We start from the raw sequence: 215,832 nt of genomic DNA, 5'->3' as shown, positions 1-215,832 counted from the left end.
TCATTTTGTCCGCTTTTACATGTCCATTTTGACTTTTGACTAAGTGTTAAAAATATATAAATATTATTTTAAAAATAGAAAGTTACTTTTTAAAGTAAACAAGGTGTACTTTCAAATGGTATGATTTTTTAATTGTTCTCAATTTTATAATATATTTAAATTTCAGTCAAGATATAAATGAAAATGAAAATGAAAATTAAATGAAAATGTATTTTTTACTCATAAATGTTTTTAATATACTTACAATGACCAAGTTCTACCATTTCAAATATCGAGGGCAAAATATGAAAATTATAATGGATATTAGAATTTGTTAATATTCATAACTTTCTAGTTTTAAGTCCCTTTTATATATTCATTTTGACTTTTGACCAATTATATTGACTATACTTTGACTGAAATTTATATATATCATATAAATAAAAAATAATAAAATTATATCATTCAAAGTATATTCATTCTATTTTCATATGCAACTTTCTTATTTTAAAAATAATAAATAATGAATAAATAATTTGTAACATTTAGTCAAAAATGTTCAATTTGACACTTTCAAAGTCAAAATTTAGATGTAAAAAATGAGGGAGGGAATGTTATATAAAGAGTTATATTTCAAATAATCATACTATATACTCCCTCCCTCCCCCTCATTTGTTTACATTGGGGGACGGAGGCTCGACACGCATTTTAATATTCTAGTAAAACGTAGTTTGAAAAATTATTTTAAATTTTTTTTTTCTTCCGAATAAAAATTTAGTGTTTAAATTTTTATAAAAAGAATTAAAAATAAGTTATAGAACTATGTTTTATATGCGTCTTAAAATGCGTGTCGAGCCGTGTGAAAAAACTGTAAGGCAAATAGAGGGACACGTGGAGTACTAAAAGTAAATTAATTCCCGGTACTATTGCTAGCGTCACTAAAGCTAATAATGACGACATCACCTGTTTCTAGGACCAATGTACCATCACACTTGTCACTTCTTGAATATCGGACGCCACTCAGACATTTAAACATAGTTTAATAAACTTTGGTGCAACAACATCTACACCAAACATTCCTAGGCAATCAGAAGTCGACACGTGTTAAGAAGTCAGTTTCTTGTGGATCCCACAAGATAGCAGCAGCATGCATGCTTGTGGACTGTATCTAAACAAACTCCGGGTTAGGTAGCTTGCGTGACCAAGTATATTTCATTAACCGGGTAACCCGAATGACTTTACAAACCATGACGATTATTATTTTTGATCGACTTCATTTTTACTTGTTTACTCAAATAAAAACTTATTTTTGAAGAAGAATTATTCATATATATATATATTTATATATAAATAAGTTGATAAAAGGTGTTTAATATTTGACAAAAGTATGTATATACATTTTTTGAAAAATAAATTTCAATATGGTTTTAACATAAGATAAGTATTTATTTATGAGAGATAAGATAAGTTAATTACTATTTATACATAATAAGTTAGCCATATTCAGTTATACATTATATTAATCATTATTATAAATATGATTTTCGTTGTTTGTAATTCATAACTTATTTAGTTAAATAACTTTTAGATTTAGAGCCTATTTGTCTTGATTTAAATCTCACTGATTTTAGATATCTTCGACTTTAAACTGAAAAATATTTATTTGTTAATAAATAAAAGTCAGTTTAATGTTAGATAAATCAAAAATTATTTAAAGTCAGAAGTTAGTTAGTAGTACTTTTCTCGAGTTATTTGACCCTTTTTTTCTTCTGATAAAAGTTATTTGTCGTAATTTACTCATAAATCACTTTTATTGTTATTATTACATTTTTGATAAATCATTGATAAGTCAAACTTATCTACATTTTAAACTCCCAACTTATCACATCAAATCACGTTAAGTCATAAGTCACAATTTTAAAGTCACAAGTTTAAACTCAATCGGATTATACACGACAATAGAGTGAAAAGTGTTTTGGATTTGTAAATAAATCAAAATACAATGATTCAGATATAGTAATTTAACAAGTTTTTTATATTTCTTCGATGTATATTTTACAATTTTGAATTGAATTTTATTCAAAAAATAGAAGCATTGTCCTGAAAATTTATTTATCTATTTGATCGGGCATGCCACCGCGGAGGGGGAATACATGAGACTGACGGAATAAAAACGACATTTCAACTCGCACTATTTTGAAATTTTAAAGATGATGATATCGATGGGGTGATATTATACTACTCATTTATACGTTGATTAGTCAATTAAGATTACTAGTAGTAGTAGGTTAACGAAGTATTAGTAGTAATAATACTCTTAAAAGTGGATTAGCAAAAAATAATCAATAATTACATATGAGCACTTAATTGGTCCGATGAGATAGTTGGGGAAGTAGGTAGCTAAACTGGCCCCTTTTGGAATCATTCGAATATTCTTTTTGCTTATCTATATTATGAAACTATACAAATACAATCTTAAATTATTCAAATAGAAATGGCACGAGATTGCTCCATCACATTAAAAAATTGTAAAAGATGGGGGACTGTAAGAATATTATGATAATATTAACTCGATAACTTGCCGAAAGAGTTTCGGCAAATCTGTCTATGGACGTCATTTTGTTGGTTTCTATTGATCAGGTAATATTTTGTGAAAGTTACGGCTTACTCGTGATTAGTGATAATTGATTTAAGAAAATGTATACGGTCATATTTCGCGTCTCCGTTTATTTAAGAGAAACATAAGTTCTTCCGGCTTCTACATTTTTTATCCGTTCCTATGAATAAATAGAAGTTTTTTAATAAATTGAGAATGTTAGTTTTTTCTCTCAAAACTTTTACCATTTCTCAAAAATTTCATCTAACTTATTTATTTTTACTTCTACATCATTTTTTTAAAATTTTTAAACTGGACAAAACAACCGCTTCATATTTTGAGACGGAATATTAACAAAAGATTCCATTTCTCTTGAGTTCGGAGAACAAGCGCCGTACATATACAAGATTTCATGAATTATGGCTATAGAGTATTTAAGATCTTAATTTTAAATATATTTTGATTAAATTTTAATTTTATAAAATTATTCGAATGTAAATTATACTTAAAAATTCCCAATTATTCTTATTTAGATTTCAACACGTGTGTGTGTGTGTATATATATATATATTTAACCTTTTCATAATATATAATTTTGATGCGATACACATTTATCGATTTAAAAAACCGAATGCTAATGCAACAATAAAACTACATGAGAATATAAAAAGTAGAATATGATGTTAGAATATTTTATGATAAATACAAAATTTCATCACAAAAGAGATCGATAAAGATGCTGACCGAGTTCACGAGAAAGGAAAGTTACAGTAGAAAGTTTAAGAAGAATCTGAGTGATTTAATATACTGTATTTCTCTCTTTGTTTTGGGCTGTTAAGTTAACGGGCCTATAGAAGTGGACAAACACTTGTGAAGATGACTTTTGAACGGTTTTTAATTTTTTTTGATTTATGAAAAATCTCCGATTAATTTTTGAAAAAGGTTAACAATCTCCGAAATTTTTTCTACAAATCATGGATCGGTAGGTCAATTAATTGATTCCGATTCGAGAATTCTAAAACCATTTTTTTGAAATAGAGAAAAAAGTCTTCCACACGAGAGATGGTACAAAATCATACACGGCCATCCATTAAGGAGTAAATAAATAAAATCGCTATATAATAAAGAAAAAAAGATTGAAATAAAATAAGGGAAAACTACTTTAGTATCTTTATTTGGCGGGTTTATGTATGATAGGAAGTTTATGCACTCCAAAAATTTTAAGCGCTTCTTCGATATGATCTCAAACAAAATTTCTTATCAATACGCATCTTCATGTTTAAAAAGCGCTTTAATATGCATCTTTTTGACCATTTTTCGTCAAATTGATTGTTAAAATTAACGGCTACAGGGGTAAAATAGTAATTTTATAGACTTGCTTCTACTGATTTTTCCATACAAAATTATTGTTTTACCCTTGTAGCCGTTAATTTTAACAGTCAACTTGAGGGAAAATGGTTAAAAGAGTGCATATTGAAGCACTTTTTAAACATGTATTGATAAGAAATTTTGTTTGAGACCCTGTCGAAGAAGCGCTTAAAATTTTTGGAGTGCATATTGAAGATCCACTATCCAGAAATTGCTACAAAGAATAAGCTTTTATTGCTAGACTATGGCCCTATTTAGAAGTTAGCGGTTTGGGATAAAATTAGAAATTTAATCATTTCAATCCACTAATGCTAGTGTTTGATAGTTAGCGGATTGAAATATAGGTTTTGTTTCAAAATGCTAATTTTCAAAAAGCTACTTTGAGGAGTTTTTTGGGTTAGAGGTTTTGATATGTGTTACAAAAAACTAATCAAACAACTATTTTCCAAACAGTTTTACAATAAACCGTTAATTCAATCCGCTAGTCCGAACACATATTTGAATCAGCTAGTCAAAACATCTGATTCAATCCGATAACAGCTAGCCATTAACCGTTAATTCCCAAATAGGGCCTATACCCCAGACAAGTTACTATAAATCCACAATTTTGTTGTAAAAGACAGAAAAACCCGTCCCACAGCACATTATTCAGATATAGGCATCTTCCACTATTATGCATCAGTTTCGTCCAGACAATCAAGCGCCCACATGCATTCTCATGTTTATCATGTGATCTTCACAACGATTTAAAAGGTTGTGCAAATTGCAGTTAGTTACACAAGTGACTAGAAAGATGTCTACTAAGAAACTAATCGCAGCTTCTAATCTGGTTTCGAACCTACTACCTTGGCAATATATTTCAGGCTTTTACATCTAGTTACATTTGACTGAAAGATAAACAGCAAACATGTAAACTTCTTTCTCCATAATAGAATCCAAGGCCAACACAAAACTTTTGTTTATAAATATAATTGCAACAATTCTCTACCCCATGATAATCTATCGTTATCATTAAACTGGGTGAACAAGTACTCGTTTCCACAAGAAAAAACTCCCCACCCATATTCTCTTCTACAGTACTATATTTCCATTTCCCATATGAAAACAAGTCCACATGGTATAAATTACATTTAAGAAAATTTTCAAAAAATTTCTCAAAAGGATGACTGGAAAGTCAGATAAAGCTAATCAACCCCAGAACCTACTTAATAAGCCCTTCTTGTCTTTCTTCATTCGGTGCTCAAGAGTTGGGAAGTCAATCGAGTCATAGGCAAGGTCCCGAACAATTGGATTACGAGGAAATGCTTGAAAGGCTGGTGGAAAGGTTTCAATGCGAGGAGCTCCTCTTGTGTTTGGATCACCGACAGCAGATTCATAAGCATCCAATTTTTCCAAAAGTAAATTGCCCGGCTGAAACATATCAAGATAAAACAGATACATCACGCCAACAAGTTTAACGGGAACCATCACCATTGCAGTAATACTTTAAGACTGATAAAAATTCGATTCACTCTATAATCCACAATAGCGCTTCTACGTGTGGAATACTGACACTGACATTATTGACTAAACAAAAACTTCACGCTATGAACCGAGGGATCATCACATGAAAGAGATTAGCACAATAATTGTCAAATTTGTCTAAAAAAATAATTGGATAAAAAAACTAAAGTACTATGAACGAGTTGCGTTAAGCAAAACCATGACTAGTAGGTATAGTAAAATATTGTAATAGAGGTCCGAATATACTTGTCTTTCATAGGTTTAGGACAACAGGCTTAACCACAAACAATTTAAATGCCTGTAAGTTTGAAAATGATAATATCTTACAAGAAATAAGAGTTGCCATGCAAATGCAATCAACAAATCTAACGAAAAATGTCAACTTAACAACAAATTGTCATGACTGTGCAACAACATATTAAGCAGGACCAGTGTCAGGTTAAATCACTATGCATAATATGATTAGCTACCATTTGTTATTTGTGTGAATTTATAATTTAAAATGTCTGTTTACAGAAAGCTAGCAAGAACCAAAAATATTAAAATACAGTACCTTTGTCCCCTTGGCAGTTAATGACATAGTTGAGATCTTTTCTGATAGATTTTCAGGAGCCTTCTCCAGTTCCATGATACCTAGTGCATGCTCTATACAACTGTTTGATCTACTCTCATTGTATAAAGCCTTCAAATCTTTTAGAACATCCTGTCATATATATTATACATGACAAAGGAAAATGATTAGAAGTCCACGATTTCATAATAAATAGATAACTTCAAGCTTACTAGTGAAAAAAGTACAACCTTCATATTGTTTTATATCACAGATGAGGTAATATATTACTATACCATGTTCAAGAAAGGAAAAACAGAGAAATATGGGCCTCCATTTTCACTTATAAATTAAGAAAAAGTGTCCATAGCATTCTCATATAACATATTCTAGGATCAAGATCTCATGGCACAAGAAATGCATGAAAACATGACAACATAAACCAGAAATTTCTTGGAGTATTAACCTGTTCAGCAGTGGTTAAACTTTGAAGCCTCTTAAGGGCAGTATCAGCAAGAGAGCAAGCACGACGGTACAAAGAATATGCCTCAGTTCTCTTTCCAGCTAAACTGTAAGATTTAGCCAAGTAGAAGCACCTGCCAACAATTGAAAGGAACGCCATTTATTTAAAAAACAGCCAACAGAACTCACGTCCGTAATTACAAACTCGTTTCGGGAACATCACGGGTGACTGTAATCAGTTAGCTTATTTCACAAAGGCCAGCCGATGTTGGATATCAGTCTACAGTAAAGATATATAACAATTTATATGTATATTGTATACTTAAGTACTGAGCCACAACCAATAAAGTATCTGGCTACACTTCTAAATTGGCACAAACGATGTTCCTGGTTAATAGTTTCTGGATTTTATAATTCATTCAAGTAAGACCCAAGCAAAAAAAAGATTGACTAGTCAGGTCATCTGAGAAGTACTAATATTAATGTTATTAGGAGAGGGTGCACTACATGGTTATCTTTCTGCTAACAGACAGAATATTTTATAAATAAAGCCAACCTCTCTGCTCGAAAAATTGAACTCTTGACTTCACATTCTTCAGCAAATGCCACTTCCTCTGGTTTTCTATCTCTTCCAGAACTGACTAAATCAGAAAGGTCAGCCGTATTCTGCCATAAATGAGTACAATATTAAGTTTTTTCAGACCATACAGAACTGGAAGTGATGCTAAAACATCTCCAGAGATTAATTCAAAAAATTGTTGTATTTGACCCAAAGTCACCTGCAATAGTAGGTCATATAAGCGGACAAGCTCCTCTGGTTTAGTAGCTCTGTCATTTTTGTCATCGCGTGACTTGTTAAGCTTACTCTTTGCTATGCTCACTAACAACTGGTTTCGCTCAATAGTTCGTTGTCCCAAAAGAGCCCCTATGGCCTTATCAAGGCCACTCAGATCATCTTTCATGTTTTCAGAATTACCTGCATTAGCCTAAACAAACCATATGCTATATCAAACTTCTCCTAATGATGCATTTATGTGCCTAAACATATCATAGATTTAGTACATTACTTGCGCAATAAAGAATCAACCTTATTCGCCTTTTTAAAACTTAATTAAAATTGATGCCTTACCAAATCATTACGGATGCTACTCCTGGCTTCGTGATAAGCAGTAAATATTTTGTCAAATATGGCCAGCCTTTTTTCTGCTGGAACAGATTCTCGTTTTGGACCATGGAGGTCTTCCTCCAGCTCCTGAGCTGATAAAATATACAATAAATAACAATTAAGTTTCAGATTAATGAAACACAGATGTATATAGAATTAGACCCGATTGTGATGGAAGTATGCGGTTGTCTAAGTGTGAAAATATGGACCCCACAGTACTCCCAATCCATAGTCTTTTAAAAGATCAATTTTAAAAATGCATCACTAGCATTACTTCAGTCTAGTGATAGTGAATTAATCTCATCTAACCAAAGCATGAAAATAATTGGTTACAAACAAAATACACCTAACAATGTAAAAGAGGTTTTAATTTAACACTTAAAAATTGCCAACTGTACCAACACCCCCCCCCCCCCCCCCCCCCCCCCCCCCCCCCCCCGCATCCCATCTCCTTAAGGATTCAATATCCATTGAAGACATAGTTTCAAGGACAAATTTTCAACTAAATTACTGCAAGGTGGGGCAAGTTGAGTATATATATATATAATATAATATAATATAAAATTCACATCTGATATTTAGCAAAAAAAAAAAATACATCTGATGCAGCGGAGGAAGAACCTCCAGTGGCAAATCATAATCAAGCATTTCTTACATGAGAAAAGATTATATTCATAGATATATTAGAGCTGAAGTAACATGGCTCGACAAGCTAGTCAATACTATACACTTGATTCAAATTTGGAGCATGAAATATTTAACTTCTCCAAATATTATATTAATACTTGGGTATATTATATTTGTATTGTCTACTAGGAATATTCTAAAATTAGAATAAAATAGTTCCTACTTCCTATTATCTAATACAGGGTTTTACCTTATATAAGAAAATGTTATCATCCTATATAATGAGAACTTGAATATTTGATAATTTCTACTTCCCACTGTTTCTCTGCAGAGGAATTTCCTACAATTCTTAACCTTGTCAGGTATTCCTCATTCTAACACAATAAGAAGACAATTCTAATACCTTTCAATATTGAAACCCGTGTCTTTGCATTTGAAATGGGGAAGCTATGCCCTAGCCAATTAAATTCTGTCATAGATGCGGCCTGTTGAGATCTAGCTTCAGCCATGACAGCCTGAAATAAACAGACCAAAAGTTACAATTTAAGGAAACAACATGCATTAAAGATGGCTTTAGATTTTTAAGTACAAACTTATACTTGTACATGTTTAAATAGACATAGCATATGAAAGAAAAAATTTAAATAATTGTGTGCACTAAGTTGGTACACTTACAGGCACTAATCGAATCTGTTTAAAAGTGATAGACTAACCTCTAACTTAGCCTTGAAAAGGTCCAGTGCAGGTCCTTCCATTTCACCTATTTGTAGAAGTTCAGAAGCTTGTAGATTCGACTCACCAATTTTGTGCAGGCAGTACCGTATGCTGGGTTCTAGTTCCTCAACACGCTCACGGCACAATACTTGATTTTCCAGATCCCCGTATTTCCCAAGTTCTTCATAAACAGCCCTATAAGATAACTAGCATTAGACAGCACAATATTTCAAAGAAACAGTTAACGACTGTGTGGGTATGATTTGCTAAGAATCTACATAAAAAATTTCGATAAGTATCAAGTGCCAAATAAAAACACGAATATGCATAAGCATAACTAAACGACCCTCGATCCAAATTTTTTTATTATTAGAATAGACCCTTACATTTACACTGTGCTCCAGATTTTTTATTTGAAGAAAAGAAGAGGAGCGGGTGAGAAGTGAAACAAAAAAATTGTAAAAACTTTCTTCACCGTGCTCCTGATTTATTATAGGAAGGTATAGTAATATTTAAGAAGTAGTGATAGGTGTGAGAGCTTCTCTCCCAGTCATCCAAGTTTTGGAAAAAAAATTGTTCGAAGAAAGTACAGAATATTTTCTCTCTGCTCATTTCTCTCCTTCCCTTAAAAAATCTCTGGACCATGACGTAAGTTTTAAAAAAAAATTATTTTCTTACCTCTTCCTTTCTCTTACCTCATTTATACGACTCGGGGAGCACAATGTTAAGTTGAAACATAAATCACAGTGTTCTACCATGCCTCCCCAGTATAGTGATATGCCAAGTCCAGTCGTCTTGCTCGAGCTTCAAACTTTAATTTATGTTCTTGTGTATGTATTTTGCATAAAAATTTATTGTAGTTGTACATTCTAACTTTTGTCAAAAGCCTAACTAAAAAAAGTTACAAAAGCAGAACATAATAATAACTTTTCTTATACAGATTAGAACCTTTTACTTAAATCAATGTGACTGCAAATGTACTTCTCGGGCACGACCTTGTTTTTGATATCAAATTGAAACTGTATATGAACCATTTTGAACTAGAGGACTAAGGGATTACTAAATCGCAGGAAAACGACAATGTATTGGCATTGCAATCTTAATTTTATGAATAATAAACGAGTCCAGATTATCTAAAGTAACATATACCTAGCACTCTTGAAACTCTTTAACGCGATGTCCCAATTCTGATCTTGTTCAAACAACATATTCCCTTTCATATAAGAGGCGTAGGCCTGCAAATTACAGATCAAATTGCTGAATAGATATGAAAACCAAATATACATTCAAGCAGCAAAAGTTGACATGAAAGTGGACAGCGGTAGTACCATGTAGAATCTTTTAGAGCATCAGTGATTAAGCATAAGTAAACAGTAAAAGTTGACATGAAAGTGGACAGCGGTAGTACCATGTAGAATCTTTTAGAGAATCAGATATTAAGAATTCATTGATAAATATATACATGTAAGTGCAATATATACTTTAGACAGTTTTCTTTCTAATACACAGGTCATAATGTCAACAAATATATAATAACACAAATTCAAGGAAAACAAAACAGGATTTCGTAAGCAGTCCGAGAAAAAAGAATTCAGTTTCAGAAGCCACTCAAGAATGCAAAGGGAGGTAAACTATATATGCGTACTACCGACTTCAATTAACTGAATGACCAATAGTGGAAAAGAAATTACAAAAAAAGAAAGAATACACATAAACATAATTAGCTAAGATAAATAAAGGTATGACCCTCAAGTAATATAGCTTTTAATGAAAACAGGAAAAGAGAAAACAAAAAAGGGTCAAATAAATTTAAAATATATAACTCAGATGAAGAATATATGGGGTGACTAAAAACAAGGTCAAAATCTGCTACTCACTAATAAGAGGAGTCCCCGATGTGGCCTTCTAATGTGAGTGAAAATCATACAAGTATTAACACTCAAAAACATGGTAATATATAACACTATTCAAGGCGAGGCATAATCAGTTTGTTTATATAGCTAAGTTTGATAAAAAGAACCGGAAACACCAGCACAGCCGTGCTTATATCAAGTTAGTGGAAGTATTACAGACATTAAGATATTGTATATCATATCACAAAAGATATGGCTCTGGTGATGTTTCATGTTCTACAATAATTAATTGTGAAACTGAGGCACAGGGACTGATGGTTTAGAATTAGCAAACCAAGTAATAGTTACTTTGGGTTTCAAACTAATAAATTAACACCTTTTTTTTTTACAGTAATATTTCATTAACTAAATGAGAATCCCATATACTCTAGCTTGTCATTTCCAGAAATAATATCCCAAGTCAATATCATATCTACATGATGGCCCAAATTGGTTCCTTTATTTGAAACACACACCTCGGCTTCTAAAGAAGTTCTAGAATCGCCCTTCATAGCACAGAGCTCAGCGAAAAAGGTAGCCCACTTTACAGCTTTCCTTAGCCTACCAATCAGATATCTACGTTGTCGTGCATTTGGGCCATCTGGCAGCTGTCTCTTCTCCATGGCATGGCTCCAAGCTCTTTCAGATGTATAGAGAACCACATGCAGAAACCTATTGCAAGTATAGAATAGTTTACATAGATATTGAAAATGCAAATATAAAATATACAGGAAAGTACAGAAGTTCCAATTTTGTCACATCTACGGAAACTAGAATCTTGAAAATTACTCCTACATAATTCTAGGATGCTTAAATACACCAAATATACATTTCTACGATATTAAAATCCATTCATTTGTTCTAATACGGATTCAGCTAAAAAAAACGCTTGTCGGGATAAGCAATCAGCAGCATTAATAACACATTCATCAATAACAAACATAGGCCAAAAATCACATAATATACTAATAAAGATACCAGACGCAACCTGACTTCTGTCACCATGGACGGCTGTATAGCTCTCTTAGTGTATTTACCACGCCCATGAGTAAACTTCAACGATTTATACAACCTCCTTAGCCTAGCAGTACAATACCTCCTGTTACACACACCAAAAACACTCAAAACCACAGTTACGACATTAAAATGTCACAATAACAATCCATAACATGAATCCCAAGTGAGCCAGATCTGAAAAACGTATAAATACCGATAACGAGTGTAATCCCCAAACCGCAATCCGTGTTGCATCTGTGCAGATTTTAGCAGCTGCAACACTGAATATCCAAACAATATCTATTCGATTACACACTGAATTATCAATTCAACAATTAAACAGCAAAACGCATACGTATCCTGATGGAAATTGTATGTACACTACTGTATTAGTGTGATTAATCAATCAATCACAATTCATTAGCTATTCATATGTGTAAGCAGAGAGAGAGATAGCGAGAGAGAGAGGGAGAGGGAGAGGGAGATGGAGGGAGAGAGAGACCGTGAATTGAGAACTTAGGATTGGGATTGGTCTGATCGGAGACGATTTTCTGATCGTCGATCTCCATTGCATTATCTTTAGCCATTAGATCTGTGACGGGCGGCGATGATTAGGTTTCCGGCGGCCGGATAAACTGTGATGCTCACAGATAGAGTGTGTAAACAAACGTGTATGTGATAGCAGTGTCGGGTCGGATATAGCTCTCTTACGGCGCGTGTTTACATTCTCATTATCAGGGGCATACTTGTGAATGTCAGGGTTTTTTAGTTGGTTTGTGTATATATCTATGCAATTCCATGAGTTTTTATTTCACAATACGCATCTTAATGATCTTATAAATTATAATTATATATTTTTTGTTAATTTTTTCTATATAAAAGTTTAAAATATAAATATTTATTAATTAAAAAATCTTAAAAATAAGTTATAAAATTACATTTTATAAAAATATTATTGTACGTGCCGTTCTCTAATATATACAATTCGGGTAGGGGGGTATTTTTTAATTCGAATTTTATGTGTAATTGACTAGTAAATGAAATGGCTTGTACCAGTATTAATCACGTCAATTATCTTTCTTTATTATTGCATTTTATTTATTTTATCTTTTTTTGAAATTTAAAATTTTATTCATGATTATTAGAGTGTTTACAAAAATAATTAATTGAAAAATATATCTTTTTGTCCACAAAAATTTTAAATTAGCCAACACTTGCTATATATCTTCTTGTCCAAAAGATTGAGCTTTCTAACTTAGCCAAACACTTGCTATATATCTTCTTGTCCACAAAAATTTTTCATTCCTATGAACTAGGTATTGCAGGGGTCGTTTGGCTAAGCCTTAAAAAAGTGAATTCTTACTTAAAATAAAAAAATGAATTAGAAGTGAGAAACAAAAGTATTTATTTTAAGTTGTTAAGTGTGTGGTTACATGAACTTATAAGTTTTTTTTTGATGTTTGGATAATTTGACTTATAAGTTCGTGCAGTATTTGATGTAAACATAATATACACTTTCTATAGTACTGTTTATTGTTAATAAATTTAATTTTTAATTTTTAATTTTGTAAATTTCTAATTTAATTTATTGATCGATTATTAGATTACACATAATTAGCGTTCTTGACCCACTAATTCAATTATTTAAAAAAAAAAGATTATTAACTCGATTATCGTTTAACCAACAAGAAAAGCTGCTCTTTTCGACTGTTATTTGGTCGAAAATGCATCGACCGTTAACGATCGAAAATACATATTTTAAACCGGAACAAAAATGGTCGAATATAAGTTAGTTGAATTTAAAAACCTGATCAAAATTAATTTCGATCGAATACGATCAAAATTAATTTCTAACTTTAATAAATTTAATTTTTAATTTTGTAAATTTCTAATTTAATTTATTGATCGATTATTAACGGATTATACACAATTAGCATTCTTGACTCATTAATCCAATTATTTAAAAAAAAAGATTATTAACTCGATTATTGTTTAACCAATATAACAAGAAAAGGTGCTCTTTTCACTGTTATTTAGTCGAAAATGCATCGACCGTTAATGATCGAAAATACTTATTTTAAATCAGAACAAAAGTGGTCGAATATAAGTTAGTCAAATTTAAAAATCTGATTAAAATTAATTTCGATTGAATACGATCAAAATTAGTTTCTAACCAAATTTGGTCGAAATTATAAATTTGACCGAGATTCTAAAATTTTGAAATTTCAAAAAATTTAAATTTGGCGCCGAAAAATATTCAATCCAACCAGAATCGGTCAAATTTATAAGTTTGATCGTTAATGGTCAAAATTTCCGGTCGAATTTAGCCGTTTTTCTTGTATATTAAACGGAACATGTTCCAACATTGATTAATTGTTGATTAATCTTTAATTTTTAGAACACCGATATGTATTAATAAAATAATATACTAGCCAATTATTCCTTGTTCGAATTATATTTCATATATTTCTTTTAAGTCTTTTGCTTTTTTGGCGCAGACCGATTACATAGCAAATAAATATCATAGCAAGTTTCAACAACTTGACACAGTAAAAACTTTTTGGTTCTATCATAACCCAGCAATTCTGAGGACATTTCACTAGCTGTTTCCTTTTTGGTGCTGCTTGAGAAGCACATCTGCAATACTGCCAAGTCCAACACCATCCCACACTTGCAGGCTACATCACTCACATCATGCATTGCAGCACTTGAACCACAGCAAGTCACACATAGCTAAATCTTTGTCATCCCACACAATCCCACACACGGCCATGAATAAAAACAAATTGAGCTCAAACCAATTAAACATAACAAATTAACACTGATCAAACTATTAGGACGGCAAACATACTGTGTGATTTAGCAAATGCACCTTAATATCAATTTGCTAATTACTACGTACTTTCGTTGAAGAAACCTGGTGAAAATCTCACCGTTACATACCTTTAATTAATTTTGTCCCACAACTGGTGGTGTAGGGCTATCTTAGTTTAAACCTAGCTCATCCAAGTTCACACGAAGAGTTCCCCTCAATTTCTGAGAAAAATGCAGACATTTGAATTAGCGCGTCAAATTCAGTATAAAAGATGAATTATTTGCCTTCATTGATTCAGAAACATACGAAAGAAGTAAGGTAACAAAGATACAAATCGATAAACATCTTAACACACATACATGGCTGGCAAAGACGGTGGTTCAAGCAGTGGTGGGAACAAGAAAAAGAATGAAAGCTTGGTACTTCCTCCACGGAAACATGTCATAACCATGGTGGGTGAGCGCCTTGCTCAATCAGCTACCGCGCCTTTTAACAACAAAAATAAAAAGATCAACCCGGAAAATGGTGATGACAATGTTGCTGCGCCTTCTTCTTAGCTGCATAACTCCATGTTCTTTCTATTGAGCTGCTTTAATGTGTGTGGTGGAGGTGGACGTGGAGGTAGGGCTGGGTGCTATCAATAATTTGTTATGTGTCTGTTAAGTTATTTATGAGGTTTAAAAAGGTTCTGTCTTGTTGTCTAGGACAAAGCTTTATGATTTAATCAGTTTGGTTTTGATTAGTATACTCTTACAATATTTATACTACAAGTCCTGTCAGTTCTGTAACAGATTGTATACTGTTTTGATGTGATATATAGATGAAAGTTTTGAATTCTACTAGATGATTATGGTTTGAATGTATTTCAAAAATTGTTTTCAAATATTTCAAATGGATCCAGTATCGGGTCGGATAAGATTAATATCTTGGATAAAATATCCATCCCTAATGACTGTGCTGGTAATATGTGAAGGATAACACTGCCTTGTAAAAGATGACACTATTAAAAATTTGTATAGATACAACTTACCAAAAATTCTTTCAAAAAAAAAAGAAAAAACTTACCAAAAATGAATTAGTTTTGTTGATCATAAAAAAATAAATTAAAACGATTAGTATTCTCATGTTACAGAAAATTATTTCCAACCTTATGCCTCTCATGTTACACTCGGAGATATGATACATCTTTTTTAATAAAAAATAAAATTGTGATAAAATATGATCTGAATCTAAATATTTTATACCTGTACTCAAATTAGCTCTCGTATTAATTTATAACATGGTCAAACATTATTCGTACGCAATTCAGAATCAAACATATATTAATTTTTAGCATAATTCATTTTAAAGTAAATAGCCATTCATTGATTTATCGAAAATAATTATATTTAGGAAAATATGATTTAATTATTCTTATAATTCGTCAATTATCACAATATTATCTAATATATTTATGGGTCTTAAAAAAGGATCCAAATCCATAAAATCGGGTTCGGAAAAATCCAAACTGATCAGAACGAATAGGTATCCGTTGTGTCGGATAAAATTACCATCCATGTTGTGACCGTGCGAGTAATATTTGAAGGATAACACTGCCCTGTAAAAGATGACCATTCGATGGATTACTATAATCCAGTCACCATTGCAAGTATAAATACATGCATAAATTGCATTACCATGCATATATTCCATACTGTGATAACAAGAATAAGGATTATAGATAAAGACATACTGATAACTATGGGATTAAGTTCATTATTTTCTAAGGCTGTGTTGTTGGTGTTTATGGTTGAATTTATGAGCCAAGTTTGTAGCCAGGGTGGTCTCTTTGATGTGAGAGCTTCTGGTGCAGTTGGGGATGGCAAAACTGACAACACCAATGTAAGTTTTAATGATATTGATTTCTCGTCCTGAACCTCGACTGATCAGCTGACAGACATTCATATTTTCTTCTTGTTTTGGTTGAAGGCGTTTCTAGCTACATGGACAAAAGCATGCCAATCAGGAGGGACAATGCAGATAGTGGACGGAACCTATCTGCTAAAAACCATTCAGTTTGAAGGACCGTGCAAAGGTCAAGTTAGTTTTACGGTAAATGCAGTTATTCAGGCTCCCCAGGGAAAATCTACTGAGCATTATTGGATAAATTTCAAGAATATCAATGGCTTGACAATCCAAGGAAGTGGTACATTTGACGGCCAAGGACCTTCTGCTTGGAACTTCAGCACTTGCAGCAATGTTCCATCATGCTCATCACGACTTAGCCCCGTAAGTTCTGTAATTTTTCTGCATAATTTCTACAGAAAATATTTTCAAATAATTTTTGCAGGGGTTAATAGGCAAAAAGATCACTGAATTCATGGTCAACTTGCAGTTTGGTCACTGAACTCAAAAAACTTGGAAACGAATCACAAAACTAGATTTAATTGCAGGCAACTAACTGAACTGATAAAAACTTGGATTTAGGTAACTGCAGTTAGCACAGCCGTTAAGTATCAATTGACTTTAACCTATTTTTACAAAGATGAACTCTTTATTTCACGAGATTGCTGAATAAATTTATTCTTGTTTTTTGAACTTACAGTCAGTAGTGTTGACGAAGGTGAACAATTCATTAGTCCAGAACGTAAAGTTACTCAACAGCAAAGGCTTTCAAATGAAAATAGAAGACGGCGACCACGTAACTGTCAACAACATTACAATAACAGCACCTGCTGATAGCCCAAACACTGACGGAATTCATACTGGAAACATCAACTTCGTCAACATTCAGGATTCCAACATTGGCACCGGAGACGATTGCATATCCATGGGGCCTGGAACGACAAACATTAACATCACCCGAGTCAATTGTGGCCCTGGCCACGGCATCAGCATTGGGAGCATTGGCAAGTTGGCGACGGATCAAAATGTGTTCGGTGTTAAAGTACTAAACTGCACAATTAGGTTAACACAGAACGGTGTCAGAATCAAGACATGGAATTCCACCTTTCCACTCTCTGTTGCTGATGTTACTTTCCAAGACATTATAATGGATAGAGCACACAATCCGATTATTATCGATCAACATTATTGTGGTGGAAGGCGTGATTGCAGTGTATGTCATCTCTCACGACTCTCATACTCTATCTGTCCCATAATAAGAGTCACTTTGACTTTTTACTCGTGAAAAGTCAAAACGACTGTTATTTTGAGACAGAGGGAGTATCTTGTTATTGATTTCCGACTAAATATTTGTTATCTTTCAGGGAAATTCGCACGTTCAAGTTAAGGATATCAAGTTCATAGGAATTTCAGGAACATCAGCTTCGAAAATTGCAGTAAATTTGAATTGCAGCAGCAGTAACCCATGTTCTGATATTGAGCTCAATAACATCAACTTGAGTTTCCAAGATGGAACCAGAGCAGTTTCTGCGTGCTCAAATGCTCCTCGTATATTGTATGTCGGCCCACAAAATCCTCATGCTTGTCCGCAAAGATTAGATCCCTCTATGATGCTTGCATATATGTAAATATAATGGCTGTGTATATATGTCTTAAAACTCCATGAATAAAAGTTAGTATTATTTATGTACCTTTTTTTCGGTATCATAGCACATATATCAACTCACGTAAATATTCATTCAGAAAAAGAAAATTTAAAAATAAAATATGAAATTATTATTTATATGAGTATTATACAATTCAGGGAAGTAGTATTTTAATTTATGTGTCTTTTATCAAGTTGACCGCCGGGACTTGCATGCAATAACTTAAAAACACAAGTGTTTAAAAATTTAAATTATTATACTTTAAAATTATATAAAATTTGTTATTGATTATAAATGGAATTCTAATAAATTTACTGAAAATGAGATAAATAAATCGGGGAGAATCATATCCAGCGATTATAGGTTGATTAATATATATTAAAAGCAGTTTCGTAAAAAGTAAAATCGAAATTAATCAATGGAAAATCATTTAGGATTAATTGGATAATCGGCAATTAGTTGGAATGATTAATCGGGATAATAATCAGATTATTAAAATAAAAATAATATTTTATTTATTAGATTAGTTTTGAAAATACATTTTGATTATTAGAATTAATTGTAAATCAAGCTGTCAAGTAGCACATTTTGAAACTGTGATAAAAAGAGGTTTCCAACCTGAAAATAAATTGAGCATGATATATCAATATTATCCATTTAGATTCTGCAGTGGAGCATCTTTGACGCAGCTTCATGGTTGGGACATGAATTAAATATTTGTTCTTTTTCTTTTTTTTGACAATTTAGACTTATACTCTATACCTTACAAATAAGTATGTGTTTAAATACTTGCCAAAGTCAAACCCGAGTGTTCTGGGTTTAGGGTTTGTCCTGAGGATGAAATTTTAATTCATATTCATATTTATTACGTAATATTTGTCATGTATTTCTACATGATTTGCTTTCATAAATCATAATTGTCTATACAAATTAAAATGATAAAATTAAAAGTCTTGTACACAGTAGTCGCAAATTAGAGGCAGGTACACACATAAGAAATAAAAAATTTCATGATCCCAGCTTAAAGAGAATCATGATATTTTGCTTGATCCAGTAGCATCTTACTGGGGTTCATTGTCATGAAAGACGCTTCGTAAACCTGCTTTTCCCGCTCCTGTCTTTCCCTCTCCTCTTTCGCTAACCCGAGCTTTAGTTCCTCCTTTGGACTTTTCATTATTTCCTTTTGTAATTGCAAGCTCATGTAAACCGATTCACTCCTTGAAGAAGCAATAGCCAATGCAGCCAATGCATTTCCTTTTGTAAGTGCAAGCTCATGTTAGCCAATTCACTCCTTGAAGAAGCAATCGCCAATGCATCTTTCTGCCTTGTTTTAAGAAGTTCCAAACTTTCCTCATTCGTTGCTTCATTTGCTGCTCTTTTTAACTTCTTTGCAGCTTTCCTTTCAATTGGTCGTTCCATCCTCTCATCAGATTCTAGGCTTGCAGGAACTTGACTGTAGATAGACTGTGAAGACGCATCTCTGTCCTTAGCTGCCTTTTTTTTGTCCATACTAGCTTGATACTTTGGTGCAAACCGCTATGCATTCCAGTGATGCATGAACATAAACTTCTCGTTCATTACATCCTAGTACATCTTTAGTGCTTCGTCTATCTGCATAAGAAATAGAACAAAATCTAAACAATTACTCCACCTCATTAAGTATTGCAGTCATAAAGCAGTATCAGTGGTATTTATTAAGCACTAAACGCAGCAACTACAAACATATGGGTTCTGAATAAATCAATTCACTTTAAGTAAGCAAATATTTGTCCGCGTGACAGAACCAGGGGATAACTGTCAAGATTTAGCTATTGTAACTTATATCACATTGTGACCTGGTGGATACCTGACACCAGATATATTCTGTATGTCGCAAACAGACATACCTACTATCAGACATATATCAAGTATTTAGAAGAAAGAAAAAACCAACATAAATGGGTATATTAGAACTAGCAGAAAAGCCTTGAATGATCAAACACCTAAATTGCAACAAAGAGAACACAGAAAACTTGAAGAAATAAAAAAGCAATTTATCCCTCAGAGAGCCTAGTATCCACCTGGCATGGATTATATCATGGTTCCTCAACTACTGCAATAACACGCAGGAGGAGCACCAGTCTAGCAAGCTCATGCCCAAATTCAGATTACTAAATACATCATCAGCAGGATCACAATATAACAAAGAAAAAAAGACTAGTACAACATAACTCATATCTCGGTTTTTTGAAGAAAAAGATGACATATAGATGTGACTAATGTCTGCTTAGAACTAGCAGAGACGTCTTGAATGATCAAACAGCTAGATTACAACATAACAAAAAATAAGAAGGCAAAAGAAACAAAAGAACGATATATCCCTCAGAGAGCCTAGTATCCACACCTGGTATGGAAAAAAATTGGTTCCGCAACCTCTGCAATAACAAACAGAAGGAGCACTAATCTAGGTCCATGCCAAAATTCAGATTACTTAATACATCATCACCAAGATAATAAGATTTTGGGGGGGGGGGGGGGGGGGGGGTGTTAGAACTTCATGCGAATCTTGGTAAATACAAGAAAATGTAGTTGTGACTGCAGAAAGACCTTGAAAAGAGACACCACACAACAAGTTCCAATTAAGCATGTAGGGTGCCAACTCTTTATCCACACTAGTCTGTCACTGTAAATACTTCTCCCATCTGTGTTAGTGAGAATTCTAACAATTATTCTATCCTCAAACTACATTCTGGCCATAAAATATATTTATAGCAAAGGGTTCCCTGCCTCACATTACTTACTCAACCTTAACTACATTCTGGCCATAAAATATATTTATAGCAAAGGGTTAGAACGTCATGCAAATCTTGGTAAATAAAAGAAAACATAGTTGTGACTGATGTCTGCTTGGCTAGCAGAAAGACCTTGAAAAGAGACACCACACAACAAGTTCCAATTAAGCATGTAGGGCGCCAACTCCTTATCCACACTAGTCTGTCACTGTAAATACTTCTCCCAAGTCCCATCTGTGTTGGTGAAAATTCTAACAATTATTCTATTCTCAAACTACATTCTGGCCATAAAATATATTTATAGCAAAGGGTTCCCTGCCTCACATTACTTACTAAACCTTAACAGACATGTAAGCAATGACATAAACGCCTGCCAACGGGAACTGCCGTGTGGCAACTCCATCCCACTATTTAAATTCTTCTCCTCTATTCTAATGTACCACATTCAGGTACATTGATAGCTATGTATTGGACAACAGATACAGCAGCTAATAAAATTTTTGCCCTAAATTCAAACATTTCAAATATCAGCACACCCCAAGATAGCATAAACTAAATTATATAACCAGTACCTTATCTTGCTCACGTAATCCACTCTGGTTTCTTTTGATGATTTGATTTCAGATTCCAATAAACTTGGCCACTTTTTCATTGATTGTGCACCACCGATTACACAATCAATTAGCAGTTCGATCACTTGCTATGCCTTCTTTATTTTCCTCAAAATAAGTCCAAATCCTATCCCAATAACACTTATGTGTTTGACTGTTACCTTGTACGGGATTGATGCTAACATTTAGCCAAGCCGAAATTAGCCACATATCCTCCTCAATTAAAAAATTCTTTGACCTCTTGCCATTTTTGTTTTGTTCTGAAGCCTGTTGTTCTGTTTGGGATTGGGATTGAGGGGGTGGTTGAGTAAAAACCATGTCCTCAAATTCTGAATATGTTCCTTCGTTAAGAAAAGATGTGAATGTCCCTTCCATTTCTATAACTAGAACACAAGATTATGAATAACAAAAACATTGCTGAAAAAGCAGAACATGTCTTTTGCCATAGTAGAATGATTTTTGTTTTATTGATCACATAAAAAGCAGATGATACCAAATTGTGTTCTACAGATCAAATTGCTTGTAAAAGGATTAAACCATAATTTGATATACAATCAAACTGTTTAAAGATGAAAGCATACCTTTACGATAAAACTGATGTAGAAGTAGCAGACAGAAGAAGCAGAGGGAGAGAGTAGCAGCGATGAGAGGAAACGAGTGGGAGATGAGATGGCAGGTTTAGAAGATGGGCTTTGCAATCAACAGAAGTAGCGGCTCAATTCTTGATAGCTAAAAATTTAGCTAACAGGAGGTTGTGGTTGGAATTGTGCAGAGGAGGGAGGATAGCTATATCTCTTACTGTTTAAAGCCAGCTGGGCTCTTTTAGCTAACAGGTTGAAAGCGTTGGAGTTGCTCTAAATAGATTTAAAAACATTAAAAACAGATGCAAATAAACAATAATTAATGTATCACTAATATTCTAAACTCTAACATAGACTAATTAATTGAAAATGAGAAGGATTATTGTAGATGATGATAAGGTTATATAGTATCTACGCACATAAAAAAGATCAGGTAGGAAAACATTTGTGTGCTTTGTTTTTGCGTTTATATTTCATATGTATGTATTGCAATACTTATTATTGTAAATTTTATATTAATATAGAAAATTAGGGTGATCGGGCAGCTCTGATGTCTGCAACTTTTGGCATGCCTATGTAAATATCTCAACAAAATAGAAATACAGGATATGTGATGATCAAGGGACTTTGATCTGTAATATGTCTTGATTAACGTATGGCTAGATGTTTGTTGCTTATAAAAAAACTTTTTGTATGTTTCTAGTATTCAGTAAATGGTCAATTTAGCAGTGGGATGCACAAGCTGTTAAACAAGTGTACCCAATTAACAGTTTGTGGCTAGAATGAACATGATCTACAATACTTCAGTACACCAAAGGACCAAACTAAATCCGGATATGAATAAATAGGTAATATGACATAGATAGGATAAGAAAATCAGTTGAAATATCAAACAATTATGCCAAAAATATATATATAAATTGACTGGTAAAATCACATGCCCAGAAAATTCAAGTGCACACACAGACACACACATACAGATATAGATTTCAAGTGAAATTATTATTAAACAAATATGAAATATATGATATATGGACAATTTACAGAACAAATGATCTCGGAAAGAAAGGCAGCTCATCTTGTAATTGTTTAAAAATGAGATCAAAGCTACAATCAACTTGTTACTTTACTTCTTTAAGTGATCGTTTTATATTGAGGATACAAAAAATAATTTGTCATTTTTCAATAATATAAACTTTAATGTTAGAACATAAAGATTGGTAGAGAACTAAGCTAAAATAAATTTTGTTATTCAAACGCCGCCCTCTAAGAAAAACTTACAAGCTTTTAAACTTGTCGGCAACTCTACTTGTTCCCCATAAATTAATCAATCTGCAAGGAATACATACCATTTCCCAACACAAGCAAAACAATCATAGCAATGTAGATCGCATTTTATCATTTTCTTATAATTTCTATCACAAAAGTTAGCAGAATTCTTAAATTCACTTACCAAGGAAGGACGGAAGCTGTTGATCAGAGAAGATAAAAGTTTAAACTTTTAGTGGTAAAAACAGTGGTCCTGCAAGATTTGATATTAACTAGAAAGTCAATCATTGTTTACTAATCAGATATTTAAAAAGTGATGAAATCCCAAAATAATTAGAAAATGAAAAAGGCACACACCTGTGTCGGTAGATCTTTTAATTGACTTAATTCATTAACCTTCCTAGACACGTCCAATATAAATAAAAAAAAGTCCAGAATACAAGCCAATTTGTATATTTATAAACATACAGAGATGCAGATACATGAAACAAAAACTCCTAAAAAATACAGGTAATTAATCATGGCTATGAGAATCCCTAATTTTTAGAGAAAATTTAAATGTGAGAAGATAGATTAATGAAGAAAACAAACACAAGCATATGTATATTATAGATACATATAGACATACCTTATCCTTGGAAACAGAATGACAGAGTAATTTCTGTAAGTTAAGATGGTGAGATTGGTACTTGGTAGGGACTAACAGCAACAGAAAGAGGAGCAGTGGGGAGGATTTTTTTTTATCTTTTTCTGGACAGGAAATTGTGAGCAACAGCAGAAAAACGAATTTATAATGATCTTATACCTGGGTGTTACTGTGTTGTCCTTTAAAATTCATTTCCTGATATAGATAATAGTAAATATACAAAGGTAATACTGTATTGCGGAGTGCCAATCCAATGTAATGTAGCTTCAATTGTTCTACATTATATGTGCAACAACAGTGCCGACTCATGCTGACCATCGTTGTGAAGTAGGTGAATAATAGCAAAGAGTAGGCAAAAATTTGTACTATTATATACATGTATAAGGTCAAGCTCACCTGAATTGAATCTTGTTCATTACTGTTCTCCACTATTTTCTTTTCGAGTAATTTATTTGTCACCTGGTTCACCATGTGCGACTGCACAACCTGCGCAAGGCATCCAAACATGATCAGCTTACTGCAAAGTACTAAAATGTGAATATATGGCGTGGTTAAAGTATCATTACAATAATGCATAGACCATTTTAATCATAGACATACCACAATCGTTAATGGTGACAGATATAGTGCTATCAAGACAGAGATGGTAAGAACATTTCAATGGACCAGTTTAATAGAGTCCTTTCTATACCTCATTTGCAATGGTTAGACCGTTAGAATCAACTCATTGGGCTTAAAACATTGAGGAAGATAATATGAGGTGGACACATAAGTTAACTTCAAAACAATTGGTCAGATGGCAGGACAATGCCAAAACATATAACAAAACCTGTAACCAATTTCTTTGTTGAGTCCTGGAAAAGAAACTAATTGGCTCTCGCTTTCTCCTTGGTCAGACACAAAGTAGTCCATAACAGTGTTCCATATACAGAATATTATAGCATATAAAAACTGTACATCAAATGTATGCTCATCATCTCGTCAGCTGCAGAAATGTAAGAAATTAACCTTTCCACTGTATATTATACATGAACAACACTAAGCCACTGTGAAGCTAAATGATAGTAGTATCAAAGGGCAAGTCGGTGGGTAACCACATTTTACACACAAAAACCTAAATAGCCCATAATCTTGAAAAAAATTACAAGTTAAATATGAAAATTTACATGACTTGTCCTTGTTATAGATTCTTTTCTTGTGTTTCAGACCAAATTCAAGTTCACTAGCAATTAAAAAAAATTACAAGGGTTTCTCTTTAATACAAGAAGTTGTGATACACAATTTATATAATAAACATACATTATTAAAAATACCACAAAACCTCTATAGCTTATTAGCATCAATTCAGGTGTTCTTTATGATAGAATTGGAAATTTATAACTATCAATAATAACCAATGACAACCACCAACTATTTTCTTAGGTTAGAACATGACTACAATTTTATATATCAAACTAATATCTTTCACAGAACATACAACTAAGGCTTTAAAAATTTCTCATTTAAGTTTGCTTAATTATCATACTTACCGTACAATAGCTGGCAAGCCAGGTAAGTATGGTGATAGCAATGTCCAGGACGCCATTGACATATAAAGCATTCTTTATTGTCTCAACTCCTGCATACAATGAGACAAAAAGACCAAATTTAGTATCATAACCATTCTATAGTTAGACACAAGCTTGTTTTAGGTTGAGACATTGTGGGCAAATTAAGAGCATGATCTATACTTACCATCCAATGGTTCAGAAGCATATGGTGGTGGAAATTCGTGCTTGTGTGTCCTCTCTTTTTGAGTATCTGACATTAATTTTTGCCCTGATGCTAGTTATACCGCTTTCAGTTTTTGTACACATCATATCCTAGATTTTTTAATAAAACACCTACTCAACATCAGATCAGTTGACTAGAATCAGGAAGATCCCGTACTCGCCAATAGTGATGTGGTAAGCAAGAAGCATCAGCATGTCTTGCCGCAACAAGGAAACAAAAAATGCATAGAGAAAGACAATCTAGCTACAACTCCTTGAGATTGTCTTATTACAAGCCTAAAGAAGTGCCCATGTGCCAAGTTCCAAAGTTGCCAACAGAACATAACAATGATAGAATATCTCCCCTATTTTCTTGTACTCACCTGGTGGTAATGACTAATGAGTAGATGAAAATCATCAGATCAACACATGTTTAAACTACAGCGTTTAAGCATTCTGTAAAGCTAAATCAAGGGGTAAAAATTGATTACAAAAAGACACGCGATATATTTTCCAAACAATTCCCACTAACTCATGACTCGTCTAAATCAATATTAATTAAATATTATTAAGCCTGCTCTATACGAGGAATAAGAAATTGCAGATGCCTTTGGACTGGTGACATTGTGTAATTAGGGTTTATGGGTGATTTTTCGTGTTCCCAGTGTAGCAAGAGAAGGCAGATGAAAAGGGGTAAACATGAAGTCAAAAGATTCTGCACCTTTTTAAGATTGGCACGGATGCTAGAGCCATGCAAAGCTCACCTTATTCAAGCAATAGACTTGAGTCTTGTACCGAAGGATGAAGTGGTAAAGGCGGGTGATGGATTAGTGCAGATCTGGAGATAGGTTTGGAGGGGGTGTAAATGTCTATTTAAATAGAATAAATTTGCTCCAGGAAATTTGATGTTCTAGTATAATAGATATAACAAATTCAACTAGTTTACCTGAGCACGATGGATTTTAACCAACAATTCAACTACCTTACCTGGGTAATCATGCATATGCCCGGCATAAGTAACGCGAAATCAACAAAGGTTTCCACACAGTCCAACCACTCGACTCTATCAGCCCTGTTTGTTAAATTACATACCACATTTTGTTTGTACAAAACATATAACAATTTTTTAAATGATACCAATGTGGTGCATGTTGTAAAAATGGACACATTCAATCCAGCTAAAGCTGATTGCAGTAATGTAAATTCATCGCACAAGAAAGAATATCATAAATATTTTATACAAAAACGTTAAAAAAGAAACAAGGAGACGGTGTATATATAATCTGGATGACATCCTAAATATACATTCAGTACTAACTCTGAGGGTAGGCAAGTTAGATTTGTTAAAGCGAGGAGATACAATTACATACCACTGGCTATGGACATGTATCATCAAAAAGAACTCTATAAAACCGCTTTCTTTCTTCTGGGTCCAAGATACCACCTAGATCACCTCCTTGATCGTTCTGTTCAGTCATCTCGCTAATTTTCTCAATCCTTTTCTCAGGTTTCACAGGAATTATCCCCTTTTTCCTATTTTTTTCTAAATTCTGAAAATAGTGCCTCCGGTTGTACTCATGGAGTCCCTCCTGCATCAATTCTCCAAATTTGTCCTTCACAACTACAAGAGGGTCCTTGTCAATCAATTCTGACCCTTTATATTCATTTCGAAGAAGAACTGTGTAAATCTGATATCTGTTCGACACATAGAATATACCTGGATGCTTTAATAGCAGACCATTTAATTTCTCCGGTAAGCAGAATTCTCTTTTGAAATGACCTAGCTTTATAATTGATATTTTTTTCCACAAAGTCAGTGAGAGGATTTCATGAACCAAACCTACCGTTCTCTTATCCATTTCTTTTGATCCCTCCACTAAACCACCGGTATCTGAATAAGGTGAAATATATGGGGTTGAATTAAATTCATGAAACCTTTCCCAAGACTTGACCCATGAAGAGGGCAATGAACATGAATAAGAAGGCACCATACCCTGTCTTTCAGAGGAAGTTTCAATTGCAGAAATTGCTAGTTTAGGATTCCAAGATAAAAGCTCAATCTCCATCGAACTCCGTCTGCCACTATAATTAACAACTCGAAATAGTTCAGGAAACTTGGGTATAATTCTGATTATATAATCATCTGGAAGACCAAAATTTCTTCTCAATACATTCAATTTTAGGACACTAAGCCTCTGATTTACGCTCAACATCAACAACTTCGCTAGACGCTCCACATAGACTCCTTCCTGCATATCTTTGACAGATTCCTCCTCTTCTACCAGAAACATCATTCGTTTTGTCAACTGGCAATAAAGTTCATCATTTTCTAGATAAACATCGAAGCAACAGGGGTACTTCTTTAGCCAATTCAGAGCTTTTCCCTGAAGATCCAGAGTCTTGAATTTTTTCTGAAGGAGCTTAACTGATGCCACCTGGTTAGGACATCGTAATATTATGTTCTTGATCTGATTGTTTACTATCCATCGTCGATTTCGTGATAAAGCTGATTCAAGATCTGGATCTTTCTTCATTGACCACAGCGACATGTTTCGGGAGAACCGGAGATAATATAATGCACGAGACATGCTAGACTACGGAAGAAACACCACCATACACAAGATATCCAGTATGCTTTTCAGTATTCTAGGTAGCCTTGCTTAACAATGAAAAAGAATGCAACTATTAATGCCAAATAAACTAAGGAAATTTAAAACAATCAGATTATGGAAAAAACTCCAGCAATATTAATAAAACATACAAATTCAGAAACATGACAATCTAAATCAAAAGTCAAAACCCAGATATTTAAAATTCTTATAGTATATTGATACAAAGTGAAGGATGGAAATACCGAATATCTATAATTAAATGACAAGAATACCAATTCTCAAAAAATTGACCACTTTTACTCGCTTGATACGCATTTGAGGAATGTGTATTATGTGATACACATATCTCAAGTTGGTACCAGGTCAGAAATAATTTTTTCTTTTTTTTCCAAGGCCGGGATACTCATTTGGGGTCCGGCTGTTCACTAATACGCACCCAATAAATGCATAACCCCCCCCCCCCCCCCCCGGTCTATACGGGATATGAATATCACAACCATCAAACACAGTGAAATTAGGTTTTATGCGAAAATTACTGATATGCATTTGATATTGGAGCATTGAACAGGAAAAGATGGCACCCGTTTTAGTTGCCTACATTTCTTTCTGAACTAAACTACAAACCATAACTGAGAAGGCTCTCCACAAATCTCCGAAACCTAACAATCTGAAGTACACCGGTTTCATCCCTCAACCGAGAGAAAATTAATATAACATACTAAAGAAATAGCATTCCGATATCCAACTGCATCAACACTCCCCAAGTCGAAACTTATAATTTCATATAAAACAGAACAAACAGTTCTCGTAATTCTTCTAAAAACCTCACAACTGTACTAATTGATAACACTTTCGTATATTTTGGTTTTATCATCATCACTGAGAGATTAAACAATTAACCAGCATTCTAAAAATTCGACATGCTCGCAAACAGAAACAGAGAATCACAAGCTTATTATTCTACAAAATTAATTTAAATGAAATAATCTGGAAAATTCAAATTGCGGTTACGAACATGAACGATCTGAGTAAAGTAATGAAGCGAAATTACAAGGGTTACAGTAATTAATAACTACACCGGGAAAAAGATGAGCGGCTGGTGGTACCTTTATGAGCAGTAGCTGTAGAAGAACTAATAAGCAGGAGCAAATTCAAATACGACATGTGCATATGTTCATGTTTTCTGAGCCAATTTCAACAATTTTCGACCGGACTCTTGAATCTCTTTAAAATATACTCCCCCGTCCCTTTTTAGTCGCATTTAGTTTTGTGCCGTTAAATTGACTCAAGTTTGACTGAAATTTATTAATATTTTATCAATTGACAAAATAAAAAAATATGTCACTGAAAATAAGTTTCAATCTATTTTACAATTTTCGGTTTTTTAAAATAATGAGTCAGTGACTTATAATCTTTGGTCAAAATTTAGTCAATTTGACCAACAAAAATAGAAATATGACAACTAAAAAGGGACGGAAAAACTTCTGCTACGAAAAAGGGTTGTGATAAGAAACGCTCAATTTTTCGCGCTCTTGCTACGGTTAAGCGATCTTCTTCGGATAATTCGTCCAATCCAAGGATAGCTATAATGTCCTGATTCCTGAAGTTCTTTGTAACGTTGTAAAACTAAAGGCCCATACAAAATGGGCACCTAGGAAGAAAAGCCCATATGCCGATAATGAAGAACCATAAGATTGAATTACTTGGGATGTCTGTGCCAATAAGAAATCGCGGAGTACTGTATAATACTATATAAGACTCCGGTGATTGACCCAGTAGGTTACTTAAATGAGCTCCTAAACTCATTTTTAGGTAATGTCTCAAAAGATGCACTCCAACACCTAGTGAAAAATCACTAGCACAATCTCAAATCTCCTGGCCATTACCTATTTATAAGTAACCCTAAAATAATCATTTCTCTCTTTCTTTCTTTGTCCTTTCCCTCTTTTTCCCTTTCTCTCTCTCAAATTTATCATTAAAACAATCTTAGGAGAACAAATATAGGGATTGCTATTGGAGTTGACACTAAATAGAGATTACGTAAATGACTAAGAGACACTGGGATCCATTATTTTATATTATATATAAGTAATGAGATAGGTAACCTATTGGACTTGCTGACATTAAAAAAAATGACAACTCCGATTCTCCTCCTTATATTCTTTATACATATTTTATTTCATATAAAGTGGAGAAAAATAAAAAATAAAAGTTAAAAGATACTAGATGCTCTTTATAAGAGAGGAGAAATGATGAGTTCTTAAAATTTTAAGGAATTTCTAAGAGTTTATTGGAGCTCTAATTTTTGCTTTATCTCTTAAATTTAAAGTTAAGAGCTTGTTTAGAGAGCTCCTTCATGCTCCAATAGCGCATATGTTATTGTTTAGGAAAAAGACCTCTCACTTCAAATTTAAAAAATCCTAAAAAGGCCTCCACGGTCACTTCAAATTAATCTAAGAAGTGCATTAATAGTTTTTAATATTTTAGAGTTTATATTTGAGTTTTAGATGATTTATTTATAATTAAAATTCAATTGGTTTTAAAAGAAAACTAAAAAAAATATTCAGGATTAATTGAATTTTGAAAATTAAAAAGTATGCCAGGGACCCAGGACTCTTAAGTTGTGTTCACTTGGGTGGGATGATAAATGGAGAATGGAATGAATTTTGTTCTCTAACATGATGTTATTAGAGAAGATAACTATAATTTTCATTCCTTCAATCATTCCATTCATATTATTTTAACTAAAATTATAACCCACATGTTTTGAAAGGAATGCTCATTTCATTTTTATATAATGTTTCCTTATAATCATCATCATAAGAAATTCAAACTCATTCATATTTAGTCATTCCTATCTCATATTTTCTTCTTTCTCCATAAAATTTCTACATGATTTTTTATTCCATTCCATCCAAGTGAACAAACCTTGTATTTTATTATTATTTTTGATATTTTGTCCTTTGTATTTATCATTTAATTTTCTTATTTATAATGATTAACGTGTTATTTACATATATGTGAGTTTTGTTGAAATTGTGATAATTAATTTTCATGAAAATTACAAGGAAGATTATCATAAGTTTGAAGGATACATGATTTTATTATTTAGTGTGGTACTTAGTTAGATACATAGAGTATATGTAAAGCGGTGATCATTAGTGTTTCGGAATTAGCAGAGTGAACTCATGAGTGAACAATGATATTAAATATTGTTGGATGTTTCGGGTGAATAATGATATTGAACACACTGAATGGTTTACAAAAAACTGGTCAAGTGCCACCATGTCGAGCTTGGTCAATTGGTTTTTTATTATTATTATATCAATTAATTTTGTAAAAGGTATAGTCCCCATACATATTACATTTCAAAAGTGAATATTAACATTGATACATTACCGTTAATAAATATTAATGTCCCAACAATGACGTACATATAAACTGTAACATTTTTCCCTCCTATAAATATCAATTTCCAAGTCCCTGTTATTCACACTCCTTAATTCTATACAAAATATATTAGTAAAAGATGAATCCAAATAATCCTTTATCTTCAAATCAAAATCCAAGTCCTCAAAATCTAAGCCTCAGTTTTCATATTCATATCCAAATTCACAAACTTTAACATTTTATTCTCAATACCAATTTTCATATTCTTAAAATTCTCAATTTTCATTTTCATATCCTTAAAATACTCCATATCAGTTTTCATTTCCTCCAGTTTCAAATTCACAATTTGAAATCCAATAAGCACCTATCAATATTCAAAATTCCCTACAAACGCTAGTCTCAGCCTTTGTTCAAGAAAATATTATTGTTCTAAATGATGATTGTGAGCAAATTGAAGAGGTATGAGAAACTATTGGTCAGTTAAAGTGAGTTGAAGACAAACTCTCAATAGGTGTATGGTAAAATGTGTCAATTGATACAGTAGTCAAGATTAATCAAAAGTCGAACAATTTTGGGACCAAATTCTTCAATATTGCGAAGAAGATATACAGGTGTCAGTAAGTAAGGAGTTATGGTAATAAAAAAAAGTGTTTAGAACTTTGGATCATGTCATGATGAAACTCAAATAGTCGGGAGTGGTTCAAAATTGGACGACATAATTGAGAAAGTTTATGCACTTCATTTAAAATAGAGATAATTGCAATGCGCACCCCTTAACTTTCGTTCAAAAATGATATTATACCATTAGTATGAAAAACTCATACCGCAGCTCAGAAAACTCAAAAGTTTACTTCTTAAAAGCAGTATACACCCCCTTGTTAACTTTTTGCAGCTGTCATTAAAGTGACATATATATATCATTAGATAAAATGATATATAATCAAAATAAATTTTAAATGTGTGTTTAACTGAACATGTTATATCGTCGAGTTAAAATGAATATAATTAAAATAAATGACAATATATCAAATAAAATTTTAAATGTGTATGTTTAGCTGAACATGTTATAATGAAAATTATGTTTTTTTTTTTTTGCTAAATATGAAAATTATGTCCATAGTTGCTAAATACACTTCACTTTTGCTTTGTGCAGTTCATATGATTACCCATATATCCTTCCTAAAGTTTTGTGTCGTCAGTATATAAAATTAAATTCAGTCCTAGTTTTTCGTGCACGTGAACAAGATGAATGCATGCAATAAATACATTCATACACTATTTAACAAATATTTAATTATCTTTTTCAATCTATAAATGTTTACTAATCATTTATTAATATATGTTGATTATATTTTTATTGATTTTTGTTAAAACATTGCTTATTCATTCTCAATTTTAATTTAAATAACTAAAAATTTTGAGGCTATATTAGATAATATTTGATTATTTTTATATTATAACTTTTAACTGCCTAGAACCTTTAATATGTATTAAGAATTTAGAAAGATAATTTATATATATAATAGTTATTCATATAATTTTATTTGACTATATATATATATATATATATATATATATATATAATTTTATCACTAAAATATGTGATTATATATATAATTTTATCCACCTCTTTGATTTTTTATCGATGTGTTAGTTTTTTTTTTACTTTGTTCATTCTCATTTAATCAAAACAATTTAAATTTTTAATATTTCAATATGAGCCCACGGGCAAAAAGTCATTAGGGGGACTAAAATCCCAATACATAAAATATTAAAAAGTTAACACTAATGTTTGATATAATATTTTAATCAAATAGAAAATACTTGATTTTTAATATTAAAAAGATAACACTAGTGTTTGATATAATATTTTAGTCAAAATAATAAATATTTAATATTTTTTATAATATAACTTTTGGCTGGCCTATAATCTTTAATATGTATTAAAATTTAGAAAGATAATTTATATAATTAATATTTATTCATATAATTTTATTTGACTTTATATGTAATTTTATCACTAAAATATTTGACTTTATATATAATTTTATCCCTCTCTTTAAATTTTATAGATGTGTTATTTTTTTTTACTTTCTCATTTAATCGAAAAAACTTAAAATTTTGAGACTATACTGTTAGGGCCTGGACAGATAATTGGGATGGGCTAAAATCCCAATAACAAAAAATTTAGAAAGTTAACAGTTTCTTACTATATATATATTTTATAATATTTTCTAAAGAGAATATATGTTTTCGAATTAAAATCTAAACATTTTAAAATTAAAAAAAAAAAGTAAGAAACTGTTTTAAGTTTACTCTGTAGCAGGTGTTGTACTGACGGACGCTACAAATATACATGATATTATTACCTCAGAGTCCAAACACATTGTAATCACCAAAAACATTCATTAGGGTTGAACGCATTTAATAAGTTAAGGGTTATACTTGTAATCTCTACGAACTGCACAAAGTAAATATGAACTGTATTTAGCAACACCCATGTTGTCGCCGAACGTGCCATTGAAGCTTGAAGTCAAAATAATAAAAGCCGACACCAGGAAGACACTAGCAAAATCAATCGCATTTCATACACACATCACCGGAACCTAACCCTAATTCCCAATCTAATCAATTCTATTCAATCACCGAATGGATTTCTTCAAATCCATCTTATCCGAAGAAGATCCGGACCCGCAACCCGATTCCCCACCCAATTCAACCCAAGATCCCCCAAATCCAAACCCGGATCCCTCCTCCTCCTCATCGGATTCATGGAGCTTTGGCGGGTTCATGAAAACGCTCTCGACCCGATCCGAATCCGTGATCGAGACCTACCGGCGCGATCTGGAGGAGTTCCGGACCGGGTTGCAGAGAGAAACCGAGTTGCTTAAGGAAGTGGCGACCCGGGCCGTGAAGGAGCTGCCCGGGTCGATTGAATCAACGGCGGAGATGATTAAATCGACGGCTGAGATGATTGCATCGCAGGGGAATAATGAGAGTGAGAGTGAAAGTGATGGGAGTAGTAGTAATGTTGGGGTGAAGAGTGGGGGGGTGTATAGTCGGTTCGAGGCGCAATTGAGGGGGATTCAATGTGATGTGGGGAGTTATGTGGAGGACCCAGAGGATGCGGGGGAGTATGAGAAGTGGAAGGAGGGGTTTGAGTTGGAGGAGAGGAGGGAGGAGGTGGAGAGGATTAGGGGGGAGGGAGGGGAGGTGGAGGGGATGTTCGGGAGGTTGGTGGTGTCGGGGGAGGTAGACGAGAGGGATTTTTGGTGTAGGTATTTTTTTAGGGTGTGGGAGTTGAGGAGAAGGGAGAATGTGAGGGAGAGGCTGGTGAAGAGAGCGATTGAGGTTGGTGATGAGGAGGAGTTGAGTTGGGATGTGGATGATGATGAGGAGGACGGGGAGGAGAATGAGGGTGAGGGTGAAGAGACGAATGTGGGCTTAGTGGGAGCTGAGAGTAGTGGAGGGAGCGGGAAAGAGGTTGCGGAAGGTGATGAGGGAAATGTAGTGGAAGGGAAGGAGGTGGTGGTGAAGGATGAAGGGAATAATGAGAAGTTGGTGAAGGATGAAGGGAATAATGAGAAGTTGGTGAAGGAATCTGATCAGGGGGTGGTTAATGAAGTTGAATCTAATAAAGAGAGTAATGTCTCGGCTGTGCCTGCTCGGACTTTGTCGAGAGAAGAGGAGGATCTTGAATGGGATGAGATTGATGATGTTGAAGGTAATGATGAGAAGAAAGTTGATCATGGTGAGAGTGCGAGCAAGACTGATACAGGGAAGAGATTGAGTGTTGCGGAAGAAGATGATGAGGATTTGAGTTGGGATATTGAAGACGATGATGAGCCTGAGAAAGCCAATGCTAAGCAATAGCAAGACTGCACTGTCTGATTCGTTATAGTATCTGTTCTATTTGTTCTGTGACCACATGTTTCTTACTGTTCTTTTATTATTTAAAGCAAGTTCATGACAGTCATTTCTTAATACGTTAAAGGGCGAAAATCGTATATCGTATCATTGTAATTTTAAGAAAAGCAATTGTGTTCATAATAAAGTGCATCTTTGTCCATACCTTTGTAGGCTTGTGTGTTTAAAATCATTATTATATTGCAAATAGTATTTTGAGGATCAGTGGTCGTGAAGAAAAGTATACATGAAACAACATTGGTTAATGATGTTTTACAGGCAATTGTTTAACGATGATGTTTGAGACTTTTTTCAAGTTACCTTGTTTTCTCTATATGAATTTACAGTGAATGCATCTAATTGTTATTCTATGTTGTGATTGTTTTAATAACATTATATTACTTTATTTTCTTGGCTTGCAGTTGACTGATAGATGAGGATGTTCCTGTAAGTTCTGTCACTGGCTAATTATGTTTATCGTTGAATTATAATGTTCATATTAATTTTTAGAGCTGTGATATCTCATGACTATGTTATTGTGCCTCCTTGCTATACTGTTGCAAAACTTGCTATATCGTCAGAGAATAGGACAACGCAAGGCATGCCATCATGCATCACAAACCACCAACAGGTCACCAGGACATCGTAGTTACCATAGCAAGCTTATGGAACACCTTTGTATTATAGACAGGCAGTCTTCTTGCGTAATGCAGTAGCAATGGTCAGATAATGTATAAAAAATATTTTTCATCTCTTCAAATATGTTGCTGCCTTGAACTTTTTCAGTTGTCAAACACTATGTTTCTTTCATTCCGAGTTATCTGCTTTCCTGTATTAAACACTCTGTACTTTAAACTTTATAAAGTTGAACATCTAAATATCCAGAAAAGTGAAACATTGGAGTACTTAGTTTGTACCACATTATTATCTCATACTTATGGTATATTGGGATTAATGATACGAGTATATTGCGTTTTGATTGTACATGGACTTATGTAGGTTTATATCCTTTGTTACATGAGAATTATGTTGGGGTGACAGTACAAGGGTTTTAGTTGTTTGTCATATTATTCTTTAATAATGTTATCTATTATCTTCTTGTATTCTTATGAGTTTAAACATATCTTATATGTTTTACTTAACCTTGAAGGTGAAGAATGAGGAAGAGGAGTTTAACACAGGGACATTGGCTCTGTTGGAGGAAAGAATTCTGAACATAGTATGCAGTCATATCTTCTGAAACACACAAGGCGTCCAGAAACTTTCGCAAGTGAATGCAAACCGATAGGCAACAGGCTCTATGAAAATGGTGGCTATGCTGTTCCAGGTTTAGGAAAACAAAGGCATTGCCTGGGGCAGTTTCTACTTTGACTGCCTTGGTGTGGTAGAAGACTAGAAGGTATACATATACATGCTCTTCTCAACCTCATCTTCCTTCTGGTCAGCAAAGACACGGAACGCGTAAAGTCAGATACCTGAATTTTATCTTTGCATTTGGGTCTATCGATTCTGGGACTACTTGCATCTGCAAAGACATGGCAAGGTAGTGTTTACTATTCAGATCAAAACAATATTATTTTTTCCTTCAATAATTATCCATCAGACCATTAGACCTAGGGCTGAGCATTCGGTCAGTTCGGTTCAAAACCGAACCGAACCGAAAAAACCGAAAACCGAAATAGCTTTTTTTCCAAAACCGAACCGAACCGAATTATTATTCTAAACCGAACCGAACAAACCGAATTATTTCGGTTCGGTTTTGGTTTTGGTTTAAGAAACCGAAATATTTTCTCACATTCACCAATTTTTTTTTGAAACCATCTGCTAGCAAAGACCTGTGATTAGACTACCCAACACAACACCCGTAGTCCTCACTACTTTACTAAAAGCATGCCACTGAATCTCTCAAATGTCTTCACTTGCGTCTTTGAAAAATCATCACGAGGTGTCTACGAAGTATTTCTAATACTTCGTAGACACCTCAGATTGAGCAAAAAATACTTATATGATTGTTGTAGAAATAAATCATATAAATAACAGAGTGCCTTAACCTCAAAAGATAATTAGATACAACTTCAGATTTTAATGACTTGATGGCCTTTGGTTACCAATTTTTAATAAAATTTAAGGTTATTACTTCTTGTAGATGGCTATAGCACCCAAATTAGGACCTCTAGGCTTTATTTACTTGGTCCTACAAGTTAAAGAAAGTTCGATTGTCTTGCCACCTGCCTTCTGTCCAACATTGAATTTTCAGCAGAATCAATTTTTGTGTGCTCTGTATTCTAGTTCAGGCAGACATCAAATGCCATGACATTGACACCATTATAGGGAGCTCAAGACTTGAACATGAAGGCCCCTTCTATCGTGAAAATTGGGCCGAGAAGCTACTTGTAATTTTTTGCTTCATTTCATTCTTAATAATAATGGAATCTCATGTATGCACATAAGTCTGGCAATTGAAATCAACGAACTCAAAATTTGGGAATAAGTTATCACTATAATTCTTCATTTCTTCTAATATAAGTTAACTGATTTAGGTATTGTATGTATGTATTAGTACCACTTTAACTACACTACCAACTGAACATTCAAAAATGCCAAATCCCTCAGCCTCTAGATGATCATTAGCCCGCACTCCGCAGGAGCATCTCCAGACTCTATATTTAACATATCTTGCATCTCCTCGTTGCAGATCATTCACAGCCAGTGTTTCTTCCAAACTCTCTCTGTCATCGTCTCAATCGGCACATTCTTTGTCTCTGGAACAAACAGGCATGTGAAGATAGTCATCACCAAAACCCAACAGGAGAAAAACAAGAATATCAAGTACTTGAAAGCACAAAGCATGGACAAGGAGGACTGTGCAATGATAAATGTGAAGAGCGTGACTGTCAAACTTTATTTATATTTTATGTACAATATTTGGTCAATTTGACCACAAAAAAAGTCAAATAAGATTAAAGATTTGGTAGGAGGGAGTAACAATTACTCCCTCTGTCGCCCTCCCTATGTCGTCCTGAATTGGTTACGTACACTGTTTGCACGCATTTCGAGACTCATATAAAGTATAGTAATAATTTTTTTCTAAAAATTTTCTTTTTTTAAATAAAAGTTTAAACATCAAACTTTTATTAAGAGGAAAAGAAATTTAAAAGATAATTACGGAACTATACTTTAAATGAGCGTGGAAAAGCATGCCAAAAAGTAAAGTAAAGAAATGAGGGGGAAATAGGGAGTAAAAGTAATAGGGAGACAGTAGTAACAGTATTTTCATATGCTGTAAAATGGAACAATCTTGTTATGTGCTGTACTTTTGTGTTAAACATGGTAGAATACAGGGGCGTATATAGACACAAAATTTTAGCGGGGCACCAAGCAAATTTTCGGAAAACACCTATATATTTTTAAATTTTGGGAGACACTTTTGTAATTTTTTAAAATTTAGAATGATCAAAAAATGTAAAAAAAAAAAATTTGGAGAACACCTCGGGCCTCTTCCTAGATCCGGCCTCGCAGAATCAGAACCAGCTGATAAGTTACGTGTAAATCTCATCAGAATGTCAATATCTCAGAGTTGTAACTTTCAGTAGCTAGATTAGTAGGTTGACATGTTGATGAAGATTGCATTTATCTCTTTTGAAAGAACTTCCTAAAATATATTATTCCTAAAATTTTCTCATTATAAGAGATTAATCCCTCTTATCAAGAAGTGTCAGTCTAAAATCAACTTTTTCCTTTGTTTACCTTTTTGCACGTAACTGAATTTATGTAGATATACTATATAATAATATCAATAATATTATTTGAAATAGCAGTGAGCGGCTTTTCTTTTTCTTTTTTGATAAACACAGCTAGACAGTCAAGTGACTCAAGTAGCCAAGTAGGTATTGCTCAAGATAGAACAGGTGAAGTACATAAAAAAAAAACTTGGCGAACTTGTTAACAATGGTTGAAAAGAGAACTTGTTAACAAAGTTTCACATTCAAGCAAGTTTTACAGTGTAGTCTAGTTGCTGTTTTCGAGTCACCAAGGGCTTCACCGATCTTTATTAGTTACAGTGCCCTTATTCACGTAAAGCCCTTCTTATTCACATAACATCAACTGCATGGACTCGAAGATGATGACGATTGTTGCAATTCACTTAGCTAGCTACCAGTCTGTACAAGAATGTCATTCATGATCATTACGAAGTATTTCTAATACTTGTCAGGAAAAATGAAACTACTATTACCATGAAGCTGTAGACCCTTGAGAGCCGAATTTGATAACAAAGGTCCGTATTTCCATTGGAGCGAGTTCCACCACCAGCTTTTGAGGATCAACTGGACCCCCTCTCAATACTTTTGGTTCGTCGTGAGAGCCTTCTACCTTCCAAACTAATCTTTTTCTTTCCATTTCTTCTCTTCCTTGGTTTGCAGATAAGCTCATCTCATCAATTTTGTGTATCTGAATGGTGACATTCAAGGGGTCAATTGTTTCATTAGCCTGTTGAATGACATGACCTGAAAAGTGGAAAATATAGTTCTGCAAATAATAATCTGTAATACCTTTCTTTTTGAAAATATCTTTTTCAGTTCTACGCTTGCCAGCTTAGATAGAAGCTTGTCTTCTCCAATCTAAAATTACAAAAGAAGTAAAGATAACGTTAAAAACTTAAAAGATTTACAGAATGGGAAGTACTTACCAATAACTCGGATGTATAACTGCTGCAATATATTATAATACTCAAAAGAACATGACTATGTTGTGTTCAACATCGATTTTCCTTAAAATTGGTCAATCAAGCCCCTATAGACAGATAAATTTCACAACATGCAGGACAATTAACTAAAGAGCATAACATATATATTTGCAGCAATCTAGTATCGTAGTCTGTCCCATTCAATCATGGTTTACGGTAAAGATTAAACAACTGCACGCTCCACAACATTTCATCTATTAATAATGTCATGTAACTGTGATTATAAGAAACTTCCTCGTATGGCTGAAGTCTCAGAAAAATCTCCAACCAGTGTAATCCCACAACATAATGTTGACGAAACTACATATATATATATATGATAAAGGTTGATGATGAATTTGCATTGCTGGCCACAAAAACTAATAGTATAATGGAAAATATAATTTGACATAAGTAGGTATGGGAAACCCATGCTGATCGAACTTGGACATTGAAAAACAACATACTATACTTGGCATCTTAGTTGTTAATCATCAACTTTAGGCCCTCTTATTTGGTTAAGAAAAATCGCAAGCTTACTTTCGAAAATTACAGTCTTTATACCAGAGTCCTGAGTCCCTCAGCAGAATTTAATTTGCAACAAGGAATTCACTAAAGGTAGGGGGAAACTGAAATATTTTTTCAAAAAGAAGTAAAGTTCTAATAGAAGCATGACCTCATATAAGTGTGCCAACCGAAGAAGAACGGTACCATCTTCAAGCTCCTAAAATTACAGATAAGATGTACACTTTAGAATAATCGTATCAATGAAAATTATACCAAATCGCAGCTGCTCGTTACTTCTTTAAATGAATACCTGGAGGGTTAGCAATGCAACATTATCTGGGAGACTGTATGAAGAATCCATATACGAAAAGGATGACACTTGAAATTTAGTCGATTTATCTCCATCCTGCGTATGAGAATCATTAATTAAGTGCATACTTATTTGCAAAAAGGAAAATATGATAACTAGATGATCTATCCCCCACCTGTTCAGTGAAAGCTAATAGAAATGGAGAATATATCTCCTGCCCATAAGACCTACGCCACTTAGCTCCCTCTCCTAGAGGATCAATTCTAAGATAATACTTCCCTTGTATCTGCAAGAATGGATGTTAGCTTATTAACAACACTGTTAATGAAATCAATCACAGCCAAATAAAATGAAAAGCATTATATATATAGAGAGAGAGAGTGAGGTTCCAGAGAAAACCGAGTTATCAAGAAAACCGAGGAACCCTCTTAGATACCGTTGATTATTTTTGTAATATATAACCATTTCCTAAATTGAAATTAATCAAATATATATCCTAATCTAACATACACAAGGGCAAAATCGTAAAGAATCTACAATTGATTAATTAAAAATCTTCTATTTTTGGCATCTGCTAAATTTCAATCAAAGAACAAAATAATCTAAAATCATTACATATATTTTCGTCAGAAGAATCTCTGTAATTTTGAGAAATAGACAGCCACGAGGTCGTTGAAACTCCGTGAAATTTATATCGACTTCATCGATTGAAGGTTTGTACTACGTCTCATTATCATGTATCTTAATAGTCTCTTATAAAATTTATTTGTTATCACGTTCATATAACCTTCAGAACCATATATTCTTTTTCAGAGATTCAATGGCGGAGAAGAATCTCCATGACAACACTAGCCATTTGTTGGTTCGAGTATATCAGAAGACTTCCTACAGCATATACCAAATGATAGAAGTAGGAAAATAGGGCATACACAACAGGAAATATGCTATGTCCGACCATTGACAAATTAGTAAGCAAGCATTAACCAAAAAGTTACTTACAGTTAAACCAGCACACTTGCCAGAAATGCAAACTGTCTCATTTAGTGCCTCTGCAACACCTCTACCATCATCATGAAGTAATCTCCTACAATTTGAGATTTCCAGTATTCTAAGTACATATATTTCTACTGAATATTTTACGTACCGACAATCAAGAGGAAAATGAAGAAATTAAGCAATAAGTTGCACAATAGAGGATAAATAACCTGTGGAGCATCAGCTCCATTTGCCCATCGATAATGCTGGATCCCCCCACCGACCTATCGACCAAAACTGAAACTTCGCTGCTATCATCCTTCAAGTACATACCGAGATTAATCTGCCAATGAAGAAGTATAAACGATATTAATATCTTACTAAAGACATCACGTTGTTTCGTGGAAAGATTAGTACTTCAAGTTATCCACAAACATACAGGATAATAATTTCCTGCAACAGGTTGGTTCACTTCTAGTTTCCAGTCCTCTCTAAAATCTCGAATCTGCAACAAACAATATATTATATGTCAATGCAATGTTTTCCAATGGTTGAATGGTTCTATCATTTTTGCTGCCTTTTAGTCTACTACTAGAAGATGGTGAGTGAGTGTGGGGGGGGGGGGGGGTGAATTGTCTATTTTTCTTGGATATATCAGCAATCAAGAAGGTATACAGATGTGTGTAACATACTCTTTGAAGGAAATCACGTCCATTTGAATCTGTGTAAAATATTTTATTGCTTTTCGTGGAGGTTGTAATCTTAGTTACAACATCTTTCCCGACTCCATCATCAATGGGTATTGGGCCAACCTAAAATTCAAAATATTGTTAATAGAAGCAGCTCAAGAAAAAAGTTACAAGTAGAGAGAAAGTGACTTACTTTAAATTCAACCTCAGCATGCTCCTTATCCTTGTACACCCTTGTAATCTGAATGTTACGGAAAATGTAGATGAACATTATCAAAGCGGAATGTGTACCAAAAGTTCATAAAGTTATCTAGTTTCAGCTGCATTACAATCTATAACTAAAGCAGTAAACACTGAACAAACTGATTGGCAAACTATGGAAGTCCTGTGTAGAAAAATTTGTATAGACCCAAGAGAGACACAACACACTCTTGTTCCTTCTCAAATTTTCAAATATATACACATGTTCGCTTTCCTGGACTGTTTTATAGAAACAAGTTAATTTTCTCTATAAACAGCGCACTTACAAATTCTGTTGCATCTTACAAATACTGTTGCAAAATTATATAGCATGTAATTAGCTTAGATATATGATGAAAATCTGTTCTTCAATGGTATCTCTGGTCTACAAGAGATTTTCTTATTTGAGCATGTACAGTGTCAGTACAGCTAAGAAACGCTTTGTTGAAACTACATAACAAGTATCCTCTTGAGTCATATTGAGCAAGTAATTCACCTGATGTATCCATGGGTTGATGCTTTGACGAACTTCATCATACAGAGGTCCGCGAAAAACTTGTATAGGAGTCTGTAATTTCAGCAGAAGGACCTCAATTCACAAGTATACTCAATTTGCAAGTAATAGATTCTGTATTAAGCAATTAATAATTTTATACCTGTCCTTTAGAACCAAGGGGAAATGAACTATTTGGACGGAAAACATATGCTCCATCAGCCTTTAGCAAATTAATACAAGTTTTCCGTTAATTTTCATATGCGAATTTTAGAGAACAGTAAAAAGAACCATGTGAACTTAAAAGCAGATATTATTATCGTGCAGTAACTTCAACTTTAAAAGAACACAAGATTTATACCTGTGAATCCTCCGTAACTCCATTATAATACATGAATGATTGCTGTACAGAGGCTTTGATCTGACAGTTTTATAAATCAAGCATCTTGTTAGATGTATATGAGCAATTAAGAAACCTCCCAATTGAAGTACTACAATCAAACACCGTTTTTAAGTACTGCATCAATGCATGTATTAATATGATTAGGCCTGAGATTTTAAGCTGAAGCTCAAATAAAAGCGACATATTCAATATAATAAACATGGGAGAAGGCAGTTAGAAAAGTAACAAACCTTGCTTTCATCATTGACATAGTGAGTAAGCTTGCCTTCATTTACAGAATACAGAAGCTTTAAATGTCCCGTTCCAACTTCAATGGTGTAATCATCATTCTGAAAAGATTTGTAAGATTTTCGCATCACTAAAGAAGCAGCTGCATCTGTGAAGCCGAAAAAGTAAACTGTAGTTTTCTTCTGTATAATGTAAACTAAGCTAATAGTTGTACAAATATCCTGCAAAGATGCTAGTTCTAAAAGTTAGGATACTAACCTGCTCCTTTAGGAGTTGAAACAACATAAGTTCTGAATCCAAGAGGTGGAACAGATGCTGTAAATGCAAGCCAATATTTAGGGGTAGCATTTGGAGATTTACCCACATGCGCTTTAGTATAAAAGTTCCTGATTCCAATGGATACACTAGCAATAGGGACAAGTTGTGATTCAACACTATTGCCATTAGAATCAAAAACTGCAACCCTCTTGTCCATAACCTGTTGCAGATATGATGCAGGATGAGAGACAATGTTTGCAAATCTTAGTAGATATTCACCAAATATTTGGACGCACCAAATGATAATTGTGTAGATACAGTAATACATTGTAATCTTGAACTATATACCAACAGCCTATCGGTCCAATGGCATCTCTCTCGCTCCCTTTATGGGATGTTGAGAGTTTGAACCTTGTCAAATACAAGGTGTGTGTGTGTGTGTGAGTGTGTAGAACTAGTAGAAAAACACAAAATTTTGAGCTCTATAATATTAAGTGACAGTTATTATTCCTTCCATTCTGTTCAATTTTTTATTTGTTTAGCATCAACAAACCTTATTTTCTTTCGAATTTCTGCTCTATAAATGTACTCATATCCCAAACAGTATAAATCTTGTTAGGCATATATCTTAAATGTGATAGACTTGTTTCTGAAAAAACATTTATACGTTCAATCCTCTGAAGTGTACAAATAAACAAGTCTTTAAATCTTCTGAGTGGTAGTAAGTAACGAGGGGTTATAATATTTTAGCATAAAATGAAAAAAGAAGATGACTAGTCAAAATCCAGAGCACTCATGTGGGGGGCACTTGACAGGAAACATAATGAAGCATTACAGATTCACTTACTGGAATTTTCACAACATCCGTTTTTTTCCACCCCAGGGAATTGTAAACAACGATGACCTATGGAAAAGATGGCATCATTAATATTTCAGACGGAGTAGAATAAGTCATGAAAACATAGTGAAAATTAAAAGTTTCTGATATGTAGAAAACTGCATTATAATACAATGAGTAAGTGTGTGGGTGTGTACAAATATCAACTATTTTTCTCACCAATTTCTTCCCGGATGATAAATCAACTTCAGTTGGTGGACAATAACTAATGTTCAAAAGCGGACACTGGAGGTGGGAAAATGAAGATAATTAGAGTATAAACTCGTAACTATGCTTAGTAGCTAAATTCGACACAAAGATAACTTTGAAACATGGATAGTAATTGAGAATCCAGACATGAATGAACATATAATATTATAATGTTCAAAATATGACAGTAAGCAGAAGAGGTGATATATAACAATGTTAATACAAATTAAGGTAGGCAGACGAAAATTATTTTCTTGATATTATATGGAATCCTGAAATTAGAATTTCAAATATTTGAGTAAGGTTAAATTTTAAAATAGGGATAAAATTTTGAATTATGATATGTGGAACCCTGATGCTAGCAAACTCAATTATACTTTCTATCAAATCCTCTGAACTATATATGTGGATTACTTTCTAATCTTCATGTCATACATGTTATAAATCCAATCAAAAAATATCCCAAAATGCACAACTGAAATATCACAATCATTTGCCTGTTGAAACTTGGTTGTTGGACTTTCACATTCAGATTTTGATGCTGATTCAACCATACAAGCTAGTGCAGTTGCAACGACATCTTCAGCCTGCAAAAGATCTTAATCAATGTTGATCATAGCTCATAAGCAAAACATGCAAGTGACGCAGCTATACGATTTTGATATCTGGTTAAACGCTTACCTCTTTGTATCCTATTGATAGCCTCTTTGCATAATCATTAGCCACATGCTGCTGTGAAGTACCACTAACTGCATCATGATGTTGCGCAATTGCCAAAGCATCAGCCAAACTGTCAGTATTAGGGCCTGCTTTACTTCTTCCTCTAAAATGTTCCAACTGCCTTGCTGCCTATTAAATATTATGTACTCCATTTTAGTAAAAAAATTAGGACTAACTAGCAGGAAACCTATGCACTAACATAAGTGCACACTTACCAAATAATACCCACTCAACAACCTAACATAGCCCTTCAAAGCAGGCCTACTAGTAAAATATCCGGTCCAGTATGCATTTATACGATCTGCATATCTGATAATGGCATGGATCAGTGAATATATGTACTTTAACAAAACAGATGTTAATTGGATTACCAAATACCATCTTTTTTTAATTTTAAACTCACGGGAAGAAGTCATCTGTCTTGAGTGGCCACAATGCGTTTACAGCATATTTTGCATCAGTGTAGAAGGATGGTGTTGAATATAGAGCATTGACACGGCCATCCTACATGCAAATAGAGTGTAGGTTAATTTTAACAAGAAAATGTTCTCGGTAACAAAACCCTGACCACATTAGCATACTATTACGTCTAACCCAATAATCTACCAGCTTAGTTACCAAATTATGACATTAGACGACAACAATGTGCGTCTGCCGACCTATGGATAGAAATAAAAATGCAGGAAAATCATGTTCCTACAAGCCCATTTGGCTGCAACATGTGCTTCACATACATAGTTCCTATTAAATTTTTTACAGACTTGGAGATCAAGATGCTCTTCATAGTGAACTCACTGACATGCTGCTGTTTAGAGAACATAAAATCATAGATAAAAAACGCGATGCAGGCCAAGATTTGTATGACTCAAGTCAACCACATTGTAAAATCTTTAGTAACCAACTATCATCAACATACTGTGCAACTAACTAGACAACCAAGTAATCAGTAAAGATTTCAGAGATATAGATCACAAAATTAGCCAACTTGAACTCCAAAGAAACTATAATAGTTCTGAATTAAAACTTACTTGATTGACATAATGAATAAGCTTGTCCATATTCCGGAACCATGTCTGAGCATACTGATACTTGAAGTCTGTCCCCATGGTCCACATGATGTGATCGGTCCGAGTAATGTTAGCCTAATACAGAGAAGCAAAAAAAATTTGCATTTGTTACCATCGCCAGAATTTTGTTCAAGAAAGACAGATATCTTCCTGAATTTCACACATTGGCTTGGAGCGCAACGATCGGACAACTTGATGGTGCCAAATAAATGCTATTTGAAGTTCGGATAATGTTCCATGTTCATACTCTATATGTTGTTTTTATAATTTACGGTAATAAAATTTTGCAATTACTTTTTAGGGTGGACTGGTAAAGGATGAACCGAGCATCTGTATATAAATGACAGGCGATAGCAGATTAGGTATGTAGAGCGTCAAGTAACTACTAAGATTACCTGTGCCAACGCAGCAGCTACAAAATCATTAACACGCTCTTGCACGTTGTAGTCAAACAAACTCATGTCATCCTTCAGTTTAAAAGTAGTTGTTAGTTTGTTACATCCTTGACCATCCAAGTAAAATTGAAGAGCCTATTAAAAATCTGTCTCGCAAGAAGTTACCTGGACTACGGGAGAATCATCATTAACTTCAAAGTAAAAACCACTTGGGGGTTCATAATTTTCAGGAAATGCACCAGCAAAGATCTAAAAGAAGAAATAACCAATTAGAAGTAATCAGACATATGATGATTACGCAATCTATTTATTTTTACCACAAATGCAGTCTTGCTAATGAGTCCTTTTTCCAGATTTAACAATTATAGACACAATTTGATACTGTCCACCAGGACATTTAAGTAATGCATGCACAAATAAAAAGGCATTACTTGTGCAGAAGAGCGCAAACTCTTCGATCCCTGCCAGACGACCTCAAGGCTCTTCTCGGCTTTCCGCTTAGTTCTGTCTTGGTAGTCAATTCGCCCAAAGAAAAGAGAATCAAATCCAACCTAAACCATCCAAAGCAGATTAGCTATATTGTGTTGTAGAATAGCCAATGCAAAAGAACTTCTCAGTTGGCAAACAGGTTTCTGTTTACTCGCACTTCTTAAATATTAAATGCATAGTAAAGAAAATGAAGAACGCCTAAGCAGGTACACATATTAAGGACCTCACCTCTGCTCCTAGCAGATAGGCCTGCACTGCAGAATGTCCAAAGGGGTCAATTTGCCACCCAATTCTTGGAGTTACATTGAACACCTGCTTAACAAATCGGTGGCCCAACGTTGTCTGATCTATCATATCTATGTAATGTGGAGCTGCCTCATCATGCATGCACATACCTCCATTACTGCAGCAGAAAAACAAATTCAAATAATCAAACTTTTGCTTACTAGCTCATTCCTTTAAATTAGAGTATACATATATGTGCAAGTTTGTTAGCTACTGCGAGCCTTTGTCATTTTTCTGGCCGGTAAATTGTACTGTTGAATGTAATGATAAGCCCCAGTTTGCAAGCAAGTGTTAGGAAGTCTAAATCCTATCCTCGTTGCTAAGTTCAAAAAAAAAAAAGAATCAGGCCGTGATAAAGCATCTCAACCTAGAGCGCTTTCACTACACATGATCAGCTACATTACAACTTTTGATTTCTAAATTCCGACTAGTACCATATAAAGTCGAAAACAATGTAATACGAATAGTCTTGTCTACAGACTACAATTAAGTTTCACATACATTAACTCAAGCTGACCAGACTCCACGAGACGCTTGACCGTATTCTGTGTCGCCTCACTCTGATCCCTCCACCACCGCTGGAAAAACGCCTAAATCACAACAATCACCAAAACTCATATCCATCAACATCACTTCCAAACTCAACCAATCTACACACACACACACACACAAGCTGAACAAAACCGACAAACCACCACCTGTTCGACATAAATAAACCTCCGATTCTCATCAGCAAGCAAAGCCGGAATCAACGAATCAAGTACATTCTGCACACAAGCTCCCTAAACATCAAAATTCACACAAAAAATACAAACTAAATCAGTCCAACAATCACAAAAACAAACCAAACCACTCCAACAATCACAAAACCACACACAATTAACCGAAAATCTCGAAACCTGGATAGAATTATTGGAGCCAACATAGTACTGATCAACAGTTTTCAACCATCCCACATCATCATGAGTGTGAGGCACAAGATGCACATTGATCTTCCCCTCCACAATCCCTGCCTTAGTATCATAAACCATATACTTCGAATCAACCTTAAACAAAACCAAACTCAAACTCAAACATAACACAACTAAACACACAATTTGATCAAGCTCCATTTCTTACACAACCTAAAGCTACAAGTCAACAGACTAAACCCAAATGTGGTGATATATATAATGATATGAAGTGAAGCATTAAACAAGGGAGATTATGTGGATGATCATAATAAATTAAGAAATGGAATAAAATCGATTAAATAAAGGAGAAAATCATTGTCGAGATTTGAACAAGAGCTGGGGTTTAGGATAAGAGACAAAAGAGGTTACAAGTGAAGATGGAAGTGTGCGTGGGTAGCTGTCTGCTGAGGTGTGAAGTGCTTATCTAGTTGTGTTTTTTTATACGTCACGAACTCCTAGGTATTTGATCTGTTTTTACCTTTTACAGTGACTGGACTTACTTTGGCTTGTGGTTTTTCTATTTTTGACCACCTTTGAATTTAGAAGGACGGTAAAAATCGTAATAGAATCAAGAGTTTAAAACTGAAGTGAAAACTGATACTTACTTCCATTCCAAGATTAGCAACTTTAGATGTATTGACCGTCTACTTCCGAAATTTATTTTTTTGTTTTTTCTTTTATAAATGAAAATTTCATATTTTAACTTTTATTTGCAAAAATAATATTTTAAAAATAAGTCATATAGCTATGCGGTCAATGAACTTTAAATTGTGTGCCCAAAATCAACGAGTTCATCTAATTTGGGATGGAGCTAGTAGTATAATTTAGAATGTATTAAATTTAATCGGACACAAATAGAAAATAAGAAAATGGAATCATTCTACTGATTGTGGCGTGGTTTTATTATCGATTGAACCGAAGAATTTGTGCATTATTCTCTTCAATTAGTTAAGATGTTCAAACTAGTAGTATTAGTTAAGGTAAATGGAATCAAATACTAATATTAGATGATTTAGATGATCAAAATGTTAATTTATTCTCAAACCTCTAATTTTCACACAGATTTATATGAATTAATTTTCTGCTTTTTCTTCTTTAAATAATAATTAAATCTGTTTATTTTCATTCATAAAAAATAAATTAATTGAAAAACTTGAAAATACATTAAAAAGTCAGGTGAATCGGAAGAGGGAGTACATTATCGCTACTTTAAAATTTTAAATTAGTAATCATCTTTTTTATTGTGAAGAAGCTATCACGTGTTCTTGTAAAATATCCATGGTGAACAAGTACTAACAAAAAGTTAAGGGGTGTTCTGTTGTTGCACCCTGGTACGTGATTAAAATTTGATGCGAGGATGAGTTGGAAGATGTGAAGTAATGGACTATGCTTAATTGTTTTGATACATTTATCCGCCAAGTAAAGCAGATGCAATGATTGCACAATTCGCTTTGTGTCAAAGATATTTTATTATCATTTGTCGAAAACGATTGGAGAGTTGTTTGCTGATAATCTTTTCGATGGAACAAGATGGTATCTTCATGCAGAGGCTACTGTAGAGAGGGCTCCAGGTCTGATGAAGAACAAGAGAGAGAGAGAGAGATCGTCTAACGTAAATGCAACTCGATTTTAACTTTCGGTGCTTATCGACTTTGTTCCTGAGCTTCCCGTTAGTTTTAAATTTTGAGGGAATTATTCACTTACCACATTTTTATATTAAGTATCCAATATCACTCACAGACCCGGTCTGGAGGGAAGGCGAGTAGGGCGACCGTTCAGGATCCATACTTTTTAAAGGACCGAAATTTTAACAAGATATATTAAGATTTATTATAGGTTTTGTCCAATTACTCACGAGTTTGTGTGTTATTCTGTACTATATTATTTCTCAGGACATCATCGACTAATCCACTTATCAAGATTCAAAAATTGAAAGGCTAGTATGCAGGTTTCTTACGTTGATTTCATTAGTAGGAGTATAATTTATCTATTAACATATTTAGTTAAATCTGAATTCCCTTTTACAAGAATTTTTGTAGGAGGGCCCAAAATTTTATTTTCGCCCTTAGACCTTCATATGATATGGAACGGATCACTCTCTCCAACTTAAATAAAAAGGATAAAATTCATTATCATGTCCATTTACCTAAACGAATCTTGTGTACATGATAGGAAGGGACCATGTAATAAATGTAAACTAACAATTTTTACTATCCAGATTACGGCCCAACTATTTAAAAATTTGACCACATGACAATCACTATTCTATAACCTATTCAAAATCCGCCCCCATAAGTATATATATTATTCCATTTGGCCCAGTTACTCTATCCAATCTTACAGTGCGGAGGCAGAAGTTTCCAAATTGGTAAATTTGGGCTTCTAATCAAGGCCTGTTTATATCAAGGTGATGTTAATTTTTGCCTTAAAATATTTTTACTACTTATAACTATCTTAATGTATATCAGTTTGGAGAAGAAAAGTACTTGTATAATTTCCAATGTATATAAAAATTATAAAGTAGTAAGAAAATACTATTTTCTTAATCAATTTCAGCAGTACTTGCTCGAGGTCATTATAACAAACAATTGCTTTATTCGCCAGCCTGCCAGGCCCATGTGAGTGAACTTGGGCTTTAGCAAAAATTAAAAATCTAAGCCCAAACTTGATCCAGGGTCTGCTAAATCAAATTCGACTGACACGGAACATCTTATGAAATATTTTATTCGGATTTGTTATGATTCGGTTTTGAAGATGTCATCTTCAGTGAATAGAAATGAGAAGCGGATACGATAGGACTGAACATGCGGATATTTATTCCACATTGGAATCGGCAACTGAGGCTCAGCATTTAGTAACCTAGCGTGCACAGTTGCACTGTACATTAACTCATTAACTACTAATTGTACAATAACTTCTAACCAAACCCTATCTTGCTTGCTTCCACAGAACATACATTGTCCAAACTCCAAATTATGGGTCTGTCTTGGGCAACTTCATTTTTAAAGAAATAGTCTTTATTTTTTGCGAAATATATATATATTTTTTAATAATTTTTTGAATTATAAATCTTAAATAGGTGTTTAATATTTGTTATTAGGCAAAAAATAATGGATTTTTTAAAAAAAAATAGAATTTTATATACTTTTCTTCAAAAATAAGCTTTTATTTCTGAAAGGTTAGTCAAACAACACTATGGTGGTGTTTGGCGGCGGCTTTTAAACCTGGCTCGTGGATTTATAAGGCAGAATCACTTTTTCTTACCGTTTGTTGCTCATTTCTCTTCATTTCTCGCTCATCAAATATAACGCTAAACGAAATTGCAAAAAATAAATCAAAAATAAATTACAATATAGATGAACACAAATTTAATTATCGATAATATAAAATCTCATTAAAATTTGTACATTATATTTGTTGAAATATATACATATTAAACTGAATATGATCATGATAGATTTCTCCGAATTTCTGGATAACGGATTTTAATATAGTTTTAGACTCATATGTAAGACTCGTGGCATGCTCGAGTTCGACATGGATCCTTTCTAGTGAATTTTAGAGATTCAGATGTAAGACTCGTGAAATGCTCGAGTTCGACATGGACCCTTTTAGTGAATTTCAGAATCTTACAACTTTTTGAAAAATTATTTTTCTAAAAGGGAAGAGATATTCACAGAGATAGCTGATATGGTGGGTGGGTGTTTGAAATGGTTTAACCAAAAAAGTGATAGAGGGAACTCATGATTTGATTGGAAACGCGGGAAGTTTGTGAAAGCATTTGAGAGAGATATGGGAGAGATTGAGAGAGATGAGAGAGAGGGGTTGTCGTTTAGAGATTGGTTGTTGCATAGATGAAGAAACTTGTGTTAAAATTTCTGACAAAATTTCTATTCAAGTACGTACTACTAGTCACTACTGCCCCCTGCAGAATTGTTTTGGTATCTTTAGCTGATGTATTCCTGTCTACTCTTTTTACCTGACCCATTCTATCACCCCCTTTAGTATTTCTACTATTCAATACATAGATTCTGTGTGTGTGGGGTTATAATTGTTGTTTTGATTTTTTGGGAGGGTGTGATCATTATATTCTGTAATCAACATTTTCAAGTTGCACAACATCTGGATGTACTTTGAAACTTTCTTGCAAATATTTTTTTATGTTTGTGTATATTTTATTCCTGCATGCATTATCAAACATGGTATGAAATCCGGGCAATTGTTGGTTTATGGTTGATTCACATTTAGTATTCTCTTGTTGCCAGGATGAGCAGTGGACGGTTGAACATTTCAACCATATATTGCTTTTATTTTCAGACTGTAAACTAAATAAACATTTATGCAATTTATGTGCATGTTTGGCTATTACTATTTCCGGCTTCTTTTCCTAAAAATCGGCTTCTGTTTTTTTTTCTTTTTTGTGTAAAAAGTCAGAAGCACTTATAAGAAGTTAAGAATGCTAGTTTTTATTTCAGGCTTGTACTTCTTTACTAAACAGTTTAATTACTTAATATGGGTCTTGTTCCCTAGCAACCGCATAGGGGCCGTTAAATCTATATTTCAAGGGCGCAGATCCAATCTTGGGTTTTTAATGTATCCGTGGAAAGGAAAACTCTATATCCACGGATATTTTCCGCGGAAGGGAGTTTTCCCTATCCGTGGATGTTTATAGCAGATACATTAAAATCTCAGATTGGATATGAGCTCTTGAAATATAAATCTAACGGCCCCCGTGCAGTGGGTTAAATAACCATTATCTAACACGCGGTTGTTAGGGAACATGACCCTAAATCTTAATTAACTTCTCGTATCTAGTCCATTTAGAATTTTTTTTTTTAAACTTACCCAAACGGTCCCTATATTTTACTTGACGAACGGATTTGAGCCTCTTTCTACTTTAATAATACAAACAACATGATTTAGGACAAGTTTTTATTTGTCGACTAAATTTCATTATTTATGTTACTAAAATTTGAATTCGTTAAGAAATGAGTCCGGCAAGCTTCTTTTTATCGATTTGAGTTTGATTAATTATATTACTGAAATTTGTATACGTTAAAAAACAAGTTGAGATCGAGTTGCATGCGAACAATCCAAGTAGAGTTCAAGTTATTCCTAAAAGAAAAGTAGAAAATAATTTAAAAATAAAATCAAAAAATTAATCTCCATGTATATTATGTTATACAATTTGCCTGTAAATTTTCATATGGATTTTGGATCCAACAAAAATAAAACTCGACTAGAAAGTAGTCTTAATTTTAATTTTTATCAAATAAATTTAATTTTAGACTCCAAACTTTTGAGTCGGATCTTTCATAGCAAAAAGTACGGTTCATCCATCACGCTGCAGAATTTGAATCAATCGATCTTACTGTGAACACTACTAAACTCCAAAACGCACAGGAGAAACGAATATGAACGAGACAAAATAGAAATAGACAGTCGTACTATTGTGCATTATAGAATGGACAATTATAATATTTAAGATAGAAGAACAATACAACATGATATAGTGGCCGTTTGGGTGATCTTAAAATAAGTGCTTATTGCTTAAAATAAAAAAGTGGAGTAGAAGTTAGAAGCAAGTTAAGACTTATAAGTGATTAAAGTGTTTGGAAAATAAACAGAAGTCCTGAAACAAAAACTAGCATTCCTAACTTTTTATAAGTGCTTCTTGACTTTTTACACAAACAGTACGAAATAAGTGCTTCTAACTTATAAATCAGAAACCCGGCTTAAAAACGGCAAACAAACACTCACATAGTACTATTACTAGAGATTAACAATAATACATGAGAAATAATGCAAAGAGCCGGCATGAATGTTTAAACAAGCTGTCACGGTATGGGAAATTGGGAAGGCAAGTAAAAGGCATGGTACAACAAAGATAAGACTTGGACGCTGGTGAGGGATAGAATGAGGGCCACGCAGAAAGAGAATAGAAGGATGAAGAAATACAGAAGAATTTATTTGACTCCCCCATGTCTTTTGGAGTTGAACCATTCCCTCACTACGTTGTGGCATTATTCATTTCAGCCCTATCCCCGTGTGCTTAAATATATGAATTTTACAAGATTCTTAATTAACTCTGTGTATTTTGTATTTTCCTTTATCTGGAATGAAATATTCAACAGGATCTTTTTTAAGATATTAAAATTTTAGAAAACTGATATGTGCGCATTACATGTACACTTTCTTTCTTTTTTATGATCAAGACTAAATTATCTCTCATAGTCATATATATTTAGTTATTTTTAATTGGTTGATTCATGTGTACAGGAGGGTCTCATTATTAATGTGAGTTGAACCAATCATATATTGTCAACTAAATTTGGGAAAAAAAAATATTAAAAACACGTTTTAGATATCTAGCATTTTCCTTCTACATAACAAAGGTATTAAACTGGCCGTTTGGGTTAACTTAAAAAAAGTTATTTCTGACAAAGTAAAGAAGTAGAGTAGATTTGAGAATTAAGTTGAGACTTATAAGTTATAAAATGTTTGGAAAACATATAAAAGTTCTGAGCGGAGAGCTAGCATTCAAATTATAATTTTTTTTCTCCAAAACTTTTTAAAATATTTTTATTTATTTATACAGACATGTGAATAAGTGATTATTTAGAATTGCTTAACAAGCACAAGTCTCGATCCCAACAAATATGTACACCTACAAATGCTGGGTGTGTCCATATCAGTTCCTAAATTTTATTGCAAAAATTTCTTCGATCAGGATCTGATAAAACACTTTCCTAGTTGAATGAATTAACCTCGAATATTATACTATATTCTTATACAATTTATTTTCAAATTCGTGTTTTTTCGTCAAAAATATGTTTAAGAAGATACCGATAGGCTCTTATGTATTGTATCTTTTTTAAATTAATTATCTGTATATCGCGTCATTTGAAAATATAATTTAGGACATGTAACATCTTACTTTATATATGAGATCTAAAGTCATGATGGATTTGTAACAGTCTGAATAATAACGATAATAATATTATACAACATATAATTTCCTGGACAAAAGGAGATTAATAAATTTATAGGCACGCAAATGTGGTCAGTGGAATGTTAGATTAACCAAACATTGAACTAACCAGATGGAGGTGAAGTTGGGGAAGCTACGAAAATGAAACGAGTTGGCAAGCTGCAAATCCACTCAACAAACAATACCTTGTACATTTTGTAACGCTTCCACAAATGGACAACCTAATTTTCCGGAATATTGTTACGATTTCAAACTGGATAGAGGGGCAACGTTTTTTGTTTGTAATAATTAAACAATCGGGGACCATCATACTTGATGGATTTCCGTGCAATGCACATGTCATGATGCTTGGCGATTTATCTCGGCTTCAATTTTCTTTTCGTGTCCGATTAATTTGAATCCCGGATAATGACCTTGGTATGAAAACCATAACTCGAATCTGAAATTCTGAAGGCGATTTTGTTGTTTTTATCAGAGAAAAATAGTAAAGAATTGTATTTGAATCCCAGATAATGACCTTGGTATGAAAACCATAACTCAGAAGCTGAAATTCTGAAGGCGGTTTTGTTGTTTTTATCAGAGAAAAATAGAAAAAATTGTGAAAATATCACTGTTTTCATATTGGAAAAACAAGTTCAAAATTGAATATGTGATTGCAATATTGGTTGAAATCAATTGATTTTTAAGTTACGGAAGTTGTAATTGAGATTTTAAATATGATTGCACCATATTTAAATAAATAAATATATAAATATATATATATATTACATATTTTTAAGAAAATTTAAAAAATATTAGATTATACAAATAAAATTTTAAACATAAAAATGTTACTTTACTTAAATATATAATATAATATAATGATATAATTATTATTACATAATCCTATTTAGTTGTAATATATATATATGTATATGTGTGTGTGTGTGTGTGTGTCGGCACTTGCTCAAATGAGAACTTTCTTAAAATGAGAACCGTGAGAACTTTTCTAATTTATCAATATCTCATTCATTTGAAGGGCCCCGCCAGGGGCACCTTCACAAAAAAATGTATATAATTAAGGTCTCCACCTAGCTAGCCGAAAAAAAAATAAAAAAAAATCACTGATGACGTGGCAGTGGACTTTTTTTTTTTGAATTTTTTTTTGAAATTTTTTTTTTGACTAGTTAGGAAGAGACTAGTTTTATATACACTTTTTATATTGGGTACCCACTAGTTTGATATTTAGATTAGTCAAAATATGATAAATTAAGGAAGTTCTCACGGTTCTCATTTTAATATAAAACATTTAATTAAAATAAAACATTAAAATAAAACATTAAAATAAAACTAAAATATAAATATATTTAAACTACATCATCCACCACCTACCCCTATGTGTCATCACTTATCTAGGAACCACGCTCGTCCCTCTCAATCCACCCTGCGGTCTGCAGAGCCTCGTCAAGACTCAAGACTCCGCACAGCCCCGGACAAGCTCCAAACAACCTTAAGAGCCAAAATTTAATCCCATCATGATCCCACTTGCCCTATCCCGACCATAACAGGCCCCAGTTAGACCCCGTTTAGGCCTATCTCGGGTCCAATCTTAAAATCCTTATCATTCTACTTAATCACATTAACTTTTATTTAATTTATATTTCAATAATATATATCGGAATAGGTCATCTTTTCCTAAACATGTTTTAACCGTACCGTGGTAAATCCTTTGAATATATTTAAATTTATGTGAACAAGGCATGGAATATTTTACATATGATTTGCTATAAATCACAATGTAATTGCATTGTCACATAGGGTCATATTTGCATAAATTTGCTTTCAGAAAAGTAGATAAACTTTCTATAAATAAAATAAGTGGACCACGTCTTGTTGGTTATCATTTGAATGTCATGTGCAGTGCTTTTGGGCAGAAAGGATAGATCATCAATGTCCTTGTGTTTATAGTTTTTATTAATTATTAATCAATTTTATTTAAAATTCATTCTATTTCAAGGAAAAATTATTAGAAAAAATTAATTTAAAATAATTGGTATTAATTCTTAACGGAAATTTAATATTCTTCGCTGATTTTTGATGAATATATATTTGTATGAAATTATTTATTATTTTTGAAGATCATATAAAATTAAAATTAAATTGACCTCTTTCCTCTCCCTTGTAACCTTTTAATCTATCTTTCCCCACCCTACACAAGTCTTGCCTGTGAAAAATTTATTGCCAAAGTGACAGAATACAGAACTCTACATATACATTTGAAATGGATTTGCACTCTATCGTTATTATTAAGACAGGGTAATTGTTTAGGTACCGGCTTTGTTACTCAATCAATCCCTTACCCCTTGGGGGATTGCGTATAGGTTGGTAATAGTGGCTCAATTCTTTAGATTCCTTTCTTAAATTTATTGCTTCAATGTTATCCTAAATTGCTGCTTCCAACTGTTTTAAAAACGAAGAATTACAAGACAAAATACCAAATTAGGATTTTACTCGGTAAAATGAGGCGGAGCTAAACTAAATAAATAAATATATAAATTATTACTTTTTTTTCCATAATGCTAGAAGCTACTCGACTTAAAATGAGCGGTCTCGATTATCACTTAGATTATTTAATTATGTACATATAAATATAATATATTCTTTTATTATTTTAGCGGACATGAGATCGAGTAGAATTATGACTAATAAATAGATTCAATTATTAAATTTGGAACTTCAATCTTAATAATTTGGATTTTAACAAGGATGATCACATATGAAATATAGGCTCCATTTGATATTATTATTGCGGGTCATATATCGGTTCTTGGTTGAGAAAGAGTTAGAACAATGATTTGGTAAATATAAAAATAGTTTTTTAAACAACAATTTTTAGATAAAATTTAATTTTTTAAAAAAATAAAAAACAGGTCCTCCTATATGTTTGACAAATTTATTTTCTAATTTTTGCGAGAAAGTGTCATATATGTCATTATTAAGTATATGTCATTATTAAAATTTATCTAAAATATAATTTTAGTTTTATGTTATAATTCAAAATATATAAATATTAAAAAAATTATCCAATATCTATGACAACATTTCAAACAAGAGGGTAAAACTGAAGACGCCCAAAGTCTTGCAGAAAGTCAAACCTATCTTCAGACTGGACTTAAACTAGAGGGTAAAACTGACTAATAAGTGCAGACAAGTGACAAACATTTCAAACAAGCTTTCCCAAAGTTTTCAAAATTTTGGAAATTGCTACTACAGTACTCCTACTTGTTTTACCCCGCTGGACACGTGGACTTCACCGCAAGTAAAACATAAAAAGTTTGTCCACTGTGCTCATGGGCACATGCTAAGCGCGAAATTCAATATATTCGGGAGATTTTGATTGATGTGGTTGGTGTATTTGCCGGGTTCACCATTATTAAGGTCAATCAAAATCTCAAAAATTTATCAAATTCTGCTCTTAGCATGTGCCCATGAGCACACACTAGAAAAACCGAACATACAAATAAAAAGGCAAGAAAAGGAGGATAATTGATGCGCCACATCCAAACACGGTCCTATTATCTTTATCATATCTCTCCCGTACTTGACAGGTGATTCGCTGGTGAAGTATACTCTCTCTCGTGTTTCTGCATCGACTTCGTACCTTCTTTTGCACACTTTCTCTCTCTTCAACAATTATTATCACATTAATAGTTTTGATCAAGTTTCTCAGATCTTAAAATATGCTGTAATCATTGTTTTAATAACGTTAAAATCATGATTCAAAAACCTGGCCGATTAATTATCAATCAATTATTAATTTTTTTTTTATCAATTTAGTTTTTAAAATCCAATTAATTTTTATAAATTAATCTAAAGTTTATATAGCACGCTCAATAAATTAAATACTATCTTGCTAGTTAATGATTAAATTTTTGAGTATCTAATTTATTCTTAATCAGTATTTTTATTGATTCTATTGATGAAGTTCGATTCTCGATTTTTATGATACCAATTACGTGCATGTTGCGAATTTGTATAAATTAAGGCGAGCAAGAACTTATTTGTAAGTAGTTCGGTTTCATTTTTTACCACTGAGCTGAAAAAATTTTGATTAGTTTGTTTGAAAAAAATTCACCGACTTATCGATCACACTTCGATTTGATTAAAAATATCCAAATACCCTCTGAAGATTAAAAATTTCTGATATATCAATTCATTAGTTTCGATTCTCAATTTCTACAATTATATCACTGAAAAATACAAAATTATTACACAAATATAGTATAAATAAAATATTATATTAAAACTTATAGTAAAAGGATAACAATAAAATGCATTTTATAATGTACATTTGGGATGCATATCAGCTGAAGTAATAGTATACATCATCCATTCACACGCGGCATGTGTAACATTTTTGAAGCAAGCTCCAAAATACTGCTCTTCTTTATGGAAAATATGACGTATAGTCGTATACATAGAATATGAAAAATCAGGCAACACAATCTTTTAAATTTTTATTATTTCAGGAAAATAAGCTCTCTTAAATCTAACTTCCTGATATTAGATTGATTGGATAATCCAAGCAGAGAAGGATTTTTCTATCATCATTTATCTGAGATTTCTTAAAATACAAAAAAAAATGTTAAACATGATAAGAAAGCATTCATGAACGTATCATGACAAAGATACCAAACCTATAATTTATATTGGAAGTCGATAAGATTTTGGGTGTCGATTCTATCTATCATATTTTTTATGAGATAAGATTTCAAATATCATTATCGGAAGAAAACTACAAATATTATTTTATAATTAAAAACGCCACATCGATGTTTATACATCATTCACTTCCTAAAGCCGAATTATCTAATATTTTTTGAAATTTAAATGTTATTTCATATATTGTTTTATGCTGAAACACAAATGATGTTACGTTTTATAGGATTTTTGAGACATAAACATGACATGATATATGTTTTCTCTAAACTCTGATATTTTAAACGTTAATTGTTGAAATTGTGATTACGAGATTTTTTTAATAATTTATAACATTTTATATTAAATTCATATTCACAAAGCATTTCTAAAATTTCAGAAAATTGAGAGGACAATATAACGCGTTTGTGTATGTGCACACCACAACGTCCCCAACAGAACCCAAAAGCATAAAGCATAGCCCATAAATTCGAAATTAGCAAGTGCTACTAATTTGTTCCGATCTTATTTTAAGACGGGATAGAAAACGTGAAGACTAAAAAAGGACTTTTATAAATCTCTCTCCCTCTCTCATCTCTCTCGTCTCTTTCTCTCTCTCTCTCAACACACTCACATTTTTTTACACTTTAACTGTATCCGTTTCCTCTCTGTATCTCTCTAACACACGAAACCCGCTCATTTCTTTTCTCACTTTTGTCTTGTTTTCCCTTCTCTCTCCTCTCTCTCTCATTGAAAGCACAACTAACCTCTCTCTCATCAACGCACTTTCTCTCTCTAAAACAAAACGGAGCTCCGGTGATTATTCTCAACTCTCTCTCCCTCTCTTTTCTTTCTCTCTCGTCTCTACAATTCAACTAGCAAGACGTGATTTCTTGCTTGCTTTATAATTCTCTCTACTAACGCAATTCTCTCCCGTGTTACTCTTGTGTAGTTTGATTTCACTCTGAGGAGGCAATTTTGCTCGCAAATTTCGCGAGGTATGTTCAAAAGACGAGATTTTGATCATTTGTGTGTGTAAATCTACCGCAATTTGGCTAATTTGTAGCGTTTTTTTTTAGATTTGGTGTGTTTTTTTAGTTTGAAATCTGCTAGTTGTTGGCTTAATTTTGTGATAATTGCGTAGTTCTGACTTGATTTGAGGCTCTTTGCTGTTGATTTCGCCTGATCGGTTAGTAATTGTGGAGCTAGTTCTGTAAATTTGCTAGTTTTGTTATTCTGGAGGATTCTTTTTGAAATTTCGAGTTTGACTTAAATGTTGAGATTTGTAGATTGAGTGAAATTTTGCTTGAAATTTGAGTTTTCTCTGCTTGAATTCTACTTGGCCATCCAAATTTGGTTAAATTTGGTTCTGTAGATTCGGAATTAGGTTTTTGATCTTGGAAGCTGAATATGGGAGATTATTTTTTTGGAAGTCCAGCTAATGAATAAACTGAATTTTGTAATTATGATCTGTGTTTGAGTTGCTTTTACGGGACATGTTTGTATTTTTTAATTTGTTCCCGTCTCATCCTGCTCCTGTTCTTGTTTAATAGCTAAAAAATGGAATCTTTAAGTCATTGGCAGTTGCAAACACAATCTTTCCTCCAGCCCACACAGTTCAAATTAATAGTTTGAGTGTGTTTATATGATCTATATGATACAAATTTTCGGCTTCTTTTAATGAAATGGCAGTAGACGTGCTTGTGGGACTGAAAACATTCAAGTGTTGTCTTCTCTCTTTTATGACAGTTTTGGCATTGTATTTGCACAATGCCATTCAGACAAATGGACCAGAAGGATGCTGCCAAGACCTCAAGCGTGTTCAAGGAAATTCATATCCTTTCTGAGGTAATTCTTCTCCAGGAACAATTTAGAGGCTTTTTAGATCACAGCATTTGACCCAGTTAATAGGAATGGGAATGTGATTCTGTTACATGCTTGTAGAAGTTGTAGTGCAATCTCATTTCCATATCTAATGGCCCCTTAGTTGTTGGCCAATCCTGTGTTGTTTGGTGTACAGTTCTTTTCTATTTAGTATTTCACCAATATGGTATGCATGCACCTATACCTATTTTACATTATCCTAATATATTCTTTAAATTACAAATTGCAGGGGGAAACTGATTCTCAAAAGCATAATAACCTGGCTGATAAGCATGGTGAGCCATATTTATATCAATGATGTAATGATGTAATTTGAAAAATAGTGACTTTCTTTTGGTTCACCGTTGACACATGAAAGACGAATTGTCTTCGGTATGATACATTATGTTATCATAGTCAAGTATGAATACACCAAAATAGTGCTTAAAGGTTTTGGGTAGATCCTTTCCGATGCTTTCAACCAATAAATGTAAGAATAAAGTTTGTAATGGTAGAAACATGTACAAACCCGTCCTAAGGGTTCATGCCAACACATAATTGTGTATCCCAGGACATTGTACCATCTTTTGTAGAATTTGGATATACAGTATACATGATCTAGATGTATGATGTTGTAATAGTCTCCACTGATAACTCTCTTGTTCTTATGATATTGAATATCCTGAGTTTCTATAACTTTTCCTAGATACATCTCAAAACTTCATAATTTTATTAGCTGTTCATCTTACTTATCAATCATCTATATTTTATACAATATGTTACTCGGTGAATTTTTGAACTTTTACAAAATCCTATTTGTTATCCTAAGTTACACCTTTTGCAGTATGTATTTATAACACAACTTGTTATCCCAAGTTGCACCTTTTGCGGTTTGTATTTATAGCACAGCTACGCTTGGACTATTAGTGCTTGTTACAGCCTGTCCACCCATGCCGTAATTTGTAATTAAATTCCATTTCCAGACCTAATGTAGCAGTTTTTGCTATATAAGAAGTTGGTGGCTCTTTGTTTTACTTATTAGAGAAAGGTCGTGAGGACCTCATTTGTTTTGGAAGCACAGGTGTCCGCGCATTGCGTTCAATAGGACTAAAAGTGACAATGTCTTGAATAAAAATTGGGACCATATTGCCAATGAGACGCGCAATGCGCTGGCTAAATTTCATGATTTACCTTGCGATGTGTGGCAAAATTGACACAGAGGGGCCCAGCTTAAATAATATGTCTAAATATATTCCTGCAAAAATAAAAAACTAGAGGAAGAGACCTTTTTATTTTTCTTTTAGCAGGAACTGCCTCATCTTTGTATACTGATGTGTGCTCAATTTTGATGAACTTTACATCATTTCCTTACATTTTTGCTCTCACTTATGATCTAAACTTTCATCAACATGCAGTTATATCAGCGAAAGAGGATGCTCAACTTCAGCAATTAACTGATTCTGGTGAGTCATACGAAGGTGAACCCTTGACAGAGACTAAAGAAAGTGAGGCGCATAGTATTGGCAATCTCCTTCCCGACGAGGATGATCTTTTTTCTGGAATAATTGATAAGTTAAGATGTGGCACTCGTTTGGATGGTAGCGAAGATGAAGAAGATCTTTTTCAAAGTGGAGGTGGCATGGAATTAGAGCCAGAGAATTGCTTAAACTATCATCATCAGAACGGCACATATACTAACGGAGTTCTTAATGGTGAAAGACATTCAAATGGTTCGATTGCCAGAACACCCTCTTATAATGAGCAATTTTCTAGGACACTTATTGTAAGAAATATCAATAGCAGTATTGAAGATTCTGATTTGAGGTCTCTTCTAGAGGTGCATAGTTCTTATTACCTTAAGCTCCATATACACTTTTGAATATTATATTGGTTCTGGCAGAGTTCTCAACTATTTTTTTTTTTTTTTGTTATATTGTTCTTCAGAAATTTGGGGACGTTCATTCTCTGAACACAACTTGTAAACACCGAGGCTATGTCGTTGTTTCTTATTTTGATATAAGGGCAGCTTGGGGTGCAAGGAACTCACTACACAATAAACCGTCGGGACACATGAATCTTGATATACAGTACTTGATCCCAAAGGTCCATTGAAGCTACTTATTACTGTGCATGAGCTACAGCATTAAATTGTTCTTTATTTGCAATTGATATACTTTCGCAACTGTTTGTGCAATGTGCTTGATAGGAAGCTTCAAGTATTAGCTCATTATGCAAGTAGCTAACTCCCAGGCCTCATTAAATTCTGATTTTCCCTTGCATGTTTTAGGATGATCCTTTGGAGAAAGTTATTAAAGCAGGCACACTTGTGGTATATAATCTTGATGCCCTAACGCCCAATGATAATATTGGCCACATCTTTGGTAGTTTTGGAGAGATTAAAGAAGTAAGTTATTTATTGAAACTCTTATATGCTGTATCATTAAACTGCTGTCTATAGTTAGAAACTTATATGGCTTGAAATTTGGCGGTGGCAGATTGGGGAAACACTGGAGTGTAATAAGTTTATTGAATATTATGATATTCGAGCAGCGGAAGTTGCTTATCGCACATTAAATTGGAGCACTATTGCAGGAAAGCAGATCAAACTTGAACTGGGCCGGGATAGACAATTGTATGTTCTACACAAGCATGAATATCTTATTTTCTGTGTCAGTTTCACTGTTCCTAATTAAAACGGTACCAGTCGTCCAGTCTTACTTTTGACGATCATCTACAAGCATAGGATGTCTAAAACCCATTTATCAAAACAGGGTTTAGTGTTGTAATCTTGGTTCCATTCGGCTCTCTAGGATATTACCATGTTCCTTACTATCATATATTTCATTTTAATGTTACCATGTGAAAAGACTGTTTCTGCTTATTTGTTTATGTAATCCCTTTTAAATTTGAAACTTGTTTTTCGCACTGTGCAGTTTAGTGCCGCAGCTCCATCCTGTGCTTGCACAAGATGAACGCAGTCATCGTGGAAGCTTTGAAGACAGATCATCATTGGAACTAGGTATAATTTGATTAGGGGGAAGTTTCTGGGTTTTTTTTTAAATTGTTAAATCTGTGATATGCTTACATTCATCTAACAGCAGCTTTTGCAGGAACACTTCGTCCTTCCCTGATGTCACCTAGCCGTTTATATGGTGGATCTGTTGGTAAATTACATCCAAAAAGTGATATGACCATTGGTGCTTATAACGATAATGCCTTCTCCCAAGGTAATTTCAGTGTTCCAGGAAGCTTTCCTGTGAGGGTTGCAACTGGTGATCGGTTTGTGCTTCATGAGCCAAGGCATCCTATGGATCAAGAGAATTTTAGTAACTCACGTCCTGCAAGTCACAATCTCCATTCCCTCCCAGATTATTATAATGGTTCAGCCCATGGTATATCATACAATTCCTTTAGCAGTGCTGCAGACTCGTCAATTGATGCTAATCCTAGAATATTAGAAGGCATAAACGACCGAAACGTTTATATCATGGACCCTAAAGGCCAGCAAGCAGAGCCTCATGTTGGAGGTAATTAGTAAGACTATTTGCAATGCTTTAATATGTTTAATTCTTTTTTAATATAATCTTGTGATAGAGATCATAAGTGCCTTGTCCTTTCTTTAACTGTGATGATTCTAATCATATATACGTGTGTATCATAAATAAAAGCATGGAGTTCTGACGGTGATCGTATTAAAATATCTTCTGCACTTGCAGAGTAGCATAATAAGAAACCTGTACTAATCAAATCATTAACAATGATTTTGTTATTTATATGATATGCTTAGTTCTGATTTGGTTTTCAACTGGTCATTGTGAAATCATGTCATTCATGATTTTATTTACCAGTTTTTGGCTCTTCCTGGACGAGTGGTTGCAGCATTCCTGAAGATTACTATATAAAGAGAAATTCCAACTCGTTTCAGCAATTTCCAACAAGTCCCATGGGTTGGACCAATTCATTGCCACTTGCCAATGGTACTCAAAAGCTACCTGGGTTGTCTAGATCGTCAACTAATGTGCTCAACACGGTTTCTCACTCACATGACATGATGAATAAAGTTTCTCATACTCGATTATACCATGACGGATCATTACCAGTCTCTAATTTGTCCCGTTGGAACAATGAACATGCATACATGGAGTCTATTGGAAGACTTGGACTCCACAATAAAGTATCTGACATTGCTCCTCGTAACTATTTGCATGATGAAAATCACATTGGCAAGTTCATCAACTCTACCATGAGCCCTCCTCAACGTTTATCTGATTTTGTTCCTGGAGTAAATTTAGTTGCCTCAGCACCGACCTCTTTCGGCGCTCCAAAAGAACGAATGAGAAACCAATCAAATTGGAGAAGTGAAGCTGACTCTTGTCATGCTGATAAGATGAAGTACGAACTTGATATTGATCGTGTGCTACGTGGAGAAGACAGTCGAACTACATTGATGATAAAGAATATTCCAAACAAGTATGTAAAACAATATTTGCTTTTTCTCTACCCATATTTTCTTATTTCATTGCTTTTATTATGCTTTAAATCTGGAATCATTTTAGTTTAAGTCATGAGGACAAAGTACCATAATACACACACACACAAACACAAACCACTGCAATTTGTAATATGTACATGCACAACATACTTATGCATAGAATTTGGATCATTCGTATTTATCTTGAAAAACAGGCCGGCTCGTCTCCTTGGACTGTTTTGTTTCTCTTTTAATCAGATTTAGAGTACACTTCACACATAACAAATCCTGCTGATTTTGTTTTTTGGCATGAATTTTATTTCTTTGTCTTATTTCAAGTTTTAATCTTTGTAATCGGTTACTATAGGTATACTTCAAAAATGCTCCTGGCAACAATTGATGAACAGCATCGAGGGACTTATGACTTCATTTATCTTCCAATTGATTTCAAGGCAAGTTTAATTTTAGCGTATATGATTAGAGATACAAAATTCCAGATATTTTTTTAGCAGGTACTAATTCCATACATATTCTTATAACAGAACAAGTGTAACATGGGTTATGCTTTCATTAACATGACCGATTCACTTCAAATTGTACCATTTTATAAGGTTAGATATATCGTCCCTAATGCAGATATGATCTGGTTGATATTGACTGTTCTATACATTATATATATCTTTTATTTTGACATTCTCAATCTCACGATGGCTGACAAGTTATAAACTTGTCTGCTGCAGACATTCAATGGCAAAAAGTGGGAGAAGTTTAACAGTGGGAAAGTCGCTTCTATTGCATATGCAAGAATCCAGGGGAAATCTGCTTTAGTTGCCCATTTTCAGAATTCAAGCTTGATGAATGAGGACAAGCGGTGTCGCCCTATTCTCTTTTGTACTGAAGGTCCAAATGCTGGTGACCAGGTATAAAATTTGCTACTGTAACTGAACTATTTCTTGCAATTGTTCTATGCATCGAACTTATTATTTACACCTTATATCGTACGATGAAAAAACTTTTTGATTGGGTATTTAGGAGCCATTTCCTCTTGGAACCAGTATCCGATCCAGGTCCAGTAAACCTCGAAGCACTTTTAACGACGAGAACCATAATCAAGCAAGTCCTTCAAGTTTTGTAAGAGGGGATGTTATTTCCAGCGGGGCAAGCTCCCTGTCAAGTTCAGTGAAGGATACATTTTGATTAGCCTACCAAACTGATGCATTAACTTTGTGGATCGAGCAGATCACGCCTACCTCAGTTCTGTACATCTATGGTGGCCTGAATCCATTTTTGTTGTAGTTAATACCTAAAAATTTTGTGAACAGAAAACCTAACTTGAATTGAACTAGCAAGTCCCTTTTTCCGACAGTTCTATGTAACTTATTGACCAGCTAATTAAACTGGCTAACTGGCTTAGCATAGAGCTCAAAATTTTGGCATTGTCTGTTTTTACATATGAGCTATGTTAAATGGTAATATTATCATTTGGTTATATTTTATCTGGAACATCTGTAAGCTTCCATTTATGTTGGCATAGATATATTTTATGTTAAGTTTGACTACTTGGTACTCGGATAGTCACATTGACTCGTGACTTGACCAATGTTTGTGACTTTAAAGTTTACCAGTTTGAGTCGAGTACTGCAATTGTTATTTTATCTAAGAAAATATTGTGATTTTAGTTGAGAATAGACCATAGCAGGTCCAGTTGATTTAACATGCTTACGAACATGTCATAGTTATGGAACAAATTTCATCAATTCATCGTTCATGTATTAATAATTAAAATGCGGATAGTCTTTAATTTTGATACTCAGACATTTGAGCATGGATATCTAGCAAATAAGGACGGTCTTCAATTTTGAGTTTTGATACTCGTCGTTTGAGCCGTATGTGTGGATGCAACCATCTGCCGGAACTATATCGGCTAGAAAATAATATGAGATATTAGAGATGCATTAATTGAAATTTTATGTTTTAATTCTGCATAATCTTTAAATTAGTTAATATGAGATATTAAACATAAATTATTTGAGATTTTATATTTCCATTGTGTATAGAGAGTCTTTAAGTTAGCTAAATAATATACAAACTTCAAATTCGTAGTAGAATGAGGTATTTTTTTGAGTAGAAAAATCAATTCAATAATACCTCATTCTACATTTGAATATCGTCATATTTTAATGAATTTAAATGATCTCGATTAAATGTTATCGGATTTTAAGTATGATTTAAAGTCCATACCATTAGATTTTGATTTTGAAATGAATATACCTGGATTTCATGAATAAAAATATATTTAAATTTTCAACTAAATACACATTACTGAGAAAGAAACGAAGTCGATCATAACCGATAAATTATTGAAAAAATAATTTGGCAATAAATTCAATCAATTCTTCATTTTTCAAATTTTCATGCACTAAATGTAAGACGCCGACAATCTTTTTTATTTCTACCTTTCAACTGGAGAAAGTGATTAATAATAAATATGAAAACTTACTTGAATGAAAATAGAATGTCGTGAGATACGCTTACAAGTCCAATATCAAAATCATATATTATTTTAGTGGAAGGCACGAGACTAAACGAACTATCATGTTTTGAGAGTACGAGTGTGACAATAGTTGTCCAAATTCGTTGAAATGTGCTAAAATTGACGTAATCAAAGTAATCTCTCTGCTTCTGATCATGATTATAATATAATAACAAAATTATTTTTTATTATAAATTTAACAAAATTCACATACAACCCATCATTCACATTTCATAAAAGAGCGGCGGTCCTTGGCAGTCAACTATCAGGGCCAGTTTAGCTGGCATATTTCATAAAAGGACGGCGGTCCCTGGCAGTCAACTATCAGGGCCATTCAACAAGTGAAAAGCACTCTACAATCCTGCCTAGCGTTTGAAAAATTTTGAACATATAAAAAAATGTTATAATCTGAGTCGCTGGGTACGACCCAAAAGTGATGTTGATAAACCGCACTCATAAAATTACTCCTCCATCCGTCCCTCTTTAATTGTCACATTTGAAAAAAAGTCCCTCAATAGTTGTTTAATTCTTGTTTCAATGCATATATATATATATATATATATATATCATATTTATATTTCATTTGAATAAAACCATATTTATCTGTTAATTGTTAATTCTAATATTTGATTTTACCATCAATATATACTTATGACTTATTATTTAATACAATAAATGATGACGCACATGAAAATAATTTACAATATTCTGCATTTAATTTTTCTTAATATATGTTTTTTACAAATATGACAACTAGAAAAGAAAGCGAGGAAGGGTAGAAATTGCAAAACACAAATTACGTGCATCGAAATAAACATAAGTTACATAACCCGACCCGAGGCGAATAAAACAAAGCCTGTTTTCCTATAAAATCGCGGACACGTATTTACGTGGCCTAAGTGAGTAGCCGAAGTGTAGAACAAGAAGAGGGAAAAACACAGACACACAGATATGAAAACGGAACCGAGAATGAGCGACGAAAAATCCGCCGAGAATTTCTCCGATGATTCCGGGGACCGTAAGACAGGAGATGGACGAGAACAAGCTTTGTTGGCGCTGATTAAGTATCGTACTGAAGAAGTTGAGCGGAACAAGTGGCGTGTCAGTCATTACACTGCTGAGGTTTTGTCTTGTCTTGACTCATTCTTGTTGTGATTAGTTGATTTAATTGATTGAATTTGTTTGTGTGCTTTGTGATTGTAATTTGTTGAAATCGAGAAGTGTCTGTGTTTCTTTTTGGAAGGGAGGGGGAGTGTGAGTTTGAAATGAATGTGATTATGTGAATGTAGTTGTTGGTGAGCAATTTAAAAAGATTGAAGCTTTATTTGTCGTAATCGAGGGTGTTTGTGTTGTTTTTGTGGGGGGGGGGGGGTTGGTGGTTTCGAAAAGAACATGATTATGTGAATGTAGTTATTAGTGAGCAATTTAATGACTGTTTGTGTTTCTTGGGGGAAAAAGGAATGTGATTTTGAAATGAATGCGATTATGTGAATGTAGTTATTGGTGAGCAATTTTATGACTGTTGGTGGTTTTGAAAAGAACGCGTTTATGTGAATGTAGTTATCAGTGAGCAATTAAACGACTGTTTGTGTTTCTTGGGGAAAAGGAATGTGATTTTGAAATGAATGTGATTATGTGAATGTAGTTATTGGTGAGCAATTTGAAAAGATTGAAGCTTTATTTGTCGTAATCGGGGCTGTTTGTGTTTCTAGGTGGTGGCGTTGTTTTCAAAAAAAAAAAGTGATTATGTCTGTAGTTATTAGTGAGCATTTTAATAACTGTTTGTGTTTAATGGATAAAAAAAGGAATGTGAGTTTGAAATGAATGTGATTATGTGAATGTAGTTATTGGCGAGCAATTTAATAAGGTTGAATTGAATGTGATTATGTGAAAGTAGAGCAATATAATAAGATTGAAGCTTTATTTGTCGGAATTGAGGGTGTTTGTGTTTCTTTTTTTTTTTTTTGGGGGGGGGGGGTTGTTTCGAAAAGAATGTGATTATGTGAATGTAGTTATTAGTGAGCAATATAATAACTGTTTGTGTTTCTCGAGAAAAAAAGGAATGTGATTTTGAAATGAATGTGATTATGTGAATGTAGTTATTGGTGAACAATTTGATAACGCTGAAGCTTTATTTTCGTAAGTGAGAGTGTTTGTGTTCCGTGGGGGAAAAAGGAATGTGATTTTTAAATGGATGTGATTATGTAAATGTAGTTATATGTGAGCAATTTAATAAAGTTAAAGCTTTAATTTTAGGTTTGTGATGTTTTGAAGTTTGGAGATACTTAGGAGCCCTGAAATTGATATGTAATGAGTGTAAACGAGACTGTGAAAGGAGAGAATTAACTGCGATTAAAGAAGATAATGAATGTAATGTGGTTTGGATTAGTCGCACTCCTCGTGTTACTTGCACAAATAATATTTGATCCACTTTAGGGTTTATTAATTACAAGAGGGAATTAATTGATGAAGAATTGGACTGAATCCTGTATAAGGGTTTGGGTCTGAACTCTGAATTCCCGCGGAAATTTTGTTCCCTAGGACTGCCGCACCACTACCTCATGCAGTCCACACAATCAATTAAATTTACGCACTCAGCAACAATAATTTGGTAATTTGGATGTTGTAAATGCAAATTAGTGAGCAGCGGAGCCACTACTATCTTGTTACTTGTTTCGACACCGTGTCAAAAGATTTGTTGCTTTGAAGAGACTTGTTATGATTGAATTGCTTCTTGGATTAAGACGTAATAATAGAAGACTAAAAAGGATGGTCTAGACGTTTTTTGTTGATCAGTTGTGGCACCTAACTAGAGTTTATGTGAACACAAACAAACAAGAATATTTAAAATGAAAAGGTCTCTTTTTTGTTTGCCTTTAAGTTTTTTAACATTGGAAATTATGATTGTACATGTCATCTCTGGCAATTAACAAGTTTAAAAAAGTGAACTCAAGATTTAGTCAACAATGTTTTGCATGTGACAGGTGAGGCACATTTTATATCTATTTCTAGAAATTAGTTGATGAAAAAGTAATTATATCATTATTAATTCTTTAATGTCTTTTATCGATCTTGGTAATTGAAAGTTGCTTAATATCTTTACTTTATCTTTATTCCTGAAAGAAATTAGGGCTTTTAATGTTTCAGATGTATATTAGTATTGTTATAGCTTATCATGGGACCTTTATGTATCTGATGGCTGATGTTGCTCTTCAAATTGTTCCCCAAGGAGTTTTGAATTTGTCTGCAGTGGATTCACCTCAGTCTAGTTTTCAATAAATTTCATTACTCTGTCACATTATTATATGATATTTATGTTAGCATAACCAATATTGTAAAGTATTTAGAATAGTTAAATTTTAGGTGTATAAAAACTTATTAATTGGCTCCCAGGAGGCCAGGACACCGCAGAGGCCATGAATTGCTACTTGATCTAGTTTCCCACACACTATATACTAGGAAAACTCTGATTTGCAATTGTCACAACCTAATTTCTCCTTTGAACATGACAGGAGACTCACCAAAAGCTTTCTATTTGATTAACCATTAGTTTCCTAGAATATATAGTTCAAAGCTTGAAAAACTTGTATATGTGGTTGGATACTGTTGATAAATGCAGAAATTTGTTAAGATTTTATGGAGTTATTCTCCCTTGTAATGTTTGAAAATCATCTTAAATTTTTCTTTCACTATATGATATGCAGCTTGAGCTGTCACAAAAGAGGCTAGAGGAGTCCAAAAATCAGCTATCTGGCCTTCGGGGTCAACACTATATCCCTGCGTCCAGAGAGAACTCTGATCTTAGTACGCTAAAAGTTGAAGAGGAATCTAGTCCTTCCAGATATTGTCCGCGGTCTCCTGGAAATCAATTTATGTCAATATCGGTACCAGAGGAAGAAAGTATCAGGTCATCTAAAAAAGCTCAGGTAAATTTAAGAGGAGCATCTAGTGGCACTGTCCTTCAGAGTAGTGGAAGATCTTATCAAAACAAGGCTAAGCTTAGGCCAGAAGTTGTTGTACCTGCTCCAAATCCTGTAAAGTATTTATGTTAGCATAACCAATATTGTAAAGTATTTAGAATGGTTAAATTTTAGGTGTATAAAAACTTATTAATTGGCTCCCAAGAGGCCAGGACACCGCAGAGGCCATGAATTGCTACTTGATCTAGTTTCCCACACACTATATACTAGGAAAACTCTGATTTGCAATTGTCACAACCTAATTTCTCCTTTGAACATGACAGGAGACTCACCAAAAGCTTTCTATTTGATTAACCATTAGTTTCCTAGAATATATAGTTCGAAGCTTGAAAAACTTGTATATGTGGTTGGATACTGTTGATAAATGCAGAAATTTGTTAAGATTTTATGGAGTTATTCTCCCTTGTAATGTTTGAAAATCATCTTAAATTTTTCTTTCACTATATGATATGCAGCTTGAGCTGTCACAAAAGAGGCTAGAGGAGTCCAAAAATCAGCTATCTGGCCTTCGGGGTCAACACTATATCCCTGCGTCCAGAGAGAACTCTGATCTTAGTACGCTAAAAGTTGAAGAGGAATCTAGTCCTCCCGGATATTGTCCGCGGTCTCCTGGAAATCAATTTATGTCAATATCGGTACCAGAGGAAGAAAGTATCAGGTCGTCTAAAAAAGCTCAGGTAAATCTAAGAGGAGCATCTAGTGGCACTGTCCTTCAGAGTAGTGGAACATCTTCTCAAAACAAGGCTAAGCTTAGGCCAGAAGTTGTTGTACCTGCTCCAAATCCTGTAGTTCCTCAATCAAGCAAGTCTCATATGGGCACTAAATCTTCAGATGGTTCAGGTTCTACTCCTACTCATGCCAACTGTACTGTTAAGGTATCTGGAGCGAAGCCTAGTAAGATCTCTTCTGGGAAGGAACTTCTCAACATACAGGCTAAAGGAACCAAGAGGAAGTTTGGTAATGGTGTTACATGTTTATTTTAAGTGTTGCCTACAATCATAATTTCCGCCAGACAACTTGTACATATTTATTTAATACTGAAACCAATTATTGATAATTTACAGTGGAAAAAGAGCATAAAGACTTAATTACACAGATTGCTGGCAGCTCCTCAGTTCGCAAGTTACAGTGCCAGACAAGTTGTATTTTACCCAGTCAGCATAAGAGAAAGTTGAGGAGTCTGGCTTTATGTCCAACAAACGATCAGCTTTTTGTGACCAGGTATGTAGACTGAACTTTCATGTATTTCCAAACATAAAATTAATCAAGTGTCTACTTCAATAACATCAAACTAAAGGATGAGGCAATTCATTGGTTTCCTTCTTGTTTGTGGCTTAAAAGCTATTTATTTGTGGTATACAAAATCATATCTCTATACTTGACTTAATATAGATTTGTAAATACTAATTCTGGTAGATACAGTTTTAAGTGATCACTGTTTTTGGTTCTCTATCTATATTCTCTATGAACGCACTAAGATTTGTTTTTTGATACAAAAAAACATTATTGGTTTGGCGCCTTGAAATTGGAAACTGTGGTTCCTAGGTTTAACAATATGAAATGCTTTACCCAAATGATATTGTCGAGACATGGGATGTTGGAGAAGGCACTTGATTGGTTCACATTGCTGCCGTAGCATCATATTAGGAAAAAAATTGTAATTATATGTGACACTTGTAACTGGGAAATGTACGCTGGGAAAGTTTCGAATAATTAAGAGTTAATTGCAAAACGCAACCCCTTGGTATAGACCAAAAGCACTTTATGCTCATTACTATTGATGATTGCATTGTCCACCCCCTTAGTTTTTTAGCTCCACTTTCCGTACCTTTCCGTCAAATTTAGCAGTTAACGTTATTAAATGCTGAGGGCAGAAGGAGAAATTCAATTATTATTGATAAAAAGCAATGTTCATGTTCCTTTTCTGTGAGACATTTCATCGAACAACTTGTGGCCATGGAATATGTAACCTGCTCTTGCCAGTCTCTTGAGTTTAGATGTCACTTGAACCAAGTGGGATTGCATCAAGGTACATTCATTCAAAGCAGCCATCCACCATAAAATAGAAGATATGAGAATGTTTGGGGTTAAATTTTGTATGCTAATGCTAGGCTGAGTAATTTGATTGAATGCAATAAGAACTTCATTCACATCAAATAGGCAGATCATTTTCTACATAATCCTCGTGGTTTTCAAATATATTTAATCCTCGTCTATCCTCATTCTCGTATCTTCTATTTTAAATTTTCATTCCCATTCCAATCGATAATCCAAACAACCTCATACCAATTTAACCTCTCCCACCTGCCTCGATCGGAAAACCACCCCTGCAGCCTCTTGACCACCAATCCCCGCCAACCCCACCATCAAATCACAATTAACACACGAAATACATATATACAATTAACACATACTTAAATCAATTTGGGAGGGAATTAGGATTTTAGGCCAAACAATTACAAAAATTAGACAATAATAGAAAAAACTCGCTGAATTATCCATAATACACTTACTATTTAAAGTTAACAGGACAAAACTAATGGAACTGGTCATAGGGGTGGCAATATTGGACCCGACCCGACAACCCGACACGAATTCGACCCGCAAAATACGAATTCGGGTTGGGGGTTTTCGGGTTCGGGTCGAATTCGGGTTGACCCAAAATCAACCCAGAAAAATCGGGTCATTTTCGGGTTGAATTCGGGTTACCCGAAATTGACCCGAAATTACCCGAAAATTAATATATAATATAAATATTATATATATTTATATTATTAATATTATTTTTATAAAATTTATTTGTTAAATTTAATATAAAATTATTTAATTTAATAAAAATTAATTTATTTGGATTAAAATAATATTTATTTATTATTAAAAAAATATTTTTATTAATAAATATTAATTTTCGGGTCGGGTTCGGGTTACCCGCGGGTAGTGCGGGTCGGGTTCGGGTTGGGTATTCTGACCCATTAAATTTTCGGGTCGGGTTCGGGTTGGGTAAATTTTTTGACCCGCGACTGTCAACCCGACCCGACCCCGACCCGAAACCCGAAATTGCCAGCCCTAACTGGTCAAAATGGGTTCGAAGTGTGCCGAATAATTAGGTCTGGGGTGGACAGTGCAATCATTAGAAGTATAGGGCATAAAGTGCTTTTGGTCAATACCAGAGGGTCGGTTTTGCAATTAACTCAATAATTAAATATAAAGAATCATTATAGCTTTTAAGCTGGAGTGGATCCAGTTACCTCATTTAAAGATGGTACCTTATTATCTGTTCTCAATATTAAGTAACTCTGAGAATGAACTTCGTACTATCTACACATTCTGTCTTTTCACCTCATTTGGCTATGTGATTTGTTGTTTTAGCGGTGACAGAGTGTCTTATCAAATATATAGTACTTAATTTTAAAGTACACTTTTAACTAGTACAGGGTCCCTTATGTTTTGTTGTTAAAACTGATAATCTAACATAATCATTTGGGATATTTATCAATCAAGATAATTTCTGACTGGTTCTGATTACGTAATACATTTCAAATTTTAAGTGAAGTACATTCTTTTCTTTTGCTTTGATACATTCGCGCATCTAAGCCTGCTCTAAGATATGGATTTATATGTAATATTCTTTGTTGCCTCGGGCTATATCTGCAGGTTATCTTTCTTTAACTTTGTTAACTTGTACGTTAAGAAGCAACACAAGTATACTTGTTTGCTTTTTGTAAGCCATCATATATTGTAACTAATTTATATTGCAACTGACTCAAATTTTGACCATGTTGGTTTTGCAGTGCTTTGGATGGAGTCATTAACTTGTGGCAATTGCAAGCTAAAAGGTACACTTCTATAACTATTTTTTTTTTCAAATTACCCCCCCCCCCCCCCCCCCCCCCCCACCCTCTCTCTGCAAACACATAAATACTTGTTATGTTTTCTGAGCTCAAGTATTTTCAATCACAACTTGTCTTGGCTAAGAAACATGCACTCTTAGATAATTTTCTTAGTATTGAAGCAGACACAATGCGTCAAAGTCTGACATGTAACATGCAAAACAAAATGAAACTGCTGTGATATATATTAAAGGGCGCTAGATGTTTCAGTTTATTGAAGAGAGTGTCAATGTTTTTAGGTACATGACATATGCTACAGGCCTGAGAGTATTTGCAACTTAGTATGTGAATTACACTCAACTTCCTATGTAATCTTCTGTTAGGATAGTTGCATCTATAGTACTGGATCCTCTCTTTGCGCATTCAAATTGATCATCTTGAAGACGGTCCTAACATTATTGTAGCCCTTCCATAACTTCTGTAATATTGTGTACTCCTACATCTTATGAATACAATCTTTATCGTTCTTACTAAGATAACAAAAAAGGTACCTCTACTGTCTCATTTGCCAAGTGCTTGAGTCCCATAACGAACATGCTTGTATTAAACCTCTATACCTAGAAGTATTATAACCAATCGATGGTGACCATTATATTTCTTTTAGAAAATGAAAACATAAATGTAAGTCCGGAAAGATGTTTATTTAAGTTTTTTGTTTTGTAAATTGCAGATCTAGTGCCAATTGTTTAAGTAGCACTGATTGTTTATCCGTCAAGCAAAGGAGATGGCCGGAAGATATTGCTTGGCATCCCGAGGGGAACGGCCTAATTTCTGTGTTTGGTGCGGATGGTGGAGACTCACAGGTCGCAGTCTTGGATTTGAACAAAGGGAAAGAGGTAAACAGTCTAGTTCAACCAATTGTTTACCTTTAAATTTTATGCTTGTTCCAGATTACAACATATGATGTGTATGAATCATAAATATTACTTGACAAAGATGTAGCACGCTGTATATTTAACTAGTAACTACATAAACGGATCTACTTGTGTGACTCGGAAAAAATAGAAAAAGAGGAATATTTATTTTTTAATTTTACAATGCTGGAGCAAGTTCACCTGAAATTTCCTCCTTATTAAAATATAGTAGTTGATTGGGCATTCAGATTTCGAGTAGATGTCAAATTATGTGCACTATTTGCGATTAACTTCTCTTGGTATTGTTAATAATAAAATGTGGTCTATTTGAGATAAAGACATTACACATGTAATTATATCTTAAAGTGTTTAAGTGAGGTCATTTTGAAAGAACAAAGAAGTGGTTACTAAAGAATTCACAACAATAACATTTTACCCCTTTAAACTGTATTCCTAGCTAGCCCTGATAGTCAAAACGAGAATAAGAGAAAAAGAACTTAGGTAATTCTGCTATTCCTCTGTTTTTAAGGATATCAAAAGCTATTTGAAAAAGAAACAAATTTGTGCCAGATTTAGTGATTCACTTTTCAAAATGTATGGAGAGGAGAGGTTAAGATTATATGAATATTATACTTGATAACTGAATTTAACTACACTGAAAGTGAAGGGGCTGTATCAAATGGGTGTTAGTTAGCTCTACCAGGTTCTGCAGCTTGCTAATCCAAATTATAATTTTTTCTGGGGAGTATGCATGATTATCAAAATAGACTACATTTCAGCATATATTAGTAACTCCTGCTATTATGCTTAATAAGCAAATTTTGCTGTTATGCTCATTAAGTATATAAAACAAAATCGTGAAAGTTTTCCTGTACTCGTGTTAACAGAATGGTCGTGTTCACTTTCTGGAGGATAAGCCACATACTAAAGGCATCATAAACAACATAGTATTTATGCCATGGGAAGATACCTGCTTTGTTACGGCAGGTAGTGATCATGCTGTAGTCCTTTGGACTGAAAATGATGGGATTAAAGACTGGAATCATAAAACATTGCATAGGAATCAGCATACCAGCGCTGTTATGGGAGTTGCTGGGTTGCAGCATAAGAAGGTTGTACTTTCTGCTGGCGCTGACAAGCGGATCACAGGGTTTGACGTGGGAGCTGGTAGAGCTGACTACAAGCATCAAATAGACAGTAAATGCATGAGTATTGTGCCAAACCCGTGTGATTATAATCTCTACATGATTCAGACTGGGTAAGCTTAATCTTGGTATTTTCTTGTCGAATGTATATACAGCATCTCTAACTCGTGGCCTTGCTTCAGCACCGATACTCAACATACATGGGATAGCATTTTTCATATTCTTCGTGATCACTTTAGGTTTAGGCTATGTAGGCAGAACTTACTTCTTGACTATGGTCACTCCACTTAAATCACTAAAATTATCTGCTTCCTATAGAACCTGGACATGCCTACTGAAGTCTATAAATTTCATCATCGATATTGATTTTTTTTTTGCTCAGACCTGTTTTGAACATCAACCTGAACTCCTGAAGCCATATATGTACTTATGACTTACCCCTATCTGTATGTTCACAATATCAACCTCTTATGTTGTGTTTGGTTGGAGAGAATGGAATGGGATGGAATGGAATGAACAAATATAAAAGAAGATATAAGAGGTAGGAGGGACTTTAAAAATAAGAATGAATGAGTGCAGAATTTTGAGAATTGGGAACAAATTGGGTATAGGAGGGAATGGGGCATTCCTTCTCAAAATGGGTTGTGTTTGGTTGGGGTGAATGATTCCGGAAGGAATGGAATGATTAATGAACTATCTTATGGACAATTTTTAAGAAATTTCATTCCTTCCTCCATTCCATTCCGTACATCATGTGCTAGATATCACACCTTCAATTTGAGATGGAATGCTCCATTCTCTCCCATCCTCAATTTCTTCTCAAATCTCATCATAGCAATTTTGCACTTCCTCAAATTTTTTTCAAAACTTTCTTCCTATCTCTATTTGTTTCAAGTATTTTTACCCATTCCATTCCATTCTCCCCAACCGAACACAACATAATATACTAGAATGTAAGGAATGGAATGGGGGAAGGAATGAAATCTTTGAACATTTGTTCGTAATAAAGTTCAAATTTCATTCCGGTGCTTCTAAATTCATTCACCCCACCTGAACACAAGATGACAGGATTTTAATCTGAAATTTTACAAAAGTTCAAATTATGTTGATATCGAGACAGTTGAGGTCAGAACAAGGGTGATAGAGCAGCGCTCTGATCTAGGTACTGAGATGTTGCCTCCTTGTGAAAATTGGGCGTCACTTAAGTTTTTGGGTTATATTGTGATTCTGCATTCTACATAATATTTTAAGGCTAGCTTAAGTTTATTTGGGCATGTGAATTTTCTCATTATTAGATTTACATCAAATGAAGTGTTTTTCCCCCCTTGTTTTGCAACATACATCTTTTGACTGCTATTCTGTTTCTTGCATAACTCACATATATATTGAAATTGTGTTTTATGCGCAGGACTATAGGAGAACAACTTCGCTTATGTGATTATAGGGTGAGACAAACGGAACTCCACACATTTGGCTGGGAACAAGAAAGTAGTGAATCGCAGTCAGCCTTGATAAATCAAGCTTGGTCCCCTGATGGTCTGTACATTACTTCTGGTTCAGTGGACCCTATGATTCACATTTTCGATATTAGGTATAATGCTAGAAAGCCGACTCAGTCAGTAAGAGCCCATCAGAAGCGAGTATTTAAAGCCGTATGGCACAGTACCTACCCTCTCCTGATATCAATTTCTTCCGATTTAAACATTGGATTGCACAAGATCACATAGTGCGGCAACCTGTGCTCTTTTGTTTTGTATAAGTCTCTGCAAGATTTCTAAATCTAGGAATTGATGTAGCTGAGCTCACCAAACTTACAAAAGAATTTCTTTTTCTGTTGCTAAACTTGCAAAAGTTTTTTTTTTGTGAAGTATTGACCTGGTACAGTAGTACCTAGTACACAACTATAGATTTATGAAATACATCAATGTCAGTTTCGTGACTTCCGTGGGCCGAATGGTTTTTGATTTTTCAAGTTTAATTTGTGATTATTGATGTTGTGTTTGGTGGGGGGAATGAAAAATGAGGGAATATAATGAAATTTGAATCATAGTCTAGTCCTTTTTTTTTTTATCATTAAATTCATGTCTAGAGGTCAAATTGAATGCTCTTTTTCTTCTTATATCAAATTTCTATCTAATTTTCATCATAATATTTACATTCACTCATATTTTAAGTCATTTTTATCTTTGATAATTTTATTTTGTTTTCACTCATTCCATTTCACTCTAACCAAACATAACATTACAATATCTTTGCTGCAAAACTACCGAAGAAATGCTTTTATGCTTGAAAAAAGGGTGTATTCAATTGAGATTTTTTTTATGTATAAAATTGGAATATGTTCAACTAGAATTCTAAAAAAAATGTATCAAAATCTTGAGATATATAATTAAAATTTTAAATTATACTACAAAATTGGTGGTATTCAATAATGATTTTAAATTAATCTTAAAATTTTCATAATACCGTCTCAAAATGGCTATTTTGAAATTACATCTAATTTTAATAAATTTTAAATAATTCAATTGAATATCATCAAATTTTTAGCATGATTTTGAATATTGATTGAATACCATTATATTTCGTTTTGGATAATTAAATTCTAATTAAATAACACAAATTACATTTTATAAAATACGAAGTGAATACACTTAAATTTATCAGATTTCATTAATTAAAAAATCTCTCAAAATCCCAAGAACACCTCCATATTCAATTTCTAGAAAATAAGGAGTCAATATTGATTATTGCTCCAAAAATAATCTTTATTTGTGACCCTGTTATTATTATAATATCAAATTTAAATTTTATTAACAGAAAAATAATATCAAAAAATGTGTGAAAATCAATATAAAAAGTAGGAAATGAATATTTCATCATTAAAAATTAATTATATTTTTATATAAAATGAAAAACGAATCCTAAAAATTTGAAAAACTGCCGGAACTCTACGAATTTTTATAACATATTTTGATATATTGATATGCTGCGAAAATATTAAATTTTTTGATATTATACATCATAATTCATATCATATGAACATCAAACCGGCCCATTTTACAGCTTCAAAACAATTGCCGGATAAACCTTAAACAACAGAAGAACAAGATCAGTTATACCAAGGTATAATTGTGTGTATACTGTCTTTATCTAATTGTGTTTTGTCCTATAATAGCTTTAAATCTATTTTATATGCAAGTATGTTGTGTGTGAGTATTTTTTTACTGAATCTTTGATTATGTATGTGTTGATTATGAATTGGATTCAATTGTTTTGCTTGTTTACATAGCTATTATGATTTTTTTGTATTGTCCTTGATTATATTTGAAATTTTAGGTTTACAATCATATTTTAGAGTGTTCTGGTGATTAATTTTTTTTTTTTTTTTTTTGGGAATTTTGCAGTGCTTTATTTTGTGCTTATGTGAATTTTGGATGATTTAGATTAGGGCTGGGATAATTGAATGGGTAAGAAAAGAGAAAAGAATTGGGCAAGGTGTAATGATGCAATTGTGATAGTTCCTGATAAAAAGATAAAGAAGTTGCAGGATGAACAGAAGGCGAAGGCTAGTGATGCTCTTGTTTCGGCACAGGTTCTGCCTGCTGAGTGTTTGAATGCATCGACTTCTGCTGCTCCGAGTAAGGATGTTGTGAAGGTGGCGGTTGGAAAGGAGGACAGGGGTGTGGATGATGGTTATGCTGGTTTTATATATTCGGCACAGGTTCCGCCTGCTGGGTGTTTAAAAGCATCGACTTCTGCTGCTCCGAGTAAGGATGGTGTGAAGGTGGTGGTTGGAAAGGAGGACAGGGGTGTGGATGATGGTTATGCTGGTTTTATATTTATGTGTAATGACAAGACAAAACCAGAGTGTTATCGATACGGTGTTTTTGGTCTTCCTGCGGGGAATAAAGAAGTCGTGGAGAAGATCAAGCCAGGGGCAAAACTTTTCTTGTTTGATTTTCAGCTGAAGCTTCTGTACGGTATCTACGAGGCTTCCACAGCTGGGAAACTTAATTGGGAACCGGCAGCATTTGGTGGAAACTTTCCTGCGCAGGTAATACTTTATGTTTAAATTATTGCGGGTCATATCCTAAGGGCTTATATAGAAAGTCAGTTGCGTTTCTCTGTTCTTTAAGTTGGCATAGAAGTGAAAGAAGAAACAAATTTCCTTTTGTTAAATCAAGATTTTTTTTTGTCAGCTATAATCCTTAATTAGCACTTTGACCATCACTTTTGTCAGCTCCATCACCATTTTCGCTTTCATAGCTGTGATCCTTTGGATGTAATATATTTGAATATAATTCAAGCAGCAACAAGTTGGCTTATATGTCCTCGTAACTGCACTGTATTTTTGAAAATTGCTACTCCCTCCGTTCCTAAATAATAGTCGCTTTGACTTTTTGCACGTATTTTGAGGTGCAATAAAAACGTATTTCTACATGTTATTTTTTAAATTTTCTTTTTTTGAATAAAAATATAGATGTCAAACTTTTGTTCAGAAAAAGAAAATTTGAAAAATAATATGTAGAGGTATATTTTTTATACATCTCAAATTACGTGCACAAAGTCAAAGCGACTATTATTTAGGAACGGAGGGAGTAATAAGCAAGAAAGAATCACTGTTACTGACTTGTGGTGTTCAGTGAAACTTGTTCAAATAAATTACAACTTTTATTTTTTTCAATTAATGAATTGTGTTATTTGCGTGAGTAGTGAGTTATCACCGTAAATGGAGCAAATCTCAGATCCTCCATACTTTTAATTGCAAGTTTCATCCTTATTTTCCTTACCTTCACAGGTGAGGTTCAGAATTCATAAAGATTGTCTCCCCCTTCCCGAGAGTTCTTTTAAGAATGCTATAGAACATAACTACCGGGGGTCCAAGTTCCTACCAGAACTCAGCAGCCAGCAAGTAAGTCAAATTGAGTTCTTGTTACAATCTGATAGACGTGTTGAATTATTATTTATTCTTTTGACAACATGTTGATTTTTATTCTGGATCGTGTATTTATCTATTCCAGTCATTTATAGGTGAGGAATTTATCATCACTGTATCGTCCATTTTATCCAGCGCCATCTGAACCTGTACCATGTGTTGCTCCACAACCCTGGTCGACTATGAACAGTCAATCAAAGTCTTCAGTAAGGATTCCTACTGATGACGATTGGGATGTTTCGCCACAACCATGGTTGAGTATGAAAAATCATTTAAGACCCTCAGTAGGACTCCCTACTCATGATGATCCCTATGATCTTGCACGTTTTGCTTTACAACCATGGTTGACTCATCCTATCGAACACAGGGAACTAAGTTCCCAACATAGATTGTATAGAGCTTCAGCAACCATAGATCCTGTTGATGTGGGGCATCAGTATATGCAGGCTCCTCGTGAACGCCATTATTCCCCAGGAAGTCGTGGACACTATTTAGCTGATGATTATGCCAATATGCCAGGATCATTTCTCAGGTACTTATCTCTTCCTTCAGTCGCATAATTGGTTAAGTACGTGACGTCCAGGACCATTACAATCCATAACTGGTACTTGTGGAGTCGTGGTTATGAGTTCTTACACATGTTATGCATGATCATAGTTTATATGTCAACTTGCAACATGTTATATAGCATTCTCAGTCATTCATTGATAAATTATAGATACCACTATTACACTATATGTGAATAGCCTCAGTTTGGATTGGGAAATACCTCAAAAGACATAATTTGTCATGACCAAAAATCTGATTGGAAGATTGTATTTTGTAAGCTATCAGCATATCACTGAATCTTGCTCATTCCTTTGGAAGAGAAGAAATATGAATTCTAAGATGGATTGTATTTAGTGTTTGCAAATAGAGCAGGAGACAGGAGCTGCATTCAACCTCCTTTTGTTTTGAATTTTGATACCCCTCAGTCTATGAGATTAGACAGACTGATGAACTTAGTTGATCTTTTGAATAGGAGCAAACAAATTATTATATTTTTTTGCGACTAGAAGCTATATTATATCTGACACATGCTATCACAGGTATGAGAGGCCACCAACAATTACAGAGGATGAACATCTCCGATATCCGTTGCGGAGGGAAATATTTGGTGGATATTACAATCCCTACACAATGTACACTGCATCTAGTCATTCGATAAGTGTGGAACAATCACATTCCTCACCGTCAAGGAGGGCAGCTTCATTTGATAGGAATACAATTACAGAGGATGAACATCTCCAATATCCGTTGCGGAGGGAAAATTTTGGTGGATATTACAATTCCTACACAATGTACACTGCATCTAGTCATTCGGTAGGTATGGAACAATCACATTCCTCACCGTCAAGAAGGGCAGCTTCATTTGATAGGAATATGCCTGTTTCTTCCTACTACACATTTGAAGGTGCTGCAAGGATAAATCGCTGAACCCTACAAGCCAAATGCTGGCTAAAGGTTTACCTTCTTCCTGAAAATAGTTTTCGATATGCAGGTTTAAGTTGACTCATATGAATGTACAATTGCATTCCTGAACCCAAGTTTTACATTTTGGTTCTAGACTTGAACTTGCATAGCTGTTATCAGAAACCTTGTATAATGTGTTGGTCCTCTTGGCTGTGTATGTCTAGTCTCTTCCAATTTTTCATTTAAAAATTTGAAGCAATGTGCTGGACGGACATATATCAGAAAATTTTGTGGAAAAGTAGAAACAGTTTGTAAGTTTAACAATTTTGTTGATCACCAACCATTTTATCACTTGTATATTAATATTAGTGCAGAGAGCTCCATTTTCTTTTCGCGGAGGCTTGTAACTTTTTTTGTCCTGAATCTGAACATGTCATTTGATCAAATCCAAAATTTCGAATGAAATTCAAGTTTTCAAACAGGCCATTATGTTAAAGGAACAATCCGAACTCACAGAGTCACAGGAACAATCTCGCCATCTCGGTGAAGATTACACCGCATATACACTACCAGTGAACCAACTTCGTGTCGGAGCTCGAACACTCTACACGAGTTGCACATTACAAAAAGACCAGATTGTAAGATCGCAATGTTCATGTTGCTTCCTGGTGTGAATGAGCATATTACACAAGTGAAGTCAGATAGTTCAATTCCTCAGTTTCTAGTGCCTCATACGCGCAAGTTACAAAACAGTGTAAAAATGTGAAACCAGGAAGCTATTTCAAACCTGTCCCTCATGTTCTCTCAGAGCTTCTCATTGAAGCCTTGCTTTGGAGAACAAACTGCAAAAGAAGTAACAGGTGGGAGTTATAAAGCGATTTCTGTTCTTTGACGCTTGTACAACTACGTTGAATTATTCCAAATAATTTTATTTTATTTTATTTATACACGCGTTGTCAGGTTTGTTGTTTATTTATTTATGGGCAGAATTTAGGTGAATGTTATTATCTCAGTTTCCAATTCAAAGAAAATGTCAGACAGTCTCTTTAGGCACATGTCAACTCTTTGAAAAAAATTGTTTGACTTGAAAAAATATGCTGACCTGATTAAAAGCAGTCAATTTTACAATATTATTTTTTCAGAGAAGAACAATATTTTTCAGGACATATGCAAATATAAAATTTTCTCTTAATGTAAATGGATCATCACATAATTAATTGAAATAACTAATTAAAATGAGATAATTTTTTTGAGAATCAATTTAGGAAGTATACTGCCTGACGGAAACATGTATGAACATGATGTGTAATATTCTTTTTTTCAAAACATTTACTTTTTCTAGATAAAATTGTCTAGCTTATCTTAAAGTACTAGTAGTCTAGTACTAAACTATCAATTGACTAGCTTTATATCACCATAATACAACTTTTGATTTTTTTTCACAGAGACTTTAATACTATTATACTAGTATAATATCAAGTGCATTTGATCAAATTCTTCGTCAAGTCTACTTATATATATTTATATTTATAGGAGAAAATTTATTTATCAAACCTCGTCGGAGAGTCAGGGTCGATTAAAAATAAACATTAGCATATATCAAAAAAATAATGAGTCTTCAATCTCGATAAATGATCAAGTTTCGATTTGACATCCACAATAAATATTAAATTTATTATATATACCTGCACTTTATTTACGGTGCTCGATCATTCCAAAAACAAAAGGCCAAAAAGTTGTTTGCCCGTGTGCAACCATAGCATTTTTATTCTACCTAATTTTTAAGCTTCTGTCTAGCTAAAGTAAAGACACGAAAGCAAACAAATTGCCATTAAACCAATTGATTCCTCAAATAAATTTGCACTTTAACAAATTATCAAAATTGAAAATTAGAGTTGGATTCTCGTTCAACCCGAAAATTATTATCAAAACAATTAAATTTCAATTTATAAAATGAAAAATTGATGCAGTCAAATAATAAAAGGCTGCAAGTGACACAAAAGTCTCTAGCTGCACTCTTCAGTCTTGAAGCTCCCAAACTTTCACACTATAAAATTGAGCACAAACCCTAATTTTCTTCTTTCTTTCTTCACCTTAGATCTTCACCATTTCCAATGTATTATATTGATCCTCATCTTTTTGCTTCCTAGCTTTCCATAAAGTCCCATTCATACTAATTTAGCTCATCTTATATAAGACCACTCCTCATAGATCTATCAACATCATCAAGTTCTTCCAAGATAGATCAAGAACACTTAGCTAAACCTATAAGAAGGAATTGATGGATCATCGTAGACATGGGAAGAGGGCGCTTGTGCGCGATGGATCGGAGGAGAAAGATGAGGATCATGAGTCTGAGAGAGATAGCATCTTCCCTGTTTACTCAGCTAGGTCACAGGAAGATATGTCAGCCATGGTTTCAGCTCTTTCTCAAGTTATTGGAGCTTCTTCTGGTGGACAATTTTATCCGTCCGAGGCGGTGTCTGGATATACTGAAGCTACACAGCAGATTCAGTCCTCTCAGCCTGCAAGAAATGATGATCAACAAGGTGTGGTTGTAGTTCTTTATCTAATCTCGCAAATTAATTAATTACACTTAAATTTGGAATTAATTGATATGCCTTAATTTAGGTGATCACGCCCTCAGATTTGTGGAGCCCTAGTCAAAATCAGTTATCAGACTCTTATTTGATATATTCTCAGCATATTTTATACATTTACATATAAACGATTTGATGCAAGTATTGTCCGTGTATAGTCAGAACGTCTTCATGCACACATGAATAACATGTTAGACAATGAGACACCGAGTCAACTTTGTAGTTAGGAAATTTGAACACTCCTCAGCTACTTCATATAATTAGTCAACTTTAATTTATGCTTCTGTTCGACCTTAATTCGATTTGATCAAATTGACTAATATGTAGTAGTAAAATAATGGTTGTGAATTATGAATTGAAGGGAATCAGGCGCTGAGGAAGAGACACTACAGAGGAGTGAGGCAAAGACCATGGGGAAAATGGGCGGCTGAAATCCGAGATCCGGTGAAAGCAGCTAGGGTTTGGCTAGGCACTTTCGACACTGCAGAAGCCGCAGCTATTGCTTATGATGATGCGGCTCTCAGATTCAAGGGAAACAAAGCTAAGCTCAACTTCCCTGAACGAGTCACTCCCGCGGCTCCTGCTCCCCAATCTTCTGTCCCTCCGTCCCATAATAAACGTCCTAATTACACCGCTCAGGCCACTAATCAAGACTATTTATCATACTCCTCAGCACCGGCTTTTGTTCCTAGTCCTAATCAGTTCCCAATCAGCTTCCAACAAAATAATATGTACGACCCCTCTAGTGCTTATCAACATGACCAACAAAACGCGTATGGGACTAATGCTTCGGGATTCTATTCTTCGGGTAATTATGATCAAACTCAAGCATTTGGATTGTATTCATCATCACCGTCATCTGCATTGTCAAGTACAAGTTTCTCATTCACTTCCAATACATCTGATAACCAACCCGAAGATCAGTTTTACGGATATCCATTGCGATTTGGGACTAATTCTTCGGATTACGATTATAATGATCATCATCCACATCAATGAAGTTCAAAGTTTGAAATTGCTGCATGGAATTCGTGTCGTAGTTGCATGATCAACAAGAGATCGAGCCACGTACAGAGATCAAGTGTTAAATAGTGCTCATCATCCCTGCAGAGTTATCGATCTCGTCTTTCTTTCAACTCCAATTCGGTTATTTTCTAATTCTGTACTTTCTAGCTGGTTTCTTTAAATTGAGGTACGTTTAGTTTCCATAATCAGTTCTGTTTTCCTTTCGAATTTTTTTGATTTGTATTTTCACATTTTATATATTTTGGTGTTGTTGATGAGAATCAAATCTTTGAACCAAGAATCATAAACATGAAGATCATAAGTATCAAGGAATAAAATATAAGAGTAGTTTAGTCTTTGTAATTCAGTAGGTATTGAGCTCTATATAACATTCGATACCTATTGAGTTATAACAAATACCAAGCTATCTTTATATTTTATTCTTCAATATAGTGCAGTGTCGTAACCCTGAGATAACGTAGAGAAAAGATGGGTAATAAAGCAATCCATGCATCCACGTGTGTAGAGGTTAATTAGTTACATTACATATACACTGCCGTTGTTTGATAGATGAGTAAGGTATAATTGCACGTACTCAGCCCTCGGTATTTTCTCACGCCCATGGTAATAAAAGCGCCACAATATCTTCAAGTGCAATTCTGAATGCTGACACGGTAGCTTACCATTACCATTATTATCTTAGACTTATTCAAAATCAGGTGTGCACGATTTATCGGATGACAAGTAGACATTTGATAAAAATACGAATACATTAACTTATCAAAAAAATTGACACCGGGATGATGGTACTCTATTAATAACTAGATAAATTATTTAATTTCTTATATCGATGATATTTGGTTAAACTAATAAGGAATTTATAAATTTATAAGCTGATAAATATTTTTTCTAATTTATAAATTATTTAAACAGAGCATATGTTATAACGAGAAGTTTAGAACATGCATGATAGAGATTGTTACTTGTAAAGACATCCCTAATAAGAAGTATTAAGAAGGGTGTCGATGTCACCTAACATGATATGACAAAATACTTTTTTAATACGATCTATTGAAGATACATGGATGTCGTTGGGACAAAATTGGCACCCTTCGATTATTGAAAATGCTCTAAAAGTAGCAAGAGAGAGTGGTACTGTGGTAGGAGCTAGCTAGGAAGACTAGAAGAGCAAGAAAGGAAAGAGTACCATACTTTCTTGACAAGTAGTGGAAACATAGATACATTTGAAGTAAAGCACTCGATCAGTTAGGCAAAGGGAAAGAAACTACTTACCAGATAAGCTTTAACATGTGGGATTTATGTTAAAATAGCATTACCTTTGGAGGCAGACGATCAACTCCTCAACAAGACTCCACAAGATATATAAATATGTACATGAGTTGAAGTCTTGAAGATGATTATTTGAGTTCACATGCATGTAGCTATATAAAATTAATTAGAGACTTCTGGAGAACTAGTGTGAATAATCTGAATATTAGAGAGTCGTTACTTGAGCAAATTAAATTTCTCAGAACTCGGCTGTGATTGACCTAGAAGCTAGCTAGCTAGACGGAAGCCAAAGAGTGCTAACGATACAGGAAAGTTAAATATTTGGACAAAACAATTGTTTATCGGATTTCATTACAAGTAATCATGTTAATAATATAGATAATATATGGAAAGTCACTTAACACAAATTAGTTGAAGCTGACATTTGGAAGTACTATTGGTGTTTTCTCAAGAAAGAGTACTAAAAATTATGAGTGTGCTAGTAGTCTAACCAGATTAGTCGAGGTGCGCGTAGACTGGTCCGAACACCGATCTAACATAAAAAAAATACTAAAAATTATGTAATGGAAAATATTAAATATTATATTTGTATTTGAATAAATAGTGAAGTTAATGACTTTTGAACGGTGCATCATCGGAGATGTTATTAGAATTCACAATGTTTTACCGTCTTAACATTTTAAATTATTTATAAGTAAAATTATAATATACTGAATACATACGAGCGGGTCTATGAAGTGGCACAGAGAACACGTATTTCTCTAAATATTTTTTTTAATATTTTTTTATCATTTTAAATTTTGAATTATAAAAATATCTCTGCAAAATTTAAAAATATATAAGAGTTTTTTATAAAGTTATTTGGTCCCTATCTAAGGTTCGAATCCTAAATCCACTTCCGACGTAACTATGAACCGCATGTACACTTGTACAGTTAGAAAGTTAGAGTCCCTGGATCTGATTTCGACGCTGATCGTGCAAACTCAGAACCTCCGAAATTAGTCACTCATGATTCAGATGTTTCAAAATAAATAAAACGACACGAATAATTAAGTAATGAATACGCGTCTACTTGATCTTTCATCTTTCTGCGGAAGAGATCATTCCTTCCATTACACGAATATGAAAACCAAGAAAAAAGCTGCATGCATGATCGCCACCAAGCTGCGCCGAAATTCGTCGCGACACGTGGAGTCGGTCCGAACACGCTTAACTTCCACCGCTAATAATTAGTCGGCACCGTCGGCGGCGGAGGTTCGCCAAACTCTTTTTTTTCTCCTACATGCATGAATTTATATATTCGCTCGCATGCTCTAAATTTAGCATCATCATATGAATATTTATAATTATTTTACTTTTGACTTTTAACCTGCGGCTCCTAACTTGCTCCTACTTATGTCCTCGCCACTACTCTCCCGCGTGCAATTATATTCTTCGATTGTGACTTCTCGAACCTATTTTTCAGTTTGAGATCTATCGAGAAATATTAATATGCTGACAGAATAGGATTTCTTGACTACTTATATAAATATTAGAGCAAGTCCAAGGGTGTCCTAAAATCATGTCCTAAATCAAAATTTAAGGCATTTGAGATAAAATGGTGCTCCAACAATGTCCTGTGCCTCAAAACACTAGGACATTTAACAAATGTCTTATTTTTAAGGTACAATATGCATGCCTTGAACCATTTCTATCAATAAAATATTAGATTACCAAATTCCAACACACCTCACTTAATGATGTACTAAATCACTAGGACATTATATTTTATTATATATATAGGGCACTTTCTAGGACATTGTTGGACTTGCTCTAAAGATAGATTGAACTTTTAAGTCTTGGAATAAATTTTTGGTTGTTTAATTACAAAGATAAATGAGATTTCTAGTAGTCTTAAGACAACTTTTGGGTATACGTAATTTGTTCTATAAATTTAATAAGATAAGTAGATAACCATGACTCCATGATAAAAACAGCAGAATTTTGTAATGATGGAATTTTCCTTCCCTGACAAAAACAAAACGCGCAAAACATCAATTTCAAACTGACTAAATTCTCCCTTACCCACTGCACGTGATTTCGCACGATTTGATTTCAAGTCAAGTGCTCAAATCATAATACAGATTACAGAGTATGGATACATGTAACACATGAAATGATGAATGATGACACGTGGATGTGATATATGGATTGATTACTCAATGTTGGGCCGGAGTAGACAGAATGTTAAGCCCAGCTAGTGCAACCAACATTCTTTCATAACCCAATCTGCAAAATATCATCGTATGCAATTCAATTCCTGGGCCAACATTCGGTATGGTTGTAATGTACTAGTAGTAGATATGTTGGACTTTTTGTTTGGTCAAAAATGTAACTTACTTTCTGTATATGTATTTGTTGTCCCCAGAAAGAACTATAGGAACTACTCCAAGTAAATTAAACATGACACAAGCATATTACTATTCGTCGATTATGTATACCGATCATGTATACAAGTCAGTGTTCTAAATATCGGTCTGGACATTGATGTTAACCCACACGCTAAGCGAGTAAGCGGTTTAAAAATGTCTCGATTCACTTTTATACGGTGATTTAGATAATTTCTGTAAAACTCGATCTCAACCGGAAATGGACCAGTTCCGGGGCATAAATGATATCCCCTTCTTTTTCTTGAAGTATGTATTGGACACGGTGACGCTACACACATTTTAATATTTCTCAAAATTATTGTTATGTAACTTATTTTTTAAATTTTTTTGAATAAAATTTTAAAATCTAAATTTTTATTCAGAAAAAAAATCTTAAAAAAGAGTTACACAACTATATTTTATAAAAACATTAAATTACATGCCAGGAAGTGAAAAAAAAAAACATAAAGAATAGAATGAGATAAGGGCAGTACATCATAATTCAAATTTATATTAAGAGTCATTCATAATACAACGCAATAATCACATAACCCTAATCTCGAAATAAACCCCACATATTTAGATACTACTCGCTAGTAGATCGCCAGACAATTAGCCACACTAATTACTGATCAGCTGCAGTAATTAATGGAGGACGAAGTAGCCGCGGCACGCGAGCTGCGTTCAGCGTGGCAGAGCTGGCGGAGCTTGGTCGGAACATACCAAATCGAAAGACGAGGATGAGTACTGAAGATGAGGTCGATATCCCAACCTTGACGAGAAGCGATGTTGACGAGAGGCTTGTAACAGGCTTGCCTCCAGGAGCCAACGTTTTCGCCTCTTTCTTTGTAGGCTCTCCTCAGTGCATTAGACGTTTCCTCGTCCAGGCAGTGGAGAGCGTAGCAGTGCACGTAATGCCGCATTTTCGGTTTGTTTATGTAGCTCGCCCCGGCCTCCTTGGCGTACCTGAACACCTGGTTGGTAACCTGCAGAATATTCTCGCATTTAACATCAAAAATTACACGATCCTGAAAAAATGCCATTAATCCCCATCTAACCTAATGTTTCATCCTAATTTTTGAGAAACCACTATGTTACCCTATTTCCGATTAATTGGTTTCTGATTCACCACAGATTTTTAGAACATTGGTCGGATTCCAATAGCAATTGTTAGAATATAATATAATTATGTTAAGCCCTCCTCCCAACAACCTGAGATTTTGGAAAAATTGATCACTTAACTAGGAGAATCAATTCCTAACAGTCTAACAAGCCGTACACAGATAGAGTGCATAAATTTTTATCTCTAGCCTAGCTGTTTAAACACTGTTTAACATGAAACTATCACACTAGTTCAGTAGTCTCCAGTATCTAACATGTTACCTCGTATAACAAAGAAGTCAAATCAACAGTAAAAAGAAGATAACACAAGTGATTCAATCTGATGACAGTTAAAACTGAACTAAGGAGAAGATCTAACTAGTTTAATTACCTTTGTGGGGCACTTTTCACCACTGGACTTGGCAATGTTCTGAACCTGGATCAAGAAGCTACGGCACTGCTCGTATAAGTTGAAGAGATAATCCAGGCCGTTCTTTTTCCCGCGAGCCACCTCTCCTGGCTCCGTCACGATGAAGGGATGCTCTCGTTGCCTCTCGCACACATTTTCGTCCTCCTCGTCCTCGCTCTCCATCTCGCAAGCATTGTGAGAACTCAGTCTACCCGGAATGTTTTTTCCTCGTTGCTTCCTCTTGCTACATGTGCCCTCATGCACTTGTTGAACCGGCTCCTCCGATAATCCTTTAAAACGGGATCCGATAAAATATGTAAAATTAAGAACAAAAATTATAAATAAAACTTAAAATATTGTAACAATTTTAAAAATTAGAAATGTGCATACCTTCTTGAGAGAAAGCATCAAGGGCATGATTGGTATTTTGATCATGGAGGTAAGGGTGACGGTGGATCTCATGATATTGCTCGAGGATGCGGCGGCGCTCAGCCCTCACGGCGGCTTTGATGCCGTATCGTTCACCGACGAGAAGGTCCCAGCGGAAAATATGAGACAAGCTGGTCATCATTTCGTCAAGTTCCTGATCTTTCATGTTCAACAAAGTGTTGACCGTGAACCCTAGCTCTCCGATTTTGGCTGCAGTGAAATAACGGATTCCGTAGGGTTCGAAGAGCTCCTCGAGTCCCGATAATGCAGGCGGAGCCGGGGGCATTTGCGGCGGTGCAAGCACCTCCACGAGGCGGTTCTGCGGTGGCGGATTGGCTGCATGGTTTCTTGAGTCCCACTTGAACAAGCTCGCAGACAAGGAGTCGTGGCTGGGATCCATTTTTGTGTTATCAGACAGATTGTTCTTTTGATGTTTTTGTTTGTGAGTTATGAGTATAAGGTGGTGTTTCTTGTATTTATAGGATATGGAATCATGGTATGTTTAGTCTGCCTTAAAAATTAATTTAAAAAAAAAGAATTTTAAAATTAAGTACTTCTTTTTGTAATATAATATATACTGGTTATGTGTCTCTCATTTTTGTTTGTTAATATTGTAAGGTTTATATAAAATATACATTGATTACATAAGTTTTTTTTATAGAAATTTCTTTTTTTACATGTAAATATTTGAGCAATAAATTTTTTTCATAAGAAAAAAAGATTTCAAATAATTTATAACACTATATTTTTAAAAGTTTTAGAACGCATGTCAAATCCGTCCCAAGATAAACGATCTAGAGTGACCGAGAGTATATTATATTAAATATTTTATAGTTATGAACAAACGAGCTCATTGTATTTAAATTTTTTGTTTGCAACTTAAATATTAATGAAGTACGTGAAACTAGGGGGAGCATGCATGTACAGGTACTTTTGCTTTTTTATTAATTTTCCTAATGTCATGTCATGTTACTGGGAAAGCCTGTACGTGAGAGCGAACTGGAAAATCTGCATCTGGCAGCGGACAATTTGCAACTTCAAACGAAACCAGAAGATTGGTTTTTGACGCCTAGGTTTCTCCATTTCTCCTCTCTTTTTTTTTCCCTCACAAACACTTTGTATAGGGTGGTTCGGAGGTTCTCAAAAGTCAAAACCTAAGACGATGAGAACTACATGAGTCAAAGGTTCTGCCCCGTCGTCATATATGCATGTTTGTGGTACTATAGATTAATTCTGCTGACCCCTTTTTCTAAATATCTTAGCTGGTTATTTAATATATTAATTTGGTTAGAGTTTCTTCATCCCCATTTATCAAAATTAATTATTAATAATAACTAATACTGATATTTAGTGAATTTAAACAATTATTGATATTTCATATTGATATATATTATTGTTGCAATCCTACAATTGGGTGGAATGTTGAATAATAATTATTCTATCATAAGTTCGTGTGAAAATGCTTCTCTAAATATATTAAGATTTTATATTAGCTAGTTAATTAAATATATATACAGCCTCGGCGCCTAATTTTATATGAGATTTTATATTATTGTTGCATTGAAAACAGAATGCTCTTGTTTTACAACTCATACCCTAATTAATAATTATATATAACCCAGCTGCTTAATTATCTAGTTATATTAATTTGTAGAATAATCATAATTCTCTAGGATGTTTCTCCTTTCGTCATTACAATTTATTTAACATATTTTTATGATATTCTATTTTTTTTTAATGTGGTAACCCGCAGCCCTACATAGCGGATACCAAAATTGACTCACATGAAAAAATATGTAAAATATCAAGACAAATTATATAAAAATACTATAAAGCTGTCCTTTCTTCCGGGTTTTTTTCATTTGGGACAAAAGGACTTGATGCCCATCTTAAAATCATTGTAATTTTATAATATCTCATTTTCTTTTTTAAATAAAAGTTTAATATTTCAAAATTTATTCTAATTAAGAAAATTCAAAATTAAAATATGAAACCCCACACACCCATATATCTCAAAATACATGTCAAATACTGAAAAAATTATATAAAAAAGAATAATAACGAAGAGAGTAAATGCAAATAGAGAAACATACCCATCAATTTCTTATAATAAATTATATTAGATGAGAAACATAAAAAAAAGGTACATAAGAAGGTTTGATGCAAATTAATTGACGTCACCGTCACGAATCCGCCAAATATGCTGCACAGGATATTTTACTAATGAACATATTGCTGCATATTGTTGGAGATTCTCCCTTGTGTAATCATTTGTGTTCGTTACGACTTACAACATGTCTGTGCAATAAGCATCTAATTATTATATTTTGTATTGGTAAAAATTAGTCACATATCCAAATGCGAGTTCGAACATAATTTGATACTCAAAACTGTTTAGGGCACTTGTCATCATAGATAGCCGCAGGACAAATATAGAATAATATTGTTAGTGAAGATCAAGAAAATTATCAGCACATAATACAAAATTTATGAGAACATTAGATATTATTGTAATATAATTGAATTTATACGGATACAAAATATTGGAATTTGTTTTTTTTCGCTAGTTCCGGCGGTGTTACTCCTTCCATCCCGCTGGATTCTATACACTTACTATTTGACACACACTTTTGATGTGTTTATAGTATTTTAACTTATTCTTACAATATTTTTTTTTAAATAAAATTTAATAGCTCAACTTTTATTCAGGAAAAAAATCTGAAAATAAATTATAAAACTAAATTTTGTGTATACAACTCAGGAGACGGGAGTCCGGTAACAGGTCAAGTTCGCAAGTATGTGGTGAAACTAAGCTGCACTGTTGTGCATGTCCGTACATAATAAAGTTGGTTCACAACTCTGCGGAAGTTTGATTTAACAAATCGATGTTTTGAACAAACTGTCAAGCACACACAAACATGCGTAAGGTGTCACAGTGAAGTTTACAACAGCAGCGGCATGGTAACAGCAGGCGAAAGGAAGAGATGGAGAGGGTGTACTCTCTCGATATTTGAGTTATCGTATTTCTCGTAATTTAATTTTATTTTGAGAAAAATGAATAAATATTGCTTTTTATAAAAATAAGCATTTATTTTTATTAAATAACAAATATAAGCAATCTTTTTAATATTTAATTTAGAAAAATTATTTAAAATATGAGATTTTTAACGAAATATAATTTCTTGTTTGATTATGGGGCATTTGGGTGAGCTTAAAATATAAATGCTTTTTGCTTAAAATAAAAAAATGGAAAGAAGTGTTTCTGATTTATAAACCAGAAGCCCGGACTTATTTGCCGAACCGCAGGGGTGTAATACTTGTAGGTCAATAGGCTTTGGTAGTTACCCTATTAGGAGTAACAGTGAGTGATAGTGCAACGTAAATCAAAGTGTCCCAGTGAAAGTTTCGTACATAAAGAATTAAAGATGGTCTGATGTTTAGATTAAGATAACTCTGTTAAACATTTTAGAGTGATCAGAGACATGCATTGAGACTAGGCCTAGTCCCCTAGCTGTCTGTCAATCTTGGTTCCTTAACTAAAGCCTCTGCATCTTCATCCCTGCCCTGAGCCCCTGACTGTATGCATGCATGTGTCTCCTTTGCAAACCCTTAAACTCCCATCTCATCCTTCTGCTTTGGACTTTGGTTGCGGTGAGTTTCCTACTCCTGTTAAAAGAAGTTGTTGCAGAGAGATTAGCTAGCCTCATCTGTCATTCATTCAACCAACAAAACTTCTCTTGGATGACAAGTTCTCCTAAACCATTACAACATGCAGCGTTTTTAATTTTTTTGAAAATCTCAGTGTATTAGAATGAGAGATGATTAAAAAAAAGAATTGGCACGTCTCGATCACATGTTAAGCACTGAAGTTTATAAATTTGGATATTATTGATTGGTGTGGTTATCCTTAATGCAGGGGGGTCAAGAGTGTAAGCCAATCAAAACAAAAGTGTAATTCGTAAAAATTGTTGTCATATGAGTGTCGCTAGTGATTTAAATTTTAATTCGACTACTTGAACTTTGAATTTAGATATCACTAACACCTTCAAAATTGCTTTGATCTGTATGATACTCAAGAACCCTAGTTAACACTGTTAGAATTTTTTTTACAGAAGTATTTGGTTAGATGAGAAAACGAAAAAGTTAAGTGACCTAAAATACGGAATCTGTAATTCAGGGATCCAGACAATAAAACGTCAATAGATTAGGAACCTATAATTTAATTTTTCCTATAATTAAAATATATGAACTCTTTTCATTAAGTATCAAATTGGCTATACCTTCCTGATGCAGGAGAATTTATAATGATGAATCGAACAATTCATCGAAGTAACAGAGCCAAGCAAAACTAGACACGTCAGGGGCATCAGTGTACGTCCGGTACCAAGACTGTAAAAAAATGCTTTACAATAAATTACTGCAGTGAATAGTGTTATCAGGGAATGGCATTTCCTCCGGGTGTCCGCGTGCTTTCTTATGTAAATACAAACCTTCTTTTCTTCCATCGAGTACTAGCCAGTACTGTTGTGTTATCTCCCCACCTCCTTCTCGCTCTCTTCTTCAAGTGTACTCTTTACTTGTTTATTTGGCTAATCATTTTACAGTTTCTAGGTGATAGTGACCTATCCATTTAGCTACCACAACTCAACTGATTCCATATTCGAATTAATTAATATTAGTTTATATCTCAGAGAATTTTTTTGGTAAACTTGTGTTCAAGCCAATTTGCGCGCACCTCAACTAATCCGGTGGAGCATACTAGCACACTCATACCTCGAGCATGGTAGCCCACTTACTCCCAGAATGTCCAGGAAATTGAACTCGTGACCTCAAGGTAGCAAGTTTTAAGCGCCAGTGTCAAACATTCACTTCGAACGTTTGCAGGTGTATTTAGCTGTTTTTGAATTTCATCGAATAATGTTTATCTTTTTTTATTAGAAACACAATCCTAAAAAGCGACTACATAACTCTATTCAAAACAATAAGAATTGGGTTGCGAGGAAGCTTTTATATCTCAATTGTAGAGGTTGAAATCACATTCATGCAACTCCCACCATCCATGACCAGTTTCAACGGACTAACGGCAAGCGAGATAAAGAAAGAGCGCCTCATGTCTATGTCATAATAGATCCGAACACTTGCCTCAGATCAACTTACTTACAGATCGTAATAGCTCTAGTGCCATACCAGTCATTTGGAGGAGATCTCTCGAAAAGTCTGGTGTGAATCCCCCGGTCAATCTATCTATCCTATATACGAAGTATGATCCAGCATGCACATTTGTTTGTGAAAAAAAATTTCCTCCCCTTTCTGTCAACTCTTTGGTCTTAAGAACGCATGTTTTAAGAATGAGTGATTGCTTTTCTCCGACCCTTACTGCCCAACCTGAGAGCGAACAGCTAACCTGGATCTTCTTCCATAATGGTACAAAACAATAGTATTATTCCTGCTTGAGCGAGTAGTTCAGGAGAAATGTTGCTAAGAGCTCTATTGTTTTAGCAGTTATTGTAGCTCTAAAAAAGCATTTACCTAAATTTCCTTAGAAAAAAAAAAGAGATACTCCCTCCATCCTTTTTTAGTTGTAACATTTCTATTTTTTTTGATCAAACTGACTAATTTTTTATTAAAGATTATAAATTATGTTTTCATTATTTTAAAAAACTGAAATACATATTAAAGTAGATTAAAAAATTATTTCCGATGACATATATTTTTTATTTTATCAATTGATAAAATATTAATAAATTTCAGTTAAACTTTAGTCAATTTGACCGATACAAAACCAAATGTGACAACTAATGGACGGAGGTAGTATTAAATAAATGATCTTGGCGGGGAGAAAAATTCCGGACAAGTTTATTAAGAAAAGAGGCTCAAACGAGGTCTATACCGAAATCTGAGATATTTGATACAAATAACTGCTCAACAACCGTAGTACTAGATGTATAAAATTAGATACATAATTCTGTACAAAATAACATGACAATTGAGGTGAGAAGTTTTAATTGGTGCTATTAATGCATATACAAGGCTTATTTCAATAACAAGTTAACACATACTCATTCTGTGAATGTTTTTTTACCAATTCTGTGCATCTAGCATTTTCCGCTCAACAATGATACAGTGATATTTCTAATACTCGAAAACATCTGATTCTCGATTTTTTTGACAAATAAACAATTTTCTTTAATAAAATACACAAGTAACATAATCCAAACGTGACACAAATCTGAAGTGTCAATTACAATGTAATTGTAACAAAAAGCGAACTAAACTAATAGATATTTTGTGTTTTTATCCTTACTCATATAATATTCAAAATTTTAATATAAAAACTTTTATAGTGACAATTCATGCAATTCAACATACATCTTTGAAATTGTTAATATTTTTCAAAAAGATGAGCACGACTAACGATAATAAGGTATTCAACAAAAATTCAATCATAATTAGATCTCGATTTTATCTAAAATTGATAAATAATAGATATATATGGGAAAATGAACAGATTTAATCGATCAATGTGATGAGAAGAAGTGGGCCAAAATCCTAATTACCGGTCTCAAATTCTAATTCCTCTCTGCCTGGGCTTTTGACAAGAAAGAACCTAGTATTCTGTTTTGGGCTCATTTTAAAGCCCAATCTCCTTTAGTCCAAGTAAATTTCTTTTTGTTCAATATGACATGGACATTTATTATTTATATAGTATATAGTATATACTTATAAAAGTTCTTTATATTATGTACCCATCACTTTTAATTTTATTCTTATACTTAATCAAAAATATTTATTCAAGTGTGTCCAGAAAAATGTATTATTTTTTATGTCCTAAAATACATTTTTCTTTATTTTTGACCGGTTAATTTGACTATAATTTAACTAAAATTTTAAATATATTGTATAATTGAAAAAAATTAAAAAACTATATTATTTAAAAATACAACTAACCTATTTTATAATATAACTTCTTAAATTTTTCTAAATATTTAATCAAATATTGGTCAATTTTATTTCTCGAAAATCAAAAAAGACATGTAACTTGTGACAGATCGAATATAAATAATAGAGTTTAGTAACTTTTCCGCTTCAAAAAAGAGAGAAGAGTTTATAAGTTTTTTAAAAATAAAATATAATCATTTGAAACACTAAATGAGAAGAGAAGTTAGTAAATTATTAATTACTTTATCTATTATTAGAAAGCGTTAAGAATGGAAATCAAATCCAAAGGTAATTTCTGTCCAACAAATACAGGAATAATATTTTACGAAATTTTGTAACATCCTTCAAGAAAGAAAATCATATTTAATAACAATACACACCCCAAAATAAAGTAGATTTTCTTCTTAAAACAGCATACTGCCTGAACCTTATATATACACACATGTTGACGCGTATAATTAATATCAGCAAAAAAGCACCGCCAATAAGAAAAACCACAGAAAATAACAGCAGAACAGCCTTGACTATGGAATTTCAGCTTACTTTCAATTCCCAGATTTCTCTTTACTCCTCTCAGCTTATTTTTCGATTTTAATTCTTGCTCAACTTGAAATTTATTTAAATAAATATTGATTTTTAGGAATTATAATTATTAAATAATTTTTTCATTTGTGCTATTTTTTTATTTCTGCAACTATATATTAGTACTTGACAGCTTGCCCAAGACCAAACTGAACCAAACTAAAAAACTAGCTGCTCATTCCCTATTTCTTGAAGCAATTTAAAAAACCCATTTCTTTAATTTCTGTTTTGAAGCTTACATTTTCTTGAATTTATTGTTTATGTGTGTCTATTATCAACTACTTTCTCTGATGACATCTCAACTATCTCATTCCTTGTGCTTTATGTAGACCCTTGTGTTTCTTGCTGAGAATACAACACTAAAGTTCTCATTTTTAGTGTTGATTTGTGGTGAATTTCTTGAGAGAAGTTCAAGAAATGAAAAACTGGAGATGGGGTTTTGCTGGGCTTGTTTGTTTTCTGATTCTTTTGAGGGTTGAGGCTAATGAGCACCGCAGAGGTCAACAGACAGAGAGGATTTCAGGTCTTTTGTTGTAAAGATTGCATCTTTTTTGTTTATTTATGTTGACCTGATTTGTGAAATTTTAATGTGTGTGTGATTTTGAGCTTTCTTGATGATGTTATTGTGATATGTTGAGTAGTTGAGTATTGTGGTTTTCATGTATTAAGTATGATTGTAAGAGGGTTTTCGACATTTGTGTGATCTGTGCACCTTTCGGTTTTGTTGTGTTTCAGTATATTTTAAGGCTGCTGTTTTACACAAATCTAATTCGACAAAGAGGGAGATCTTTGGAAAAATTGTGGAACAGGGAACTCTCTTTGTGTTGTCGGTGAAGTTTATTTTGTAGTTCTTTGTCTAAATTTCAGTGGTTTAAACTATTAATCCATGTTTACTTATTTGATAATCTTATAATGTGTTAGAGGTTTGTAGGCAAAATGGTTGTAGTGAAACATGACTCCTTTAGACTATTCATTGGCATCAAGATCTCAACTAGATCATGGCAGCACTTTTAGCATATAGCAGAATTTATAATATATTGACCTGTGATAACTGATATGTTTCTCTTTCTTTTTAGAGTGCTCAATTGCCTTGATGACATTTTCACGTTAATGTCATAGTGAAATAGTCAGAGCCTATTCTGTAAAATTATTTAGTGAGATACTTAGAGTATTAGTGAAATACTTGGCCCCCATTTGTTTCCCTCAATTATCAAAACATAAAGAAATCATGTTCGGGTTATTATTCCTAAAATCCAGTCCTCGTTTAATTCCTTCTGTGAAGACTGCTACACAAAAAATTATTCCTAATTTTATTTTTCTAAAATTTTGCATGACTGGAAAGTAGAATCTAGATATTATTGTGACATATAAATACCTTTGCTAGCCTATTTACGCTTGGCGGTCACATAACTTTTGAGCGTAAAGCTTGTTTTGAGTAGTAATTGCAATAAATATACTAAATTGGTCCTTGTGCTGGTTACTTTCTGTTAGAGTTTGCATCATGGTTTTATTGGGTATCTTATGCATGATCTGAGGCATCTTCTGAATTTCCTTGTTATCACAAATCCTATTAACAAATAAGCTCTTTGACTATTCTGACTGCTATACAACGGATGAACAAAGTCCATTCAGTTTTATCAAATTCCCTTCAATTTTGTGTGACTGCTCTTTTAATTTGAACAAAGTCTGTAACTAATTAAGCCATAAAGTTTTCACTTTTCTTTTTTACTTGGCATTTTTCACATATAAATGCATAACTTTTAGACGTGCCTTCACCGAAGCCTATTCAGGAAGGTTTTCCAGTTATGGTGAGGGTGATACTTTTTAGCTAGCTTCCATTTGTTACCCTGTATTGAAATTATTTACATAGAAATTATAGGTGGGGAGTTGGTATTAAAATTTATTTCACGTTTAGTTCCCTTTACTAACCCAATCACATATAAATTATGTCAATTAAGCACAATTGGAAACTGAATTTGATTAAGATATATGTGATTGTGCCTTAACTTTTAAGCTTAATGTTCTTGAAAACCGAATTTTAGTATTACAGCCTATTGAGCCTAGGTTGATATATATACCTTAGCATCTCACTAACTGTTATGTAGTTGTCTGCGGGTCAGTTTAACGTTCAGTACTCTGTAGTTTTGCTGAAGGGTTTAATTAGTTATCTAATTTAAATAACTATTAAAAAGTGACTCAGCTTCTAATAAGGACGTTAGGCTGCTGCCTTTTACAATACGGAATCAAAGTATCTGATGTAAGCTTAATTATATGATGGAACTGAAAGGATTACGACTTTGATCGACTATGAAAAGATATCAAACATAATTGATTTGAACCCATCATATTAGCTAATGACTTTAGAGGGACTTGTGTAGTAGTATTTTGTCATTTAAGTCCGTTATGTGGTTTAGCAGGGTTCATATAAGAATTGTATTATAGTAGCAAATTAGCTGTAATTGTACCTCTTGCAGGTAATAATATCTTATTTGGACCTTATGCACTTATATTTTGTACAATGAAGAACCTCTTTTTCTGTCTTGTGAGGTTTGTTAAACCTATAAACTTGCTGTAATTGATTTGCAAAAAGTTCTGTTTCCAAATATTTTGACAAGTGGATGGTTTATTGTGCAACTAGGCTATTTTCCTCCCTTATATGTACTTAAAAGTTCAGCATTTTCTGCTTTCATAATATCTGAATCCCTGAACTTGTGGTGCAATATCAAATAAATCCGAGTCTTTATCTGTGCTTGATTTTGTAAAAATTAGGTAGTGCTGGTGATGTCTTGGAAGATGATCCTGTGGGAAGACTAAAAGTTTTCGTTTATGAGCTTCCAAGCAAATATAACAAAAAGATTTTGCAGAAGGACCCAAGATGCCTTACGCATATGTTTGCTGCAGAAATTTATATGCATCGGTTTCTTTTATCGAGCCCTGTTCGAACTCTCAATCCTGAGGAAGCTGATTGGTTCTATACCCCTGTGTATACAACTTGTGACTTGACACCAAATGGTCTCCCTCTGCCCTTCAAATCACCTCGTATGATGAGGAGTGCAATACAACTTATCTCGTCTAATTGGCCTTACTGGAATAGGACGGAAGGGGCGGATCACTTCTTTATAACACCTCATGACTTTGGAGCATGCTTCCATTATCAAGTACTCTCTCACGCACACTCACACATACACAATCACAAACTCGTGGTTGTCTTTTGAACTTTCAATATTTTACACTGGGCCTGAAACAATTTTTTGTTATTGCAGGAAGAGAAAGCAATTGAAAGGGGAATTCTTACATTGCTGCAGCGTGCTACATTAGTTCAAACTTTTGGACAGCGAAATCATGTTTGCTTAAAGGATGGCTCCATCACAGTTCCGCCTTATGCTCCTCCACAGAAAATGCAGTCTCACCTGATCCCACCAAACACGCCTAGATCCATCTTTGTTTATTTTAGAGGTTTATTTTATGATGTGGGAAACGACCCAGAAGGTGGTTATTATGCAAGGTACATACTAGAAACCTTTGTCATTCTTATTGATTCACCCGTATGTTCCATATCATATTGACGAGCATTACTAAGCTTTTGGTGCTTTCATTATGCTACTTAAGAATGTTAAACTTACCCGGAATCACTCACCACGAATCATACAGTATGATTCATTTGCGGTGTCTCTAGAAAAGTTTCCTTACTTAGGAATCCTAAGTAAGCATTTTACAGAAAATATGCATTAGTGCACGTGTCATGTCTTGGTCCTCCGGGTCATGATGGTTTCTCAAACAATTGGGTTCTGGAACTGACATGAAACATTTGTTTTTCAACACAATGGGTCCTCTGGGTCATGATGTCCTACAATATAATCACGCACTGACGGTGCATCACTTTGAGAACTTAAATTTAGGCCTATATTTGGGAATGCGGCAGCATCATAATATATAAAAGAAGAAAAAGAAATATATATGTGTTGTTACCTGATTATAATATACATATCCAAAAATATCATAATATTCATATTGAGAGCTTAAATTATTCTATCTGTGAATTGTGATGTGATAATGATACATGCTTTAGTCTTATTTAGTTAATTGTTTCATCCTACAGAGGTGCAAGAGCAGCAGTATGGGAGAACTTCAAGAACAACCCACTTTTTGACATCTCTACGGAGCATCCGACCACTTACTATGAAGATATGCAACGAGCAATATTTTGCTTATGTCCACTAGGCTGGGCCCCATGGAGTCCTAGATTAGTTGAAGCTGTGATATTTGGTTGCATTCCTGTCATTATTGCAGATGACATTGTTTTGCCATTTGCTGATGCCATTCCGTGGGAAGAAATCGGGGTTTACGTGCCAGAGAAGGATGTTCCAAATTTGGATACGATGCTCACCTCTATATCCCCAGAGGTCATATTGAAAAAGCAGAGGTTGCTGGCAAATCCTTCGATGAAGCAAGCTATGTTGTTTCCACAACCCGCTCAACCTGGGGATGCTTTTCATCAAATTTTAAACGGGCTTGCCCGAAAATTGCCGCACGACCGAAGCGTATTCTTGAAGCCTGGAGAAAAGATCTTGAACTGGACTGCAGGCCCTGTGGGCGATCTGAAACCTTGGTAGTAATGTTTGTTGGCGGTGCACTTTAGGTACAAATCAGACCTTTTGCTATGATGATGATCCTAAATTAGTTAGATTCTGAATACTTATTTTGTGTAAAAGTGTTTAAACTAAAGGCTATTCTGCAGTACTCAAATTATAGACCGGAGGGTGGAGACTGGTTTTTCCTTTTAGATATTCATGTATTTGAGAAATTGCCACTTAATTCAATACAAATTAAAAATAACAATTTTGTGATGAAATGTTGCTTTCAATATCGTTTGAGGATATAGACTTTGTTCTGGCCGCTGTGATGACAATTCAAGTAGTACTTAAAAAGATTATAACCTTGTTCCTTTGATGTGATGCAAGAACTTATCTCAAAGGTGTAAACACTTGGTGTCCTTTTTATCTCCTCTTTCCGCGCGCTCTCTCTCTCCTCCCACTATCATCTCTCTCCTCACAATCTATTTCTCATAGTCAACATGCCAACACTAATTCTCTCTATCATGTTCCTAGATTCAAGAAAACAATCAGACCATATTACATTAGTTGTGTTGGATTTCGAAAAGAATGGGGATGGTGTCAGATTTCAGAAAGAATGGAGCTGGATGGGTGAAGAACAGATTTTGCATAATTGAGAGACGGCGTGATGGTGATGAAGAGAAGGGGCTAGAATACAGGGCTATATTTTAGTTGCTTTTGATGAGAGAGTGAAGGTGAGATCCTGGGAGATGAGGTTATGTTTAATTGATTTCTTATTTTTTTTCGGTTGATTTTCTGGTTGTTGGTCTAGGGGTGTCAATGGATCGGATATCCGGTCCGACCCGGTCCAATTTAGGAACTAACGGAGCGGATATGGATCACCTAAAATAAAATTCGATCCGAAAAAAATTCGATTCGGAAAATATCCGATCCGAAAAAAATACGATCCGACTTATATATATATATATATATATATATATATATATATATATATATATATATATATATAAACTAAAAACGAGTTTCTGGTCAGTTTTTTATCACTATTTTTAACTACAGAAATCACTAATTTGTACATAACATATCACTAATTTATATATAGAATATCTCGCGAATATAAATATATATATACACATATATGCAACGTATATGACCAACATCTTCACCCGAACTGTAATAATGGACCTCTTACCACCATTACCAGACGTTTCCATGACTTGCCACCATTGTCTACCATCGCCAATAGTCACATACACCTTCCATCATAATTTACCCAAACTAACAATTACTTACCACCATCATACAACATCTCATGCGGCTTCCCACCGCCAAAAACCTTCATACGACTGAAATTGATCATCTATAATCGATTATCAATAGTTTAGGTAAGTAGATTTTCTCAATTTTGGTAATAAAATCACTGTTTATATACTATATAAAAATAGTTATTAGTGCCGTATAAATTAGTGATACGCGTAGTTATAAATAGTGGTATGGAAACTGGTTTCTAGTTTGTATTTGATCACTTGCCTATACACACACACACACACACACACACACACACACACACACACACACACACACACACACACACACACACACACACACACACACACACATATATATATATATATAAATATATGTGTGTGTGTGTGTAAACTCTATTAATATATTATATATACAAGTAAATAAATAAAATTAAAGAGCATTTGAACTTGGATATTTGGACTTATTAAACGTTTGGTTAGAGAGCTTTGAGCTGCATTAGTACAACTTATTTATATTTTAAGTTTCTCATATTCTATTTTATTGAAGGATTTGTAATATTTTTAAGTTATGTTTTTAAATTCTAAACTTTCAGAATTTATTAAAGACTTGTAATATTTGAACAAATGTGTTTTTGTATTTTAAAACACTACGTTCTAATTTTATAAATTATATTATAAGTGATTTCAACAAATTTTTATAGGCGAAGACTTTATTTTTGTTTAAATATAAACGGAGCGAAGCTCCGATCCGAAAATCCGTGATCCAACGGATTAGGATATGGATCATGTTCTAAAAAATTCAGTTGAAATCCGCCGTTTCGTTTTTGTAGGATGGTCCGGTCTATTGCCCGAATCCGAACCCGGTAAAATTAAACGGATCAGGATATGGATCATGTATGATCCGATCCAAATGCGATTCAGTGACACCCCTATGTTGGTCCGCAGGGCCACTCATTTGTAACTGGTTGCAACTTATTGTGCAACTAAATATAATTTACAACGGATTTTTTCAAAGTTGCATATGTGGATGCATATGTGGATGCTGGTAGTTGCATACATGGTTACATATGCAACCTCGTATTTTTGCAAATATATTTTGAAACATAGTATATTTTTTATCTTGAGATTTCAAATTAGATTTTATTAAACTGTTTTGGAGATTAAAACAATTTTGTTTAAATTTTAATTGCTACATTTAAATTTATTAAGTTTGTTTGACTGTAATAAATTCATATTATGGTGAGATATTATGTTTAGTAGTGATTGACTCATTTAAATTGAATTGATTGATTGATGTCATTAATGGTGTTTATAGATTTAAATGTTAATTGTGCCTTATTGAGGCGGATTTGTACCATTCATGGGTGGCCATAAGTGATGACGTATATTTCGGCTTGTAAGAAACAATTTACTAATTTTAATTACTTTAGTGTCTAGCAAAAGATCCTTCTTTGGTTGAGTCTTTATTTTTTTTTTTACTTTAGGAAATATATATACACACACTTTTAGAAATAATTCATTTTTGGATATATTATCCTTTATAATTTGTGCAATGTATATAATTTTTATATATGAACTTATGTTCTTATTTCGTGTGTCTTTTGCAGGATCCTTGGTAGAGATATATAGGGGCTTTTTCCTCTCAGACATTAAAGTATTATTATCTAAACGTTCTGAGATATCTTGCATGTATTTCGGTTAGATGATAATCTTTTTTGAATGAATGAAATCTCTTGAAGCGATTATTGTATCTCGAGATACAACTCATTTACGAGTATGTAGATCCTGACAAAAAAACGTGACAGTAATTTTGCAAAAATTCTTTTAAAATTGGGTATTTATGAGAAAATCCATAAAGTTCATATATTTTCGTTAGATTTGTTAATCATTTTTAAACTCAAGAAAATAAATTTAGAGAATTAATAGATTTCAGAGACGTATACAAATTAAAATGTTTAAATACATATATTTATTTATTTATCATAGATTTTATTACGGTTTGTAACCCTTAACTTTGGCTTATTGGCAGGTGAATACTCATACTTTGAAACGTGACAGTCGACACCCTAAAGATCATATTGTGTTGTAGTTTATAACCTTTCCGTTAAAGTTAAATATGAGGTGTTAGTTTAGGGGCATTTTCGTACTTGCATAATATAATTTTTGACTTTTATCAAAAAATTATGTAACTAAGATTTAGAGTGAGAGAGCAGCAGCGAATCCAGCTCCGAAAGTAAGGAGGGTCGTATATAATATTTTGTAACTAGCAGTCAATCGGTTTACATTAACTCGTTGAATTAATTACTCCCTCCGTCCCACCTAATTCTTTACATTGAGTGTGGGCATGGAGGTTAAGAAATATGTATAAAGTAGTGAAAAAGAGAAAGAAAAGTGGGTGAAGTGGTGGGACCCATTGATTTTTGATATATAAAATAGAGATAATGTTGTAAAAGTAGTGTGAAAAGGAAGAAAAAGTGGGAAAGTGGTGGGACCATTAACTATTTTAGAAAAGTTTTGTAATGTAAAGAAATGAGTGGGACGTCCAAAAGAGGAAACTGTAAAGAATCTGGTGGGACGGAGGGAGTATATTAAAATACACTCTAAATCATTTTTTTATATATACTATTTTTTTTTCTACTTTTTCACTTAAATTAGTTTATTTTTCAAAGTTCAATCTTAATTTATTCGATTTTTTTATACGATAATATGACTGATTCCATTAAATATAATTATTTACCGTTTCATAATATTACTTAACCGTTTTACAACTTTTTTTTACCGTGTCACAACATTATCTACGATACTAGTAGTGTTATGATTTTTCTCAAACCTAGTACTCTACTTTACTTAAAAAACTATTGTAAGACTAGTTATTATGTACTATTATTTCACTTAGAAAACTAGTGCAATAGTTGCGCTAAATATGTTTTTGTCATTACCTAGTATATTTTTGCCCCTAGATAAATTTTTTATTAAAGTAATAATAAAATTTTAAGAAGATTAATTTAAATATATGCATGACAAAATTTAAGGGGGTTGATTGACTTTCTTACCTAGTATATAGAACACCTGATAAATTGTTTATCAAGCATCCCTTGTGGCATCATCCGTTGGTTTGTGAGCTGATTTCAGGATCGCTTTCATCTCCGGCTTCACTTTAGCCTTCAACGGTTTCACCGTAAAGTTTTTCTGCATATTAAGCATATTACTACGATATTTCGGCGGCTTTGGAATCTACTTGCTCAACGTCTCTGAGAGTGTCAAACCACAAAATACACCAGCGCCAAACCACAACCACTAGCCATCAGGCATACCGAGCACCATTGTTTCAACTGTGTGTGTGAGAGATGAAATCTGGAGAAGTGAAATACGCGAGTGAGGGAGGTGTGATAATGTGTTTAAATACACCGCCGGATTGTTTTGATCAAGGGTGGAGATTCTCAAAAATCAAATGAGGCTGAAGGAATTTACGGAAGAGCGGAAGCATGATATAACAATTATCAATCCGTAAATCATGAATCGCGCATATAGAAAGACACATAAATTACACATACGATTTATGAAATAGTTTTAGAATCGAATTCTAACCTTTAAAAGCGATCCAAGGAAGACAAAGAGAGGTCCTAGCAGTTGCTTCTCAATGCGTGAAGCACTCTACCGGTATCCACCAAGATTAATCCTTCGATGAAGCTTTTATAAAGATGGAGCCCTTCTGCTTTTGAGAGAGAGAGAGAGATGAAGAAGGTGAGGGAGGCTACTAGGTTTTCACAAAACCCCAGTTGTCTAAAGCCTTCTCATCTCTTTCTTTATATAGGGCCCTCCTAGGTTTTACACAATTATTATATCAATATATATTAATATATATAAATCCCACACTTTATCTTATAAAATGTTTAAATAATAATTAAAACTATTTTAATTATTATTATTTTCTAAACTCCTTAGAAAATAACCTGCTCTCTCAAAAAATCCCTTCATCAATAAATTAATCTTTTTATGGTGTGACCCTGTAGGTTCAATATTATGCCGGTAGTAGAAATAAATAATAATAAACCTTTTATTAATTATTTATATGAATTCTAAAATTCACTAAATATAATTAACTGATTAATTATATTTATTCTACATCGTGAGTGATGCTTCTCAACATATCGCGACTATCCGGATAATATAAATTCTCTGCTTAGAATAACAAGAACCTGTCAGTGACTAGTTACCGTACAATTAATTCCTTCTACCCTTACAATATCCCGATTAAATACAAGGCATGGATCTCGTGTCAAGCCTATCAAATTTAATCATATGATTTCTTGTTCTTAATGCGAAGTTCATATTAATGCAAATTAGAAACTCCTTTCTAATTTCATACACTCTGGCCAGAGATTCCAGAACTTGCATAGAAAGAATAACATAGGATATTCTCTTCCTATACTGGAAGGGGTAGATCCTCTATTGACGTTAACTATCTCTATACATAAATCCCTATGCCCAGAATAGTCCTAATGGTTGTCCTTGAGACTAAGGACTAAACCAAAGCACAGTTCTTTATATATAAGATAACTTTAACGATCTCAAGTCTTAGGACACTTGTACAACTATCACTCAGTGAATAACTATTGACACGTGAGTAATCTCCATTAGTTATTCAACTTATCGAGTCATGTTCAGTGAACTTATTCCCCAATAAGCACCTACATACTGGCTATAGTGTCACCACACAAATGCCTATGAGAACAGACATCCTCCTCAAGGGAGCAAGCACAGTATGTACCAATCTTTGCGGATTTACTAACTTCCGATTAGTTATCCTATGATCAGGAACTGTTTAAGTCCAGAGTTATCATCTTCTAGATCTCACTATTATAATCTCATTATAATTCTAGAAGCTTTACTCCAAACTATGGAACATCTTATTTAAAACACTTTAAATAGATAAATCCCATAATAAAATCAAAACAAGTCTTTTATTAATATTAATGAAATCAAATACGAATACAAGAAAGTATTTCCTAACTCATCATACATGATTGGATTTAGGACAAACACTTTCAGAGGCGCCAAAATAACTAACTCTATCTAGAGTTGTGCAATATCACCACCTATGTGCTTTTCTTTTTCTCTTTTGGTCAAATTTAAAGTGTAATTCTACTTTCTTGAGTATCTAAGTAATTTTTATTCTACTGGGTTATCTCTTTCGTTTATATTTATTGAATTGAATTAACATTATGTATTTAACAATTCAAATATGTTACTTTTAAATTTTAAAAGATGTATAAAATACAAATTATGGATTTTTTTTAATCTCATATCAAACTTGAAAGGCTCGTAAGAAGTATACTCCTCTGACATGACAAATTCACATTCGAAGAGACAAACAATATGATCCAAGATACTGATTTAATTCTGAAATGAAATTCTATTTTGGACCGAACCTGACTAAACCGAAATAAATATTTTTATCATAAAAAACTAAAACTTTTAAGAGAAAATATATTATAAAAAATTGAAAAATCATAATTTATCATAAAAAGAAGTATCAATTAGTCGTTACCGGTTCATCAAGATATATGTAACTGAATTTATAAAGTAGATTTTGGTTCTGCCGCTATAACTTACCTTCGCATTCCAGTATAAACATTGTGGGTGTTCGGGTGCGGGTTTTAAGCCCCGCTTCTGGAGTTTAAGTTGGAAACACTTATTCGTACGTTTGTGTAAAAAGTCGGGAAGCACTTATAAAAAGCTGGGATTCCTAACTTTTGTTCATGACTTCTACTTTTTTCCAAAACACTTTAATCACTTATAAGTTTTAACTAACTTCTATCACTTTTTTGTTTTAAGCAAAAAGCACTTATTTTAAACTCATACAAACGGCCTCATGGTATTCCAGTTGCATGTTTCTTCATTTTTAATAGTTTTTGAAGTTTTGATATTGCTCTTCAATTAGCGATAAACTCAGTAGAGAAGAACCCTGTTATTTGCAACATGAAGTTGGTTTTATTTTTATTATCAGTGGTCTTATCTACGACACTCCATCCTAATAACACACACCGAGAGATTTTTCCACTCTATTTTTCCCAACCCTTCCTCATACTCTTATATCAAATTTTGATCCTTCAAGATTTGAGTGATCGGAATGATTAATTCAGAGAGAGCGGTAGTATGGCTGTGTGAGTTGAATCAACAATGATGATGGTTGAATCGAAGAAGGGTCTGTCGCGATGTAATTGTAGATTAGGACGTCGAACGAACAGTTTTGTTGATTTCTAGACGGCAAGAAGGTTGTAGGATGAGACGTATTAGTCTGAAGGAATTACAAAGACTGAGATTGAGAAGATCGAGGATGGTTGTGTATTGAGAAGGAATGGTTGTAGTGACGGCTACGCCACTGGGTACAAGAATGAATGAAAAGGGTGGTGGCTGACGGAGAGAGAAGGTTGAATAGTGGAAAGGGATGGTTCAAGAAAAGAGGCGGTGGCAGAGACGAATGTAAATGATAGATTTGTTGTGAATGGATGATTTTTCGGTGGTGAAGTGGGTCCACGTGTAGGGGAGAAGAGAATTTTGCTAATTCTATCTTAAGTTAAGATTTTTAATATACCATTTATAGAAGACTTAATTGTAGTCATATATTTGGCATATGACAATCAAGTGTCATTTTGTTGGCTATTTATTTTGTCTAACTTATTTATATCTTTATTTTAGGATTATTATTTGTTATTTTATTTCTTTTAGTATCTAATTAAAAAAATTCACTTAAATATTAGTTATAATATTTTCTTTTAATGATATACATACCGACATATTCTTAATAGAATTTTATTAACTTTTTTAATTTTATATAATACATTTAAATTTTATATATTGCTCATTTTACTCTTGTTTTTGTTTATTTTTATTTTAGAATGTTTGAAATAGATCTTGAAAGGATAGTGGACCTCGGTGTACAAGATAATTTAGCTAAAATTTTGATGAAAGGAACTTTATATAATTACAAATTATGTTGAGTTTAGGTTCAAATTTATAACTCATTTTAGGTTCAGACTAGAGTTCGGTTCAGGGTTGAGCATTCGGTTAGTTTGGTCAAAAATTAGACCGTACAATATAAATCGAGAATTGAAATGTCATTTTTTCCTAACTGAAGTCCTATGATGGACCGAATTGAAATAAAAAAATTATCATAAAAAAAATAAACTTTTAAGAAAAAATTATATCATAAATGTTACATATTTGATGATGTCACAGGTATCTAACTTGTTTAATGTGCATAAATGAAGATCAGAGTTTAACCAGGAATCAGAGTTTATCGACTGCCAGCTGGATCAGAGTTTAACAATGATCAGAGTTTGCAGGCGCCTGATTTCTAAGAGAAGATTTGTATAAACAAGGAAGATAAAAACTAAGGAAGATTGTGCAGATCAGGACAGCAGAAGATAGCTATTGATTGGATTATTTTGGGAAGCAGATTATTAGTAAATCAATCAGTAGATATCATGTAACTGTGTATATAAACACAGATCGGGGTTTACTTTAGATGAGTTGAATATCGAGCATATTATTCTTGTAACCCAGCAGCTCTTAGTGATAAATTATAAATCACTAAGAGAGTATTTGTAAGCTACTGTGATTAGTGTTAATAAGAGCTTAGTTAATTTATTCTCTTATTCGTGTGTTAGTTTTGATTGTGTTCACTATATATAATAATATAGTGATTTTATTCGGCCTAACAATAAATAAACTAAACAAATCACAATTAATCATAAAAGAAAGTATCGATTAATTATCACGAATTCATCGAGATATAGGTAATTAAATTTACAAATTAGATTACTCTCAAAAAAAAAAAATACAAATGAAATCCTTGCAAATATTAATAACAAATAAGATTATAGTTATAATTAATGAGATATTATATATACGATATATATTATATAAAAATATATCAAAATATATATATATATAGGCCAAGGATCAAATAGAAACCAATTTTAAAATAAAAACTTAGAACTAATCTTGACCATCTATCTAATATAATTTACTTTCAATCATAGCCATTCAAATAATAAAATATGTAAAATATAAAAAACAAAGATTTTGTTTAATTGAATATCATAACTGATTTCCGTTTCTCTCTCTTCGCTCCATGATTTCAGCGCCTAGCAGCTTTCTCTCTCTAAGTTTAGCGACGCCATTAAAACTGTAGTCTTCGATTACTGTCTTCTCTCTGTCTAACTCGAGCTCTCTGTCTCTATTGCTCGAGCTTCGATATCTCTCTGTCTCTATTGCTCTGTGTCTCTAACACGAGCTTCGACTCTCTAACTCGAGCTGGCTTTTGTCTGTTTTTGACGTTTGATTGAAGCTCTCTGTCTCTGTTATTCTGGAGCTCTCTCTCTTTGTTGCTTTGTGTCTATAATTCGAGCTCGAGAAAGTGTGGTTGAAGTAGATTCGAATTGCTGAAGATGATTATATCAGACTTAACGAAGATTAGTGATAATCAAGGTAAAGTTTGTTGTTCACTGTTTTTGTTTTTTGATATAATTTGATGATTATATCAGATTACAGTGTTTTCATGCTCATATTGCTTTTGTAGTTTAGGCATGCTCATATTCTTGTAGTTTCTATTTAGTGATATGTCTAATATAATTTAGTTGTATTCGAATTGTGTATATTTTAGTTCTTGTGTTTTAGTTAGAGTTTAGACATGTAGTTGCTGGATTGATGATTGTTAGTTATAGTAATTGTGTTTATATATGATTTTTAGTCATATAGCTAATATAATTTAGTTGTATTGGAATTGTGTGTTTTTTAGTGTATGTGTTTTGGATAGATTTTAGATATGTAGTTGCTGTATTGTTGATTTTTAATGTATGATTGCAAGTTTTTGATGACTGAGTTAGTGTGTAGGTGTTGCAGTATATTAGTAGTGTTTGTTTATTATTTTCAATGTGATGCAGTAGGCAGTTATAGTATGATCCTGTTAGAGTATTATAGTATTATTTATATAATTTTTGAGTATGTCTGTTGTATTTCAGGTTCAAGTTGCGGTGATTCGTCTAATGTTAGTGTTAGTATTCCTGTTTCTTCAACAGAAAGCGAAAAATCAGTGACGAATTGCATTGTCTCTCCTGGTGGTATGAAGTATTTTATGCCTATTTCTGTTGATGGAAGTCAAGTACCGTTTCAAAATCAGTCATTTGATAGCTTAGATAAGGCGTACAACTTTTACAGAGAGTATGGGAGGCTAGGGGGTTTTGATGTACGAAAAACAACGGAGAAGAGAGATGCTGATGGTACCATAATTTTGAAACATTTTGTGTGTAGTAAGGAAGGTTTTGTTGATGGAAGTCATTCTGAAGGAATTAGGCAAAGACGTACTGTGTCACGGAGGTGTGGATGTAAAGCAAAAGTGGTCATGAAAATTAGGAGCCAGAACAGATATTATATTTTCAATTTTGTTGAACTTCACAACCATCCGCTTGCTAGTGAAAGTGGTAGACAGTTTCTGAGGTCTAGTAGAGAGATGACAGTTAGTTTGCGAAGTTTTGTTTTTGATGCTGCGAAGGTAAATATCGGCTGCAGCAAGGCATTTAGCTTGGTCAAAGAGATGACAGGTGGATATAGTAATGTTGGGGCAACATTACGTGATTTCAGGAATTTTAATAGGGATTTAAAAGAATTTGTCGGTGAAAGGGATGGACAGATGCTGATTGACAAGTTTAAAGTATTACAGGAGACATCAAAATCATTTTATTTTGCTTATGAGCTTGATGGTGACGGGCATTTGACTATGCTTTTCTGGGCTGATCCAACTAGTAGGAGGAACTTTGAAATATACGGCGATGCTGTGTCATTTGATGCCACTTTTGATACTAACAAGTAAGTTATTTTACATTTCAAATTGTTTTCTTTTAGTAATAGAATTATTAGTTTTCTTTTTATGTAATGTTGTTAGAATGTCGATAATGGTTTATATTATACTACAATACCTTGTCTGGAACTATGAAGTAAAGTATGTATATTTGTAATTTTTTTAATTAATCTTTTTAACAAGGCTCAAGGTGCAGTAGACAATAGTATACTGGAGTTATATTTGCAGTACCTTAGTGATAATCTCAGTATATTTTAGTGATACCCTAAATATATTTTAGTGATGTCTGCAGTGTATTTTAGTGGTATATGTTAGTTTATGTGGTTTTTAATCTGTTTTATCTATGTTCAGGTATAATATGATTTTTGCGCCTTTCACTGGTGTTGACAAACATGATAGATGTGTCACATTTGCTGCTTGTTTGTTATCAAAAGAAGATGTTGCTCATTATAATTGGGCCTTTAAACATTTTGTCAAGGCCATGGGACGCAATCCAGTGGTGTTTATAACTGATCAGTGCCCTGCAATGAAGGTATCTGTGCCGGCTTCATTTTGTGGTGATAATGATTTGGTTGCTAGCAAGCATCGCCTATGTATGTGGCATATAATGCAGAAATTCCCTATTAAGGTAGTTTTTTAGTTGTTTTTTAGAAATTTGGTTCCTAGCATCTGAAATTTACTGTCATATATTTTATGTAATTTTCCATAATATTGCAGCTTGGGAATCGTTTGTGTAAGGAAACAGACTTTATGGAGAAAATGAAAACTTACATATGGTCATCGAATTTGGAAATTGATGAGTTTGAAAGTGGATGGAAAGCGGTTATAGGAGAGTTTAAGTTGGAAGATAACAAATGGTTATCAGATATGTATGACATAAGAAAGTCGTGGATTCCTGCCTATTTCAGGGACAGTCCTATGTTTGGCTTGATGAGGACAACTTCAAGGTCCGAAAGTGAAAATTTTTTCTTTTCACAGTTTCACAAGCAAGGTGATACTTTATGTGAGTTTTGGATACGTTTTGAGAGTGCAATGCATAGGCAGCGGAATGAAACAGAACGTTTAGACCATGAGTCTAACTCAAGCAAACCAAACATTTTATCAAGATGGTTCATTGAAGATGATGCAGCTGAGCTATTTACACGTTCCATTTTTTACAAAGTTCAAGAAGAAATTTTGGCATCTTGCTTGGATATGCAAATCAAGAGAATGAGTGAAGAAGTTGATGGGGTAACTCATTTTGAAATAAAGGATGTCAAAGTTAAAGATAAACTTTTTAAGGTATGTGTTTTCCCCTTTATAGTAGTATTTTATATATTCTAATTTTGATTTATATTTTTTTTACAGTAGTAATTGTTATTGTGGAACAGAAAGTAAATATAAAATATTTGAAAATATGCATAATATAATTTTAGTAATGCATTATTAAAATATTTTGCATTCTGATAAATTGTAGTGGCATTAGTAGTTGTTTTGTATTGCAATTAGTCATTAGTAGTGATCTGGATTGGAAGTAAATGTACTGGACCACCTGCCGAACTTTGGTTTTTATGTCATTTTATTTTTGAAGCATATCTCATATTGGTAATGGTTCAAAATGGTGATTTGAATGGTGATTTATGATTCATTTTGCAGGTTACTGTTAGCAAATCACATGCCGTATGTTCATGCAAACAATTTGTTATGTGTGGAATTGTTTGTAGGCATGCTTTCTGTGGCTTAAAGCAGATTGGTGTCACAAAATTTCCAAGGAGTCTCGTGCTTAATCGTTGGATGAAAGTTGCAGAAAGTGGCACTTCATTGGAATCTAATGTTGTGTGTTCGGATTATTTTAAAATGGAGCAAGTGTCGTTGAAGTTGACAAACTTATGGTTTGATTTTCGTCAGATTCTTAGCAAAGCTGGAGTTGAAATGGATAAGCTTGACTATGTTCACAAAATCATTAAGCAGATAAGTAGTGATTTTGAAAAGTATGATGGAGATTCTGTTGATTTTACTAAAAAGGATCATATGGCAGCTATGGTAGGTGAACAGCCGGTTGAAGAGATTACCATTCTTGCACCAACTGTTTCCAGGAACAAGGGAAATTATTTCAAGCGTCTTGTGAGTGATAGAGAGAAAGCAATGACAAAAGCAAATAAAAGAGTTCGAAGATGTAAAGAATGTTCGGCAACCACTCATGATTCGAGAACTTGTCCGAAGAAAAAGAAGGATGGAGGAGCTGTAGTTTCGAATATGTTGTGAATATGATTTTAATTTTCAATTTTAAAAGACCTTGTGCACTTGTCTTTATAAATTGTTAAGTACATTTTGATTTTATGTTTTCTGAGTACATTTTGATTGTTTATAAATTGTCTTTATAAAGCATATGAGTACTGATACATTGTCAGTTTATATTGAATATATAAACTGAATTTGTCAAGTTTTGGAGTGAAAATGAGTTAGTTTTTAGTGATATAGGTAATGTAATTTAGTGGTGTTATCAGTGTAATTTAGTAGTATACATCCCAAGTTTTAGTGATATGTGTGGTTTTTTAGTGATATCCTGCTTTACTGTGTAATGAAAACAATGAAAAATCATAAAACTAAAATGAAACAATAACAAAAGTAAAAAAGCCAAATATTTACCATTGCATTTTGAGCTGGTAAAAACAAAATAACCATATCTTTACAAAAACAAACCACTAAATCATTTTCAGTCTCAACAGGACTGATAATTTTCAGCCATCTAATAATTCTGTTCAATCAGTTTCTAATATTCTATAAAAGTGCAGTAAAACAATGCACTAAATCTAAGAAGGAGTTGGTCCTTCTTGAGACGACCTTTCTGCTTCGTGGAAAGAACTTATTAAGTTCACCGCGAATTTCACTCTCTTGCCGGATTTTTTAGTTGGAAACTTTTCTGCAACTTTTCCAGCTAGGACGACGTTGATGATATTATGCTTCTCTGCTGTGTTGTACAAGGCTACAGCTTCTGTGGTGATAGGCTCTTTCAGTTCATTCAGGTGTGAAGATAGGATTGCTGTGTTGTACTTGAACCTCAGCCTAGTTATTTGTTTATCCTGTGTTGGCTGCAATATGATAATTTTTTTATTAGTGTTTGTTATCACATAACTTTTTAAGCCTAATAAACAGAGCAATTTGAAAAGAAATTAAGGACATGCTGCATACACATTTGAATTACAAAGCTATATACACTTTAATCAATTTCACTAAAACATATTAACTATATCACTAAAACATATTAACTATATCACTAAACTATATTAAGTATATCACTAAAGTATGTCAACTATATCACTAAAATGTAAAGCAGTATATAAGTATGTAAAATATTAAACTAATCTTACCCCTTCTTCTGTTAAGTCAGTGTTCCAGTTTTTAATATCTCCTTTGAAGGTTTCCATATGGCGCATGAGGAAGATACCACAATCTGTGGAATTGTCAGTAGTCTGCCATGGCATTTTCACAAAACGAGGCTTCATTTTCCGCACTCTTGATCCCAAATTTGGATTTTCATTCCTACTTATATAATTGCAAAAGTGAGAATGCTGTAAAAGAGAAGTAAAATATTAGTATAGTGGACTTAAAACAGTGCATGTTTATATACATAATAGTGGAATGAAGGATAAAAAAATATATTACCAAAACCTCCAAAACTCTGCTATAGTACATCTTAGGCTGTGCTTCACGTTTAATATTGTCAATTATAAAGTATCCCATGGTTTTGATACCATAGCATACCAAATAATAATGCTCATATTTATTAATAGGAAAGCACACCTGTAATCATATTAAGAGATATTTTAGTTAAAGATATTTGAGAAATGTTGAGATCTATGTCAAAATTAGTTAAGAAATGACATTTACCATTTCCACGTCTTCCACTTTTTTGATGGAAAAAGTTTGAAGAATCTTGTCCATCCCACTGGCAAACGAATCATAAGTTTCGGTGACTTTCTTTTCTGCATCAATGCTGAAAATCTGGTTGGTATAAATATATTAGATTCTGGTGTATGTAGTTATGAAATAACTGAAAGAAATTAATTAGAATATATATACGAAGGCAGTATATATTACCAAATCTCCTATTGTGCAGAAAAGTCTTAGTGGTGACCCATCTGCCTTGTACTTTTCACTGTCATTTAGGATTGTTGCCCATGTATCAATCACAGAGTAGTATACACTTGTTTTTGGTTTCAGCGTCAACAAGTGTTCCTTTATACATCTGACTTCCTCCCATCTAAACAAATCATCCCTGTAATTATATATATTAATTAGTATTAGGCAGATAAAGTAATGTATAAAGCAGAAAGGGCAAAATACTTACAATAGCTCGCCCTTTTTCTTTAGCAAGAAGACCCAATATCCAAAGTCTTCATTGTTCATTCTTTGCTTGATATCAATCACCCTGTTGACATAGGGTGATTTTTGATATGGACCAATTTTCTTTGTCCTCTTGCTTTTTTCTCTCTCTTGTGGTTCTGGCTCTGGCGTGACCAAATTTTGATTGCTTTCTTTTTCTATGTCATCCAGGCCAAGGGAAAAAGGAGGGACATATCTCTCATCATCTTTCTGTTGCTCAGCAAGGATCTCAATGTCGGTTCTGTCCATTTCTTCAACAACTTCTAGGCTGGCGACAATTTCAGGTGATAATTCATCACCCAAATCATCACCAGTTTCCTGGTTAGGAATGAGATATTCTTTCAGCATTTCACCGATAATAGCAAAGTTTTTATTATCGGGAAACTTTTCCCTTGCTTTCACTAAATCTTCATCAAATTTGGACTTTATGTCCACAAGTTCCTCTGCCCTTTTACGTAAATCATGAAGTACATCCTGAGAAGTCAATGCAAAATTTAGAATTGAAATATAGTGATATATATGGTAGTATTATAATATTTTAATAGGTGATCTATCTAATATACTCTAGTGATATATATAGTAGTTTTTAGTGATAATTTGCATGAATTTTAGTAGTATGTTACTAATTCATATATAATGTACCTCTTCAGTTTGTTCAACATTTCCATCAGCTGCCTCTGTTGGAGGAGTGTAATACTGTGTATTTTGTGGACTTTGGCACTGAGTTGATTCATGAGGTTGTTGTGATGTTGACTCCTTTCTCTTCAGGTAATCTTTTTCAATTCTATCCACCTCTGACCAATACTGCCACGTATCCCAGTCTCCATGTTCATTCTCATTTACCTACAATTAAGGATGAAACACATTTTTATATAAAAAGAATAAGATAGGTTTTCGACTACGTATTCCATATACAAACAGGATCATACCTTTGTCTTTGGAGGTTCAGAAGGATCAATTTTTTGTAGATATTCTTTTAAACTTGGTTGGATTGATCCAACTCCAAAAGCTCCGTCAATCACCTCAATTTCTTGTCTTTGTCTCAACATTTCTAGAGTCCAACCATTGTAGGAAGGAAATTGTCTATCAACCAGGTTCATTCCTTTGTACCTCACACGGTCGACATATAACAACTACAAAGTGAAACAAGTAAAACTATTAATTAGATTTTATATTCTATTAGAATATACGGACGAGAAAAAAAAAGATTTAGATTGTTGTCTTACAGTGAGAAAGATTAGTGATCCTCGGAAAAATGTTGTTGTTGTTCTGTTCCAACTCTCCATTCCAATTACAAGGTAGCCTAGGAGGAAATCTGCCCAGTTATACTTCTTGAGATTGTCAAGGTTATCATCAAGTTGCAGCAGTTGTTTGTCCACATAAGAAGCTCCTTTTGTACCAATAAGCACATTTGACATAACAAGAAGGAAGTTTAATTTGAAGTTATCATTAACTTCTTGGTTTTTCATCACTTGAACAATCATCTGTGTTGTTATTTGATCAGATAAAGTGAATTGTGCATGCCAATCTTTGATTCTTTGACTGTACTTTCCAGGTGATGCCAGAATAATAGGATGTCCTCCATTTGGCAGGCCTAACACATCATAAACATCTTCACTTGTAATATTAATATCTCCATCCTTCAGCTTCAGTGAGATTGAGTGGTGATCAAAGATTTGGAGTACATTGTAGGCGATTTTGGTTGGCAAAATGTCAAGCTCAAAATCCAGTAAGAGTGCAAAACCAGCTCTTGTAACCCAGTCCCTCTGCTCTTTTGTGAGTTCACCTACCATCTTACTAAAATGCCTTGGAGATATCCTTATCTTGACCTCGTCTTTTTTCTTATTTATATGTTTAGCCCCTTCTGTTTTCTAATGAAATAAGAGGAAATAATTAGTGTTGTAGAAACCACAAGAAACGACAGTGCAGGGCATCACTAAAATATTGTGCTCAAATTTCTAATTCTAAGTAACGAAATAAATAAAAAATACCTTAACATCCTTGTTCATGAACTTCAATAGTGGATATAATGTTCCAGCAATCCTTTTTCTTGGTATATGAGTTTCAAATGCAGCTTCCTGTTAAGAACATAAAACAATATACTAAGCAGTTGTATATTCACAAATTTATACTAAGCAGTTGTATATTCACAAATTTATAAAACTATGTAACCTGCAAAATCATAAAACTTGCAAATACATGTAAAATATACTATTTAACAAGAAGTATATTCACAAATTTATACTAAGCAGTTGTATTTTAGTGATCTTAGTTGATATACTTTAGTGATATACTCAATATACTTTAGTGATATACTTAATATAGTTTAGTGATATAGTTAATATATTTTAGTGATAGTGATATTCACCTATCTAATCCTTTAAAACAAATCAAGATTTTAAGCTACTAGTCTACTTTAAACAGATAGATATCTCACAAACAACACACACAAATATACAGACATTCAATATATACTATAATTAAAGACTATATAAACGTCGATGCTTTAAAATCTAATTTAAGCACATTCGATATATATACTATATAATTAATAATGAAGAAAGTGAAGAAAGTGTACCTTTTTCCTTTTGTATTTTGTTATTTTAATCTTTGGTTGTGCATTGTTGACTTGAGCTTGATTTTCTGTTTCATCCTCTTCTTGTTCATCCTCATTTTCTTCCTCACTTTCGTTTAGTACATCGTCTTGTTCATCATCTTCTTCTTCTGCACTATCTTCATCACCTTCTTCACCTTCTTGTGCACTATCGTCATCACCTTCTTCACCTTCTTGTGCACTATCGTCTTGCTCCATGTCTTCTGCACTATCTTCTTGTGCACTGTCTTCTTCACCTTCTTGCATATCTTCATCACTTTGTTTGTCATTATCTTGATCTCCATCTTGTTCATCCACCAGATTATTACAATTATGTTCATCCCCTTCTACTTCATCAACAAGTTTATTTCCCTATGAAATCATACAAAATAATGATTTAGATTAATTTATAAATCAATAATACAACTAAGAAATAATGTAGTTGATCACATACAACAAGAGTTTTGATATTTCTTCCAGCAGTAGCCTTTATGACTTTGTTATCTGGACGTCGATAGACTTTTGCAAGTGGTCTTTTGTCTCCTATGGTGTTGGTATTCATGTTTGCTTGATCTTCGGATTCTAAATCTACAGGAGTATCTGCAGTGTTTGTAAACTTTGACAAACTATGTGCACGAAGTCTTGTACTTCTTCTGCATTGAACTATGTAACCTGCAAAATCATAAAACTTGCAAATACATGTAAAATATACTATTTAACAAGAAGTATATTCCCAAATTTATACTAAGCAGTTGTATTTTAGTGATCTTAGTTGATATACTTTAGTGATATACTTAATATACTTTAGTGATATACTTAATATAGTTTAGTGATATAGTTAATATATTTTAGTGATAGTGATATTCACCTATCTAATCCTTTAAAACGAATTAAGATTTTAAGCTACTAGTCTACTTTAAAAAGATAGATATCTCACAAACAAAACACACAAATATACAGACATTCGATATATACTATAAATAAAATTCAATTGAGGTTACCAAGAGAAGAAAATAGATTCTAACTTGTTCTGTTATTTAGGCTTAAAAAATTATGTGATTAGAAACACTTAGCACTTAGCTCTGCTACAAGAGTTTTATTAAAGAAATATTTCGGTTATACATGTTAGTCTTCACTAATAAGAAGGTCTGCAATTCTCAAATCAATTATTATTAGTCAGTCTTCACTAATAAGAATTGATTAGTAATACTTAATGTTAATTACTTAATTCATAAAATTAGCTAGCCATGTCTTAAATAATCATATTAAGCTGCTTGACATTGGTGCTGAATCAATGCCTGATTCATCATAAATCAACTTTGAGTTTGAACATGGCAGAGGGATACCAGTTAAATATTTGCTTTAATATCTGTCAGTTATTAATTGCTAAGCATCTTTTCAATACTAAATCTGAGTTTATTAGCTAAGATAAAGAGTACTTTTCCACGGCATTTGTTTCTACTTTGGGAGCTTAATCATGATTCAACTTAGTGTTATAAAATCTGTCAATTAGGCTTTTGGATAAGTGATCTAGATTAACATCTAGATATGTTATAAAATCATATGTCTCAGCCTGGTTGTGTACTAACTACTCTACACTAAGTTGATTAATATGCACTAAGTACTCTACGTACTCTACACACTACACACTAAGATCAGTACTCTACGTACTCTACAAACTGAGATTAGTAATATGCATTAACATGAGTAATATGCACTAAATCAACATCTTATTCATCAACAACATATTCATATTCATTAATTAAACAAATCAGCAACATATTCATCAACATATTATTCAATAAATCAACATATTCAGACAAGTAAATGCTTGAAATCACAAATAATTAAAAAAAACAGTGATAAAACCCTAATTTAACATACCTCCTCTAGTTCTAGCCATATTTTAGTAGCTTTCAGAGTGAAATAAGCTAATTAACAGCTGTTATGAAAGAACATTAGTAGATTGAAGTCAGTTTTCACAATAATATACAACAAAACCCTTAAAATTCAAAAAAACCGACATACACTAAAAATACGAGTTGATTAAGATGATTAACTAACTATAAATACTACTAAACTACAGAAAAGTACCTATTCAAACAAATGTTGAAGTGATTTTGCGCGGTGCTTGAGCTGCGGTTCCGAGATCCAAAAATCGCCTCGAATTTCTTCGTAGAAGCTGTAATATACCTAATTAGAACAAAAAAGAGGGAAAAAGTCGAAGAAACCGCCATTAGAGACGTACCTGAAGCTTGGTGCAGCAGCGCGATGATGAACAGTGGAGTAGTGGAGGTGATGGACCGTTGTGCGCGAAACGTGTGTATCGTGTGTATCGTATCGGTGTGTATCGTTTTTAACTGTGCAAGTGGGTTTTGTATAAGCGGGCTGGATCATTTTAGTGGGCTGGGAGTGTTAAAAAGTGGGCTGGGCCTGTGGTTTCTAGTTTCTATTTTAATTTGGTTTCTATTGGAGTATTACTCTATATATATATATATATATATATATATATAATATTATTCAGACTATTTTTTTTTTGAAAATGAGAATGAATCTCAACGAGTATCTCCGGCAAGATCTTGACCAGGGAATTCCTTTCATTCAAAAAAACTTATCATCTAGCCATCGAACATGCAAGATGACCGGGGACTTTTAGATAATAAAACTTTAATGTCTGATAAGAAATCACCTTTCTTTTAAACAACCTGAAATAAAACACAGAATGTCATATATCAGTGACAAGAAATACCAAATTACAAATAAATATTCTATCTTATCACCGACTAACAAAACATTTTGAATAAAAAAAGCGAACGATATTTGTTTATTAAATTAAGGCACAAATAATGCCCTTAATCAAGGCACAAATAATAAAACATTAACGCTCTCAAATAAGGCACAATTAACGCCCTCAATTAAAGCACAATAAATACCCTCTATTAAGGCACAATTAACGCCCTTAATTAAGGTACAATTAACTTTTTCGGACTGTTTAGTCTATTCAACACATAAAATATAGTTTTTTAAAACCGTATCATACTGTTTTTATTTTGGTCTAGACCCAAATTTTAGAAAATTAAGATCGAATTCGTGCAATTCAAATTATAAGACCGAAAAACATGATCAAATAAGAAAACCTGATATATTATTCGAAGACATCCCTCATAAAATAACTAGTAATTTCTAAACTTCTAAATTATAAATCAGAATCAATTATTCGTATTATTTAGATAAATTATGTATAAGCCAACTTCGTACTTGTACACAGAAATTGATAATCCTATTAAGTTGAAAATTCTAACTCATTTTAGCGGGTTACTCCCTCCGTCCCATTCATTTTTATATGTTTTGGACGAAGGGTACACGTATTTTAAAATTTTTATAAAATAGAATTTTATAAAATATTTTTAAAAAATTCTTCTTCCGAGTAAAATTATAATGTTTAAATGAAAATTTAGAGATAATTTTTTTAAAAATAAGCTTAAAAACTATATTATATAAAGTCTCTAAAATACATGTCTAAGTAATGGAAAAAAATTGTATAGAAATGAGTGGGACATGTATAAATATTTTTTAAAATTTGACCTTATAAATATGCACAGGATCACTTTAAAAGATAATTTTTAAAGTGGATGAATACGTGTTCGGACTGCAGTTGGGAAAAATGTATACTAATAGAAGACATGAGAACATAGTAGAGGATAAAAAAAATCCAAACAAGGGGTAAACAAGAGGATAACAAGGCTTGTTGGTGGTGCACTCTACGTACAAATAAGACCTTTTGCCTTTTAGATATTCATGTATTTGAGAAATTGCCCTTGATTCAATACAAATTAAGCATAACAATTTTCTGATGAAATGTTGCTTTTAATATCGTTTGAGGATATAGATTGTTGTTTTGGCTGCTCTGATGACAATTCAAGTAGTACTTAAAAAGAATATATCAATATATCTTGTGTGTGCAACCATACTCTAAATTGTTTTTTATACATTGAGTTTTTTCAATTTTTTTACTTAAATTAGTTCATTTTTCAAAATTCAATCTTCATTTATTCGGTTTTTGGTATACGATAGTATGACTGATTCCATTAAATGTTATGTCTAATTTATCTATTTTGTTCACTTTGATTATGTTCAATATCAAAATGATAACACCGAAAACAAAAAATTTATATTCAGACTATGTAATCATTTACCGTATCATAACATTTTTTTACTGTTTTACAATATTTCTTTACCGTGTCACAACATTATCTACAATAATAGTAGTGTTATCATTTTTCTCAAATCTAGTACTCTACTTTATTTAAAAAAAACTATTGCGAAACTGGTTATCATATACTATTATTTCACTTAGAATACTCATTTATTGTAAAGGTGTACTCATATTATAGACTGGAGAGTGGAGACTGGTTTTGTCCTTTTAGTCCGTCTTCAACGGTTTCGCCGGGAACTTGTTTGGCATCTTGAGCATATTAGCAATGCGATATTTCACAGGCTTTAGAGTCACCTTGCTTAGCATCTCCGACTCCGACATAGCCAAACCACAAACCACGGCAGCGGAAAACCAGAATATCCACTTGTTGTCATCATCAGGCATCACCCTATTGTTCAACTGTATCAGCTGATATGTGTAAAAGTGAGTTAAATCAAATGAGATTTAGGCGCTAAAATAACTAAATGGGTTGTACACATCACCAATTCTTATTTTTCTCTTTATTTTTTTTTCTTTTTATTTTTTGTACAAATTTGAAGTGTAATTGCGAAGTTGTTTAAAAAAAATACAAATTTATAATATTAATATCAACTGCATAAGAGATGACGACTACGAATAGTCTAAACGATTGATATTTATCTTAGTGCACCGAAAAAATTAATATTTATATTCATTTCGACTATTGACCCAAAAAAATTTCTTACACTTTAATCTAGTATAATTCTATTTTCCTCAATATTATAATTTGAAAATGTGAAATATAAGCTAGACTCATAAAATTACAAAAAGGTAATTTTATCAATCTCCGGGAATACAAAATACACATATCTAAATTTGCATACATAATGTGGTAGTAAATATGACAGCTCTACATTTGCCTACACAATGTGGTAGTAAATATGACCGCAAACTTCAATATACATAATTAGTAGTATGTTTGCCCGCTCCGCGTGGGCCTTATAAATTAATGTTTTTCAAAAAAATATGTTTGCTTAAATTTGTATTTGGTTGGAGTTTGAAGTTTTTTGTTTTTGGATGAAAATTATTTTATATTTGTTTTTTCTAATTTCTTGTTTTGATCTAAATTAAATTCTAAGCTGAAAAGTATCTGATAATAGAGATAATCTCGTTATTTCAATTTTCGGTACGATATGTTTGTCCCAAATATATATAACTATAAATTTAATTTAATTTAATTTATAGAAATTCAATAGTACAAAAAATAGTATAGACATTTGTATTGTATTTTAAAATTAGTAATGCAAGACCCAAATATTAATTGTTTTTCATTACAAAACAAAAAATGAGTTGTTTCAAAACTTTGAAATTAGCCATCAATATCTGTGCCAAAAATTACAATGAATTCTCTCCGAAAAATCATAGCCTACACAATGAATTCGAAGTCTCAAACATGTTAAGGCGTTATGGTTGGATTGTGCCAGCTTACACCATGCCTCCTGATGCCCAACATGTTACTGTGCTTCGTGTAGTTATCCGCAAGGACTTTTCAAGAACTCTGACTGAACGCCTGGTTACAAATATCAAGCAGGTCCTCGAGGAGCTTGACACACTCCCAAGTAAGGTGACACAGAAGTTGACAACTGAGGTGGACAATAGCAAAGTTGTGAAGAAAGCTGAAGTCCCATTCCAGTTCCAGGTAAAGAAATGGGGCAATGAACCCACCGCTAGCAGCGTGCACATGAATTGGTGTATCCCATCTACCAAAAGAAATGAAATAGATAAAAGATGGTCCTATAATCCAGCAAGTCATCAAATGATATGTATTAATGAGCAAGACAGTGGATTACCTGGTTTCTGCATTCTTCTTAACCAAGAGGTCATTTAAGAGCTTACATCTTCAAATTCTTCATTAAGAGTGGATCCTAGAATAGCTGCAACACAAATGGTGTTTTCATCCACCATTTCGGCAGCCTTTTCAGGGTCCATCACATAGAAGCTGTCTCTCAACTTGACCTCCTTCAGCTCCACTTCAAATTACCTTGCAAAAATGGTGGATTAATTTCTTGTTTAATACATGGATCTAGTCAATCTGGATTATTGACATACCTTAAACCCTGTCCATTTGAATGATTATAAACCAACGAAAAAACTATATCAATTTGATGAAGTCTAAATGAGGCAAACCTAAATATACTCCAATGAAACCAGATCATGCATTGAGTGAAAATTGATGGAACACGTGAAATTAACTAATGTTAATCAGAAGAAGTAAAACATAATCTAGGACTTTAAATAAAAAGATATAGAAATTAAGATCAATAGGCTTGTTCTGTAAGATCTCATAAGATCCTCTTCATTTTCCCCATTTCAAAAGATTATAATTCATTTGACCGCTTATTATTTCCGACACTAAAACACCAAAGCTACTTCCACCAGGCTAGATAGAAAATTTGCAACTTTGCATACAGATAGAGTTATTTACGTAAATTCAACATGTTTAATGTGTTGAAGAATTCCAAGCCTGAAGGAACACAACACGATCAAATTGATTATTCTTTAACCATTAATATCTAAGTAGACTTTAAAATCCCAAACTTTGTCGTATCAATATCCTATATCAGGGGCAGAGCCATTTGGGATTGAGAAACCAAGAGTAAAGCTCAGGACATCAAAGTGCGAGATTCTTGACAAAGTCGTTGCAACAGTTACAACTTACAACCAAAGTTTAAGTCCCTAATCTAGTTTATAGATTTCAACTTCTACACCAAATGAGAGATGTTAAGAAACACAGACTGCGGATATTTACAATTACAGACATTACACTGTAGAAGCTATTTACATTCAAGTATTAGATGTGATAACAGCTTGCTCCCAAACTTCAGAATTACCTGGTGCCAACTGCCAAGCGACTGAAATAACCATTTCAGAGAGATATTACTTTGCCGTTGGAATATTAAATTATACAACTATTGTCGTATGTAAGTTATTTATATCATGCACACATTATATTACAAGTGTAAACACTTTAAATATTTTAGTCAAAAGTCGTTTCTCATCTATATCTTCTCCTTCCATTCCTTGCAAAAAAAATGTTTAATAATTTTATCTTGTAAATTTGAATATTTTATAAATATTAGGCCGCATTTTAAGATTTGCATAAGGCCCCAAAATTTCTTAAACCGGCCCTGCGTATGGTAGATTTGTTGTAGATGGATGAGTTTTCGGTGGTGAAGTGGAGTTCAAGTGCCGAAGAGCGAGGAGCCTCCCTCATCTCCTCTCTACTATTAGGGTTTGTCCATTTTCAAATAAATCGAGGGGCTTCCACTGGTTTTCTCCTGTGGAAAGCCCCAACCCTTTCATTTATTGTTTACACTCGTTAATTTCCTCTCAATAAAACCCAATCTTCTGGGTGTTTGTGTGTATCTCCTCTTGAGTGTGTGTTTAGTCTCTCCTTTTGAGTGTGTGTTTAGCCTCTCCTTTTGCAGTGTTTTGTTATGGTTTTGTCTAGTTGTGATTGGGTTTATTTAGTGTTGGATCGGTTGAAGACGAGTTTATTGATATTTTTGGTGATATGCAAAGACTGTATCGATTCTAGAATGGTGGTGATTATTGCAAGAGCTCAACTTTCACAATCAAAGATTGTTCATCCTTCACAGGGTTACACTTTCGGCATGTCTATAACTGGTAGCCGACATGTAGATAGTTGGGGTGCCTTCGGCATGTCTATAACTGGCGTCCGGCATGTAGACAGCTGTGGTGCCGCTTCTCCAATCTCAATTTATGCGATTGGTGTTTCTGAACATTCGGCTAACAATTGTTTTTACGGGATATGGTCAATTGCGATGTTACTATTTCTAAAGATGTTGGTGCAATTTGGATCACTTGGGATGTCTTTGATTTCGTTTTTATGTATCGGCAGTTGGGAGTTTGTACAAATATAATGAAATCTTTTTGCATTTGTCAAAAAAACAAAAAAAACATATCATTTATGGAAGACTTGATTGTGGTTATATATGTGGCCTGAGGCAATCAAGTGTCATTTTGTTAGCTATTTAATTTGTTGACTTATTTATGTCTTTATTTTAGTATTATTATTTATTATTAATTTTTTTAGTATCCAATTAAAAAATTTCACTTGAATATAGCTTATAATATTTTCTTTTAATACATACAAAGGTATTCTTAATAGAATTTTATTAACTTTTTTAGTTTTATATAATACATTTAAATTTTATATATTATTCATGTTTATCTTGTTTTTGCTTGTTTTTATTTTAGGATGTTGAAAAAAAATCTTAAAAGGATAATGGACCTCAATATATAAGATAATTTAGCTATAAATTTAATGAAAGGGACTTCATATAATTACAAAATATGTTGGGTTTAAAATTTTCTAACTCATTTTAGGTTCAGGTCTAGGCTGAGCATTCGATTAGTTTGGTCAAAATCGGACCCAACAAATTAAAGCGAGAATTGAAATGTTATTTTTTCCGAACTAAAATTCTATTATGGACTGAACCCGACCAAATTGAAATAAAAAAAATTATCATAAAAAACCTAAAACTTTTAAGAAAAAATTATATTATAAATAAACTAAAATCACAATTTATCATAAAAAGAAGGATAGATTAATTATCACCAGTTCATCGAGATATATGTAATTAAAATTACAAATTAGATTACTCTAAAAAATAATTACAAATTATATCCTTGCAAATATTAATTACAAATAAGATTATAGTTATAGTTTATTAGATATTATGTATACGATATATATTATATAAATATAAATATATATTAATATATTATTCGGATTATTTAGTCTATTCGGTAGGTACAATTTTTATTTCAAAACTGTATCATATTGTTTTTATTTTGGTCTAGACCCAATGCACCGAATTTTAGAAAATTAAGATCGAATTCGTACAATTCAGTTACAAGACCGAAAAATATGATCAAATGAAAAAATCTAATATATTATTCGAAATTGATAAAATAATAATAATTTCCAAACTTCTATTTTATAAATCAGAAATAATTTATTCTATTATTTAGATAAATTTTGGGTGAGCTTAAAGTAAGTGCTTATTGCTTAAAATAAATAAGTGGAGTAGAAGTTAGAAGCAAGATAAGACTTATAAGTGATTAAAGTGTTTGGGAAATAAGTAGAAACCCTGAAACAAAAGCTAGCATTCCTAACTTTTTTTAAGTGCTTCTTGACTTCTTACACAAACGGTATGAAATAAATGTTTCTAACTTATAAGTCGAGAAATCCGGCTTAAAAGGGGGGCCAAACACCCACTATGTATGAGCCAACTTTGTACTTGTACAAAGAGATTGACTCCTAACTCATTTTGAATTGAAAATTCTAAGTCATTTTAGTGGCTTACTCCCTCCGTCACATTCGGTTCGACACGTATTTTAAAATTCTTATAAAATATAATATTATAAATTATTTTTAAAAGTTCTCTTCTTCCGAGTAAAATTATAATGTTTACTTAAAAATTTAGAGATACATTTTTTAAAATAAGCTTAAAAACTACATTATAAAAAAGTCGTTAAAATACATGTCAATTACTGAAAAAAATTGCATAAAAATGAATGGGATAATATAAATATTTTTTAAAATTTGACTTTATAAATATATACGGGATCACTTTAAAAAAAAATTATTTTAAAGTGGATGAGTGGGTTGGGACCGGAGTTGGGAAAAATGTGTACTAGTAGAACACATGAGAACATAGCAGAGGATAGGAAAAATCCAAACAAGGGGTAAAGGGAGTTATGTGGGAAGCATGACAGCCACGCTTCACAAAAATATTGCACAATGTATCTGTCTAGCGTCTAGACTCTCTTCTTATCTCTTCAACATTTAAAACTCTTCAACACAAACTTAGCAGAAGTGTAGAAAACCAAAGTAGTAAAACAAAATGGCTCTGCAAACATCTATGCAGCCTGCCATAACAGTCTCAGGCAATGCTGGACTGCGTCGACAAACTTATCCTCTGGCTCTGAAATCATCATACTTTTCTCCTTCTCTGAATCTTTTGCGCCCTCGTAAACTTTCTTATTCCGGTCCTGCTGCACCGAGATTCTCTATGCGTTTAGCCAATAAACAATCATATATCTGTCGTGATTGCGGGTAATTTTTTCTGGCTTTAGTACTTAGCCAATTTTACTACTGATACTATATGATCAAACAGGATAATATATTGATTATGATGATGATTTTGCAGGTACATTTACAATGACAGAACACCCTTCGAGAAGTTGCCTGATAACTACTTCTGCCCTGGTACATTATTTCCGCTTTGCTACTCTTTTGTTAGTGAAAAATTAGCCATAAAAAAGGGAGAAATGATCCGTAAAGTCATTCTGTAGTTTGTTGCAGGCTCAGTAGAAGAAATTTGTTGGTACTTGAATAGAACAGTCGAGTCCAATCATATTCATCATACTCATATGTACTGATATGAGATCAAACGTCGTAAATACAAGTTTCTTTGTGACCATGTATGAGATATGGAGATCTAAATGACACAATTACTGTTTTTGACAGTTTGTGCAGCTCCAAAGAGAAGATTTAGGGTATATGAGCCTCCTGTCAACAAGAATGCTAATGCCACGGATGCTAGAAAAGCGAGGAAAGCAGATCTTCAGAGGGAAGAAGCGCTAGGGTAATTAGAACTATTAACATTTGTGTTCATTCTTTATCTTATAAAAAGTATTTGAGTAATTAAGCAGAGTAACAAGATTTTGATATGATATTGGTGCTACTTGCAGCAAGGCATTGCCTGTTGGTATTGCGGTTGGAGCTGTCGCTCTTGTCGCCTTGTACTTCTATGTCAACAGCACTTTCTAGAGCTAGCTAGCTAAAAGAAGGAAAAGAACTGCAGCTGTAGTGGTCTTCCATCAATTTTCTGGCGATTCTCATTTGTAGAATATGCCCTTACATTACATGTTTCTCATACGAATAACTTGTTATATCCGCAATGTATTTCAGCATTCTATAATCAGAGATCTCATTTTATGGTACTCAGAGGAACTATGAATGAGAAAGTTTAGTGGAACTTGAAGCTGAGTGTCTCCTTGTGTGTAATTGGTCCATAGCAGGAAATCGATTTTAAAAGAAATATAAACCCCGAGTCATATACATAGAGAATGTCTAAAGAGCCTCGAAACAACATTCTAAATCAGCATGGTTCTTAAGTTTTCCCAAACTTTTGCTCAGAGTTCAAGTGATACATGGTGAAATTCAAAGAAATTGTAAGGATACATTACATCATATATGCGGAGAACCTGATTTCAGATTAGAAAATTTTGATATAGAGATCAGAGATTCGGGAAAGAGTCTCAAATTCCCAACAAAGTTTGCCTCAAGAAAGCCCTGCGAAGACATTCACAATACATATACCGCAGAAGTCATAGCTATTAATGTTCAGAGTGCAGCAGTAAGATTCATTGCAAGCGATCGCATTAAACTTCCCTGGTGATGACCATTAGTAGATTGAGTACTAGCTACGGATTCAACTGCAATGCCACTTCTCTTCAAATCCCCCTTTGTCCTCTGCTCAGCGGCATTGTTGAAGCAGTATACAGGGGCTTGCCAGTTGGGATCATCAAGCACTTTTCCCACTTCGAATGTCATAATATGCGCAGTCATTCCTGCATTTCACCACCTCAAAATCATAACATTTCATATTATGAACCACTACCAAAGATCATATATACATCAATATAATGCACTCATGGTGCATCACCAGAACTCTGGAGATATTTCTAAAAGATAATTATTTTCTAGGGTTTCTTGCAACTTAAAAAACACAAAACACAACAGGATTTTGCAAATTATTTCAGAATTTGAACCCAAGAAATATACTAGAAAACATATACAATAATCTCAGCTACTGCAATGTCAAAATTAAGATCTTTGGTACTAACTATAAAATCAAACAGGACGAAGAGCCTAGAAGAGGGATGAATGCCCTTAGTTCCACAATTTTGTATATCGCCACAGACAGTACAAGAAGTTTGAGAAGTTCCGCATACATGTCACACTCACTTTCAGACCTTTCGAGCAAGACACATGAGTAGGTTAAATTTAATAATTAACAGAATACTCAATTCTTAATATAGACAACCAATCAGTAACTTAAGTACTACAAAAAAAATCTCAACCATCACATCCTAATAACACAGAAAAAATCTTGATATATTATATTGTCATGTAATGCTCGGACCGAAATCTGTTGAAATATAAGATAAGATCCATTTTTGAGATATTTCTCTAATGTCTTAAGGTTGGTATCAAGTTCAACTTTCCGTCATCCTAATATTCTCACAATATGATATGGACACGAAGACATTAATTGTAGTTATCTTATGCATTTGACGAGATTATCCGTTTATCAAATATTCATTAATCGAAACTCTGCCGTAACACCGAATTCCAAAAAACAAGATCAAAATAGTACTAGTAACAAATATACCTGTATAAAAAGTCCAAGAAACAGGTCTTTTGGACGCAACATCCTCATAATAAGTAATAAACTCAACCTTCTCCCACACATTACACAAAAACCCATCCACCCTCTTCTGCCCAACATAGCTAGCACCACTCAGCCAATCCGGCGGAAGAATCCCCACTCCAAAATGCACGACTCTACACTCCTGATTCTGATCCAGAGTATAATAAAAAGAGGTCCCATTAGTCCATTCCAAGTCATACAGAAGCTTGCCCAGCTGGGACTGGATGATGTTGAAGTTTCTGCCGTTGGGCCAGTCGTACCACAAGTCCACTTTCTGGAGAAGGGTTCCGTTGGTGGTCATGAATATGGCTGAGTGGAACTGTTCGGGCCATGGGGTTGGGGTTGGAGTTGAGGTGGAGTGTGTCAAGAGGATGAGGAGAGTGAGGAATGTGGGTTTTAACTGAATTGCCATTTTTTTTTTTAGAGTGAGGATAGAAGATGATAAGATATGCTAGCTAGACAGTTGGCTAGACAGTTGGTTATGTTTGATTTTTTTGACTCACTCGGAGTGAAGTGAAGTTGGGGACCCAACTACGCAGCATCAGCAAATCAACGTACAGTTCATTCGGAGACCGCAGTTCTTAATTGAGTTAATTACGCTTTGTAATTTCTAGGTTTGCTCCAAACGTAACTTAGGGGCTGGTATTGTATCATGATTTTGAATGACTTTTATTGACTTTTAAAATCTAGGTGTATTCAATCCAGATTTTTAAATACTCTTTAAAAGTAAAGAGGTATTGTATCATGATTTCTAAAAAGTCTTTCAAAGTTTGAGGTATTGAATTACAACTTTTAAAGAGTTATTAAAAGTCAGTTGTTATTCAATATATCAATGACTTTGGTGGAAATATATAATTGATAGACTTTTAATGACTTTCTATGGAAAATTGCATATATTTTTTCAGAAAATTGTCAGGCCATTCTTGAAAAGATTTGACATGACTTTTATCTTCCCTCAATTAACCGGTCGCTCCAACCCAGGGTTTATCCTCTGCGAAAAGTCTCTCCAATTCATCCTCTGTGAAAAAAGTTCCTTCTCTTCTCTATTATGATTTTCTATTATCATTATGTGTTTTTACATACATATAGATCTACTTGCTTCTACTCATGATTTTTAATTTATACAGATTGTCGAAGATCTCAATCTTGTTATAAGCATACAAAGAAAATTCAGCTACATTCAGAGCCTACCAGGCATATATGCCATGCAAAGGCCATACCTACCAATTAAACATCCGTACACCTTCAAGTCTAACAATCCACATATACACCTTCAAGTCTAACAATCCACATATAGTGATTGAATGTGAAGCAGAATTCTGTATCAACGAGCAGCACTACTTAAGTAGACCAAAAATGTTGCAGTATTAAAGGCAACATGATCAGTCTTCCAACAAATCTACGTACTTGAGCTATATCAGTACGTTTATGGTATCAAAACACATCATTATTAAATATGAAGAGTGAAAACACATAATTCTCGAACTCTAAAATCTGTAAATTTATAGTATCAAAAGTGAATATGAAAATCTGATACAAGGTCACAATTAACATTATGTTTATAAATATGATTCAGTAAACAGTATTATAGTATATACACCCAACTTGGGTATAGCAGAAGATCGAGAGGATATAGCAAAAGGTCTAGAGGGTTTCAAAGAGGCTATTTATGATTTTAATAAAAGTCTATTAAAGTATTTCAAAGTTATGAATTTGTAAAAAAAAGGTCCGTTAAAGTTTTTAAAAGTCATTGTCTCGGGAGTCATGAATTGTTTTTGAAATCTTAAGAAGTCAACGAGAGTCATTAAAAGTCTATAAAATCCATTAAAATCATCCTCCCAAAATTTGTCATTAAAAGTCACGATACAATACCAGCCCCTTAGTACTTGAACTTTAAAACGTGTCAATATGCACCTCACATTTAACATTTTCGTGTAAGTTGTAAGCCCTGGTCACTATTCCCTCCAAATCTGCCGTTAACTTTAACTGTTTGAGAGATAACAGTGTGTATATTAGTTTCTAACAATTATTTTACTCACTGTGACCCATAAAAAATTATGTATTATATTTTGAAATTATTTTTGAACACAGAACGATGTAAAAAAAATTAAAATAATTTTTAAAATATGTATCTAGATTTAGAACATGAAAAATTTAATATTTTTTTTACATAATCGATGTAGCTTATTTTAAAATTTTAAAATAAGTACATATTTTAAAAAAACCTGACCTCCTCCAAAACTCTCGAACTCTTTCTTGCCGTCGTCGGAGATTTCATCAATTTTCACCGATGAAAAGCTTCGAATTAGTTTATTGTTGTTGATTAGTTCACGTTTTATCAATAACACTTCCTATCGGATCTGTTCCTAAATATTAGATCTACTCGATTTTCAAGATTTTGATTTGGTGATAAATCAATTGGGATGAGTCAATGACGAGTTAAGCGACTGCAATTCAATTTTAGTTATACAATTCAATTTTAGTTATATCCGATGTCTACATATATTTATATTCGATAAGGTAAGGATCGTGTAAATTGACCCACGATAATGGTATGTGTTCCAAATCTTTTGGCTTAGTGTTTTGAAATGTATTTTTCTTACATATATATCCTTTGTTATTGGTTATATATTTCGTAATTGAATTTCGTGATTCGTTTATTACTAGATTTATAAGACTTGTTGTATCTTTAGTATGAATTATCGTTTGTTCCTTTCGAGGAAGTGCCACGGTTGATGACTTTTTGATCGTATATTGCAATTTTGTTTGTCGTTTATTAACGATTGTGTCATTTTAGATGACTTTGTTTTGGTGGCTGGCACAATCTTTCGTGCTTGATTCTTTCTTTATTTTCTCTTTTTTTTCCTCTACTCTTTATTTTCTTCCTTTTCACGGATTTTTGTCTTTCATCTGGGTTTTCATTTCAGTCATTAAAGTATTATTGGCTAAATTCCCAGAGCTATCTCTGCATGACCTTTGGTTAGTCGATAGACTTTTTTGAATGAAAGTTCTCCTTTCTTATTAGCTTCGCGGATTTTACTTTCTTTTCTAATGTTTATTTTCAAACATCAAAATTTTTATCTAATTTCTTCTGAGACTTTTCGACATGCCCTCCAAAAGTTTTGCATGTATGAAAGAAGCTCTTCCGATCCTTTTGATATTGTATTTCGGTACAATTTACTGACCTGAAAGTCTTATGACAATAAAAAAAACTATCTCGGATTCAAATTTTTACGGCAATTACCCTAACTAATAACTATAAGAGAGAGACAATCTTAAACCTTTCATTATATTCACTATTTTTCTTATTCAAGTGCCAACTGCAAGCACGAGTATTTTCTTATTAGTACAAGGCTGATAACAGTAGAACTTGTAATCCTATATCCTAGAGGATTTTCCTTACTACCTTATGGCTATTTATCACACATATACAATACTAGTAGTACATTGGCATGCACCGAGGAAGTAAAAATATTCAAAGTGCAGCCTTGAGTTTCATCCCAAGTGATGATCGCATAAAACTCTCATAAGCTCCAGTTTCAACTGCAGCACCAGAATTGAGTATATCCATATTTGCATTCTTCTTCTGTTCAGCAGCATCATCGAAACAGTATACAGGAGCTTGCCAATAGCTTTGATCAAGTACTTTTCCCACTTCGAATGTCATTATATGTTCACTTCCTCCTCCTGCAACACCAAATATTATATCAACCTCGAAATTAAAACGTTAAATTTTGATAGATTTTAACGAATTAATATATTGTCTTCATTTTAATTTAGTCGTTGCTACCGGAATTTCTAAATAAAAATTTACTCCTGTGTGACTTTTCAATAATCACATTGTCTAATATTTTCAGGGTAAATAGGCAAAAAGATCACTGAACTCATGACCAACTTGCAGTTACGTCACTGAACTCAAAAAGCTTGCAAACGGATTACAAAACTAGATTTAACTTGCAGTCAACTCACTGAACTGATAAAAATTTGCATTTTGGTCACTGCGCCGTTAAGTATCAGTTGACTTTAACGGAATCCATTAAGAAAACATTAAATTCTAATTATATGATTTTCGAACTTTTCTTTAATCATATAGTATGTGCAATTATTGATCAAATATCAACTTGATTAAGTCAGATCAAAACAAGACTATTATTTTGAGATGGAGGAAATATAAAAGATGATATTAAAATTCATCATTTTATAAATTTCATAAAATCATTAATAAAATGAGTTTGATTTTGTTGTCCCATGAAATCTTTTCAAATCATAAGTTTGATTTTTGCTCAGACTCAAAATTTAAAGAACATCTGATAATTTCTAAGACACATGAAAGTAGAGCCGTAAATGAACCGAATTCCGACGAACTCTTACCGAACATGAGCAAGATCTTAACAAATCGAACAATGTTCGATAACTTTATCGAACAAATTTTTTTGTCCGAGCTCGAGTTCGGTAATAGACGAACCGAACACGAACAGCTCGCGAACAATCTATATTTTTAAATAACATTTAGGCTATTTTTAAATTAATTTAATGAAAGAAATTAAACCAAATACTTTATTTATATATTTTTAACATATACAATATCAATTTTAAATAATTCTACAATTATAAAATAAAATTAAATCCTAAATTATGGATATTATATATCATATTTACATATAATATTATAAATATTTTTATTTATTGTCGAACGAACACGAGTTTATCGAACTCGAGCCGAACAAGAGCTTATCGAACCGAACACGACCTGAACACCCTAAAATTCAGTTCGGTTCGTTAAGTTTAGATGAAAAATAGTGTTCAAACTCATTTTCGATAAACTTATCAGACGAGTTTACGAACTCGAACACGACCAAATCGAACAAGCTTGCCGAACAGTTCAGTTACGGCTCTACGTGAAAAGCTTTACATACCTTCGACGAAAAACCAAGCCACGGGTCTTTTCGACACGACATCTTCATAGTAAATAATAAAGTCCACTTTGTTCCACACATTACACAAGAACCCATCCATGTACTCTTGTCCAACGTACTTGGCACCCTCAATCCAGTTGGGTCTCACAATCCCCACGTCGAACTGCGTGACTCTACACTCTTCACTTGAGTCCAAAGCATAGAAAAAAGAAGTGCCGTTATTCCATTCCGGACCATAAAGAAGCTTTCCTAGTTGTTTCTGCACAATGCTCATGCTGATTCCATTAGGCCAGTCGTACCATAAATTGAGGATTTCGAGTTGAGTGCCGTTTTCGATTTTTGCAATCATGGTTGAGTGGAATTGTAGTGGCCATGGCTTAGGAGTTGGATCGGTGAGGCTTGATGATGAGACTAGAGATGTGGTTAATAAAATGAGGAAACAGAGGCTGGTGGGTGCCATGAGAATCATTTAGGTTCTTATTTGGGTTTAATAATATTTGAGCTGGTGGGAGGATAAGAAATGCAGGGCTGATTTTTTATTGGTAGTACTTCATGGTATTGTACTATTATTACACAGGATTGGACCTACACGGATGATATTTTCTCTTATTAGTATGTCTCACGAATTACTTGATTGATATTTTTGACAAAAGACAAATAATCTATACAACACTACAAAATTTCTGATGATTAGTCCCTTGATTGTTAGCAACAATTTATCAAAAAGATTATTCTGTGAAATTCTAAAATAAGTCATAAAATCGTTGGTAATTTAACACGAAACTAGCATAGAATCCAGGACGATGTAAGAATCTATTATTTACAAATTTCTATTAATAATTTAGTTTAAATGTTGATAATATGTTTGATTTTATTAAAATTTTAAATTTAAATTAATTTTGAAATTCATAATGATATCCATAATACCTGATTAGGATATGCATAAATATAATTTGATTCGACTCGAACTAATATAATGACGTTTATACTGACGACTTGATCAAGATTAGATAAGTCCTAACTTGATCCATGAAATATTTGGATCGTTAATACTTGTTTTAGACGATCATCAATAATGATAAGGACGAATGTTAAAGATCACACACACATATATACATACTTATATAATTATATTACAGATATTGTCCACTTTCTCACTCTTCATTATTTATTTTTGAACTTCATAAGTTTGATATAGTACTATAATATTTAAACAAATTAATCTTGTAATATATATATATATATATATATATATATAGATAATTTAATCTATAAAATTAATTTTTTGAGACACTATCTTTGATTAAAGTACTCATTATGAGTCTCCCTCATAAAATTTAATACGTGTATATATATATAATTTAATCTATAAAATTAATTTTTTGAGACACTATCTTTGATTAAAGTACTCATTATGAGTTTCTCTCATAAAATTTAATACGTTTTAGAACACGGTTTAATTATTATATTAAATTGTCACTTAAGCAACTTAAAATTTAGAGTTACTTTGAACAATGTCAATGTTTGTATTTTTGTGCCATATGTCTAGTTTTCTTTGTGTGATGATCATACTTTTTCAACTAATATAACAATAAATTTTAATATCTATAATTTTCTATAAAATATAAAATGCCAAAAGTAATATAAAATTTTAAATTAACAAATATTTTTATATTATAAATCATATATAAATATAAATATGATTATAAAAGAAACATATGCATAGGTATAACTAATATAAGATTAGTATACAAAAAGTATTCCGTAAAATGTATAAAAATTAATTGATCATTTTACTAAAACTAACGTTACTTTAAGTTGAAAATAATATTGGATACCTACACATGTAAATAATTTTCAAACAAAAAGAGAATCATGAAATGATAATTTGTGATTGTAAAGTTAAGATCTTAATGATACTCCAATTAACATAATTATATGCTATTATGTTACTACTCCATCCTCAGGGCAACTTACTGATGTTATGTTTGAATGAGCTATTTGTGACATAAAATGAGAACTCCAATCTCATTTAACTTTTTTTGGGATACCCATTCTCATATCTGGTTCTCATGAGTCTGAGTCACTCCCAATCACGATCCAAGCACCCTTAGAATGCAAAAGTTTCAGTCTCTACCTCTTGTTGGTATCCGTAGATTCTAGTACTATGCACAAAGTAAAAAGTAGACCGAAAAACATGATCAAATAAGAAAATCTGATATATTATCTGAAATTGTCATCCCTAATAAAATAATTAGTTATGTTCGAACTTCTAATTTATAAGTTAAAAACAATTTATTCGTATTATTCAGATAAATTATGTATAAGCCAACTTCGTACTTGTACAAAGAAATTGATAATCATAACTCATTTTAAGTTGAAAATTCTAACTCATTTTAGTGGCTAAGAATTTTAAGTCACTGTTCTAAATTTTTTATATAGATTATAAAATATTTCACTGATTTATCCGGCAGATTTTAGTTTGACCAAAATATCTAATTTACTCGATAAATTCTAAATAGTTAAGTCAACTGACTAATTTCTCCGATTTCTACGACCATCACCTTGCTAATAACTACTGTATTTAAGAGACGGACAATCTTAAATATTTCATTATATTCGCTATCTTTTTTTATTCAAGTGCCAATTGCAAACCTGCGGGCTATTAGGGTGTGCAAACAGCCCAATAACACAGGGCTTTAAAATTTTAAAGGCCCCAATTTTAAAAAATTCCAGCATATTCTCTTTATGACATAAAAGTCCATTTTGTTGATATTCCACCCCAACGGCTCCAATTACATTACTCCATAATATTCAAAGTCCTGCCTTGAATTTCATCCCAGGTGATCGCAAAAAACTCTCATAATAAGCTCCAGTTTCAACTGCAGCACCAGAATTGAGTATATCCATATTTGCATTCTTCTTCTGTCCAGCAGCATCATCGAAACAGTATACAGGAGCTTGCCAATAGTTTCGATCAAGTACTTTTCCCACTTCGAATGTCATTATATGTTCATTTGTTCCTCCTGCAACACCAAATATTATATCAACCCCGAAATTAAAACGTTAAATTTTTATAGATTTCAACCAACTAATATATTGTACTTCATTTAAATGTTATGTTGTTGCTACGGGAATTGAAAATCTTGTGGAGTCACGAGGATGAGATATTTCTAAACATACTTCATCCCAGAATTTGTTGGGAAAATATGGGTATAATTCCCATGTTGGGAAGTCATATTTTGAGTATTATGACTAAAGGATGCGTGACATATGATAATATCTTAATAATGGAAATTATTTTTTTCGATGAAATTTGGCTTAAATATTATGACATAAATTAATATGATTCTGTTTCAGATTATTTATAGAATAATGTGCCTTACAAGTTTTATACTGATTCTATAATTAATCTATTCAATTATGGAAATGAGTAGAGCACAAATCTTTCTACACCTATAAATACTCCTATAGGTTGTAGGGTTTCGAATCATCCAAACACAACATCCTCTCTCTCTCAATACCACCCTTACCTTTCTGGTAATAGTTCTCTTGCTCGATTTAAACCGGCCGAAAGTGTCGTTCTAGTTAACGACACCGCAACCTCGTTTTATTTGTGGGAGGTTATCTACTCAACACATACAGTGAGAGGTGAAATAACTCAAAGGAGACAGTTTTGACTGGACTTGAGGATTCGTATCTTCTTTAATATCCTTCTGTATTTGTTCTTCAGTTTAGCACACCATCTGTTATTCACACACACTTTTATTTTGTAGATTATATTCCCATAATAATCATCTTTGACTTTTCAATACTCAAATTGACTAATTTTTTCTTAGTAATAAAATTTTAATTTTCCTCTAATTTAAAACACTAATAGCAAGTCCAAGAGTTTGATTTTCGCTCGACTCAAAATTTAACAGAACATCTACTAATTTCGAAGATACATGAAAGAAATGTCACCTTGGACGAAAAACCAAGCCACGGGTCTTTTAGACACAACATCTTCATAGTAGATAATAAAGTCCACTTTGTTCCACACATTACACAAGAACCCATCCATGTACTCTTGTCCAACGTACTTGGCACCCTCAATCCAGTTGGGTCTCACAATTCCCACGTCGAACTGCGTGACTCTACACTCTTCACTTGAATCCAAAGAGTAGGAAAAAGAAGTGCCGTTGTTCCATTCCGGACCATAAAGAAGCTTTCCTAGTTGTTTCTGCACAATGCTCATGCTGATTCCATTAGGCCAGTCGTACCATAAATCGAGAATTTCGAGTTGAGTGCCGTTTTCGAATTTTGCGATCATGGTTGAGTGGAATTGTAGTGGCCATGGCTTTGGAGTTGGATCGGTGAGGCTTGATGATGAGACTAAGGAGGTGGTTAATAAAATGAGGAAATAGAGGGTGGTGGGTGCCATGAGAATCATCAGGTTCTCATTTGGATTTAATAATTGAGCTGGTGTGAGGATAAGAAATGCAGGGTTGATTTTTGATTTGTACTTATAAGAAACTCTAGATTAAGTCATAAAATCGGTAATAACAACTTAAAAGAAAACTAGTTTAAAAAGTAATGGCTAATTCATTCCTCATTTGAGCTAATAACTAAAAGAAAACTAGTTTAAAAGATAATGTCTAACTAATTCCTCATTTGATTTTTAATGATTAAATATTTACTTCCCGTATTTTAGATGCTCTTTCCCACATTTTTATATTATCATTTAATAGACTCTTTAGAAAATTACATTGTTTATTATATATTTAGAGAACTTCACTAGGACACTCTGTTGGAGATTTATTTAGAGTGCAAAGGTCTCGGCCTGTCCCTCTGGTTGGTATCTGGAGATTGCAGTACTAACACTCGGGTACCAGCTTAACCAGAATCATGAACAGAAAAACTCTAAAAGCACTTGCATACATTTTATTTTTTTTTCAAATTGCAATTTCTGCTGACAATTTTTAGAAAACAATTACTGAAACTGTTGTAATCGTTGCAGTTACCTGCTGGTTTGGTGCACCATATCAATACTGATAATTCGGCCTTGCTTAATCGGTCCGAAAGATCTCAAATATTCCAAAAAAGAACATATAGTTTGAGATCTATGCATAACTTAAGCCGAAACAACAGAGCTATGTAAAACTAGACAGAGTACTCAAGATCTCTGAATTCCTCTACCTTCCTAGGTAGCAGAATTTAGTCATTTATTTTATTTTTAGGTATGAAATGTCGAATAAAACAGGTCTGTTTAATACATTGAAAATTTGTGTAGTAGGCGATAAACAGAACTCGAAAACGATTAGCAGAGAATAGCTGGTAGCCTAAATTCACATATATTAAGATCAAAGCAGATATAACTCATAGATCATAATAACTCCCATAAATATTATAAATGTACTTAAAATTTAATATAAATTTTTGCCAAACATGCACCCAATTTAGTTGCAAGCACCTCCTCCACAGCCAACATTAACCTTGACAGCCTCCTCTTTCTTGACAGCAGCAACATTTCCAGCCTCTTTTCTCTCAACCTTGACAGCAGCAGTCGCGTGATGGCCTTCAACTTCCGTGATTATTTCAGGTTTCACATCTTCAGCTTTCGGTGTTTTCACCGTCACCCCTGGCTCTTCCTTTGGGGTAGCCACAGGCCTCACTGCTCGAGTTGACGGGCAGCAGCTCCTTCCTGAACAGCAGCTTTTTTTCTCCATTTCACAGTTAATCTTCCTTACAAATGGACCAAAAAGCTCTAGTAATTTTTAAGGGAATAGTGATTAATTTAGTGGAGATTGGAAGAAGCAGAAGGGAGCTATTTATAGAAGTATAATTTTGGCTTTTCAAGTCACTGCATACAGATGTTGAATTAGTGTATTCAACTATTCATGCACTATCTAAAAATTAACTAAAGACTGTCTCTTGAGTTAAGATAAGTTCATGTACCTGATAAATGAGGTATGTAATTAATCATCACAGTTCATCACATAGAAGTAGACTATAAGCTGAGTTTCTAACTATTCATATGTCAGATTTGATTTAGGTGGTGTTTGGCAGGACATTTATAAGTCGACTTCTGGTTTATAAGTTATAAGCACTTATTTGTACCGTTTGTGTAAAAAGTCAAGAAGCACTTAAAAAAAGTTAGGATTTCTAGCTTTTGTTTCAGGACTTCTGCTTATTTCCCAAACAGTTTAATCACTTATAAGTCTTAACTTGCTTCTGACTTCTACTCCACTTTTTTATTTTAAGCAAAAAGCATTTATTTTAAGCTCACCCAAACGGCCCCTTAATTTAATTTAATTTAATCTGAGATTATATTCCAGTACCAACACGAAAAGATTTAGCCGGTGTTTTATAGTCCAGTCAAGTGGAAACGAAAATCATGCCACTAATAATAGCCCGTTTGGCTAGGCTTAAAAGTATGACTTATAACTTAATAACATGATTTAATAACACGATTTAATGTGATAAGGTGGAAATTTAAAATATATGTTTGAGTAATTTTGACTTGGATTATTGAAAATATAATAATAATAATAAACTTGATTTATGGATAACTTATCACTTATTGACCAATTTTTATCAAAAGAAAATGTTTTATAAAATGAAGTCACCGAAAAAAAAGACCTCAAATTAACTTCAGACTTTAATTTATTTTGTGGATCAATCCATACTTTTAATCCGGATAATTCCAAATTTTAAGTCAATTTATGACTTTCTCACAAACCGACTTATTCCTGACTTTAAGTCAATCTATGACTTATTAAGTTGTAAACAACTTTAAACCAGTAGACAAACCGGCTCTTGATCTATGCATAAGCTTGATACTAATATTCTTCATTCTAATAAACATTTGGTACCATCTTAATTTACTAATTTCATCTCCAAGAGACTCTCTATTCAATCTCTTAAGGGAAAAAATAAAGAGTCATCTATGAATTAGAGCTCCAAGAGACTCTTAGAGGCTCTTCAAAAAGTTAAGAGCTCATTCACTCTCCTCTCTTTTAGGAGCCACAACTTGGCTCTTAACTTATTTTTGTCAATAAAAAATTCTTTCCCACCAATTCATCGTCACTTTTGAATTTGGAATTTTGTTTTAGTGGAGCCCAACATGAATAAAACATGATATTGAGAAGAAATATAAAGAGCATTGTTGGAGTTCATTCTCTTAATTTTACACTAAATTACGAAGAGCCATATTTTTTATATTATATTTAGGAGCTAACTAGGAGGTTCTTGGAGATGCTCTATCTACATCTCTACGGACAGCATCTATATCTTCCTTGTCATTTCCTACAAGCATATGAAACCAGACAGTCGACATGAAATTCTGTGTCAAATGTATTAGTACTACACTATAAATATGGTAACAACCTTATATATGTTTAAATATATTATTGATCAGACCTTCATTCATTGATAATCTCTTGCGAAGCTCCCCGATGTCGAAGCTGAGGTAACTCTGTAATTCATAAGCTCTTTAAGAGCAAGTCCAATAGATGTGCTAAATCAAGTCTTAAATCTAAAAATAGGGAATATGGGATAAAATTGCACTCCAACACTATGCTAGTGATGTGCTAAATCACTAGCACAAGCCTCCCCTTCCCTATTTTTAGAATATGCTAGCCACTTCTAAACTATTTTTATCATTAAAATATTCATTTCCCTCTCTCCTCCACATCATTTCCCTCTCTCCTCCACACCAAAGTTGTTTAAATTTAATATTATTATAATAAATAGGGAATGGATATAGGGAGTACTATTGGAGCTCATGTGCTAAATCTTGTGCTAAATCACTAAGACATATTATTTTATAATATTTTTAGGGAACCTCTTAGCATAGTGTTGGACTTGCTCTAATAGTTTAATCACATCATTTGATTACATATGAAACTATGAACGCAGTGACTTAATTTTACAATTGTTCACAGGCTACATGGTAAGGTTGCGATCATCACAGGAGCAGCAAGCGGCATAGGAGAGGCAACAGCAAGGTTATTTGTGAAGCATGGAGCATTCGTTGTTATAGGAGATATCCAAGATGAATTGGGACAAATAGTAGTTTCTTCGAGCAACTCTAATAATATTAAGGACAAGCATTGTGATATCAGCTCAGATTCAAGAATTGACATCTTACACCATACTAAAATATGGTAGCCTGGATATAATGTACAGTAATGCAGGGATCATGGGATCATTAAGTAACAAAAATTATAATAAGCATTTTTAATTGCTAAAATGTTAATACATCTGGAAAAAAAGTTTACAAAGGGTAATGGTTTACAAAGTAAGGAGTTTAATTATAATCATTTCTTTTACCAGTTTAACTTGGGTTGCGTAGGATGGCAAAAGATGAGATGGTACTATTGTGCAAAGATGAATCGACATGCTGCGTTTCTCAATAAAAAAGGATATAACAAGAACCTGCTTATCGTATCATCATTTAACAATAAGTTGGAATTAGAAATTAATTTCTCTTCTTTCGGCAAAAAATTTACCAGACACAGACTGGTCTGGAAGAAAGGCAAGCCAGACTGCAGTGTCCGCTCCTTCCTCTGCAGAAATGTTTCCTTCCCACCCAGTCATGGCGGTCTTCACCCAACCTGGACAACAGCAATTAATGTAAATCTTTTTACCTTCTGGCCTATCGGAAAGTTTCTCAGCCATCAGCCTGGTATAAGCATTGACAGCAAGCTTTGATATTGAATAGTCGGTAAAGGTTTGAGGCCATCCACCAGTTGCCCAACTGCCATCTTTTACTTGTTCAAGAAAGGCATCCACGGTCCTATCAATTACTTCTTCTGTTAAGGAGTCGACACATTCTAGTGGTTCTCTTAAACTGACATCTCCTATTCTCTGGCAAAATAGTGACAGATCATTTCCAAAACAGAAAATGCTAAAAATTATACTAAGGTCCGCAGTGAAGAATCTAAAACTACACACTTATATCATGTAACATTACTTGATTCTATAATACAAAGAAGTCCAGAACACAGAGATTGCTCAGAGACAAAGTATCCACCTTCAGTCTCTCCAAGTTGTAACTTACTCCCTCCGTCCCATTCAATTGTATACATTACTTTTTGGCACGCTTTTTAAGACTCCTTTAAAGTATAGTTTCATAATCTTTTTTTTTAAATCTTTTTTTTCTGAATAAAAGTTTGATGTTAAAACTTTTATTCAAAAAAGTATTACTGTATGAAACTATACTTTATAGGAGTCTCGAAATGCGTGCAGACAGTCAGTGTATACATCCGACCGGGACGGGGGGAGTATAAGTTATCTGATAGACATGCAGCAACCGGAGCAGATACACATGCATCTACATACAATCTCTAACTGCAGATGAGTACCTAAGCTTTTAAAAAAGATTCTATATAGTCAACATAATAAGAAGTCTTCTGAAATATTTGCTTTTACGACAAGATATCTGTTGCCTGACAAAAAGGCTTTTGGCACTTCAGGTCTGCAGAAGGGGAAGTGATTAGTTCATAATATGTGAAGTGAACTACATACATTAGAATCGTATAAGATAATTCAATCCACACACTTGTCAACATATAGAATTTCATTGTTGATATGAAGATAGCTATACTGGAGACATTAATAAATAGATTGACAGTCTGACATGGTCAAGTTCCTCGGTCTCAGAACAAGAAAGAAGGGAACCACATCGTATCTCAAAGATCAACAATCACTAACCACCGCGCACAGCATGTAGATAATGTTTCGGGTATATTAGGTGTCATTTTCTTTTGTTTAGTCCTAATAGACTTGCTTGTAGAGCTACATTTTGATTATTTCCAAATGAGTAGGTAATATGATTGCTTTTGTGACTGTTTTGAATATTAATACTATTATTAGGTAATCTTAAGGCTACCTTCTGAAGATTCTAGTACTGAACTATAAAACTTGGTTCACCCTTTCTGGATGGTTGTTAATAAATTGGGAAGATAACTACATTGAGGAAAGTAATCTTACATTTCGCCTGCCGTTGAGTCGCCCCAATCTTGAGCTCACATTAACAATACGTGCACCTGCAGCAGAAGGCCTCATCAATGGGGTCAGGGCTTTGATCATGTTTTTGGTTCCAATATAATTTGTTGCAATAACCTGTTCAGCAAATTCCACAGAATTTTCTGACGAAGCGTTGAAATTAACACCTGCATTATTAATCTGCATAATTCTCGCTCAAGTCAGTACCAAGTATTAACGGTCAATGTAATGACATAACAAAAATAAGAAAGCCTTGTAAATATAAATAATAATATAGTATAAAAACATGGATATCTGAAATTAAGTCGTGAACCTCGAAGTATGATATAACAAATTAACTTTCAGCATGCATGAATTGAATCAAAAAAAAGAAGCAGAATATTCAGAAAATAGTGTGTTTTGATTAAGAAATGACTGCGAGAAGATATTTCTTTAACTAAAAAGTGCTAATGGTGATATGGGAAGAAGGACAAGTCTTACCAGAATGTCCAGACCACCATAATTTTGTTGTACCCAATCAGCACATGTTTGAACAGATGAAGTACTTGTAACATCCAATTGACGAAAAACCACTTTCAATCCTGTTTCCCATAAGACCTTTGCTGCTGCTTCACCAACCTCAGTCCCCCTTGATGTCAAAATAACTGTCACCCCTTGCAACAAAAGTTGGCGAGCAATCTCAAATCCAATTCCTCTGTTTGCCCCAGTTACCAAAGCTACAGTTTCTGAAGACCACCACCTGGATATAATCCATAAATAAAAGGCTAAATAAAACTTCAGTGTATACATTAATCGAGAATGAACCCTTGAGCACATGTCAGGGCTTTTAAAATAGACCCTAATCTATGTTGTTCTGTCCATGTTACTGTAACTACCCTCTTCTTCTGCCCTGGTCCTGCTAATATCTCATGCTGCTCACATAACATATCCAATGTAATTTCACCTTCCTCGAGAAATATATACACACACGAACACAAAATTCCCTCACCCTTCCTCACACTAATTGTTATTTTTGGATCAAAAAATAAAAGTGGCAGTAAGATGAGACGAATTAGGCTTCTAAAGTTTATAAAATGTAACCTCAGAACTCGGAAGGCAATGTAGTCCACACTCAACCTCCCTTAATTCGTATAATTCAAGTCTCTCTTATCATAAAACAATTGCCATTCATCCTTACATCTACATTACACTGATCACTGGAGCTAAGACAAGAAATGCAGGCTAGCAAAAGAGTACTCTATATGCTTCACAGATTAAATAGAACCCGTTTTTCTCATCATTTTCTGCTACATTCCCCTCACTCTCCAATTTTCATAACAAGACCTTATGTATAATAAACAATAACAACAAACGACAAATAAAAATCAGTGATTAATCTATGCATCGTAACTCGTCAAACTAATCATCCAATTAATTTCCGATCAACTGAATTGATATTGGACCGTATCTTGTTGACCGGTTAAGTGCGATTCCCTTTTTTATAATCATCGTACTCAGCTCCATAATAGAGCCTCTAGACATAAATTTCTCAGCTCCATAATAGAGCCTCTAGACATAAATTTTAACTAACTAGTTGGGCTAATAATAAGTCTCTGCATTTTAATTAGTTCGATAACATGGCAAGAATATAGTTAGTTATTAATTTTAATTTAACTATAACCATATACCGAATATGATTTTGGTGAAATAATATCATTCTTAGGGGAAATCGAGTTACAGCGTGAATAAACAGAAAGACAGAGGGTAAAATGGGTAGTAGAAGAAAAGGGTGGTGACTTACTTTTGGTGATCGGGGTAGGGGATGGTGCGGAGAAGAGAGATGTTGTGGCGTCTGTTTTCTCGCTCTTGCTTCGCTCTTTCCTTTCTATTCATTTTTCTCTCCATTCTTCAGCTCGATGGTTCGGGCCGGTTCAACAACCCGAGATACCAGCTCATTTACAGACTACAGTGTTCACTTCGTTTGTAAGTGTTCGGGCGTTAAATGGCCCAAAATCCAGATCACAATACCCGAAACACAAGAAATAATTGAACTCAAACAATGGTAGGCTTTTAACTAAATCAATTTTGAAAAACTAAACTAATGATTCATAATTTGAATTGTATTATTTAAATTTATCTATTGAAGTTTATTAGAATTACTAGGTTTTGGAAATAATTATTAGAATTCTAGATTTTAATATTTTGGATATTTTATTTTTTATTTTTTTTTTGCCAATATTTAGTAATACAATAACTCCTTACAGGAGGTAAATTGAGCAGACGAAGAAAGACGAAAAAAGAAATCAAGCTGGTCGGGGTGTATTTTTGGTTGAGGTTAATTGATGTGAAAATTCTGCTTCTGAGAAACATAATCTAATTATTTAATTTTTGACCATAAGGCAATCAATTTATAACATTCCCTTTTAATTGTCATTACAATATGAATCATAGTTTGCCTCATTAAAATGTTATCAAAAAAAATTCGACCGGACAGAATATTTGACAAAGGAAAAAGAGTACAATCTCTCCTTAGAAGAGAATATCAATCATTGATGTAATATAATCTCCTAAAGAGAACCCAGTCCCTGAAGATTCGAGATTAAACAATCATGAAATTTCAAAAAATTAAGTGCACATATGATATGAAATTGTGGGACTAGAATTAAAGCCATAATCAATAATGTTAGGGATGTCACACATCATAAAAGCTAAAGTGAGATGAGATGCTAGTTTTATCTTGAAGGGTATATATGAAGCTAAATAAGCGTTGATTAAGGGTTTTAAATGGGTGTTAGGGGATGGGCAAAGCATCAACATCTTTTCGGATCAGTGGCTGAGGGGGGAAGGCTAATTATCCATAGAGAATCATCATTTGAACAACAGCAGAAATGACAAGTTGAAGGAATATTTCTATCGACATTAAATAATGGGACGTGGTTAAGATACGACAAACCTGACAAGTTGAAGGAGTATTTCCGTCCAGACATTAAATAATGGGACGTGACTAAGATACGACAAACCTTTCATGATGTTTGATGTTGAATGCATTGCAGACAAGAATTCCGCAAATCCAAATACAAGATTGAGTAGCATGGATATGCATACTGTGGATGGTCGTTACACAGCTAAGTCTGGCTATCACTACTGGCAGGAGAGTAACAACAGCAGTTCAGAGGAAGATGGCTCAAATGGGTGGCGGAGATTGTAGAAGTTACAATTTCCTCAGAAGATGAAATATTTCTTATGGAGGGTCTGCAAGAATAATATACCTGTTAGATGGTTGCTAAGAGGAAAAAGGGTGCATACTTCTATTATGTGCCTAATGTGTGAGCAAGATATAGAACATATGCGGCATGCTTTTCTGGAGTGCCAATACGCAAAAGCCTGCTTGGTAGGGGTGAGCAAAAAAAACCGAAAAACCGAAACCGAGCCGAAAAACCGAAAAACCAAACCGAAAAAAACCGTAACCGACAAAAACCGTAACCTAACCGAACCGATATAACGGTTTGGTAACGGTTACGGTTTTACCCCTAAAACCGAACCGTTTATATAATATATAATAAAAATATAACATTTATTATATATTATTATATATAACATATTATATATATATATATGCTACAATATATTAATTATATATTTTAGTAAGAGAAATTGATATAATAAGTATATAAATATTTTTCTGAAATTAATAAAAGTATTAAATTTGTATAGTAGTTTCTATTCATATAAAAACCGGAAAAAAATCGAAACCGACCAACGGTTAACCGAGCCGAAAAAACCATTTGAAACGGTTCGGTTACGGTTTCTACCTAAAAACCGAACCGAACCGAAATACACGGTTTGGTAACGGTTTTAGGTAGAAACCGAGCCGAACCGACCCGTGCACACCCCTACTGCTTGGAGTGTTTGGGTGCTTGGTTTGATTTGATATAGGTGGAAATTTTATCTTCACGGGCTTTACACAAGTTTGAGTCTGAATCTGAAGAAAGGGTGATGTGTGTGGCAAAAGATCTACGGGGCATATGGTTCGCAAGAAACAAGCAGGTATGGGAAGACTAAAAGATGACTCCGGCAGTTGCCATGGAAGTAGGTTCGAGGATAGTGACTGAATGGGTGGTTGCTCAAGAAAAATCCCAAGTCCTTGTGAGAGAAAGCGAAGGCAGTTCTCGAGTTGGCTGGCAATCTCCCGATGCGGGATGGCATAAACTTAACGTAGATGCACTTATCCATGAAGGTGATTCTTTCTTCAAAGTTGGGATGGTTTTAAGAAATAATCACGGAGTTTTCGTAGCTGGTATGCAGAAGTGTATAGCGGAGAAGGTGACGGTGCTAGAGGCTGAAGTTGTAGGTCTGCAAGAGGCCCTCAACTGGATTCATAGTCTGACTGCTGATCAGGTGGTAGTAGAGAGTGACTCTTTAACATTGGTAAAGCTCTGCTTCGCAACACGAAATATGTGTCAGAAGTAGGGAGTACTATCGAGTGCTACAGATATATCCTTCGTCAACATAGTGATTTGAAAGTTCAACATGTTCGACGACAAGCTAATAAAGTAGCTCACGATATAGCTAGTTTAGCTAGTCTTCCTTGTGCGTCAAGAGTGAACTATTTTGATTCTCCTCCTTTTAGGGAGTTGGAGTCTATTTTGTATGACTATTTCTTCAATTAATGGAATTCATTTTCAAAAAAAAAAATGTATGTAAAATTTTTAAATGATTTATATATTTTGAAAATGGGTGAATATGGTTGATAATAGGAGTGTAATCGAGCCAAGCCGAGTCGAACATTGTCAGGCTCGGCTCGATCTCGACTGAAAAGTTCAGGGCTCGAGCTCGAGTTCGACTGAGCCTATAATTTCGAGTTCGAAGCTCGGTTCACAAACAGTTCAATAGGCTCGAGTTCGGCTCGAAATCTCGAATCAAGTCACCAAATATTGACAAAAACTTGAAATATGATCGGTTCGACTCGAGTTCGATTCAATTAAATATATAAATTATAAATAAAATATTATATATGTTTATAATAAAAAATTAAAAAACAATAGAGGCTCGATAAGGCTGTCGACCCTTACGAGCCGAGTAATTTGAAACTCGAGCTCGCCTCGATAAAACATCCAAATAAATCGAGCTCGGCTCGATTATTACCGAATCAAATTCGAATATTTTACGAGCCGAGTTCGAGTAACTCACAAACAGTTTGGTTTGTTTAATAGCTGATAATGACGATGAGACGCACAAAATGACTTCATTCATTGAGCTCATCAACCACCGATAATTAATAATTATTAATCACAATTAAAACAAGTCAAATAACAAAAACAATAAAGAGTCGTTGATCAAGTTGCTAATCGAGCCAACACACTTCCTCCCACGTGTCACCCTCCCATTCGTCCACTTCACGTGTCCCGCGATATAACTGGTCGATAAAATTAAACACATTTTTCCCGAGATCTATATATGCAACACACTAAAACACACTACTTCACCTCTACAATACACACAGATCTCACCTATACTTACACATGGAAGAAGCTAGAAGGCGCCAGATGTGTCTTAGCTATGTCTTGTTGCTCGCGATTTCTTCGCTCGCTTGTGTTCTAGCTTCTGATGCCGATACGGTGCGTTTTAGTTTTGATTTGTGTGTATGTTTGTGTTTTGTGTGTATAGGTGTGTTGATTTGTTTGGATCTGATTGTGTGAGTGTGTTTTGCAGATTTTCTATGAGCCGTTCGATGAGGAGTTTAGTGGACGGTGGATCGTTTCTGAGAAGGATGAATATCAAGGTAGATTTCACTTTTTCTAATTATTTTTGTGAATTTTAATGTTTGATTGTGTTGTTTGTGATTATTTATGTGTGTGTGGTTTGTTATAGGATAGTTTCTGTTGTGATTGTTGTTAAAGCGCGATGAATTTAAGATAAAATGTTGGTTAGGTTAATATGGTGATGATGTAATAGTGAAGTGAGGAGTAGCTGAGACTTGAGAGTGACTCTAATTGTTGTTTCGAGACATGACTTTTAGTTAGTTGGAGAAAATGTCGGTTAATTTAGTTCGATGTTGTAAGAGTGAAGTGAAGAGTAGTTGAGAGTGGATGTAATTATGGTTTCAGGATGTAACTAATGGTTGATTTAGGTTGTGATTGTCTGTTTAAGTGCGCGGTAGATTTATGATAATATGTTGGTTAAGTTACTTTGGTGATGATGTAATGATGAAGTGAAGAGTAGTTGAGAGTGAATGTAATTATTGGTTTGGGATATATGACTAATAGTTAGTTAGATACAATGCCGTGTAATGTACTCTGGTAATGTGAGAGTGAAATGAAGAGTAGCTGAGAGTGACTGTTATTATTGTTTTGGGATGTGACTTAGGTTGATTTAGTTTGAAATTTGAGTGTGTGTTGGAGCTGTGAGTACTTGACTACTAAGCTGTTGGTTATCTAGAGTATGTTCTGAAGTGTGGATGTGGTGCTCTCTTGTTTCAGTTTATTTTAATTGAGATCCTGTGATGCAGCTCCCTTTATGTCTAGCTTCGAAGAGTTTAATCCGTGTCAGATATTGTAATTCAGCTTAGGTTTTTTATTTGTTTATAGAAGTTTAGGTCTGTATTTTCTTTTGTTCTCTGTTAATCGATTAGAATAGTTAAAAGAATACGCGGATCGATGGAGTATTATTTATCTAAATGGAGTTTAAAAGAAAGTAGTTAAAGAGAATTCTATGTGTGGAAGGAGATTTGAGAGTGCTATAAAGGGGCTGTTTGGAACATGGGATTTTAGACCAGGAATGGGAATGTGATTCTAATACATGTTTATAGCGAAACTTCATAGCCATTCCTACTAACCTTGTTGAATTCCAGGATTAAAACATTATTATGATCCAATTCTCATCTTTTACCCTGAAGCAGTTAAACTCTTTTTTATGTCGGTGTGTGTGTGTGTGTGGGCTATATGTATGCGCAAGTACTTCTGAAAGAGTTGCATCATAGACCAATTCAGTTAAGGATTGCAACCACATGTTGTGACAATATAGTACTCTATTGGCTGGATATTTAAGGAATTTTTTAAATAGTTGACTTCTTTACAACAGAAGCAAGTAGTCTGTATATGGTACTATAAAGTTATGTGGAACCATTTAAGCTTTAAGGCAGTATCACAAAATAAATTGTTCTGATACAAAGTTTTTTGGAACTGGAAATTGACCTGCAGTGGGTTTTCCACCATGTTCAACCATCCCATTCTATCTTGTCCATACTAGTGGCATTGCAGATGTATTAGTAGTTCATATGTTCTCTTCTTAGTATTTTATCTGCCACGTTTGTACACTCATTACCAGTGAAAGTTATTTAACATGATATTGAGGACCTGAGGTCTCATATGAATGTTCTTTTTCTTGCTACAGGTGCATGGAAGCACTCAAAAAGTGAAGGACATGAGGATTATGGGCTTCTCGTGAGTGAGCCGGCCAGGAAGTATGCAATTGTGAAGGAGCTTGAGGAACCTGTAAATCTCAAGGACGGAACTGTTGTTCTCCAATTTGAGACACGTCTTCAAAATGGCCTTGAGTGTGGTGGTGCGTATCTCAAATATCTCCGACCCCAGGAAGCTGGGTGGGTGCCGAAGGGATTTGACAATGAATCTCCATACTCAATAATGTTTGGACCTGATAAATGTGGGGCTACAAACAAAGTCCACTTTATTCTAAAACATAAAAACCCAAAGAGTGGAGAGTATGTTGAGCATCATGTCAAGAACCCACCATCAGTGCCATCAGACAAATTGACCCATGTGTACACTGCCATTTTGAAGCCTGATAACGAGATAAGGATCTTGGTTGATGGAGAAGAAAAGAAAAAGGTCAACATTCTATCAGCTGATGACTTTGAGCCAGCACTAATTCCAGCCAAGACTATCCCTGATCCAGATGATAAGAAGCCTGAGGATTGGGATGAGAGAGCTAAGATTCCAGATCCAGATGCCACAAAACCAGATGATTGGGACGAGGATGCACCTATGGAAATTGAAGATGAGGAAGCTACAAAACCTGAAGGATGGTTGGATGATGAGCCTGAGGAAATTGAAGATCCCGAGGCATCCAAACCTGAAGATTGGGATGATGAGGAGGATGGTGAATGGGAGGCTCCAAAGATTGATAACCCTAAGTGTGAGGAGGCTCCTGGCTGTGGTGAGTGGAAGAAGCCAATGAAGAGTAACCCAGCATACAAAGGTAAATGGCATGCTCCACTTATCGACAACCCCAGCTACAAGGGTATATGGAAGCCTCAGCAAATTCCAAACCCCATCTACTTTGAACTTGACAGACCAGATTATGAGCCAATTGCTGCAATTGGCATTGAGATTTGGACAATGCAAGATGGCATATTGTTCGACAACATTTTGATAGCAAGTGATGAGAAGGTTGCTGAATCATACAGGCAGACAAAATGGAAGCCAAAGTTTGATGTGGAGAAAGAGAAACAGAAGGCTGAGGAAGAAGCAAGCAGTGCGTCAGATGGTCTCAAGGGCATCCAGGTAATGCTTTGGGTTGCCTTTTCTAATTATGTGTGGCTTAGTAATTTAACAACTGATTACCTTGGTTTAGAAATTGACTTTTCCTATTTATTGCAGAAGAAGGTGTTTGAACTACTCTACAAGATTGCGGACATTCCTTTCCTGCAGAACCACAAATTCAAAATTTTGGTAATTAACTATAGACTATTTATGAGTACACCTTGATGTTGATATACTGTCCTATACTCGGCTCATTCGAACCTTGTCTTGCAGGATGCTATTGAGAAGGCTGAGAAGCAACCAAACCTTACAATTGGCGTACTTGTCTCTATAGTGGTGGTTTTCTTCTCAGTTCTGCTAAAACTTCTCTTTGGTGGAAAGAAGCCTGTAAGTCAAGACCCTTATTGTACATAGATTATAGAAATTACTTTTTTGACAATTCTAACAGTACTATCTATTAGCAGACAAAGGTCACTGCTGAAGTAAAGAAGACTGATGCAGCTGAGCCTTCAAGCATTCAGGAAAGTGACGAGAAGAAGGATGACAGTGATGATACAGCAGCACCTCGGAGGAGGACTGTTCGGCGTGATGACTAAGATGGATAGAGAATGGTCCATCCTTGAAAGTGGTAATGTTTTAGCCATAGAATTAGTGGCAGACCACCAGGCATGATAATTACAGCAGAAAGAGATTCTGATCTACTTTTGATTCTTGAAATGTAGTTTCGAGCTTTTGGCTCTGTTAGATCATAGATTTTAGTTCTTTTTCCTCTTGAATTATCGGTTTTTCAAATTTGTACTCAGCTTCCTTATTTTATTGACATATGACCGTGTATATGAGATTCTATCCGTTAGTTTTCTTGTTGCTCAGTAGCCAGTTCCTCCTTGCTCTGTGCTATTTTGAATTATATGTTTCATGAGCTGAGAGAGCCTGAGATAATTTTATTTCCCTGGGAACTGAGATATAAAACTATATGAATCTGTACTGATTAAAAAATTTGATATAGTTTCCTTAGCGAAGAAACTCAGTGTTTTCATCAGGCTTCTCTTTGTTCCTCTGATGTCAAATCATCAGGCTACAAAGATGTGTACTACCATTTCCCACCGGCTTTCCTCACAAAATGCTTCTTGCCTTCACCAGGCATAATGTCTCCACTCCTCTACATGCCTAATCTTTCTTTTCTCCTTACAGTTTTCTCGCTTGTTCCTCGTATTTTTGCAACTCAGTTGCTACTGCTGGATCTTCCAGCCTAGCAAATCCTTCATAACATAATTTAGTTTTGGGGCAGCATTGATGCTCACTCGGGATATGTATCCAAATTCTGTCCCAATTTTTTTGGCAGGCGGATAAATGACTAACAATTAAGTGTTTTATGTGTGCACGCCGGATTTCTAAATTCTCGTATGGGTCTTAATGCTTCCTGCTGGGGCACCTTTTGCAAGCATTTTTTTTTGTCACAAGATACTTTTTCGTATAACAAATTGTATCAGAATACAAAAACTGCTGCAAGAAGTTCCTCTCATTCAAGAAAGTTTACCAATTAACGCTCGGACATGCAGAGATACCGAGGACACTTAGACAATAAAACTTTAATGTTCGATAAGAAAATACCCATAAAAGGTCCCACAACCATTTTAAGATCATAAAAATGATATTTTAGTTTCATGCTTTCTGAATTTTTAATTTATGAGTATAAATTTATAATCAATACAATTATTCAGAAAAATTCAAAAAACAATAAATTGTCAATAACTTTTTCAATATAATCTTACACGACATAGAGTGCAGATCATGCTTCGTGAAAAACGTCGCGTTCTCGATTTATGGATATAAACAGGTGATCGCTATATGCACAGAAGTCCAGGAATAGTAAGTTGGACTGCAATCCTTCGTTCTTCCTTTGATGATTTTTGCATTTGTTTTGTGTATATTTGTATATAGCATCTCCGACACTCCAGGTGTTTGATTTAATGTCATGATATCATCTTGAATTCCCGCTTCAGAAATCGACTAAAGCAGATCCTCATGTTATGTTAATGGGAGGTTACTATCAGTTGTTTAGGGATTATCAACAACATTTTTGATATACGTTTCTGGAGTTAGGTTGTTTCTTCACATGTGTCGTATATTATGATGTTGACATAATCCTTTGCAGGAATGAAGCGTGGTATTGATACAGTTGCAGATAATGAATCAACAGGTATCAGGTTATAAACTTAACAATATAAGATTCGAAAATTATCTCCTGTATTGGATGGTAGTTTTAAGATGTCCTAATTGGTTGATCCTAGGATCGAAGAAACGTGTTGGTGGCGCAGCATTAAATGAGTTCTTGGAAAATAGAATCAGGAGTATGCAGAATGTTAACACTATCTCAACAACTGGTATATACTCTTATCATTTATTTAATTTGTGCATCTTGCGGAGTGTGTGAACTATCATTTACGTACGCAACTTTGCGATCTGATACATATCTCCGCATTCTTATTCATCCTGTTGTTTTCATTCCTTATCCCCTCCAGGAAGAACTCCTCCTGCCAACCTTGATACCAACGTGTCTCGGAGTGCCAATCTTACAAACGTGGATGCTGTCACGAAAGAATTCAATCCAACCCGACCAACATTAGCAGGAAATGCTTCCTTGGAAGGTACTTGGATGTCCCCTGCAAGTTTTGTTTTTCAATGTATAGCACAATTCGATTTAACATTCATTTCTTATCGTTGAAGGAAAAGGACGTCGAGGTCGTGGACCTTCTTTTGATAAACTGTATGGACACATTAGGTTTGATTTTGAGAACAAACTGAGTAACGTCAAGGAGAATCTTCAACCAAGTACAGATACCTCAATTTCAGAACGCAAGTTTTGTTTTTCAATGTATACCGCAATTCAATCTAACATTCATTTCTTATCGTTGAAGGAAAAGGCCGCCGAGGTCGTGGACCTTCTTTTGATAAACTATATGGACACATTAGGTTTGATTTTGAGAACAAACTGAGTAACGTCAAGGAGAATCTTCAACCAAGTACAGATACCCCAATTTCAGAACGCAAGTTTTGTTTTTCAATATATAGCGCAATTCAATTTAACATTCATTTCTTATCGTTGAAGGAAAAGGCCGCCGAGGTCGTGGACCTTCTTTTGATAAACTATATGGACACATTAGGTTTGATTTTAAGAACAAACTGAGTAACGTCAAGGAGAATCTTCAACCAAGTACAGATACCCCAATTTCAGAACGTGCTACACAAGGACCAACCAGTTCGACAGTTTGCCAGAATAAAAGTATGCTTTCTCTGTGTCTGCATTACGGATTAATATTAATTTGCATCACATTTATAATTAACACTTTTGGCATGCATGTTGTTAAATAGGATATAACCAAGGACCGAACACATCCCAACAATCCCCATCCAATACAGTTGCCAGTACGCTTTATGCTCAAAAGCGACGAGGCCGTGGTCCTGGTGTGAACAATATCATAAACAGTCTTTTTTCTATGCCTAAGCAAACATCTCAGTTTGCACCAGGTATTTGTTGTTTTGCGAAAAAAGTTTCATGTGTAGTTTGAAGGTTAAATACATATAGATATTGCCATTGAATGTATGTAATTGTAAATGTGTTATCCGTGCGTCTTCTTTAATTGTAAATGTACTAGGTCTTGGCCATACAACGAACGTATCCCAACAATCTCTGTCCACAATATCTGCCGGTAAGAGTTCTAATCAAAAGCGCCGCGGCCGTGGTCCGGGTACACACAATATCATAAACAGTCTCCAGCCATCCGCTGAACAAACAAGTGGCTCTGCATCAGGTATTTGGTTATGCCTTCTTAAGGTTGCAGTCATATAGTCACTACTCTACCATGTCTGCAAATGCCGGGTTTTTTTGGTTTTTGGCGTTTCATGCATGAGAAAGGAATTAATGGAGTTTAGGGGTGTCCCGCATTACATATAAATGTATTGTTATTGTGCTTTTTTTGGGACAGGACTCTACCAAGCTGCGGACACACCCCAAAAATATAATTCCAATAAAAGTTCTACGCAGAAGCGACGCGGCCGTGGACCGGGTATTAACAATGTCATAAACAAAATTCAAACAACACAAGGTAATTTTCTAAACTATTGGAAGATACTGTTATAATTGTCTAAGTTATAAAAGATTCTCCTCGATGATGATGTGAGATTTAATGGAGTTTAGACGTGTCCTGCATTACATATAAATGTATTGTTATGGTAATTTTTTGGGCACAGGACTTGACCAAGCCGCGGATAAGCAATTCAGCCAGGGATAAGCAATTTCACGATTTTAAGATTTTTCATTCTAAGGCTTGACAGCAGTATATCATGTTCTAAGTTATGGAACTATTTATATGTATGAGCCAGTATAGATCAAGAATATGGTTGGCAACGCGACATAAGTTCTGTTGTTCCGGAGACGATTTGATTTTCATTTAGACCTTTTTATTTATAAGTGTACTAAAGTGATTTACATATGTGTCCAGGTCCCAAGCATACTGGACCTAGCATACATATGCTGGAACCTGTTTAAAAACATGATCCAGCGGCTAGGATTAAATCAAAACTTTAGTATGTCCGGCGCTTTTTTAGCGCTGGACGAGAGAAACCCTGTCCAGCGATAAAAAAACGTTGTACGTGTGAAAAATGGATTTTACACGTTCAACGCTGAAACTGCTGAACATACTAAAATTTTGTTTTAATCCTAGCAGCTAGATATTCATCCAACGGCCAGATATCTGTATGTTTTTTAACCGGTCCCAGCATGCTAGGGACGTGGATGCTTTACATGTATAGACGTAATATATGACTCATATAAGTTTCAATTCATATTTCCTTCAGACGTGTCAATTGAGGTTTTAAGCACCATTTTTTCACAATAAATATTATTATTATATACACTTGAATCACAAAAATATTGTGTCGATGTCTCTATGTTTTCGCAATGATGAGAAATAAACTAGATCACTATTAATACCATGACAATTATCCAGCCACATATATTCAACAAAGTCACTATGTTGTGACCAAAAAAAAAAAAAGAACTTCACTATGTGAGTCGATTTTGAGTACAATGCAACCTGTTTTTTTTTCACAAATTTAAATGAGAAAAAAATCATGAAATATAAAGTAGTTGAATTTAAAAGGATATTACATTATGCAAAGAAGCAAATGGGACAGTGGATTCCGTTTAAGATTCAGAACAAAGCAGACAAGTAAAGCCACCTTATTAGTGTTGCAACTGAGGCCAACGGAACAAATTCGAAATTTAAACAGAATACAACTACCTTGGCTACCAAAAGAGTATCCAAAACTCAAACTCAACGTCCTTCACAATGAACTTGTGATCATTGCAGTTTGCAGGTGACTGGGACTGGGAGGAATGATAAGTTTACACGGATTAGATATCAACATGTGAACCAATATCATCAATAGGGGGGCGTTGTTTGTGATGATCAGTAACAGACTGATAAGCCATGGCCAATGCGAGAGCCTGCAGTTAGAAATATTAATCAATGGATATAGTACAAGAACCCGTAATGTTTGTTGAATGTAAGTAGAGTGCAGAGGAAGCTTACAATGTGATCTCGATCAGGAGGTGCATATATACCCGTTGTTACTGCAGTTTTTCTCACTGAAGGGGGGTCAGAGATCTCAGTAAATCCAGTAGGAACTACCACAACAGGCAACCCCACTAGATTGCCCATGCATACTCTATCGCGTTCGGTCACACTACCAACAAATGCATCAACTGTGAAACTCTCCCTTACCTCACGTATCAATTTACCGCGTGCTCTTTGCGCCTGTAGAAAATAATTATTTCTGAAGTTCTGAACAATATGGTTATAATGAAGCGTATTACTTAATGGAGTACCTATATTATCATCACTCACAATGTCCAGATAATTGTATATAGTTAATATACAAATTAGAACCACATGACAAAATATTCAATATACCTCTGATTTGAACAAGCTTATATGATAATACCTGAAAATAATCCACAGCGGTCATCACACGTGCACGACGAAGTACAAGAGGCCACTGATCTTGAACTTCGTATTCATCATCCAATCCATTACGCTGCCACTCGTCAAAGTTTACCAACATTTCGACATCCATTGCATAGTTTAAGATTCCTTGAACAGAGTCAACTGTATAATTCAACTCAAAAGGAACCATTTTAACACCCTTTGACTGGAGAACGTGAACAACCTGCTCAAAATATCAGATGCACACAGTCAATCATTGCAATTTGTTCAAATTCTTAAACAATCATTAAACTAAAACAATTAAGATACCTCCATGCTAGCATCCTCGAGATAACCAACACTTAGCTTTGTTATGTCCACCATGAAGGGATCATCAAAGATGATGTTTCTCGAAGAAAGATCATCTGGATCCTTTCCCCTGATAGCATCAAGGATAATTGCACAATCTGACGCACTTCTACAGAATGGTCCAAGCTTATCCTGTCAAAATCATGTATAGGCTTAGTTCAACTAGGATCAATCAATAAATGGGTAAAGTAAAATCCGCAAATTACAGTTCTTATACACTACCAGGCTGTCAGACACGCTCATTACACCAGTTCGACCTACAGTCCCAAAAGTTGGACGCAATGCAGTCACTCCACAACGATCAGCAGGGTACATCATGGACCCGGCAGTCTCTGAGCCAATCGCAAAAGGAACCAATCCTGCAAAAAATTTCTTCGTAAATACATATCTAAAGATTGATTTATAACTTAGTGAGCATACAATCTAAGCTGATATCTTGTCTCTCCCTGTACTTTAAGATGACTAAACAATAGAAGCATACCAGCTGAGGTGCTTGAAGCAGGTCCAGCTGACGAACCGTATGAGAACTCCTCAATATTCCATGGATTTCTTGTCCTACCCCCGAACCAAATGTCATTATAAGCCAGCGATCCAGTGACAAGCTTCGCAACAAGGACTGCACCGGCAGTACTTAACCTGAAATCATTTATAAAACCATTTACTAACGTAAACCGGCTTAAAGCTATTCTAGATACTATTGAAGGCAGGTACCAGAATTTTGTGATACCTCTTGTACACCCAGGCTTCAACATCCAGAACTTGATCTTTAAATGATGTTGAACCCCAAGTTGTTCTGTATTGAGGCACTGCAATGATGTCCTTCAACCCGTAAGGTATTCCGTGAAGGGGACCTGTAGAAACAAATATGAGATTTCAATAGTTTTATTATTAAATATCGCAGACAGTAACAAGAACCAAAGTCAAATATAGACTTGTTAATTTTACACTTAATTTCTGACATGCCATCTTAAGAACAAATAAGGAGATGTAAAGATAAATACTTTATCTCATAAGTAAAATGTTAAAGCTTCTCAAATTCAAGTTACATAAAACCAAAAACATATGGACAAGAAAATCTCGTGGAAGTATAGGTTGTTTCAATAGAGGCAGTCAAGGAAACTAAGCAGCTGACATCCTATGAATAAAATAAAACACTAGATGATAGTGCTTGATAACTTAAAACGTTATCAGATTTAAACCATGCTGCATGAATTTGAGGACACAACTTTTGCATACCTAAATACACTCCTTGGGACAGCAGATGATCAGCCTCCTTGGCTTGCTTATATGCCAGTTCCTCAGTGAAAGTGATTACAGCTTCAAGAACAGGATTATACCTGTGTTAATATCCTAGACGTATTAGAAAGCATTCTTGAGTAACAATATGGCCCGGAGACTCTGGCATATTGCTATTACCTCTTCAGCCTCTTCAGAAAAATCTCCGTAAGCTTCTCAGATGAAATTTGTTTGGTCTTAAAGAGGTGCCCCAGTTCAAGAACCTGCAACCAGAATGTCATGCATATTACATGTCAGACAATAATAGGACTTAACCTTAAATCAATTACTGATCATGTAATCATCATAAAAAGCTCTTACAGTCATAAAAGCAATGTCTTCATCAGAAATTGGCTTCTGCACACCTGGCACTGATGGATAGTTGAATCTTTTGTTAGGACTTGGTGCTTCTTTAGAATCCCACTCAGGATTAAATATCAAATAAGATGGGTTCTGCAAGCCCCCATTGTCCGAAGCAACCAGTTTCCTGTTGGCATCGCTGGTGGGGATGTTAAGCTCTTTGGCACCATTATTAATCTCCAGCATCTATGCAAAGAACAATATACAAACAGCATCTATATACGAGAATTAGCCGAGTACCCCCAAATTTCAAAGTACAAGACTATTCATGCCAAAATTACCTTAGTATCATTGAACAAGTCTGCACCCAACATCTTAAATCCACACTTGAGCAGAACAGCTTCATCACATTCGTCTTCACGTCTTTCAGATTGGGTTTTTGCATTAACCTTTCCTCTGTCCTGATCAAGAAGTACAAAGTATAACAATGTAGGATTATACTATATACGAGTCAACCTCCTGCATTGTATTCAAATTCTAAATTTCTGATGGATATGACTTTTAAATCTAGTACTTTAATTAACAGAGCTGAATGAAAGGATCCTGCAATAGCAATGGCCATTAATTATTTAATTTCCTGAACCTCATTTTTCGAGAATTATTTTTCAGATTCTGTATGAGTAAAAGTACCCAACTGTGGGTGGAAGCGGAATTTTTTTATCTTAGGTGACAAAGCTCCCATCATAAATTATATAAGGGATCATGATTTATTAAAAGTGTATATTAAGACCTTCATCGATGCCTATAAAATGCAAATACGCTTGCACATATATATGGGTTCGTTCAAATACAAACTAATAAAATTAGCTCACAATATATCAGTACTTTTCGATAATACCGGTGACAATTTGTAATTGAGTGATGTATACTATTGTGATCAACTGATTGTGACAATGATCCATGAAAGTAAGTTCTGTTATACTGTTGGTATTAATCAATAGTAGTAAATGCATCCCTATTATCTTCCTCTCTCGCATTTTCAAAAAAAAAAAAAAATCATCCTCTCTACCAAATGCTAGATTGCAGTATATAGTAACCACATCATTCTCCGCCTAAATCAACAAAAATCACCATTTTAAACTTGGATGAACTATGATATTAATCAATATTGCTTAATAAATTAAACAAGTCACATATCAAAGCAACAGAATGCAGCAGGATGTTTTTATACATAGGGGGAGGGGGGAGAGAGATTAGATCAGACTAGACAAATTGTGCATGTGTGTGTGTGGGAGGGAGGGAGAGAGAGAGAGAGAGAGATGGGGGAAGAGTGAGAGTACCAAGTTCGAAGTGAATTGACACGATGACGTTGACTGTGTTGAGGAAGGGAGGAGGAGGAAAACTAGGAGAAGCAGAAAAGGCGGCGAGAAATGTAAGAAGAGAGACTGCCTAGGAAGTCGTGTCTGCCACATTGCCGCTAGTTATGGCATCTACAGATGTTGCCGGAGCTAGTACCGCCGATTAATCCGGTTTACAAGAATACGGTCCAGTTTAAGACCAGTTAAGTCAGAAATACTCAGAAAATACCAAGTGGGTACCATTTCTATTTTCAAATTGAGTCCGGACTTCGGACACAGGAACTCCGTTCTACAAGTCGGCGATTAATCATAATTAATCACTGTTCTGTAGCTCGTCGAACTGATTAAATATCCGATTATTTCATTAATTATCCGACTAATCCCCGATCAATTCAATAAATCTCCGATTAATTCTTGTTCCGTGATTTTACCGATTAAGTCCGATTCCCGCTTTTTACAACACTTATACTCTTTCATTTAAAAAAATATTATTATATTTTATCAAAATTTTATTTTCTGATAAAAAATTTATGATTTATCTTTTCTATAAAAAAATTGGATCTATTTTTAAATTATAAAACCTGGCAAGAATTTATTTACTGATAATCATTTACCAGGACCATCACTCTTTCGATAAATCTCGGGAGTCCACTGGTAATGAACTTATAGGGGCCGTTTGGCTGAACTCAATAGAAATGACTTATTACTCAAAATAAAGAAGTGGATTAAAAGTGATAAGTTGGTTTGGACTTATAAGCTACCAGAATGGATACCGTGATTTATAAGCTACCAGAAGTTAAGTGTTTGGATAACTTAACTTATAAGTTGGTATTAGTTTGGTAATTTTGTAATATAAATAATTTGTTTCTTCTAAAAAATCAATTATAATTACAAAATATCTTTTATTGTTAATACATGAAATATTTTACAAGTACCAAATTTTAAACGTTGCATTAAAATTAAAAAATTAATAACCGCATTAAAATTAAAAAAATTGGACTAAATTTAATACACTAAATTCTAGATCAAGAGCAATATTATCAGCTAGGAACATAAATAATTTATTACCGGCAAGTAAGACAGATCCAAACTCTGCATCTCCTTACACTTAGCAACAATCAAACCAACTCCTAAATTCCCAACACCTAAACACCATCCAGAAAGAAGCAGAAGTCGGTGGTGAAAAATAAGCTAGGTTTCAAAGCTTATTTGCTGGGCTTATTTCCGCTTAATCCACCAGCTTCTTTTGTTGCCAAACGGTCCGTGTAAAAGCTGAAGTGAGCTTCTGAGGCTTTTAAGCCCAGAAGTCACACAGCCAAACACGCACATAATCTACCTGAATGCAGTATCAATTATTCCTGAGAAGATTAGTCACGCCAATTATTTAGGAGCTTTACCGATGTTTTTACTTTGCCAGGGGAACTCCATATTTTTTCTGATGATCCGAAGAGTTGAAACGTATCGAGAATTCCTTGTACCTCTCATTTCTTACTTCGGAATTTTGTTATTAATTATGAGAAATGATGTTGATTATGAGACTATTTGTCTAAGTTTAAAACCCGGATTTTAAGTCATTTTCGACTTTTAAGTTAAAAATGTATGCTCTTATAAGTGATAAATATGCCAGAAATAGACTTTTCAAGTGAAGTAGTTAATATCTACCATGAGCTTGATATTCTTATCAGACAATTAAAGTTGAACACTGGAATTGTTTTTGTGAATGTTAAAACTAAGACTATTGCATAGTAGAGTTGTATGTTCTATTCAATCCCTTCTAGGAATCAAAACAAGGACCCTGGACAAATTCAGAAACAAAAACAAACATAATTTGATATTATACTTCGTGTAGTAATTTTAAGTGCAGAAATCTTTAGATATGCTTCTCTTCTCTCTCTGTAAAAGCAATATTCCACATCTCATCAGAATTCTATTCCAGAACCTATATTTTTCCTTCAGGCTACAAAAATTTGTACTGCTAGTGCTGCTCACCACATTCCTAACAAGAGGATTTTTCATTTTCGTCATCGTCATCTGAGATAATATCTCCGTTCTCCCACATGCCTATTCTCTCTTTTTTTGCTTTAACCTGGTATGCTTCCAGCTTTTTAATTGTCTGCTTTACTGCTGCATCTTCGCGGCATGGTTTTACCTCCTCAGTCGTCTGTTCTGCTGCTGCATCTTCCCGTCTCGTCTTATCTACCCTAGCATATCCTTTCTGCAAAAATAACATTTAATCCTTATGGTTAGAATTTGAAATCTAGAAGTACTAGGTAGGCATAGGGATTAACAGGAAAAAAATGTGCATTTTATTCGTACCTTGAGCATGACAGCATTGATACTTATGTTAGCTTTTGCATCCATCAAGGTTACGATAAGATTAGTCCCAGTGCCATGTCCCCTAGCTTCTCCACCAGAGGTATCCCTTTCCTCAACAATGGCCTTCAACTGCTGTCTGTTTAGTATGTGATCGCTAAGACAGTGTGCTGCCTCCTTCCCGTGATCCTCTTCCCAGCTCGGGACCTTGACATGAGCTAGGCTGCATAGTTGAGCAAGGCCTGGTGATGATGGAACAGAATAACAATCTGTAGGTCGCAGACGACTGTAAGCAACAAATTCCTGAGTTCCGTAGTCAATGTAGAACACTTCGTATTTAGCCTTTGCAGATCGAATGGCACCTTGAGGAACATTCACTATCATTGCTCTGTACCAGCAATTATCTTGACTGAACTGTGCAATGACAAGGTCACCCTTGTTGTACTTGAATGAACCAATTGCAGGAGCTTCTCGGAGCTTCAAAGAGGCAAGTTTCTGTTGAATGATAGAGGCCTCTTTCTGATCTGCGGCTGTTTGGACGTAGAACCTTCCACCACCTAGGACTTCTTTAACCACAACCTGAAAGAATCGAGTAAGATACAGTACAAATTTGCTAATGAGTAATAAAATCCTCGAGTATGTATTTTTCAATTTGAACAGAGAAAGTAATCACCTGGAACTCTTCTTTTGGTGTTCTTTTGATAGCTTGAGTACTAGAAACTTCTTGTCCATTTACACTGCTCTCCCGTATCTGCAAAAAACAGTATTAGCACCAGAAACATACTATCTGCAGTATAAATTTCCATCTTACTATTTAAACTTGATAATGACCTCGAGTAAGTATTGCTGAAATTGATTAAAAAAAGTAATCACCTGTGACTCTTTTTTCTGTGTTCTTCTGATAGCTTGACCATTAGAAACAGCTTGTTTTTCACCATACTTCTTATCAGAGTGCATCCCTTCCTTTGCAACTTTTGCACGACATTCAGCATCAACAAGTGCATCATAATAATTTGATCTCACTTCAAATTCCCTATGTCTAATCACTTCAGCAAAGCCACGGGCAACCATCAATTCAGCAATGTTTGTCCTGTGATGCTGGCTGCCAGCAGTAGGTAGGGCCAACAGGACATCTTCAGTGCTTTCTGATTGTGATTCAAGAAAGACCGAACCAAATTCCATTACCCGTTCTTCAGGTCCCTCTGCAGTATTTACCTTCCTAGAATATTCCATTGATACATGCACCTGAAATGGAATATACATAATTACTAAATATGTAGAGTTTCTTAGATATGCAAAATATAGAGTTGCATACTTGACGGCCATATAGATGTTTCTTCAAAAACTCCCTCGCTTCACGTGCATAGAAAGAAACCTTTCCTCTGTCTTCATTACGACCATTGACAAGCCTGGGACACCTAATACTAGAGAGATAGACTCGCCTCCCTGCTGCTGAACTGGTGACTGGTAGAGAATCAACCTTTACTACAATGCAATCTCCACTTGCGACCTCAACAACCTGAAATAGGTAAAATTATTAGTATGAAAGTTGAGAAAATAAATATTTTCACATGACATTACTGGCTACTACAAACCTTTCCAGTGAAGTTCTGGTCTTTGATAGCCTGTGAAGTAGTAGGCGGTGGCATGTAGTTGTTCCACATTCTCAATCGGTTGTTCTTTGCTGCAAGTTCAGAATTTTTTAGTTGTAGCCTGACCTTATCTTGCAAGAAAGAAGCACTCCATTCAACATATTTAGCTAAACCCTGATAAAACAAAGATATAAGAGTAGTCAGACACATACTGTAAATATTATGTATTGCAGAATTATAACAATATCGTGGGTGCCATACATTTTCAAGAAGCTGCACAGCCAAGTCCTTAATCAATTCACCATCCTGATAATATACTGATCCAATCAGGGCTGTTCTGTCATAATCCTCAAAGACAATGCGCACCTTCAAAATAAATAAAAAAACCATAAGACTAGTGCATCTGACAAAGGAAAGCTGCATCAATAACAATCTAAATGGTTCATACATTTCTATGTAAAACACGAAGCTCAGTAAAATGTTTGCTTTCCCTCCCATATGTATCAGGAGCATCTTTTGTTACAGGAGCTGATGATGTAGCTACATTCTGTGCTGATTTTAATGGACCACGAGTTCCATTAGGAGTTTTTCCATTTGCAGTTCCGTTAGAAGTTTTTCCATATCCGTCGGCCTTTTCAGGTTCAGCATTCCGATTTCTCAGAAGTGGTGCCTGATTGACAAATACAAGACAAGTGAATATTAAAGGCAATGCTAAAAGCACAAGGAAATAAATTAAATATGTATTATGAATCTAAGAAAAAAAAAAATTCAGCCTTGGATTTACCTGGACTCCAGCAACAAACACTCGGACATGCTCATAGTCTGGAAGCAAATAAACAAGGAGAGTGCTTCCATTCGGAACATACTCAACAATAGCTTCCACAGGCCTCCCTTTGTTTCCATCTAGAAAGGCCTCCGCATCTAAGTTATCTGGATCGTCGACTGCAGAAGGAGGGAGGTCCCTAACAGCACCTGCTGCCTATAACCGTCAAGTGAAAACCAATCATTAATTAATGACAGATTCACACATTAATTAGATATGTAGTGTAAGACTGTGAGTTAAGTTTAGTGGTCCGCGTATATTGGTATCTAATCTAACCTTGCTCCAAAGACCAAAACCTTGATTTATTGCCATATTTTCGCAATTTCTGAGCATCTTTAGATGAGGACTACATTCACCTTTATCTTTCTCGGACTCCCTTGCCTCCCTAACCTGCAGAACAGAAACAGGGAATTAAATCCAACTAGAATCAATCTGTAACGCAATCCATGTCCGCCATAACATGCGAAAAATCATGTCCATACCTTTGCCCAGCCTTGTGCAACAACCCAGCATGCAACATTTTTATCACCAAGAAAAACGGTGCCAAATTCAAGCCCTTTGCGTGGTAAAGTGTAATCTATTTGGAAACCAACTTCCTGTACAGGAAAACTTGAGTTAATCTCAACAATTGAAGCTAGTAACAGAGGCATATAGAATTATATTCACTAGAAAAGTTAAAATTAATTTACCTTTCCAATGCAAAGTTTTCTTAGAAACTCTCTGCTTTGCCATGAAAATGGCTCATCTGTAGTTTGCTGTCTACCTCTGCGAGCCTACAGAAACAACAAATCGACAAAGATAGGTATAAGGGCAACTCAACTACCAAAGGAGGAAACAATTAAAAGAACTCAAGCGCAGATTATCCGATTTCTAAATTCCAATTTGAACACCATGGACTAATTAATCTAACAACTAACATCAAAACAAATATTACAGGGCAACCTAGTACTCCCTCGGTCCTTTTGGATTGTTAATATTGTTGAGAGAGGGTTCGGAATAAAAATTTAATGTACAAATTTTTATTCAGAAAAAAAAAATTCAAAAAAAAATTATGAAACTATATTTCATGTACATCTTAAAATACGTGTTAAGCGATGTAAAAAAAATGTTAGCAAAGGAAAGGGACGAAGGGAGTATATACCAATCTCGGAGCCGTAAGTGATGATAAAATTACGGTCCTCTCCACAGGGATCTCCGGTGCCTTGTTTCCCATCTCCATGATCACCATAGTATCACCGGATGGAACAGCTTTCACTACCCCTCTCAACATTGGTTTAGCCATAGCTTTTGATGCCATCTCCACAGCTAATTAAGATCTGCAACAACATACACAAATTCCATAATTAATTAGTATCATCACCCTACATTAATAACTATAAATCTCAAGCAATTAGAGCAATTGCATCCCTCAAACAATATGCAAGTAGTATAATATTTTAATAAAAAAAACAATATCATTACAATATAAAATCGACTTCCAAAAACAAATATTGACATTATGCGTGATTATAGATATCAGATAGAACTGAGTGATACCTTGACGATTGAGTAGATAGAAAAGCTTGGTGCTCAAGCTAATCAAGTGCTCAAGCTGACGATAAATCGGGATTAATATACACTAACAACCGATTAATCTCCGAGGAAAACACTGATTAGGAAAAATTAGTTTCGATTCATAAACTATGAATAATGTAAGAGAAGTCTTATAATGTGACAATCAAGGTTAGGTTTCAAAGCTGAGGGTTTAATGTTTGTCAAGTCTCCAAGTACATGCGTTTGTGGAGAGTATATATATCGGGAAAGAAGCGTGGTCCGCAAGTAATATACCTTTCCGAATGTAGTATATTTCGAATTTTTACCGACTTGGGAAACAGACCACTATCTTTACTAACCGCCCCATATCTTTTTTCTGATTTTACGGTATTTATTATTCCTGTGAAAAATATTCTTCAAGATGCAAATCAAAGTAAGAAAATTAAACATTCTAGAAACTATATTTATATCTATGTTTCTCCTGATTTCTCAACATGACATGATGTTTGAATGAAAGTAATTTATTTGATTGTATATATTATTGTGTAAACTCTAAGGAGTCGTTTGGTTCATGATTTATGTAATCAGGTATGAGGTTTGTCCATTTCAAACCCATATCCGGTATTTGGTTGAAAAAAACAAAATTTTAAACTCATACCTTAAACTTCAAGGTACGGGTAAAGTATGAGTTTTTGATATCCAAGTTGGGAGGTGTGTATGAGATTGAGGTATGAAATGTATTTATTTATTATTTTTTTTGTCTCTATTTAAGTAATGAAATACTAATGTTTGATACAAAATTAAATCAATGATGCAAAAATATATGACAATAATAATTTTATTAATATTTTTAATTAATATATGTTGATAATTTATTTTTTATAAAAATTGTATATATTGATTCCAGCACTCAACCAAACACATGATATGAGATATGATACCTCAAATCCATACCAGCTTAACCCGATTTTTCATTCCAACCCGATATCATTTTTTGAACCAAACGACCCATTAGAGATGACAATCCCTTTTTTAAGGGAGAAAAATATTTCTGCATCGAGTATATATTCTCATAATTTTCATGAATTTGTAATGACTAGAAATACTTTAGAAAATATACTATATGTTCAGAAAAATATATCTGTCAGGTAAATACTTTTGAAGAATATTATCTCTGATAAAGAAATAGTCAAAAAATATAAGTAGCTCAAATTACACGTTCAAATCATATAAAATATGAATTATGTTAATTTAAAATAATAAGCTGAATTTTATAACATTTTTCAAGTTCTGTTCAGCCAGGACGAGTTCACCTTCGCCTTTCTTTGCTGTCCTTCACCTCGTTAACCTGCAGAGATTAAGCGACTCAATTTGAACTATAATCATATATGTTACGTGATTAATCGTTATTAATTATCAATTAAATCATATTTTATAATTCAAACTGATCGAATCTCCAATTATTAATTAATTATCTGTTTAATATCAGATCAATTCAATTAATTTTTGATTAATTATTATTTTATATCTTAATCGGTTCCCCTATTATCGCTTTCTACGATAATGTCCACCGTAACATGTAAAAAAATTAAACGTGCATAATAATGTTCCACAAAACTTTGTCTATAAGGTCTGGTCAAATATATTTCTTAAATTAATTTCAAACTAGAAACTTTAAAAACAATAAATAAATAGTACCATAAGTTTTTCGTAACAAGTAGCTGGCAATTCGGCTAAAATTTTCTACGAAAGTAGCTGGCAATTCGGCTAGAATTTTCTAAGCTGATATGCAATTTTTCGATCGAAGTTACCCAATTTTCTCATAATAACGTACTGGAAAAAATATTAATTAAAACATGCAATCTATGGTGTTTCATTTTGGACCATCTGCAAAGATTTATAAATTTCGTGGATGATATCATCCTATCCTGCAATATGATTTGACGAATTACATCACGCTCTTTCACATTCAAGAACAAATTTGAGAATAGTTTAAGAACAAATTCGAGATTCATTTAGATTTCACGAACAAATTCAAGAATCGTTTTAAGCCTTCGGGAGATTCTCACAACTAAGGTTGCCGCCTCCAGACAGAAAATGGGTGATTATTTTTTTGCCACCTTTGATGTTTCCAACTAGTCCATTAGAATTTAGAAGGCTTACAGCACAAAACATGGCTTCAAATTCATACACGAAATACAAACAAAATTTCACTACTCAAGCGGTTGAGAAGATGATTTAAAGGTTGAACTATCATTTTTGATACTCTGCAGTTTTGTCGTCATCGCAGCTGCCTGGGAGGAATGATATGCTTGGGCGGATTTGGAATTGAATCATGTGGACCGAGATCGTCGATTGGTGGGCGCTGCTTGTGATGGTCAGTAACTGACTGATAAACCATGGCCAGTGCCAGTGCCTGCAATTGCCAAAAGTAGTTGGTGGATATAGCCATATAGTTTAAGAGCTCCCTGTTGAATGCACAGGAGTATGGACAGAACGCTTACAATGTGATCTCGATCCGGAGGTGCATATATACCCGTTGTCACTGTTGTTTTCCTTCGTGTTTCGTTTGAAGGAGGGTCAGATATTTTTTTAAATCCAGTAGGAACTACCATAACAGGCAAGCCTACTAGATTTCCCATGCATACTTTTTCCCAGTCAGTCACATTACCGATAAATGCATCAACTTTGAAACTCTCCCTTACCTCCCTTATTAATTTACCCCGCGCCCTTTGTGCCTGTAGAAACTCATTATTTCAGAAAACTCAGAGCTATTTAGTACTAACAGAAATATATAATGGTAACAGGGAATACTACATTTTCCATGATAAATTCATCTACGAGAAACATTTCCAGAACCCATAGCACCCTCTCTATCCCATAAAAAAGGAGATTTTTTCCAAGGATGTTACACTGGATACTGCGGCTTAACTTAAACACGTGATATATATAGAATAAGTAGTAAAGATGTTAAATTCTAATTTCTAACATGCCAGTTAATTAGCTTGCAACTCATGTCAAAATCGACATTGTCTTGCGAAGTCATGTACCCCAGTAATATCACATGGATACCATAGCATCATCATCCAAGCTACTGAAGTACGTGAGATATAAATAAGTACTCCTGTAGCCAAAGTTGCAAACAGAGGAACCTCGATTTTTATAATCTTATATGATTATAATTTATACCTGAACATAATCCACTGCTGTTACTACACGTGCACGACGAACTTCAAGAGGCCATTGATCTTGAGCTTCATACTCGTCATCCATTCCAGTGCGCTGCCACTCATCAAAGTGAGCCAACATATCAACATCCATTGTGTAATTTAAGATACCTTGAACCGAGTCTACTGTATAATTGAGCTCAAAAGGGACCACTTTAACACCCTTTGACTGGAGAACATGAACAACCTGTGCTCAGTAACCAACATGACCACATCAGGTTCACATTGTCATCCATAGCAACTCAATCAAATTTCATAAACAATCAATAAAGTACTACAAAATTTTGAGTTACCTCCATGTCAGCATCCTCAAGATAACCAACAGTTAGCTTTGTTATGTCTACCATAAACGGATCATCAAAGAATATATTTCTTGATGAAAGATCATCCGGATCCTTTCCCCTGATAGAATCAAGAATAATTGCACAATCAGCTGCACTTCTACAAAATGGGCCAAGTTTATCCTGTAAATCATAAACAGACTCAGTTTTCACAGCAACTTAGCAAGAATAATGAAAACAGTATACACAACAGAGAGCGCCTCTATACTACCAGGCTCTCAGACAAGCTCATGACACCAGTTCGACCAACCGTGCCAAAAGTTGGACGCAATGCAGTCACTCCACAGCGAGCAGCAGGATACGTCATGGACCCAGCAGTCTCTGAACCAATTGCAAACGGAACCATTCCTACAAAAAAAAAAAAAAAAAAAAAAAACTTTGTAAGGATAACCAATAGCTTGATAACTTAATGTGCATACAATCTAAGCAGATAACTTGATGCTTTTCTCTGCTTTGAGTTGACTAAATTATAGAAATATACCTGCTGAGGTGCTTGAAGCAGGTCCAGCTGACGAACCGGTTGAATACTCCTCGATATTCCAAGGATTTCTCGTCCTACCCCCAAACCAAATGTCATCATATGCCAGTGATCCTGAGACAAGCTTTGCAACAAGAACTGCTCCAGCACTTCTTAACCTGTGATTTAAAGTAAATCCACAAACTTATCCGGCTTGAAATTTAATTCTGGATAATAAATTCGGGAGGTACTTGAAATTAGTTATACTTCTTGTAAACCCAAGCTTCACTGTCAAGAACTTGATCTTTGAACGATTTTGAACCCCAGGTCGTTTTGTATTGAGGTACCGCAATTATGTCCTTTAACCCATAAGGTATTCCATGAAGGGGGCCTGTAGAAACAAATTTTATATATTGATTAGAACAGTTTTGTCATTAAAAAAAGACATTAAAGGAAGAATGAGATAAACCAAAGACAGGCAAAGGACTGTAATGAATCTACTGATAATTTTTTACATTATCATCTTAAAAAAGGTATCAGGAAACAAGATAATTTGTCACTTTATAGGTCAAAGTTCTCAGATTCAATTCACCATAAACCCACCAAATTAGGGACAATAAATTATCGTGGGACTGTGTCTTCTTTTAAGAGACACATTTAAACTTTAAAGAGCCTAAGCAGTTGAATTCCAATTAAAATGATTACACCTTATAATTTTTATATAATATCTGATCTCAGATGTTGGTTCAAACCATGCTGCATAACATTTAAAAAATATTGCATACCTAAATACACCCCTTGGGACAGCAGATGATCAGCTTCCTTGGCTTGTTTGTAAGCTAACTCTTCGGTGAGAGTGACCACAGATTCAAGAACAGGACTGTATCTGAATTATACCACTAAGCAGTATTAGAAAACAATCTTGAGTCGCAAGATGACCCAGAGATTATACCATATCAGTTTTACCTCTTTAGCCTCTTCAAGAATATTCCAGTAAGCTCCTCGGATGAAATCTGTCTAGTCTTAATGAGTTGCCCAAGTTCAAGAACCTGCACTCGGATATGTCAAACAATGATAGGCGATTAATCATGAATCATTCACTAAGCCTGCTGATCAACCGGGAGAAATTACTTACACTCATGAAAGTGATATCTTCATCAGAACTTGGTTTCTGCACGCCAGGCACTGTAGGATATTTAAACCGTTTATTTGCACTTTGTGTTTCTCTAGAATCCCACTCTGGATTAAATGTCAAACAAGATGGGTTCTGCAAGCCTCCATTTTCAGAAGCAACCAGTTTCCTATTAGCTTCGCTTATCGGGATGTTTAACTCTCTCGCACCCTTTTCAATCTCCAGCATCTACGCAAAGATTGATATTCAAGTAAAATCCTAATACCAGAATCCAAGGCAAAGTACCCCCAAATTTCAAACCACAACACTATTCAAATTTCAAACAAAAGATTACCTTACTATCATTAAAGACGTCTGCACCCAACATCCTAAATCCCCTCTTAAGGCCGGCAGCTTTATCGTGGTCGTTTTCAGGTCTTTCATTTTGTTTTTCAGCATTAGTCATCCCACTGTCCTGATCGAGAAACACAAATAAACTATAACACTGCACGACGAATACATAAGAGTGGAACTACTTCCATGATATACATCACTACCCAATACGACTATATCATCGACCACTCATTTACCTGAACAAAAGGGTCCTGAAATTGCCATTAATTCCCAGAACCTGAATTTTTCGAGAGAACAATTTCCAACTATTTATACATGTACTCACCTGCTTTTACAAATGTCACACCACATTCATCGAATCTCACCATAGTGTGAAATTCTATAATCAAAACAGAGCTACGTCTATATATCACGATTCACAAACAACGCAAAGATGACTTTTAGATGAGCAAAATCACAAACATAAAATTAAATTTTAACCAATTAAATTAATTACTCTAAGGATTCCCTGAACCCACAAATTAAATAAATTACCCTATAATCAATAGCTCTAAACATAAATTTACAAGTTCATGATTCTTAAGGTCACCAAAACACAACAAATACACGAAATAAATCCACAGAAGAGCCCTGTATTTATGCTCACATACTAATTAATTAATTAATTCACTAATTAATTAATTTCAGCTTAAATAAATAGATAAATAAATTCATATGCAGAGAGATGTTACCATGTTGGAGGGAGCTGTAAGAACTTGACACACTGGCGGTGACTGTGTTGATGAAGCAACGAGAAAAATTAAAAGGAGAAAAGGCGGTGAGAAATTCATGGGCTGCCTCGAAAACCGTGCCGGCCACGTGGCATGCAGAGACACTAACGTTAGTTGTTAAGTTGCCACGTAGCTGGCGCTTAAGCTTTAATGCGTACAGGTGTTGCCGGAGATGGTACTGTGGTAATAAGGAGTAAAATGAGTTGTATCGGGTTACAAAGGTTGACCCGATTTGAGATACAGACGAGACGACAGAGTTGAACACTACGCACATTCTATGTGGAAACTGTACGGTAGTAGTTTAAAAGACGGACCCACAGGGATACTTTTGTAGTAGGATCTGAAACCGGGTGCGTCAGCGACAGTGACGTGAAAATTTTATGCATTTGGAAATTATTTTAAGAATTATTTTAAAAAAATGGATGTTTCTGTCACATGAAATGGTCAAAAATCATATCCCATGAGTTATTTTTAATTAAAACAGAGAAAATAACTATATAATAAAATATAGATGATAAATAAACTTGATAAAATCTAAATATATTATCATAAATATTAGAAATCATAATCTTTTACTTGGTTTTGGTAACATGCAAAAATAATGTTTAAAACTTTATAGATAATATTTTTACTACTTGAACTTATATTTCAAGGTACCTGTTTGATATTTATGGCCACTTCAGTGACCATCTTGATACCGTTTTGAGTTCAGTGACCAATTTGATACATTAAGCCCACTTCAGTAACCAACTTGATAATTAACCCCTATTTTAAGTGCTTTAATTCAGTAGCCAAACGCACAATAAACCAAGAAGTGGGTTTCTACGCTTTTAAGCCCAGAAGCCCGGTTCCCAAACACCCGCTTAGGCATGTCAACGGGTCGGGTTTGGACCAGATCAGCCTAAATCCATATCCATATCCATTTATTTTATCGAATTCGGATTCGGATCGGATCAGGACCGGATTTTTTATAGACCAATCCATATCCATATCCATTAGGAACACGGATCACGGATCGGATATTCGAATCCATTTAACTTTTTTTTTCTCGCTTAGATTTAAAAGTATTTTTAAAAAAATCATGTCAGTGATTCTTTAAGTTCAGGAAAGACGAGATTAAACGAGACACCATGGGGTAAGTAGCTTGATATGTTTTCATTCTATAAAAAAATCACAAACTAAGTTAGAAAAAAGTACACAAAATGGTATAATTTCCGGGATACTAGTGCTAGCTACTCTAATTTTACAACTCATACATACTAATACTATTAATTAAATGATTGATCAAACACGGTTACAATCCAGGGCTCACATAAATGGTATCCAGTGACTACTACAATTTAAAATATTTATAATATATATAATTTAAAATATTTAAAATATATATAATTTAAAATATTTATAATACACACACACATATTCCATCGGATCGGGTCATTAACAGATCAAATCACCTTAAATCCTTATCCGGTCCATTTATTATTGAATTTTTCTTATCGGATCAGATTTCAGATAGGATTTGTTTTTGACGAATCCATATCCGCTAAGAAGGCCCCGGGTCGGCTCGGATCAGATCGGAGCTCCGGTCCATTGACAAGCCTACACCCGTTGTATAAGCCTCCATAGAGGTAGTGACTAGTGATTGGCTTGGTTATTTACCTTCGCATGAAAGAGGTCGGAAGCAGATAATTTTTTTCGACATATGAGGATGAAATAAACAGGTGATAGTTCCTTAGTGTGAACCCTACACGAGGATAAAATTAAATAGAGTTCTCAAATAAGAGGTGAAAAATATCAGCCAAGCAAATGCAAAATCTTCATAAAAACCGGTGATATGTCTCAATATGAGCCCTACATGAGGACTATGTTGCCAATAGAGTTTGTGAAATATACACTGATGCATGTTTGCTACAACATTTACTAGATTCCCAGCCTTAAGCAGGATCGTTCTATATCTTTTGAGGGCTCAAAGGTGAAAAATGAAAATGAGCCTTAATTTTTTTTAATTCGCTAAATTTAATATAATATAACTTGTAGGAATGCAAACTCAAATTTTAGTTTACTTCAATAAGAAAATAACTTAAAAAAAAACCAAATGTTAACAATAATTCAATAACAATGAAAAACAACTTTGTCGAGTTAGTGTGTTCATTGGATGTACAAAACAAAAAATTAAACAAATGCATGATGATATTTACTATGAGTGCATGGGCAGCAGTTAAGAGATCAAGTGATAGTATTAATGATAATACACGGATTATAAATTTTTGGACCCTTAAATTTTTTGTGCATGGGCGGTCGATCTGGATGCCCTCCCTCTGGGCCGAGCCTGCCCTTAAGCAGTTTTGTTTAGAAACATGGAAGTTTATGTGGGAATTTGTCGGGAAAGTGAGTTAAATAATATCAGAACTGTCGGACAATCTTAAATTTGGTAATGATTATTTTTTTAAAAGTTGGTAATGGATATATTAATTGATTATACTTTAAATATAGCATGTTATTGTTTAGGTTATAAAAATAGAATTTATTATTTTAACATGGTAATTGATGACATGACATTTGCCAAAAATCCGATTTGACAAATATAGGGCATGTTTGGATATAATATAATTTAAGAGCTTATCAAGCACTATTTTTTTTTAAAAAAAATTTGCATACTTTCATAATTTTTTTTAAATATAAACCCTAAGACTAAGAAGGTGTTTAATATTCATTTGTGAAAAAAAAATATAGACTTATTTCAGAAAAAAGTAAAGTTTCAGGTACTTTTCTCCATAAATAACTCTTTAATTCTGAAAAATAAGTTTAACCAAACGGTCGCATAGTCATTCACAAGAGCTTGACTAAAATTACAAATAGAAAGAGAGTATAGTTGGAGTGTAATTCCAGCTATTTTTTATTAAATAATTTTTTAAAATCGGAGTCGCTCTAATATCCAATCGAAGTAGCCAAAATTGTTAAAAACTAATAACCAGCCAGGTCAAGAGTGTTTGGTATTTTAGTCCAGGAGCTTAATTCAAATACTAGCAGGAAGAGCTGAATAAATAAGTATTTGCATGTCGACCGTCGACCTAACTTTATGAAAAATGACAGAAAATATAGTAGTTGTGATTGTGAAGATAACATGTGGCGGGTCCAACCGGATGAAAGTGGTCTCAGAATCCACTAGTTTCACGAATGCTATTGGCTTACTTTTTAAGCCACAGTCATGTTTGTTCTTTTCCTTCTTGATCTTTCGATTCTTAAAGCATCAAATACCTTTTTTAAAATCTCCATTTAATCATCTCTATAAATTGACAGCTGCTCTAGGGACTCAGTAAAGAAAAGGCTCAAGCAAGTTTAATGCATTTAAGTATTTAGCCAAGAACCTTCCTGGTTCTGCTTTTTCCGAAAAATAAGTACTTATTTTCAGAAAAGATGTTGAAGGCGTCGAATCATCAGGTTGCAGGGCATGAAGCGAGTGAGGGGAAGCTTGGTCCTGTTGTAGACAACTCAGGGCGCTTCTACAAGCCTCTTCAGAGCGGCGAACGTGGCTTGAAAGAGGTGGCCTTCTATGAATCCCTCAGTTCAAACAAAACAATCCCGAATCACATTCGCAGCTACTTCCCTAAATTTTATGGCACTAAGCTTTTAGAGGTCTCAAACGGATCTGCCATGCATCCTCACCTCATTTTGGAAGATCTCAACTCGGCTCAGCTCGATCCGTCTATAATGGACATCAAGATGGGGTGCAGAACCTGGCCTCCTGAATCATCAGAAGACTATGTGCAAAAATGTCTGCAGAGAGACAGGGGATCCACAAGCCTACCAATCGGGTTCAGGATATCTGGTCTCGAAGTGTTTGGTAGCGAAGAATCTGGTTTGTGGAAGCCTGACAAGAAATACATTAAGAGTCTGTCAGTGGATGATGTCAGATTAGTTTTGAGAAAATTTGTGTCTTCCAATGCGTGTGCTGATCCGAGTGTGAGCCCTGATTGCTCTCTAGCTTCCGTTGTGTATGGCGGTCCAAATGGGATTTTGGCGCAGCTTTTAGAGCTGAAAGCATGGTTTGAAGAGCAAACTCTGTTTCACTTTTATTCTTGCTCGGTTCTTTTTATGTATGAGAAGGGATCAGGGTCGGAAGGGAAGAATTTTAATGCGAAAGTGAAGCTTATAGATTTTGCGCATGTTTTGGATGGTTGCGGTGTCATTGACCACAACTTCTTGGGTGGGTTATGCTCCCTGATAAATTTCATCAAGGGGGTAACTGTCACCCCGAAGGATTAAGTACTCGAATCCGAATCCAGACCAGAACTTCTCACTGCTGTTACAGTTCTGAAGGATTATTATTGCAATGTACCTTCCTCAGTTGTTGAAATTGAACTATTTTTCACTATTAGCTTCATAATTGTTCTTTTAATAATTGCCTTCTTTTAAAAACCTTGATTCTGGACTATTGAAGAAACGGAATGTTGTAAATTTTGTAGATTTTATAGGATAAAAAGCCATAATTTTTTTAATAATTAACAAAGGAACTATATGAAGGGTGCAAATGGATGGATGTCAAGCTAGTAGTCCTATTTGACGTTCACTCATCCTCTTCTTGTTCTTCTTCAGCTTCAATTATTCAGAAGTCCATAACATCGATCTCAGCCTCAATGTCAAGAATTTTTTGGTTCTCCTTGGTGCTTTGCCCCATCTAACCACGGAGGGACATACCCTGCAAGGCTGCAATGCTCATGCCAAATCTTTCTGTACATCCTCTTGAATATCCATCATTGATAGCATGTCTGATATGTTCATCTCAAACACTGAAATTAACAGGATCCAGATTTGCAGAAAATATCATTGAAATCTCTCTGGTCATTGTTTCTTCTATCACATTCACAGCCAATGTCTTTAATCATTCCATGCGGTCCTCTGTCTTTAGTTTTCGCGATTTCTACTTCAGCCTCTCAACCATTCCTGTTCCGGTAAAGGCAGTTTCTTCGAGATCTTTGGACTGTAATGGCAAGAACCATTGGCTTTGAATCACCACCATCTTATAAAAATCTTGCTTATAATAAGAGTAGTAACCACCGTTCTTTTTACTCGAAGGTTAAAATAATAATTGAAAATAGGAAAAAAAGAAGAGTGAAGCATAAATTGTTCATCTTTGATTTGGATAAGAGAGGAGTGGTGCACACATGTAATTTTATAGCTGTTGTTCAATTCAAAATAAAGAGATAGTGAAGTCAAAAAATTTCTTACATATAGTCCCTTAACATCTCCGGCAGCTTCCCTATATGGTGTCCTAAACTATTAATATAAGGAATATGACATAAAACACTAACTCCAGCAGAGTCTTAACCATCCCTTAAAAAGTTAGTATGCCCACTTCATTACTCATTTTTAAGGATTGTGGAACCATTCTCCATACTATTTTCAAGAATAAAATATTCACTTCTCTCTTTCCCCCCTCTTTCCCTCCTTTCTCTCTCATACTTACAAGTTGAATATAATATTATAATAATAAATAGGGAATAGAAATAGGGAATGTTGTTGGAGTTCCATTCAATAAAATGTAGTAATCCCTTGAAAAATGAATATTTTATTATATATTTAGGGAACATGTTAGGACCCTGCTCGAGATGCTGTAACTTCTTTGTTGGGTCTAATCCCGCACGGCTTTACTTCGGACAACTCTAACAATCCTGTTTCATTGTTCCCTGTGACTTCTTTGCAATCTTTTAAATTTTAATTATATTCTCCAAGAAAATCATACTGCAATTAATACTCATCCTTTCGACAAAAATCACAGGACAACATCATCAACCTACTTGCAGAATTGGTAAGTTCCGTCTGTTAAACCAAATTACTCGACGAATTGCAGTTTATCTCACTCCTGATCATATATGCATTCAGGGCACAAATCATGAAATTGTATAGAGCTAAGCCAAGCCATCGAAAATGTGATTCAAAAGGGGAAAAAACACACACACGTGGCGCTAGTGAAAGCGCTGCTTCACTAGAAACTAACATCAGTGTAAAAACTGGAAACTACTAATACTCCAATCACCGCAAAATCAGTAATCCTGTGTCATAAGAATCACTAATATATGTTATGAAAAATCACCGATTTTTCTAGCAGAGAGCACTTTTTTTGCTGAAATCTGTGGAGGCGGCAGTAGTAAGAATCACTGATATATGTTATGAAAAATCACCGAATTTTCTAGCAGAGAGCACTTTTTTGCCGAAATCTGTGGAGGTGGCGATAGTAAAACCGATGTTTCATTCATAGAAGTGATTAACTGAAATACGGTTTCAGCTCGGATAGACCTAATATTTATTTATTTCATCGGATTCGGATCACATTAGTATCTCGGCTTTCTTATAGGTTAATGGATTTTCACATCACGATCTCGAATTAGATATCTGATTCATTTAATTTATTTTATAAAAATTGACTTAGTATAAAAGATTATTTATCATTATAATTCTTCGATATTTTAAAATACAATAATGATATTAATATTATATGTATTACTATAATTCGGTTAACTATACAGCGGGTATGGATACACTTCGATATACTTAGAACAGAGAGAATAAGGTGTTAGAGTGAGTTTAAAATTGTGACTTACGACTTAATATAATAAGGTGAGAGTTTAAATTGTTTGTTTTGATAATTTTGACTTATTAATGACTTATGAGTTATCTAAAACATAACAGAAAAATAAAAATAATTTATGAGTAATTCATGACATGATTAATTTTTATCAAAAAAATTACTGAAAAATAAAATCATTCAAAAAATATCTCAAAAATACCTTTTAATTTAAGTTAATTTTTAACTTTCAATCAATTTCCGACTTTAACCTAAACAAACAATTTCGACAAAAAGCTTTAAGCCCCGGTTTCAAGCGTGTGTACGAACATACTCCTAGAGTCTGTTTGTCTGAGTTTAAATTCCGACTTTTAAGTCATTTCTGATTTTAAACTAAAAATTATATGTTTGTATAATAAATCACGAATCGGCTCGTATAATATGTCAAATATCACATCTACTAAGAGGTGCACCATGTTGATGGGCACCGACTAAACTCAGCTGCTCGTAGTCACCCAACTAAACTCGGTTCGGGTGACGGCCCTGTAAGTCATCTTTTCTGACCAGATGGTCCTGAATGGCACGATATAAAATAATGGTATGAGTGTCACTTCAAAACGTTATTTAAACAAACGTTTTGCTCAAAACGCGCTTCACGTTTTCACTGCTCAAATGGGCTGGGCCTGTCAAACGTGAGTTAAAATCACGTTTTTACATATAAAACGTGAGTTATAATCACGTTCTCACTTTGTTGCAGACTCAAAACGTGGGTTCGTCCCACGTTTTGAGTATTTTTTTTTAATTTGTTTAATTTCAATCATAAATAAATCATTCTAAAACCCAAATATTAACCCTAAAATATTAAAAACTATTAATTTATATTTTTAAGTTTAATCTTTTTAATTTGGTCCTAAACCCTAATCGTCGGCCAATTTAATATACAGTACGAATTAATCATTCTACAACCCAAACCTAAACCCTAAATGTTAACGATTGTAAATTTATTTATTCCGCCGGTTTCTCGGCTTCAGGGCCTTCGGCCCTTCAGCCTCGCATTAATTAGGGTTTAGGCTCAAGGGAGTAGGGCCTACCGGCCCTACACCCTCTATCATAAACCCTAACCGTCAGCCAATTTGATATACAGTACGAATTAATCATTCTGCAACCCAAACATAAACCCTAAATGTTAACGATTGTAAATTTATTTATTCCGCCGGTTTCTCAGCTTCAGGGCCTTCGGCCCTTCAGCCTCGCATTAATTAGGGTTTAGGCTCGAGGAAGTAGGGCCTAACGGCCCTACACCCTCAATCCTAAACCCTAACCGTCGACCAATTTAATATACAGTACGAATTAATTTCAAGTATAAATAAATCATTCTAAAACCTAAAAGTGAATTCTGAAATGTTAACAACAGTTAATTTCAAGATTTTTTTTTATAAATTAATCAGTGAAACGTGACTTTGTATCACGTTTGAAGGTGGTAAACGTGACTGTAAGTCACGTTGATACTTATTCAGTAAATGGCAAAACGTGTATGCGTGTGCCGTTTTGAAAAATTATAAAACGTTACTTCAACATGTGTTTTGAAGTGCTAGTGGGGGCCTTTTTTCTGGACAGTGCCGTTTAGGGCATTATGTATTGAAATTGTGCCCCCGAGGGCCTTTTCTCACTCGGTTCACCCGGTCCGGGGTTATATTCAAATATTCAAATTATAAAATTAGATAATTTGTCATTTCGACAGTGCTGAAATACAGGAGCGCGCCAAAAACAAATCCACATATTCAGGGATAGAGAGGGCGAGGGAGGGAAAGAGAGGCGAACAATGGTGATGCTGTGCTTCGTGCTGGATCTCTGCAGTTTGTCACCTCCGTTACTAGGAGACATCAAGCAGGTAAAATCTCTGTATTGAAAAAGGTTTGTCAAAACAGAGTGGGGAGAGTTCCGATTGTTCTCATCAAAGTAGCTTCCAGGATTGTTTATTTCTTTAATCGTGCTATTAGCTGTGATTAGTAAGTAAGAACATATCAATGTAGAAACTAAACAAAAGAACACAAACTAATATCACAATCACAAACTAATATTCATAAATTAATAACACATAGGTTCATAACACAAATTAAAATTCATAACACAGTCGATATTCAAAATTCCAAAATACATAGACTAAGCATTTTATTTGTTTGTACACGATTCTCTAGTAGAGGAAGTGGGGGGTGCATGCGTTTGATTGTTCGAAAATCGTCTACCATCCTTGTTCATCTTCGTGCCTTTTTTCCGTCTTTTCAGCGCTTTATAACCTGCAAGAGGAAACAATCGTAAGAAGCTGTGAATCTTGAGACCTTTTTTTAAAAAAAAATAAAACAGAAAAATTGCGATACCATCTATCATGTCCTCGGAAGTGAATAAACGCCATGACTGGTCATTTGGATCATCATTTTCCTGAAACATTATAAAATCAAACTTTAAAATAACATAAAACGAAGACGAAGTATCGAAGACAAATAAGAAACAATGGAAGTACCTGGTTCATAGCTTGATGACACTCGAAGCTGATCTTTTCACGGAAAGAAGCTTGCTTTGTTTTGGCGAAAAAGCAATGGTCGGGGATGAATATTCAAATTTGTATTAGGTATGCTATTGTTATGCTCTTCGGTTCAAAGAAGAGTAGCAAGCAAGCTTCCTGCATAAGTTTGAATGAAGAGATATTTAGTTAATTTAGTTAATTTAATATAAATGAAGTAAGTATAAAGCAGTGCAGGAGTGTGTAATGAAGCACGTGGGTGAGAAGCACAGACGTGTCAACTGCTGGGACTGTCAAAGGCAAGCTGGGGTAGGCGGTGGCAAGGCTGTAAATACGCCGAACTTTGGGGGGAAATTAATAGGCATTGCGTCACTGTAGCATTCACGCTTCAGACACTATAATATAAAGAGATAACAGAATTCTAGGTCATATCTGTAATTGTAGTTATATTTACATTTCAGTAGGTGTAATTATGAGTCACATATGTAATTCTTTGTGATTATGTTGACGTTGAACAACTGATTCATTTTGTTTGTGTGTTTTTGTTTCAGGCATTATTGCAATTGGCGAATTTCTACGCCATCTCGTCTTCAATTGGTGAAAGACCTCATTCAAAGCCTCTTCCTAATCGATTCGGACTTTGTTATATCATCAACAATCGAATTTCTAGCTCGAGGGAGGTATATATTATCGACTTTTCTGTATTGATCTCACTCTTCTGGTTCGTATGCTTGGGGTTCTACATATGCGTCTGCATATCTCTCGGAGCAAGTTCAAACTTCTATGTATTGTGTATGTTTTTGTATGATAAATTCACCAAGTCTAATGATTATTTATGAATATAATACTTACCTAATACAAGACTGCAACAGTACTATGACTGTGAATTTATATTTCTTAAAAGGAGGTTATTTTGTGTACAATATTAAGCAATTGATTTAATGATTTTTCAAACAGCTGAAGGTTGCATATATTCCCAGAGGAGAATTCAGTCTCCGTGATTTCCACCATGCTGTCACTAATCTGCCTTCTGATGTCTTCTTGCCCACATACAGCAGTTCCAATGATGTCTCTTGTGATGGTAAAATTAATTGCAGTGGATCTGATGTTTGCTCAGTTATCTAATGCTAGTCCCCCCCCCCCCCCCCCTTCCCTTTTGTTATTAATAGTGTACTGTTCAAAATCAAATTTAAATCTAGACCAGATGCATAATATAACAAAACTGCATTACTTGTAAAGTTGGAGGAGAAGAGTTAACTAGTGGCTCATTCTTACAACTATCTAATACTACAGAAGATTCTTAAGTATGTGTCTGAGTACCCGACCCCCTCAGCCCCTCCCCAATTCCACTACTGACAATAGTTTAAGCAATGTTATATCACACAAGTGTGAAACTTCATTTGGTTATTGTGTGTATTAAATGCTTTGCGATTGCAAAAACTTTTGTTTTACTTTTTCTTTTTCCTGGTTTGCCGCCAGATTTGAAACTCTCAAGCATTCTGAGTGATAAAGCATTATACTCATGGAAAGGTGACGACAAAGATATTACCAGAAAAGTCATTCTGATTGGCTCGAATTTTGTACAAAATTTAGACTCCGTTACTAAAGAGGCACTTATGGTGAGGCATTTGTCACCAATATCTTTCATTTGTTCTGGTTAATGTATTAGTGGCTTCTCTGCAATACAAATTATGTGTCTTCATATAGTCATGGTTTATATCGTAGGATGCAGCAGATAAATGTGTCTCAGTGGAGTTTGTTTTGCTTGAGCAAAAATCAAGTCATCTCAGTGATCTACCTGAAACTATCAACAAATTTGATAAGCAAATCACTGAACTTGAGAACTGCTCATTCCGAGCATTTTTTCCAGGTTTGACACTTTGTATTTGGAGTTTAGTAATTTGACATGATTTGGGAAGCTACTATTGGTCAGAAGGCAACTAAAAAGACTTGTAATGGTTAAATCTTGTATGACTGACGTTAATGAACTCCGGCGAGCTTCAAAATATAAACAATTAACCTTTACATGTCACGTAAGAAATTGTCGGTCTCTCTGAATCTTGCAAGGAACATTCATTGACAACCTGGCAAAGTAGACCATAAATGCTAAACATTGACAAAATATTTGATCTAGATTCAGACGTCAAGTAGTATGATATATTGATATGCAAAATATCCTTATAGGGCACACAACACTAAACTGTACTAATTATATGTTACTTATTAGGAAATATCATTTTGTAGATGGAAATGTGTTTCGCATACTGGTTAAACAATGGCTGCAAGACTTGAAGGATGACATGGAGGAACAACTACAAGCTCAATTCATGTTCAAGAGAGATCTTGTAGGCTCTCTGAAGCAGATATATTGCAACCTCTGCTCATCCTACAGTCCCATGATTGATGGATTCACACCCTGTCAGGTAAAAGTTTCTTGTCTGGCCAAATATTTGATAGTGCATATTAAGTTACTTTTTTGGCCAAGTGATGATCGATGTTTAACCGATCTACATTGTTTGACATAACTTTCATCATTGTGTATCTTGTGTTTAGTGGACCTTCTTATTCCCTATGGAAACGGAAGTATAATGATAACATATGGAAAAATAGCCAATGAATTATCTGTAGACCTTTATAGTTTAATACATATTACCTGCGATTAAATGACTTTGGCATCAGATTTTTGGTGACACTCTGGCATTTATTTAACATACAACTATACAATTATTCCCAGTTTAGTGAGTGGTTAAAAATCATTACCAGTTGTGGAGATCTTTAGTTCAGGCCATCGTTAACAGGTACAACGGCATTGGATACACACGTTTTATCGTGTGTTAGATGGGGCGACATCAACTGCTATTTTCCAAATTGAAACTTGAATTCTGTAACATCGCCAATGAAATATAACCTGTTAATCTTATTCACCAGTTGGTGCTTGCATTCAGAAATTAAGTTGTCAGCAAATTATGATTTTAAGCATGAAATTCTCTTTCAGTTTCGCAACATTATTTACTTGTAAGTTACATATTCAAAAGTTACACAAAACACAGTGTAACTTTTGTACTATACCATAAAAAAGACATGCAGGTGTCATGGCATGCCATTACTGGATATACATGAACATGGAAAGAAGAGGTCTTGCCCAATCACATGCAATGATCTTGAACTCTCGGATATATTTGACAATTCTGTAAAGGTTGGAGAACAAACAGTCCTGTTTATGCCCTCTTTCTGGTGCTGTTTGAAGCTCCAGCAAGTTTCTTCACCTGTTGATTTCAAGGTTATTGAGAGAACTAATTTAGGATCTCTAAGTGAAGGTAAACCTAAAGCTTGAACTTTAATCATAAAATGAGCAAAGTTTTCATATAACTGTAAAGACTCCACCTTGTATTGAGCATTGTAGTGTTGTCTAGTTGTTCTGTACTCCCATTACTTTAGGTGTTTCTATTATATTGTGTTCCATGGCCTCCATGTCCTTTTGTTGCAGCAAAATTATCCTTTTTGAGTAGTCGGTAACTTTAATATATATTTTGGATTTAGAATGGCGCTTTAATAAGAATGTGCAAAAGAAGCAGGTCAATATTATTTGTCCTATTTCTTTCTTAGTTAATTCCTTCTTGTCAAAGTGACTTTTGGCATCACCTCTAGAATGTTTACTGACTTACTCAAACAGGTGTTATTTTTGGGCCTTCCTATGTTGTAACTCCATCAAGTTGTCCAGAGTCTGAGGATTTTGACAAGTCAGAGTTAAATGCTCAAGGTACGTAAAAAGCTGGAGCTGACAGATTTATTCTTCGAGTCAAACAAGAAGACTTACATTGACATTAACTTACTCCCTCCCTTCCAAATAAGAATCCACTATTCCAAATCCGTAAACCCATACAGACTTTTGGACTCTCATCTGGAAATAGGAGTCCGTTAAATTGTTTAGTTTATTGTCTACTTGCTTTTTATCAAATCAACTGTTATCAACACTTACTGCTTTCTCTATGCATTGGCAGTTTTCGGAGGACTTTGTAGTGTTCTGCATTCTCTGGACCAGGGTCTGGTTTGCTCTTCAAATTGTAATATAGAAACGCTGAAGCAGACTTCCTTCCAGTGCTATTATATATTGTTACCTTCAGACAAAGGACTAATGCTTCTCAGGGTAATACTATCTGCATTTCTGAGTCTCATTACACTTAAAATCTTCAAAAGATTTATGTGAAAATCTACCCACATAACTTATGTAAGGTTATCATTTATTTTTTTTAAATTTTTATTAAAACACAATAAATGATCATTACTATATAAGAATATTGTTTTTTAATTAAAGTTTTTAGATGTATATTTTAAATATTCAGGCTGCCTTTTGAATATAATCTAAATCCCTCAATGCTTGCAGCGGCTGGCAGGATCAGAGGAAATCGTGCCTATCCTTGATGTCCATCAGTTAATTACTTCTTCAACGGCAAAAGAGATTGAAACCTCTGTACGAACCTCTTTACTCAAGGTATAATTTCCTTTCTTTTGTTTGTTTAGTAAGCATATACATCTACATATTTCATTTTTTTTTATTCACTAATACTAATGTGAATATGATTGGCGTAAACATCCTTCTAAAGGTTGGTAAGAGTGTATATACACATTTACTTATTAAGCTAATTTCGGAAGCTACAGCCAGTACGATTGAGTAACTTGTAATAGAAAGCAAATACATTCGTAACCTGATGAAAGGATATGCAATTTATAAAGAAGTCGGCAGCAGGTTTAGGAGGCTGACTATTAGAACTTTTGGTGAACTGCACAGATTTTAATCATTTGATGTCTAGGGGATTGTTTTCGTGATAAAACATAGATGCTTGACTACCTACAAATTAAATATGGAGCTGATATATTAACATCTAAAATCCTTATTTTCACACACAAAAGAAAAGGAGTTTTCATGTCTGCTTGCTGTTTACAGATGGAAGCAAGAGATTACAATCCTGTCCTGCATGAGAGGGGATTCCATCAAAAACTGAATGTGCTTGTAAAGGAAAGTCTACAATTCGGGTAAATATCCTTCTGACCTTGTGGTTTAAGATGAAAATATGTATGATGCAAGACCTTTTCAAAAGCATGCAATTTAGAATTACTGGAAAATTTCTTTGTACCAAGACACATATTTACTATGGTTTCTGGATTGCTGTGGAAGTCGAATGTTTTGTAGCATGTCTGCATAAAAGTTAATTGATTCCTATGGTTTTATAATCGAAATTTGTAAAGTTGACTTTGATAAAATTAAGATTGATCTTGCACACTAGATAATGGGAGTGGGGGTGGGGAGTTGTTTCATTATATGTGATCCGTTGCTATCCTTGTAAGCTTGATCTGGAGTTGGTTTATCATTACAGATCACTGTATTATCGTGGATATTACCTAAATAATGTTATAGTATATCTGAAATTAGTCATATAGGCTTAACATCTTTGTGTGATTTAGCTATACATATTATTAACTTCAAAACCTTTTTGGGTAATGTTCATTAATATCGATATACATTCCAGCTCATTACCTCAAAAATTGAAGGACAAGAGCCATGAATCCATCTCTACCCGGCAAAGTTTTCCAGAAGAGATTGTGTTACTAAAGCAAGCTGCCAATTTTGTAACCATAGGAGAGGAACTACCACAATTAGAGTCAAAATCCGAAAAAGATGGAAATCCTGAGCATGTTGCTATGGAGTGGGAACAGCTACTTGGGAATGGAAGCCCAGAGATAAATTTTGTAAAAGAGACCAAACCACTAAAGCTAGCTTCTGACATTGTACCTATAGAAGAGGAAGTAACAGAGCAGGATCCTAAACCTGGAGAAGACAGTACGACCGCACGCATTGCAGAAGAGTGGGAACAGTTGATTGTTAATGAGGTCCCTAGGAGACAGTCTCCCACTTGCATTGCGAAGCCTAAGTTTGACCAAGCTGTTTTTTCATTACCAGAGATTGGTAGTAGACATCTGGATGAAAAAACTTCAAGAATACTAGAAAGGCTGGAGGTACCAAGACAAATGAGGAAAAAACTAGCTTCACCTAAAATTACAAGTGGTGTCATTACAGAAGAATGTGTGCTGATAAAAAAACCTCTCATTCCATTTGGACCTGCTAATGCTGCAGATCAGGGCACGGTAGGAAGCCAGTCCAGCCAGCCAATGAAACCCAATTTCCAGAGGCTGAAAAGGAAACTAAGATAAGAAAAGGATGCTGTGAGTGTTTCCTGCAGACCAGAGTTACCACAGAGAAATGGCACATAAGGTTTTTGTTTCTTACTCTTTATTTTCCTTTTGTGCCTCTTCTGCCACTTGTACATTTTGTTTGCGCATTTGTGCTTTTACTTGTATCAGACCGTTTACATGCTGTGGGTGCTACCTTCTTAGAAACTGGTCTTTCAAATGGCAAGAACCTAGCACTCTGCCTGGATTCTAAGCATTTAGAAATTTAAGGGACATGTATATACCCAATCAGGATAAAGAATCAACTTAAATCTGCAGCCTTTTTACTCACTTACTTTTTCATGAACCAGTTCATACATATTCCACGGTGCTTGGATGGAATATTCAAAGTTGGTAATTTTTGAACTCATAGGTTATCATAGAATCTAGCATTAGGTTTACTCCGGCTATATATAGAAATTTTTATGTAGATTCAGAGGTTTACACTTTACAGGGGTTGGTCAGTTCGACTTAAGGTCTATAGATAAAAAAAAAAATTGATAGGACTTAGGAGGCAGATAAATGGTTAAAGCATCTTCAACTTTCTGGTGCACTGGCCCAAGGGTCTGCTAATTTGGGATCCAATAAAGTAGGACCGGTACGGTACCTAATACCTAACGTAGATAGCTGTACAATTAACTCTGATGAATTAAGTACATGATTTTCCTTTTTTGTTAGGACCTCTATCCTGGAGAGATTAAGATCTTAATACAAGGAGATTTGTTGGCTATTCATCCATACACGGATGCATGTATGTCATCTTGAATGTCATGATGTAAATTCTGTTATAAGATTATTCTCACAAGTCTGTTATAAGATTATTCTCAGTTGCTCAACTTATAGAGGTGGATGAATTTTATAAAACACTGAACCCTTATTTCTACATCTGAGGAAAAACTCAGTAGCAAAATTTGGTCGGAAGGAATCAATTATGATAATATTTGAATAGAGACATGAATAAAAATCACTAAAATAAAACAAATTAAATAATTAATTAAAACTAGAGTTTGATCCCAATAAAATTTGAGATCAATGCTCATTTTTGCAATTCTCACTCTTCTTTTCAAATTTCTCCTCGACCTTCAATTTTCTTTACAATATTTCTTTACCTTATATCAATATATCATTTATTCCAACCAAAAACAACAATTCAGTTGATTATCTACTATCTATATCTTATAACTATCTATCTACCTATATCTGAAACGAGGGAACACAAAGACGACAAATACCATGGACCGCTGCCTATATTGCAGCAATGATAGACCTCTGTTATTTCTTATGCTGATACCATCTCAGATATAAGTATGATAACTGGTCCCTTCCGATTGAATATAGAAATATGTCGGCCACCTTTTTGTCCACCATCCCACCTCTCAGTCAAGCATTGCCATAGCTTTCTATTTATTTTCAACAAGAACTTACGATTTACAACTAGCACAGTGAACTGGGATAGTGTGTGTTCTAAAATTAATGGTAGGGAGCATGCCAAATCTAATACTTTGGTGTTCAACTCCTTTAATTCCACATTAATCAGAAGTTCTCTTTGTGAAAATCAAATTTGGTGGAGGTCTTGTGTGAGAAATCTGCGGCTAGCTGTCTCAACTCTTTCACAGGTGGTGGAGCCCCACAATAAAATACACCTGATAATGAACAAGAGGCAGATAATTATTATGAAGGAAATAAGAGCTCATCATTAAGCTTATAACAATAAAACCAATACTAAACCAGAAAGCTCGAAGTCTTGTATAGAATGATGAAATTACTAAGCTTTCTAGATGATTATATATAACCTGACTTTTATATCAGTAGTAGTTCTTTAGGCATTTTATAATGTACTCTTGACTAAGATCACTAGTCTTCAGTCTCCACTAATTAATTCCTGTTGTAAAGCAGTCCTTTATGGGTCCCTTTACTACATGGGTAGAGCACAATGGCAGAGTCTGGCTTTTCTTTTTGAATTTGTAGCACACCCTATTTATTGGTGGTATGCTGAGAAATATTTGAACTTTACAAACAAAAGATAACACTGCTAATCTAATCGTGTTACTAAGAAATAATAATTATAATTATGTTTTTCACTTATATGGAGAAGGCATTGGATGATTCTGAAACTATGCGAAAAGAACAGTCTTCTATGTTAAAAAATCAGGAAAATTAAAGCCATTTCCATCTTGTTCTTTTAATATACCTTCTTCTGTGTTCCATGATTAGGCTTCACTTCACTAATCATATTGTTTATGGGTATTCTTTAGTTAAGATAATGAACTTGAGATACTTAAGAGTAGTGAATATACCAAACTTAATGATTAACATGAATACTTTTGTGTAAGTCTAGAACAAGTTCAAGATGAGGAAACTTACCAATTCGGCTGTTTGTATGGTTGAGAGCAATCCGTTTGTAGACATTACGCCAATTAGGCTTTGCGAAGTGTGACTTGACCCGAGTGCCGGACACAACATCAACACCATTCTTGGCATGATTGATTGACTGAAGCATAGTAATGAGAGCTGATCTAGCATCCCCTTCTTCATAGACACTAGTGCAGTAGTTATGCATTTCTATTACTCCATTTTTATCAGTTTCAGCAACCTCATTCATAACCCCTTTGAACCAGTCAAATGAGCCTTGTTCCCTAGTAACCCAATAAAAGTAAGCCTTCCTTGTTTTGAATTGGTTACCACTTACAGACCCTGATCTTCCTTTCGAGCTATTTGGTGAACTAGCCGTTGTTAATGGATTGTTGTTAGCAATACTACTTGTTGTCCCATCCTCTAAGGCAGTTTCATCTTCCTCCATGTCTTTCATGTTGTTCACTATGTCTTTTACAATGCTGATCATTGGTGTTGCCCCTATTCCTAACCCTACCAGCAGAACCACATCATATTTTTTGTAGTCTTGCGCTGGTGCCCCATATGGTCCATCAATCAAGACTCTAGGAAAGCTGCCACATTCATCATTGTGTTATAATATTGTTATCTTATATATGTCTGTATATAAGTATATGAAAAAAACACTAGTTAAATGGTGGAAAATGACATTGATATTGCCCAACCTTTTGTACCCCAATAATTATAACATAATGTAAGGACATCTGTCAGTACATAAGTTCAAGTTTAGATTTCTAACTAGTGTATTACTTAAATCTAACAATATTATTAACAGTTTCATATCTATGATAATATATGCTATAGACTCTGCCACTCTGGATTAAAGAGTTACAGGTTAGCTACACATTTCTACCCTCAAATGATATGCTAATTACAGTGTGCATAATTAACGATTCTGGATTAACTCACTTGGGATTGTTTTCTCCCTGAATGTGGTCCGCTCTTAGAAGTCCACTTTTCCCTGTAGGTGGTGGTTGGCATACCTAATAGAATCCAATTTGTAATTCTAGGTTTAGAATCATCGCAAGGATTTGCTAGCAGTAGAAAATAGAATATATTGCAATGAATTTAGAGTCTACAACATGCTTTTGTTTATAGAACATTTCAGTCACCTCTGAGAAAACAGTCTTAAGTTGTCGTGTCCAGTCACCAAGAGTTCGAATATGAACACTTAAATAGTCGTCTCCAGGGGCAGATGTAATGGAAAACGGATGCCTGTTAACACATGAATTATTAGCAATAATAGAACTCCTAAGAAATGATTGCAATATCTGGACCATTTAGAATCTATACTCGTTTTGTTGTGATTAATTATATTTAAAAAAATATATTGGCTCCTTATACTACAAGTCTACAAAGTTCTAATAAAATTTAGACTATGGAATAATTAAGTACTGGTGTAACTTTAGAACAAATAGCCAATAAATTCAAAACGCAAGTTTTAGGCAAATCGAAGGACCCCTACCATTCAAATGGTGAAACGGCTGCACAATTGACAAACATGTATTGCCCGCTCTTGTATCTGAATCCCTGAGGCTTTGACATGTGAATGGCCAAAACATTTCCGGGATAAACCGCCACCTATAAATATCACCATAACTCAAGACTTTTTATATTTAGACATCAAACATGCATAATTTATTTAATATAAATTGTGAGCTTACCTTAAGTATCTTGACAGGCTTGATGCTCGATCTAAATACCCTTACTAATCTCTCACCTGCGTAAAGTGTGACAGGAACTGCCAAATACATCCAGGTCTGTCACAAGCAAAATGTAGACATTTGGTGAACATTACAATGAAAGATGAGAAACTATATCTTTGTAAAGGGATAGATCAGGATGATTTGTGTCTATACTTACCGTTTTCTTGTACCATTCGTGGGTCAAGTAAAGTCTAATACCGTGGATTATAAGCAGAGTGTAAACTATCACGAAAAGGTGATGGGAATACCAGAAGGCATTGAATCCAGTGAACTTTTTCAAAAAGTTAGGTAGGTTTAGTCTGCCTCGCCTTAACCAAGGGGTAGCGAGCGTGAAGGCTATAGTCATCAACACTACCATTATAATCCCAGTAACCCCTTCTATTTCCTTTACAAAATGCCAGTAGCTTGTAGGTTGATCTTCCCCGAAGAATGGCTTCATTAACTCATACTTCTCCTCACTTGCGTGGAGAAGGCGAGGAAAGTCGCAAGCTAAATGGGAAATTGCATGAACCCCGACACCGATCGCAATTCCAACTGCTATAACCTGCAAGGAAAGTCACCAACTCTTTAGTAAACTCGCATCTATCAAATTCTCGTCATATTCCTATTAAAAGACTTACTTTATGGAAATTGAGGTTGTCGTCGAATGGAACAGCCATGCCCAGTTTGGTTTTGTTCCTTAGCCAAGTGATAGTGTTCCGACAAACTGGCAGTAATATTAGAGCCATGTTTAACTTAAGTGTCTCAGCTGCACCCTTGGCTAAACAAACACAAAAGCCAATCACTTCATACGCTGCTCTGTTTTTGTACTGCACATACTTGTAAGTAAATAAACCAGCCATCACTCCTATCCATAGCGCCAATACCCAAACTCTTTTCCAATTATCTAGCAAAAAGTACTTGAAATCTCTAATACTTCTCCGAACTATATTATGATCATGTGTAGGCTTGAGCTTTTGGCTTAGCATCTGGCTTAAAAGTTTGCTTTCACCTCCTCTAACTGGTTGGTTTGGAACTTGTAACAAAAGCATCTCCAAGTTTTCTATCTGAGTGCATACAATAGGATTCTCAGTGGCAAATTATATAATTTGATTACCCAGTTCTACTTTTTAAATTAAATGTATTGCCCTTTTCTTACCATGATGTAACCGACATTGTCTGGGTCTAACTCTTCCATGATCAGTGCTGCGTATTCATCTGCTTGTTTTTGGATATTCGACAGTTTGTTTGCAGAGGCGCTGAGGCTGATAATCTACAAAGGCAAATTCTTGCTCAATTCACAGTAACGTTCTATTCTTAATATACAATTTTTCGTGTAGACCATATATATGATTAATTGAAAAACACATAAGGTCTATACCTCTCTGACCTCTTCCTCTGTTATTCGTCCATCCGCATCTTTATCAACCCTGCCACAAAATTGTCCTTCAAATTATATACTATAATTACTAAAAGTATGTTAAAGCATCAAAAGCCAATAATGTTTGATCATATTTTCCTACTTACATATCAAAGAAAGTTCGAAGCCTGGAGTCAAAACTTTGATCAGAAATTTGTTCCCAGAACTCTTTCAACTCTGCTTTGTTGATCAATTCTCCCGTAATGTTCCTCCTCCGGGTCAGTGCATCAAAAAGCTCTCCAGCAAACTCTTTAGACTCCTTATTCATCCCTGCCAATAACCAAAACAGAACATCAGCCACAGTAGCTAAATTCTTAACATAATTAGGAAAAGAGCTGCTTTTACCTATGCATTGCCCAAAGAGCGCCCGGGGCAGCAATCCAGTAGTGGCGGAGGTGAGTTCATCAAACCGCTTCTCCACCGCGGCCCAACCAGCACCCCCATCAGTCTTGCTAATAAACTTCAGACCCTTAAGAGCATGAGCCGCTGCAGATTTACTCCTGTCCAGCTTTCCAGCATGTGATCTCTTAGTCAGCGAAGCCAAACGCTTGAGCTCCTGCGAAACCTGCCTGATCTTAGTAGAAGCATTCCTCACAACCGAAGATCCGAAAGAGGACTTCTTCTCCAACCCCCTGGCCAACAAAGTAAGCTCCTGATCTTCCAGCTCACCCCCACCAGCAGTCTTGACACTGTGAACCGCCAGTGAATCATCTCGAACATCGATAGTGACCTCGACATAATCATCATCAGGGTTGCTGCTAAACCTTGCACTCTTTCTGCCACCACGCTGGTTCAGCGGCCCGCTGAATGCCAGCTTCTCGGTGCTCATTACCTCGGTGTCAGAGTGGTGGTGCTGATGGTGGTGGAAGTGCTTCTTCAAGTACCCTTCACCGGAACCTTCCGTGCCCATTTAAATGTGTGTGATGTAGTTGAGTTGAAAAAGGTCCAAGAGCCTCAAGGGTGGAGAAATATGAATGGAGTAGATTGAATGGGGGAAGAGTACAAGATTTTGTTTTGTGCTACGAGGCTAGAATTGTGTTTATACACAGAATGAGGCCACCAACAACTTATATATACTACCGACTACCGAGTATCTGTGCAGCTCGGGTCAAAGTTTGTTTGGCTTTGGTGTGAACTGAACCAACTCAATTTATTTCTTGATTGTTTTTCCTGGTACCCAAGAAATTAAGTCCGTTCATCAAGGATAAAGAAAAAAAGTATGATATAATTTTGATTAAATATGAATAAGTTTAAGGCCTTGTTTGGGAATTAGCGGTTAGCGGTTAACTGTTAGCGGATTGAATTAGATGTTTTGACTAGCTGATTTAAATAGATGTTTTGACTAGCAGATTGAATTAGCGGTTTGTTGTAAAACTGTTTGGTAAATAGCTGTTTGATGAGCTTTTTGTGACACATACCCAAACCGCTAACCCAAAAAACTCCTCAAAGTAGTTTTTTCAATATTAGTTTTTTGGATCCAAACCTCTGTTTCAACTTTCAATCCGCTATCTACCAAACACCAATTTTAGCGGATTCTCTTGGTCAAACCTCTAAACCACCTCAAACCTCTAATTTTGCCCCAAACCTCTAACTTCCAAACATGGCCTAAATTTTATGTGATAGAAATTGAAACGAACATGATGTAAAAGTGCAATGAGCATTTATTTTAAAATATATGAGTGATATTTTATTAAACAATAAGAATGAGTATAAAATTCATTTCATTTTTCCTCAGTTCTATTCAAGAAAACACAATCCAGTAATAATCGAAAGGGAAATGTTATTTCCAAAGCTTTTTTTTTTTATTTTCAGAGCAACAAAGCTTGAAAAGTTCATATCATCCTTACATTAATTTTTTCCAAAGAGCTGTTTATTGTATATAGAAGGGGCAGTTTTGTACTTTCCTTTTTATTTTGCTCTGGAAATAAAAAAATCTCTGGATATAGCATTTTCAATCGAAATTATAAATGTGTGTGAGTTTTCAAAGATGTCACGTGGGCGTGGATGTCATGTGCTTAGCTAAAAAGAACTATAGATATATTGAATATTGATTATAAGTGGTAATAGTATATTTGCGAAGTTTAGATTGTAGACTATTGCTGCAATGCTGACAAAACTATAGTTAATAGGAAAATTTATTTATTGTTCGGTTCTGAACAAAGAATATTACCAACCCCAACAGTCCTTGTGCTATTGTAGTTTAGGTTTATGTTTTGGAAATTAGAACACATGCCTTGTATTTGAAAAGATCTCTTCAAAGTGCAATTATTTTCAGATATTCACCGAATCGTTTGGAGCCAGATGTATAGAGAAGGGAAAATTCGAGTTGTCCATATTTCTTTTGTTTTTAAGAAAAAGGCTAAATGAAAAATAAAAATAAAATTAATGTTGGTAATCCTAATATGATAAAAAGCCAATTGAGATTAAACTAGAAAAGGATAAATGTTTATTCAAAAAAAAAAAAGGAAAAGGATAAATGTTTGATTAATAATTAGTTAAAATATTCTAATTATATATCGAGTATTCAATGTATGGTCAAAGTGTGAACACAATTTTTTAGACTACATTTTTATAAAACAAGAAATCAAACTGAAATTAACATTTCTCTACTCCCAACTCTCAATAAAATATTTAACCGCGAGAAGTTCGTAAAAGATTCTGCAAGTTCTTAAAGTAGTATTTGACTTTGTTAAAAATTTGTTTTGCGGCAAGTTGGGATAATTGAGTAATACTGCTCATATTCTAATTTTCTATTGTTTGCTCTAAACAGATCAAGTCTGAGTTCTAGCGCCTTTCTTGACGAAAATAATAAGCCTAGTAGACTATTTCTAATTTTCTAACAGTTTCGATTTAATTTTACCTTATTATGAAGAGTATATAATAGCCCTATTTGTTAATTGAAGATTAGCGGTTAAAGTGACTGAATTAGAATTTTTGATTATTAGATTGTATTATTTGTTTTGTATGAAACCATTGATAGATATTTGTTTAGGTTTTTCCTAATTTTAATTAGATATTTCTTTCGTCAAAAATTTTAAAAATAAATTGTAAAAGTATACTTCACACGAACATTAAAATCCGTGTCGCGTCCGCCAATATATATCGTTGGGTGGGACGAAAGGAGTACACTCATCCAACCTTTGCGGATCGAATTGCTTGTCCTTAAGCCGGTGGAAAGAAATGGAATTCCACTTTTCATTAGTATTTATTTTAGTTCCTAAATATATTTCACGTGCAGAGTGTTCTATTTGACATTTCAAGTTTTGACTTTTTGTGAAAAAAAATATTCGAGTATATATATATATGAATAATTTGAGGTCATCTGTGTGTAAAATGAAATTAAATATAAACGCCAAAAAAATTATATATTTTATATTTTTAAGTTGAATGTGTATTGTACTCTATATGAAAGTCATGTATATTGACATATTAGATTTTCAGTTTTCCTTTTAAATTAGAAAACCATGAACTCATATATATAATCCATACACATTATATACACTGTACTGACGTGGAAAATCCATAAAATGATGCAAGATTTGACTTTAAACTCGCATGTCACATGGGGAGACTTGAAGTCAAGTGTAGAAGATCTAAAAGAGTGAAACTCTGAACTCCGGAATTCAGATGCACGGCCTGACATGGTGACATGCATAAGAAGCTTCACCAGCTAGAATATATGTATAAGATTAAAATACTCCCTCCATCTCATAGTATATGTCTTTTTTGAAAAAATTACGCATATTAAAAAAATATTCTTATTAGTTAGATATAAGGGCCGTTTGGGTGAGTTTAAAATAAGTGCTTCTTGCTTAAAATAAAAAAGTAGAGTAGAAGTTAGAAACAAGTTAAGACCAATAAGTGATTAAAGTATTTGGGAAATAGGTAGAAATCCTGAAACAAAAGCTAGCATTCCTAACTTTTTATAAGTGCTTCTTGACTTTTTACACAGACGGTACAAATAAATGCTTCTAACTTACTCCCTTTGTCCCAAAATATTTGTCACATTTGGTTTTGTGCTGGTCAAATTGACTAGAGTTTGACTGAAATTTATTAATATTTTATCAGTTGATAATATAAAAAAAAATATGGCATCAGAAATAACTTTTAATCTACTTTAAAATGTAATTTTCAGTTTTTTAAAATAATAAGTAATTGATTTATAATTTTTGATCAAAACGTAGTCAATTTGACCAACAAAAATAGAAATGTGACAACTATTTTGGGACGGAAGGAGTATAAACCAGAAGTTGGGCTTAAAAGCCGTAAACAAACACCCACATAATTTTCTCACTTGTACCCGTAATAAATGCATGAATGTAAACTCTTATCCAACCCTTATTAATTGTTATACAACTTTCAAGAAGAGTGATTTTGGAATAATGTCAATATATTTGCATTGGAAACTAAAAGTGGACAAGTATTATGGGAAAAAAGTTCTTCCAAAAGAGACATGTATTGTGGAACGGAGGGAGTATATATTAACAATTATTATCATTTAATGAAGTTAATTTTATTTTGAAGTGTTATAAGATTTACATTATTAAATTTAAGTTTTCATCATATTCATAAATTTACAAGTCATAATATGTAAGGATATATTTCATTTAACATCTCATGTCGATTATATAAAGAGTAAATTTCATATTTGTTCCAAATTCTTACAAATGTAGTTAGATTTTGGTTCCGTTTTTTAAAAGTTTGTCTCTCGTTAGTGACATTTAACGGGAGCCACACTATCTCAAATCTATTACTCTGTCCGTTTTAAAATATAGGTCACTTGTCTTTTTGGCACACACTTCTAAGTCTTTTGAAGGCTTAATTAAAATTGTTATTCTTAAAATTTTCTTTTTCCCAATTATAATATTAATCATATACTTTTATTCAAAAAAAGAAAATTTTAAAAATAATGATTTTAACTATGCAGTCAATGAACTTAGAAATGTGCATCAAAAAGTCAAACGACTTATATTTCAAAACGGAGGGAGTATTTAAAATTAATGGGACCCATCACGTACCTACTTTTCATCTAACTTTACTTATTTTTAATATTTTTTTCTCGCTCTCCGTGTCCCAACCAAATGTATACTATCGCTTGAGACGGAGGGAGTAATAATTTACCAACATTGGACCAACCAGGATTGTTGGGTGCATTCAATTGTGAATTTGAATGTGATATTTTATGATTTTTTTGTCATTATATTATATATGAATTCGATATCAAACAAATTTATAATAAAAAAGGGTTTGTCTAGTGTGTACCCATGAGCACATTCTAAGCGCGGAGTTTTATAAGTTTGGGAGGTTTTGATTGGTGTGGTTGTTGCATTTGCCGGGGGGGTCCACCATTATTAACATGCAAAAGCCAATCAAAACCTCCCAAATTTATAAAACTCCGCGCTTAGCATGTGCCCATGGGCACATGCTAGAAAAACCGAATAAAAAATTACCATAATGTTAATCTGAACTGTATTTAATACTGAATTAAATACTACTGAAAACCAAAGACAATAAATGGTGAGCTATGTATGAACAGGGAGACCAGATGGATCGTGTTGACTAAGCGTGTGAGGATGACATGGCAATCGAAAAATTCATACGGAAGCAACTCCGCGTCCTGCGAGTTTGCATTCCATACTCATTTTATATGCTAAAAATCTCCAGCTTGGTTACTGTGGTTTTCCTGGTCCCATAATATTTATTTTCAGAAATTAGGAGTCGGTGTGCCCAAGAATGCTTGTTGGTTTTCTCTTACTTGCGGTGATTTTTAATTATCGTTCTTTTTGATTTTTAAAATCTTTATTCAGGTTATAAATGGAGACATGCATCAGAGTTCTAGTCCTTTAAGAAATTTTTGTATTTCTCACATTAATATGAATCACATCAGGTATATGTTTAAGGTATCATATCATTTATTATAGAGAAATTCTTGATGGTACACTCATAGAATTGTTTTTTCACAATGGTGCCATCGCATTTTTGACTTCTACCAGTTGTAACTTCGTACTTTTAATTTACTCTCTATGGTACCCTCGTGTACTTTTGATCTATTGATTTCAGATTGTAAAACAAATTGTATATTTGAAATCCTTGCGAAAAGTTACATAACTCATTTTGACTCTGTTTTACATGATTTAAGGGTCTGTTTTATGTAACTTTTCGCAAGGATTTCAAATATACAATTTCTTTTACAGTCTGAAATCAATAGAGAGTTGATCAAAAGTACACGAGTGTACCATAGAGAGTAAATTAAAAGTACGAGGGTACCACTGGTAGAAGTCAAAAATGCGATGGTACCATTGAGAAAATCCAATCCTATCAGTGTACTATCAAGAATTTCCCTTTATTATATGTTTAGGAGATTGTTTGATTCAAGAAACGATATGGGACTGAAATCACAAGTAGGAATAAGATGATACTCCCTCTGTCCCATTTAATTGTATACGTTTCTTTTCAACTGCTCGACACGCATTTCAATACTCTTATAAAATATAGTTCCGTAACTTATTTTTGAGATTTTCTTTTTCTGAATAAAAATATAACATCCAAACTTTAATTCAAAAAAAGAAAATTTTAAAAATAAATTACACAACTACAATTTACAGGAGCATTAAAGTCCGTGCCGCGTTCCGGTCCCCCAATGTATACTACTCAGGGGACGGAGGGAGTATATGTTTAAATTATATATTTCACTAAGTGCTGAAATTAATATATTTAATTTGAAAAAAGTTATTATTTTATATTGACTAAAAATATTTAAAAAAATATTATTACATATTTTTACATCATTAATTATTCTTATATCAAATATTAATATTTAATTACTTAAATATAGGTAAAAAACCAAAAATGTTACAAATATATTATTATATATTAGACTACTAGAAAGAGGGTCAGAGAATGATTGTGTATTTCTTGTGAAGTATGTTTACAAGATCAAGTTTGGGCACCTATTTATAGGTGTATTACATGGAAGTTACAAGAATTTGAAAGGCCAAAGTTCCATAGCTACAAGAACTTGAAACATCAAAGGTCTAGGAAAATGAAAGATCAAATATTGTTCTAGAAGAGTGTAGTACATCCATTTAGAACACTCTCCTTTGGATGTCCATTTTTCAAAAATCGTGCCTCATTAAAACCTTTCTAGGAAAAAATCCATTGAGAAAGAATCCTAGTAAATGAAAAAGAGTACATCGATTTTGAAAATTCATCTAAGATCTTTAAGTCGACGCATCCCGATTTTATTGACTGATTTCTCGAAAATTGTTGGGGGTAATGACTTCGTAAACAATTCTGTAAGGTTGTCACTTGAACGAATTTGTTGAACTTCGATTTCTCTCTTTTCTTGAAGGTCATGTGTAAAGAAAAACTTGGGCAAGATATGTTTAGTCCTGTCGCCTTTATCGTAGCCTTCTTTTAACTGCTCAATGCATGTCGTGTTGTTTTCAAACATTACTGTCGGGATGTCAGAATTTGCACCTATTTGTATCTATTTAGTGATCAGTCCGCTAGTTTCTTTGATCCCACTCGGTGTTCCTTTTCTATTTGCTTCCAATAGTTCGACCTATCCAGACAAACTGTCGGCCTACGAATGTGGTTTCGATCCTTTCGGTGATGCCAGAAGTCGTTTTGATATACGATTTTATCTTGTTTCAATTTTATTTATTATCCCTGATCCGGAAGTAACCTTTTCCTTTCCTTGGGCAGTACCTCTCAACAAGATTGATCCGTTTGGATCTTGGTCCATGATGGCCTTTTTATTGATTTTGACTATTTATGCAAGAACTCTGGTCTTAATTGGGATCTCGGAGTGGTTAACCATTCCTATGAATGGGTTGAGAAGGCCATTGTGTTACAGCCGGACCTCAAGAATTGGCAATCCGCTGTCAGAGATGGCCTAATTGAAGCTGGGGTTGATCCCTACAACGGTTTCACTTTGAAATCACTATGTTCGTATATATGCAATAACTTAATTATCAGACCCTAGTTACATAACACGGGCACCGGCATGGCCCCACTTATTTGTTTTCGATCGGAGCATCAAGCAGCGCAACCCGGTTCTACTTGACTAAGCCCGTGCTCGTCCAAGGAGGGAGTTTGCTTTACCCAACTAACTTTTTGATAACAAGGCAGAAAGCCCTGATCCAATGGCTTCATGCCCAAGGGGAAAGGGGAGCGCACTCTTTATGATTTCACTAGCCGTCGTAGAAGGAAAATCCGATCTATGCCCAAACCACCAGGACGAGAGAATCTGTATCTGATCCTTCCTGGGAGTGGGAGGAGACAGAGTCAAATCAATCGACAACAAAAGGAGTCACTCGTGGCACACTGACTATATTCCAACTTCTCTGCATCAATGCACTCACTACCTTTCTAGCCAAGTCAAGCAGTCTTTTCAAGAAGGGATTGCCCTATCATAATGCATTCCACATGACTCTCGAATATGTTGACACATTGATCTCAACCAAACACTTTCTCGGCTAGCTTCATGGATCGCAAGAATTTCTGCATGATTAGAAGATGTAGCAGCCAAAGATTGTTTTACCGATCGCCAAGAGATGGCCGTATTGCCATAGGTAAACAAGTAACCTATCTGTGATCGAGCCTTTTCTGGGTTAGACAGATAACCTGCATCTGCATAACCAATCAAAACAATGTCTCCGTGTTGGAGCATAACAATGTCTTGCTAATAGATTTATAAAAAATGTTATGTCGAGCCTTGTGTTATTTGTTGGATACATCAATGCGTCGATAGCACTATCTATTCTGCGACAGCGAACGCCAACACAACATATCTGTAAATCTCAAAAAGGTTATTCACGGTTTGATAACACTAGGAGCCCGTTCATGACCTAACGCGATTTATGACTTAGCGTGACTTATTTGATAAGTTGGGAATTTAAATATGTTTGATAATTTTGACTTATTAGTGACTTATGAGTTATTGAATATATAATAATAAAAATAAAAGTGATTTATATATAATTTATGTTTTATGAATAATTTTTATCAAAAAAAATTTAAAAAAAATTAATTCACGGGAAAAGAGTACCTCAAACTAAATTCTGGCTTTTAAGTCAGTTTCTGACTTTAAGTCGACTTCTGACTTATTACTCGAACACATATTTTTCAGTTTAAAGCTGAAAACAACTTAAAGCTCCGGTTTAAATGCAGGACAAAGAAGCTCGATATTTATGTGTTAATTAACTTAGTCTAGTTTCATTGGAAGACAATAGTTTCGATAACATATAACTTATTTTTTATAATTTAACAGAAATTACTTTTGAAACAAATAAGAAAACTGGTACAGCAAAATATTAGTTTTTAATAGTTATTTAGATTAATCTGAAATTAGCCCAGGTTCAAAATACTCCAATCAAAATTTATAATTTAAGAGTCAAATTCATATCGGATAACCGAAAAAAGTCTCAGTTTGTCACTGATGGCCGTAAGGATTTTAATAGAAGTCCGTAGCCGTCACGATTATATCTTTTTCGAGTATGTGTATGGTGCTTCAAAAACTTCTATGGACTGTTTTGTTTGTACTTATATTGTGGGAGGAGGCTGCTTGAGATGAGTGGGCTACCCTAGGACATAGATGAGTGAGGCGGATAAGCTATGTTGTACATGTGGAAGTTAATCCAGAATTTCAGGGGCGACATGGTATTGGGTCGACTGCCACGTGTCCAGCTGCTTAAGGTTTGGACAGCAGAGTGCTTACAAGTAGCTGGGTCACCTGCTTTGATCAAGCCTACGGACTTCTGGGAAGGATTTGGTGGTTGTCAGAGGTGAGTGCGGTAAGAAAGCCTAAGAGCCTACAAGTTTGCGAGCTATCGGCCTGGGAGCCTATGGGTTTACGAGCCATCAGTACTAATCTAGAATCTGAGCCTGGATGTTCCAGGAATAATCTTAAATAGAATAATTCGCTCATATATCCAACGGAAAAAGACAGTAATTTAATTATTTTAATAAATTCCACACATTTTAAAGACCTACGGTAAAATCCGTTAGGTCACTTTCCAATATCTCACCCGAAACATGGGTTTTCCCTGGAAAAAACCGCCAGTCCGAAACAAATTAAATAAATTCACACACTGAAATGATAGGGCTAATTTCACTTTCAAGTAATAATAATCACAACAACAATAATTAATCAATTATTTCTCGTATTTCTTCACGAACAACCAAAGGACATTAGCCAGTCAAACTCGGCACTTTCGGCAGTTGTGTATAAACTTCCAAGTGTCGCAAGTCTTCCCACTAATTATCTCTTTAACTAGATTAGTGGCTAAACGTGTTTAGCGTCTATTTTTATTTTCTCGTTTATTTCGTCTTTTTTGTCTTATGGGACTGCTGTCTTCTCAACACATTCGTATTAGGATCAGCTGGGGCTCGTTGGACATTTTTGGAAGGAATTTGTTATAGTATTTTCTAAAGATGATTAAAATAATTGAGGACTCGTATTTAGCACGCATAAAATGTAAATTCGGGGGCATTATTTAGTTACATTTTACGGCATAATTAAATATAATATTGGCTTAATTAAATAAAATATTGGCAATTGTGCTCATTTGGTATTTGGTAATTCAGAACCAATGAACCCATAGTCTTTTCTTTTGCGATATAGACAGGGTGTCTATTATCTTAAAGAAAATATTATAAATGCTAGGCGCTTCACAAATTATTTAAATTTTCTTGCAACTTTAGTTGGTATTGTATCATTAATTTTATTCACATTAGTAATAGAAAATCCCTCTTTATACATATAAATCATATAATTAATTAGCCATATTTTTATCATGTCATTTAGAAAAAAAATAAAATTTAGGTACATAGCATTATTATATCTTTTTTTGAAATGAAGCATTATTATATCTTAAAACTTGTTAATCTGAGTAGCACCAAAAATATTTGATAAAAAATTTCTAGCAATTTATAAATTTAAAAAGCATTAAACGGTTTTCCTAATATAAACATGTTTATTCAATTCTTTAATTTGGTGAAACAAATATACGACTCAGATATTCAAAAAAAATAAAAGAACCTGATTCGAAAATTGAAAATTAGATTTGAATAATAAAATACTTTTTTTACCATATTTATTGACTATTCAATTTTTCTAGTTAAATTGATTAAATTTAACACATATAATTGTATATCTATTATTGTTAATTATGTAGAAACTCTGGAAAAAACATCTTCAAAATTGAGGCATATACTTTTTATAAGATAGTTCAATACTTCAATCTACTTATTCGGTGAACCAACATTAAAATTAGTTGAACAGAGCCAGAGGTGTACAAAATCCAAAACAATAAAGCTAGAATTAATTATTGGACCCTGATCAG

At 34.0% G+C, this 215,832-nt stretch overlaps 26 protein-coding genes and 2 long non-coding RNA genes across 55 annotated transcripts; 13 read left to right on the top strand and 15 right to left on the bottom strand.

Annotated features, from left to right (window-relative positions):
• Positions 1 to 4,851: 4,851 nt before the first annotated feature.
• On the bottom strand, positions 4,852 to 12,609 carry LOC108223710 (uncharacterized). Its single transcript, XM_017398093.2, has 13 exons — positions 12,355 to 12,609; positions 12,067 to 12,133; positions 11,845 to 11,955; positions 11,333 to 11,528; positions 10,114 to 10,199; positions 8,964 to 9,159; positions 8,654 to 8,765; positions 7,588 to 7,715; positions 7,238 to 7,444; positions 7,015 to 7,124; positions 6,463 to 6,592; positions 6,000 to 6,149; positions 4,852 to 5,353 (listed from the first exon to the last, which is right to left on the bottom strand). The coding sequence occupies exons 1-13, from the start codon at positions 12,437 to 12,439 to the stop codon at positions 5,132 to 5,134; spliced, it is 1,800 nt and encodes a 599-aa protein (XP_017253582.1). The 5' UTR covers positions 12,440 to 12,609; the 3' UTR covers positions 4,852 to 5,131.
• Positions 12,610 to 14,260: 1,651 nt separating this feature from the next.
• On the bottom strand, positions 14,261 to 15,484 carry LOC108222274 (uncharacterized). Its single transcript, XR_001806939.2, has 2 exons — positions 15,027 to 15,484; positions 14,261 to 14,888 (listed from the first exon to the last, which is right to left on the bottom strand). It is a non-coding gene; the product is annotated as an uncharacterized LOC108222274 (long non-coding RNA).
• A 923-nt stretch (positions 15,485 to 16,407) lies between these two features.
• Positions 16,408 to 18,179, top strand: LOC108221160 (exopolygalacturonase). The gene is made up of 4 exons (XM_017395057.1): positions 16,408 to 16,548; positions 16,636 to 16,935; positions 17,252 to 17,764; positions 17,916 to 18,179. Exons 1-4 carry the CDS (start codon positions 16,408 to 16,410, stop codon positions 18,177 to 18,179), a joined length of 1,218 nt encoding a protein of 405 aa, XP_017250546.1.
• An 890-nt stretch (positions 18,180 to 19,069) lies between these two features.
• On the bottom strand, positions 19,070 to 29,680 carry LOC108223771 (protein WHAT'S THIS FACTOR 1 homolog, chloroplastic). 15 transcript variants are annotated; one of them, XM_064093524.1, is made up of 7 exons: positions 26,009 to 26,209; positions 25,810 to 25,875; positions 25,605 to 25,693; positions 24,472 to 24,561; positions 23,787 to 23,829; positions 23,614 to 23,682; positions 19,071 to 19,808 (listed from the first exon to the last, which is right to left on the bottom strand). In XM_064093524.1, the coding sequence occupies exons 1-5, from the start codon at positions 26,040 to 26,042 to the stop codon at positions 23,821 to 23,823; spliced, it is 288 nt and encodes a 95-aa protein (XP_063949594.1). In that variant the 5' UTR covers positions 26,043 to 26,209; the 3' UTR covers positions 19,071 to 19,808; positions 23,614 to 23,682; positions 23,787 to 23,820. The 15 variants fall into 15 exon arrangements, with proteins under 15 accessions (XP_063949592.1, XP_063949594.1, XP_063949593.1 ...); XM_064093518.1 differs by adding an exon at positions 27,197 to 28,900 and having other exon boundaries at positions 19,124 to 19,808; positions 25,810 to 26,209; XM_064093522.1 differs by lacking the exon at positions 23,787 to 23,829 and having other exon boundaries at positions 19,070 to 19,808.
• A 4,661-nt stretch (positions 29,681 to 34,341) lies between these two features.
• On the top strand, positions 34,342 to 35,897 carry LOC108223647 (protein DOS2). Its single transcript, XM_017397997.2, has one exon. The coding sequence runs from the start codon at positions 34,478 to 34,480 to the stop codon at positions 35,699 to 35,701; it is 1,224 nt and encodes a 407-aa protein (XP_017253486.1). The 5' UTR covers positions 34,342 to 34,477; the 3' UTR covers positions 35,702 to 35,897.
• Positions 35,898 to 39,601: 3,704 nt separating this feature from the next.
• Positions 39,602 to 49,988, bottom strand: LOC108223050 (probable alpha-mannosidase At5g13980). Its single transcript, XM_017397103.2, has 30 exons — positions 49,503 to 49,988; positions 49,302 to 49,385; positions 49,105 to 49,193; positions 48,547 to 48,721; positions 48,261 to 48,380; positions 47,995 to 48,078; positions 47,830 to 47,901; positions 47,396 to 47,509; positions 46,771 to 46,871; positions 46,583 to 46,676; positions 46,329 to 46,496; positions 46,145 to 46,234; positions 45,618 to 45,683; positions 45,408 to 45,464; positions 44,561 to 44,780; positions 44,305 to 44,450; positions 44,033 to 44,092; positions 43,835 to 43,894; positions 43,675 to 43,746; positions 43,132 to 43,179; positions 42,942 to 43,061; positions 42,689 to 42,754; positions 42,480 to 42,592; positions 42,274 to 42,358; positions 41,450 to 41,560; positions 41,275 to 41,370; positions 41,134 to 41,181; positions 40,285 to 40,353; positions 39,969 to 40,183; positions 39,602 to 39,894 (listed from the first exon to the last, which is right to left on the bottom strand). Coding segments are annotated over exons 1-30 (3,057 nt in total). The 5' UTR covers positions 49,716 to 49,988; the 3' UTR covers positions 39,602 to 39,893.
• An 11,912-nt stretch (positions 49,989 to 61,900) lies between these two features.
• On the top strand, positions 61,901 to 69,049 carry LOC108223302 (protein MEI2-like 4). Of its 5 annotated transcripts, none has more exons than XM_017397479.2 (15): positions 61,901 to 62,040; positions 62,177 to 62,222; positions 62,974 to 63,072; positions 63,338 to 63,383; positions 64,503 to 64,924; positions 65,032 to 65,190; positions 65,375 to 65,491; positions 65,583 to 65,719; positions 66,021 to 66,106; positions 66,198 to 66,614; positions 66,936 to 67,557; positions 67,926 to 68,010; positions 68,101 to 68,169; positions 68,299 to 68,478; positions 68,591 to 69,049. In XM_017397479.2, exons 3-15 carry the CDS (start codon positions 62,995 to 62,997, stop codon positions 68,753 to 68,755), a joined length of 2,583 nt encoding a protein of 860 aa, XP_017252968.1. In that variant the 5' UTR covers positions 61,901 to 62,040; positions 62,177 to 62,222; positions 62,974 to 62,994; the 3' UTR covers positions 68,756 to 69,049. The 5 variants fall into 5 exon arrangements, with proteins under 5 accessions (XP_017252968.1, XP_017252967.1, XP_063949455.1 ...); XM_017397478.2 differs by having other exon boundaries at positions 66,189 to 66,614; XM_064093385.1 differs by having other exon boundaries at positions 66,186 to 66,614.
• Positions 69,050 to 70,973: 1,924 nt separating this feature from the next.
• LOC108220829 (uncharacterized) lies at positions 70,974 to 81,899 on the top strand. The gene is made up of 8 exons (XM_064093566.1): positions 70,974 to 71,213; positions 73,796 to 74,017; positions 74,527 to 75,028; positions 75,136 to 75,292; positions 77,863 to 77,907; positions 78,632 to 78,797; positions 79,703 to 80,073; positions 81,369 to 81,899. Exons 1-8 carry the CDS (start codon positions 71,043 to 71,045, stop codon positions 81,685 to 81,687), a joined length of 1,953 nt encoding a protein of 650 aa, XP_063949636.1. The 5' UTR covers positions 70,974 to 71,042; the 3' UTR covers positions 81,688 to 81,899.
• A 1,074-nt stretch (positions 81,900 to 82,973) lies between these two features.
• On the top strand, positions 82,974 to 86,740 carry LOC108220235 (uncharacterized). Of its 2 annotated transcripts, none has more exons than XM_017393942.2 (5): positions 82,974 to 83,083; positions 83,365 to 84,014; positions 84,759 to 84,872; positions 84,992 to 85,428; positions 85,985 to 86,740. In XM_017393942.2, the coding sequence occupies exons 2-5, from the start codon at positions 83,424 to 83,426 to the stop codon at positions 86,370 to 86,372; spliced, it is 1,530 nt and encodes a 509-aa protein (XP_017249431.1). In that variant the 5' UTR covers positions 82,974 to 83,083; positions 83,365 to 83,423; the 3' UTR covers positions 86,373 to 86,740. The 2 variants fall into 2 exon arrangements, with proteins under 2 accessions (XP_017249431.1, XP_017249432.1); XM_017393943.2 differs by having other exon boundaries at positions 83,005 to 83,083; positions 83,404 to 84,014; positions 85,985 to 86,565.
• A 1,635-nt stretch (positions 86,741 to 88,375) lies between these two features.
• Positions 88,376 to 90,213, top strand: LOC108222241 (ethylene-responsive transcription factor ERF114). Its single transcript, XM_017396158.2, has 2 exons — positions 88,376 to 88,897; positions 89,310 to 90,213. The coding sequence occupies exons 1-2, from the start codon at positions 88,630 to 88,632 to the stop codon at positions 89,945 to 89,947; spliced, it is 906 nt and encodes a 301-aa protein (XP_017251647.1). The 5' UTR covers positions 88,376 to 88,629; the 3' UTR covers positions 89,948 to 90,213.
• Positions 90,214 to 94,228: 4,015 nt separating this feature from the next.
• LOC108222335 (floricaula/leafy homolog) lies at positions 94,229 to 96,016 on the bottom strand. The gene is made up of 3 exons (XM_017396254.2): positions 95,552 to 96,016; positions 95,144 to 95,451; positions 94,229 to 94,637 (listed from the first exon to the last, which is right to left on the bottom strand). The coding sequence occupies exons 1-3, from the start codon at positions 95,988 to 95,990 to the stop codon at positions 94,284 to 94,286; spliced, it is 1,101 nt and encodes a 366-aa protein (XP_017251743.1). The 5' UTR covers positions 95,991 to 96,016; the 3' UTR covers positions 94,229 to 94,283.
• A 7,238-nt stretch (positions 96,017 to 103,254) lies between these two features.
• LOC108223761 (probable beta-1,4-xylosyltransferase IRX10L) lies at positions 103,255 to 107,963 on the top strand. Its single transcript, XM_017398169.2, has 4 exons — positions 103,255 to 103,634; positions 105,881 to 106,269; positions 106,375 to 106,616; positions 107,211 to 107,963. Exons 1-4 carry the CDS (start codon positions 103,529 to 103,531, stop codon positions 107,722 to 107,724), a joined length of 1,251 nt encoding a protein of 416 aa, XP_017253658.1. The 5' UTR covers positions 103,255 to 103,528; the 3' UTR covers positions 107,725 to 107,963.
• Positions 107,964 to 116,932: 8,969 nt separating this feature from the next.
• Positions 116,933 to 121,180, top strand: LOC108201385 (protein FAR1-RELATED SEQUENCE 5-like). Its single transcript, XM_064093174.1, has 5 exons — positions 116,933 to 117,449; positions 117,983 to 118,826; positions 119,170 to 119,446; positions 119,536 to 120,099; positions 120,454 to 121,180. Exons 1-5 carry the CDS (start codon positions 117,410 to 117,412, stop codon positions 121,060 to 121,062), a joined length of 2,334 nt encoding a protein of 777 aa, XP_063949244.1. The 5' UTR covers positions 116,933 to 117,409; the 3' UTR covers positions 121,063 to 121,180.
• Positions 121,181 to 122,085: 905 nt separating this feature from the next.
• On the bottom strand, positions 122,086 to 126,657 carry LOC108194980 (uncharacterized). The gene is made up of 11 exons (XM_064093126.1): positions 126,231 to 126,657; positions 125,762 to 126,148; positions 125,175 to 125,261; positions 124,410 to 125,054; positions 124,113 to 124,316; positions 123,826 to 124,026; positions 123,149 to 123,657; positions 122,899 to 123,076; positions 122,689 to 122,802; positions 122,464 to 122,601; positions 122,086 to 122,369 (listed from the first exon to the last, which is right to left on the bottom strand). Exons 1-11 carry the CDS (start codon positions 126,336 to 126,338, stop codon positions 122,154 to 122,156), a joined length of 2,787 nt encoding a protein of 928 aa, XP_063949196.1. The 5' UTR covers positions 126,339 to 126,657; the 3' UTR covers positions 122,086 to 122,153.
• A 9,105-nt stretch (positions 126,658 to 135,762) lies between these two features.
• On the top strand, positions 135,763 to 136,985 carry LOC108220291 (uncharacterized). The gene is made up of 4 exons (XM_017394023.2): positions 135,763 to 136,095; positions 136,190 to 136,248; positions 136,510 to 136,627; positions 136,734 to 136,985. The coding sequence occupies exons 1-4, from the start codon at positions 135,884 to 135,886 to the stop codon at positions 136,810 to 136,812; spliced, it is 468 nt and encodes a 155-aa protein (XP_017249512.1). The 5' UTR covers positions 135,763 to 135,883; the 3' UTR covers positions 136,813 to 136,985.
• Positions 136,986 to 137,112: 127 nt separating this feature from the next.
• Positions 137,113 to 138,954, bottom strand: LOC108220290 (uncharacterized protein At4g14100). Its single transcript, XM_017394022.2, has 2 exons — positions 138,440 to 138,954; positions 137,113 to 137,615 (listed from the first exon to the last, which is right to left on the bottom strand). The coding sequence occupies exons 1-2, from the start codon at positions 138,888 to 138,890 to the stop codon at positions 137,389 to 137,391; spliced, it is 678 nt and encodes a 225-aa protein (XP_017249511.1). The 5' UTR covers positions 138,891 to 138,954; the 3' UTR covers positions 137,113 to 137,388.
• A 2,792-nt stretch (positions 138,955 to 141,746) lies between these two features.
• On the bottom strand, positions 141,747 to 143,975 carry LOC108220594 (uncharacterized protein At4g14100). The gene is made up of 2 exons (XM_017394399.2): positions 143,395 to 143,975; positions 141,747 to 142,165 (listed from the first exon to the last, which is right to left on the bottom strand). Exons 1-2 carry the CDS (start codon positions 143,861 to 143,863, stop codon positions 141,954 to 141,956), a joined length of 681 nt encoding a protein of 226 aa, XP_017249888.1. The 5' UTR covers positions 143,864 to 143,975; the 3' UTR covers positions 141,747 to 141,953.
• Positions 143,976 to 145,992: 2,017 nt separating this feature from the next.
• LOC108222047 (uncharacterized protein At4g14100) lies at positions 145,993 to 147,901 on the bottom strand. Its single transcript, XM_017395935.2, has 2 exons — positions 147,358 to 147,901; positions 145,993 to 146,420 (listed from the first exon to the last, which is right to left on the bottom strand). The coding sequence occupies exons 1-2, from the start codon at positions 147,824 to 147,826 to the stop codon at positions 146,209 to 146,211; spliced, it is 681 nt and encodes a 226-aa protein (XP_017251424.1). The 5' UTR covers positions 147,827 to 147,901; the 3' UTR covers positions 145,993 to 146,208.
• Positions 147,902 to 151,585: 3,684 nt separating this feature from the next.
• LOC108220398 (uncharacterized) lies at positions 151,586 to 155,385 on the bottom strand. Its single transcript, XM_017394153.2, has 4 exons — positions 155,165 to 155,385; positions 153,865 to 154,123; positions 153,370 to 153,564; positions 151,586 to 152,244 (listed from the first exon to the last, which is right to left on the bottom strand). Exons 1-4 carry the CDS (start codon positions 155,266 to 155,268, stop codon positions 151,849 to 151,851), a joined length of 954 nt encoding a protein of 317 aa, XP_017249642.1. The 5' UTR covers positions 155,269 to 155,385; the 3' UTR covers positions 151,586 to 151,848.
• Positions 155,386 to 158,810: 3,425 nt separating this feature from the next.
• LOC108223090 (calnexin homolog 1) lies at positions 158,811 to 162,733 on the top strand. 2 transcript variants are annotated; one of them, XM_017397157.2, is made up of 6 exons: positions 158,811 to 158,981; positions 159,076 to 159,145; positions 160,756 to 161,885; positions 161,982 to 162,053; positions 162,138 to 162,251; positions 162,326 to 162,733. In XM_017397157.2, exons 1-6 carry the CDS (start codon positions 158,886 to 158,888, stop codon positions 162,458 to 162,460), a joined length of 1,617 nt encoding a protein of 538 aa, XP_017252646.1. In that variant the 5' UTR covers positions 158,811 to 158,885; the 3' UTR covers positions 162,461 to 162,733. The 2 variants fall into 2 exon arrangements, with proteins under 2 accessions (XP_017252646.1, XP_017252647.1); XM_017397158.2 differs by having other exon boundaries at positions 158,813 to 158,981; positions 162,329 to 162,733.
• Positions 162,734 to 163,593: 860 nt separating this feature from the next.
• LOC108223092 (uncharacterized) lies at positions 163,594 to 166,300 on the top strand. Of its 3 annotated transcripts, XM_017397160.2 has the most exons (12): positions 163,594 to 163,733; positions 164,020 to 164,064; positions 164,156 to 164,248; positions 164,387 to 164,512; positions 164,592 to 164,696; positions 164,783 to 164,887; positions 164,974 to 165,147; positions 165,237 to 165,392; positions 165,521 to 165,676; positions 165,851 to 165,970; positions 166,116 to 166,201; positions 166,272 to 166,300. In XM_017397160.2, the coding sequence occupies exons 2-11, from the start codon at positions 164,022 to 164,024 to the stop codon at positions 166,154 to 166,156; spliced, it is 1,119 nt and encodes a 372-aa protein (XP_017252649.1). In that variant the 5' UTR covers positions 163,594 to 163,733; positions 164,020 to 164,021; the 3' UTR covers positions 166,157 to 166,201; positions 166,272 to 166,300. The 3 variants fall into 3 exon arrangements, with proteins under 3 accessions (XP_017252649.1, XP_017252648.1, XP_063950264.1); XM_017397159.2 differs by having other exon boundaries at positions 166,116 to 166,300; XM_064094194.1 differs by having other exon boundaries at positions 164,020 to 164,071; positions 166,116 to 166,300.
• Positions 166,301 to 166,984: 684 nt separating this feature from the next.
• Positions 166,985 to 171,444, bottom strand: LOC108221157 (uncharacterized). The gene is made up of 12 exons (XM_017395054.2): positions 171,136 to 171,444; positions 170,137 to 170,256; positions 169,817 to 170,041; positions 169,637 to 169,719; positions 169,457 to 169,557; positions 168,948 to 169,071; positions 168,702 to 168,856; positions 168,443 to 168,579; positions 168,182 to 168,352; positions 167,871 to 168,095; positions 167,459 to 167,683; positions 166,985 to 167,373 (listed from the first exon to the last, which is right to left on the bottom strand). Exons 1-12 carry the CDS (start codon positions 171,265 to 171,267, stop codon positions 167,281 to 167,283), a joined length of 1,791 nt encoding a protein of 596 aa, XP_017250543.2. The 5' UTR covers positions 171,268 to 171,444; the 3' UTR covers positions 166,985 to 167,280.
• Positions 171,445 to 172,961: 1,517 nt separating this feature from the next.
• On the bottom strand, positions 172,962 to 177,644 carry LOC108221885 (ribonuclease TUDOR 2-like). Its single transcript, XM_017395738.2, has 14 exons — positions 177,418 to 177,644; positions 177,023 to 177,197; positions 176,571 to 176,654; positions 176,364 to 176,477; positions 176,158 to 176,271; positions 175,843 to 176,037; positions 175,507 to 175,728; positions 175,320 to 175,424; positions 175,062 to 175,232; positions 174,782 to 174,985; positions 174,340 to 174,711; positions 174,140 to 174,217; positions 173,470 to 174,045; positions 172,962 to 173,368 (listed from the first exon to the last, which is right to left on the bottom strand). Exons 2-14 carry the CDS (start codon positions 177,176 to 177,178, stop codon positions 173,150 to 173,152), a joined length of 2,610 nt encoding a protein of 869 aa, XP_017251227.1. The 5' UTR covers positions 177,179 to 177,197; positions 177,418 to 177,644; the 3' UTR covers positions 172,962 to 173,149.
• Positions 177,645 to 179,405: 1,761 nt separating this feature from the next.
• On the bottom strand, positions 179,406 to 183,958 carry LOC108219890 (uncharacterized). Of its 4 annotated transcripts, none has more exons than XM_017393457.2 (13): positions 183,636 to 183,958; positions 183,141 to 183,229; positions 182,906 to 183,020; positions 182,575 to 182,799; positions 182,406 to 182,488; positions 182,225 to 182,325; positions 181,707 to 181,830; positions 181,464 to 181,618; positions 181,194 to 181,330; positions 180,935 to 181,105; positions 180,604 to 180,828; positions 179,919 to 180,152; positions 179,406 to 179,830 (listed from the first exon to the last, which is right to left on the bottom strand). In XM_017393457.2, the coding sequence occupies exons 1-13, from the start codon at positions 183,732 to 183,734 to the stop codon at positions 179,696 to 179,698; spliced, it is 1,893 nt and encodes a 630-aa protein (XP_017248946.2). In that variant the 5' UTR covers positions 183,735 to 183,958; the 3' UTR covers positions 179,406 to 179,695. The 4 variants fall into 4 exon arrangements, with proteins under 4 accessions (XP_017248946.2, XP_063950514.1, XP_017248944.1 ...); XM_064094444.1 differs by having other exon boundaries at positions 183,141 to 183,181; XM_017393455.2 differs by lacking the exon at positions 183,141 to 183,229 and having other exon boundaries at positions 182,906 to 183,025; positions 183,636 to 183,957.
• Positions 183,959 to 186,909: 2,951 nt separating this feature from the next.
• On the top strand, positions 186,910 to 188,052 carry LOC108220854 (inositol polyphosphate multikinase beta). The gene has a single exon (XM_017394733.2). It carries the CDS (start codon positions 187,092 to 187,094, stop codon positions 187,938 to 187,940), a length of 849 nt encoding a protein of 282 aa, XP_017250222.1. The 5' UTR covers positions 186,910 to 187,091; the 3' UTR covers positions 187,941 to 188,052.
• A 3,931-nt stretch (positions 188,053 to 191,983) lies between these two features.
• LOC108221156 (uncharacterized) lies at positions 191,984 to 199,791 on the top strand. 3 transcript variants are annotated; one of them, XR_010292317.1, is made up of 13 exons: positions 191,984 to 192,130; positions 193,312 to 193,440; positions 193,718 to 193,841; positions 194,240 to 194,379; positions 194,486 to 194,630; positions 195,005 to 195,183; positions 195,840 to 196,077; positions 196,434 to 196,520; positions 196,762 to 196,907; positions 197,145 to 197,252; positions 197,706 to 197,794; positions 198,289 to 199,031; positions 199,667 to 199,791. XR_010292317.1 is itself a non-coding variant. In XM_064094386.1 (12 exons), the coding sequence occupies exons 1-12, from the start codon at positions 192,062 to 192,064 to the stop codon at positions 198,968 to 198,970; spliced, it is 2,136 nt and encodes a 711-aa protein (XP_063950456.1). In that variant the 5' UTR covers positions 191,984 to 192,061; the 3' UTR covers positions 198,971 to 199,279. The 3 variants fall into 3 exon arrangements, 2 of the variants coding, with proteins under 2 accessions (XP_063950456.1, XP_063950457.1); XM_064094386.1 differs by lacking the exon at positions 199,667 to 199,791 and having other exon boundaries at positions 198,289 to 199,279; XM_064094387.1 differs by lacking the exons at positions 191,984 to 192,130; positions 199,667 to 199,791 and adding an exon at positions 193,197 to 193,220 and having other exon boundaries at positions 193,312 to 193,552; positions 198,289 to 199,279.
• On the bottom strand, positions 192,306 to 192,933 carry LOC108222821 (uncharacterized). Its single transcript, XR_001807086.2, has 3 exons — positions 192,761 to 192,933; positions 192,618 to 192,678; positions 192,306 to 192,536 (listed from the first exon to the last, which is right to left on the bottom strand). It is a non-coding gene; the product is annotated as an uncharacterized LOC108222821 (long non-coding RNA).
• Positions 199,792 to 199,942: 151 nt separating the features above from the next.
• On the bottom strand, positions 199,943 to 205,523 carry LOC108222820 (respiratory burst oxidase homolog protein C). Its single transcript, XM_017396741.2, has 12 exons — positions 204,830 to 205,523; positions 204,592 to 204,754; positions 204,446 to 204,494; positions 204,224 to 204,337; positions 203,706 to 204,131; positions 203,243 to 203,629; positions 203,044 to 203,139; positions 202,845 to 202,960; positions 202,492 to 202,594; positions 202,289 to 202,362; positions 201,353 to 201,933; positions 199,943 to 200,631 (listed from the first exon to the last, which is right to left on the bottom strand). Exons 1-12 carry the CDS (start codon positions 205,392 to 205,394, stop codon positions 200,522 to 200,524), a joined length of 2,784 nt encoding a protein of 927 aa, XP_017252230.1. The 5' UTR covers positions 205,395 to 205,523; the 3' UTR covers positions 199,943 to 200,521.
• Positions 205,524 to 215,832: the final 10,309 nt, after the last annotated feature.

This window comes from Daucus carota, chromosome 5, assembly GCF_001625215.2.
Source record: "Daucus carota subsp. sativus chromosome 5, DH1 v3.0, whole genome shotgun sequence".
Taxonomy (NCBI): domain Eukaryota; kingdom Viridiplantae; phylum Streptophyta; class Magnoliopsida; order Apiales; family Apiaceae; genus Daucus; species Daucus carota.
The sequence above is the reverse complement of the archived record's forward strand: the minus strand, read 5'-3'. Positions and strand labels throughout refer to the sequence as shown.

Excerpts from the sequence above, each read along its gene's own strand:
- LOC108223647 (XM_017397997.2), top strand. The coding sequence starts at position 34,478 with ATGGATTTCTTCAAATCCATCTTATCCGAAGAAGATCCGGACCCGCAA.
- LOC108222047 (XM_017395935.2), bottom strand. The coding sequence starts at position 147,826 with ATGATTCTCATGGCACCCACCACCCTCTATTTCCTCATTTTATTAACC. Across the intron at positions 146,421-147,357 it reads GGCTTGGTTTTTCGTCCAAG|GAGGAACAAATGAACATATA; the intron begins GTGACATTTCTT and ends TTGGTGTTGCAG.
- LOC108222241 (XM_017396158.2), top strand. The coding sequence starts at position 88,630 with ATGGATCATCGTAGACATGGGAAGAGGGCGCTTGTGCGCGATGGATCG. Across the intron at positions 88,898-89,309 it reads AAGAAATGATGATCAACAAG|GGAATCAGGCGCTGAGGAAG; the intron begins GTGTGGTTGTAG and ends TATGAATTGAAG.
- LOC108223050 (XM_017397103.2), bottom strand. The coding sequence starts at position 49,715 with ATGGAGCTTGATCAAATTGTGTGTTTAGTTGTGTTATGTTTGAGTTTG. Across the intron at positions 48,381-48,546 it reads CCTATCTGCTAGGAGCAGAG|GTTGGATTTGATTCTCTTTT; the intron begins GTGAGGTCCTTA and ends TGGATGGTTTAG. Across the intron at positions 42,593-42,688 it reads TTGCAGGAAATTATTATCCT|ATTAATCTCGGTATGTACTT; the intron begins GTATGTTTGTGG and ends CTTCATTGGCAG.
- LOC108223761 (XM_017398169.2), top strand. The coding sequence starts at position 103,529 with ATGAAAAACTGGAGATGGGGTTTTGCTGGGCTTGTTTGTTTTCTGATT. Across the intron at positions 106,270-106,374 it reads GAGCATGCTTCCATTATCAA|GAAGAGAAAGCAATTGAAAG; the intron begins GTACTCTCTCAC and ends TTGTTATTGCAG. Across the intron at positions 106,617-107,210 it reads GAAGGTGGTTATTATGCAAG|AGGTGCAAGAGCAGCAGTAT; the intron begins GTACATACTAGA and ends TTCATCCTACAG.
- LOC108220398 (XM_017394153.2), bottom strand. The coding sequence starts at position 155,268 with ATGGAGAGAAAAATGAATAGAAAGGAAAGAGCGAAGCAAGAGCGAGAA. Across the intron at positions 154,124-155,164 it reads CCCTACCCCGATCACCAAAA|GTGGTGGTCTTCAGAAACTG; the intron begins GTAAGTCACCAC and ends GATTATATCCAG. Across the intron at positions 153,565-153,864 it reads ATGGTGGTCTGGACATTCTG|ATTAATAATGCAGGTGTTAA; the intron begins GTAAGACTTGTC and ends AGAATTATGCAG.
- LOC108201385 (XM_064093174.1), top strand. The coding sequence starts at position 117,410 with ATGATTATATCAGACTTAACGAAGATTAGTGATAATCAAG. Across the intron at positions 118,827-119,169 it reads GCCACTTTTGATACTAACAA|GTATAATATGATTTTTGCGC; the intron begins GTAAGTTATTTT and ends ATCTATGTTCAG. Across the intron at positions 120,100-120,453 it reads TTAAAGATAAACTTTTTAAG|GTTACTGTTAGCAAATCACA; the intron begins GTATGTGTTTTC and ends TTCATTTTGCAG.
- LOC108221160 (XM_017395057.1), top strand. The coding sequence starts at position 16,408 with ATGGGATTAAGTTCATTATTTTCTAAGGCTGTGTTGTTGGTGTTTATG. Across the intron at positions 16,549-16,635 it reads GCAAAACTGACAACACCAAT|GCGTTTCTAGCTACATGGAC; the intron begins GTAAGTTTTAAT and ends TTTTGGTTGAAG. Across the intron at positions 16,936-17,251 it reads GCTCATCACGACTTAGCCCC|TCAGTAGTGTTGACGAAGGT; the intron begins GTAAGTTCTGTA and ends TTGAACTTACAG.
- LOC108223092 (XM_017397160.2), top strand. The coding sequence starts at position 164,022 with ATGAAGCGTGGTATTGATACAGTTGCAGATAATGAATCAACAG. Across the intron at positions 164,697-164,782 it reads CAAGGAGAATCTTCAACCAA|GAAAAGGCCGCCGAGGTCGT; the intron begins GTACAGATACCT and ends TTATCGTTGAAG. Across the intron at positions 165,393-165,520 it reads AACATCTCAGTTTGCACCAG|GTCTTGGCCATACAACGAAC; the intron begins GTATTTGTTGTT and ends TAAATGTACTAG.
- LOC108219890 (XM_017393457.2), bottom strand. The coding sequence starts at position 183,734 with ATGAATTTCTCACCGCCTTTTCTCCTTTTAATTTTTCTCGTTGCTTCA. Across the intron at positions 182,326-182,405 it reads TTCTTGAAGAGGCTAAAGAG|ATACAGTCCTGTTCTTGAAT; the intron begins GTAAAACTGATA and ends GGTATAATTCAG. Across the intron at positions 181,831-182,224 it reads GTCCCAAGGGGTGTATTTAG|GCCCCCTTCATGGAATACCT; the intron begins GTATGCAATATT and ends TTGTTTCTACAG.
- LOC108223090 (XM_017397157.2), top strand. The coding sequence starts at position 158,886 with ATGGAAGAAGCTAGAAGGCGCCAGATGTGTCTTAGCTATGTCTTGTTG. Across the intron at positions 159,146-160,755 it reads TGAGAAGGATGAATATCAAG|GTGCATGGAAGCACTCAAAA; the intron begins GTAGATTTCACT and ends TTCTTGCTACAG. Across the intron at positions 162,252-162,325 it reads TCTTTGGTGGAAAGAAGCCT|CAGACAAAGGTCACTGCTGA; the intron begins GTAAGTCAAGAC and ends ACTATCTATTAG.
- LOC108221157 (XM_017395054.2), bottom strand. The coding sequence starts at position 171,267 with ATGTGGCAGACACGACTTCCTAGGCAGTCTCTCTTCTTACATTTCTCG. Across the intron at positions 168,857-168,947 it reads GAAGCCTGGGTGTACAAGAG|GTTAAGTACTGCCGGTGCAG; the intron begins GTATCACAAAAT and ends AAATGATTTCAG. Across the intron at positions 168,353-168,442 it reads TGAGCGTGTCTGACAGCCTG|GATAAGCTTGGACCATTCTG; the intron begins GTAGTGTATAAG and ends TGATTTTGACAG.
- LOC108223771 (XM_064093512.1), bottom strand. The coding sequence starts at position 28,414 with ATGTCTCGTGCATTATATTATCTCCGGTTCTCCCGAAACATGTCGCTG.
- LOC108220594 (XM_017394399.2), bottom strand. The coding sequence starts at position 143,863 with ATGATTCTCATGGCACCCACCAGCCTCTGTTTCCTCATTTTATTAACC. Across the intron at positions 142,166-143,394 it reads GGCTTGGTTTTTCGTCGAAG|GAGGAGGAAGTGAACATATA; the intron begins GTATGTAAAGCT and ends TTGGTGTTGCAG.
- LOC108222820 (XM_017396741.2), bottom strand. The coding sequence starts at position 205,394 with ATGGGCACGGAAGGTTCCGGTGAAGGGTACTTGAAGAAGCACTTCCAC. Across the intron at positions 204,495-204,591 it reads CTTCGAACTTTCTTTGATAT|GGTTGATAAAGATGCGGATG; the intron begins GTAAGTAGGAAA and ends ATTTTGTGGCAG. Across the intron at positions 202,363-202,491 it reads TTAAGACTGTTTTCTCAGAG|GTATGCCAACCACCACCTAC; the intron begins GTGACTGAAATG and ends GGATTCTATTAG.
- LOC108220235 (XM_017393942.2), top strand. The coding sequence starts at position 83,424 with ATGGGTAAGAAAAGAGAAAAGAATTGGGCAAGGTGTAATGATGCAATT. Across the intron at positions 84,015-84,758 it reads GTGGAAACTTTCCTGCGCAG|GTGAGGTTCAGAATTCATAA; the intron begins GTAATACTTTAT and ends TTACCTTCACAG. Across the intron at positions 85,429-85,984 it reads ATGCCAGGATCATTTCTCAG|GTATGAGAGGCCACCAACAA; the intron begins GTACTTATCTCT and ends ATGCTATCACAG.
- LOC108220829 (XM_064093566.1), top strand. The coding sequence starts at position 71,043 with ATGAAAACGGAACCGAGAATGAGCGACGAAAAATCCGCCGAGAATTTC. Across the intron at positions 75,293-77,862 it reads GATCAGCTTTTTGTGACCAG|TGCTTTGGATGGAGTCATTA; the intron begins GTATGTAGACTG and ends TTGGTTTTGCAG. Across the intron at positions 80,074-81,368 it reads CTCTACATGATTCAGACTGG|GACTATAGGAGAACAACTTC; the intron begins GTAAGCTTAATC and ends TTTTATGCGCAG.
- LOC108220290 (XM_017394022.2), bottom strand. The coding sequence starts at position 138,890 with ATGGCAATTCAGTTAAAACCCACATTCCTCACTCTCCTCATCCTCTTG. Across the intron at positions 137,616-138,439 it reads TTCTTGGACTTTTTATACAG|GAATGACTGCGCATATTATG; the intron begins GTATATTTGTTA and ends GGTGAAATGCAG.
- LOC108220854 (XM_017394733.2), top strand. The coding sequence starts at position 187,092 with ATGTTGAAGGCGTCGAATCATCAGGTTGCAGGGCATGAAGCGAGTGAG.
- LOC108221885 (XM_017395738.2), bottom strand. The coding sequence starts at position 177,178 with ATGGCATCAAAAGCTATGGCTAAACCAATGTTGAGAGGGGTAGTGAAA. Across the intron at positions 176,272-176,363 it reads TTGCACAAGGCTGGGCAAAG|GTTAGGGAGGCAAGGGAGTC; the intron begins GTATGGACATGA and ends TCTGTTCTGCAG. Across the intron at positions 173,369-173,469 it reads TCAATGCTGTCATGCTCAAG|AAAGGATATGCTAGGGTAGA; the intron begins GTACGAATAAAA and ends TTATTTTTGCAG.
- LOC108220291 (XM_017394023.2), top strand. The coding sequence starts at position 135,884 with ATGGCTCTGCAAACATCTATGCAGCCTGCCATAACAGTCTCAGGCAAT. Across the intron at positions 136,096-136,189 it reads TATATCTGTCGTGATTGCGG|GTACATTTACAATGACAGAA; the intron begins GTAATTTTTTCT and ends ATGATTTTGCAG. Across the intron at positions 136,628-136,733 it reads CAGAGGGAAGAAGCGCTAGG|CAAGGCATTGCCTGTTGGTA; the intron begins GTAATTAGAACT and ends TGCTACTTGCAG.
- LOC108222335 (XM_017396254.2), bottom strand. The coding sequence starts at position 95,990 with ATGGATCCCAGCCACGACTCCTTGTCTGCGAGCTTGTTCAAGTGGGAC. Across the intron at positions 95,452-95,551 it reads TGATGCTTTCTCTCAAGAAG|GATTATCGGAGGAGCCGGTT; the intron begins GTATGCACATTT and ends CCCGTTTTAAAG. Across the intron at positions 94,638-95,143 it reads GTGAAAAGTGCCCCACAAAG|GTTACCAACCAGGTGTTCAG; the intron begins GTAATTAAACTA and ends AATATTCTGCAG.
- LOC108221156 (XM_064094386.1), top strand. The coding sequence starts at position 192,062 with ATGGTGATGCTGTGCTTCGTGCTGGATCTCTGCAGTTTGTCACCTCCG. Across the intron at positions 196,078-196,433 it reads TTTAGGATCTCTAAGTGAAG|GTGTTATTTTTGGGCCTTCC; the intron begins GTAAACCTAAAG and ends TTACTCAAACAG. Across the intron at positions 197,253-197,705 it reads TACGAACCTCTTTACTCAAG|ATGGAAGCAAGAGATTACAA; the intron begins GTATAATTTCCT and ends TGCTGTTTACAG.
- LOC108223710 (XM_017398093.2), bottom strand. The coding sequence starts at position 12,439 with ATGGCTAAAGATAATGCAATGGAGATCGACGATCAGAAAATCGTCTCC. Across the intron at positions 12,134-12,354 it reads TCCTAAGTTCTCAATTCACG|TGTTGCAGCTGCTAAAATCT; the intron begins GTCTCTCTCTCC and ends TTGGATATTCAG. Across the intron at positions 7,125-7,237 it reads TATATGACCTACTATTGCAG|AATACGGCTGACCTTTCTGA; the intron begins GTGACTTTGGGT and ends CATTTATGGCAG.
- LOC108194980 (XM_064093126.1), bottom strand. The coding sequence starts at position 126,338 with ATGAATACCAACACCATAGGAGACAAAAGACCACTTGCAAAAGTCTAT. Across the intron at positions 124,027-124,112 it reads CTGAACCTCCAAAGACAAAG|GTAAATGAGAATGAACATGG; the intron begins GTATGATCCTGT and ends CCTTAATTGTAG. Across the intron at positions 122,370-122,463 it reads GCAGAGTTTTGGAGGTTTTG|CATTCTCACTTTTGCAATTA; the intron begins GTAATATATTTT and ends TCTCTTTTACAG.
- LOC108223302 (XM_064093385.1), top strand. The coding sequence starts at position 62,995 with ATGCCATTCAGACAAATGGACCAGAAGGATGCTGCCAAGACCTCAAGC. Across the intron at positions 63,384-64,502 it reads TAACCTGGCTGATAAGCATG|TTATATCAGCGAAAGAGGAT; the intron begins GTGAGCCATATT and ends ATCAACATGCAG. Across the intron at positions 68,479-68,590 it reads GTCCAAATGCTGGTGACCAG|GAGCCATTTCCTCTTGGAAC; the intron begins GTATAAAATTTG and ends TTGGGTATTTAG.